The 251,426-nt window shown below is 41.0% G+C and overlaps 4 protein-coding genes, 1 long non-coding RNA gene and 1 pseudogene across 17 annotated transcripts; 3 read left to right on the forward strand and 3 right to left on the reverse strand.

Moving 5' to 3' along the window:
- Nucleotides 1–11,194: 11,194 nt before the first annotated feature.
- On the reverse strand, nt 11,195–75,275 carry irf2b (interferon regulatory factor 2b). Of its 4 annotated transcripts, none has more exons than XM_073048108.1 (11): nt 75,030–75,275; nt 60,903–61,019; nt 54,523–54,673; nt 37,566–37,658; nt 29,621–29,720; nt 25,094–25,270; nt 18,820–18,866; nt 17,658–17,784; nt 16,212–16,376; nt 13,673–13,716; nt 11,195–12,394 (listed from the first exon to the last, which is right to left on the reverse strand). In XM_073048108.1, exons 3-11 carry the CDS (start codon nt 54,595–54,597, stop codon nt 12,068–12,070), a joined length of 1,155 nt encoding a protein of 384 aa, XP_072904209.1. In that variant the 5' UTR covers nt 54,598–54,673; nt 60,903–61,019; nt 75,030–75,275; the 3' UTR covers nt 11,195–12,067. The 4 variants fall into 4 exon arrangements, with proteins under 4 accessions (XP_072904209.1, XP_072904210.1, XP_072904211.1 ...); XM_073048109.1 differs by lacking the exon at nt 75,030–75,275 and adding an exon at nt 73,470–73,577; XM_073048110.1 differs by lacking the exon at nt 54,523–54,673 and having other exon boundaries at nt 75,030–75,274.
- LOC140728804 (sin3 histone deacetylase corepressor complex component SDS3 pseudogene) lies at nt 65,062–70,019 on the forward strand (annotated as a pseudogene).
- Nucleotides 75,276–102,894: 27,619 nt separating the features above from the next.
- On the forward strand, nt 102,895–107,314 carry LOC140728959 (uncharacterized). The gene is made up of 3 exons (XR_012099223.1): nt 102,895–104,753; nt 105,985–106,160; nt 107,029–107,314. It is a non-coding gene; the product is annotated as an uncharacterized lncRNA (long non-coding RNA).
- An 18,532-nt stretch (nt 107,315–125,846) lies between these two features.
- LOC140728962 (caspase-7-like) lies at nt 125,847–170,432 on the reverse strand. 3 transcript variants are annotated; one of them, XM_073048122.1, is made up of 7 exons: nt 170,294–170,432; nt 162,069–162,138; nt 151,590–151,717; nt 145,469–145,597; nt 139,964–140,139; nt 136,881–137,016; nt 125,847–127,789 (listed from the first exon to the last, which is right to left on the reverse strand). In XM_073048122.1, the coding sequence occupies exons 2-7, from the start codon at nt 162,134–162,136 to the stop codon at nt 127,563–127,565; spliced, it is 864 nt and encodes a 287-aa protein (XP_072904223.1). In that variant the 5' UTR covers nt 162,137–162,138; nt 170,294–170,432; the 3' UTR covers nt 125,847–127,562. The 3 variants fall into 3 exon arrangements, with proteins under 3 accessions (XP_072904223.1, XP_072904222.1, XP_072904224.1); XM_073048121.1 differs by having other exon boundaries at nt 162,069–162,141; nt 170,294–170,424; XM_073048123.1 differs by lacking the exon at nt 170,294–170,432 and adding an exon at nt 153,100–153,134 and having other exon boundaries at nt 162,069–162,117.
- A 137-nt stretch (nt 170,433–170,569) lies between these two features.
- Nucleotides 170,570–209,428, forward strand: primpol (primase and polymerase (DNA-directed)). Of its 3 annotated transcripts, none has more exons than XM_073048112.1 (13): nt 170,570–170,663; nt 176,011–176,193; nt 180,480–180,640; nt 182,298–182,436; nt 189,123–189,270; nt 192,296–192,592; nt 193,142–193,304; nt 196,121–196,218; nt 200,542–200,628; nt 200,731–200,839; nt 204,912–204,994; nt 205,094–205,140; nt 208,959–209,428. In XM_073048112.1, exons 2-13 carry the CDS (start codon nt 176,014–176,016, stop codon nt 209,220–209,222), a joined length of 1,776 nt encoding a protein of 591 aa, XP_072904213.1. In that variant the 5' UTR covers nt 170,570–170,663; nt 176,011–176,013; the 3' UTR covers nt 209,223–209,428. The 3 variants fall into 3 exon arrangements, with proteins under 3 accessions (XP_072904213.1, XP_072904214.1, XP_072904215.1); XM_073048113.1 differs by having other exon boundaries at nt 170,573–170,663; nt 180,537–180,640; XM_073048114.1 differs by lacking the exon at nt 170,570–170,663 and having other exon boundaries at nt 176,114–176,185; nt 180,537–180,640.
- Nucleotides 209,384–243,182, reverse strand: cenpu (centromere protein U). Of its 6 annotated transcripts, XM_073048115.1 has the most exons (14): nt 243,044–243,182; nt 242,824–242,941; nt 241,208–241,297; nt 238,274–238,454; nt 232,265–232,421; nt 230,138–230,252; nt 223,493–223,759; nt 222,347–222,467; nt 218,097–218,214; nt 213,727–213,805; nt 212,287–212,334; nt 212,127–212,188; nt 211,254–211,410; nt 209,384–209,967 (listed from the first exon to the last, which is right to left on the reverse strand). In XM_073048115.1, the coding sequence occupies exons 3-14, from the start codon at nt 241,253–241,255 to the stop codon at nt 209,854–209,856; spliced, it is 1,467 nt and encodes a 488-aa protein (XP_072904216.1). In that variant the 5' UTR covers nt 241,256–241,297; nt 242,824–242,941; nt 243,044–243,182; the 3' UTR covers nt 209,384–209,853. The 6 variants fall into 6 exon arrangements, with proteins under 6 accessions (XP_072904216.1, XP_072904221.1, XP_072904217.1 ...); XM_073048120.1 differs by lacking the exon at nt 223,493–223,759; XM_073048116.1 differs by lacking the exon at nt 242,824–242,941 and having other exon boundaries at nt 243,027–243,176.
- Nucleotides 243,183–251,426: the final 8,244 nt, after the last annotated feature.

Genomic DNA, 251,426 nt, shown 5'->3' on the forward strand with positions numbered 1-251,426 from the left:
ACTTCTCTAGATGTAAGTAGATCCTATCGCTAAGTGTCTTCTCCAACAATTTCCCTGCCACTGGCATAAGTCTCATTGACCCCATTGTGAGCACCCCTCAAAGTTCAGGTCTGTGAACAATGAGACTGAGCTTCAGCTTTCAGTTATTGCTGTTTGGACATGATCCAATGTAGATGCTTGGCATTTTCCCACTACAGACTGAAACATTTGCCAATCCTGTTTTCCACATCAGCCCAAGCAAAGACCCACTCGCTTCTCAAAAAGTATGTCAATGTCAAATTTCAATCCCCCAGAATCTTCAAGAATTATAGGTTATCCACCTGCATCTTGCCATGAGCATCCTGAGGGATTCAAAGGCGATTAAAATTCAAAGTTTTTTTCTCTACTTTGAATATTAATTGATATAACAATATCAGAAACATAGATAAAGGTAGCTTGACAGGGAAAGTCAAAGGTCACGCATCATAACATTCCATTGTAAATAATAACAAAACTGTAGACGCTGGAAATATGAAACAGAAGCAGATCAAGCAGGGCTAGCTCAGTGGGTCAGGCAGCGTCTACAGATGTTTCCGTTTTTTACAAATGTTGCCTGTCTTGTATTAAGTATATGTAGGCACAGGTGCAATAATAAACTTACTTGTGGGAGCATGACAGGCACATACCATCAGAAGCACGACATTCTCAAGAAAAACATAACACATAACAAATTTTACAAGAAAAAACCCAATTAAAACAAAGAAAAACAAAGTCACCGAAACAAACTTGCCTCCAGGTAAAATCTAAGGGCGCCAACCCCACAAAATCAGAATAGTTTGGAGGATTAAAATAGTTTTAAACATCTTAAAGATCTCCAACCTTCAAACCACTGCACCTCAAAGCAACCGGCTAATTTCTTTGTTGGAGGTGACATCCAAACCTTTCAGCAAGAGGTTGGTTGACACATTGAATATGACAAGCAATCTGCTGGAGGAACTTGGGGAGTCAAATAGCTTTGTGGAGGGAAAGAAATTGTCAATGTTTTGTGTCAAAGCCATGCATCTGGACTGTGTGTCTGACATTTTAAATATATTGCTGCACTGCATACCTCAATATTTCCTCCTTTTAACATTTAACCCTGGCCATCAGGATTTCCAGGTGTTATCACGCTTCCTCAGCTGTGCAACCATGCAATTGGCACTGAAAATCAAAGAGTTAATGTTTCAGGATTATGACTTTTCCTCTGAACAGTTGGCACTCCCTGACCTGACGAACCAGGATATATGCATCCTCCTCTCCCTCGTAATCTCTGCACTGGCAGCAAGAAACCTTTCCATCTCCAGGACACAAGAGAATCTACAGATGCTGGAAATCCAGGGCAACACGCAGAAAATGCTGGAGGAACTCAGCAGATCAGGCAGCATCTATAGAGAGGAATATACACAAAATGAAGTGTCTTCGCCCGAAACATTTAGTCCTCTCCATAGATGCTGCCTGACTTATTGAGTTCCTCCAGCATTTTGTGTCCGTGTTTCCATCTCCTGGGTTATAACCTCTTCTGGACTATCAATCCAACTGTCATCCCTATAGCTGTGGATCTCATCTTTATTTTCTTCATTTAAAAATATCTACATGTTGTGTCGTAATATATGAAATGTGCCACGCTGAACCACAAGTGGAAATGAAATGGCACTGTTGAGAAGCAAAGCCACGTACTAAAATAGGGATTCCCAACCTGTTTTTAGCTATGGACCAATGCCATTAAGCAAGGGGTGCACAGACTCCAGGTTAGGTACCCTTGTACTAAAAGAAAGCAGCCCACAAAAAACGTATCAATGTCGTTAATAAGAATTTCACCTTTTCCGCTAAGTTGTTGTCAGGCACTATTCAAACAGATCATAGCATCCAGCAACTATGATGCTCTCAAGTTGTAAAAGCAGCTAATCACATTAAATCGATCTTATGAACAGCAAAGCAAAAAGGTATAATGCAATTTTAATTCTTTTTACCGAACATATGGCAGAATGCTGATAAAAGACTGGAATTTACATATGAGATTCATGTAGAAAACACAATATCCTAATTATTTATAGAAAGTCCGTCCTTTAGAATTCATTAAAATTTGAAATACTTATCTGAAGGCATTAAAATCTACATATATAAAATTAGGTTATTGGTGAGAATTTTCCGATCTGTGGGCACAATACAAAAACTCTCTTGGAGCCTGTGCAGGCATAGGGTTTTCAGGATGCTCTGCTGTTCTGTGAATCCATACCTGAGTGAAGCTCTTATGAATTGAATTGATTTTATCATAAGTACAGTAGGGATGGCTGGAAATGTCACAGCTAGCGTAGCCGGTCTGAATCCCCAGCAAAAATGTCAAAGCCTGCAACAGAAGTACATTGCTACTAGCTTCTGTTACGTACCCCGTAACTGGGTCACTTACCAGCAAAGATAGAGAGGTCAGTTGAAGTCTGATGGTACTATTTTTAACAGTATTTATTGATAGAAATACACAAAAATAATATCAATGCAAACACACAGATAATATACGTCGTCAATACTAAATCTAAAAGCACGGGTATAATAATAATCAATAAGAAATAACTCTATTGTTGTCTAGGGGATAATGTATTGTCCGATGGAAATATAAAAGTCACTTTAGTTCAGTCAAGCTGTAGGCTGCAGCCTTTGGTTGGAGAGAGAGACGGGTTAAAACGTGCCCATTCCTTTTATGATGTCAATCCTTCGAGAGTCGTTGGGAGTTGATTTCCCCGTTTTTAGCTAAAAACCGTTCTTCCGTGGCAAAGGTCACCGATTCCGGGGCAAATGGAAGCGGACGCATGTGGCCTTCCACTGGTTTTTGCTATTACGGGATCGCTAGCTTTTCTTCTGGTGCGTCTGAGGGGCTGTTCCCCCAGACCCTCTGGTTATCCTGACTCACAGGGTCTCAGATGTCAATCAGGTTGGGATGATGCAATCCCTCCACCAACTCCCCCCTCGTTTCATTGCCTGGGGGGGGCTTCGATGCATCGTGCAGGATGCAATACACAAGTCCGTCTCCAAGAGACAATAGCCGGTATCAATGGGTCTGCCTTTCTGAGGCCAGGACACATTCCAACCCTTTTGTAGATTCTGCATGTCTTTCTCTCATTTCCTGTGTCCCCTGAACTGACTTAATAGTGATCTTGCGATTCTCACAAAGGAGGGGGCTACCCCGCACCCTTCGGCCCCTCAGAGCTGTGGCACATTCGTAACACTTCACAATCACAACCACGTCATTGCTTTTGCTTTTGATCACAGTCTACGGATCTCCCACAGCAGTCATGTAACTGGAGATTCCTATATCTGTCGTAAGGGCTTTGAATATGTGTTGCAGGAACTTCTGAGAGGACATACAGGTTTTGACAATAAAAAGTGCTTCAAGATTGGTGTAAAAATACACTTTTTAAAATGATACAAGTGTCTCAGCAGACACTTTTTCAAGAAACGTTACCTTTCATTGCATTGTGGCAGTCAGTTGAAGTTCCATTTGATTTCATTGGGACAATAATGGTCCTAATTGACAATCCCAGCTAGGGAGTGGCCCGGACTTTCCTGATGGACGCTGACACTGCTATATTGGACCTGCTCCAGCACCGAAGCAGGTTGCTTGCTCGTGTTACTTTTGACCCCAAGAAGAGTTTCCAACTGTACACCTACCACTTCACCAAGACTATTCCTTCCAGCTCATTACCACTGCACAGTCCTAATCCTGCCTCACTCACCAGTTCCTAAAATATTCATTATGTCCAAACATGAATATTTTAAGGCTCTCTTGAATTAGTTCTAATCTACTTCCTAAATAAAAATTGTAATTGCATCATTAGCTCTACTTCCCCTTATTGTATCTCACACCAGGCTCAGTTCACCCATCAAACATGACTTCTGACCTACACTGTCTGGCAATTCCTCCATTTCCAAACCCCTCCTTTTCCACATCCCTATTTAGCTCCATATTGTCTTCCAGAAATCTGTGTACCTTTTCAGTTCTGCTCACTATCTATCCACAACTGACTGATATGCCACTAGCTGTCCAGAGTCACAGATATGAAATACTTAAACCTCTTTGCAGCTCTTACTCTCTCAAAAGTTGAACAGGTATATCGATAGGAAAGATTCAGAAGGTGATTGGTCAATTGCCAGTAAATGGGACTAGCATGGATCAGTTGGGCTGAAGGGCTACTTTCCACACTATTTGGCTTCATGACTCTATACCTCTAAAAGGTTTCTTATCAGAAAAGTTAGTTCAGTTTAATTTTCTACAAACACTGTTTGAAATGCTAAGTATTTACTGCCCATTACACCACTGGTATTTAAGGTCTTTCATCTCTGTCTATCCTTGGCCGTACACAGATGTAGAAGGATTCTTCATTGTTTGATCAGTCCTGAACTGAACTCCTGAACCTGGAAGACTGGTGGACCATTTGTAGTCTGGCCTCTACCCTTAGACCTGCTTGGCATGGGTGACCCTACCACGAGCCAAAGTATACGGCCCTGACTACAGCCAACATAGCTCTCCAGGTCATTGAGGTTCACAAGCCTACAAGCCATGACAAGGTTGTGGTCCTCTTGGAGATGAACTGCTAAGTGTTTGCATATTTTCTGTGTGCACTTCTGACTTCCTAGGGAAATTATTCTCCAGCTTCTCCTGACCAATGGAAGTGTTACAAAAGTTTCAAGCTTTCAAATCACCGCAATGAAAATCCACATCTGAACTCTAATAACTCACCTGTGCTTTCTCCCTTTGAGTAATGAGTTCATAAAAAAAACTCTAAGATTTTGCAAGTCAGTGACTCCTGAGAAGAAATAAGTGCCTGTGCTGTATTGCACTAAATATTTGCTGATGTTTGCACATCTGACCACTCCTTTTTGCACTTGAAGCCGATAGCTGTTGATTGGCAAGTTTCCACTTTGCAATTACAGCTTCTCATGTTCCAGATACAGTTTATCTGAGCTGACAGAAACAGTATTTCACTTGTGTAGCATTCTTCCAGCTACCAAGTCTCTTTCGTGTGAATTTGAACAGGCAGATTTTGAATGCAAGGGACTGCTCGAATGTCATATTTCCCATATCATAGAAGGGCCCATCAGCCCATCTAGTTCATGCTGGTTCTCAGTGTATACCCATCAGTCCTATTCGCTCATGTATTTTTCTTTAACCTATTGTCTCTTATATATGCTCACGAATGCTTTTCTGATTCTTTTTCTATCTGCCCATAAGAGGAGTATCTTAATTAGTACTTCATTATCTTGTTTTTGGGAAGTGGAACAAATTGGAGCACCTGAGAGACCCCCACACAGACACAGGAAGAAATGTTCAAATTCCACACTGACGGCAAGGTGAGGATCAAGCCTGGAGTTACGTGGCACCAGCACTATCTCTGCTACACACGCAACAAATACTTGCTTGTAGGATTATAACAGTTGAAGGAGAACTGACCTGCCATATTTCTGATGCTGACGATACAATAGAGTGTGGACAGTGAGGAGGAGACAGAGAGGCTGCAGGGGGCGGGGCATAAACAGGCTAACTGAATGGACAAGGACCAGACAGATGGAATATATAATAATGTGGGAAAATCTGAGGTCATCCACTTCAGCACAGATAAGTTAGCTTTGTTTAAATGATGAGAGGTCGAAAGGTTTTTTAGATGAGAGGAAATTTGATATCCTTGTACATGAATCACTGAGAGTTAATAATTACAATCAGCAAGTAATTAGGAAGGCTAATTGCATGTTAGCCTTTATTGCTAGCGCATTTGAGAACAAGACTAAATAAGCCTTGCTCCAATTATATAGAGCTCTGCTAAGTCTGCATCTGCAATATTGTGCACAGATCTGGTTCCCCTACCTGTGGAAGGATTGACCTATAATGGAGGGGGTGCTGCAGATTGAAAAGGCAATTTGTTATATGACAAGTGATTATGGAGATAATATAGTTTATAGTTAGGAAGAATGAGATGTGCCTTCAATAAAATAAACACAGTTCTTATAGGGCTTTATGAAATAAATGTGAAATTAATGTTTCCTCTGGCTGTTATGTCTTGAAGCAGGTCTCACAGTCTTAAGGGAACCAGTCAGCCATTCAGAAGAGAGGCAAGGAGATCTTTTTCATTCAGGTGTCACAGAATATCTTGAAATTCTTTACAGAAGACCACGACAGCTCAGTTAGATGAATATGTTTGATTAAAATGGATATATAGGTATTCAGGAAATCAAGAGATATGTGATTTGTGCAGCAAAGTGTCATTGAAGTAAAATATTGGCCATGGCCTGATTGAATGGTGGAGCAGGCATGGGGAGCCAAATGCCCTAACCTTGCTTCCATTTCTTATGCCCTTAAGATTCAGACTTAAATGCTAAAGAATCTGATGGGAATCAAATTATTCCATCTCTTAAGCTGGCCTCATAGCCACCGTCCTAGCATGGAAACATCAACCCACAGCCAAGTATTCCAACCGAGAGCTTTGGACTGGGTAGGCCAAGTACCTTTGAAAGCTGGTTTTTGGCCGGTGTAAACCCAGCTTTCAAAACGGCCTCATCTCCGATAGCAGGTGGAGTGTAAAACTCGGGGACAAAGTACATCATATTTAGGTAAGCAAAAGCTAAGTAAGATGTTTCAGAGTAAGTTATAGAGTCCTAGAGCACTACAGCACATAAACAGGCCCCTTGACCAATATAGCCGTGGCAAATAATTATTCTGCCTAGTCCCATCAACCTGCACCTGGATAATAGGTCTCCATAATTAATTTTGTTATATAGAACAAAATTAAGAACAAAGCTTTTAAATTAATATTTGACAGAGAATGAGGCGGAGAACAAATACTCTTGATATTTAAGTTGCTCAGTATATTGCCTTCACATTGGTCATCTCTTCCATCAGCACATGGAAGCTGTGAACAATTATATTCTGATGGTTAGGCTATTAAATTAAAAATTAAATACATGGGTTTCAATTCCTTTTAGACCAGAACAACTTAAGATATGGGAGCAGAATTAGGCCATTTGGCTTATCAAGTCTGCTCTGCCATTTCATCATGGCTGATCCATTTCCCTCTCAGCCCCAGTCTCCTGCCTTCTCCCCATATCCCTTCCTGCCCTGACTAATCAAAAATCTATCAACCTCTGCCTTAAATGTACATAAAGACTTGACTTCCACAGCTGCCTGTGGCAAAGAATTCCACAGATTCACCACTCACTGGCTAAAGAGATTCCTCCTCGTCTCCGTTCCAGAAGAAATCCCCTCTATCGTGAGGCTGCGTCCTCTGGTCTTAGACTCTGCTATTGCCATTCTAGCAATAGGGAACTTAAATTCAATTAATTAAACAAAATCTGGAGTTAAAATTGTCTTGTCAATATTGATAGCCCTCGATTGAAATCCCAGCTGATTCACTAACTTTCTTCAAGCGACAGAAGTCAGTGGTCCCAACCTGGCCTTTGCTAAATATGACTGATTCCACAAGCAAGCCACTCACAAGAATGTATACAGTGAGGATAAGATGTTCCTATTGTACAAATATTGCTTAAAAATTACTGGTTGGTAAGTCATTTCTGTCTTTTATGCTACTAGCTCAAGAAACTTAGACAAACTTCTACAGATGCAGAGTGGAGAGTATCCTAACTGATTGCATCACAGCCTGGCATGGAACACCATTGCCATGGAATAGGAAAGACTTCAGAAAGTGGTGGATATGGCCCAGTCTATCACGGGCATGAGACTGGGGCTGAGAGGAAAATTGGATCATCCATGTTGAAATGACAGAGCAGACTTGATAAGCCAAATGGCCTAATTTTGCTCCCATATCTTATGGTCTTATGATCTTTCAAGGACTGTCGCAACTCTTGTCCTCAGTATTATGCTTGCTTGCACCATTTGTCTTCTTTTGCACGCTGTTTGTCAGTTTTCTCTGGACTTGGATAGTTTTTTCATGGTCTTCTATTACGTTTCTTCTTTTCCCTATAAATACCTGCAAGAAAATTAATCTCAAGGTAGTATATGGTAACATAGACAGACTTTGATAATAAGTTTACGTTGAACGGAATTTCGAACCAGTGGTCACAAAAATAACATTACTTTTATATCTAAATGGCAGTCTCTCTTTCATGGCAACGCACGCAAAATGCTGGAGAAACTCAGCAAGCCAGGCAGCTTTGTTTTGGGCCGAGACCCTTCATCAGGACTGGAATGAAAGAGATCAGGGTAAGAACAAGGGGGCATGGGGGAGGGCAAGGGGAGGAATAATACAACGTGGTAAAACCTGGGAAGGGGGAGGGAGATGAGTGAAGAACCGGGAAGTTGATTGGTGGAAGAGGTAAAGGACTGGGGAAGGGGGAATCTGATAGGACAGGACAGAAGACCATGGAAGAAAGGGAAGAGGGAGGAGCACCAGAGGGAGGCGATGGGCAGGTAAGGAGGCAAGGTCTCTCTTTCATGCTCATTTGATAGTATTGCATTTGCTTGCTGTTTACCCTGCCTGACATGTCATCCTCTCTCAATACATTGGCAATGCAGCATCTGCAGGTGCCGCATGGCCAAGTCTGAAGGTCGCTAGTTCGAGCCTTGGCTGAGGCAGTGTGTTGTGTCCTTGAACAAGGCACTTAACCACACATTGCTCTGCGACGACACCGGTGCCAAGTTGTATGGGTCCTAATGCCCTTCCCTTGGACAACATCGGTGGCGTGAAGAGGGGAGACTTGCAGCTTGGGCAACTGCAGGTCTTCCATACAACCCTGCCCAGGTCCCAGTCATCATCGAAAATCGATGGACAGCTGAAGAAGAAGGCAATGCAGCATACCCTCAGTAAGAGCATGTTTTTGCTCAAGACTTCAATGTGAGGTGAACTCAGTACCTTTGATTCAGAGCTGAATCCAAGTGACAGATCCTCAAGAACCCGACAAAAGCAATATAACACTCCTGAGAATGCACATTGATAATTTGAGGAGGTCTGTTTATATTTTCTGGAGGTATTAGTAGTGCTTCCAGGAGTCCTGGTAACACCATGGTATTTCAGGAAATAGAACAGAGTGCAGGGTGTATCAACACATGCACCAGGTTGTTCGGAATACATGAATCAAAATCAGGTTTAAAATCACAGGCATATGTTGTGAAATCTATTATCTTTGTGGCAGAAATATAATGCAAGACTTGATAATATAGGGAAAAATGAGAATTTCTGCAAGTATATATCAAATAGTTAAATAAGTAGTGTCAAAACACAAACTAAAAAGTAGTGATGTAGTGTTCATGGTTTCAATGTCCATTCAGAAATTGGATAGCAGAGGGGGAGAAGCTGCTCCGGAGTTGTTGAGTGTGTGCATTCGGGCTTCTGTGCCTCTTTCCGGATGGTAACAGGGAGAAGAGGGCATGGTCTGGGTGGTAGGGGTCCTTAATAACAGACATCGCCTTTCTGAGGCACCGTTGCTTCGGAGGCTAGTATCCATTATGGTGCTGACTTATTTTACCACCCTCCACAGCTTACTTTGATCCTGTGCAGTAGCACCCCACCCCCACAAATACCAGACAGTGATGCAGCCATTTAGAATCCTCCCCACAGAATGTTTGTAGAAATTTGCAAGTGTTTTTACGTGACATTCCAAATCTCCTCAAACTCCTAATGAAATATAGCCACCACGCTGCCTTCTTTATGGCTGCATCAATGTGCTGGGATCAGGTTAGGTCCTCAGAGATATTAACACCCAGGAACTTACAATTGCTCACTCTCTCCACTTCTGCTCCCTCTATATGGATTGGTGTGTCCCCTCACATTACCCTTTCTGAAGTCCACGATCAGCTCAATCACTCAACTAGCTGGCATCCTGTATCCTCTCTCGTCACCATCTGAGATTCGTCAACAAATTTATGACGGCGTTTGAGCTGTGCCCAACCACACAGTCATGGGTGCAGAGATTAATACCTCCAGGAGTTCTTTGTGGGCACCAGTATTGGTACGAGTTCCACAAGGACCTGAAAAATCCGCAAGAAGTCCAGCAAATTAGTCAATATCTGCAAAAGATCAACAGGAATGTGCAGGAGATCCTCGGGAGTTTACAAGTACCTGCAAATACCTGTGTGGATATTTTCAGGAGTATCCCGGTAAGTATAATTTTTGCAGAAGGCGCTGAGGCTATCAGGAAGCTCAGAGGCTGATAGGATTGTCAAGAAAGTATAAGGTGTACTCCCTTCAATATCGGAGGACTGGGGTAATGTTCCAGCTCTATAGAACCCTGCTTAGCTTGCAGTTAGAATAGAGCATTCAGTTCTCGTCCCCTCATTATAGAAAGGAGTAGAGATTTACCAAGATGCTACTTGGATTAGAGAGCATTTCTTTTGAAGATAGGTTGAGCGAGCGAGGGCTTTTCTCTTTGGAGTGAAGGAGGATGAGAGGTGTGCAAGCTGATAAGAGGCATTGATCGAGTGGACTGCCAGAGACTTTCTCCCGGGGTGGAAAAGGCTTATATGAGGGGCCGTAATTTTAAGGTGATTGGAGGAAAGTTTAGGAGAGATGTCAGAGGTAAGCTTTTCACACTGAGAGAGGTGGGTACATGGAACGCACTGCCCAAGGTGTTGGTAGAGGTTGATACATTAGGAACATTTAAAAAAATTTAAAATAGGCACATGGATGATTTAAAAAAAATGGAGGGCAACGTAGGACGGAAGGGTCAGATTGATCTTAAGAGTAGGTTAAAAGGTCACAACAACAACGGAGGCTGAATGGTCTGCACTGTTCTGTCATGTTCTATGTTCAAAGAGTGCATTAATACTCAACATAGCTCCCCAGGTATGCTTACAAATATCAACCACATTATATATTCAGTGAGATTGAGGTACATTAGGGCGGCATGGTAATGTAGTGGTTAGCACAACGCTCTGCAGTACGGATGACCAGGGTTCAATTCCCGACTCTGCCTGTAAGGAGTTTGTATGTTCTCCCCGTGACCTCGTGGGTTTTCTCTGGGTCCTTCAGTTTCCTCCCAGAAACCAAAGTCATTCCGGATGGTTAGGTTAATTGGTCATTGTAAGTTGTCCTGTGATTAGGCTAGGGTTAAATCAGGGGATTACTGGGCAGCACAGCTCGAAGGCCAGAAAGGCCTATTCACACTGTATCTCAGTAAACGAATTAATTAACAATTAAATCGGTAGTATGATGATGAGTCATACATCTAGTCAGTGATGTAGAGGCTACATTTTATTGGATAGTTTGTAATTACTACAAATTTGTAAAAAAATTAACGATTTACCACAGATACTTACGTAGATAAAATCAGAACAGAAACAACAAACATACTTTGGTAAAAAAGATAAAGATTTATGTTCACTTCAGAATTCAATTACCCTGAATAAAATAATCCCTTTACATGTGATAAAAAAAATAAAAAGCTGGCTTTAGAAAAAGACTAAATCCTTTTTATCTAGGCAATTTATTTTGCACACTGCCGATTGTAATTTTCTGCTTGAGCAAAGAAAACCAGTGAAAGCAGGCATTAGATTAGGCCGTAAACTCCGAACCACAATAATCTTTAAATTCTAAATGCATGTATTTGCCATTAATGTGACAGCTTTAAGTGCTAAACTAGATTTAAGGTGCAAAAAGCAGGCCACAACATCCCATTCTTCCTGCGCTACTTACATATTCACATTCAAAGATTTTAAAAAATTTACACACTGTCAAAGCAGTTCACATTCCTTCCCCTGCTGCAGTCAGGTTTCATAGGCACAATGAATTATTTTTTTCATACTGGTCCCATTCTGAGTGCTCAGATATGCGTCCTTGGCCAAGGCAGAGCCCAGCCATTTTCTTCTTTTGTTTCAGAAAAACAAGTGCAACAGGAAAACCTAGAGAAATAAAATAGTTCATAAATCTGTAGTCCTGAGTTAAAAATGAGGAACTGGAGATGGCAGTTGAAGTCAAGTCGAATTCCAGTTCTCCAGCACATTTTCATGTTAATTATGTTTAAGGCCTTGAAGGTCCATCCATGATACAGTGCAGCTTCAGCCCAGCAAAGGCCTCACCAGATCAAGGAGACATTACTCAGAACAAGCAGTGGTTCAGCAACTCTTGCCTCTGGTCAAGTCTGATGTCTTCATGATGACAGTGGCGCGGTTCTCAGCCATGCGATGCTTTAAGGAGGATTGTTGCGATGGCACAGGCGATGTAGAGGTCTTAGCTGACGGGCTGGTGCACGTGACAGAGGTGAAAGAGGGTGACACATCACATCCGTTGGTCAGAAATTGGATACTGGAGATGCTGGGAGTCACGGAAGGCACTGTGGTTGGGAAAAATGCACTGTTTACTCCCACGTTGCTCAGAAACTCCTTCCCTTCGATGTTGCTCTGTTGCCATTGTGTCTGGTCTTGGTGTGTGCTGTCAGTCATCTGAACAAACAGAAAGAAAGAAAGGTGAATTTGCCTTCTGCAAAGATGGAGAAGCACATCTTTGGTCTCTGGACTTGATGTGTGAGGGAGAATTGTACTCTCCCCAGATGTTCTGTCCCACCAAGTTCAACACAATAGCCAGCATTCTCACATCAATTTAGTAATGACAGCCAAAGACAAGTATCTGCAATACACTTTCTAAACCTGATGCTGTAACCATCACAAACGAGAGGGCAGGCAGGGTTTCTTTCTGTGGTAAAGTGAAAGCTGTTATGACTTCAGGTGATATAAAATTGTTTCCATGCACAGAGGGCTTCCAACATCCTGGCCCTCTCTACCAGATCATCACTCATGAACCCAGCTAGCAACTTGGGATGAACCTCTTCTCATGGGCACTGGTGAGAGAGAGCAGAACCTGCCACCACAAGAACTACTTGAGGTAAGATGAATTGATGAGCTTATGGAGACATTGGGCATGCTCCTGAGGGAGAAATGACCTGAAGGGATGAGATAACTCAGGGTGGGAGGAGTCTTATGCAAAGGCCTGTTGGGGTAGTCAGTCAGTTTCTTTACTGTAACAACTAATCTATATCAACATTGATCTTTAGAAGTTGGTTTGCCCTGGTCTCTGTTTAGTAATAGACAAGGCACTAGTCTGTAAATGAAATGCTCCTGACGTTTTCATCATTTCAATCTCTGGATGACATTAAATAGGCCTGGACTTCACAAAAACTTCTCTTCATCAACTTCAACCAGGAAAAGCTCTCTTTTGATTTTATGTGGAGCTCACTATAGATTTTAATGTACAAATGAACAGCTACATTCATGAATCCCATGTTCTGTAGCTGAAGGGGGCATGGGCCTGAGGATTGAAACACTAGTGCTATAGTGATGAAAATATTGAGAGACCTGGATGAAACACTTCACAATTCATCAGACTCCCCTTTCCACTCCTCTAACTAACATAATGTCAGCCCCTGCCCCTGAAAATATTATTTACCATGGGTAACACCATGGAAAAATAATCTAAGAGAACACAAACCAGACTTTCAGTAAAAATGATCAAACCTGTATAAGGTATTGAGAGCTGGAGATAGGCTGGTGATGAAACAGCCAAGCCTGGCATTTGAAATATCTCTACTTCAGCGGGCTCAGGTTTGAACAGTGCAGGGAACTGTTTATTTGCAAGGACTTCAGGAGCTTTGGCAAGGTCAATCAGTATTCGTAAAATAGCAAACTCCTTTTTTTAGACTACAAAGCAACGTGTTATTTACTGACCTCATCATGTTCTGCATCAGTTGCAACACTGTCCGTTTCACTTTCTATTGGACAAACAAAAGTGAAAATTAGTTTAAAGGGAGGTTAACTTATCACCATTTGGTAAAAGCCCTTCATTTCCAACAAATTGATCCTCTGCAATATCTTTTAGCAGCCAGAGCTCTTCTACTGCTGTCATTTACCTCCGTTAAGCAAGCAGTGTCCTGTCAGGCTCAGTCAACCTGCAATGGGTCACTCTTTCCAATTAGAAGTTAAACTTTAACTTCTAAGAGGAACATTAACAAGGTAATCACACACATGGCGGAGAATCTTGCAATACTATTTAAAATCCACCACGTGACCATTTTTCGACCAGAATATTTTCATGTACTGTTGATACATTTGGGATTTCTGATTAATCTTCCCACACCGCTAGATTCACCTAAGAGCCTCCAAGACATTGCTAGAAGTAACCAGGGTCTGGCGGGATACTCTTCTAGGAGCTAGCAAAGACTTGATAGGGTGAATGGCCTTTTATCATTCAATAAAATTCAGCCAAGGTCACCTACAACCTATTTCTATCACCTCTCCTAAGTAGCTGAATTAATGTATCTGAATAAATTTCTGGTCTCCTGATCTTTCCAAGTTTAATTGCTCCACCATCAGTGGCTGTGTCTTTAGCTTCCATTCCCCCACAATCTGGACCCCTCCCTAAACTTCTAACCCCACCACCCATACTTCTTTTGGAAGTTCCTTAAAATCAACCTCCTTGACCAAGCTTTGGGCCATCTTCCACAATATTCTCTTGTGTGCCAACTGCTCATTGGGTCAGGTAGGATATTAAAAGTTTATTATAGATTTTACCCATTACTTAGGATCAGGAGTGGACTGGCTAAAAGAGTGGTGAAGCAGATTCAATAATAACCTTCAAGAAGGAATTAGAATAATGTCTGAAGCGGAAAGGTCAATGGAGAAATAACAGGAGCAAAGGGCAAATGACTTAGCTAGTTCAAAAGGCCAAACACAGTACTCTTCTATGATTACACCAAGTATATTCAAAACACATCTTTTCCCTCCTGATTTGATACCATCTCCATTCTTGCTGAAGGAGAAACCATTTCCATTTTGACTTCAGTGGCATTGAGCAAGGTTATATCAAATCTACTTTGAAGCCTAAGGTTCTTTACTTGATAACAGTCTATTCATAGTTCAGTAACGCTGCCTGCAAAATATTTACTCCCTAAGTTTAAGTCAACATTCCTGTGGCTTACCAAACCACCTTAGTTCACTATACAGGAGTTCTCCACACCCATCAAATATATAATTGGAATTGGAATTGCTTTATTGTTGGCACATTTAACAAGATACAGTGAAAAGCTTGTCTTGCATACCGTTCATACCGAACAAATCATTAGACTGTGCGTTGAGGTAGAACAAGATAAACAATAACCGAATGCAAAATAAATTATATTTTTATAAATTATAAACTGCAGAGAAAATGCAGTGCAAGTAGGCAATAAGGTGCAAAATTAGGTCAAGAGTCTGTTTTATCCTAACATTTAATCATCTTAGAACAGCCAGGTAGATGCAGACCTTGACGTGGAGTGTATTGGCATGAGAATCAGAGATCTCAAGGCAATGATTCAGGTCTTTGGTTTACTCTGTATTTCTATTCCCTGCTGGTAACATTCAGAAGAGAAATGCATTAATGCTAGAAAAGGAAACCCTTGCCGGGAGACAGAGTAGGAGCGTATGCCTTTTTAAGGTAGTTTTTCAGTGGAGCAGAGATATAGTGAAGCAAATGGCTGCTTTTGATGCTGTATACGTGTTTCTGTTCCACCTTCTTTCTTCCTTTAGAATTGATCCCAGCCCTTCAGTGTCCTTTCCATTAATATCAAAAGACAGCAGACCAGAAGCTCAATCACACGGTGGAACAAACCACACACACACACAATGCTGCAGGAACTCAGCAGGACAGGCAGCATGATGGATCTGGACTGATCTTATCTCTCCCCCTCAGTGTGGCTGCTCCTCTCAAAGCCTCCCCGTCGGTCCTGGTGAAGGGTCTCAGCCTGAGGTGTCAACTGTACTCTTTTCCGTAGATGATACCTGATCTGCTGAGTTCCTCCAGCATTTTGTCTGTGTTGGTTTGGATTTCCAGCATTGCAGATTTTCTCCTGTTTGTGATCGCATGGTGGAATCTTTAATAAGTGAAAGCTAGAGAGCATGCTCAACAAGAGTAAAAACATCTTGGTGTCACTTGTGGTTGGGATTAACTAACTCAGGACTGGCTGTTGATTAAAATTCAGTGTGTTCCCCCATCCTGCCTATGGGAAAAACTGCCCACCAGATCCAACAACTTTCTCTTCTTCTTTTAGCAACCCATCAGTGTTATGACCTTCTCTTATACAGGTCTATCAGGGCCATCAGCAGAGTGCAGATGGACTACAACAATTGCAGAGGCAGAAACATGCTGTAACATTCTGTTCAAGGACCACAAATCTTTAGAGTGAAATGCTTGAGGCCGATGAGTAATGAGAGTATTAACTGTGACACTAACCTGCGTAGGAGGAGACCGGGGAGATCTGCAACGGGTAGAGTTGGCTGGTGCTGACTGGTTGGTCATCACATTCTGTGGTCACTTCTATCACCTGGCAGATATCTGGTGGATTGCTGACAATCATGGGTTCTTCCATTGTACCATGATGTGGAGAATACCCAAGCTCTTAAAAGGAATCACACTGTATCAGCCTGGATATGGTTGCAAGGGAAAGCCTTTGTACAACATATGCTGAAATACCCGGCAAGGAAATTCACCCGACTCCTCGAACAGTCCCCCTCCAAAATATAATACCCTTTCAAAAAATAATATCCAAAAAGCATTGAACACGATCAGGATATTTTTAACAAAATTAAATATGTCATAATAAAATTATACATTTACACAAAATAACATGTCAAACCATATTCAATGCAGCTGCAGCCAATTGGAGCACCCAACACCAAGCTAGCTAAACTGACCTTCCCAATTTTATAATGTCATATGGGAAAATTTCAAATGGGAACTGTTGGTTTTTATAATAGTACAGTTAAAATCTCTAATGTGGCTTTATTTCAAGGTAATAATTTTGAATTGTAGTAGTATATAACCTCTTTTCCCACTTTATGGGAAGCTGTCTAAGTATAGAAACAACAGAAAACCACCTGTGGTTTCCCCGGCATTATCTTTATCAAAGACTCTGGTATGCTATCACTTCTGTAAATCATGCTGAAAACATAATCAGTTTATTCATGCTAACCAGAACTGCCAGATGCACGTACAAAAACAAGGTTATTGCTCAGCATGCTATTTATCTGCTCCTAGCTGCCTCTAAACCAAACCCATAATAAAGATACATAAAAAGGATTGGAGAACTACTGACGTAGACATTGAGCTAGTAAATGCTTTCTGAAGTAATATTCAAAAATAAGATTTGAAGTCCTCAAAGTATCACTAGAATTAACAGCTGAAGTCATCTACAGTCTTTAATGTATTATTTGTATTGCTTATCTAAATCGTTATTGTGTCCATAACTGCAGCTGCAAAACAATTGTTTTGAAGGGTCAGTTCTGTTGTGAGCTTCATACTGGATGCATATCAGTGCTAGAAATCTCACCGCATGCAGGCATCCACTATAGACATGGGGAGGTAGCAGTAAACATTCTTTCTGCCCTTTTATAGCTTAACAGTGCATTTATGAATCATTCTATAGATAACAGATTTTCATCTTTTTACCCTTCACAGTGCCTGTCACTTCTTATGATAGACAGCAAATGCAAGAGGTACTGGAACACATGACTGAGCAAAGCAGTTATCGTAAAAATGAACTGCTAGTGACCACCATATCGTCTCTAACAGAAATGGATGACTTGTTTGGTGCAGTATATTTGTCAGAAAGTTTTTGGAAACATAAAATCACCATTTAAACAATGACCCTTCCCTGTGCACTGAGTATATGAGACTCACCTACAAAGTTGTCCACGGTACTGTGAACTTGTGCATCCTCTTTCACCACAATACTGGGCTTCGTGCAGAGTTCATGATTCGTTCGCAATACTTCATTTTCTTCAAAAGGAAATACTGGTGCTTTCCACTGCAAAAAAAAATTCTCTTCTATTACTCAACAGCAAACATCTCCTTAATTCCTCAGTGAGACAAGCTTCTTTCATGGGACATTTGAGGCAATCTTTGAACTGTATTTATAAAGAGCTACTTTTATGACTATGTCATTCTGTACCTAATTTCCTGTAAAATATTGTTTATTCTTTTACTCTCTAAAGATCAAGCATCATGATGCAAAAACAAAAACAAAACAGTTGACTAGTGATGATGGTTGTCAGTGAATGCGTGTGAAAAGGGAAGTACAATCTGGATACCCCTGCCCTATAGATTCCCATTCCGGGCAGTATCAGGAATGCGACAGTACAAGAAATTTCAACAGGAAGATATTCCACTGATTCCCACATTTACAGTGATTTTATAAGCATTTTTTGATTGCTGCAAACCCATTGTATATGATAAAGACAACAATAAAAAAAATCTGGCATAATGCTTTGACAACAGCAGTGCATCCATGATTAATTCAAAACAGTGAATGTGGTTTATTTACAAAAAGATTTTGCAGATGCCGTAAACCCTATTAATACACACAAAATGCTGGAGGAACTCAGCAGGTCAGGCAGCATCTAGAGAAGCCTAAAACCCTAATGAAATATGAAATAAAACCCTGATGAAATATCTCAGCCCAAAACATCAACTGCTCATTCCTCTCCATGCATAGATGCTGCCTGACCTGCTGAGTTCCTCCAGCGGTTTGTGTATTAATGGGGTTTATTTGCTCTATCCAATACATATAAACTCTTGAAATTAGAAGATATTCTTGCTCTAGAATGTTAACAAAGCCAGCTACCTCAACAAAACCATTGCCAGTTCATAACAAACTCTGGTTCAGCTGTTGTTAGCAAAATAATCAAAATCATTCAGTGCAAGGAACGTGTAATGGCAGAAGAGGCATGCCGACTGTAGCATTTTTTCTGAATGCTATGATAGATTAAGATTAGCTTCCTGATCTCTTCATGGACTCATATATAAGTTCTACCAAGTTACAAGGAAGTGAAACATTATTCACCTTAGCTGTTTTGCACTGTTCTTCCTTTTCCACCTTTGCTTTCTTTCCTGTGAAGAAAATTTTTAAGTTTCAGAACAAAAATGGGCAGCGTTGAAGGACATCATCTCAGTCACAACTGTTGAGTATTTAATCTATCGGTAATATTTGAGTAATATTATAAATATGTTGTTTGATTAAACACTTTTTGTTGTTTACATAATTCGTAATGAGTTATATATAAAAGTACGTAAATGCATGACGCCACTATGTCATATGCTCGTGCCTCACTAAATGAGATGAAGTGTACACGTTATCCTGGTCTCCCCATGTTTTGCTTTCTATTAGTTTTGTTTTGGAATTACAAATCATAACAGTCGTGACGAACAAGTTGTGCTTTGGGTCATTGTCCTGCTGAAAGATGAACTTCATTCTCAGTTTAAACTTCCTGGCAAAGGCCAGCAGGTTTTTATCCAGAATCTCTCGTATTTAGCAGCATTCATCTTCCCACCAATCCTAACCAGATTTCTAGAGCCTGCTGCTGAAAAGTGTCCTCATAGGATAATGCTACCTCCACCATACTTTACAGTAGGGATGGTGTTACCTGGCTGATGCGCAGAATTAGATTTACACCTCACGCACCACTTAGTGTTGAGGCCAAAAATGTCCACTTTAGTCTCATCCAAACACAAGGCCTTCCTCCACTTCCTTACTGTATCTTCTATGTGGCAGTTCGCAAAGTCTTTATGGGCACGATAACCATTTTTGTTTAGCCAAGGCTTCTTCCTTGCCACTCTTCCATAAATAGCCATTTTGTGCAAGGCCTTAGAGATTGTGAAGCCATGAACTTCATCTCCAGTTGCAGCCACTGAATTCTGCAGCTCACTCACAGTGCCTGTTGGCATCATATTGGCCTCTCACACAAGTGCCATTCTTCTTCAGTGACTCACTTTAGAGGGGCAGCCTAAACTAGGCAGTGTAGCTGTTGTTTTATATTTTTTCCACTTTTTTAATAGGGTCTTTTAGAGGCTTTTAGATAGGTACATGGAGCTTAGAAAAATAGAGGGCTGTAGGTAAGCCTAGTAATTTTTAAGGTAAGGACATGTTCGGCACAACTTTGTGGGCCAAAAGGCCTGTATTGTGCTGTAGGTTTTTCACTGAGCTTCAAGGTATGTTCAGGGCCCTTGAGATAGTCTCATACCCTTCCCCAGATTTGTGCTTCTCTATTATCATTTCCCTGCTTTGCCTTGAATGCTCTTTTGTCTTCAATTTGGTTTGGTCTGTTGAAAATCTACCATACTGTTGGACCTTACAGAGAGAGGAGGTATTTATTCAGCTGATCCTCCAATTTTCTACATCAACAAATTGGGTGAGTCGGTAAGGTAATATATAGTACTACACCCAAGGAAAGAGTGCATAATAATTACAAAGGGGATGAATACTTTGTCAGCCTCACAATTTTGGTTTTTAATTTTTAGTAAACTGATGACAGGTTTTGTAATTTTTCTTTGGATTTAATATGATGCACAATATTTTGTAGATTCACTCAAAAAATCCTACTGCAAAATATTTTAAATTTAGAAAATGAGACCGTATAACGTGAAAATAGTTGTGGGGGCTGAGTACTTCTTTAAGGCACCGTATATAAAGAGCATATCAGGCAGGCAAAAATAAATGGACTGCACAGGGAAGAGAAACAGATATAAAGTTAAGTCCAAGTATCAAAAAGAGCACTAATCAGCGTGCTGTTGATGTAAAATCTGATAGCGACGAGGGTGATACAGAACTGGTTAGCAATGAGATGTGCAATGTGAAAACAAACAGGAGACAAGCAATATGGTTACACCAGAAGTAAACCACAACTTAATTAAAAAGAAATTGGATACTGGCTCGGCTGTTTCAGCCATTCCACAAAATGAGTTTGAATGGCAGTTCAACGACACTAACCTAAGGCCTGAAAATATCCAACCACGAACTTATGTTGGAGAAAAAAAAAACTCCTATGGGAATGGCCTTCGTTAACAGTGAAATACAACAACCAACAAGCCACACTGGACTTGTATGTGATAAAAACAGGAACGCTAGCATTTGGATTTCCTCAAACCCAATCTCACAAGGAGTATGCGGGATAAAGAACTGAGACAAATTGAGGGCTTCTCAAACAAGGAGGTTCAATATTTCACTCCTGGACAAGCAGTCCTGACGAGGGACTACAGAGGTGATCAACAGTGGGTACTTGGGAAGATTAAGGACAGAACTGCACCACTCTCCTACACAGTGGAGATTGCGTCTGATGTCATCTGGAGATGACACATCGATTAATTGAGGAGAGCAGAATCAATTGTTCGAGAAGAAAGGTGGCCAGAGCAGTCAGAACTACTTCCTGCAGTCCCAGAGTCAACTCCTACAAACGCCATGGAGAAGGCCCCAGAATGCGAGATTATTTCACAGCCACAAGTCTAACCTGCCAAGCAGAGTGACTTCCACCCCCCTTGTCAGGAAAGACGTTATTGTACGAGAGTAAGGATTTCTCCACAGGGATTAAATCTTTAGGTCTGTGTGGGACAACTTAAAATTTCTGTGGTGGATGTGTATCTAGTAGTTATATATATATATATATATATATATATATATATATATATATATGTGTGTGTGTGTGTGTGTGTGTGTGTGTGTGTGTGTGTGTGTGTGTGTGTGTGTGTGTGTGTGTGTGTGTGTGTGTGTGTGTGTGTGTGTGTTATATATTGAGTTTAAGTTCATAGCTACATAGGGAGGTGTGTTGTGTATTTAATGTTTCAGTAATATTTGAGTAATATTGTAATTACATTGTTTTATTAAGATGTTTTGTTGTTTACATAAATCATTATGTGTTATATGTAAAAGTAAGTAAAGGCATACACCATTGCACCATATCATATGTGCACGCTACGTTAGGTAAAGAAATGAAGCATATACGTTCTCCCAGTCTCCACGTGTTTTTCTTTCCATTAGTTATATGTTTTGGCATTACAAAACATAACAAGAAGCCTGACTTTCGAAGGTCAATTGAATTATTCAGATTGGGTATGCGTTAGCAACTGTAGAAACATCCAGCTTTCCTAAATCGTGTATTGAAGAAATTAGGAAACTTAACATCAAGAGAAGTTTTTGATTTTTTTAAAATTTAGGACTACAGTGTTGAACATGTCCTTCCTGCCCAACAAGCAACATTGACCAGCAACCCACCTATTTAAAACTAGCCTAATCACCGGACAATTTATAATGACCAATTAATCTACTAACTTGTACGTCTTTGGACTGTCGGAGAAAACTAGAGGACCTGGTGGAAACCCACAGGGTCACAGTGAGAATGTACAAACTCCTCACAAGTGACGCTAGAATTGAACTCCAAACTCCGAAATGCCCTAGCTATCATAGCATTCTGCTAAACTGCTATGCTACCGCGGTGCCACGAAGTCATTAAAGCATCTAAAATGTTTTTTAAAACAGTGCCTTTAATTGGCAAATATAATACTCAGCTTCAATTGGATAATTGCTCATGGTTGTCATTCATTTAATCATGGCCACCATTACATAGGGTCTTGGTGTGACCAGGCACATCTGGATTATTGTATACAATTCTGGAACACAGAGTGCAGCAGAGATACACAAGAACTTGGGCATTTAAAGATCCAGGTGGCATCTAAAGAGGAAAATGGACAGCATCAACTGTCACTTTCTTTCCATGGATGCTGTCATACCCACTGAGATCCTCCAGTGTCTTTGTATGTGGATCCTGGGACAGCAGATCTACCTCATGAGGGGAAATTGAGCATAGTAGCCCCAAATTCTCTGGAGTTTAGAAGACACTGCATTGAAATATAGGAACTTATTTCTGAATTATTTCCAGGAACTTACAGGTTGGATGCAGGGTGATTGTTCTCCCTGGCTGAGGAATCGCAGCCCCAGAATAAGAGGTAACTGAATATAAGAGAAATTGCCTCACTCAGTAATTGAGTCAGCAAACCAGAGGTAGAAAGCCAAAAGGATGAAGGACCAAACCCAGCGAGTCCAGAGCTAGAGACCCAAAGGCTGGGTACGGGGCCCAGGAACTGCAGGCCGGAGGCAGGATGTCCAAGAGTCTGGGCCTAAGGACTGGAAGCCTGGAGGGGTCCTGTCTGTCTGTGTGTGTGTGTGTGGGTGGGTGGGGGAAAGGGGGGAGGCTGCGAAAGGGGCTTATTTAGCTGTTGTAGCGATTTTGTTCTGTTGCTGATGCTGCTGCTTGTGTTATTTGGCTCATCATTATGGCCTTGTTGTCCTGGTGCTAGAATGAGTGGTGACACTTACAGGTCTCTCCGAGCACATCCTTGGGTGTGTTGATGCTATCGATGTACTTCACTGTATGCTTTGATGTACCTGTGATAGGTAAATCTGAACCTGAATCTGGAGAGTTGTCGAGGCTCAGTCACTGAGTTAATTTAAATACAGATGAATAACATTTTGGATATTTACAATATCAAATGACATGGAGATGGCACAGTGAGTGGTGTTTAGTCAGATTGACCATGATTCTGATGAATACTAGAGCAGGCTCAAAAGAGCCAAATAGCTTCTATCATTATGTTCTTATTATGACAAGAGTTGCAACACAAAGACAACATTGTTTCTTAAAAGCATTTCCAGACTCACAGAATGGAAGAATTTTCATGGAAAATGTTGAAAGGGATTTGATCCAAATTAATACACGCAGCAATGCGCACAAACTATTAATGTAAACAGGCTGACGTTAAGCTATGATTAAAGGACTGAAAATCACTAGTCAGTTTAAAGATCAATGAAATGAAACCTACAGATATAATTTAACCATAAACACACGAGATTCTGCAGATACTGGAAATCCAGGGCAACACACACAAAATGCTGGAGGAACTCAGCAGGTCAGGATCTGGAAAGGAATGAACAGTTGACATATCGACCCCAGACCCTTCTTCAGGATGGGAAAGGAAGGGGGAAGATGCTAGAATAAAAAGATAGGGGGAGAGGAAGGAGGACTAGCTAGGTGATAGGAGAAGGGATGTGCGTGGGAATTTAATTTAAACAGTTGCGTGCAGAAGTACACGGGTCCTGCAAAAATATATTAATGGAGGTGAAGAGTATGAATGCCACCACAGTTCATCAATGCAATTAAATGCTCTTTGTATAAGCACAATTGATAATGGACAATATTCAGGATTGTGTCACCGTTCCAACTTGTTGTTGATCCTTTAACAACCCCAATATCTGATCTACTGTACCCAGGACATTGAACAATGCAACAATTGATACAGTTTTTGTCAACCAGGACTCCACATCACTTTCTATTTCCATCCCTTTACTTTCTTCTTCATTTTTCGGCCATATGGTTATATGGTTATATATGAAATGCTTTCAATTTCTTTACATTGAACTTCATTTGCCACCAGTCTGCCCTGTTCTCAAATATTTTCAAATCCCTAAAAGAGCCTACCTTGCTTTGCTTTGCAACTTACACAGAATTGTACAGGCTGCATTTATTGCAATAGGCCACTAAAAAGGGAAAGTTTAAGAAGAGTCCGCATAGAAATTTGTGCTAAAGTTGTTGACAGGGGCAGGATTAGCACCACGATGTAAGCTGTGGGGTCAATTCCTGCTGCTCTCTGTAAGGTGATTGTACATTCTCCCCATGACCATGTAGGTTTCCTCCCGATGCTCTGGTTTCCTCCCACAGACCAAAGATGCGCGGATTAGGGCCAGTGAGTTGTGGGCATGCTGTGTTGGCACCAGAAGCATGCTAACCCTTGTGGGCTGCCCAGCACAATCCTCACTGCTTTATTTTAGCGCAACTGGCACATTTCACTGTATGTTTCAATGTAAATGTGACAAAGAAAGCTAATCTTCAGAAAGCCTTTCAACATTCCTCTTCCTACCACCTTTCCCCAATATCCTTCACAACACCTGCTGAACCCAGTTACCCAGGGATATTAAACAGATAGCACAAACACACTCAGGAGAAAAGAATGCCTTCCTGAAGAGAGAGACCGTTGAAACACTTGATAAGAAGGCAGGTATACATTGATTAATGAACAAAAGATGACTTGTTGGGATCGAGCTAACCACTCTTGTTGTTGGATTTATGTTGATTTATGGCCGAATATAAAGCAATGACTCTGAGAACGTCATCAATTTCAGAATCCAGATGAGAGCTATAAACCATTAAAATGTTAAGCTTCACACGTACAATCTTAATCCCCTGATTTCATTCCAGTAAATTGCTTTGAAAACTGTTCTTTAATTCAAGTACCTTTTTTATTGGGTTTTTCTGTAGCCGGTAGCATTCTGTACACTCTGTATGCATTACTCCCCTTTTTGATACTTTTATCCTTTACTTCCTCTATGTCAGGTAATGAATTCATGGCACAGCGGAAGTTAGCCTTCCACGTCTTGGGATCAGGTTTGTCAACACCATGGTGATATTTTCCTGTCAACACACACAAAAATACAAGTGGAACAGCGTTCAGCATCTGTGATTTTTAAAAATCTGTTGCATATACATCATTTAAAGGTTCAAAGTTCAGGGGTTCAAAGCAAATTTATTTTCAAAGTATGTTTATGTTGACGTATACTACCCTGAGATTCATTTTCTTGTGCAGGCATTCACAGTACAACAAAAAAAGGGGGCCCTGTCGGAGTCTGTGATCGACAGCTGCACGCAAACTGCGGTTCTATTCAGGGGTGAGTTCCTGCTTCTGGACTTGGCTAACCGGCTGTTTTCGATATCTTCAGGAGCGGCCTGGAAGATGTGCGCGCTCAGGCTGCTGCTTCAGGGCGGACGACTCAATTCCTCGCCAGTGTCGCCAACCGGAACGTGCCGGTGATCGGAACATCAGGACAGTGATGCGGCTGCTTGGAGGCTTCTTTTCTCTCCGGTGGGGACAATCTGGAATCTGCTGCTTCTCGAAGTCAGGTGAGCTCGAGTAGGCGTTTCTTCATTATGCAACATCGAAGCAGCGATCTGTTGGTGCAAAGAGTGACACCTCTCTGCCCATTGTTAGCGAGAGAGAGCATGTGCCACGTCAAAGTGCTGGGTTAATGACGATAGTTTTTTTTTTGTTGGGCTGCAGATCAAGGGCTCAATGGGGGCTTGCTATTGTTTGCTTGCTGGATAATGGGCACTGATGTTTCCTGTAATATAGTTGGGGGGGAGGGTTGATGCTTTGCTGTTGCTTGTACATGGGATGTGGGTGGGGGGCTTTAAGGTTCTAAAGTTTTTCTGTCATTCATTCTTGTGGGGGGGTTTCTACTGTTTTGTGGATGTCTGCAAAGAGTAAGAATTTCAGGTTGTATACTGTATACATTCTCTGAGATTACATGGAACCATTGAAATATAATTGAATCAATGAAAAACAACACACAAAGATAGACAAACAACCAGCGTGCAAATGAAGACAAACTGTGCAATCACAAAATAAGCAAATAATGATAAAAATGAATAAGTAAATGATTAAGCCATGAAGGTTAAAATACACAAATAATGAACTTTTACTACATATAAGCCTGAAATGCTGTAATACCATGAACACGTTTCTCCTATTGCTAATTTAATGAAGTTATTTAAGCTGTTATACAACAGCTCTCTTTCCCAATTCTGATAAAATATTCCAGACTTATAGTAGTTGTTTCTCTTTCCAAAGATATTGCCTGACTTACTGAACATCTCCCACATTCAGAGCAATCCAAAAATAATTTCAAGTTTATTATGTTGGCTAAACTGCTACTAATCTGTTCTCTATAATTTTCTTATACATTCCCTCAAAAATGTTAACATTTCTTTTAGCAGGGGAGTCCTGCGGAAGGGTCTCGGCCCAAAACGTCAACTGTACTCTTTTCCAGAGATGCTGCCTGGCCTGCTGAGTTCCTCCAGCATTTTCTGTGTTGCTTAGACTTCTAGCAACTGCAGGTTTCTCTTGTTTGAACATTTCTTCCTTTCCGATTTTATTTTCAAAGTGCGGCCATAGTTTAAAACTGCGGATCGAGGCACGACTGCGCAAGCACGTAGATGTCAGCCAGTTTGAACAGCAAGAAGAGTTGAAAAGGAGACAGTAATATAGAGCAGGCGCTGGAGTGGAGAGAGACAGAGTAGGAGGGCTTTGGGTCAACGGGGCTTTGGTGGCAATGGGTCAAGGCAAGGTCAGTTATTTGTGAAGAATAGAAACAGGAAGTATGTGTGAGAGGCCGGTATTCTGTGTTGGGTGTCAGATGTAGGAAGTCCTGGTGACTCCCAGCCTCCCGGATGGCCACCTCTGCGCCAGGTGCATCGAGCTGCAGCTCCTTAGGGACCACGTTAGGGAACTGGAGATGCAGCTCGTTGACCTTCGTCTGGTCAGGGAGAGTGAGGAGGTGCTGATGGGTGCAAGAGGCCTCGGGAGACAGATAAGTGGGTAACAGTCAGGAGAGGGAAGGGTAAGAGTCAGATATTAGAGAGTACCTCTGTAGCTGTCCCCCTCAACAATAAGTACTTCTGTTTGAGTACTGTTGGAGGGGCACAACCTACCTCGGGGAGGCAACAGTGGCCACGCCTCTGGCACAGAGTCTGGCCCTGTGGCTCAGAAAGGTAGGGAAAGAAGAAGATGGCAAAAGTGGTACGGGACTCTATTGTTACGGAGTCAGACAGGCGATTCTGTGGATGCAGGAAAGAAACACAGATGGTAGCTTGCCTCCCAAGTGCCAGGGTCCAGGATGTTTCTGATCGCATCCACGATATCTTGAAGTGGGAATGTGAACAGGCAGAGGTCGTGGTACATATTGGTACCAATGACATAGGTAGGAAAAGGGAGGAGGTCCTGAAAACAGATTACAGGGAGTTAGGAAAGAAGTTGAGAAGCAGGACCACAAAGTTAGTAGTCTCAGGATTACTGCCTGTGCCACGTGACAGTGAGTATAGGAATAGAATGAGGTGGAGGATAAATGCTTGGCTGAGGGATTGAAGCAGGGGGCAGGGATTCAGATTTCTAGATCATTGGGACCTCTTTTGGGGCAGGTATGACCTGTACTAAAAGGACAGGTTGCACTTGAATCCCAGGGGGACCAATATCCTGGCAGAGAGGTTTGCTAAGGCTATTGGGGAGAGTTTAAACTAGAATTAGCTTACGAACTAAAGAGACGGAGGAAAGGGCAGTTGGCTCACAAATAGAGAAAGCTTGTAGACAGTGTGAGAGGGAGGATAGGCTGGTGATAGAGAAGGGACGCGCTCAGACTGATGGTTTGAGATGTGTCTATTTTAATGCAAGGAGTATTGTGAACAAAGCGGATGAGCTTAGAGCGTGGATCAGTACTTGGAGATATGATGTGGTGGCCTTGACAGAGACTTGGATGGCTCAGGGACAGGAATGGTTACTTCAAGTGCCAGGCTTTAGATGTTTCAGAAAGGACAGGGAAGGAGGCAAAAGAGCTGGGGGCGTGACACTGCTGATCAGACATAGTGTCATGGCTGCAGAAATGGTGGAAGTCATGGAGGGATTGTCTACTAAGTCTCTTGTGGATGGAAGTTAGGAACAGGAAGGGGTTCAATAACTCTTCTGGCTGGTTTTTATAGACCACCCAATAGTAACAGGGACATCGAGGAGCAGAAAGGGAGACAGATTCTGGAAAGATGCAATAATAACAAGGTTGTCATGGAGGGAGATTTTAATTTCCCAAACATTGATTGGTGTCTCCCTAGAGCAAGGGGTTTAGATGGGGTGGAGTTTGTTAGGTGTGTTCAGGAAGGTTTCCTGACACAACATGTAGATAAGCCTACAAGAGGAGAGGCTGTACTTGACCTGGAATTGGGAAATGAACTTGGTCAGGTATTAGATCTCTCGGTGGGAGAGCAGTTTGGAGAAAGTGATCACAATTCTATCTCCTTTACCATAGCATTGGAGATAGGAACAGACATGTTAGGAAAGCGTTTATTGCAGTAAGGGAAATATAAGGCTTAAGGTTATCAGGCTATCTTGGAAGCATACATTGGGAACAGATGTTCTCAGGGAAATGTATGACAGAAATGTGGCAAATGTCCAGGGGATATTTGCGTGGAGTTCTGCATAGGCACATTCCAATGGGACAGGGAAAGGATGATAGGGTACAGGAACCCTGGTGTACAAAAGCTGTTGTAAATCTAGTCAAGAAGAAAAGAAAAGCTTACAAAAGGTTCAAAAAATGAGGTAATGATAGAGATCTCGAAGATTATAAGGCTAGCAGGAAGGAGCTTAAGAATGAAATTAGGAGAGCCAGAAGGGGCCAGAGGAAGGCCTTGGAGGACAGGATTAAGGAAAACCAAGGCATTCTACAAGTATGTGAAGAGCAAGAGGTTAAGGCATGAGAGAATAGGACCACTCAAGTGTGACAGTGGAAAAGTGTGTATGGAACTGGAGGAGATACCACAGGTACTTAATGAATACTTTGCTTCAGTAGTCACTACGGAATAGGATCTTGGTGATTGTAGGGATGACTTAGAGTGAACGGAAAAGATTGAGCATATAGATATTAAGAATGAAGATATGCTGGAGCTTTTGGAAAGCATCAAGTTGGATAAGTCACTGGGACCAGACGAGATGTACCCCAGCCTACTGTGGGAGGTGAGGAAGGAGATTGCTGAGCTGCTGGAGTTGATATTTCTGGCTAAGACCCTTCATCAGGATTGTCTGGAAGAATCCTGTTGACTAGCAATCCCAGCTTCCCACCAGAAGGACGCCTGCTACCAGAACTACTTAAAGAAATCCATTACCGAGTTTCAAAATTTAAAAAAGTAATCAACATTGGAATTAACTCCCTCCTCTTGTTCATGTACCTGTGTGAACTGCCCAGTTTTTAAACAATGGAGCGTCCTTCTCTACGTCCCATCCATGCCGAGCAGCATGCATCCAAGGAATCTGAAATATCTTCTTTTCCTGGAAAAGTCATACCATCATTAATTTAAAGACAAGAAAGGCACATCAATTGAGAAAACTACCATCAGCACCTGACAGTTGCTGGGCAACCTAATTGCCCATCTTTGACTATGGTTCAGAAAGTAGTGGCGCACTGCTTTCTGAAACAAGTGTAGTCCTTGTACAGTTGGACGTGAAATTTCAGTGTTTTCACCAAATGACAATGGTGGACTGATGAGATTCTTCCATCCCAGCATGCAGCTGGGAGGGGAGCTTGGATGCAATGGTGTTCTATCAACCATCTACTCCAGCAGATCTCCAGGTTGGTAGATGCTTGTTGTGTCTGGGCACAACTATTTATTTTATTTATCAATTCAATAAAAAACACACACTCGGAGATGGCTTTAACTGTATTCACATTGTAGAGAGAGAGAGAATAATGTACATGCATAGACAATGGGGAGGGTCATTGCTCCAGGAGAAATTACACCTCCTCCCCCTTTAGATTAATGCAACATAAAACTGTATATGTACAAAATGTTCAATTTGCCTTGTGTCAAACCATATTCCAAATAAACATACTTTCACAACAACAGTCCATAACTAACTTCACAGTTGTAAAGATTGGTGTTTTGGGAGGCATACTGTTTCTTTAAGGATAGTGCCTCTGGATTTGTGGAGTGGCATCAGGTTTGGCAGGTGCCTTGTCAACAATAGCTTTCTTGTCCGCCTCTGGACCTGTGGAGTGGCATCGGCTTTGATAGGTACCTTGTCTAAGACAGCGTGCTTGGCTTCCAGTGTCACTGTGAGGTAAGTCTGGTGACTGTAACGTGTCTGTCTTGTAGGATCCAGTCGACTCAGGTGTGTTCTTCGGCAGATCATCCAGTGTCTGGTCCACGTGACATCTCCATGTCTGACCTCCAACATCCACTGTGTACATCAGTGCTCCAGTTTCTGTAGCTATCCTACTGGGTGTCCACTTGTCTTCTTGATAATCAAACACTAGAATTTCCTGTCCAATCTCCAAGTTCCTTGTTGCTTCACTTGGCAACTGTCTGAATGGTTTATTCTGCACTTCCTTCTGGAAGACTGGCTTCAGAAGGTCTCTGCGAGATCTCAGATCCCTACTCATGAACAGCTTTGCTAGAGTTTGATCTGTCATCGCATGAATAAAGCTCTGACACAAAAATAGGAAGTTGTCCACCTTGTGCTGTAGAGAAATGTCCTCCTTGTCCATCACTTTGATGGACTTCTTGAAGGTTTGGATAAAACCTTCAGCTAACCCATTCATGGCTGGGTGGTGGGGAGCTGACTTGAAATGTCTGATGCCATTTTTCTTCATGAACTGTCGGAATACTTCTGACGTGTATGGTGGTCCATTATCACTTTCAATTTGTTCTGGTAAGCCATTTCTGGCAAGATAGTCCTCAGAGTGCAGACAGTCTTACATGAGGTGGTTGACTTCCTTGGTATAAACTTCGGCCATTTCAAATGAGCATCCACAGCAACCAGAAAGAAGGAGTCCCTGAAGGCCCAGCAAAGTCAATATATATTTTATGCCATGGTGAAAACGGCCACTCCCACATGTGTAACGGTGCCTACGGCGGTGCATTTTGAATTTTCTGGCATCCCAAACAGCTTTCCGCCAAGCCTTCAATCTGTTTATCTATTCCCGGCCGCCACACGTGGCTCCGGGCCACACTCTTCATCTTGACTGTACCCAGTTGTCCTTCCTGCAAGATTTTTAAAACTCTGGTGCACAGTTTAGAGGGAACCACAACACGATATCCACACATCAACGTTCTTTGACATACTGACAGACGGTCTTGTCTCACTGAGAACTCTGTGAGAGTTACCATGAGCGGGTCATCCTTGCAGGGTGATTTCACAGACTTTTGACAATGTTGGATTATTCCTCGTTTCCCTTTGTATTTTGGAATTTGTTACCGGCAACAGGTCCACCAATATGGTGTGGAAAACTTCTGCTGGGTCAACTAGTGGAGTGGAGTCGCAGCAACAATCTTGCACTCAACGTCAGTAAGACAGAAGAGCTGATCGTGGACCTCAGGAAGGGTAAGACGGAGGAACACTTACCAATCCTCATAGAGGGATCAGAGGCGGAGAGAGTGAGCAGTTTCAAGTTTCTGCGTGTCAAGATCTCTGAGGATCTAACCCGGTCCCAACATATTGATGCAGCTAGAAAGAAGGCAAGACAGCGACTATATATCATTAGGAGTTTGAAGAGATTTGGTATGTCAACAAAAACACTCAAAAACTTCTATAGATGTACCATGGAGAGCATTCTAACAGGCTGCATCACTGGTATGGGGGGAGGGGGGAGGCTACCGCACAGGACCGAAAGAAGCTTCAGAGGGTCATACATTTAGTCAGCTCCGTCTACTAGCCTACAAAGTACCCAGAACTTCAAGGAGTGGTGTCTCAGAAAGGCAGTGTCCATTCATAGGGACCCCCAGCACCCAGGGTGTGCCCTTTTCTCACTGTTACCATCAGGCAGGAGGTACAGAAGCCTGAAGACACACACTCAGCGATTCAGGAACAGCCTCTTCCCCTCTGCCATCCGATTCCTAAGTGGACATTGAACCCTTCGCAGGACTTTTAATCTATTCAATATACATATAACGTAAATGATTTACTTATTTATTTATTTTTACTTTTTTTTTTCTTCTATATTATGTATTGCATTGAACTGCTACTGCTAAGTTAACTCATTTCACAATACATGTTGGTGATAATAAACCTGATTCTGATTTTGATTCCCAGTATGTAGACTTTTTTCCTTCCGCTGCCAATAGCAGAAGATGTGACAAGCCATCAGCATTGCTGTGCTGTCTGGTACCCTTGAACTCTATGTCATAAGAATGGGCACCTAGAAATAGTGCCCAATGTTGTAACCAGGTTACAGTTGTCACTGGAATTCCCTTCCTGGGATTGAAAATGGACACAAGGGGCTGATGATCTGTCAACAGCGTAAATTTCTGTCCGTAGAGGTAGTGGTGAAACTTCTTTATTCCCCAGACTAGACTAAGGACCTCTCGGTCAATCTGTGTGTAGTTACATTCTACGTTCGTCAGTGATCTTGAAGCAAATGCAATTGGACATTCAGATCCATTTTAACATATAAATGGCAAGAGTGTTTCTTGCTGCACCAAAAGCTATCCACACAAGTGGAGACAATTCCAACACAGTTCTGAACTGCATCTTCAGTCAAGAGGCTTTCTCACTGCCACAAAATACCCAACTTCTAACCTGCAACTAGTAACAGTGACAGGTATGTGCTGGGCCAATGGAACATTTTATCAATTCTGGGCCCCCTGCCACTGTTGGTGAGAAATTTCTCCATAGCAAAGTCAAGGGGATGGGTTAGAGTCTCTCATATTGGAAATGTATGCTATTGGCCCATATTTAGGGCAGCATGGTAACATAGCAGTTAGCTATTACTGCGCCAGCAACCTGGGTTCAATTCTGTTGCTGTCTGTAAGGAGTTTGTATGTCCTTCCCGTGACCATGTGGGTTTCTTCCCACAATCCAAAGTTAATTGTTCATATCACTGTAACTGGCTGGTGCAGGCTTATTGGGCTAGAAGAGCCTGGATCCATGCTGTGTCTCGGAAAATAAATGTTTCTGCCTGTGGGTACGAATTGCGTCATACCCTGAAAACGGGAACTAAATACATGTAGTCCTTAGTGAATAGGTTCACTTCTAACCTAGTGATGACCAACCACTCCTGGAGATTTTTTCCTCTCAATTCACAGTTTACTTCACATTTCCAAAGGCAGTTTGCAGTTAGATCTCATCAAGATTTGTTCTGTCATGGAAACGGGAGTACGAGGAGTGCATCTTAGTAGGGAGGTCTTCTTTTACAGATTGACACATTTTCATCTACTGTCTTTTAAGTTCAATACTCAACACTCACAAACCTTGGCATCTCTGCAGCAAACTTGTAAGTCAAACTGTTGGCAGAATTTCAGATGATGATGAGACAGCATGCAGGAGCAAGATAGATCAGCTGATTGAGCGGTGGTGCAGCAACAACCTCGCACTGAGACCAAAGCATTGTGAATTTCAGAAAGGGCAAGACAAGCGAACACACACCAGTCCTTACTGAGGGATCAGAAGTGGAAAAGGTGAGCATCATTAAGGACCCCATCACCCAGGACATGCCATTTTATCATTGCTCCCATCAGGCAAGAGGTACAGGAGCTGTAAAGCACAGACTCAATGAATCAGGAACAGCTTCTTCCCCTTGCCATCAGATTTCTGAAAGGACAGTGAACTCATGAACACTACCTCTCTATCTACTCTTTCTGTTTTCTCTTTTTGCATTACCTATTTAACTGTTTTCATACACACACACACACACACACACACACACACACACACACACACACACACACACACACACACACACACACACACACACACACACACACACACACACACACACACACACTTCTTATTGTAAGTTACAGATTTTATTATGTATTGCAATGTACTGCTACCGCAAAACAACAGATTTCATGACATTTGCGGTGATTTTGAACCGGATTCTGACGTACTTTGAACTTTGAGAAATTTGATCTTAAACAAGGTATGCTCTAGGAATTGTGCAAAAAAGGGTTGTCTTGGAGTGAAAAGCAGGGACCAGAATCCTTATGGTGATATATGTTCTCCAACAGACACAGAGAAGTAATGGCACAGCCATGGAGCCATAACTATGCTGTGCCAGAGATCCCAGGTTCCATTCTGACTTTTGCCTACTGACTGCGAGGAGTTTAAACGTACTCTGTATAACTGAGGGTTTCTGTTAAATGCTCCAGCTTCCTCCCACATCATAAAGGAGAATTGCTGAATATGCAAATTGGCCACTGTGAATTGCTCCCAGTGTATAAGTGGGAGGGGATGGGCTAATGAGATTGTTGGTAGAGCAAAATATGTGACTAATCTAGGATTTGGGCAAATATGTGATTGATGACAAAGTCCAAGTCAAGTTTATTATCAAATGCACAACTACCTGGAGGCACAGATCCAATAAGCAACAAAGTTTCAGCATTATCACAGGCATGTAGCACTACACAAGAAGCATTCACAATAAAAACATAAATTAAATATAAATAATACACACCTTTGACATTTGAACAAAGAAAACAAACTCCATTTCAGTGCAAAGTGATCATAGTGTTGCTAAAGTGTAGTGACCAGCATTGTGCCTGTTAGTTCAAGAACTGAATGTTTGAAGGGAAGTACCTGTTTTTGAACCTGGTGGTTTTTCTACCTCCAGCCCCAAAATAGCTGCAGGAAGATGGCAATGCCCAGGATGGTGGGGATCTTTGATAATGAATATCTTCAAAAGATTCAGAGTACAAAGTATATTTATTATCAAAGTATGTAAGAGAATACAACCCTGAGATTCATCTTCCTGCAAGCATCCACGAAACAAAGAAACACCATGCAACCCGCTCAAAGAAAACGTTAAACACACAATGCACAAAAAAAAGAATAAATCGCGCAAACAGCAAAAAATGAGCAAATGATACACAGGATATTAAACATCAAACCGTACTGCTTGTGAAACGTTCTGCAAATGTTCAGTTTGATTCAATTTAGTGTTGTGTCATCCACTGACTGCAGGCCGCAGAGCCAGTCCACCAGAATCAAAATCACGCCAAGTAGCAACGAGAAAAGTAACTAGGAACCACAAGCACATCATAACATGGACTGTAGAGTTCTCTAAAACTGAATCCAATTCACAAACCAGACCAATCAAACCTTGCTGATTTCCTTAGACTCCAAAGACCTAATACTCCTGCCCCTTCCTCTGGCAGTAGCAAGCAAGAGAGAGAGGGAGAGAAACCTGATAAATGCAGGCAGGTGATGCTGAACACCCGCTTGCCTTCTGCTTTCATCCTCGTTGCTTTCAATCTCGTTTGATGCTTTAATCGGTGAGCTGATCATGGGTTTGCACTCCGCCATTAGGCCGCACACTCCATTCTCAACCTCACTGAATTCCCTCAGAGACAGCTCAGTCAGCCCACAAGCATATTATCAAAATATAAATTACAGGCCCCAATTGCACCCAGATTAGTAGTAAATGTATAATTAAAAGAAGAAGAAGAAGTGGTTTTGTGAACTGTTAGTTGCATTTGTCGCTGGTAGCATCTTGCATCACAGGAGGCAGTACCTCCTGTAGATAATACTAATGGTGGAGAGGGAGGTTCCCCTGATGCATGGGCTGAGTCCACTATTCTCTGCAGCTTCTTACACTGTTGCGTTGCCCTACCAGTCCATGATGCAACCAGTCAGGATACTTTCAACGGTACATCTGTGGAAGTTAGTTAGAACATTCAGTGACAAGCCAAGCCTCCTTAAACTTCTAAGAAAGTAGAAACTAGCACCTTCCTTGTGATTGCATCTATGTGCTGGGCCCAGAAATATGTTGACGCCCAGTGCAGACTCATGTGCTGAAGTTATCTCTCCAAGTCAGGCATCTGTTGCTGCACAGTAGCAGTGTGGGACTGTTAGGATTTAGAATGCACCGGTGGCAGCTTCTTGTTCAAATGTTTTGCTATCTTCGTTACCCTGGTAACAAGTCAACATTCAGAAGCACGTGAAGCTGAGATCTAGTATAACTGCAGGGATCATAATCCGAGCAAATTTGCTGCTTCAGAGCACATCGGTGAGATAATGCAGAACAGAATTGGGTCCTTTATGCTGTTGCTGGCAATCATTTTTCACAGAAGACAAATAATGACTGGCTTAATCCAGAGGCACTTCCCAGGGGAATTTGAAGCTAGCAGACTTTGTCCCACAAAAGGCGGGTTTCCTGGTGGCATCCATTTCAATTCAGCTTCCCGTTCCCATTTCAGACATGTTGGTCAATGGTTTCCTCTACTGCCACGATAATGCCACACTCAGGTTGGAGAAGCAACCTCATATTCCATCTGAGTAACCTCCAACCTGATGGCATGAACATTCAGGAACATCTCTAACTTTCGGTAATTTCTCCTTCCTCCCCCACCCTTTTTCCACTGCCTATTCTGGTCCCCCTCTCAACCCTTCTCCTATCCTCACCTGCCCATCACCTCCCACTGGTGCTTCCCACACCCACCACCATCCTTTGGTCCCGTGGTCCACTGTCCTTCCCCAACAGATTCCATCTTCTTCAGCACTCAGCCTCTCCCACCTACCACTTCCTAACTTCTTACTTCAAATCCCCTGTCCCACCTACCCTCCTTCCCCCTCACCTGGTTTTACCAATCAACTGCCAACTTATGCACCTTCCCCTCCTCAGCCTTCTTATGCTCCCCTTCCTTTCCAGACCTGATGAAGGGTCTTGGCCAGAAACAATGACTGTTTATTCCCCTCCATAGACCTGCTGAGTTCCTCCAGCACTCTGTGTGGGTTGCTCTCGACTGCAGGCCAAAATTGTGCAGATTGTGGGAGTATGGGCTGGCATGAAACCCTGTTAAGAAGGTAACTTTTAAAGGAGGTAAGGTTAAAATCTTTATGGAGGAAGTTCCAAAATCGCATGGAGTAAAGAAAGGTGAGGCAATGCACACAGGCAGGCATCAGAGCAACAGGCATTGGAATGGCAGCTGTACTGCGTACGTAGCTATCAGACAAGTTTACCTGACAAACAACCCATAATGCACCCTCTCGATCTCACATTCCAGTGAGTAGCATTAGAATTTATCCAGTAACTCAGGGAATAGACTGTTTTTACCTTTACATCATAGACAAAGATTTCCGCTAGACAATTCAAACCCAAATTATATACAAAGAAATCAAAGGAATAGATCCGTATCATCAATTCACACAGATGTTTTCAGAAGATTATAGAGATCTTACCTTGTTTAGCCATTTTAAACCCGGTATTTTATTTGAATTTATTTGCTCTTCTAGCCATGGGCGCATACGCATTCTTTCCACAGGCATCGCCACCTATAATAAGAAGTAGCAAAATGAGCCTCTGTAATCACTACTTTCACTCTGAGAAAAGGAAGTCCAGGAAATATAAAGATGGATTTTCCTTTGCTCTGCTCACCCTGGCTAATCACTCTTTAAACTTTCTGCTGTTTACTGCTGAACACTCTTAAGAAACTTCTACAGGTGCACAGAGCGAGACAACCTGACCCAAAGTGAGATGTGGGACTGCTGGGTGCTTGTTCTTGCAGAAACATTGCTCCAGAACAACATTCCATGCACCATCAATCTTCAGGCTATGCAGGGACTTGGGGATTTGTGACAATATTATTTTGTGACCGTATGTGCTAATGTAACTAAATGTGCTGGCACTGCACATACTACGTTTTGCACCCTGGTCCCAGAGGAAAGCTGGATTCATGTTTATGGTTGAATGACAACTAACCTTGAACTTGGAAGTATTATAACTGGATAAATCATGGTCTGATACAACAACTCGAATGCACAGGAATATGAAAGGTGAGGAGATGAGTGGATTCAGCCCAATACAATATGGGCATATCCCTCCCCACCACTGGTAACATGGTAGGCGCAGAAAGGATGGTAAAGGTGGCATGGGTTTAAAACACATTGCACTGCCTTTCACCTCAATGGGAAGCTTTACCAATTGGTCTTCAAATCCGGGAGCCAAGGTAGCATAGCAATTACCATGAAGCTATTACACTCAGCGTTGCAGTTCGGAGTTCAATCCCAGTGTCGTCTGTAAGGAGTCTCTGTACATCATCCCCATGGAATACATGAGTTTCCTCTGTGTCTTCCGGTTTCCTCCTACAGTCCAAAAACCTACCGGATAGGTTAATTGGTCATTGTAAATGTCCTGTGATTGGGTTTGGGTTAAATTAGGGTTACTGGGCAGTATGCCTCAAACCTACTCTGTGCTGTGTCTCTAAATAAATAATTACCAAAAGTCAAGGAATATATTGAGTTTGGTATTCCAAACATAAATACAGCCAAGGTGTATTGCTTACACCCTTATCAACACCTGCATGAGGGAAAGAGTGTGACAAATGTGACTTCAATATCCAGCAGTAAAATGTTTATGGGACTGTTGGCTTCAATGGAACCAAACCTGTTGTAATGGAAGTGGTTGGGAGTTTCCTAAGTTTTCTGATTTTATTTCAAATTTCCAGAGTGCAAGATTTTGCATTTGTAACCCCTCTCAAGTTTCCCTTAATTGCTCTCCATCAAACCTACTTTATAATTCATTCTATAGATTTAGAAAATAAACTTCCCTTGATAAATAAAACAGTATCTTGCATGGAGGGGATGCCCGAGTTTCGTAACTATAACACACATCACAACTACAAGCAACATAATATGACTTGTTTAGATGTGGTGTGGTTTGGAAAAATACCGTTTAATTTTCCTTAGCTTTCATTTGCATTTCTTTCATGTATCCCATAAATATTGAATGACAAGATCCTCAGCAGCCTCCTGCTACCTGGGCTAAGGAATATTTATTTCATTTTGAAGATTAGAGCAACTAGGTTACATTTGAAAATAACAAAACCTAAAGTGAACTGGGACTACATGTAAAATGCGTCATTAATAGTTCAGATAGGCATTCACAATTAAACTCCCGCCGACTACAATGGAAATTAATCTTTTATTTTACAACAGTCAAAGATCCCATCTGGAATGACAGACGGAAGGCAAAAACGTCCAGGTGCACAAAAGCAGACTAGTTGTAAGCTGTAATTAAACCTTATTTGTATTTGTAAAGTAACTGGTACAATGCGGATCTCCACAACAAAGGAGAAAGGAGATGCTGATCTCTAGAGATGTGAAGATGACAATCAAAGCCAAAACCCACAGCATCAAACCCTCAAGGGTTTAGAGTGCATCCTAAATATTACACGCTTATACCATTTTTAGTTCTTTAAATTTAAAAAAAAATCTAGGAGTATATAGGAAGAGGTTTTGAATAAATATGCTTTGAATAATATTTACCATTGAAGCAAATTATTCAAGATATTGAAGAGACAAAAACATCAAGAAGTGATTGAGTAGAGAGGGGGAGAGAGAAGGAGCTGGCTGATCCAACAGTGTACTGTATGATCACTTCACTTTGTGATTAAGGGTTCACCCCCAAGTCCCCAGATTCAAACAACAGACCAACAAACTCTTTCATGCCTCCCAATATTCTGTGTCTCAGGTACCACATATCATTAAATGGCAGTTTTGGGCCAGTTGTCTGCAAGTCAAAGGGTGTGGACTCGAAACTCTTTCAATAGAATTAATCTTATGATCCGGACTGCTGATTTTAGTGCCGAGTCGAGAGAGATTATCACACTTGGGACAGTTGCCTTTCAAGTGACCAATCATCAGACTGCCCCTTAAAGTGGATATAAATAAGTCCCTTACACTTTTGGAAGAAGAGCCAAGTATTTTTCCTGATGTCTGGGCCAATCAAAATCGTTGAAAGAGATCAGAATCAGGTTTAATATTACAGGTATATGTCATGAAATTTGTTAACTTTACAGCAGCTGTACAATGCAACACATGATAATATAGAAAAAATAAATAAGTAAATCAATTATAGTAAACATATATATGTATATGAAATAGTTAAGAATAGCGCAAACACAGAAATAATAAGAAAGTGAGCAACACGCACAAAATGCTGAAGGAACTCAGCAGGCCAAGCAGCATCTACGGAGAAGAGTACAGATGTTTCAGGCCCAGACCCTTTGGCAGCACTGAAGAAAAAAAGATGAGTAGTAGATTTAAAAGGTGGGGGGAAGAGAGAAACACAGGGTGATAAGTAAAACCGGGAGGGGGAAGGATGAAGTAAATAGCTGGGAGGTTGATTGGTGAAAGAGATACAGTGTTGGAGAGGGGGGAGTCTGATAGGTGGGGATAGAAGGCCGTGGAAGAAATAAAAGAGGGAGGAGCACCAGAGGGAGACGATGGGCAGTCGTGGAGATAAGGTGAGAGAAGGAAAATGGGATGGGAACTGGAGGAGAGGCGGGGGTTGGGGCATTATCAGAAGTCCGAGAAATCGATGTTCATGCCATCAGGTTGGAGGCTACCCAGACGGAATATAAGGTGTTGTTCCTCCAACCTGAGTGTGGCCTCATCACAACAGTAGAGGAGGCCATGGATTGACTTATCAGAATGGGAATGGGAAGTGGAATTAAAATGCGTGGCCACTGGGAGATCCCACTTGTTTGGCGGACAGAGCGTAGGTGTTCAGCAAAATGGTCTCCCAAACTATGTCAGGTCTCACCAATATACAAGAGGCCAAACTGGGAGCACCAAACACAGTAAATGACCCCTACAGACTCATAGGTGAAGTGTCGCCTTACCCGGAAGGAATGTTTGGGGTTCTGAATGGTAGTGAGGGAGGAGGTGTAGGGGCAGGTGTAGCACTTGTTCTGCTTGCAAGGATAAGTGCCAGGAGGGAGATTAGAGGGGAGGAACAAATGGACAAGGGAGTCATGTAGGGAGCGATCCATGTGGAAAGCAGAAAGTGGGGGGAGAGAAAGATGTGCTTGGTGGTGGGATCCCATTGGAGATGGCAGAATTTGCAGAGGGTTACATGCTGGACGTGGAGACTGGTGGAGCGATAGGTGAGGATAAGAGGAACCCTATCCCTCGTAGGATGATGGGAGGATGGGGTAAGAGCAAACGTGCATGAAATGGAAGAGATGCAGTGTAGGGCAGAGTTGAAGGTGGAGGAAGAGAAGCCCCTTTCTGTGAAAAAAGGACATCTCCTTCGTTTTAGAATGAATGTCTTCATCCTGAGAGCAGATGCAGCGGAGAAGGGTCTTGGCCCAAAACATCAAATCTATCTTTCCCCATAGATGTTGCTTGTCCTGCTGAGTTCCTCCAGCATTTTGTGTATGTTGCTTGGATTTCCAGCATCTACAGATCCTCTTTGTGTTAAAAAAGTGAGGCTTTGTTCATGGGCTCAATGTTCATTTGGGAATTGGATGGCAGAGGGGAAGAAGCTGCTCTTGAATCACTGAGCGTGTGCCTTCAGGCTTCTGTATCTCCTTCCTGATGGTAGCAATGAGATGAGGGCACGTCCTAGGTGATGGGGGTCCTTAATAATGGATGCCATCTTTCGAAGGCACCGCTCCTTGACGATATCTTGGATACTACGGAGGCTAGTATCCAAGATGGACTTGACCAGTTTTACAACTTTCTGTAGATTTTTTCAATCCTGTGTAGTAGACCCACCCCCCATACTAGACAGTGAGGCAGCCTGTCAAAATGCTCTCCACAGTACATCTATAGAAATTCTCAGGTGCTTCAGGTTACAAACCAAATCTCCTAATGAAATATAACCACTGTCTTCCCTCCTTTATAGCTGCATCGATATGTTGGGACCAGGTTAGTTCCTCAGAGATACTGACATCCAGGAATTTGAAATTGCTCACTCTCTCCACTTCTGATCCCTCAATGAGGATTGGTTCGTGTTCCCTCGTCCTACCCTCTCTGAAGTCCACAATCAGCTCTTTGGTCTTCCTGGCATTGAGTGCAAGGTTGTTACTGCGACACCACTCAACTAGCTGGTATATCTAGCTCCTGTATGCCCTCTCATCTCCGTCTGAGATTCTGCCAGTTATAGATGACCTTTGAACTATGCCTAGCTACACAATCATGGGTTTAGAGAGAGTAGAGCACTGGGTGCACCAGTGTTGATCATCAATGAGGAGGAAATATTATTACCAATCTGCACAGTCTGTGGTCTTCCAGTTAGGAAGTCGAGGATCCAATTGTAGATGAAGTTATAGAGGCCCAGGATTCATTGCTTATTGATCAGGACTGTAGGAATGGTGTTAAATGCTGAGCTATGGTCAACGAACATCATCCAATACAACCAATAGGTATTTATATTATCCATGTCAGCAGAGGCCATGTGCAGATCCATTGAGATTGCAACGGCTGTAGACCTACTGTGGTGTTAGCAAATTGCAGTGGGTCCAGGTCTTTGCTGAGGCAGAAGCATAATAGCCATGACCAACCTCTCAAAGCATTTCATCACCATAGATGTGAGTGTGATTGGGTGGAAGTCATTAAGGCAGCTCACACTATTCTTCTTAGGCACTGGTATAAGTGTTGCCCTTCCAAAGCAGGTGGGAATTTCCGACTGTAGCAGTGAGAGATTGAAAATGTCTTTGAATACTCCAGACAGCTGGTTGGCACAAGTTTTCAGAGACTTACCAGGTAGGTACTCCATCGGGACCTGCCACCTTGCGAGTGTTTGGCCTTCTGAAAGACAGCCTGACATCAGCCTCTGAGACAGAGATCACAGGGTCATCAGGTGCAGTCGCAGGGATCTTCACAACTGTAAGATTCTCCCTTTCAAAGTAGGCAGAAAAGGTGTTGTGCTCGTCTGGTAGTGGAGCGTCGCTGCCATTCAGGGTTTCGCTTTGTAAGAAGTGATGTCCTGCAAACCCTGCCAGAGTTGACATGCATCCAATGTCGCCTCCAACTTCGCTCTAAACTGTTTCTTCACTCTTGAAATAGCCCTCCACAAGTCATACCTGGTTTTCTTGTACAGACCTGGGTCACCAGACTTAAATGCCACAGACCTAGCCCGTTCCTCCTGGTTGAGCAGACGACGTACCTCCTGGTTCATCCATGGCTTTTGGTTTGGGAATGTACAGCAAGCTTTAGTGGGCACACACTCATCCATACAGGTTTTAATGAAGTCAGTAACAACTGTAGCATACTATCCTATGAATATAATCCAACACGTTCTACCTTGGATCCCCAGATGAAACGGAAGTGGCTCAGATTATTGTCACAGCAGAGGAGCAGAGTGTGAGCACTCCTGCAGCGAGTAGAGCACTTCCTACACGAAGACCAGCTTCCCAGCACCTTCGTGCACTTGGACGACAGCAAAAGGAACGATGGACTGGCCGGGCCTTTGGCCGAAGAGCATGGCAACACTCTTCCTGTAGCCGACTCTGGCCCCTGATACCAACTGACTGGTGATAGATGCAGACCAACCTGTGGACAGACTAGGATGCCCACATCTAAGCCTTGTGTGTGTGATGCTTGATGGCAGCTACCAGGGGAGATCACAGCACTTTGCTGAGATTCATGGGAAGGGAGTACTAAAGAGCTTCCCTCCATTGCAGCTACCGAGAACATGCAGAAGGGGCATCAATGAGAGGAAATGAGGCAGATGGATAGGGGCGAGGAGGTTGCAGATGTCCTCAGTTTGACTGGGCACTCACCACATATCCACCCTATTCAGTCACAGTGTCATTGTGTACTACCCAGAAGGAGGCCCATTTGCCCACAATGTCCTTTAATCTATCTACTCTAATCCTACTTACCTGCATTCAATCCATAGTCTTACATGCCTTGGCAACTCAAGAATTATCTAGATGTTTTTTAAATATCTTGAGATAATCTGTCTTCACCACTTTCAGGCTGCGCATTCGAGTCTCTGTGAGGAAAAACTCCCCGAGAAGCCATCTGAACCTTCCACCCCTCACCTTAAGCCAAACTGAAAACTGACCCTGTGCCCATGCACGGTGGAGATAGCACCATGGTGACTGTGCACTGAACTGTGCAGAAGAGCTGTGATAGGTTATAGAACAACCAGCGACATTGTACTGAACAAAGAAGCAGGCAAGAAAAATCATTGCCGACACTGCCCACCCTCCAAATTGACTTTTCCAAATGTTCCCTTCTGGAAACCACTATTAAAACAAAAAGTTCAAGACATCTTAAATGTTTCTTCCCCCAGACAGTTAATCTAATCAACCATCCTGGTAACCCCCCCCCACCACTCCCCTCTACTGATTACCTCAGTCACTGCACTACACTGTAAACACTTTAAACAACTATTTATAATGCTGTTTACACTGTAAATACATGCTGGTATTTATGCACATTTTATTCCATATCCAAAATTTAACCTCCAACTTATTTGTATATAATTCTTAATTCCTAATTTTTTATAATTGTTGAATGTTATATTTTTGCCGTGGCATGCCAACACCCTACAGCAAATTCTTAATACCTGTAAGTGTATATGGTGAGTAAAGCTGATCCTTGATACTCAAGACTGACAACTACAGTGGAAGTCTTGGGGCAATTTAGACATACCCCCCATGCCAATCTGCTGTGGGATTTGCTCCTTGATTCTTAAGAGTTATAATTTTAGGCCAATAGGTCACAGAGTGGGTGTTCCGTATTGAACTGCGTCATGAGATATACGTCTGTTGCTAGGGTAATGTCGGACATGGTAAGGTAAACTGTAATTTCCATACGGTCACTAATTAATCTGGAAATGGTACCTGGTTTCTAAAAGACAAAGTTGTTGTAAACCATGTGGCATAACTGAGGATCTGTTGCTTAAATAAAAGTTGGTAAAAAGTTTTTAAAAAAAAGGAAATGGTCAATAGAGCAGAAAATTTTTAATCTACTGCTAGTTTCCCAATTTACGTATAAAGTCCATCATTTCTTCTTATAATGACCAGAGGGCATGTAAGGTGTGAGGGGAGGTTCAAAGGAGATGTGCAGAAGTTTTCTTTTACATCGTGTTACAAATGCACTGCCAGGGGAGTTAGTGGTGGCAAATAAAATAGAGGCATTTAAAAGCCTCTTAAATAGGCACATGAATATGCAGAGTATGCGGGGATATGGGCCGTGTGCAGATAGACGGGATTAGTTTAATTCAGAGTAATTTGCTCAAACACAAGGGCCTGTTTCCTGTGCTGTACTGTTCTATGTTACAACACCTGTTACCATCCTTGAGGTGTCAAATACAAAGTGACCACTGGCTGTGCAACATCATTTCCCTTTCAGAGACCGATTACATAGTTGACCCTAACATGCTGAATCCTGGCTGGAGGCCATTGTCACAGCTGGCACTGCAAACTGATACTGTAATGTCAACGAAATGGAAAGTACGAATTTGAAATTAATGTTAAAGCATGTCTTAGAAGCAGTGTAGCAAGGGTTGTTAGTTTGAAACTAATTCAGATGGGAAAAGAGACTACCATTAGCTAACACACATGCCCCTTGCCTTAACATAGCCTAAAGTTCACTTACAACCAACAGCACAGCAGAACGTTCCCTGCACGTTTCGTAGCTGAAAAGGGGTGGGGGGGGGGGGGTGGGGGAGACAAATCTTAGGGTTGTATGCTGCACTTGATAAAACCCTGAAAATTGTTACAGATTTACATCATTCACCTTTACTGGAAAACTTACCTCTGCCAAGCACAAGCTATCAATCTTTGCTATGAGGGAAATTACACAGTATCAAAGACTGTTCTGTCCTCTTCTCCTCTCTGCCACCCGGGAGGAGGTACAGGAGCCCAGAGATCCACACTCAACAATTCAGGAACAACTTCCTCAACCCTGCAATCTGATTACCCAATGGTCCATGTACACATGAACACCACCTCATTATTTGTTCTTTTTGCACTACTGTATATGTATTTGGTAATTGTGTTTTACAGCAGCAGTACAGTACAAGACAGAAAATTACTATCGAATTGCACAGTACATATGATAATAAATCTGATTCTGATTCCAAAGCTGTTTTAACGGTCTCTTTTGCAATCTAATATAAGGCAACATTGTCAACTCTTCAACATTTAAACATCCTGATCCAGGTTAGCTTTAGAATGGGTCTTTCTCCTGGTTTAAATCTGGATCTACTGCCATATATTGTAGGTTAAACAGTTAACATATTGTGTTTATTTAATCTTTTCATTGGAACAGAGGGCCGTATTTACTTAATGCCATGGTGATAAAATTAAAACTGGAATTTTGATTGATCTCTTAGCATCCACTTTGTATTACAAAGCTAACAAATATCCCAGCCCTGCTGAAAATTGCAAAATATCAGTAAACAAATCAAAGGCGGAGTACACTATAACCATTAGTCATTTCTAAACTATAAGGACTCTGAATAAAGGGGGAGTTTAGGCAGGTTAGGACTTTATTCAGTGGAGTAGAGGAGACTGAAAAGTGACCTCATAGAGAGGCATAACATCATGATGGCCATAGACTAAGTGAATTCTCAAAGTCTTTTTATCCCTAGGGAAAGGAAGTCAAGAACAAAATGGCAAAGGTTCAAGGTGGGCCGGGATAGTTTTAAAAGAAAACTGAGGGGCAGCTTCTACATGCAGAGAGTGGCCAGTACAGTGAATTCCGGTTATTTGGGCCATCAGTTTAATCGGACCAGCTGCTTATTTGGGACAGCTCTCAAAGAACAAGAACTAATCAAGAAAATGGCCGGGATTCCCTTCGTTTATTTGGAACACTACGCCGTTGAATTGAGACAAGGGACTGTTACCAAACGGTTTCTAACCAGCGACATCACGTGCACCAGTGTGGCTGTTAAACACCGCATCGTGCTTAGAGCAAACGGTTTTAAATAACCACAGTTGCGTGCAGTTTTGGGTTATGTTGGTGCAATGGACACCAATTCAAAAGCAGCCAGTTTTAATAGTTTTGTTTTTTATTTTGACTTTAAAAAAATTCTCACCCTGCCAAGGTGCCCTGAAAAGATTTGCCACTAGCCAAAAAAATTGGACCAAATTAAAAGCTATCCACCTATCACCACGTATTTATTGTCTACCTCCGGCAGGAAGGCAATGAAGGCAGTCCATTATCTGCATTAGGGTTCTGCACAGAATTTGTTCATTTACAGTCAATCAGAGTAACATGACAGCAAACACTGTATGAATTCCTCCATTAGGAACCCATACACAGTTTTATAGTCTGGTTCAGTAGTAGTACTGGTAATGTTCTACTTTGCTCTGTATTTTTTTTAAATACATAATTTGTTACTCCGTTTATTACAAATGATAGTTTGTTTCTTTATACCTTTTTAACTATTTCCATGAAACCCCAGTTAATTCGGGCAGTCGCTTAACTGGGCCAAAATGTACTGTCTGATATGTTCCAATTAAATGGAATTCACTGTATTTGGAATGAACTGCCAATGGAAGTGATTTATGTTGCCACAACAATACATTTAAAAGACACTTGGACAGGGACATAGTAAGGAAATGTTTAAAGCCTAATGTAAGCAAATAGGACTAGCTTAGATGGGCATCTTGGTCAACATGGGTGAATTGGCCCAAAGGGCTTGTTTCCACTCTGGAAAACCCTATGACTATTACTTAATATCACAGCGCAATATCCTCCAGAAAGCATGATGTTAGCTTTCAACCACTGCAATAGCTCAATCTTTTAAGCTACAGAACATAAAGTTAAACATGTAAGATTTTTTCCCCTAGTGTTCAGTGTTACAAATAACTTGAATTCTCCCCTGTACAGGTTTGCCCCATTCATAATGTAAAAACGTGAGCAAAAGTGACACAGTATGTGTTTCTGTCAGAGCTCCAGTTCCCTCTAACATTCCAAGGACATGCTAGTACTGTACATTACTGATAGTGACATGAGAATCAGAGAGGCATCTGAGCACGATTCTCCCTGCAATTTGCCTATCGCCGCAAAAGGTCTACAGCAGATGCTCTAGCTCTACTTGGCCTTCGATCACCAGGACAATAGTAATACCTCGGCTGCTGTTTATTGATTACAGCTCAGTGTTCAAAACCATCATACCCTCAGTCCTAATCAACCAGCTCCAACACCTGAGTCTCTGTACCTGCCTGTGCATCTGGGTCCTTGACTTCCTCACTGGAAGACCACAGTGTGTGAGGATCGGAAAGAACATCTCCTCCTCGCTGATGATCAACACTGATGCACCTCAAAGATGCGTACTTAGCCCACTGCTCTACTCTCTACCCACAACTCCGTGGCTAGGCACAGCTCAAATGCCCTCTACAAATTTGCTGATGGCACAACGACTGTTGGCAGAATTTCAGATGGTGACAAGGAGGTGTACAGGAATATGTCAGATCAGCTGGCTGAGTAGTGTCACAGCAACTACACTGCACTCAGCATCAGTAAGACCAAGGAATTGACTGTGGGCTTCAGAAAAGGAAAGCTGAGGGAACACACAACAGTCCTCATCAAGGGATTACAGTGAAAAAGGCGAGCAGTTCAAATTCATTGGTGTCAACATCTCTGAATATCCACCCTGTGCCCAACATATTGATGTAATTATGAAGAAGGCATGGCAGCAGCTATATTTCATTAGGAGTTCGAGGAGACTTAGTAAATCACCAAAGGTACCTGCAAATTTCTACAGATGTACCATAGAGAGCATCATAATTGTTTGCATCACTGTCTGGTATGGAGGGTCACTGCACAGGATTGGAAAAAGCTGCAGAAATCTATAAACTCAGCCAGCTCCATCACGACACTAACTTCCCCAGCATCAAGAACATCTTCAAAAGGTGGTGCCTCGAAAAGATGGGATCCATCATTAAAGACCCCATCACCTAGAAAATGCCCTCTTCTCATTGCTACCATTGAGGAGGAGTACAGGGGCCTGAAAACAACACTCCACTTTTCAGGAACAACTTCTTCCCCCTGCGCCATCAGATTTCTGAACGGACAATGGATCCACAGACACCACCTTACTACTTCTTTCCTCTATTTCTTGCATTACTTAGTTAATTTAATTATTTTATATCTCCTTCTTATTGTAATCTACATATATCTTTTGCTATTGTTATTTATTGTAACGTACTACTGCTGCAAAACAACAAATTTCACTGCATAGGCCAGTGATATTCAACCTGATTCTGATTCTTTTTAAGTTTCGGGCATATAAGTGGGGCAATGGGAACAATGGGTATGGCATAGGAGCAAAAATCGATCTGGTGGACTAAATAACCTCCTGAGGCATAAGGGAATTAAAAAAAAGAGAAAAATAATAAGTACTGCCCCTCAGTCCTGTTCTGTCATTCATTAAGATCATGACTGATCTGATTTTGGCCTCAACACTTTCTTGCCTGTTCCCCAAAACCTTTGATTTCTCTACAGCCTCAAATACATTCTTGTAAATCCAAAACATTAAACTATTTGAAAGAAAAACATGGGAGTTGGGGATAACTTGAGAACATTTACTTTTGTTTTAGTGAGGCATTCAAATAGCATGTGGTGGCATAATTAGTATACCATTCACATACTTTTACATATAATATGCAATGAACTATTTAAACAAAGACTGCTTAAATAAATAATATATATGCAATATTACTGAAATATTAAATACACAACACTCCTCCCTGCTTAGCTATAAATTCCAACTCAATATAGAATATATCTAAACTCTAATATGTAACAAGTTGCTCTCCAGTCATCATGGTATGGCAGGAAGTGGTTCTGACAGCGCTGGACACCTTTCTTCTCTGACAATTGACTCTGCTCTCCTCAACTGATCAATGTGTCACCTCCAGATAGCATCAGACACAATCTCCTCTACGTAGGACAGTGATCCAGTTCTGTCCTTAGTCTTTCTGTGTACCCAATTTTGATCAACTCTCTAGTCCCTCGCCAGGACTGTCTGTCCAACAGCACACCTCCTTACTTGAGGAGCTCTCAATTTGTCTCAGCTATTTGTCCTGCATACTCTTTCTAATTGAGGGATTGAGGAGATCCATGCGTGAGCATAATGGATGACCCAGGAACAGCACAGCTGGTGAGTTGTTGGTTGTGGAGTGTGCTGCATTGCGATATGCCAGGAGGAAATTGGTGAGCTGATAATTCAGTTTCGGTATAGTGTGTGCTGCTGACATTGCCTGCAGTGTTTACTTTAGACTCTGGACAAACCTTTACATCAAGCTATTTGTAGCTGGGTGGTATGGTAATATGTCTTACTCCATTCATTTCAGGAATAACTGAAACTCTTCCGCAACAAGCTGTGGTCCATTGTCACTGCTCAAGTGTTCTGGAATCTCCTCAATGCATCAATAGTGTGTGTGACTACAGTGGAGGCTATAGGAAATACTTCTGGCCACTTTGTAGCTGCATTCACTACTACTATAAAATTTGTGCCTGTGATTTGTCTGGCAAAATCCACATGAATCCTCTGCTAGGGTAATGCAGGCCATTCCCAAGGATGGAGAGTCTCTCAATCTGCAGATAATCGAACCTTCCCATCAAGGGAAGTTTATCCCAGCACTGGTAAAACGGGGGGGGGGGGGGGGGGGGGGGGACTGGAATTTCTGCTGCACACTCCAGCCATTTTGGGTGGCCACGTAGACCTGAGGCTGTGTGGATTTTTTTTCCGGTTTCTCTTTGTAATCTCTGCTGTAAAAGGGAGACTTTGATTTGCATTGGGAGAATACGTAAAGTGGAGTGTCCTCTTTTGTAATTTTTTCAGGTATTTCCTTTTCCAGGGGACAATCTATCAGTATTTCCATAATTAGTTGTCCTCTTGAAGTTGATCTTGTATATGTGCCCTCCAAGAAACAGAGCCCATTTCCACATTTGTGCTGCTGCTGTCAGTGGAACATCTCTTCCGTGGATGTTAGTGGTTAATGGTTAACGTTAGATGTTAATGGACACTAGTGGTTGATGATCAGTAATGAGGGCAAACTCTCTCCTATACAAGTGCTGGTTGAAATGTTTTACACCCCAAGCCAGACTCCAGGCCTCTGTGTCAATTTTTCTCAACAGCAGTACGGGACACATGATGAGAGTTCACATGTGACATGACTGCACCTACACCACAAGGCAAGAAGTCAGTAGCAAGCTTCACTGAGCAACGTAGATCATAATGTGTGCGACGGTGTCTGATGTCACCGTTGCATTTGCTCTTTGAAAACCAGCTCACACTGCTTTGCCCATTGCCGTTTCTTCCTGATCTGTAGTCATGAGTTCGAGGGGTGGAGCACAGTAGCCAGGTTTGGCAGGAACCTGTTATAGTAAATGACAAATCCTAAAAGGGACAGTAACTGTGTCATGTCCTTCGGCCTGGGGGCAACCGCAACTTCTCAAAGTTTCTCAGCTCATTTGTGTAATTCTTGCGCATCACTGCTGTGAACACAGTAAGTGATGCTTGGTTTCAAATAATGCTCTCTTGTCACATCATGCTCTAAGCCCATAATCTTCTAATCGTTTTAACACTCTGGAGATGTTCCTTGTCAGCTTCACTGGAGACAATGACGCCATCCAGGTAACACCGAGTGCTTGGGCAGCCTTGCGATATCTGGTCCATAGCTTATTGCCAGAGTGCAGGTGCAGATGCTACTCCAAAAATAAGCCTAAATAGCGATTAAGCCCTTCGTGAGTGTTTATTCTGAGGAACACTTTGATCTCTTCTTCCATCTCCAACTGCAGGTAGGCCTCAGCTAGGGCCACTTTGCTGAAGTGTTTCCCTCCGGAAAGGTTTGCAAAGATATCCTCTATCCTGGGCAGAGGGTATTGATCTACTTTCAGTACAGGGTTGATAGTGACCTTAAGATCACAACAGATCCTGATAGAACCATTCTTCTTAGCTACTGGGACCACTGGCATTGCCCATGGAAAGAATTGGAAAGAATTCCTTCAGACCCCATGCAATCTAGCTCACTGGCTGCTTCATCACAGATCGTATCAGGAACTGGACAGAATTTGTAAAACTTGGGTGTGGCATTTCCATTTACCGCAATTTTACCCTTGATATGTTTGAGTTTCCAATGCCATCCTTGAACACACCTGTGACATCATCCAGTACCTTTCTTAATTTGCTTTCAGTTGGCACTTGCAGGGGGTGTGGCATGCAAATGGTGGATTTGCATGCCACAACCAAGCTGCAGTTGTCTCAGCCAATCAAAGCCTCACAATACTGGCTCTCCTGTTTTTACCACGTACAAGCTCAATGTGGCCTGTTAGTTGTTCTACATCACTGTTGCAAATGTCATTCTCGCAGGAGATGTCTTTGCCACAGTGTAAGCTTTCAGCTGGGCATCTGCAGGCTTCAGTTCAATATACTTGCAATGACGTTCAAACTCATTTTGAGAAATGACTGAAACAGCCGAGCCAGTGTCCAACTCCATTTTAATTAATTTGCCTTTCACTTCTGTTGTAGCCATATTGCTTGTCTCTTATGTCACTCTCATCATTATCAGATTTTTCATGTACAGCATACAGATTTTTTTTTCTCTTTATGGTATTTTCTACAGGTTTCACCTTTAAACCTGCATTGGTTTGGTATATGTGAGCCCCTGTCACAATGGTAACACAATTTATTCAGCTAGGCAGGCTTCTCTTTGGACGTTGCAATTTTGTTCATGCTCACTTTCATTCCTGACTGCAACTCAATTGCATCTCTGCCATTTCCATTGATACAGCAATTTCAATTGTTCTTTTAAATGTGAGTTGTGCTTCAGTCAGGAGTTGCTTCTGTATGTTTTCTTGTAAGATTCCATAATCTAAACAATCTCTCAGTACATCATTAAGCACATCACTGAACGACAATACCCAGACAATTTCTTCAATTCAGCCACATCAACTGAAATGGATACCCCTTCCTTTTGATTCTGCTCATTAAACCTAATGTGTTCTGCAATCAACAATGTTTTTGGTTCTAAATGGTTCATGATATCAGCAAAGCTCAGTTTGGCTGGTTTGGTTGGAGCAGTTAAACTTCTAAGCAAACTGTATGTTTTTCCACCAACTGCAGTCAGCAAAACTGTCATAAGTTTTTCATCAGCTATTCCATTTGCTTTAACATACTATTCAATTTGTTCAGCATACATGATCCAGTTATTTGTTGTTTAATCGAACACATTTGTCATACAGATTTTAATTTATGATTATTATCACCCAGTACTCACTGTTTATGACCCAGTGAATTTTGTCCATTTTCCACCTCTTTTTTAACCCTACCATCTTCCTCACCATTCCAAAGAGAAATATGCTGCCCTTTTTTATACCTGACCAACTCGCTGCGCATCAACAGGTAGGTAGTCGTCTTAAGTTCATTTTAAAACCTCCTCGTCACTACTATTATGTTTTATAACTCTGAAATATAAAACTAATGGAAAGAAAAGAACAGGAGCCAGGGATAACTTGTGTATGTTTAAATTCAGTTTAGTGAGGTGCTCAAATATGATGTGGTGGCGTGATGATGTAAGCCATTCACGTACTTTATGTATAACCCATAATAAATAATTTAAACAAACAAAACTGCTTAATCAAACAAAATATTTACAATGCTACTCAAATTTGCTAGAATATTAAATACACAACAAGATTTAATGACTCAGATCTCTGAGGTAGGCAGTTCTAAAGAGTCTTGAACTGAAAGAAGAAATTCCTCTTCATTTCTAGACTAACCAGAGTCGTTATCCTGAATCTATTCTAGATTCCCTCATGAGGAGAATCTGGTCCTGACTCACCATTCCCAACCTCTAGCTTTCATTTCCTACTTTTTAAAATTTATTTTGGCTGCTGTCTCTTCATCTTGTGCCTTTTAAAAAGATATATTGGTTCAGATTTTTTTTCTAGAAATGTTCTTTCAAATTCCCATTTTCCACTTTTATCCTGAAAGTTAGGTTATATTTCCAACTCTTTCTATTCTTTTTCATTTTCTAAGGGACAAGGATATTGGTGATGTCTTGCATGCTTCCTGAAATGGCTGATTACAATACCAAGGATACTTTCAGGCACTGGTGGGCCAGCAAGTGCTATCCATGAATTGGGTGAATTAATAGAAATGACCATGCTCTACGAAGGTGTTACATACCCCATGGGTATCTTGTGACTGTCTTATGACCATGATATAATTGAGTATCTGGTGAGCATGATGTAATGTTCTTGTGATGGTGGAGTGATGTAATTTCCCGCCAGAGTGAGGTCACATGATGTAATTTCCCGCCAGTGAGAGGTCATGTGATGGCCTGTTCTAACAGGTATAAGACGGGAAGCCTTGCTGTGACGCAATCTCAAAGATTATTGCTGGCAGATTCGCCACAATGCTGCCAGTTTTAGTTCCTACCTTTGCAGTCCAGTTGGAGAGTGAAGAATTTACCGAAGTACGGGAACCCGAAGGATCGAGTAAAGTTGGTGTCATCGGCGGTAATACGGGAATGAGCTTATTGATTCTTCGTTCAAGGAAGTAGTAACCTGCATCCGAGATAGTCCCTGCACTGTGAAAGCAGAAAGGGCTGGGTGCAGCGTTATTCATCAAGGACAAGGTCAGTTCTTCTAAGCCGTTTTAATTTCCTTCATCATAAATCCTTCCGGCAAGGCATATTTCGGCTGGGATCAGCAGAAACGTCACGTCGTCAAGAAATTCGTTACTTCAGGAAAGTCTCTCTTAATTGACTGTGTAAATCATTTGGACTTTCGCACTTACCACTTTTAAGAACTGTGTTCACATTTATCGCTTTAAGAACTGTTCGAGCTGCCGTATAGCAGTTAACTTCCTCCGGTTAAGTTAGTCGTTTGTTTACTTTTCATTTGTTGTTGAGCTGAGTTTAAATAAATGTTTAATTTGTTTTAAAAAAACCTGTCTCAATTCTATATTCCTTGTTGCCGTATCGTAACAAAGGTAGTTCCTGTTCTAATTGCTTTAAGAAATTTATATACCTCAGTCAGTGGCTGCAGTTAATCTTCAAACTTTGAACAATTATTAAAGATTTTAATAACTTTAAACCCCACCAATACTATAAAGCAGTGAAAGGTTGCCACGAAGATAATGCAGTGAAATATAGTGAGGTGGGCCATAAGGCCTGCTTCCATTTTGTATAAATCTATGACTCAGTGTTTTCCCTTTGACTCCATGGGTTTTAACCATATTCCAAAGGTGCCCTGGTATTCTAAACAGGCTACTGTAAATTTCACCTGGTGTTGGTACCTGGATGGAACAGAGGGAGGAGTTGATGGATCTGTCTGTTACCATAAATATGAATAAATAACTGGGACATGAGACTGCTAAGGTTGCTCTGAAACCGGCATAACCTCAATGGGCAACATGGCATTCTATCAGATTGTGATCCGAGGTGGTCAGTTAATTGGTTACTGTAGATTACCTGTTGATATGAGCAGCTGGTAAAAGAACCAAAGTTGATGCATCTGTGAGAAAGAGTAAGTTGCAGGAATGCAAGGAAAATAAGGAGAGGCCGAATGAAACTAACTGATCACTCTGCAGGGGGGCTGGCATGGGCTTGATGGACCAAATAGCCTCCTTCTATGTTATAAGTAAATAAGTGATATCAGAGAATTCTGCAAGAATATTCTGCTATTAATTCCATTCCTCTTGAATGAATCATGATATTTACATCATATTTTAATTATTTCTTTATTAACCAGCATTATACTGTCAAATATATCTTGTATTTGCAACCACCCCAACCCTATTTAGACCTTTTCTTTCCCCCTAAGCTTGAGAGGCCTTCTTATCCTTCCCTCTTATACGTAGTCTTTCACTCTTGCCCATTTAGGGGCTCGTTTACCCAATGCAGTATGTACAGAAAAAAACTATAAGTCATATACTTATTATGTAATGTATTTATATTTTAAAGCCATCATCCCACAGACCACATGCAAGTGGTTACAGCCAAGTTGGGAAAGCTCAAGTGTTAAACAAACAACACCAACATCTCCTTTTAGAGGATTACTGGAAAACTACAGATCTGATGATCCTTTTCCAAACCATCCTTTCTAAGTGATCTACTTTTTCTACCACCTCCCGGTTCTTACTTCATTCCCAGTCCCCCATCCACCCACCCCTATCACTTTCTAGCTAGTACACCTTCCCCTCCCCTGCCTTCTTATTCTGGAACTGATGAAGGGCCTTGGCCCAAAACGTCAACTTTATTCACTTCCTCTAGATGCTGCTGGGTCTGCTGAATTCCTCCAGCATCTTGTGGGCTTTGTGTTTATCACCATTGTTATTACTATTATATACTACATAATATGAACGAGGATGGAACTACCCCAGTGCACTGGCTTTTCCACTTTGAAAGTTCTCCTGGGCAGGCTTCTACTGTCATCCTTGGATATGACAGACAACCAATCAAATCAAATCAATATAGGCAATAAAATTGATTAAGGTACATGGTTAACTTAAGCTTCCTTGCAGCTCTGATCAAATGTGACAATTTTAAACAAATGACTGCATAATCATTAAGTTTCAAACAAAAGTAATTCATCAACTTCTTCATTCACAGAGTGGGAACCGGAAAAAAAGAACAATGTTTCGCAAGAGAAGAGGAAGCCGGGAATTCATGGAATTCAAAGATAAGTGACATTTCAGTAACAACGGTGAAAATCTCTAATGGTGACTAACACAGAGGTGCGCCAGCCACCGTACACAGATGCAGCTTCTCTGAGCACTCTTAATACAAAGGAAGTAAAACTGAGTTCCTTGTGTCAGATGCTATGAATGATCAGTGCTCAGCGTTGTTATTGTCTTGCTGGCACTGGCCCAAATAACCATGATTCAGAAATGGGGCTTGACAGCAACAGCCAACAAGGCACGAATGACTGCAGCGCAAGCCTCTAACCTGGTGAACCTACAGCGCAAACTATCACTGCCTGAATTGAATTGACTTTATTTCTCACGTCCTTCACATACAGACACGAGGAGTAAAAATCTTTACATCTCTGCCTGAATGTGCAACGTACAAATTATAGTAATTTGTAATAAATAGTGTGTACAGTAAAATACACAACAGATCAGTCAATATAGCTTAGAAATACAATTGTATCAGCGCAAATTAATCAGTCTGATGGCCTGGTGGAAGGAGCTGTCCTGGAGCCTGTTGGTCCTGGCTCTCATGCTGTGGTACCGTCTCCGGGATGGTAGCAACTGGAACAATTTGTGGTTGGGGTGACTCGGGTCCCCAATTATCCTCTGGACCATTTTTATGCACCTGTTGCTGTAAATGTCCTGAATGGAGGGAAGTTCACATCCACAGATGCGCTGGGCCGTCCACACCACTCTCTGAAGTACCCTGCAATTGAGGGAGGTACAGTTCCCATACCAGGCAGTGATGCAGCCAGTCAGGATGCTCTCAATTGTGCTCCTGCTGAAAGTCCTTAGAATTTGGGGACTCGTGTCGAACTTCTTCAACCGTCTGAGGTGAAAGAGGCGCTGTTGTGCTCTTTACACCACACAGCCGGTGTGTACAGAACAAGTGAGATCCTCAGTGATGTGTATACCAAAGAACTTGAAGCTGAGGAAATTGGGGTACAATATCTGTCGCTATCTGTAAGGAGCCTGAACATTCTCCCTGTGACTATGTGGGTTTCAACTGGGTGCTGCACTCCAGTTTCTTCCCACAGTTCAAAGACCAGTTAGGGCATTGTGGGCATGTTGTGTTGGCACTGGAAGCATGGTGACCTCTGCGAGCTGCCCTCAGACTTGATGCAAACAATGCATGTTTTGATGCACATGTGACAAAGATAAGCCCTTAAATCTTTTAATAAAAAAGTCTGCCCTACAGATGCTCAAGCAATTTAACCTGGTAAATATTACATAAGCAAAAAAATCATCCACGTAAAATGTTAAATATTCTGAGGATCCTCTTTCAATATAGGACTTTATTCCTCCGACCATGGGAGAATGAGGGGAGGTTCAGTGGAATGTTAAGGGGCATAGATAGTGTAAATGCATGCAGGCTTTTTTCCACTGATACTGAGTGAGACATCATGGGTTAACGGTGAGCAGGAGGGGACTTTCTTCACTCAGAGTGTGGAATGAGCTGCCGGTGTAAATGGTGGGTGCAGGTTCGATTTCAATAATTAAGAGAAATTTGGATAGTTGCAAGGATGGTGGGGGTATGGATGGATATGATCCAGCTGCAGGTCTAAGGGATCTGGCAGATGAATAGTTCAGCATGGACTAGATGGGGCAAAGGGGCTTTTTCTATACTGTAGTGTTCTATGACTCTCTGACTCTACAGTGCCTTGTAAAAGTATTCAACCCCCAGCCCTTTGCTCACATGAATGAGTATTACAACAAGGGGATTTTGGTCAATTTAAGGAAGAATTATTATTTATGAAACACATGCTCCTTTTTTTCTAGAGAGCCCACTAAAAAAAAGCATATCCCTGCCTGTAAATATTTTGCAAAGCATCACTTGGAAGATTCTATAAATATATGAAAAAGGTCTTGTGGTTGGATGAGACTAAAGTGAAATTTTATGGCCTCAACACTAAGTAGTACATGTGATTTAAATCTAATACAGAGCATCACCTAAGTGACATAATCTCTGCTGTAGAGTATGGTGAAGGTAGCACCATGCTATGGGGATGCTTTTCAGTAGCAGAGACTTGAAATCTGGTCAGGATTGATGGGAAGATGAATGCTGCTAAATGCAGGGAGATCCTGGATAAAAACCTGCTAGCCTCTGCTAGGAAGCTTAAACAGGGAAGGAAGTTTGCCTTTCAGCAAGACAATGACCCAAAGCACACTGCCAGAGCAACCAAGGAATGGCTTCAATTGAAGGAAATTGATGTCCTTGAATGGCCCAGTCAGAGTCCTCACCTTAACCTGACTGAACGTCTCTGGCAAGACCTCAGGGCTGCTGACCTCCATCGCTCCCCAACTAACTTGGCACAGCTTGAGCAATTTTGAGGAATGGGCAAATCTCGCTTCATCACATTGCGCAAAGCTAGTACAGAGTTATTCAAAAAGACTACTGGCTAAGAGACGTGGTTCAACTAAAAAATGAACAAAGGGGGATGAATACTTTTGTACTGCTGGCATTTCAGTTTTTGAAGTTTTAGTTTTTCATGCTTTACAATTTTCCCTGTATTGGGGTGTTACTGTGAGATAAAGGATTCATAAATAGAAATTCTCAGTTAAATTGATCAGAATCCATGGATGTAATACACATTTATGTGAACAAAGGTTTAGGATTCGAATACTTTTTCATGGCACTGTATAAAGGGAGTGTGTTGGCACGTGGCCAAGTGGTTAAGGCATTCATCTAGTGATCTGAAGGTCACTAGTTTCAGCCTTGGCTGAGGCAGCGTGTTGTGTCCTTGAGCAAGGCACTTAACCACACATTCCTCTGCGACGACATCGGTGCCAAGCTGTATGGGTCCTAATGCCCTTCCCTTGGACAACATCAGTGGCGTGGAGAGGGGAAGGCTTGCAGCTTGGGCAACTGCCGGTCTTCCATACAACCCTGCCCAGGCCTGTGCCCTGGAAACTCTAGGTGCAGATCCATGGTCTCACAAGACTAACGGAGCCCTACATACATATAGTGAGTGTTGATAAAGCGATACCATGAAAGAAATGACACAATATTAGTCAGAGGACAAGTAATACAACATCGAAGTTACATAGCAAGCACTGTTCCCTCTGAAGTTTTTACAGCTGCACGGACCAACCATTGTACTGAGCAGGAAATTTTTACGTGCTACTTTAAATGTTTTTTGTACATTGAAAAATTATATACTTTGGATTTTATGTATTAATTGAAGGGTATACTAAGATACAGTACAACAAAGAAAATCCTTTGCACTTCATAAACCTTTTCTCGCCTGACTTTATTCCAGCTACATGGCAACAAAGACTATGTGCGCGGGCGCAATTCAGTTACTGCGCAGTATGCAATTGTGCAGCTTACAGAGAACAGTGATCTCAATTATATTGTTAGACGAAAGATATAGTTTGAGCCTTGAAGCAGAATGATGTTAATGTTGAAAACAGTAACATTTTCTTTGTGTCCACTGTTTACATGAGCCACTAGCAAATCAGATACAATTCATTTTTGCATAGGTGGAAAAAACAATTAAGCAACAGATTTTTGCTATTTATAAAATGATGTAATTAATTTTCTCTTCACTTTTCAGGATCCGGGTAGCCATATCCTTGAAAAGAATGGCATGCTCGGTCATATTAGACTGCACTTAATAGTCAACTACACTGATTATATGAAATAAACTATTGTCCAAACAATGCCCCAACAAAGTGTGCCAATTACAATCTCCAAAATAAGCATTTCAGAAAATATCACAACAATCACACGTGCTGACTTTACAAAGGATCACCAAATGATGGAGAACATTTATGCCATGTGGTCCTGCTCACTGCCAGGTCAGTAATTTCCAAATCAACTCCAAACTAACAAAATGCATATGAAAAAAAAGTCCAACCTTCAGTAAACCAGATACCATAGCAAACTAGAGGTCATAACTATGTTTTAAATCAGCAGATCCTTTGTGGGAAGTGGAATTGCTCCTGGTGCACTAGGACAATGCTCTTTTGAGGCTGAGATCGAACAAATATGTTAAGTAGATTACACCTCACCTAATTTGTTCCATTAATCCAACCCAGAGACGTGAACTGCCAATATTCCAAATTCAAAAACAACTCCTAACAGAAGCTAACAGTCAACCTAAGACAGTTATTTTCCTTACCTGCTAGTTATAAGTGACCACACAGTCAGAGCCGTCCCTGTCTTGGCGAGGGTGGCATACGGGACAAGGGTGGCCTTCCTGTCAGATATGGGGCTGGGTATATGGTCTGGAGTGTCACTGGAAGAAAGAAGAAGGGTGAAGAGAGTCAGATACTGGCATAAAGCATAGGAATTAAAATCAAACCTTGTTCCTATTGAAGGAAACCTGATTGCCACCATTGTTTAACAAGTGCATATAGAAAGTAAAAAAATCCTGTCACTAACCTAATCTTAAAAATTACAATTCTCCCAATTTAATTTACTGCATTATTTTATTCTTCACATTCACTATTAAAAGTTATATCTAAAATATTATCATTCCAACACTTGAATTTTGGTTTCAAACTCAAGCACATGAACATAATGACCTGGCCCTGTGGTGTAAAAGGGATCTCACTCAGATGGATTTGACCTGTGCTCAGTGGTGCTTTTTAACCTCTGTCTCATTCTAAACATTTGCAGCATCCTGAATCTTGCCTAAAATACATGTAAGATAATGCAGTCCCAAATACTTCTAATGATTTATTTTTAAACATCTTTTAAACTTTCACCTTTGACATCTGCAATTAATGCACACCCACCCCTTCCAGGCCTCAAAAATGTTGACATGCCAACAGTGGTCAGAATTTGAAAATCTAATGCATTTATTGACCATCTTTTACATGAAAATTATCTGATGCCTGCACAAAATGAGGCCCAGCTCACAGCTTTTGTAGGAAATCCTGTATTGCCTCACTCTTTTACTGCAGGTTTTAATTTGTGTGTGTTTGTGCAGATAGAAATTTATGTTAACCTTCCAGAAAATCTTGTTAGATATGTGTTCTTTTCTTTCAATATTGTTTGTCACACTACCAAATTTAAACTAAAATATGTAAACTTGTCGAGAGCATACAGAAATGAAACAGGAATAGGCAAATCAGCCCCTTAAGCCTGCTCTACCATCAATAAGATCACAGTTGATCCAAACTTGGCCTCAACAGCACTTCACTGTGTTCTCCCCAACCCAGACTCCCTTGTATGTAATTCAAACATTTTAAACATGGGTCTCTGGATTTTTAGTTTAGCTTTTTAGATTACAAGTCTAGTAATTTAACCAGAGCAGCACTACCACATTATCTGGTAATCTATCTAACTGCATACCACCACAACCATCAGCAAATGAAATCATTACAAAAATTACAAAAAGACTTTAGATGATAACCGAGACCATTATCAAAATGACAGAGGAAATACAAAAAAAAATGGTTCAACTCTTTGGGGAGGGAAGGGGGAAAGGGTTGTGGGAGAGGAAAGAACCGCTTGCTCAATTATCAAAACCTGCTAAGATATGTAGAAACTCTGGAGTGTGTTTCCCCAGCTGCCATGACATTATTTTGAATGCACAGAGTTAAATGAAACAGAAGGAAACAGAAATAGATGATGTATTCATTGATAATAGACCATTTTAGATTGCAAGTTTAAACAAGTTTATACTCTCACACTATTTTAACATTATTCATTGCATAATTCTTCCAATTTAATTTCTATCTACATATTATATAAATGGAACACTTATAGCTTCCTTCCCATATGTCTTCCCATTTGTCCCTTTTGCCATTTCTGTTAATTCATAGATTTTGCAACGTATTGTAAAAGTTCCTGGTAATTCCTTGCTCAGAAGGCAGTACACAGGGGTCATTACTCAATTTCAAGTCATTCATCCATACACCCCACACAGCTGGACAAAACAGCGTTCCTCCAGAACCAAGTACAGGTAGCACATACAGCACATCAAACAATATTAATACAACAATATTAAGAGATAAAGCCAGCCAGTGGTGGAGAGGCATTGGCACCGGGCTTCCCGGTTTTAAATCCAGCTGGCTCCTTGTGCGCTTTCCATCCTTGCTGGGTTGAGCATTGAGCTAGCAACTCGGCTTTGTAAAAGTTGATAAAGAAACAGTAAGGTTGCTGCCTGATGCACTACAACGTGCGGAGAGGAACAACATTAAGAGATAAAAGCTAGAATTCTGTATTCCCAAGTTGACATAAAGTGCACATATGACATACAGTTAAATGTACAGTAGCCTTACTGTTACTGGCACCATCATAATGATGTGTACTGGGTGGTCACAGCCTGGGAGAAGAAGCTGTAACCCAGCCAAGCAGTCCTTGTTCTTGTACTGAATTCTGCCTGACAGTAGAGGTGGTCAAAGAGATTGTGGGACAGATGGGAGGGGTCTTTGCTGAGGGCCCTGCATACACAGCGCTTCTGACGTACGTCCTAGATTTGGGAGGGGGAGAGATACCCCAATGATTCTCTCAGCAGAGCTCACAATCCATTGCAGGGTCTTGCAATCAGACGCTTTGCAATTCCTGAGTCAGACGGTGATGCAGGTGGTCAGGGCACTCTTGATGGTGTCCTGGTTCACTCTGGTTCTGTTGCAGGGAAGCTGGCCAAACAGTGCAAATATGCTGCACCGTATAGCCTTCTGTATAATATGGGACACTTTATGTTGTAGTAACACGTCGTTGCATGCACTATTAGGCGCGTATTGATCTGTACGTGTGTGTTCAGAGTTCAGTTTCAGTCAGTAAAGAACCATGAAACTTAGCTCCCGTCTCCAGCGTTTTTATTTATAGCTTTGTTGAGTAACCCGGCCACATACACAACAAATTGGTGACGAGGTTAATGAACCTACATCGTATCGGAACGCCGTGTTTTAATCGATAACAGCACTCACAGGAAGTGCGCAAGGAATGAGCCAAGGAATGGGAGAAGGAGGCAGAGCGAGGCCGCGAGTCCAAAAGGAAGTGGGAGCACAGCTGGGGTCGGGAAAGTCGGGAGACCAAAAGACACAGTCGGAGCCATAGCACGTCCAGGCGAGACCACAGCCAGCGCTGACCCCCAGGGACTGAGGGTCTGCCTGCCCCAGAAGGGAGACTTTAAAAAAGGAGTGCGCTCATGGCGCTAGCAAAAAGGTCATGTGAGTCAAAAAGAAAACAAGGGGAAGACAGGGTTTAATTAACATAACAAGGTTGGCGAAGACTGGAACCGTTACAGCATTTGATAGTGGCATTGAAAGAGTGGAGTTATATTGTGATGCTAACGGTGTTAATGATGAAAAGAAAGCCAGTGTCTTACTCAGTTTTATGGGCACGAAAACATACGGGCTGCTACGGAGCTTGTTAACCCCTGAAAAGCCAGCTAACAAAACGTTCAAGCAAATAGTAGACACTCTCCAGCAGCGTTTAAACCCCAAACCACTGGTCATTGCTGTAAGATTTAAATTTTACAATTGGAATCAGAGCAAAAATGAAAGCATTTCTGAATATTGTGCTGAATTGTGCAAATTATCAGGACATTGTCAATTTGGAGCTGGTCTATCAGATGCATTGAAGGACAGGTTAGTGTGTGGCATGCACTGTGAAACCACACAGAAGAAGCTTCTGTGTGAAAGAGTCCTTACTTTCGAGAAAGCGATAAACATCGCAATATCACTAGAAACTGCCGCATGAGGTGCTTCAGAGATACAACAAAGATCCCTGGAATATGCTACAAATAAAATGTCACTGAGCAGAAATGAAGGAAAGAAACGTTAACGTTGTGGGAACATGTCACATGACCCTGATGACTATTGGTGTAAAGGCAAAGAATGCAGAAACTGTGGCAAACAGGGCCACACTGGCAGAGTATGCAAAGCTAGTAAACTGCAGGAAAAGGGCAAAATACAGAGAAACAAGAAACCCCAGAAAGGAAAATACAACAAGGTTCACAAAATGAAAGAAGGCAGTTCTGATGAAAACGACCCAGATGAAAGTGAATTGTCTTGTCGGCAACTTCACGGCGTGAAAGAGACAGATGATCGAAGAGTAATAAGGATCACTTCACAAGTGGCAGGCGTGAGAGTGAAAATGGAATTGGACACAGGCTCAGCTTTAACAGTGATCTCTGTACACGACTATAAACGACTGTTTTCTCGCATACCCCTGAAACGAACTAAACTACTGCTAAAGACTTACACAGGACAGAAGGTGCGTCCCAAATCTAAAATTACAGTGACGGTGACCTACGGAGACAAAACACAGCAGCTGAACCTCTATGTACTGAAAAATGGAGGGCCACCATTGCTGGGACATGAATGGCTCAGGAAAATCCAATTGGATTGGCACACTGTCAAGGCACTAGATGTGTCAACAAAGGAGGGCAGCTGGTGGGGAAGATGTCTGCAGCTCTCCTCTCACCCACTGTCGACTATTAGAACGACGAGGTGGAGCTAGGCAGCGTCGATGACGAAAACGAACTCAGTATCCATGGCCGCGACTCGGATGAAGATACAGAGGATGCAAGGGAGACAGATATTGCCAATAAGCAGGATGATGAAGGCTACCTGGAAGTAAAAGAGCAGATGTACCAGGAGAAATTGACATCTCTCAAAAGACAGCTACAGCAGTTACAGGAAGGCATTTTGCAGGAGTATCAGAAAAGGATGAAGAAACTAGATCAACAATACAAGGAAAGAATACGAAATGCAGAGCTTTTTTCTGCAACTGGAGACAGAACAAGTGGAAGGGAATTATATTAAAGAGAAGAAAGAAGCAGTGAAGGAATTTGAAGATAAAGAGATTGAGTTAGAAGGAAAGAAAAAGATGATTGAGAATGAGAGGCTAACAATGGAACTCACAGGAGATTCTATGGAGGTAAAGCCAATAACGACTAGGAAATTAAGGAGGAAACCTAATGACCCTGTTCCAATTACAGACAAAAGATGAAAACCTGCAGCTGCGTAGTTAAATTACTTGTTAACAGGTGAACAGATAATGGAAGATCTGCGAACTCTCAATAAGTTTAAATCTCCAAAAAGACCAGCATCTCAGTCTTCTCCTGAACAATTTCCTTGGGGAAGATCTATGAAAATTGGTCATCCCTTAAAAGCTCTTGGAGAAAATCAATTCCATTCAAACAGAACAGCTTTCGTACAAGGTAAATCTTGAACCAATCATTTCCTCCATTGAGAATCATACACTTAATCCTTTGCAGGAAAGTTTCTTTTGCACATACGTTATTTTGAATCCTCAGTCAATGTGTCTTGTTTTGCACAAAGAAGTTGGGAAACAGCACCAAGACAGAGGCGAATTCTGGCAACAAACTCTAAGGTTTCTATTGTTGCATTTTCACGCTTGAGCTGAATGTGCATCTGAAGGAAATCTCCCTCTTGAGCCAGACAGATAGCTCTGCAGGTAATCCTTAATATCAGCAAAACTGTACTTTAACAGCAGCTTAAGAACAATGGGACGAACAACAGGATTTCGATCAACTGCTGCACCAAACGGTGAAAGATTACTGGTAAAGTACTGATTTTCTGTGAGTCATTGGATTGCCTGACTTTTGAATAACTAGCAGAGACAGCAGATCACCAACCACTTCTTTCATTGGTGGCGAGTTATCTTTGAAGCAGAGCATGGAAACCAAAGTTACGAAAAATGCATCACACCTCTCGCAAAAAGTGACTAATTTTGCTACAACTTTTCTTATTTCTTGTTACCGCTGGTACATAATCATCATCTAGAGACGTACAGCACAGTGGGTACAGTCCGCCCCCCCCCCCCAGAGACTTGAGTTATAAATGGGTCTTTGACCAAAATTTTAAAAAAGGCTTGTTATAATTTGATATTTTTACATTACGTTGTTATAATTTGATATTATTAAGTTACTAAGTAGATGGTAGGTGTTTTTATGTTAAGGGTAAACATATGTGTTAGCATATACACTATTAAAATAAAAGGGAAGGAGTGTACCGTATAGCCTACTGTATAATATGGGACTACTTTATGTTGTAGTAACACGTCATTGCATGCGCTATTAGGCGCGTATTGATCTATACGTGGGTGTTCAGAGTTCAGTTTCTGCCAGTAAAGAACCATGAAACTTAGCTCCCATCTCCAGCATTTTTATTTATAGCTTTGTTGAGTAACCCGGCCACGTTCACAACACATGCCATTACCAACTGCACCAATGCCCAACAAAAAAATGATGATATATGAACATATTTCTCATCTGCACACTTCCCTTTCATTTAGCTTCTGTTAATGGCATCCGTGCTTTGTCAGAAGCTGTGCGTAGATTTCTTTAAAAAAAACTTTATGGGTGACACACTAGTTAGGTGCTTTGAAATCTGACTGACAGACTTGTCAGCAACCACCAAAATAGTGAGTTACTCTGGAAGAGAGGCAGAATTGTTACAATGGGCTGAACGCCCTCCTTCTTAGCTGTAGCCTTTGTACTATATGATTCTACGAAATGCAAATTTCAGAATATAGACTAATTCAGACTTCCAATCAATTTTTCCCCACATAAATGCTTACACGCTTTCTTTCTGGCTCCATTTCCATTTATGCCTTCATTTCTCCAGCTTCTTACACTATGCAGATGTCAGACCTCAGCATGTCACTGAGAAACAGTAATGGTCAGTAGTCTATAAATATCTTTTGAAAGTTGAGTATAGTATGCTGAAAACATAACATAACATCTCCAAGACTAATATTTATGGCTGGCATGGAATGCTAAACATGAAAAAATCTATTTTCTCTTAGTACATAATTTAGATGTTGGTCAACATCAAAAAATTCAAACCCCAAATATAAACACTGTGGTTAAGTATGTTCAAGGTGATTGTTAACCATTGAACTAAAAGGAAAAAGGAAAGATGGGCTGGATCATCTGCTTGAATGATTTGTTTTTTTATCAAGTGGGGCTGCATGGTAGGGTAGCAGTTAACGTAATGATATTACAGCACCAGTGACCCAAGTTCAATTCCCACCACTGCCTGTAAGGCGTCTACATTCACCTCCCCCCACTCCCACGTTCATGTGAGTTTCCTCTGGGGGCTCTGGTTTCCTCCCACATTTCAAAGCCATACGGGTCAGTAGGTTAATTGCTTACATGGGTGTAATTGGGCAGCACAAACTGGTTGGGCTGGAAGGGCCTGTTCCTGTGCTGGATGTCTTTTAAAAAAATGCAAATCGCATTTAAAGATTCTAAATTTATTCCAGTTAAAAAGTATGAACTGTAATTTATACAGAAACGCATCCAATAAATGGTGTTTGCTGTCAAATGAGCAGCAAAATTATCTCCTCCACAATGCCCCACCATACACCTAAGTAGAAGGAGACACATTTATCAATAAATAAATACCTTCAGTTAACAAGCGTAAAACTTAGGGAAGCAATGAATTTAAAAATGAACTAAAGTTAAATTATACGCTGAACTGACTAAACAGCAAAAAGCAAGAGGCAGTCTTCTGACTGACCCACTTCAAGCTTCATGCCATTTAGTCTGCCATTCTCAGCTCACTGCAGACTAGATTTAGCTGACAGCAACTTAAATTTCTGGATTAACTTCCCGAAGTCTGACAACAAATCTAGAAAGACAAGTTTTAATATGATCAGAGATTGATTTAAAGTAATTAAACAAACACAGAATGTTTAATAAAATAGTATCAGCAACAATGAAACCAACTGATTGCTATTGAAGCCCATCTCCCTCACCGACATCGTTCAGCCTGGACAGTCTGGGCTCTGATATAAGCATGGACATACAAAAGAGTTGATTCTTAATTGTTCAGTGACCATAAATACCAGCTTTGCCAGTAACATTCACAACCTGTGAACTAATAAAAAAAGCATTATAAATGCTACCCTACTTCTTAAAGTTTTAGAACAGGATCCACAGCATTGCCAGAACTGTTTTTTTTTATCAATGCTAAAGGCAAAAACAGCAGTACTACAGGCATGCTTCTTTTATAGTGAACATGCTTTTGAAGTGTTTCCAAGGCTTCTGTAATATTTTACATGAAACAGTCCAAAATCTGAATCACGCTTATACTTTTACCTTAATATTTAGATGACATAAAGAAAAAAACATTTATCTACAAATTCTCAGCTGCGGAACATCTTGTCTATATTAGTTTCCAGTTTCCATGCAAAACCTGATGAACACCAAACAAGTCACTCATAATTGCCATGAGTTACTTTAATTTAAAAATGTAGCTATTTGCATAAGTCACTTTTAAGTATCAGTTGCTGTAAATTCAAATATATAACGCTGACATGAGGAAATCTGCAGATGCTGGAAATTCAAGCAACACACACAAAATGCTGGTGGAACACAGCAGGCCAGGCAGCATCGATAGGGAGACTCTATAGATGCTGCCTGACCTGCTGTGTTCCACCAGCATTTCGTGTGTGTTGCTTATATAATGCTGCTATTTATTGACCTTGATCCACAGAAATGCATATTATTGGGTCACATCAGAAGTTTAGACAGAAAATTGTTGGTATGGATTATCTGTATTCTTCAGCACAATTTTCCCAGGGAGGACATTATACACTCCTTTTAGGGTCTTACAGGGAAAACTGGACCACGTTTTTCTGCCTATAACTAGGCAGCCTGGGATAATTCAGCCTTCTTATTACACCTCTGGGTGTAAACACAAGGCAAGTACCGTAAGTTAATTACTCAGTTAAATCTGTCTGAGTGCTCCCTCCTACACTGCATTAATCCTTCAGTCCATGCCAAAAACTTCCTGAGTCCTGGCCCCTAACCTGCTGCCCAACTGATTCCTCTGCACTGTTGCAGTCTCCAATCCACTGGTCCGGATCTCAATTCAGCCCCCTTTACTCAACATACAGTTTTCCAGTCCCAATTCCCCCAAAGCCATTACAGCCTCACTTCCCATATCCTTTGCTGCATAGCATCTACTTTACTGCTCCCAGATCTGAGACACAAGTCAGCACCCACCCTTGACTGTTCAGCCAGAACTGATCCCAGTAGTTCTAACCCCCACCCCCCCCCCCAACCCCAACAACACCCATACTGCTAACTCCTCCTCAATCTCTCAGCAACAGAGACAATGCTGGAGCAAGAGACAATTTGCCAGAGGAACTCAGTGGGTTCAGCATCCTCTTTAGGAGGAAATAACTGTCGACATTTCGGGTCAAAGCCCTGCAAAGGGATTGCATGTCTATTGATATTACAGGCTCCTTTTTACCCTCTCTACCTATTCTAACACCCTTTGCCTGCCACCAGCTGTATCTATGACCTCCAGCCTTGCCAAAAAAAAGTCTTTAAAAAACATACTGTGCACCAAAAGTATACAATGCCCTCAGCAGAGACCTAATCACAAAAAAAATCAATGATTCAGCACTGCTGTACATCTCAGGTATGCTAGAATTTTTCTAAAAGAATAGTTTAATATATTCATGAAGTGGCTGCAGCCAACATCATTTTCAATAGTTCTTGCTGTGGCCATTTTAGTACCTAATAAAGAGGCTACTAAGTGTACGCTTGTGCTTTTTTGCTGCTGTAGCCCATCCACTTCAAGGTTCTTCAATTTTGATACACTCATGCATGCACTTCTGCACACCACTGCTGTAACACGTGGTTATTTGAGTTACTGTCGCCTTCCTGTCAGCTTGAACCAGTCTGGCCATTTTCCTCTGACCCCTCTCATTAACAAAGGTGTTTTCACCCACAGGACTGTTACTCCCTGGATGTGTTTTTTTTTTGTTTGTTTATCACATCATTCTCTGTAAACTCTAGTGACTGTTGTGCGTGAAAATCCCAGGAGATCAGCGGTTTCTGAGATACTCAAACCAACCTGTCTGGCACCACAAATCACTCCAGGATCAAAGTCACTTTCATCACATTTCTTCCCCATTCTGATGTTTGGCCTGAACAACAACTGAACCTCTTGACGACGTCTGCATTCCTTTATGCATTGAATTGCTGCCACATAATTGGCACTAACGAGCAGGTATACAGGTGTACCTAATAAGGTGGGTACAGGATGCATATAGGAAAATGGCCTGATAGATGAAAAACCAGGTACTGTATTTTCAGACTGACTGCAAAGAAGGCTGGTATATATTACACACTGTACCTACTAACATGATGACAAAATGGAAACAGATTTCAATTCCAATAGCATTCCCACTACTAACACCAGTGTTATTTATCTCAGATAACTCCTATATTGGGTGAGTGAAGGTAACCATCTGTTGTTACCATGTGTAGATTGCCAAAAAGGTATTAGATTCAACACCTTTTTAAAGGAATTTAACATCTGTTTTACAGTCATTATAATGCTGACTATTCCTTATTTACTTCTCTTTCATGCTTTTGTTAACTCTAGCTATAATCCTGATCAAACTCCAACTTTCAACCCTCAACAGTATAGGTTGTGTGAATAAAGACAACGATGTCCTGATGAATGGAATATCTGTCCCTGTGAAGCAACATGGGAAATAATGTTTCTGTGTGGTAGAACTAGGGAATGGGAATGGTTCTGCCAACCTCCCACTATGGTTTCAACAGATGCCCAGTATTCAAGTCCTGCTTGGTTCTATTCATGGAGGATCCAGAATTCAGATGAAGCGTCTTTGACTTATGTGCCTCTCTGTCCACAAATGATGCCTGGCCTGTAGTTACTATTTTTTATGTATTTTAGATTTCCACCAATTACAGTACTTTTTTAAAAAATTTCTAATATGTCAACACTCCTTCAGTAATACCTCCTAAAATTCAAAGTCATTTTATTATCGCCATTGACTACCCTGAGATTCATTTTCTTGCAGGTGTTCACAGTGGAACAAAGAACTACAACAGAATCAATGAAAAACTACATACAAAGACTGATAAGCAACCAATGTGCAGCTCCCAAAGCTGCCATGGCCAGCACAGGCATGGTGGGCCGAAGGGCCTATTCCTGTGCTGTGAACTATACGGCTTGATCAGATGCTCCGTAATTCCAATTGCTGCTCTTGTCCAAACTCACATCAAGTCATGTTCACTCTTCACCCCTGTCCTCCTAAACCTAGGCTTTTAGCTGTCCATTGTTTATAATCACCTGAGTATTCCAACACCTCCATTTCTGGCTCCTCAGGCATTCCAGATTTCAAAAGCTGCTCTTTAGCAAGACCCCAAGTCCTAGAACACCTTCCCTAAACCTTTCAGTCTCTTTCCCAGTTTACCATATTCTTTAAAAACTTATGCTCTTCTATTATGTCCTTAAATGGCTCATGACCACATTTTTCTTGATGATACACCTATGAAGCACCATTCCAATGCTGCTATATAAATACAAGATCCTGTTGTTGCCATCTATCAATATTTTGCCCTAAAAAAATTGTTTTATCTACTCATTCCTAGACTCGAGCCTTGCACATGCAATGCTTTGTGATAACATTGTTTCAACTTCCAATGCTGGAATTTTAGGGCTCAAAAGTCGTATTTCCTCATATTTTTGGAGCAATTTTATTTTAGCTTTTATTGGATTCTGCTGTGTATTTTATGCATTTTATAGCATTGGTAGGATTCACATTTACTCCTGAAGAACCTAACTTTTCAAACCATGTTATGAACTACAGATCACGAGCAACTCTAATGCTCAGTCTTGAAAATGGAATAAACTGGTGAGGCCAGCACTACCCTTGAGCTCCAATTGTTTATTCGATACGCTCATAATTATGTCATAATTACATGACTCAAAGTGGCAGGGCAGGAAAAATCAGATTTTGACATGATGGCTCAATGAATCTGTTTAATTTTGAGCGTAACAATGTGGATCACGTGCCAAAGAAATCTTTGCAATCACTTTTCCATAATTCCAGGGCACTGCTGAAATCGCAGTGGAACAATCAGTGGTGGATACAGCCCATGCACCACAGGTAAAGCCCTCCCCACCACTGAGCCTGTTTACAAGGGGTACTGCCACATCCATCAAGGACCCCCACCATCCAGGCCACGCTCTCTTCTTACTGTCACCATCAGAAAGGAGGTTTAGGTCCCACACCACCAGGTTCACAAACAGTTATTACTCTTCAACCAGACTCCTGAACCAGCGTGGATAACCTCATTCACCTCAGCCTTCAACCTACGGACCTAATTTCAAGGATGCTACCATTAATATTCTCTGGATTCATTCATTTATTTTTAATTGCACTATCTGTCTACTTTTGCACATTGGTTGCCTGTCAGTCTTTATGTATAGTTTTTCAAAAATTCTATTAATATTTATTTTCCTGTAAATGCCTGCAAGAAAATAAATCTCATGGTAGTATGTGAGGGCACACTGTATACTTACTTTGATAATAAATTTACTTTGACCTGGAGCGGAAGATCCAATCCCAGCTCTGCCCCAACCTCCCAAATCCCACAACACTACTCTCCTACTCACACATTACACCACAGGGACAGGTTATTCCACCCTTTACGCACACAATCCTAATCTGTTTGTCCTCCAACCCCTTAATATGTGTTTTCCATGACTTTATAAATCATCACTCTACATACAGCCATTCTCCTTGAAAACAATGTTTTCATTCTTTCTTTTAATCCTTCTGGAAATCTTATACTGTGCACTTAAAATTCCCCAAGATTTTGAAGTGCAGAAACAAGTTATTTTACCAACACGCTTGCTGGGGTTTGTGCTCTCACCCTACTTCACACCTCCCTCTTCTTTTTCACTCCCAAGTAACTTTCCAACTCTACCTTCGATTCAACTCTCAGCCATGATGGACCAGACTCGAAGGGCCGAAAGTCCTAATTCCGCTCCTGTATCTTGCCGTTTTAAAAGTCATCTTTCTCATCTGTTCCATGCTGCTGCACGTTCTCAGCATTCTCTAAATAAAGATGTTGCTACCAGCTCCAGGCTGCATTTATAAATTACTCTCTTACATTGATAGCCACTTGGACTGGAGATTTGACCTTTTGTGAACACTCAGTCATTTTACATCTTTCTCACTGAGTCACCTCCCATTCTCCTCCATCTCCAACCTCAGCCATCTCGTCCTTCGTTAACTGTTATACTGTCAGAACTGCTCTCATCCTTTACACTTTGTTCAGTGTTCTTACATCCTTTTCTAACATGGAGAACAAGTACAGTACTCTTAACTGCTGTTAAACCTACACTTCAAATATTTTAGGACATAACGTACGTAAATGTAGGTATTTTTTTTAAAAAAACATATCCTTCTATGCTGTCATTTTCCCAACCGACCTCTATGCGAACAAAATTTTTTTTGCTGGAACTAATTCTTGAATTATATAACGCAACCGCGACTACGTCATCTCGGAACTGTGCTTTTACATAGCACATTCATTGGCTGTAAGGGCAATTAATCAACGAATGGTCACATGTCATTGTCTATTGCAAATGTCAATCATAATCCTAGCGTCTCATTAGTCGTTGGAGGTGTCAATCAAAATGCAGCCTGGACCATGGCGCACCCAGATCTCGAGAAGCTCAGAAGGCGGAAGTGAGTTTACTAAAAACATATTACAACAAATCAAAAGTAAAGCTTCCAAAACATATTACTGCAGCCTAATCGCTGTTTTGTTAGAATCTGTCCATCTATACACTTTAACTGTAAGACAATCCTATTTCTATATTTAAAGCAGGTTCAAGGGAATGTCCTAAAAATATATCTTGACGCAGTTGTAGTGTTATGTAAAATATTACACACTGAACTCCTTACACTTTATCATTTAATGCGGCTCCGTTTACAATGTCTCAATATTTTCTTCGGATCATTTCTATCTGGTCTCTTTATAAACTGAGAATCTATAAACCGAAAGTATAATTCGCCCCTCCATGTTTCAAACCACATAACTGTAAAAAAAAACTGACAACGATCAGCTCTTGGATTTTTACAGTTGTAATGCAATCTCAAAAAAACCGACGATGCACTGTGCCCAGTTTAGTTCCTGACCATAAATTGTGCCAGCTCAATCCGAAAGCTATCCATATAATTAGCGTTATTTGTAGGGAGATATAAATCTAGCAAATATATTGCATGATCGGCTATGGTCCAAGTCCCTCATTAATTAAATTAACATCAGTTGTTTTGCAGAAGTGTTTTTGCTAAAAGCGAAACTAAAACTACCAAACCCTTCGCGCAAAAGTTGGAAACACTTTTCGTTTTCCTTTTGCAGCGGGCCATCTCGTGTTTTTTTTAAAGGCACAAAACTCTTCCAAATCGCCTGTACTTATTTTTTTCTTTTAAATCGACTTCAATGCATTCGGAATCTTTGCGAAAACCCGCTCATTACCTCCAAATTCCCACTTCCAAATGAGTCCTGGGCTTTTTTTTTCCAAAGTGGATGACAGCGGGTCGGTCACGTTGATGGAGGGAAAAAAAACACTCCAGAGGCAAATACAAGTCCCCCGTCCTGCCAGATGCAGAATTAGATCGAAAGTAAAAGAAGAGGCCGGAAGACTGGAAATTCCCCCCTTGCGATTTGTTTTCGTGTTTGTTCCTCAGAATTTACAACATCGCCTGGGCGGGACCCGATCGCCGACTGCGGAAGTCTTTCGCAAACTTTCATTGGCCGCATCGTTTTCTCGGAAATTCATTTTCAGTTTTCACTTCCCTGTTCAGCAGGCTGTGAGTCAGTGTCCATGTCAGTACACCAGCGAGATGAGCCACACACGGAGTGAAAGCGCAACCTTGCGACCATTCCGCTGGACGCATTGTCAAATATTATGGGAGTTACATATTGCTCCCTTAGAGGGATAAAGTAATGTTCGGTTTCATCATAATAAACGTGCTAAGGAGACCGGGTTTATAGTTTTCGTTTCATTTGCTTAGAACATCTATTTTTTTTTATTTCAACAAACTACAGAAATTGAAATGTAGTCGTGATAACTGAATCTGAATGATCAAAATATCAATCTGAAAATGAGGTGAGGGAGGATGTGAAATGCATTCTATGACACAGACTTGCCAGAATAGAGAGAACTTTTCTTTAAATAGAAACCCACCCACAGCAACTGTAGCTTCTTTGCGGCTCCTTGAGCTTCTAACCGCGGTCGCAGATCGGCTCTTTAACCGTAGGCCGGTATCTCCGCGCCATCTCCAAGCCAATGGAACTCGGGGTTTCTAACACCTCTTCGTCCGAACGTTTTCTTTTGGTGCCGTGACATTTGGCATGACCAGACCGATGAAGCTTTCAGCAGCTCAGAACTCTGTCCCTGATGCAAACTTACAGTTGCTGTGGTATTTCTGCTGCATACCTGCTTTGACTCATTGACTTCTTCGTGGGATGTGGTTATCGCTCGCAGTTTATTGCTTGCCCTGAAATGCCCCTTGAAGGAAATACCATCTAGAAGAGGAGATACAAGTCAACATTCTTGTGGGTACAAAATAGAACAAAGGCCAGAGCAAGACTGGTGGATTCCCATTTCCAAATGGCTTTGAGTGAACCTTGTGCCTAAAAATCTATTTGTTTTATTGTATAATGTTAATTGAATTTAGCTCCACCATGGATTGTTCCAAGCCCGGCTGTGAAGGAGAGTTGGGCACAGGATTAGCGACTCCATCCCGTAAAAAAAACCAGAGCTAGAGAAACGCCAACAGAAGCTTCAAAGACCTCATCCCTGGGAGAGAGCGGATTGTCAAAGGTGGATTACACCTGGAGACAATTTGAAATACTGGCCCAGGACTGAGGAGTCTGGTGAGCTGTTGGCAGCGGCCTACGACCCAGTGGGGGTGATGGGCTTTAAAAAACCCCAACTATGGGAATTTGAACTCAAGTCTTCAGTCTCACTCTCATGGAGGCAGAAGGCGATGCTGGGGTGTTTTATAACAGTTTCTTTTCGCAAGAACAAAGATGCTGAGGGAATCTTGGGAAAAGAATATATAATTGGGATTGCGAATGGATTAAAGTGAAGATACTATAAAGAATACTGTCACGTGGTCCAGGAGGATACATTCGAGGTTGCCCAGATACATAACATGGCGCTGTCTATAAGCAGTTTGTATGTTCTCACTGTGACCATGTGGGTTTCCTCCGGGAGCTTCAATTTCCTCCTGCAGTCCAAAATCATACAGATTAGTAGGTTAATTGGTCACATGGGTGCCACTGGGCTACATGGGCTCATTGGACCAGAAAGACTTTTACCATGCTGTACCGCTGAATTAAATAAATAAATAAATAAATAAATAAATAAATAAATAAATAAGAAAGAAAGAAAGAAAGAAAGAAAGAAAGAGATTCAAGTGGGCCCAGACCATAATCTTCCACACATCAACCTGTGGATTGCAAAAATTGTAATTTTAGCTGGGAGAACTTCCACAACCAGAATCAGGCTTATTGTCACTGGCATGTGACGTTAAATTTGTTAACTTAGTAGCAGCAGTTCAATGCAATACATAATCTAGAAGAAAGAAAATAATAATAAGAAGAAGAAATAAATTACAGTATACGTATATTGAATAGATTAAAAATGTGCAAAAAACTTTAATACTGTACATTAAAAAAGTGAGGTAGTGTCCAAGGGTTCAATGTCCATTTAGGAATCAGGTGGCAGAGGGGAAGAAGCTGTTCCTGAATCAAATCAAAGCAGCAATAAGCAACAGCATTGGCTGAGTGGCAAGACAAAGAGTGGCAGTGAAGAGTTATTTCTCCTATCGGAGGAATACGTACAATAGTGTTTCACAAGCCTGATGTGCATCTCTTGTGTTCATCACTCTCTGACCCAAAACATCAATCATCCTTTACCTCCACAGATGCTGCTTGACCCACTGAGTTCCTCCAGCAGTTTGCGTTTTGCGCCAGATTCCAGGGGAATTGGACTAGCTGGATTGCTCTTGCATTCGGCCAGCCCTGACTTCATGGGCCAAATGGTGATTTCATTGTACCTTACAAAATTCTTATTGTCAAATGTACCAAGAGACAGTGAAAAACATCATTTCAAAATACTGATAATTTCAAGACATAAGTTCCTTATTTCGAGACGTAAGTTCTTTAAGGTAGTACAAGGTAGCACGGTAGCCTAGCAGCGAGTGTAACACTATTATAATCATGGGTTTCCTCAGGTGCTCCGGTTTCCTCCCACTTTCCAAAAATACACAGTTTAGTAGGTGAACTAGTCACAGAGATGTAATTGAGCAGTGTGAGTTTGTTGGGCTGGGAGGGCCTGTTAGCTTGCTATATCGCTAATAAAAAAGCAATAGTGGAATGCAGAGCATGGCTTTACAGTTGATATCTCCCCTGGTCTGGGGGACCCAGAACATATCTCAACATAAGAGACAGTCACTTACATGAGGATAACTGGTGTCTCTTTGCAATACATTACACGGTGGAATTTGTAAAATATATTCAAGAAAGAGTTTTATACATTTTAAGATATTAAGGAATTTAGAGCAATCGTTTCACAGATTGGCACTCAGAATTCCCAGTGAAAGAGCTCTGATTTGGAGGAGCTGTGTCTAGACTAGGTAAAGACAACAGTTTTGCTTCGATGAAAGCTATACTTGCATTTATATAGCAGCTTTTACAACCTCAAATATTGCGTAGAACTTTAATCAGAGTGGTAAATCTGTGGAATTTATTGCTATGAGTGGCTGTGGAGGCCAAGTAATTGGGTGTATTTAAGGCAGAAATAGATAGGTTCTTGTTTAGCCGGGGCATCAAAGGGTGTGGGGAGAAGGCAGGGGAGTGGGGATGACTGGAAGAATTGGATCAGCTCATAATTGAATGGCAGAGCAGACTTGATGGGCTAAATGGCCTACTTCTGCTTCCATATCTTATGGTCTTCTGGTCTAACTTAAAGCTCAATGAAGTGCCCCTTTTGAAGAGGAACCATTGGTTTAATGCAGGAACTGTGAGACCTCCATTGGTCGGGTTTGACCATGGATGTTATGTCTGAGCTGTCTCAATACGCAAGCCTGGGCATTACGATATGGAGAGTAAGCTGTTGCCCATGTAGCAAGTTACCCCCTCCACACGTCTGATGAACCCAAAGAAATGGCAGAGACTGATACAGTTTGGCACCAGCAGCATCGCAGGAGTTACCAATCAGCGTTGAATTCATTGTAGGACTGCCTCAGGGACTCCAGCTCCAGATTTTTCCCTCAAGATTTACCCCTGAGGCCTTCACCATGAATGGGTATAGTTGCAAGGCAGCGGAGGTTTGAGATCAGAGTTTGCTTTCTCCTGGATGAGCTGCCAACTACGGCTGACAAGCCCCAACTACGCAAAGTGACTGGTTTTAAGGCACCAGTAACCTGCCTTTGCCCCTTCTCCTGTCAGTAGAAGTGGTTCTACCGGGCTTTGTAGCTAAGCCACACATGAAAGCCAGGAGCTGGACTTGGTTGTCAGAGGCTCTTTGAGGCGCACACCAGTGGAAGCATTTAATAGGTAGTGGGAGCTGATCCCCATCACTACTCCTTGCTGTAACAAACTTGAGGAAATGTAACAGTCAATTTTCATATCAACAATTTCCACTAACAGCAATGTTTCAAAATGGAAACATTAATTATGTGGCATTAGTTGATGGATGAACATGGGTAAGGATGATAGAGATAATATCATCTATTGTTCTGCATTGTCGTGCCATAGGGATATTAAGACCAAATGTGAGAGCAGTCAAGGCCTCAGACTCAATCAGTCATACAAGCAAACATACTTCCAACAGTGCAGAACCCCCTGTGCTTGGGGCTGCAGCAGCACAGAAGGAGGCAATTTGACTTGTCAAACCTATAGACTCTTAACTTAAAGACGAGAGAATTTGCAGATGCTGAAAATCCAAGCTACACACACAAAATGCTGGAGGAATTCAGCAGTCCAGGCAGCACCTATGGAAAAAGTCGATGTTTTGGGCCAAGACCCTTCATCGGGGCTGGAAAGAAAGAGTGAGAAGGTGGGGGAAGGGGAGGAAGAAGTACAAAGTGATAAATGATAGGTGAAACTGGAAGAGGGGATGGGGTGAAGTAAAGAGTTGGGAAGCTGATTGATAAAAAGGGCTGGAGACGGGGGAATCTGATAAGAGAGCGTAGAAGACCATGAGAGAAAGGGAAAGGGAAGGACCACCAAAGGGAGGTGATGGGCAAGTAAGGAGATGAGCTGAGAGAGGGAAACAGGAAGGGGAATGGTGAAGGACATTCAATTACCAGAAGTTTGAGAAATTGATGTTAATACCTGCAGGTTGGAGGCTACCCAGATGGAATATAAGGTGTTGCTCCTCCAACCTGAGTGTGGCCTCATCACGGCAGTAGAGGAAGCCATGGACTAACATGTCGGAATGGGAATGGGAAGTAGAATTGAAGTTGGTGGCCACCGGGAGATCACACTCTTCCTGGAAAACGGAGCATGGGTGCTTGACAAAGCAGTCTCCCAATCTACTTCGGGTCTCACCAATACACAGGAGGCCACACTGGGAGCACTGGACACAGTAGATAACCCCAATAGACTGTAAGTGCCTGCAAGTAAATGAATCTCAGGGTAGTATATGGTAACGTATATGTACTTAGATAAAGAATGTACTTTGAACTTTGATCTTGCTTATTTGTCTGTTTAAATGCTTCTTAAAAGTAGAAATTCTATCTGATTCCATCAACTCCTCTGTCATAAAAGTTATGGACTCTTTCATCTCTTCTTCAGTTCTACTTCAGGTCCACGATCTCTCATCAGCTCTCATATAGTTGACTCATATATGTTTTATATCCTGGCAAGTTCCCCAGGTAAAAATAAGTTGGACAGACAAAATATTGCCTGTTAAATATTTTTTAATGTGGAGTAAAAACATCCAAAAATTTGAATTTGGTGAGTGTGAAAATTTTGTTTAGAGAGGAAAGGAGCAAAGGGAGGGACAAGACTGCCAGATTAACATTCGGGGATGCAGGAGCATTAAGCAGGATAAAGATGGAGGAAAGAGAGAGGCATTTTTGATTAAGGGGACTATCACAGAAGTAGCTGTAGGTTAAATTACTGAATGATCATCCATTGAGAGTTTATGGGTGGAGCTGAGAAATAAGAAGGGTATGATCACATTGTTGGAATCGTTCTGTAGGCTTCCAAAGTCAATGGGAATTAGAAGAACTAATATTCAGGAAGATTGTGAAAGAATAATAGGGTTTCCATAATAGGGGAGTTTAACCTCCCTAATGCAGACTTGGATTGCCATATTGTTAAGGGATTAAATTTTTTACTTCAGTGGTTGGTAAGTTGATGGAGAAGATCCTGAGAGGCAGGATTTATGAACATTTGGAGAAGCATAAAATGATTAGGAATAGTCAGTATGGCTTTGTGAAAGGCAGGTCATGCCTTATGAGCCTGATTGAATTTTTTGAGGATGTGACTAAACACATTGATGAAGGAAGAGCAGCAGATGTAGTGTATATGGATTTCAGCAAGGCATTTGATAAGGTACCTCATGCAAGGCTTATTGAGAAAGTGAGGAGGCATGGGATCCAAGGGGGCATTGCTTTGTGGATCCAGAACTGGCTTGCCCACAGAAGGCAATGAGTGTTTGTAGATGGATCATACTCTGCATGGAGGTCAGTCACCAGTGCTGTGCCTCAGGGATCTGTTCTGGGACCCTTACTCTTTGTGATTTTTATAAATGGCCTGGATGAGGAAGTGGAGGGATGGGTTAGTAAATTTGCTGATGACGTAAAGGTTGGGGGTATTGTAGATAGTGTGGAGGGCTGTCAGGGGTTACAGTGGGACATTAATAGGATGCAAAACTGGGCTGAAAAGTGACAGATGGAGTTCAACCCAGATAAGTGTGAGGTGGTTCATTTCGGAAGGTCACGTGATGACAGAATATAGTATTAATGGTAAGACTCTTGGCAGTGTGGAGGATCAGAGGAATCTTGGGGTCCAAGTCCATAGGACACTCAAAGCTGCTGCGCAGGTGACTCTGTGGTTAAGAAAGCATACAGTGCATTGGCCTTCATCAATTGTGGGACTGAATTTAGGAGCAGAGAGGTAATGTTGCAGCTATATAGGACCCTGTTCAGACCCCATTTGGAACTGTGCTCAGTCCTGGTCACCTCATTATAGGAAGGATGTAGAAGCCATAGAAATGGTGCAGAGGAGAAATACAAGGATGTTGCCTGGTTTGGGGAGCATGCCTTATGAGAATCGGTTGAGTGAACTCGGCCTTTTCTTCTTGAAGTGAGAGGTGACCTGAAAGAGGTGTATAAGATGATGAGAGGCATTGATTATGTGGATAGTCAGAGGCTTTTTCCCAGGGCTGAAATGGCTAGCATGAGAGGACACAGTTTTATGGTGCTTGGAAGAAGGTACAGAGGAGATGTCAGGGGTAAGTTTTTTTATGCAGAGAATGGTGAGTGTGTGGAATGGGCTGCTGCTGACAGTGGTGGAGGCGGATACAATAGGGTCTTTTAAGAGAGTTTTGGATAGGTACAAGGAGCTATGAAAAATAGAGGGCTTTGGGTAACCCTAGGTAATTTCTAAGGTAAGGACATTTTCAGAACACCTTTGTGGGCCAAAGGGCCTGTATTGTGCTGTAGGTTTTCTATGCTTCTATAGGGTGGAATTTGTTAAATGAATTCAAGGAACTTTCCTGAGACAAAATATTGAGGGTAATTTTAGGGAGAATGCAAAGCTTGACTTACTCTTGGGAATAGGACAGGGCAAGTGAATGAGGTGATAGTGCAGGAGCATTTAGGGACCAGTGACCATATTTTATTAGTTTTAAAATAGTTATGGAAAGGGTTAGAACTGGTCCACAGCTTGAAGTTCTAAAATGGTAAATTTTAGCATTAGGAGGCAGGAGCTTGCAAAGGTTGATTAGAGTAGGCAAAGGAAACACAGGCAAGCAGGATGTTTTTAAAGGTGAGATAGTGAGAGCTCAAAATCTTTATTTTCCTGTTAGATTGAAGGACAAGGCTGACAGGAGTAGGGAACCCTAGATGCCTAGGTTTATTGAGTCCACGGCCAGGAAGAAGAAGGACACAAGGATCCAGTGAATTTCTGGAGTAGGAGTCCACTCAAGAAAATCAGGAAGAGAAAAAGGAGGCTCGAGATAACTTTGGCAGAGAAGATTATGGAAAATCCAAAGTGATTTTGTTAGTATACAGACTGAGCATCTCCTTATCTGAAATTCCAGAATCCGAAAAACTCTGAAATCCAAAATTTTTTTAGGGCTGACATGACATCAGAAATGGAAAATTCCACAAGGGACCGGGAAGGTTTCTAGGCAATGCGCAGGTCTCTGCACACCACAGACAATTCTGCAAAGTGATCTCACATATGTAATGAACAGAAGTTATTGACAAATTGCAAAACACTGCATAAAGTGAAACTGTTCTGCATTGAAAGAGTGGATTTGTCAGTGTTGTGGTGAACACATGCCACTTAACAATATGCTGATCTTCAAACAAGCAAAGATCTATTGTGATGAACTAGAAATTGAAAATAATTGTGAATATTCAGCAGTCTGGTTTCAGAAATTTAAGAAAACGCACTGCATTAAACTTTTAAAGATTTGTGGTGATAAAGCATTTACTGATCACGAAGCAGCAGAGAAATTCATTGGTGAGTTTGCCAAGATCATCACTGATGAAGCCTAATACACTAAATGGCTGTATCAGTACATATGTGTGAGGAACAAGTGTAAAACAAAGACTGCTTACGGGTAGCAGATTAAGTTCAGAGTCGGGAATAATGGCGATCCCAAACTATCTCATTATATGCTCCAAAATCTGAAATAGAAAACACTTCCAGCCCCAAGCATTTGGAATAAAGGGATACTCAATCTCTGTTAGGGAAAAAAGAGGAACCAGAAAGGGAAAATATAGCCCCTCAAAGACCAAAGGGGGCACCTTTATGTGGGACTGCTGGAGATGAGCAAAGTCCCTAATCAATATCTCTGCTCTGTTTTTCTCATGGAGAAAGACATGAAGACCTTGAAACTAGGAAAAGTAAATAGGGAGGTCTTGGGGTTATCTGCATTGGAGCAGAGGAGGTGCTGGATGTCTTAAAAGGTATTAAGGTAGACAAATCTTCAGGGCCTGATAAAGTTTATCTAATAACACTGTGGGAGGTGAGAGATAAAATGGTGAGAGCCCTTGATGTGATATTTGCACCATTGTTAGCCGTAGTGAGGTGCTGGTAGACTGGAGGGCAGTGAATATTTGTGCCTTTATTTAAGAAGGGCAACAAAGAAAACCCAGCGCACTATAGGCCAGTAAGACTAACATCTCTGGTAGGTATGGTGCAGCATGGATTCAGAAAGGGCAGGTCCTATTTGACAAACTTACTGGAGTTCTTTGAGGACATAATGAGTGCCATAGATACAGGGGAACAGATGGATGTCATATACTTAGATTTCCAGAAGGCGTTCAATAAGGTGCCGCACAAGAGACTAATAAGGTACGGTTGCATGGAGTCGGGGAAAGTGTATTGGCATGGATAGTGGATTGATTAACCAATAGAAGGCAGAGAGTTGGTATAAATAGGTGTTTCTCCAGTTGGCAGTCAGTGTTGAGTGGGGTACCACAGGGGTCGGTGCTGGGCCCGCAGCTGTTTACCATTTACATTGATGATTTGGAAGAGGGGACTGAGTGTAGCATAGCAAAATTTGCTGATGACACTAAACTGAGTGGAAAAGCAAATTGTACAGAGGATGTGGAGAGTCTGCAGAGGGATTTAGATAGGTTAAATGAGTGGGCCAAGGTCTAGCAGATGGAATATAACGTTGGTAAGTGCGAGATCATCCACTTTGGAAGGAATAATAGAAGAGCAGATTATTATTTAAATGGTGAAAGATCGCAGCATGCTGTTGTGCAGAGGGACTTGGGAGTCCTTGTTCACGAATCGCAAAATGTTGGCTTGCAGGTACAACAGATTATTAAGAAGGCAAACGGAATGTTGGCCTTCATTGCTAGAGGGATTGAATTCAGGAGCAGGGAGGTCAGGCTGCAACTATACAGGGTACAGGTGAGGCTGTACCTGGAGTACTGTGTGCAGTTCCGGTCTCCATACTTGAGGAAGGATATACTGGCTTTGGAGGCAGTGCAGAGGAGGTTCACTAGGTTGATTCCAGGGATGAAGGGGTTAACCTATGAGGAGCGATTGAGTCACCTGGGACTATACTCTCTGGAATTCAGAAGAATGAAAGGGGATCTTAAAGAAACATACAAAATTTTGAAAGGGATAGATAAGATAAAAGTAGGAAAGTTGTTTCCATTGGTAGGTGAGACTAGAACTAGCAGACATTGCCTCAAGTTTCAGGGGAGAAGATTTAGGATGGAGATTAGGAGAAGCTGTTTTTCCCAGAGAGCGTTGAATCTGTGGAATTCTCTGCCCAGGGAAGCAATTGAGGCTTCTTCACTAAATATATCTAAGATACAGTTAGATAGATTTTTATATAGTAGGGGAATTAAGGGTTATGGGGAAAAGGCAGGTAGATGGAAATGAGTTTACAGACAGATTAGCCATGATCTTATTGAATGGAGGGGCAGGCTTGATGGGCCAGATGGCCTACTCCTGTTCCTATTTCTTACATTCTTATGCTCTTATGTAAGTGACTGCAAAAGATTTTGAGGGATATGATACACACACATCTGAAAAGACGGGTTGATTAGGAGTGGTCATGATACTCTTGTGTATGAGAGCTCTCATGTTAATGTACGATTGAGCTTTTAGATGATGTGACCAAGAAGGCTGACGTGGACGAGGTGACAGATGTGATTGATATGAATTTCAGAAAGGCCTTTGATAAGTTTTTACATGGGTAGGCTGATGCAGAAGGTTAGGTCGTTTGGGATCAAGGGAAAATGGTACACATTTGGATGCACAATTAGCTTGATGGTGGAAAGCAGAAGGTGATAGCAGAAGGTTGTTTCTCAGACTGGAAGACTGCCACTGAACCTCAGGACTCACACCACCAGCTTCATGAACAGCTATTACCCGTCAACCGTCAGGCTCCTGATCCAATGAAGATAACTTCACTCAACTTCATTTGCCCCATCATTGAAATGTTCCCACAATCCACAGGCTCCCTTTCAAGGACTCGTCACATGTTCTCAACATTTACTGCCTGTTTATTTGTTATTATTATTTCTCTCTTTTTGTAATTGCAGTTTGTTGTCCTTTGTACACTGGTTGAACACCCAAGTTGTTGCGATCTTTCATTGATTCTATAATGGTTATTATACTATTATGGATTATTGAGTATGCCCACAAGAAAATGAACCTCAGGTGACATATATGTATTTTGATAATAAATTTACTTTGAACTCTGAGCTTCAGTGGTGTGCCTCAGGGTTTGGTGCTAGGCCCATTGCTGTTCGTCATCTATATCAATAGTTTGGATAAGAAAGTACAAAGCATGGTTTGTAAGTCTGTAGACTAAAGTAAGTGATGTAGTGAATGATGGAGAAGGTGATTAGCTGAGTAAGTGGGCCGAGGAGTGGCAAGTGGAGTTTAATTCGGATAAGTGCAAGGTGTAATGTTTCAAAAGTCGAATCTAGGTAGGACTTACAGCGAAAGGCAAGGTCCTGAGGAGTGTTGTAGAATAGAGGAACCTTGGAGTACAAGCACATGGTTACCTGAAAGTAGATTCACAGGCAGAGTGGTGAAGAAGGTTTTAGGCCTGCTGACCTACATAAGTTGTGTATGGAAGTTGGGAGGTCATGATGCATAGTGCAGGATGCTACACTCAAAGTTCAGTTTTGGTCGCTCTACTATAGGAACGATGTTATTAAGTTGGAAAGATGCAGAAAAGATTCACAAGGATGTTGCCAGGCATTGGGGAGCTGAGTTATAAGGAGAGGTTGCACAGGCTAGGAGTTTATACCTAAGTGCTTAGAGGTGACCTTATAGAGATGTATGAAGCCATGAGGGGCATAAATGGATTAATGCACTCAGTCTTTTATTTCCCAAAGTTGGGGAATCAGGAGCTAGAGAGTGCAGGTTTAAGGTAAGAAGGAAAGAATTAAGAGGAACTTAAAGGGCAACATCTTTTGCACAAAGGCTGGTATCTATGTGGAATTAGCTGCTAGAGGAAATGGTTGAGGCAGGTACAATCACGATTTTTAAAAGACAGGTGGATTGGAAAAGTTCAGAAGGTACCAAGCCAAGGTCAAGCAAATGAGAATAGCTTGGAGGGGCACCTTGGTCAGCATGGACCCGATGGGCCAAATGGCCTGTTTCAATGCTGTATAACTCTGTGGCTCTCTATCTATGAGGTCTGAAGAGAATTAGTTAATATTATTCAGACATACTGGAAATCTAAAAGCCAAACACGCAAACAAACCTAAAAAATAGCAGCACAGGAAGAGATGGTGAAGTATCTTTACTGAAAATTGCAGGATTGTCAGCGCCAAGTGTTGAACAAACACTGAGAAGTATCACCAACTCATATTGATCAAACCTAGCATCTCAAAACTAAGTAGCAGATGGAGACAATTTGGCAAGCCAGGTGGGAGAGCAGGTTTGGAAGTGAAAGTCTGAGAGTCTTATTCAGTAATAGAAGGAAGTAGAGAGTGAAGAAGAAAATATGAGTGACTAACTGGAGGAATATGATAGGGAGATCAGAATGACGTCAGTAACCAAAGTGTAGCTTTATGTGAAGAAACTATCAGTCTGGGTGAAGGCAACATAAATATCAAAGGGAAAATTTAATTTAGGTAAAAATGCAGTCAGGGAAGAAGTTAAAAGAGAGGCTGACATGATCTTCTACTACCTAGACCTGATAGCCTTACATGGTTGGTTACTTATAAGTTCTATTGTACCTTCTCATGCAAAGTAAAAGATTGTCGTATGTAAACCATCTTTATAAATTGAGAAGTACCTAGCAGCTCGGGTAGTAATTGTGAAGGGAGAAATATAATTAATGTTTCAGACCCATTATTCCTATAAAGTGATGCCACAGGTAGATAGAGTCGTAAAGAGAGGCTTGGTCACTTTGGCTCCATAAGTCAGAGTATTGGGTACAGAAGTTGAGCTGTTATGTTCTTTTTCTTTCTTTTTTTTTCTGAATGAAGCAACATCTTTATTGTAATTTGCAGCAACGATGGGAAGGTCCTTTCACATCTTCCCTCTAAAGCTATTACAATTGCACACAATAAAATATGAAACAGTCGAACAGACGGTATCATATGCACAAACGCTTGATATCAAATGAGAAATTAAACAAAGACCCTGCCTGGTTTCTCAAGTAAATGTAATAATCCCTTTAGAATATTTTTTTTTAACTTTTTTTTATTGTGTTTTCAAATAGTTACAGAATAAAAGTGTGTGAAAAAGAAAATGTGTTACCCATCCCCCCTCCCCTTAACCCCTCCCCCTAACATCCCTATAGAAAAAAAGAAGAAAGAAAGAAAGAAAGAAAGAAAGAAAAAAAAAAGGAATGCCTGGATATTGGAAGATCCCCACATGCTCCATGGAGTTCATAATAACTTTAGTATATATATTTATGAGCTGTTATGTTGAAGTTGGACACGATATTGGTGAGGCAAAATCTGGTCACCTGCTTATAGGAAATATGTCAGTAAGATTAAAAGAGTAAAGAGAAAATATTCAAGGATATTGCTGGGACTTGAGGACCTGAGTTATAAGGAAAGGTTGAATTGGTTAGGACTTTATTCCCTGGACCTCGGGAGAATGAGGGGAGATTTAATAGAGGTATACAAAATGATGAAGGATCTAGATAGGTTAAATATAAGCAGGCTGTTTCCACTAAGGTTGGATGAGACTGGATCTAGAGGTCATTAGTTATGGGGAAAAGATGAGATATTTAAAGGGAACCTGAGGCAGAACTTCTATACCTAGAGGGCAGCAGGAGTGTGGAACGAGCTGCCAGTGGATGTGGCAAGATTTGAGAGAAGTTTGGATAAGTATATGGATAGGAGGGGTATGGAGAGCCCGATTTTGGATGCAGGTCAATGGGACGTGGCAGAATGACAGTCTGCATTAAATAGATGGGCTGAAAGACCTGCTTCTGTGCTGTGGTGTTCCATCTCTGACTCTGTAAATGACCTTACACTAGAACAGTTTAAAATTTTATCAGACTATTTCAAATTAGCTGAAATACTGTACATTGTAAAATAGGAATTTCCAAATAAAGGTCACCAAGAGAGTCAGTGGATGTTGTTTACTTGGATTTTCAGAAGGCTTTTGACAAGGTGCTGCAACTTAACAAGGTAAGAGTCTTTGCAAGAAAGATACTAGAATGGATTGGCAGACTGGCAAGAGGCAAGGTCTGGGAATAAAGGAAGCCTTTTCTAGTTGGCTGTCGGTGACTACGGTTATTCCATTGGGGTTAGAGTTGGGACTGCTTCTTTTCATGTTATTTGTCAATGATTTGGATGACAGAATTGGTGGATTTGTGGCCAGGTTTGCAGGTGATAAGGGCATGTGTGCTGAGGAAGCAGGGAGTCTGCAGGAGGACTTGGACAGATAGGGAGAATGGGCAAAGAAGCAGCAAAAAGAATATTGTGTATGATCATGTACTTTGGTAGAAGAAATAAAGGTGTGGACTTTTTCTAAGTGGGGAGAAAATTCAAAAATCAGAGGTAGAAGGGGACTTGGGAGTCCTGCAGGATTTGCTAAATGTTAATTTGCAGGTTGAGTTGTAGGTAAGAAATGTTAGCATTCATTTTGAGAGGACTAGAATATTAGAACAAGGATGTAATGCTGGGGCTTTATGAGGCATTGGTCAGAATGCATTTGAACTATTGTGAGCAGTTTTAGGCCCCTTATCTAAGAAAAGATGTGCTTGCAAAGGAGGTTCAAGAGAATGATTTCTGCAATGAAATGGTTCACATATGAGAAACATTTGTACTTGCTGGAGTTTAGAAGAATGAGAGGGATCTCATTGAAAACCATCTCATATTGAAAAACCTCAATAGAGTGGAAATGAAGAGGATATTTCCTATAGTGGGGGAGTCTCGGACCAGGTTGCATAGCCTCAGAATAGAGGGATGTCAATTTAGACCTGAGATGAGGAGGAATTTCTTTAGCCAGAAGGTGGAGAATCTGTGGAATTCATTGCCAAAAACAGTTGTGGAGGCAGAGTTACTGGGTATATTTAAAGTGGAGGTTGATAGGTTCTTGATTAGTCAGGGTATCAAAGGCTATGGGGAGAAGGCAGGAGAATGAGATTGAGAGGGATAATGAATCAACCATGATGGAATGGTGGAGCAGATCCAATGGGCCAAATGGCTTAATTCTGCTCCTATGTCTTATGGTCTTAAGAAAATGAATTAATAATAAAGTTGAACAAAGGTTTGTTTAAACTAACCGAAGATTTAAAGGGTTATTTCAAGAATATTCCACCTTATCATTGAGGGGGTAGGAAATAAGTAGATAATAGCTTATTGTTCTGTATTTAATATTTCAGTAATACTTAAGTAATCTTTTATACATAAAACAAGAATGCTTAATCAAACGATATATATATATAGAGTTTGATTAAGCATTCTCGTTCATTTAAATAATTCTTTATGGGTTATATGTATTACATGAATTATACATTATACATGAATTGCATACATCGTGACACTACCATATGGTACGCAACGCCTTACTTAAAGTAAAGAGCAAACTTAAGACTCACATTCCCAGCTCTTTTGTTTTTCCTTTGTATCAGTTTAATGTTTTGAAGTTACAAAACTTAACACTTATGAATTTCTTATTAATAAGACATTGATATCTCATGCCTTATCAGGACGTACAGGATCCTTGTTCAAGAAAAATCTATGAATTATAAAGATAGAATGTAGCAAGTTTACACTGACCACATCTCATTGATATGAGTTCTTTCCAAACGCAATATCATTTTAAAATTTGACTGACACAAATACTTCCTTATAATCAATTGGATGGAAAGAAGCTGATGGTCTCGGAATAAATCAAGAAAAATATTTCAGAATTTACGAAGATATAACTTTTAAGAGATTGCTTAATTTTCTATTAATCCCCTTTTCGGCATAAATCCAGACTCAAAATATAAACCAGAAATAAATATGAGGAAAATGCAAAGTTAAGTTTTAACAGATGTGCAACAAAATTATTTCCTTTCAGGTTTGGCAGTTTTCCATTGATAATGTACTTTTCTCATTTTCTGTTCTCTTGGCTTGAAGCATCAAGCAGGTTCCAATATTAGTGCAATGACAAGTTCCGAATGGACGTGGAGAATTTCGGGCATGAAACCGGAAAGTAGAAGTAATGGGTCTGATTGAAATCCTGAGAAGTAGAAGAAAGAGTAAACCATATGGCCCCATGAGTCCACTCAGCTGTTTGGTGTCATTGGCTGTTCTGATTTGTCCTTTTTACCACCTAGTCACCATAACTCTTGAGTGTTCGGTGCATTTTGTCATCAGTGTAATAATTGAAGTACTTTAATAGACTCGGCAGGTCAGGACAAGTGAGTACAGTTGCTAATTTTCCTAGACTATGTAATCCCCATACTAAGGTTTTGTTGCAAATCTGTTAAAACTTATCAGACTGTTTTCTGGTAACTTTCAGAAAACTATTTATATTTCATTCATAACTTTATCCTAATCTAGTCTCTCTCTCTGTTATCTCTTAAAAGGATTCAGTAAGATTATCCACTTTTTCTATTGTAATGTACCATGAGTATCAATTGTACTTGCTGTAATTTGATTTCTAGATGCCTTTCTGTTTTAACTCATGAGTGCGGATTCCATAATTTTCCCCATTATCAACGTTAAGCTGCCTGGTCAGTAATTCTTTGTATATATTCTTTAACCTTTTTTTAAAATCTAGGTCTAATATTTGCCATATTTGTTATATATCTATCCTTTAACACAACAACATTTCATCAAAGTTTTCAAAAATATATTAAAGTCTCTGTTATCACTTTAGATTTTTTCAAAGTATTTGGAAACAGTTTATTGGAACCATAAAGTTTTATTGACTTTCATTTGATTGGTTTATTTAATATTTTTCTTCTTTTCACCTTAAATATAGTAATATCACATCTTTCACCTAAATTGTTATATACGCAGGTAAAATAATTATTTGCTAATCCTGTCCAATCTCTTCATATCTCTGTCACTGAGAGATTTTATTTTCATCCCATTTACTATTGCATCCAGGGAACAATTTAATATTTTTCCTTAAAAATATTCAGAGACTCTGTTTTAACTGTCAGCTGATAACTAAAAAAAGACCCTGTAAAAGTTTTTAAAAATCACATACGTCAGTCCATAATAGATAAACTGTGATCCCTGGTGCTATGTCGCAGGAAAGCAGAGTCCATCATCAGGGACCTCCACCACCCAGGACATGCTCTTTTCTTACTTCTGCTATCACAAAGAAGGTACAGGAGCCTCAGGGTTCACACCACCAGGTTCAGGAACAGTTACTACCCATCAACCATCAGGCTCTTGAACCAAAGGGGATAACTTCACTCAACTTCACTTGCCCCATCATTGAAATGTTCCCACAACCTATGGCCTCACTTTCAAGGACTCTTCATCTTATGTTCTCAATAATTATTGCTTATTTATTTATTATTATTATTTCCTTCTTTTTGTATTTGCACAGTTTGTTGTCTTTTGTAAACTGGTCAAAAGCCCAAGTTGGTGCAATTTTTCATTGATTATGTTATGATTATTATTCTATTATGGATTTATTGAGTATGCCCACAAGAAAATTAATCTCCAGGTTGTGACATATATGTACTTTGATAATAAATTTACTTTGAACTTCTGAATTTTGAACCTTCACCAGGTCGTGGGACATTAAATGTTTGTATCATACACTCTCTAACTCCAGCAGATGCAAGACAAGTCTGTTCAAACTCTCATTGTAAGACAACTTTTCCATTATGGGTATCAGTCAGATAAATACTCTCTGAACTGTATCCAATGAATTAGCGATGTTCATTAAAAAGGAGACCAAAACTGTGCTCTGCACTCTAGTTGCACTCTCACTAAAATTCTGTTTAATCAAAACATAACTCCCTCCTTTTGCAATTAATCCCCCTCATAATTCTGTCAGCTTTCATTATTACCTATTGTACTTGCCTATTAGTCTTTTTCAAAACGCACACCAGGACGTAGAGATCCATCCGTATCTCAGAGCATGTGGTCCATGGCTGCCAAAGGCAGTCCTCCTCATTGAGTTAACCATCCCATGGGAGCAAGGCATGGAGGCTGCCCACGAGTGGAAGAAGCTGAAGTACTCAGGCACTGAGTGTAAGGAAGCTGGCTGGACAACCATTGTCCACCCTGCGGAGGCAGGATGCTGAGGCTTCGTCGGCTCATCGACGAGAAGGTTACTCCATGATATGGCAGTGACTGGAGCGAGGCTTGGGAGGGCCACCAGAGGGTTGACTGAAGAGACAGCGAAGGACAGCTTTTGGCTGTGGCTGAGGAGGAAGATTAGAAATTGGGGGACCGACTAACCCCATTGGAAGCCGCAGTGGGCAGCAGGGAGATGTCCACAGAGTAACCAGGAGACGTACCAGGGCTAAGGGAACGAGACATCAATGAGTGGTGGTCCCCAGCTGATGACCCTACAGCTAAGGGCATTGTGGGAGGTGTGGCAGGCGGCAATGCCAAGTGAGACACATCTTCCTATAAATCTCATTCAATCTTTGCCCACTCTCTCTTAATCTATTTCTATCCTTTGTAGTTTCTTTAATCCTCTTCAATTTCTGTGGGACCAATACACACTTTGCTAATTCTTTTAAGGACATCAATTGAAACTCTTACTATCTGTTTTGTATTTCTGGCTTTATTTTTCCCTTTTTCTCATTAACCATCCTTCATTCATTGTGATTTTTTATATTCTGTCCAAACCTCCAGCCTTTTACAACTGAGTATTTATCTTTGATACTATGTTTAAATGTTTTCAGTTAACCATGGTTGATGGGTCATCCTTTCAGAAAATTTTCTTTCTGACTGGAATGTACAGTATCTAATGTATGTATTATGAAAATTCCCCTTAAATGTTTGTCACTACATTTTGACTGATTGATCCATTAACCCAAATTGTTAGTTCACTTTATCTAGCTTGGTTTTCATGCTTCCATATTTATTTTTAAATTCATTCGTCTCTCTTTCAAACAGTTGGTAAAATCCAATGATGGCTGCTTTCATCTATAGCCAGAGAGTGATGAACCTGTGGAATTCATTGCCCTCAGGCAGCTGTGGAGGCCAAGTCTTTATGTATAAGTGAGACAGAGGTTGATAAATTCTTGATTGGTCAGGCATGAAGGCAGGAGATTGGAGCTGAGAGGAAAAATGGATCAGCCATGATGAAATGGCAGAGCAGACTCGATGGGCCAAATGGCCTAATTCTGCTCCTGTTTCTTATGGTCTTATGATCTTATGATGAGGACATTCATTAATCTTTATTTATTATATTTATTTATTTAGAGATACAGATATTCAACACTCACCTAATCAGAAGTCAATTTAAAGTGACCAATTAGTCGACTAACTGATACATCTTTGGACTGTGGGAGGAAACTACGGGGGTCATGTGGAGAACATACAAATTCCTTAGAGACGGTGTTGGAAATGAACGCTGAACTCCAAGCCGGAATAATGCCATGCTATCTACTATGCTACAGTGCCCTAATTCAGTCTCATTGGTATAGTACAGACTGCTATTGAGTTGGCTCCTGTACATGTTATTCCAAGAAACCATCCCAAAAATTCTATGGAATCTACAAACTCTTTGCGGCTCCTCTTTGCCTGTGTCATTGTTTCTTTCACTTTTCCTCATCCCTTCCTATTATTGTATATCTTGCCCTCACATAGTGATACATTATGTTTTATTTACATCTCTATTTTTACCCTTGCTTTTTTTAACTACCTTCATTTCCTTTGTTGCCACTTTTAGGTTTTTTTTTCCGTACTTTTCAAGTAAACTGTAATTTCCTAGTTCTTGTTGAGTACTGTTTTAATGTTGTTCGTTTCCTTCCATAGAGATCAATGCTTGCTACTATTTTTGTCAATGTTGTTTTTCCAGATTTTGCGCTCAGACCCTTAAAAACAGCTTTCCTCTAATCTATGGTTCAGAATCAGAATCAAAATCAGATTTGCTATCACTGACTTAGATGAAGTTTGAAGCAGAACAGAGTAAATAAATAAATTTTATGTAAATAGCAAAAATAAAAAAGCGTGCAAAAATTGATGGTTGTTCTGCTAAAGGGCCTCCCAAAACATCGACTGTACTTTTTTCCATAGATGCTGCCTGGCCTGCTGAGTTCCTGCAGCATTTTGTGTGTGTTTGCTCGGATTCCCAGCATCTGCAGATTCTCTCTTGTTTGTGGTTCGCTTTATATTTGGTTTCCTTTCAACTATGATCCCGAACACTTTTATATTTTGACAATACTTACCACTGGTACCTTCCTTACATCGGTCGGGCAGCATCTGTAGGAAGAAGGAGTTAGCATTTTATCAGAACTGGGAAAATGAGAAAACAATAAACACAAGAGCTTTTGCAGATGCTGGAAATCCAGAGCAACAAGTGAGAAAACAAAATTATTTTAAATTGCAGGTGGGTAAGGAAAAATGAATAGGATAGAGTGGTGTTACTGGGAGTGTGAAGTTATGATGAGCAAATGGATAGGCTAGGATCGTTTTCCCTGGAGCATAGGTGGCTGAACGGGACAATATTGAGGATAATAAACTAATAAGGGAGATAGTTACAGTCCTTTTCTCAGTGTAGGGGAGACTAAAACAAGAGGGCATAGATTTAAAGTGAGAGGGGAAAGATTTAAAAGAAACCGAGAGGCAAACTTGGTGAGTATATGGAAATTACTGCCAGAGGAAGTAGTGAAACTGGTACAACTACAACATTTAAAAAACATTTGCTCAGGTTTGTGATTGTGGAGGTATTAGAAGGATTTGGGCCAAAGCAAGCAAATGAGACTAGCTGAGGAAGACACTTTCATCAGTCTGGACATATTGGGCCAAAGGTCCTGTTTCCGTGTTGCTTCTCTCTGTCCTTCTGTGAGACCATGATACAGTGTGGCCGGGGTTGTTACGGTACCCTGTTGATAGAGTAATAAGGGCAATTACAAAGAGGAGAGAGAGAGAGAGCGAGCGAGAGAGAGAGAGAGAGAGAGAGAGAGAGAGAGAGAGAGAGAGAGAGAGAGAGAGAGAGAGAGAGAGAGAGAGAGAGAGAGAGAGAGAGAGAGAGAGATATTATCTTATCACTGGTAGTCAGCAAAACTAGCCTGCTGTTTGGGTAGGGGCTGATGAGCCAAAGTACTGGTTTGCTCCTGCAGAAGACTCAGATCAGGTCTTGAATGAAGCAGTTCAGGTAGCATCTATGGAGGGTAATGGACTGCTAACGCTTTGGATCAAGCCCCTTCACCTGAAGTGAAAGATCGAGGGGAGATAGCCAGTACAAAAGGTGGAGGAAGGGGGTAGAGCAAGAGCTGGGGGATGACAAGTGGATTCTGTTTGGGGGTGGGGCTGATAGGCAGGTGAGGGTGGAGGGGTGAGTGTGAATCATGTCAGAGATTTTGAGGTGATCAGTTGAAGTGACGAAGGGCTATAGATGGTGGAATCTGAGAGGAGTTGAAGGCGGATCATGGAGTAACAGGAGGGAGGTGGAGGAGAGGAACCAGGGAGAGGAGTATGTAGGTGATGGACAGATGGGAAGGATGGGGGAGGAGAGAGGTGATGGGCAGATGGAGAGGGGAGAGGTGAAGGATCTGTTGCTCCAGATTCCAGCATCTGCAGTCTCTTGTATCTCGAGAAGAGAGCTGGTGTGTGTGCATAATGGAATATTTGGTGGCTTGTCAGACCTTCCGGAAAACATGCATGCAATGTCAAAACGCATGCAGGAGCTCATTTTCAGTCTTGCCCTGGGTTCAGCAAGTAGTGCCAAGTCCTTTTGTACTGTGCACTTACAATATGTGCCCAGTCTTCCTGCAGAATCTGTTGGCATTGTCTCAGTTTTCACCACAGCTCAAACTGGCATCACTCAATATCTGAGTGTATCACAGGAAGCCCAGACGCAGATTCCTTCTATTTATCACATGTACATCAAAACATACAGTGAAATGTGCCATTTGTCTTAAGGATGGTTTGGGGAAAGCCTTCAGACATTGCCACATATGCCATGCCCACAATATTCAACAGAACAACGCAAGTAACAGCGGCAAAACTAACCCCTTTCCCAGCCTGCCACACACCCATTCACTCACACACAGAGATGGGCTTCCAGCCCTAGATCAGGCAGATTCTGGGCCCCCAACCACCAGCCCCTGGCCTTGGTTCACAGACTTACAGACATTGGGCTCCCAACCTCCATTTGCCCGCATAGACTCACAAACATCAGGCCTCCGACTTCTGACCTCTGAACGAGCTGACCCAGAGGCTTCAGCCTGAAGGCCTTGATCTCCAAACTTTGCCAACTTTGGTGTTCACTAACCTCTGGATCTCAACCCTAGCACTCACTGATCATGGGACTTCGACCTCCAGGCCTCCAACTCCAACATAACCCAGACAGCTCAGACTGTACACACCTGCAGATCCCAGTACAGGACACCCTTCTGACACCATTACTCATGATTTCCTCATCCAGATGCCATAATATTTGTGCCAGTCAGCCACTCTATCCCCACCACCAAATAAAGATTGTCACATCCGTTCGAAAGATTCAAGCAACTCAGAAATTTCCAGCATCCCACAAATGTTTGCCCGAGGTAGCTAAATCAACTGAAAGCATTAATGAAATTAAGGAAACTAAATTTCTTGGAGCTTCACTGGAACTCTCAGCCCACAGGAAACCCACACTGGAGGCGTAAAATTTAAAGCTGCTTTGAAAGTATTTCAAAATCACATTGTTACCATGTCATGATACTAGCCCAGCCTCCACTGAGCAAGTCACTCACACACATCCAGACCTGCCTGTATTGTAGCTGACAGTGGCAGGCTGAAGAAGGGTTGCAGCAGGACTTGAACTTTCTGTTATTTTTAATGGTCCACTCAACCAGGGTACCCAGCTGCCCTGATGATATTGGGATCAACCGGATGTTATGGGCTTTGACCACATTTGAGTGAAGGTACTGCTGAAATGTTGTTTATCCTGATTTTTTTTTTTGCATTACTTGCTAGAATTACCAGACTATAGCAAAGGTGTTATAGAGATTGCAATAGAGTACTTGTTGGAATAACAAGACTATAGCCAAAATGTTCATAGAGATTGCAATATAGTAAAGAATAGGCCTATGATATATCAGGGAATATATTTGCAAGTGCAGAATCCAGAACCCCATCTCAAAAACATCTCAATGTAATTTCATTCAATGTTATATTCTGTTCATTGGAGGATTTTATCCTAATTTTGTCTATGCATTTCATATGAAATGGGGCATTTTTCTTGATATTTCTGAAGTCAATCAGTGTAGAGGTGGGTGCAGATTCATCTATTTAGCTATTCTCACATAAACTTGTGATTAGCTCAGTACACCTCACAATATTCTGAAAGGCTCCGGGCCTTTTCTCTACCATTCGTTTTCCTAGGAGACTGGCCAGGTAATTATCACTCATGATTGAAAAATGTTCCTTAATTTAATTCCTGAAACTTCCATTCACTAGATGATAAAACTTAAGTTTCCTTTTTCTGGTTTAGAGGGCTGTTGTGAAATTGTATTACACCTTAATATTTTCAATTACACTTCGAATTGGTTCTCAGAAGGTCTGTTTTAATTCTCATCTTCTAGGACTGGAGAGAAGAGTTTATACCTTCTTTCGACCTTGATGCTTCCATTCAGCCAGGGATAATCTGCAAAGAGCTAAATGATATCCCTGGTGCATTGCTAATGCCGTTTTTCATACCCTTCCCTTTTCCTCCGCAGAACAATGTTAAAGCAAGCAGAGAGAGAGAGAGAGTCAAAAGCCTCTTACACCTGTAGCTTCACATGTCAGACTTCAGGACCTTCTTAGGGCCAAGCTGGGGCACAGGCAATTAACGGAGAATTTTATTGTAATTTAATCTCTGCATTTCATCAGAAATGAGATATTGTTCTCGATGTTGGGGTGCCACGATAACGTGGCAGTTAGAGTGACGCTGTTAAAGATTGGGGTGTCAGAGTTCAATTCGGCACCGTCTAATAGGAGCTCGCATGTGTACCCTGTAAACGCGCGAGCTTCCTCCAGGTGTTCCAAAGACATACCAGTTAATAGGTTAGCATAAATTGTCCTGTGATTAGGTCGGGTTAAATGGGGGGCTTGTTGGGCCGGAAGGGCCTGTTTCATGATGTATCTAAATAAAATAAATAAAGTGGTCCAGAAACTGAGTAGAAACCAGAACTCTCAACTCTAACCGAGGCATCACATCTATATAGGAAATCCCCTCCCTAAGCCCGCGCACTCATACCTATTATCAGTGTAAGCCCAACTTCAGAGTCTCTGAGGTAATCCTGAAAGACCCTTCCCTTTACTCCTGGACCTTTGGTGTAGTGTATACATTTGGGCAAGAATCAGCAGCATGTTTTCAAATCTTTCTTTGTAACACGGGCATCCAAAATTGGGGGAGAGCTTCAAACTCACTTTCTTTATCATCACAAGGGCATGGACACTTACCCAAAGCCTGTTGAATGGAGGAAAAGACATAAACAGTGATTGGAATGCATGCATACAATACTGTTCCTCCAGGCCTTTTGCATACTTTTGCTGAGCAAACTTCATTCAGGTATTCAGTGCCCTTGCTGCCCTGTGATTTCCATCTTCAGGTCCCTTCAAAAGTTAGAGCTCGAGAGTTTAAGTTTGAGTTTAATGTCATTTCCAGTACACGAGTGTTAAGGAGAACAAAATACTTGTACACCAGATCCTATGCAGCAAAAAAAAACAAATATAAAGAAAACAATAAAAAAACACAATAGATATACAAACATATGATAGTTTATATACATAGATTGATTGTATGTCCATAAAGTGAGGCTAGGCACAGGAGTGTCTGTACATAAGGTGACTGTCAGGAAGTGATAAATTAGTGGTGGTGAGGGCTGTGAAGGGGTGTGTTAGTGGGTGGAGGTGTTGTTCAGCCTCAATACTTGGGGAAAGTGCTTGTGTTTGAGTCTGGTGGGCCTGGCGTGGATGCTACACAGCCTCCTCCCTGCTGGGAGTGGGACAATCAGTCCATCAGCATAGTGGGTGGGATACTTCATGAGGTTACTGAACCTTTCCTGGAGCCTTTCTTTACATCTGTCCTTGATAGCTGGCAGACTGGTGCCAGCGATGCTTTGGGCAGTCTGGTATAGTGCAGTTTCAGAACCAAGCAATGATCCAGCTTGTTAGGATGCGCTCTACTGCACATCTGTAGGCTGACGTGAGTATGAATGTGCATTGTCCAGCTTTCTTCAGTCTCCTCTGAAAGTAAAGGCACCGCTGAGCTTTCCTGTTTATGTGAACTGTGTTCTGAGCCCATAAGCGATTGTGGAAGATGTGCACTCCCAGGAGTTTGAAACTGCTCGCCGACGTAAAGAGGGATGTGACTGGTACGAGTTCCGGAAGTCGATAACCATCTCTTTTGTCTTGCTGACATTGAGGAAGAGGTTACTTGCCCGGCAGCAGGCCTGGAGCTCCTCCACCTCCCCTCTCATCGTTGCTGGTGATAAGCCCCACCAGTGTCGGTTTATTGGCGAAGTGATTAGGCAGGTGCCTGGCCGTGCAGTCATGTGCAAGCAGCCCCGGCGGGCACCTGCATCGAGAATGATAAGGAGGGAGACGCCATTGTACATTCTAACTAAATCCTGCCCTCTGCAAACATAAACAAGAAATTCACAGCAAACCTTGCATATTATTTGTTCGCTCTGTATTTTCTGGTGATTCTATTTTTCCCTCTCACTGAGCTCCTTGCCTAATGACATCCTTCCTTCAGCTGCCCAGCTCAAAGACCTGGGCATAAGCATGTCTGTTCCTTCTGCTGACTCCTGAACAAAGCAGAACATGTTTGTTTTTGCTATTTGCCAGCAGCAACATGTGCAGGTGTTGTTTTAAAGATATTTCTGTTGCTGGCCAGGAAATCCTACTCCAGCATGTGGCCCATCATGTACTGAGGAGTGCACCAGCTGGGCTTCAGGTGAAGAGCCAGTGGAAAACCCAGGGGACGTCCCCGTGCATGTGGAGAGTTTAGATTTGTAGGGGTTACTGATAGCAGAATTTCAGTTCCTTGGTGACCAAGAACCAGTGACAGATGCAGTAGCATATGGTTAGTCATATGATGAGCGAAACTGTCCTTAAGTGAGTAGACGCTTGACTATCTTCTTGCCTGCACAGAATTCAAATATGTATTTTCTGCTGCAGATAACCACCAGAAGCTCAGTACGTAGCTGAAACTTTTTGCAGAAACTAATTGAATGCAGTTTGTAGAGAACATACGATCAAACTTATGAGGAGTGGAAGCTGCTGACAGAAAGTGAAACTAAAACAACCAAAACGAATGTAGATTAGATGTTCCCTCATACCCACAAAGTTGTAAACTGATCATCAAAATTAAAATTAACCCTTTGATTTCCAGATTTGTTTGCTATCTTATTGTATTGTAAACTAATTCAGATTTATGTTTTCTCTACAGATACCTCTGCAATGTTAGCCTGCGCGGAGCTTCAGATTCTCATGGAATCAGATGTTTACTGTTGGAAGGAAGAAGGACGTCGCTCTAAAAGATAGTGATTTAATGATCATTTAAAGCCGAATTCAGAATTTTGAGCCATTAAGATTGATAGAGCAATGGGATTCCAAACCCAAAATGTTGTGTGTCTGGAAGATGACTGTTCAGGTGATGCTGTTCCCTTTCACCTGCTGGCTTTGTCCACCTAGCGAGCAGATGGGCGGTGCACGCTGTGGTCATGTTTCACTCATGCTGGAAACTGTGAATGCTTAGCATACATCAGTCTTCATGGCAGTTCTCCAAAGCAGCGTGTATATTAACACTCTTTACTTTGTAATTTTTTTATTTAGATATACAGCACAGTAACAGGCACGTACCACCGAAATACTGTACACCCATGTGACCAATTAACATAATAACAACATAAGACTATAAGACATAGAAGCAGGATTAGGCCATTTGGCCCATCGAGTCTGCTCCACCATTTCATCATGGCTGATCCATTTTTCCTCTCAGCCCCAATTTTCTGCCTTCCCCCTCCCCATATCACTTCTTGCCATGGCCAATCAAAAATCTATCAACCTCTACCTTAAATATATTTAAAGACTTGGCCTCCACAGCTGCCTGTGGCAACAGATTCCACAGATCCACCACTCTAAGGCTAAAGAAATTCCTCCTCTTCTGCATTCAGCTATATGAAGATAGGTGGAGGGGTAGGTAGTGCTGAGGAAGCAATGCGATTGCAGCAGGACTTAGACAAATTGAAAGTATGGGCAAAAAAATACAGATGGAATAGAGTGTTGGGAAATGTATGATAACACATTTTAGTAAAAGGAACAATAGTGCAGACTATTATCTAAATGGGGAGAAAATTCAAACATCAGAGGTTCAGAGGGATTTGGGAATCTCGTGCAACGTTCCCAGAAGGTTAGTTCACAGGTTGAGTCTGTGGTAAAAAGGCAAATTCAATGTTGGCATTTATTTCAAGGGGAACAGAATATAAAAGCAAGGAGATAATGCTGAAACTTTATAAGACACTGGTCAGGCCGCACTTGGAGTATTGTAAACAGTTTTAGGCCCCTTAGCTCAGAAAGGGTGTATTGTCATTGGAGAGAGTCCAGAGAAGATTCATGAGGATGATTCCGGGCAGGAAGGGGTTAACATATGAGGAGGTCTGGCAACTTTGGGCCCGCACTCACTGGAATTTAGAAGAATTTGTGAGGATCTCATTGAAACCTACCAAATGTTGAAAGGACTAGATAAGGTGGATATGGAGAGGATGTCTCCTCTGGTGGGGGTATCCAGAACTAGAGGACACAGCCTCAAAACTGAGGGACTAACTTTTAGAGCAGAAGTAAGGAGGAATTTTTTTAGCCAAAGAGATGTAAATCTGGGGAATGCTCTGCACAGACTGTGGTGGAGGCCAAGTCCGTGGGTATATTCAAAGTGGAAGTTGATAGATTCCTCATAGGCCGAGGCATCAAGGAATATGGTGAGAGGGCAGGTGTATGGGGTTGAATGGAATCTGGGATCGGCCATGACAAAATAGTGGAGCATACTCGATGGGCTGAATAGCCTAATTCTGCTCCAACTTTTTATGGTCTTATGGTTCTAAAAGGACTCCCCTCTATTCTAAGGCTGTGTCCTCGGGTCTCAGACTTCCCCACCATAGAAAACATCCTCTCTACATCCACTCTATAAAGGACTTTCAACATTCGACAGGTTTCAATGAGATCACCCCTCATTCTTCTGAATTCTAGTGAATACTGGCCCAGGACCGTCAAACACTCTTCATATGACAAGCTGTTCAATCATGCGATCATTCTTGTGAACCTCCTTTGAAACCTCTGCAGTTTCAGCACACCCTTTCTAAGATAAATTACCCAAAACTGCTCACAGTACTCCAAATAAGGCCTCAGCAGTGCTTTATAAAATCTCAACATTATATCTTTGCTTTTATAATCTAGTCTTCTTGAAATGAATGCTAACATGTCTTCCTCACCACAGACTCAACCTGCAAATTCAACTTCAGAGAATCCTGTACAAGAATTCCCAAGTCGCCTTGCACCACAGTTTTTTGTATATTTTTCCATTTGGAAAATAGTCTACCTTTTCATTTCTTCTACTAAAGCGCATGACCATACACTTCCTGACACTGCATTCCATCTGCCACTTCTTTGCCCATTCTCCTAATCTGTCTAAGTTCTTCTATAGCTTCTCTACTTCGTCAAAACTACCTGCCCCCCACCTATCTTCATATTGTCTGCAAACTTTGCAATAAAGCCATCAATTCTGACATCCAAATCATTGACATATAACGTAAAATTAATCAGACCCAACACAGACCCCTGTGGAACACCACTAACCATTGGCAACCAACCAGAAAAGGCTCCCCATTATTCCCACTCTTTGCCTCCTGCCAATCAGCCACTGCTTTATCCATGCTAGAATCTTTCCTGTATTACCATGGGCTCATAGCTTGTGAAGCAGCCTCATGTGTGGCACCTTGTCAAATGCCTTCTGAAAATCCAAGTATATAACATCAACTGATTCTCCTTTGTCTATCCTGCTTGTTATTGGTTCAAAGAATTCCAACGTATTTGTCAGGCAAGATTTTCCCTTAACACATCCATCTTGGAATGCGGGAGGAAACCAGAACACCTGGAAGAGACCCATGTGGCCACGGGGAGAATGTACAAACTCCTTGCAGTGGCAGAAATTGAATCCAGGTTGCTGGCACTGTAATGGCATTATACTAGCTGCTACTTTACCTCTTCGTCATCTGATTATGCTCCAGTGATATTTCAGGACATTTCTTCCATTCGAAGCAAGTCTTTAAGCGCATGCTGAATAGTTCCCAGTCCTCCCTGCCCTCCCTTAATTGCACACTGATCTACCAAGCTCTTTCAAATGGCACATTCATTCCTGACAGAAACCATCGGTTACTAATCAAAAAATAATTTTTGAATGTGTGGCCATTCCTTCATGCTCATTCTTTGCAGTTGGTCCAGATTTTGCTGGAGGGATAGATCTGAAAACTACTGGACTTTTCTTCAGATATCACAATGGAGATTTCAGACTTTGGAACAGTAGGTAAATCAGCTCAAACTCAGTATGAGTAATGTAGGTGGGGGGGGGGGGGAGAAGTGGAAGGTTGTAGAACAGCAATGCATGAGCACATTGACACTTAGGAAGCAATGAAAGGAACCAACATCAGGGAGGTGGAAGTATCAAGGGTAACATCCACGCTCAAAAACAGAAGCCACAGGGCTGGGGTAGGGTTTCGTAGGGAGATTTGTGGAAGCATCCAGTAGTGAAGATTGAGAAATCCAGAAATTCACAGTAAATGTATTATCACTATATATTACCATGAGATTAATTTTCTTGCCGTCATTTACAGGAAAATAAAGAAGAATATAGAATTTATGAAAATCTATAAATAACGAAGACTGACAAACAACTAGGGTAAGTAGTGCAAATAATAAAAAAAAATGAGTTGTTGAATCTCTGAAATTGAGTCTAAACCTGGAATTAACAACATACTGTATATAGTAAATGTAAGTGGTTAGAATGCCAAATAAGTACGTAAAACATGCACGACCTGGGAAAAATGACACATAAAGAATTTTGTAAATAGTCTTACTGGGAAGTATTACCAAAAAAAAATGTGCCACTTTCATTATCTGTAAGTATTTGTAAGAGTTTGCTCACACTTGGCATGATACATCGTTAGTCAGAGGATGTGCTCTTTCTTCCATTCACACTTCCTCAGGTCTCAGAGTGTGAGCTGCTACTTTCCCATGGCCCCTTTTCTCTTGTGAGCTCTTTGATTCTCTCCAGACGATCCTGTTCTGTCTCTTACTTACTTTTTCAAGCCCATTCTCTACCTACTCCATATGCTCCATCTCTCCTCCACCTGCTTCTCTCTCTGCCGGATCTTCACGCCTCTTCCCATCCTATGCTGCTGGTCAGTTGGTCAGGAAAGGTCTCCTTCCAGGGAAAAAAAGACAAAGATCAGGCCACCACTGAGATTAAAAAGATACTAGTTCTTAAATTATAGAGACTTCTATTTAAGTAGCATAAGCATTCCAAACATATTGTTCTACTGTTGTCAGTTTTGTGGTGTAACCCACACCAAGGTAACTTAGAAATAAATATAATGAAAATTCCCCATTTAAGTTTCTGTAGTAAAAATAAAATAACTGTTAATTTGATAAGGTTATTAAAAGTATCTGTAACTGTCTCACAGACATGTTTCATTGAGATGTTTGTGTTATGTTTTTGTCATAAATTCATGATTATTTTATCATCTTAAAATATTTTATGTAAGATTTTAATTTAATGTAGAGTGTAATGGGTCACATGACCAGAGTTTAATAAAAGCATGACTGTGGTATTATGGGTCAGAACCAGCATGGAAGCAGAGAAAGACATGTGGCCCTCAAATAACCTTATTCTGCATGTGGTCCAAGAGGTGCACACGGTAATTGTTTTATTTGTTTTATATTGTGTATAATGTTGTTGATGTGCCTTTATATGGATGCTGTGATACTTTTTTAGTGATTTATTTGATATCAGCCCACTTCTGTTGTGCTAACGTGGTTGGGCCTGTTTATCGGCGGACACTAGCTTGAGAGACTTCAAAAGACTGAGAGATGTATGTTTCAAACCTTTTATGACCTTTATTTTCTTGTAGTTTTCACGGTGTCTACTGAAGAAAGAGAGAGAGAAATAAAATAAATCTTCAAGGACATCTGTATGTTGCCTGGCCATTATTTCATTGGACTGGTGCAGTTACAGTATCTTACATTCAAATAGCAGAATAACTTGAATCAGCTTGTCAAAACCATCAAGTTCAAGCTTACATTCAAGGTATAAATGACATGAAAATTAGCCTATCGTGGCAACATCACAGTAACATGACAAACGTAAACTAAATTAAATTTATCTCACTCCTGTACATCACCTGATCACCATTGTGACGTTTAGCCAAAATGAAGACTGGTACTCGATGCAAAGCTCAACATGTGAAGCGGGAGGAAAGGCCAGTCATAGGTATAAAATTATAATAGTCATTAAGTTAGGAGGTCACCAGATCAAATAGCTAGAAGGGTAAAGGAATTCATCAGGATTGAGCCTAGAAATTCATCTGCAATGTTTTCTATAAGCATCAAAGTTCTTTCTCAAATGCTTAACACTGCCTTTGGAAGAGAAGTTATCAAAGGTTCAAAAATTAAAAGGTTCATTTATTATCAAAATATGTATGCAGAATACAACTGTGACATTCGTCTTCTCCAGATAGCCACGAACATGAAATAAACATGAAATTCATTGAAAGAAAGACATCAACCCCTTTCTCCACACAAGAGAAACCCAAAACCTGCAATACTCTCTCTCACATGAAAAAACCAACGTATCACCCTCACTGAGAAACAGCAACAAGACCATCAAACACAAAATCATCAACCCCCTCCCTCTCACAGAGCAAACTAATATGTCACCCACGTGGAGAAATAGCAACAAGAACATCAAACTAAAAAAACCCCCACCCACCAAATGGCAACAATAAAGAATGGGAGAAAACACCGATAAAAACATCAAACTGAAAGAGGCCAATATGAACCACAGTTAGTTCAAACCACAGTCCCATCCACATGCACTGCCCTGGTTCATATTTTTATCGTTAAGCTGTATGTCTTTCATTTAGCAGCTCTGTAAGAGCAGTCTGTTCTGTTTTCAGCCTGTCTGGGTTACTGTTGAAGATAAGAGACATGGAGAAATGTGTGCCATCCAATTAGGATGGTCGAATTGAGAGGAGGTTTCTCTGGTGAGGGACACCCAGGTTAGGCTTGGCGCTTTTGTTCGGAGGAAATGAAGAGGGAAGGTGCAGAAGAAAAGAGATCTAGGATTTGACCTGGAGCAGAGCCGTGATTCAATGAAGCTGTGGTGAACTGTATATACCTGTCTGGACATGCCCCCTGCTGACTGCTCCTGTGGCTCCTCCCACAGACCCCTGTATAAAGGTGATGGAGGTCTGAGCCCGGCCTCTCTGTCTCCAGGATGTAGTATGGTGGTCAACCACTGCTTGTTCCTTCTTCCAGTCAATAAAAGCCGATATCTCGCTTTTACGTCTCAGAGTGAGTTATTGATGGTGCATCAGAAGCCAGGGGCGAGATCGATTGAGGATCGCTGACTATGGAGGAACTTCGAGCTCCAAGTTATGCACATTTTGACTGTTTCATTAAAATGGGCCTTTTTCTTTTTTTGTTGTTCTTTTCCTTACTAATCCAGTCAAATTAGGAGTCATAAATATAACCTTTTAATCGTATGCGGTGCTTTATTTCATGGGACTAATTTGTAACAGGGTAGCAAACTATATTGCATCCACACACGAGGAAATCTGCAGATGCTGGAAATTCAAACAACACACACAAAATGCTGGTGAAACACAGCAGGTCAGGCGGCATCGATAGGGAGAAGCACTGTCGACGTTTCGGGCCGAGACTGTGTTCCACCAGCATTTTGTGTGTGTTGTTCGCATCCACACAAACGGGTTTGGGGTGGGAGAGCGCCTCAATCTCACGAGTTTGGTGGGGCCGGAGGTTGTCTTCCCTAGACCCACGCGGCCAAGGAAACCGGGGCGTTTCACATAACATCTCCGAGACTATCAGGAAGAGCGACCACTTGAACTCTGCGGCCTTTCCAGAGAGAGCGACTGGAACACGGGGGCCTTTCCAGAGAGAGCGACTCGAACACGGCGGCCTTTCCGAGGAGAGCGACTCACACCCAGCGGCCTTACTGAGCAGCATTCTCTTTCCCTCTCGCATAATGCGACATTCTTTGAGGAACAACTGCTTCATTGATAAGTTCCGACTGAAGATCTTACAGATGAGACAGGCCACTGAAGATTCACTACGCAGTCTTTGAGGGTAATGCCGCACCAGGCTAACGGCTGCATCCCACCTCCTGGAAGCCTTTCTTCTTCGCCATGCCTGTCCAGTCCTTTCCCAAAGGCAGGAAGGTTTATGGAGAGGCTGGAGAACCCCATCACCTGTAGGGGTGCAGATGATTGAAGTTGCTTTGTTTTTGGGGTCAGACAGACTCTCTATTTCCACCGACGGGTATTCTTGGCCTATGTGAGTGTATTTATTTATTTGTTTGTTTGTTTATCGAGATACAGCTCAGGATAGGTCCTTTCAGCCCTTTGAGCCATGCCACCCAGCGGGGCTCCCAATTTAACCTAGCTTAATCACAGGACAGTTTACAATGACCAATTACCCTGCCAACCGGTACATCTTCAGACTGTGGGAGGAATCCGGAGCAGTCACGGGGAGAACGTACAAACTCCTTCCTGGCAGCAGCAGGAATTGAACCCAGGTCACCTGGTGCTGCAATGCTAGCATTCCTCCCAATATACGTATCATATGTGTGCAGTCCATCGATGCCTGCCCTTTGGGAAAAGCTACCAGGGCAGCAGATGCACATAGTCAGACTGCCTGTTTTTCTGTGCTGACAGGAGTCTGTGTCTAGTGCAGTTTGTGTTAACACTGTCCCTATTGCGACCATCAACCATTAGCTGTGTGACATGTATCAGCTCTTGAATACTGGGAAGCTCCTGAGGCAAGGGACCAGGGAACGAGGATCCCCTTACAGGAGTGATGAATTTGTACCTGAGTGGAAACCTTGCTGATAACGAATTTTCACTGCCGAACTATTGTTCATGTCTTTTGGGTGAGCTTGATACTGGAATAACAGCACCTGCAAACACAAATGTCTTCCTCCAAAATCAGTATGCAATGGTAGCAAATGGCACTTAAGACTCAGATATTTCCACAAAAATTGCTTTATTCCACATTAATGCAATTTTCAAAGTTATTATTTTGGATTTATCTAGGTGAATTCCTGGGCCCAGATGTCATAGCAGCATCTCATGTAGAGATTCAATTAGGGCATTGTGGGTAGACTTTTGAAAAAGCCTAAAATCATATACTGAAGGCTACGTAAAACATGTGGGGCCAGTTGAAGACAGGATAAACTTGCATTATATCGTCCCAGTTTGGTTGGGAAATACATTAAAATGCTGGCCAGCGTCCAAACAGTGCAGAGTAGGTGGGGATTACATAATTGTATGGGCCCCAGATGTCTTGAAGGTCACATGAAAAACATTCCATAAAACCATTTGAGAATCTATTCAAAAGCTAAATGACAGGTCGTCATCACCATAATGCACCACGTGGCATCTGCTTGAAGGTACAGCATGACTCAATTTAAAGTTAAATGAACTGAGATCTCAACTGTTCCACTTTGCTGAAAGGTCTCCTTTTCCCAGAGATCCCGCTGAATCAATTTGTAATGTCATTAACATAGTAAAAGCAGGTGTCAATTCGCAATTAACAAAGACCATGATGAAGAAGGCCCACGAAAACAGACGTGGTGATGCACTATTTGGGAATCGACTGACCTGAATTTTCCAAATGTTTTTTTCTAGTTTGGAAGACAATAGACAATAGGAGAACAAGGGAATTTTGCTACCAATGTGTCAATTCTCTGTGCCACCAAGCTGAAATACAGAATCTGAAACTTACAATAAGTTGTAAATTGTGAGCAATTTTGGGCCCTGTATCTAAACAAAGATGTGTTGGCCCTGGAGAGAGTCTAAAGTGTGTTGACAAGAATAATCCCAGCAATAAAAGACTTAATGTATTATAACTAGAGAAAATCTGCAGATGCTGGAAATTCAAAGCAACAACACAATATGCTGAAGGAACTCAGCAGGTCAGGCAGCATCTATAGAAATTAACAAAACAGTTGACATTTTGGGCTGAGACCCTTCTTCAGGACAATAAAGGAAGGGGAAGATGCCAGAATGAAAAGGTTGGGGGAAGGGGAAGGAGACTAGATAGAAGGTGATAGGTGAACCAACCATAAACAAGAGAAAATCTGCAGATGCTGGAATTCCAAGCAACACACACAAAATGCTGGAGGAGCTCAGCAGGCCAGGCAGCATCTTTGGGAAAAAGTACAGTCGACGTATCCGATTGACTGGAGAAAAAAAGCTGAGGAGTAGATTTAAAAGGTGGTGGGAGGAGAGAACCACAAGGTGATAGGTGAAACATGAAGGAGGAAAGGGAGAGAGATGAAGTAAAGAGCTGGGAAGTTGGTGACAGAGACAGAAGAACATGGAAGAAAGAAAAGGGGGCAGGAGCACCAGAAGGAGGCAATGGACAGGCAAGGAGATACGGTGAGATGGGAAATGCTGAAGGAGAACAGGGATGGAGGGCATTACCAAAAGTTAGATAAATCAATGTTCATGCCATCAGGCTGAAGGCCACCCAAATGAAGGTGTTGTTCTTCCAACCTAAGTGTGGCCAAGATAGGTGAAGCCAAGTGGGTGGGAAGGTAAAGGGCTTGAGAAGAAGGAATCTGATAGGAGAGGAGAGTGGACCATAGGAGGAGGGGACCAAGGGAAGTGATAGGCAGGTGAGAAGAGGTGAACGGCCCAAGTGGGGAATAGAAGAAAAGGGGAGGAGAGGGCTGTTTTTACTGAATGAAAAAAATCAATATTCATGCCATCAGGTTGGGGGCTACCCAGACAGAATATAAGGTATGCCTCTCCACCCTGAGGGTGGTCTCATCTTGGCAAAATTAGGAGGCCGTGGACCAACATGTAGGAATGGGAATGGGAATCAAAATTAAAATGTTTGGCCATCAAGAAGTTCTGCTTTTGGCAGATGGAGTGGAGGTGCTTGACAAAACAGTTAGCCAATTTACAACGGGTCTTACCACTTAGTATATTAGGTGTGAGTGCTGTCTTTGGCCTGTACTCAACGTAGATCGGAATCTTGAGAGGGGGGAATGCATTCAAACCTATAATAAACCCACGTTATTGAATGTTTCAAAGCCTGGATGGAGTGGATGTGGAGAGGATGTTTCCATTAGAATGAGGCAATAGAGGTTAGGATCCAACGGCACAGCCTTGGAATAAAGGCATATCTCTTTAAAACACAGATGAGGAACACCTTCAGCCAGAGGACAATGAATCTGTGGATATCATTGACACAGAGGGCTGCAGAGGCCAAGCCATTGGGTATGGTTAAGGGAGACATTGGTAAGTTCTTGTTGGATAAAACAGTTAAGGGTTATGGAGAGAAGACAGGAGAATGGGGGCTGAAAAAGTAAGCCATGTTTTTTAACAAGTTCTGCAGACTTGATGGCAAAAATGGCCTAATTCTGCTCTTACGTCTTCTGGTCTCATGATTATATGTATTAAAAACTTAGTGGCATGATTCGTAACTTTATAGATGATATGAAAATTGGTGGTACTGTGGACAGTGAAGGTGGACCAAGGGTACACTAGGATCTAGATCAACTGAGAAAGTTGACTGATGGAATTTTACATGGACAAATGTGATGTGATGCACTTGGGGATGTTAAACCAGGCTAGGAGAGTGAATACACATTGAATGCCTGTTATTGAACTGCAAAAACTTGGGTGCAAAAATGGCAACACAGGTAGGTAGAGTGGTGAAGAAAGGGTATGGCATGCTTACCTTCCTCAGCCAAACCTGAGCATGAGAATTGGGACGTTATGTTATAATTGTACAAATCACTAGTTGGACTGCACTTGGTCACCATGCTAAAGGCAGATTGTAATTAAGCTAGAGAGGGTGTGGAAAAGATTCACGGGAGTGTTGCCTGGGCTGGAGGGTTCGAGTAATGAGGAGTAATGAGGAGCAATTGGAGGCTGGGACTGATCTCCCTGAGAAAAAGAAGCTGAGGGATAACCTTACAGAAGGTTATAAAATCATGAAGGGCCTGTGTAGAAATATGGAAGTCACAGTCTGTCTCCCAGGCTAGGAGAGTCTAAAGCTAGAGTTTTGAGGTCTAAGGTGAGAGGGAAAGATTTAAAGAGGATTGGAAGGGCAAGTTTATTAAACAGAGGGTAATAGGTAAATGGAAGGAGCAGCCAGAGGAGGGTGTAGATATGGGTACAATTACAGTGATCAAAAGTCATTTAATCAGCTACATGGATTGGAACCGAAAAGAGAGATATGAGGTAAATGGGATGAGAGTAGATAGCCATCTTGGTTGGCAAGGATGTGATGGGCTGAAGGGCCTTTTTCTGTGTTGTCTGACTCCATGAATGTATGTCAGATGGTGTGGGCACATTGAAGCAAAAATGTTTCATGCTCATGAGTGGTGGGAGTCAAGGGAAGAGGGCTGGGGGGAGCAAGGAGAGGGCAGCAGACAAAGGCATTGTGCCTGAGTTGACAAGTGACATTGTGAGTTATGAGTTTGAATCCACTATCTGGCCCTCACACAGAAGTGTGTGTGTGTGTGTGTGTGTGTGTGTGTGTGTGTGTGTGTGTGTGTGTGTGTGTGTGTGTGTGTGTGTGTGTGTGTGTGTGTGTGTGTGTGTGTGTGTGTGTGTGTGTGTGTGTGTGTGTGTGTGTGTGTGTGTGTGTGTGTTGGTGTTATAATGCCAGCAGCAGAGTCATGTTGAAAGCTTCAGTCGCTGGATCAATGTCCCACTCTGCCAGCTGCTAACAGCTCCCCTATGATAAAAGACATGCAGATGTCACCTGAAGCAGCATCCACTCCACAGGGTAAAGTTCAGGCCCTGCAACAACAAGACCTCCTTAGACAGCCTCCACCGTGCCAGTCCAGAACTTCCCTACACCATCAAAGTCCAGAAACGCTGATGAGTTAACATTGGTTCATTGCTCTCCTGTGGTACAGTAGGCAGAAAAGATGGGTGAATCATAGAAAAAGAACATATATCTCCTTCTAGAAGGTTAACCTAGGTAAGGAACATTGCAGAGAAATGAATGATTGTTCTACAATCCTCTGGCTCACTCTCACATAGACCAGAGCAATAGAGTCGTTTCTGAAATCTACAGAGACTGTCGAAGAGGACTTACTCTGACCAGAAAAAAGCACATTGAGCTTCCTGGGGACTGCAATGGCAGAATCTGGAAAGACACAAACCTCTGGCAAGGTGTGACTGCCAAGAAGGGAGTCAATAATTTTTACTACAGCCGAGAGAAGAGGAACTGCAGATGCTGGAATGAAACCCGCTGGAGCAACTCAGAGGGTTGAGCACATTTGAGGAAGGAAAAAGATTGTCTCCTTACACCGACAATCTCCCTCCTACACTTTCAGTCCTGATTCAGGAACCCCACCTGAAACACTGACTATCTCTTTGCCTCTGCAGACGTGTTTCGACCCACTGAATTCAACCAGCAGTTTGTCCTTTGCTCTTAACTCCAGCAGAATCTTCCTTCTAACAAAGTGCCGGAGAACAATCTTATCATAACCTACACTGATATGTCAGAGAGACAGCTACAAGGCCACAAAGCAATATTTCTGATCCCAGCATTGGCATCATCTGTTAGAATATACACTCAATATACACTTTATTAGGTACACCTATACACCGACTCATTAATGCAAATACCTTGAGTGGCATAGCAGGCTTTTTCCACTGAGAATGGGTGAAACTACAACTAGAGGTCATGGTTTAAGGGTGAAAGGTGAAGTTCTTAAGGGGAACATGCGGGGGGAATTCTTTACTCAGAGGGTGGTGACAGTGAGTAGAGCAACCTGTCAGCAGAAATTGTGTGTCGAATTGCAGTATTTTTGAGAAATTTGTATAGGTACATGAATGAGATCAGTAGGGAGGGCTATGGTCCAGGTTCGAGTCGATGGGACTAAGCAGAGTAATAGTTCGGCATTGACTAGATGGGTTAAAGGGACTGTTACTGTACTGTAATGTTCTCCGTCTTCATGACTATTTGATCAGCCAATCGTGTGGCAGCAGCTCAATCCACAAAAGCATGCAGACATGGTCAAGAGGTTCAGTTGTTGTCCATTCTGTTGATCAGAATGGGGAAGCTACGTGACTTTGATCATGGCATGATAGCTGCTGCCAAATGGGTTGGTTTGAGTATCTCAGAAACTGCTGATTTCCTGGGATTTTCATGCACAACGGTCTCTAGAGTTCAAGAGAACGATGCAAAAAAAAACCCAAAAAGCATTCGGTGCGTGGCAGTTCTGTGGGCGAAAATGCCTTGTTAAGGAGAGAGGTCAGAGGAAAATAAGCAGACTGGTTCAAGCTGACAAAAAGGTGGCGGTAACTCATATGTTATAACAGCGGTGTGCAGAAGAGCATCTCTGAATGCACAACACGTCGAACCTTGAAGTGGATGGGCTACAGCAGCAGAAGACCATGAACATACACTCAGTGGCCACTTTAGAAGATACCACTGTGTGTTTCACTCTATGAGCAAGCAGTAGCAAAGATATCCACATCACCTATGCCCATAACAGGTGCAGATATCTGTTGGACTGGCCAGTACTTAATCCTTTTTTTATTCCAGGCTGTTTCTAAACCAATGAGAGCAATGGAAATATTGCTGCAAGAATATAATTGATAAAGCTCTCAAGAGCCTGGAGAAACAGCTCTTCTCAGGCAAATGCCAAATAACAAGAGTCACAGAGCAACGCTCGCAACATTAATAAAGTATGATCGCAGGTTGCAGATGTCTTTAATTATGGAAGCATCGCTAAATACAGGAGACAAAGATCCATTCAGTTCCCATTAGTAGGATAAAATGGAATGTGGGAAGAAGGCCAAATAGAGTGTAAAGAAATTAAAATTGGATGGTCAGTGTCACCGCATCCAATCGGGCAGAATTGCGTGTGACTAGATTTCCATTCAGGATTTAGATGGGTGGAAATCTGCAACCCATGCTTTTCCGGCCATGTCTCCTTCTCTGATACAGAAAGATCATACAAACCGACTGCATCATCGTCTGGTCTGGGGACTGCAAAGCATCCTACTGCAAGTCCCTACAGAGGAAAGCCCTGGACAGTTGAGAGGGTCATTGAGCTCTCCCTTTCACCCAACAGAAATTTATCAGGAGTGCTGCGTAAGCAGGGCCCTGACCATTGCCAGTGGTTCATCCCATCCATCGTCTTGAACCCCCCCCTACAATCAGGCAGGAGGTGCTGTAGCATTAGAACAAGAACTGTTAGCATGGGAAACAGCTTCTTCCTCCAAACCATAAGACCTCTGAACTCCCTGCAACCCTTCGGGTCTCATCACACGTGAAACACCAGTCGTGTTATACTGTTTACTCTTTATCTTGTGAAGTAAATGCACTTCATTATTTGTTAATTTAGTAGTGGTAATATTACTGTATGAGTTGTGTGTGTGAGGTATATGTACTGTGTGGTGCACCTTGGTCTGAAGGAATGTTATTTCATTTGATGGTATACATCTGTACTGTTCAATGACAATAAATCGAACTTGAACTTGAAACCAGTCCTGTGACTGGTAAGTCGCTTGTATTTTGCGGAATCTTAGCCAACAAGTAAATAACATCTGTGAAGCCTGGAGCATAACTCTTGTTCACTCTGTATCCTTTCAATATCTAATTTTGTCTTCAAATTCAAAGTAAATTTGCATATATCTTTCATTATTGAACTATTTTTGTCACCCATCTTTTATGTTACGTGTGTTATCGTGTGACATATTATTACAAGGATGGGGAGGAGGTCTAGCCCCTGCACACATCATATGCAGGCCCACCTGTGTGTAGACATGGCCTGTGCTCATGACCCAGTTCCCCAGTTTAATATCACCAGCACGTGCTGTGAACTTTATTAACCTTACAGCAGCAGTACAAATAAATACATGATAAATAAATATAGAGAACAAAAAAAACTGAGTTACATTAAGTATATGTATGGCATCCGTTAATCTCACGAGACCATGGACCCGTGCCTGGAAAGTCTTCTCCAGGGCGCAGGCCTGGGCAAGGTTGTACGGGAGACCGGCTGTTGCCCATGCAGCAAGTCTCCCCTCTCCACGCCACCGATGTTGTCCAAGGGAAGGGCAAGGGCCGATACAGCTTGGCACCGGTGTCGTCACAGGAGTTGCCAGAACGAGGTTGAAGGCAACGTCGGATTGACTTAGGGATTCCAGCACCGGATTTACTCCCGAAGCCTTTCCCATAAGTGGGTAAGGCCGCAAGGCAGCGGAGGTTTGAAATCAGAGTTTTCCCTCTCTTAGATGAACTGCCTTCCCAGGCTGACAAGCTCCATCTACCCAAAATTAAGTATATATAGGTCTGTTAAATAGTTAAGCTAAAATAAGTAGTGCAAAAAAAAAAGGATTAAAAAAGGAATGAGGTAGTGTTCATGGGTTCAGTGCCCATTTAGACATCAAATGTCAGAGGGGAAGAAGTTGTTCCTGAATGACTGAATGTGTGCCTTTGGGTTTCTCGATGTCCTTCTTGATGGTAACAGTGTGAAGAGGGTATGTCCTGCGCGGCTGGGATCCTTAACAATGGACGCCACCTTCCTGAGGCATTGCCTCTTGAAAGTGTCTTGGATACTACGGAGGCTCATACCCATGATGGAGCTGACTAAGTTTACAGATTTCTGCTACTTCCTTCGATCTTATGTGGTAGTCCTAACCCCTTGTGCCACCCTATACCAGGCGGTGATGCAGCCAGTCAGAATGCTCTCCATGGTACATATGTAGAAGTTTTTAAGTGTTTTAATTGACAAGCCAAATCTCCTCGAGCTCCTGATGAAATATAGCCGCTGCCTTGTCTTCATTATAGAAGTTGTGTTGCATCCAGGTTAGGTCCTCAGAGATATTCACAGCCAGGAACTTCAAAGTGCTCACTATCTCCAATTCCCATCCCTCTATGACGATTGGTTTGAAAAAAAGAACCTTTCTGAAGTCCACAGTCAGCTGTTTGGTCTTGCTGACCTTGATTGCAAGGTTGTGCCGTGACACCACTCAATTAACCGGTATATCTCGCTCCTGTATGCCCTTTCATCACCATCTGAAATTCTGCCAACAATGGTTTTATCATCAGCAAATTTATAGAAGGCATTTGACCTATGCCTAGCCACACAGTCATGGGTGTAGAGAGAGTAGAGCAGTGGGCTAAGCACACATCCCTGGGGTGTGCCTACTCTACGGAAACTAAACATCCATAGATTGTGCGACAATTACAGAACACCTCTTTGGTTTCTTCCCCCTTTCTTTCCAGTCTTGATGAAAGAACCCAGCTCAAAACATTAACTCTTTATTCTTCTCCACAGATGCTGACCTGCTGAGTTCCTCCAGCATTTTGCATCTGTAACTTTGGACTTCCAGCAAAATCTCATGAGGAACCTCATGTGTTCAGCCTGAAACATGACTCTAAGTTTCAAGCTTAATTCTCCATTCTATTGCATCTCTGACACATATACTCTCTCTCTCTAGTTTCCTACATGATTCCAATGAAATATAATACAAGGTGATTTATATTTGTAATTAATTTAGACCACTATGTAGAGATTTGTTTTCACTTTTATACAAGTCTTCTTCGGTTGATCAGTGTTCAAAAAAGCCAAATTAAATCCCCTGTGATTCAATGTCGATTCAATCTTTGCAAACTTCTAAGGAAGTAGTGGCACTGCATGCTTTCTTTGTAATGGCACTTACAAATGTATCCCGGACACATCCTCTGAAAGGATAACACTGAGGAATTTGAAGTTGCTGATCCTCTCCGCTTCTGATCCACGACGAGGACTGGCTCAAGAAGCTCTGGTTTCCTCCTCCTGGGGCCAATAATCAGCAGCTGACGTTGAGTGAGAGGTTGCTGGTGTGGCACCATTCAGCCAGATTTTCCATCTCCCTCCTAATATGGCTGTTCGTGGTTCCCCCCTGAAAATTTCCATTTGATGACATTGAGTTGTTTTGTAATTATTTTACTCTAAATGATTTAAAACCTAATGATGACAATATTAAGCATAAGACATTTTGTAACGGATTTGAGAGAAACAATGGTATTAACCCCGAAATAATGTCTACCAGCTCTTGTGCTTGACAAGACTAAATTTTATTACGGCAGTTTTTGGGTTCAGTAGGCAAAATTAAACATTAATGCTATTAGTGGTAGAACACCTTTACTTTCCTCAATGCATTTTTACAAGTACACCATCTGAAAAATAAAGATAAATCTCACAAAAACCAGTAGAGGCCACGAATGTCCAGTCGCTGGAAAATAAAGACAAGACTGCTGTATCAGAGACAGATGGGGCAGATCTTGTTTGTTGCATCAAGACTTGGTTAACAGCGAACATGCCAGACACAGCTATCTGACCATAAGGTTTTACGATTTTCAGAATGGATCAAGCCACGAGCTCTGGTAAAGAAAAAGATGGTGGCTTTATAGTCAATTCTGTTTGGTGTTTGAACGTCACGGGTTATATCAACCTCCAGTTCCCCTGGCTTAGAACACCGAAAGATCAAATGTAGACCATTCTTTTTGCCTCAGGAGTTCTTGTCCGTGATTCTGACCGCAGTTTAGATAATACCAGAGGCTGATTATAAGCAAGCACTCCCGAAACTGCACAATGTCATCCGCAGGCATAAAACAGCCCATCCCAACACATTTCATATTATTATCTGCACTTTAATCAGGCCTGTTTAAAGAAAATCCTGCCTAATTATTACTAGCATGTAACCTGTTGCACCAGAGATCCCAACACACTAGACCACTGCCACACTCCGATAAGGAATGCCTATTGTTCCTTCCCAAGACCAAATTTTGGCAAATCAGACCATTTAGCTGTACTCCTACCTGCACACAGGCACAGCCTAAAAAACAAGACTATTGAGATCAAGGCGACTAAGAGATGGCCATGGGAGGCAGAGGAACGATTACAGGATTGCTTTGACTCAGTGGACCGGGCTGTGTTCAAGAACTCATCAGAAGATCTGAATGACTACACCAGGGTCATTATAGACTTTATTAAATCAGCCGTGGATGATTGTGTCCCCATGAAATCGTTCAGAATTTATCCCAATCAGAAGCCCTGGATGAACAATGAAACCTGGAATTTGCTGAGGGCCAGATCAAAGGCACTCGAGTCTGGAGATTAAGGGTGAAGTGGAGATTCGGTATGAGACTGGAATCCCGATGGCTGTGGCAGTGTTTGAATGCCATAACCTCCTACAAAATTAAATCTAGTAACATAGGGGCAGCAGAGCTTCACTTCCAGATGAGTTCAATGCCTTCTATGATCGCTTTGACCACCAGAACAAGGAGAAACCATCGTGCATCCCATATCTCCCGATGATCTTTTGGTCTCAGTATCTGAAGATAACATGCAGGCTGCCTTCAGGAGAGTGAATCCAAGGAAAGTATCTGGTCTGGATGAAGTACCTGGCCAAGTACCTGGCTGCACTTAGCTACAAGTCATAGGTGTAAAGAAAGTCAAGCTGGGGACCTGTGCTGATTAACTGGCTCATGTGTTTCTGGATATCTTCAACCTCTCGCTTCGGCAGTGTGTGGTACCCATCTACTTCAATCACAGCAATGCCGAAGATCGCGCCAACCTGTCTAAATGACTATTGCCCAGTGGCACTTACATCCACAGCGAGGCTGTTGAAACATAACAACTCCTGTCCGAGTGGTGATATGGATCACTCCAATTCACTACCAAAGCAACAGGCCCATAGCAAATGCCATCTCATTGCCTCTTCACACAACCCTGGAACATCTGGACAGCAAAGATGCATACATCAGGATGTTCTTCATTGATTACAGATCAGCATTTAATACCATCATCCCCTCAAAACTAATCAATAAACTCCAAGATCTCGGCCTCAGTACTGCCTTGTGCAACTGGATCCTGGATTTTCTCACTCGCAGACCTCTGTCAATTCAGATTGGAAAAAACATCTCCTCCACAATTTCTATCAGCACAGGAGCACCACAGGGCTGTGTACTTAGCCCCCAGCTCGACTTTCTTTACACCTATGACTTGTGGCTAAGTGCAGCTCCAACACCATTTACAAGTTTGCTGATGACACCACTGCTGTGGGCCGTATCAAAGAAGGTGATGAAACAGCATACAGGAGGGAGACTGAAAATTTCACTGAGTAGAAGGTACAAGTGCCTCAGGACTCACACCACCACGTTCAAGATCAGTTACTACCCCTCAACTATCAGGCTCTTGAACAAAAGGAGATAACTACATTAATTCTATTTCTGGTGTTCCCACAACCAATGGTCTCATTTTAAGGACTCTTTATCTTGTTATTTCATGCTCTTGCTATTTATTTATATCTGCTTTTGCACAGTTTGTTGTCCATTGATCCTATTTACAGTTACTGTTCAATATTACTAAGTATGCCTACAGGAAAAAGAATCTCAAGGTGACATGTATGTATTCCGCTAATAAATTTCACTTTGAACTTTGAGGTGGCAATCCTGTTATACACAATATATAAGTTAGCTTTAGAGTCAGAAATTCATAGATACAGAACAGAAACAAGATCTTTAGCCCATTTTGGCACTTTAGTCAGCACTGACCATCAAGTACCTTTTACACTAATTCTAATTAATCTCATTGTTTTTAATTCTCCACCAATTATTAACCAATTGTCAATTGTCGATTTTGGAGATGAGGAAGAGTGCAACAGAACTTAATGCAAGTCTAGACATTGGTAGGACAATTATGGGTGTCCCCATATATATGAAAGGCAACTAAACAGGACTGATGTAGAGTTTCAACCCAAAATGTTGACTATCCCCTTTGATTCCACTGATGCCACTTGACCTGCTGAGATTTTCCAGCAGCTTGGTATTTTTTGCTGAGTCTTTAATGTAAATATCATTTTTACCCAGTATCATGCACTGCCACCTTGTGGCACGAATACAAAATAGCACCCATTTCAAAAAGCAGTGGAGATCCGGAACAAGACAACAATCTGGAGGAACTCAACAGGTTAGGCAGCATTTATGGAGAGAAATCAAAAGTTGACATTTTGGGGTGACACCTTGCATCAATATTGCGAAGATCAATAACCTAGAAATGTTTTTTTCTTATCAGTACAGGTTAGGTTTTGCACCGCCAATTAAAATCAAACAGTGTGCTTGGTTCTGGTCGCCTCACTACAGGAAGGATGTGGAAGCCATAGAAAGGGTGCAGAGGAGATTTACAAGGATGTTACCTGGATTGGGGAGCATGCCTTATGAGAATAGGTTGAGTGAACTCGGCCTTTTCTCTTTAGAGTGACGGAGGATGAGAGGTGACCTGATAGAGGTGTATAAGATAATGAGAGGCATTGATCGTGTGGATTGTCAGAGGCTTTCTCCCAGGGCTGAAATGGCTAGCATGAGAAGGCACTGTTTTAAGGTGCTTGGAGGTAGGTACAGAGGAGATGTCAGGGGTAAGTCAGAGAGTGGTGAGTGCATGGGCTGCCAGTGACGGTGGTGGAGGCGGAAATGATAGAGTCTTTTAAGAGACTCCTGGAGAAGTACATGGAGCTTAGAAGAATAGAGGGCTATGAGTAACCCTAGGTAATTTCTAAAGTAAGTACGTGTTCGGCACAGCATTGTGGGCCAAAGGGCCTGTATTTTGCTGTAGGTTTTCTATGTCTAAGTCTATGAAAGGGGGCAGAAGTTAGAGTGGGGGAGTGGAGGAGCATAGACTGGCGGTGACATTAAATCCAGGTGAGAGGGTAAGGTAAGAATGTGGTGGGGGGCATGATGTGAGAAACTGAGAAGTGATAGGTTTTCCTTTATCACCCTACCCTTTCTCTTTCTTACATCCTCTCTTTGGTTTCCCAAGATCCTTTCCTTTATTGCATATTTGACTGTCCTCTCATTTCTGATTTCTTCTTTAGCCCTTTGCCTCTTTTCCACCAGCTTTTGAAGAGCTCCACAATCGTCAAAGATTTTAAAAAAACCTTCATCTGTTTGTTACCTGGGCAAATTTACAAAATCACTATTTAATTTTTAAAATTAATTTTACAGAATTGCCCCTAGTTCTAGACCCTCTAGATCCAAAGATCACAAGCCCTCAGAAAATACCCCATCTTTTGTTGAAAGGAAGATCCCTTATTTTTAAATTGGAACTAGTTCTAGATTCTTCTGTAAGAGAAAGTACCCTCTCCATATCCACCCTGTTAAGGCCCCTCCAGATCTCATGTGCATCTAGGCCTCATATGGAGCCAGTGATCATTAATGGAGAATGTGTGGAGCAGGTTAAGACCTACAAGTATCTGGGAGTACAGTTAGACGAGAAGCTAGACTGGACTGCCAACACAGATGCCTTGTGCAGGAAGGCACAGAGTCGACTGTACTTCCTTAGAAGGTTGGCGTCATTCAATGTCTGTAGTGAGATGCTGAAGATGTTCTATAGGTCAGTTGTGGAGAGCGCCCTCTTCTTTGTGGTGGCGTGTTGGGGAGGAAGCATTAAGAAGAGGGACGCCTCACGTCTTAATAAGCTGGTAAGGAAGGCGGGCTCTGTCGTGGGCAAAGTACTGGAGAGTTTAACATCGGTAGCTGAGCGAAGGGCGCTGAGTAGGCTACGGTCAATTATGGAAAACTCTGAACATCCTCTACATAGCACCATCCAGAGACAGAGAAGCAGTTTCAGCGACAGGTTACTATCGATGCAATGCTCCTCAGACAGGATGAAGAGGTCAATACTCCCCAATGCCATTAGGCTTTACAATTCAACCGCCAGGACTTAAGAACTTTTTAAAAGCTATTATTAATGCTTTTTGAGATAGTGATTTAGATGCATATCATATTTTTTACTGAGTTAAGTATTGTATGTAATTAGTTTTGCTACAACAAGTGTATGGGACATTGGAAAAAAAAGTTGAATTTCCCCATGGGGATGAATAAAGTATCTATCTATCTATCTATCAAGTCTCCTCTCACCTCCTCTGAACTCCAGTGCACAGAAATACAAAAGATTCTGTCATTGCTGGTAATCCAGAATAATACACACAACATGCTGGAGGAACTCAGCACTTGGATTCACTGAAACATCAACTGTTAATTCTTCTCTATAGATGCTGCCTGACTTGCTGAGTTCCTCTAGCGTTTTGTGTGTGTTACTAAAGTAAATATAGGTTAATCTGACCAATCTTTGCTCATTAGATAATAAATATATTCCAAGATTGAGTCTGGTGAACCATTTCTGAACAGCTTCCTTTGTATAGATATTCTTCCTTAAATAAGGAAACAATGCTGTACATGGCTCTCTAGATATGGTTTTACCAAAGCAATATGTAACTGAAAAACAACTACCTTCCTTTTGTATTCAGTTCCCATAGCAGTAAATAACTTGGTTAGACTTCCTTGTTAATTGCAATACCTAGATACCAGTCTTTTGTGAATCAGTCACCAGGATTTACAGATCCTTCTGATCGACAATACTTTCATGATTCAAATAATGCATTCCTACTTTTCCCTGCCAAAGCAAACAATATCGCCCTTTTCCCAAAATTATATTTCATTTGCTTGATCTTTGTCCACTGGCTGATATCCCTTTGTGGTGTGCTTAAATCCTTTAAATTTACTTTGCTATATATTGTATATATCTCGTATATTTAGCTACCGTATCATCAATCCCTTCTTGAGGCCCCACCCAGCATCACATCACTTGGTATACTCTATTCACAGAAAATTCCATCTCTACTTCTAATTAACCAGTCAATCTTCCACCCGTACCACCATGCTCCTTTCTGTACTTATGAACTTTTATTTTCCTGCATAAAATATCCTCGGAACTTTTATTTTTTAGTATAAACTTTGGCTTGACAGCTTTTCTAATGTCAAATACTTATTGGAAATCTAATACTTCTACCCTCTACCCATACATCATTTCCTCAAAGAACTCCAATAGAATGGTTATAAATTATTTGATTTCTGACTCAAATTAAAGAACTGTACTGTGCATCACTTTTATCCACAAAGGCCATGTTAGCTACTCAAGCTCAAGGCCACCAAGCAATCAATTCCCATTTCAGCGACTATAGACTGGAAATTTGGGCTGCCCACCATTGAAGGCATCCTCACAAGGCAGTGCCTCACTATCAGGGATATGTCCTCCTCTCATTACTATCATTGTGAGAAGGTGTAATAGCTGAATATCCACCCTCAGTGATTCAGGAACAACCCACTGCACCCCGCCCCCCAACCCACCACACACCATTAGATTTCTGAACAATCTCAGGAACCTATTAACACCACCTCATTGGTTTTTCCTCACACTATTTACTTATGTAATTTATAGCAATTTTGTTTTTATACTGTACTGCAGCAAAACAAATTTCACATCTCAAGTATGTGATAAATCTGATTCTAATTTGGAGATGTAACATTTAAGAAAACAGGGTAACACGGAACATTAATATTCTGGTCCCAATTCTAGAAGGGATTTGAAGAAAAATAAATTCACATTTCTGTTGGGTTTATAAATCAATTCCACAGTACAGGAAGTAAGAATGTCATACTGAAGATTGAATTATTGGTCTACATGTTGATGAAGGTGAAGGATATAGATAACTAATAGCTCCCACACTTTTGGGGCATTTATTAAAAAATATTTAAGGCTATGGCTTTATTATAGCTTCAATTTATTAATAGCATAGATGCCCAGGGAAGTAGTAATTACCTCATTAAATATATTTAAGACACACAGATTTTTGTACAGCAGGGAAATTAAGGGTTATGGGGAGGTAAAACTGAGTCCATGGGCAGATCTATGATCTTATTGAATGGTGACGCAGGATCCATGGGCCAGATGCCCTACTTCTTCTGTTCTTATGGCTGCTCTTCCTTTCCTCCCCAAATAATCAACCATAAAGCAAGGTTTCCTTAATGTAATTCATTTAGAAAAAAATATTCAAAAATCTAAATAAATTGGAATTAAATAAAATTACAAATATCAATTGCTTTTAGTTGGAAATTCCCAGCATATGTCTTGTGAAAAATAGGTTATATAGCTCAACTTACTTTACTTTATTGTCGCCAAACAATTGATACCAGAGCGTACAATCATCACGGCGATACCTGATTCTGCGCTTTGTGCTCCCTGGAGTACAAATCAATAGTAAATATAATAAAAATTTAAATAATAAATCATAAATAAAAAATAGAAAAGGGAGAGTAAGGTAGTGCAAAAAAAAATCTGAGAGACAGGTCCGGATATTTGGAAGGTACAGCCCAGATCCGGGTCAGGATCCGTTCAGCAGTCTTATCACAGTTGGAAAGAAGCTGTTCCCAAATCTGGCCGTATGAGTCTTCAAGCTCCTGAACCTCCTCTCGGAAGGAAGAGGGACAAAAAATGTGTTGGCTGAGTGGGTCATGTCCTTGATTATCCTGGCGGCACTGCTCCGGCAGCGTGCGGTGTAAAATGAGTCCAAGGACGGAAGATTGGTTTGTGAGATGTGCTGGGCTGTGATCACGATCATCTGCAGCTTCTTCCGGTCTTGGACAGGACAACTTCCACACCAGGTTGTGATGCACCCTAGAAGAATGCTTTCAACGATGCATCTATGAAAATTAGTGAGGGTTTTAGGGGACAGGCCAAATTTCTTCAGCATTCTCAGGAAGTAAAGGCGCTGGTGGGCCTTCTTGGCAGTGGACTCTGCTTGTTAATGCTTGTAATACAGCAATTAACAGACTAGTGCACTAAAAATAAGTAAACCATTTCGGTATTAATATTAAGCACAGAAAGGAAGTCTGCATGAAATAAATAGATTTTTAATGATCAAAACAGGTAAAGTAATATCTTTTGCATTAGGGTTTGTCATCAATGAGTTTTTATTCAAAAATTACCAAGAACTTTGAAATGTAATCAGTGTTAAATTAACAAATAATAGTATACTTCCAGTAAACAATGGCAATGCTTGAAATTTTAAAGACATACAATTTGTATTCATTAAGCAACTTTTGATAGCCATGCACTATTTGCATATTTGCTGTACCTATAGCTGAAGTACTAGTATATTATATCAGTTATCATCACGGGAAGGCACTGAACCAAAGCCAATGACTACGCTTCCCATTCTCTCCACAGGATAAAAAGGAGAAAAAGGTACAGAACATCAAATCAACAAATCATCACATGCTGGTTGTTTGTACTCATCGTTTAGTAGGGGACAACAATTAATTCTGGGTGAGAAACTACTGAAAAAGGTTTTCAAATTGTACCTAACCTATTTCAGTATTGCTAATCAGACACTAGCACAGCCTAATTACACTGTGAAAGATACAGATTTGTATAATTGATTTGGGTTGCCGTCTGACTTTATTTTATAAGAATTGCACATAGAGCAAGAGTTGCATATTTTAGTACTTCAGGATATGGTCAGAATCCTTCTCCCCCATCACCAATTTTTAAGGGGGTTAACAAAAAAAAATTCTTGAGAAATTGGGTATGCAATTGCTGAACAATTAGTCAGTAGGTCTCTACTCAAATATTCAAGCTTCAATTACCGGTATTTAGCAACATGTATCATGGCAGACAATCCTGCAAATGGCTCACAATAAATGATCAATTACTTTACTGATATTAATGAAGATCAAATTTGGTCCATGAATAAATATTAGCCAAGGTATCTGGGGAATTCCGTAGATGAATTTGAATAGTGCCATTAAATTTATTGGGAACTAGGGTCGTTTGGGCCTTTAACATCTTGAAATTGAGTCTTTAAACAATTTAACATTTTAGCATTATTTCTGCATGCTGAAAGATTAAAGTATATATGCAATATACAACCCTGAGATTTGTCTTCCTACAGATAGCCACAAAACAAAGAAAGAAAACCATGGAACCCGTGCAAAGTAAATCACAATACGAAAAAAAGAGTTGTGCAAACAGGACAAAACAAAGCATAAAAACACAAAATATAAGACACTAAACTACAAATTATCAAACTAGCTTAGTACAATTTAGCTGTGTCCCTCCGATCAAAATTGCACAAAATAGCAACAGAAGATCATCTGGATTTGTGTATTCATTTCTGTTGACCACAGCTTTAAATGCCAATTTTGAGGTGAAAATAAACCGTCTAGCTGCTTAACAGTTATGAAAAACAGCAAATATAATGATCTTCTTACACATGTTCATCAAACCACAATTTTATCAAAGGCAACTTCTCCATTAAATTTGTAATGAAGTCCATTTAAAATTTAAAAATATGTCCTTAAAACCTAGCACTTTGTTGTTAATGAAACCCACAGATAACTTTCAAAATTGTCAGAAGGAGATCGTCTTTAACCATTTAATAGATTGAGATTTCAGAAACAAAGTAACTGGTACAAAACAATATAAATAACTACCTTGATTGAAATCTTTATTTCTCTACTGACTGGTGAATTATAAAGTGTAAGAAAATTATCTTTGAAATAATTCTGCATAGAGTTTCAGCAATTTTCATACATTTCCACAGCTGTCTTAAGGAAAATAAAATTCCTTTGTTAGCATGGAAATAATGCAAGGGATTTGTTTTTTTGCACTGGAGTAGTTTGCATCAGTATTAGATTCAAATTCTAGTGCCACTTTGTGGTTGACTCTGGTGAGCAGTTGCATGAGTTCCAGCTTCTTCCCATAGCTATCCAGTACATGGCATAATGACTGAATAAACCAAGAACCATTAGCTGTATTTCGCCAAGAGTAATAACCTGAAAAAGAGAAACATAACTAAATTACTCTAGAGATTATTAAAAAGTTTCAAAACAAAACTATAATTCAATATCTACACAACTGCACTTAAAGATTTCACACAGGTACAGTACCAGAAGGACCGAATATGTAGGGTTATTATGGAAAGATATGAAAACAGGTTAGTTATGGTGGGCGACTTCAATTTCCCCAATATTGACCAGGACTGCCTTACCACCAGAGGCTTAGATAGGTCAGAATTTGGTAGACTCATCCAAGAGGGTTCCTGAAAAAGTATGTAAATGATCCAACCAGGGAAGGATCCCTTACTAGAGTTTGCATTATGAAATGGGCCTGGCCAGTTAATCAGACTTTCAGTGGGAGAGCATTTTGGGAACAGTGATCATAACTCCAATTTTTCAAGTAGTTGAGGATAAGGATAAGACAGAATCTCAGCAGAAAGTGAGATTAGGAGAGGCCAGTTGTAACATTGAAGCTGCAAATAGTAGGAGCTGGCAAACAGCAGATTAGAAGCATAACTCACAAGCAAGTGGAAGTTGCTTAAATATTAGCTGGTCATAAATCAGGACTGGCATGCTTCTGTGAGGAAAACTTACAAAGATGACAAGTTTCAGGAATCTTGATGATGAGAGATGTTGCAAATTCAGTCAAAAAGGAAATGGAAGTACTTGTAAGGTTTAGTAAGCTAAAATTGAACAAGAAACCTGAAGGATAAATTGAACAAGGTATTGAGGGCTAAAATGATCCATTAAACACACTGGTGAATAAGATTAAGGAAAATCCCAAGACATTTTATACTTCAAGACACCCAACACCACCAATGCCACCACCACTCAGATATCAACATGCCCTAGAACATCAGGATTCAAATTTATCATGTGTATATTGAAATATACAGTGCCTATAAAAAGTATTCACACCCCATGGAAGTTTTCATGTTTTATTGTTTCACAACACTGAACCACAGTGGATTTAAATTGGCTACAGAAAAGACTTCCGTGTCACAGTGAAAACAAATTTCTACAAATTGATCTAAATTTATTGCAATAATTAAACACAAAACAGTGATTGCAAAATTATTTACCCCCTTCAAGTCAGTATGTGGTAGGTACACCTTTGCAACAATTACAGCCTCGAGTCTGTGTGGATAGGTCTCTATCAACTTTGTACATCTGCACAATGCAATTTTTCTCCATTCTTCTTTACCAAATTGTTCAAGCTATGTCAGATTGCAAGGGGATTGTGAATGAATATCACTTTTCCAGTCTAGCCATAAACTCTCAATTGGATTGAGTTCTAGACTCTGACTTGGCAAATCTAGGACATTAACTTTGTTGTTTTTAGGCCATTTCTTTGTAGCTTTGGCTTTATGCTTGAGGTCTTTTGTCTCGCTGGAAAACAAATCTTCTCCCAAGCCGCAGTTCTCTTCAGACTGCATCAGATTTTCCTCCAGGATTTCCCTGTATTTTGCTGCATTCACTTTACCCTCTACCTTCACAAGCCTTCCAGGGCCTGTTGTAGTGAAGCATTCCCAAAGCATGATGCAGCCACCACCATGCTTCACAGTAGGTGAGTTCCCCCACCCCACCGAACAATGGCTTCCTCTTTGCCACTCCCCCATAAAGCTGTGATTGGTGAAGCACTTGGGCAACGGTTGTTGTATGCACAATCTCTCCCATCTCAGCCACTGAAGCTTGTAACTCCTCCAGAGGTGTCATAGGTCTCTTGGTGGCCTTCCTCACTAGTCCCCTTCTTGCACAATCACTCCATTTTTGAGGACAGCCTGCTCTAGGCAGATTTGCATCTGTGCCATATTCTTTCCATGTCTTGATGATTGACTTAATTGTATTCCATTCAGAGACTTGGACATTTTCTTGTCTCCATCTCCTGATGTGTGCTTTTCAATAACCTTTTCGTAGAATAGCTTGGAGTGTTCTTTTGTCTTCATTGTGTAGTTTTTTGCCAGAATACTAACTCACTAGCAATTGGACCTTCCAGATACAGGTATATTTTTACTACAATCAATTGAAACAGCTTGACTGCATACAGGTCTCCAAAAACAGATCTCCATTTAACTAATTATGTGACTTCTAAAACCAATTGTGGTGTGTCATATTAAAGGGGATGAATACTTATGCAATTAATTATATTGTGTTTTATATTTGTAATTAATTCAGATCACTTTGTAGGGATCTGTTTTCACTGACACAAAAGAGACTTTTTCTGTTGATCAGTGTCAAAAAAGCCAAATTAAATCCACTGTAATACAATGCTGTAAAACAATAAATCATGAAAACTTCCAAGGAGGGGAAGGGATGAATACTTTTTATAGGGACTGTACAGTGAAATGTCATTTACATTAATAATTTAACCTGATCTAACTCTCCTTGGAAAATAATGATGTGAAATACTTGTTTAGTATCCCATCCACTCCCTTTCACTCCAGGCATAAATTCCCTCCTTTGTTCTGGAGTTTTCCTACCCTATCCCTGAAACCCCATACTTTTTAAATGTATGTATAAAATTGTGAATGTGTGATCATCTTTAGCCGTTTAATAGTAGTAAAGTGAACATTAAAGTGAATGAGTCCCCAGATAGAATTTATTCCACATTATTGAGAGGGCAAGAAAGGAAATTACTGAGCCCCTGACAGATGCCTGTATTCTCCTTAACCACAGGCAGGTCACAGCAAGCAGAATAGAACAAAGAACAGTACAGCACAGGAAATGCCACTTTGGCCTACAATGTTGTGCCAAACCAAATACATTAATAATCAAAGACAACTAAACTAATCCCTACAACAACACACACAAAATGCTGGTGGAACACAGCAGGCCAGGCAGCATCTATAGGGAGAAGCGCTGTCGACGTTTCGGGCCGAGACCCTTCGTCATGTAAACTAATCCCTTATGCCTATGTAATGTCCATATCCTTCCACTTTCCGCAATTCACGTTCTTATCTAAAAGTCCCTAATGTATCTGCGTCTACCACCACCCAAGGCAGTATATTTCAGGCACCCACTACCTGCCCCTCGCATCTTTTTTGAAATTAACCCCCTCACCTTAAATGCATTTCCTCTGGTATTAGACATTTCGGCTCTGGGAAAAAGGAACTGTCTACCCTATTTATACCTCTCAATCTTTTAAGCTTCTATCAGATCTCTCTTTAGCCTCCACCGCTCTAGAGAAAACAACCAAGTTTGTCTGACTTCTCGTTATAGCATATACCCTCTGTTCCAGGCAGCATCCTGTAAACTTCTTCTGCACCCTCTGCAAATCCTCAACATCCTTCCTATGAGGTGACCAGAGCTGGATGCAATATTCCAGATGTGGCCTAACTCAAGTTTTATAAAGCTGCAAAGTTACGTTCTGACTTTTGAACACAATGCCTTGACTAACAAAGGCAAACATGCCATATGCCTTCTTAACCACCCTGTCAGCCCGTGTAGCTACTTTCAGGGACCTAAGAACTTGGACCCCAAGATCACTCTGCTCAACACTGTTAAGGGTACTGTCTCCTTACATTTGACCTACTAAGGTACACCACTTCACATTTAGCCAGGTTAAACTCCATGTGCCATTTCTCCGCCCATATCTGCAACTGTTCTACATCCCGTTGTATTCTTTCCCACACATCTACACCATCCAGAACACCACTAATCTTCATATCATCTGTAAACTTACTAACCCACCCATTTACATTTTCATCCAAGTCATTTATATACATCAGAAACGGCAGAGGTCCCAGTGCAGATCCCTGAAGAACACCATTAATCACAGGCCCCAAGCTAGAAAAAGTCCTTTCAACCACTACTCTGTCTTCTTCGGACAAGCCAGTTATGAATCCAAACAGCCAATTCACCATTAATTCCATGCACCTTAATCATCTGGATGAGTCTCCCTTGAGGGACCTCATCGAACACCTTACTAAAATCCATGTAGACAACATCCATAGCTCTATCTTCATCAATCACTTGCACCACCTTGTCAAAAGATTAAATCAAGTTAGTAATACACAACTTGCCCCACACAAATCTATGGAGGCTCTCCCTAATGAAGCCATGGTTTTCCAAATGCTCATAAATCCTATCCCCAAGAATTATCTTCAGCAACTTCCCTACCATTGACATGAGATTCATCAGTCTATAGTTTCCACAATTACTCCTTTTTACCTTTTTGAATAATGGAACACTTTAGCCACTCACCAGAACTCCAGAACCTCATCTCTGGCTAAGGAGGACACAATTATATTGAGCAAGGCCCTAGTAATCTCTTCACTTGCTTCGCTCAATAACCTGGGGTAAATCCCATCAGGCCCTTCCTTAATGCTCTTTAAGGGACCCAATACTATCTTCTCCTTTACTGCAAAATGCCCTAGCATATTAATACTCTCAGCAATAATCTCTCTATCCTCGATGTTCTCCTTGGTAAATACCAATGTAAAGTACTCATAAAGGACCTCACCCACATCCTTCACATTCAAGCAATCATACCCCTTTTATCTTGTGTGGTCCCACTCTCTCCTTAGTTACCCTCCTGAAAAAATGTATAAAATGCCTTGTGATTCTCTTTCATCCTACTTAACCTGGCCCCTCTTAGCTTTCCTAATTCCCTTCCAATAGTTAATGTTGTTTTATCTTTTTTAATAAGCAATAGGGATAACCCAACAAATTATAGACTGCTGTGCCTTACATCAGTGGTAGGAAAATTATTTACCATTCTTAGGCATCGGATGTTTTCCACATCTGGAAAAGCACAGGTTTATTAGGGATAGTCAGCAAAGCTGTTTTTTTTTTGGGGGGGGGGGGGAGATAAACTTGAGCAAAACACACAAAATGCTAGAGGAACTCAGCAGGTCAGGCAGTACCTATGGAAATGAATAAACAATGAATATTTCAGGCAAGATGAATGGGGGAGGGGATGAAATAAGAAGCTGGGAGGTAATAGGTAGGAAAGGGAAAGGGCTGAAGAAGGAATCTGATAAGACAGGAGAGTGGACCATGGGAAAAGGGAAGAAGAGGGGCACCAGAGGGAGGTGATAGGCAGGTGAGAAGAGGTAAGGAGACCAGAATGCAGATTTAAAGAGAGAAGGGGTATGGGGAGAAATATTGCCAGAAGTTGGAGAAATCAATATTCGTGCCATCAGGTTGGAGCTGAGCATGGAATGAGATGTTGCTACTTCAATTTAAGAGTGGTCTCAGGAGGCCATTGGCCAACACGTTGGAATGATAATGGGGAGAGGATTAAAAATAGCTGGCTAGAGGGGGAGCTTATAACTTATTTTTCTTTTGGGAAAGTGTCAAATATAGGGAGTGAATATTGTCTACGTGGACAATCAACAAGGTCCCTCATAGTAAGTTGATCCAGAAGACTAAGGCACACAAGATCCAAGGCTTGAGACAAAAGGAAGTAGAAAGATATTATTCTGACTTATGGTCTGTACCAGAGATGCTAATACCTCAAATGATTTGGACAAATATTTAGTGGGGGGGGTGACTGAGGAAAATTGTCAAGGAACATAGTAGGATATAGAACAGTTAGAAATAAAAGCAGAGAAATGGCACATGTAAGAGGCAAGAATACAGTAAATAACAGTATTGATGTATAGAGGAATCTTGGGCTACAAGTCCAGTTTCCTGAATGTGGCAACACAAATAAACAGGGTAGCAAAGAAGGCATATAGCATACTTGCTTCATCGCTGGAAAGTAATGTTGCGTTACAGGAAGGATGTGGAGGATTTGGAGAGCGAGCACAAGTGGTTTAACAGTCCATTGTCTAAATTAAAGAGTATCAGCTACAAGGACAGGTTGAACAAAATTGTATTCTTTAGAGCATCGGGCTAAAGGGCTGACTTGATAGAAGTATAGAAGATTATAAGAGACATGGATAGTAGATAGTCACCTCAGGGTAGAAATATCAAATACTAAAGGTTATAGTTTTAAAGACAAGAGGGGAAAAGTTTACAGCAAATTTAAAAAGCAAGTTTTATTTTACATAGAGTGATATACTGTAGGTGTCTGGAATGCACTGCCAAGGGATATGATGGAAGCTGCTTCCTTTTGTTTGCACAATTAGTTCTCTCTCCCTGTGTCTGCACATTTGGTGTATGTGTTTTTTTTAAATTGGATTCTTTCGGGTTTCTTGTTTTGCGGCAGTCTGTAAGGAGACTACTCATACTTTGACAATAAATGTACTTTGAACCTGATACGTTAGCAACATTAAGAGGGATATGAATTTATATGCAGGCAGATATGATTAATTTAAATTGGCATAATGATAAAGACAAACATTGCGCACTGAAGTGCTCATTCCTGTCTGTACCTTTCTGTGTTAAATGACATACTGGCAATATTTATAGAGAAAAAACATGCCTACGTTATAGGCTTCTTCCTGTACAGTAAATCAAAAAGTGGTTCAGGCTTTTTACTCTTTCCCTATAGATGTGACCTCACCTGCTGGGCTTTGCTGGTATTTTTTATTGCTGAATTCCAGTAACTGCTCTCTCCTGTGCCTCACTATTGATGTGGCATTTTCTTTCCCTATCTCCTGTATACTTTTCTTTTCTTTCTCTTAAAAATTCAAGTTCTTCTGCCAGCTGACTCCAACAATATCTATAATCCAATTTGAGGATTAAACTATTCAAGTCTCTGGAGATCTCCTTGGTCTTCACCCACTGCCAGACTTTTCCTTTGATCTCTTCACCCCTTCCTTTTCTCTGCAATTAAAATGTTTGTTAACTTCTAGCTCTGAAGGAAGATTGCTGACTTGAAACTTCAACTGTCCTCTCCACAGTTGCTGCCTTTCATGCTGAGTAGTTCAAGTTTCTTATTTTTGCTGGCAAGTCCTCATTTGATTTTTAACTCATCTATTAACAGATATTAAGCAGGTTCTTACATAAAAGATACACCCAGGATATCTGACTCTACTTACAGTTTTTAAAGTTCTCCCAACTGAACAATCATGGAAGTCCCATCCTTTCTCCCCATTTTCTGTTGCCCTGCAACTTATTCACTCTCACACCCCCAATGATTCCCTGTTGATTTTTCTGCCACTTATCTACACTAAGGAGTAACTTAAAAGTGCAATTTAATACAGCCATGCAAACTTTGGCCTGCAAACATTTGTTACCCAGGATCATTTAAAGCTGTTAACCATCAAACTGGTTCAAATAAAGCAAGTGATAAACAAGACAGATGTAGGAATGAGAGTTTAGGTTGCCTATGTGTAGTTGGTAGCTGCTAAGAGTTTTTACAGTTACTGTTCTGGGACTCAACTCTCAGATGAATAAACTATTGTTGAGCTTCCAGCTGAGTACAGGTATTGATGTTAACCGACATTTCGATGACAAACTCAACCACCTTCATCAGGTATGAAGCCTGCGCATGTCTAGTCCAGTGCCATTTATACCACCATCATCCTTCCTGCCTGATTGGTTAGTCCTCATCCAATCAGGTTTCCACTGTGAATCGAATTCCAGTTCTAACTTAGAGTGAGACCTTCATCTTTATTAAAATTCTTTTTCTCTAGTTTTATTTCAATGGCTTCCTTCACCAGGCAGTCCCAAAAGCCATTGATGTGGCACTGTAGTTTTCTGCTAAAGTCAATACTATGGCCATGGTGAATGCAATGTTCTGCTACCACTGAAATGGATACACCTCCTGTGCTCCTTAATGCAAGATTCAAACATGCGTCCCATCTTGCCAATATGTACTGCTCCACATTTACAGGGAATCCTGTAAACGCCAGTTGTCCTGAGTCCCAAATCATCTTTGACCCCCATACGCTGATTTGAGCTTCCTTACGAGTTTGTGGATGCTATTAATCTGGTATTTCTTCAGAATCCTGGCAATCCTTCCAGAAACCATTGAAATATAGGGAAAACAGGCAGTAGCGAGAGGTTCCTCCAATTTACGATTTCGGTTTATGATGGAGATGGAGAAGAATGGCTGCCTCCTGTTGCTGGAGATTCTTATACGATGGAAACCGAACAGTAGCCTCAGACATGGCGCCTATCGGAAACCCACTCACACAGACTAATGCCTCAACAATAACAAACACCATCACGATACCCAACTTAAGAGTGGTTCTTTCAACTTTAATTAACTATGTGAAAACTACTTCAGACCCACAGAGACTCCACGAGGAAATAAGATGATCATGCACAATGTTCCTACAGAATGGCTAAAGGTGAAGGAAATCAATAGAACCCTTAAAAGGGCTGACAGAAAAACCAGGAAACCTAACAATCAGGAGGAACTCATCGCAACTTCCTGTCTTCCCTATATTCCCATGGTTTCGGGAAGGGTCACCCGGATCCTGAAGAAATACCGGATTAATAACCATACACAAACCCACAAGGAAGCTCAAATCACAGCTTATGCAGGTCAACAATGTCCTGGGACTCAGGACAACTGGCGTTTACAGGATTCCAGGAAAGTGGAGGCCAGATTGGACACACAGTGGAAACCTGCATGAAGGAGCACAGGAGTGTATCTGTTTGGGTTACCCGGAGAAATCGGCAGTAGCAAAACATTGCATCCACAATGGCTATAGTATTGACTCCGGAGGTACAAAACTACAGTGCCACATCAATGGCTTTTGGGACGGCCTGGTGAAGGAAGCCATTGAAATAAAACTAGAGAAAAAGAATTTTAATGAAGACAAAGGTCTCGCTCTAAATAGGAACTGGAATCCACAATGGAAACCTGATTGGATGTAGACTAAACAATCAGGAGGGGTAGATGACAAGGGTATATATACCACCAGACTAGACGTACCCAAGCATCATCCCTGAAGATAGCAGAGTTTGTCATTGAAACTTTGGTTAAAAACAATACCCCTACCCAGCTAGAAGCCCGAGAAGAGTTTATTCATCATATCTGCTGGGAAAGCACTAGATCTGTTTTCAACACTCAGATCGTCATAAGAAAAACACTCACAGGCTTAGTCTACATTTAAAAAATGGCTTCTTGTCGATAAAAGATGAGAAATCCATGTAAGGCAGAGCTGGGTTCTACTCATAACCTGAGCATTTGTGACGACAACTAGTAGAACTTTACAGATTGAATTTTAGAACATTAATCAATAACCTGGTGCTGTGGAGTAAGCATAAAGGAAGTCTGCCTCTATAGGTATTTTTTGCAGGGATGTAGCCGGTTCTCCTTTGCTGTCAGTTTCAATTCCATCTGTTTCAACACCAGCATCAAATTCATTTCCTCGACAGGCCTAATAAACAGCAGTGAACAGAGAAGCAAAGACATTAAAATAAAAGACATCAGCAAATTAGAAAAGCAATGTATATGTTGCTTAAACAAAACATAGCAGCAAGTCAATCTCATACAATTCAACTGTAACAAATGATTTGTATTGCATGTTGTTTATTTTTCTCTAAAAAGATTGATTCCTGGGTTCATGGTTTATGGATACAAACATGATAGTTATTCCTCTACAACATATATGTCAAACTCAAGGCCCGCGGTGGAATTATCTTTGGCCCGCGAGATAATATCTAATTACTATTAAAGCTGGCCCCAGTAATCGAAGCGCCTATGGCGTATGATATGGCTAATGCTGAGTTTATTCAGGTACCAGGTTTTCAGGGTTTTTAGTGTTTATTCGGTTTCCCTGGTTTATTTCCTGAATATCATTAATGAATAAATGAATAATAAAAGGGAAAGACACAACAGAGCTCCAGGATAAAAAGTTGCTTTGTGAAATGGCGTTTCTGTGTGACATCACGAGCCATCTCAATGCGCTCAACCTGCAGCTTCAGGGGCGGGGTCGTGTGATCACAGACATGTACGCTGCAGTGAGGGCTTTTAAAACCAAGCTGCGCCTGTGGGAGACGCAGATGCAGCAAGAAAACTTGAGCCATTTTCCGTGTTGCCAAACTATGAAAAAGCAGGTTTCTACCGCAGTGTTCCCACGTGCAAAGTTTGCTGAAAAACTTAGCATACTTGGTGCCGACTTCACATGGCGATTTGCCGACTTTGAAGCCCAAAAAAGCAGGTTTGAACTGCTCAGTAATCCATTTGCAGCTGATGTGGAAAGCGCACCAACCAACATACAAATGGAGCTGATTGAACTCCAATGTAGTGACACACTCAAGGCAAAGTATGACTCAGTGGGCGCTGCACAGTTTCTACGTTTCATTCCCGACACAATGCCCCAGCTGCGTACCCAAGCTGCTCAAATGCTCTCTATGTTTGGCAGCACATCTGTGTGAACAACTGTTCTCTTTGATGAAGATAAACAAAACATCACACAGGAGTTGTCTTTCTGATGAACACCTTCACTCAATTCTGAGGATTTCCTCAGCTCAGAGCTTGACTCCAAACATTGATGAACTTGCATCCAAGATGAGATGCCAAGTATCTGGCTTAGACTAGTGTGAATCACAGAGTGTTGGCCTGTGGAAAAATATTTTCATTAGAAATTACTCTGGAAAAGCTGCAGATAAAGCCATAAGAAATAAATGCAACTGATTTTTTATTTATTTAATGTTCAATGTTGTTTTTGTAGGCAATAACTTAAGCTTTGTTAGTTCCAGGTTAATATGTGTAATAAATTCATTTCAATAAGTTTTGCAATAAACGCTGAACCAGTCCGGCCCTCGACTTGTACCGATTTTTTAATTTTGGCCCACTGTGTATTTGAGTTTGACACCCCTGCAATACAGCTTACCAGATTGTTCAATAGTGAATATTTCTTCATCCTGCCTTCACACAACATTCATTTTCCACCAGGTGCCAAAGGTGATCATAAAAAGGGCAATGATTCATTTTCCACCATCAGCAAAGGTTATTTCAGTGACACGATTACCCCAATGAAATCTCCATTAGTGTTGCCTTGGCTTTAGTGGTACCCTCCGTCAAAAATTATGTATTCCAGGTTTATGATATTTTAGACTAACACTTCATCAACTTTGTTTGTTTAAAATTAACTGTCAATAAAGAAAACAGAACTAAAAGACAAGGGAAAACATTGGAAGCAGTTAGGATCTAGAAAATACTGGGAGAGAGAAAAGTGAAGGCGGATTTGGTCATCAAATTCAAAAAGGAACTAGATAGTCATTTGAAAGGAAAGCATTTGCAAAACTATGGGAAGAGAACAGAAATGTTGGTTTGCTAGATTGACCTTTTATAGAAACAGCAGGGCTAAATTGCCTCATCCATGCTCTAGACTTTCACAATAAATTACAAACCAATGTGACTTAGCTCTAGATCAAGTGCTCCAAGCTGCTCTAAAACTTTACTTTCTAAACTTAATTGTTTCTCATTTGTTCTCTTTTTCAACGTTTTTTATTCTCTAGGTAGTTTATCTATTTGAAGGCAAGTATTTCATTCTCCTTTTGTTTTCTTCCTGTGTTTTCACCTTTAACTATTATCCCTACCGATGCCTCCCTACTCCTCCCCTTTTCCCCTCCCGCACCGAACGCGCTCGAAGCGCATCTCCATTCTCCTTTTGAAGTATTTTTAAACATTATTTTATTTCCTGTTATTACTTTATACTTTGGGTGAAGAGACTTCATACAAAATGACAAGTTAGCAACTTCTAACTGGTGGTTTAAAATTAAAATCTATAAGATGATTTTTTAATCTGAGAGAATTTGTGGCCAAATATGGATTTTCACATACATATGTAATGGAAAACCATAAGTATTCAGAAATATAATCATACAATTATGCAGACTGATCTAATTTTAGATATATTCACTGCTACAGCATCCTGTGATTTTTTAAAAATTGCAAAAACGTACTTACTGGACAAATTTCATTACTAAATGATTGACTATTTTTCCAAGAATATAACTACAGGTTGGAGACTCCAAATATTAGGAAGAACCTCTCAGCAAATAATCAAGCTCCCACAAAATCAGCAAGGTTGGCAGAGACAAAGAATCTGTTACTGTTAAATGACTCAAGGGGATTACACAAGTACAATGTCTTTAATTATTAGTATTGAACTCTAAGTAACAATTGTAGAAGATTAGCTGAACTACAAGCTGAAGCAACATTTTCCCTTAAAGGAAGAGCAAGTTAAAAGTGTATTTGTACTGGAACCATTTCAGTGCACCAATTACCACCTGCTCTAGAAAATGTACGCCAAGATATGCTCAAATACCTCCAGAATATTATAATTAGCTTTAAAACCAGGTTAGAAACTTCCATACCTGTATGAAAAACAACTTTGGCTTGCCAATTAGAGATCGGCATAGATCTCCTCTAAAAATACTAGTGAAAGTCTTAATTTCTTCATAGCCATCTGTTCCATACAGCAATCCTTCTTCTCCATGACTGAGGAAAACACAGATAAAAGCTGCCATTTGGCTGTGATCACTCTTGGCAACTATAAACATAAACAAATAGAATGCAATGAGTTGTAAATGCAGTAACAGTTGGCCCTACTTTAAAATCCATGTTTCTTTATTTCTTCCCAAATCTGCCTTCTTTAGACACATATTTCTTGCAGAAAATCCAGAAAATCATGGAAGGCAAATTCAATGGCCACTTTATTAGGTACACCTGTATACCTGCTTCTAAATAGATGTGTCTAATCAGCCAATCATGTGGCAGCAACTCAATGCATACATGCAAGCAGACATGGTCACGAAGTTCAGTTGTTGTTCAGACCAAACATCAGAGGGGGCAGAAGTGTGATCCAAGTGATTTTGACTGTGTTATGATTATTGGTGCCTGATGGGGTGATTTGAGTACCTTAAAAACTGCTGAACTCCTGGGATTTTCAGTTTCTAGAGTTTACAGAGAATGGTGTGAAAAACATATACTGCATATGTTAATCAAAATGGCTTCTTTGTTTGTTAAAAGTAAAACTGCTTCTTTGTTATGCCAACTGGTGAGAGAGTGTTGTCTGGCAGAGCATTCTCGAAGCTTCTCACAGCCTGTTTAGGTTTATAATTGCTGATAACAGAGATAGATAGATAGATAGATACTTTATTCATCCCCATGGGGAAATTCAACTTTTTTCCAATGTCCCATACACTTGTTGTAGCAAAACTAATTACATACAATACTTAACTCAGTAAAAAATATGATATGCATCTAAATCACTATCTCAAAAAGCATTAATAATAGCTTTTAAAAAGTTCTTAAGTCCTGGCGGTAGAATTGTAAAGCCTAATGGCATTGGGGAGTATTGACCTCTTCATCCTGTCTGAGGAGCATTGCATCGATAGTAACCTGTCGCTGAAACTGCTTCTCTGTCTCTGGATGGTGCTATGTAGAGGATGTTCAGAGTTATCCATAATTGACCGTAGCCTACTCAGCGCCCTTCGCTCAGCTACCGATGTTAAACTCTCCAGTACTTTGCCCACGACAGAGCCCGCCTTCCTTACCAGCTTATTAAGACGTGAGGCGTCCCTCTTCTTAATGCTTCCTCCCCAACACGCCACCACAAAGAAGAGGGCGCTCTCCACAACTGACCTATAGAACATCTTCAGCATCTCACTACAGACATTGAATGACACCAACCTTCTAAGGAAGTACAGTCGACTCTGTGCCTTCCTGCACAAGGCATCTGTGTTGGCAGTCCAGTCTAGCTTCTCGTCTAACTGTACTCCCAGATACTTGTAGGTCTTAACCTGCTCCACACATTCTCCATTAATGATTGTATTCATTTGTTAACCAATGGAGTTGGATGTCATTTTTTTCTTGTGGGACTGGGAGCTGGGATTTTGCGGTCTTTTGGGGAGTCAGGGAAGAAGATGCCGAAGAAGGTGGACGTGTGCCGCACATCTCGGTCAACCACTTCGGGTGGTCCCAGGTGCGAGGTTGTGGAGGTCGGAGTACAGCAAAGAGTGGTTGAACGGGTCAGTGGTTGAGCTCCAACGATGTGCACTAAATTGACTGAACTCTGGTAAGTTTTGGCGCCTTTTTCTTTATTTTCTTTTCCTTCATATATACTGTATCGCTAATACTTAGTTCTGGTAAAATTCTTAAAGTATATTCTATAACTGTATCTGGTGTGAGTTTGATATTGTGTGTGTGATGTTGCATTAACTTGTTTTCCAAAGCATCTGCATATACGGGAGACGGGGTTGGCGAGTGGCTGGAATTTCCCCCTAGACATATACCAGCCTGTCGCGTAAGCATTACAAACAAAAAGCATTCAGTGAGCAGCAGTTCTGTGGTCAAAAATTCTTTGTTATAATGAGAGATATCATTATAACATCTCTCATTATAATGAGAGCAAGCTGACAGCAAGGCTAAAGCGACTTAAATAACCACACGTTACAACAGTGGTCAGAATCAGAATCGTGTTTAATATCACCAGCATATGTCATGAAATTTGCTAGCTTTGTGAAGCAGCAAAATACAATACGTAATAATAGAGAAAATAAAACTGAATTACAGTATCTTAAGTAGCAATGAGAAGAGGGCATTGATAGATAGATAGATAGATAGATAGATAGATAGATAGATAGATAGATAGATAGATAGATAGATAGATAGATAGATACTTTATTCATCCCCATGGGGAAATTCAACTTTTTTTTCCAATGTCCCATACACTTGCTGTATCAAAACTAATTACATACAATACTTAACTCAGTAAAAAAATATGATATGCATCTAAATCACCGTCTCAAAAAGCATTAATAGCTTTAAAAAGTTCTTAAGTCCTGGAGGTAGAATTGTAAAGCCTTCTTTTTGAGGCATCTCTCCTTGAAGATGTCCTGGATACAGTGGAGGCTGGTGTCCAGGATGGAGCTGACTGTTTACAATTCTCTGCAGCTTACTTCGATCCTGTACGGTAGCTTGCCTATCTGACAGTAATGCAGCTAGTCAGAATGCTCTCCACAGTACATCTGTAGAAATTTGAGTGTTTTAGGTGACACACCAAATCTCTTCAAACTACTAATTAAGTACAGTCGGCCCTCCTTATCCGCAAATTCAACCAACCGCGAATCGAGAAAACCCAGAAGTGCTCTTCCAGCACTTGTCGTTCAAGCATGTATAGACATTTTTTCCTTGTTGTTATTCCCTAAACAATGCATATAACAACTATTTTACATAGTATTTACATTGTATTAGGTATTATAAGTAATTCTAGAGATGATTTAAAGTATACAGGAGGATGTGCGTAGGTTATCGTGGATCGGGATTTTTAAAAAAACGTTCTCTTACCAAGTAAGTCAGAACAGGAACATCCAGTATTATTTAGCAGTTAGTCAAACGTTTGACTTAGTATATAGTATATATTTTACCTTTCTATGCATATAAAACACTTAAGAAACATATGTTTCAGCACCAGGTGATCCAGTAACGGATCGCTCCTGAGCGCGCTGTACATCCGTGCCGGGTTGATGTGAAGGATCAAAAACTCAAAACCCCAAAGCCCAATACTTAAACCACTGTGTTGCTCAGTAATAATTGTAGCTTTCATCGGGGCAAGGCCTTTCTCACTTTATCCTTTAAAATTGTTCCGATCGTTGACCGACTGTAGCCTAACGCTTTTCCAATGATCGATAGTGTTTCACCTCTTTCCAATCGCATTATTATTTCCACTTTATTTTCAATCGTGATCGTGATCATTTTTGTGAACAGGAACACTGCGGATTCAGATCTCTGACGCTGGGTCCTAATGTCCACAGCACTGAGACAGGTTAAATAGGTTCCGGGGTTCCGCTGGGTCCTAAGGTCCACTGCATTGATACAGGTGGAATAAGAGACTTAAGCATTCGTGTTTTTTGGTTATCTACAAGTGGTCCCGGAACCAATCCCCTCGCGGATAAGGAGGGCTGACTGCATAGCTACTGTTGTGCTTTATTTGTAGCTGCATTGATATGTTGGGCCCAGGATAGATCCTCAGAGATACTAACATCCAGGAACTTGAAATTGTTCACTCTTTCCAAGGACTGGTGTGTGTTCCCTAGTCTTACCACTATTGAAGTCCACAGTCAATTCTTTGGTCTTACTGACATTGAGTGAAAGGTCGTTGCTGCAACACCGCTCAACTAGATAATATACATCGGTCCCATACACCCCCTTGTCACCATCTGAGACTCTGTGAACAATGGTTGTATTGTCAGCAAATTTATAGATGGCATTTCAGCTGTGCATAGGCACACCATCAAGGGTGTAGAGAGAGTAGAGCAGTGGAATAAGCACACATCCCAGAAGTGCGCCAGTGTTGACTGTCTGTGAGGGGGAGATGTTTTGTCCAATCTGCACAGATCGTGGTCTTACAGTTAAGAAGTCGAGGACCCAGTTGCAGAGGGAATGACAGAGATTCAGGTTCTGCAGCTTCCTAATCAGAATTGTAGGAGTGATGGTGTTAAGCAATGAAATGTAGTTAATAAACAGCATCCTGACGTAAGTATTTGGATTGGTGTGCAGAAGAACATCTCTAAACGCACAAGTCAAATCTTAAAGTGGATGGCCTACAGCAGCAGAAGACCAAGAAAATACACTAAGTGCCACTTTATTAGGTACAGGTAGAGGAGGCACCTAATAAAGTGGACACTGAGTATTTCACCCTTCACCCCCCCTACCCCATTTACTTATTTTACAAAGCATGGTTTTGCCAGCAAAGCCCACACTTACATAACTGTTACATACAAGTCTATAACTGGCAGGTTAATTTTGTTGCAAGTAGATCAGTAGACATTGCTAATTATGAATACCAAAAATGACTGAAAATTGTGTGGGTTGCAGGTTTCAATAATCACTGATTATTAAGACAAGAAGACATAGGAGCAGAATTAGGCCATTTGGCCCACTGAGTCTGCATCACCATTTAATCATGTCTAATTCATTTTCTTCTCAACTCCATTCTCCTGCCTTCTCCCCATAACTTTTCACACCCTGATTTATCTGCAATCTATCAACCTCCACCTTAAATGTACCCAATGACCTGGCCTCCAAAGCTACCTGTGACAATAAATTCCACACATTCACCCTCTAGCTAGAGAAATTCCTCCTCATCTCCATTCTAAATCAATGTCCTTCTATTCTGAGGCTGTGCCCTCTGGTCCTAGATTCCTCCACTATAGGAACATCCTCTCCATATCTACTCTATCGAGGGCCTTTCAACATCAGATAGGTTTCAACCCCTCATTTTTCTATACTCCAGTGAGTACAGGCTCAGAGCCATCATACATTCCTCATATGATAATCTTTTCATTCCCAGAATAACCTTCTGAACCCACTCAATGTCAGCACATCCCTTCTTGAATAAGGAGCCCAAATCTGCTCACAGTACTCCAAGTGAGGCCTCACCAGTGCCTTATAAAGCCTCAACATTACATCCTTGTACTAGTATACTCGTCCTCTTGAAACGAATACTAACATTACATTTGTTTTCCTCACCACCAACTCAACCTGCAAGTTAACTTTTAGGAAATCCTGCATGAAGACTCCCAAGCTTCCTTGTATATTGGACTTTTAAGTTTTCTCCCCATTTAAAAGATAGTCTACGATTTGGGCTCCCCAGTCCAGATGTGTTGTCTTTTCTCAGTCATTCCATTAAAACCCTTTGTTAATCTTAAGATCTACCAAAAGCACACAGTTGCCTGTGCTTCTATCCTGCTCTCTGCACCTCAAGTATCTCATCACAAGCAAGCAGTGATATTACAACTTAGTCCAAGTTTCAGAACTGCAACATGAAGATAGTTTTTTAAAAAAATTCAATTTCATTTGTTTTCACCAACACTTACCATTGCTTAGTTTTTGAAGCATCTGCTGACATGTTTGATCATTAAGAATTTCAGTGTGAAAACCCAAGTTTTTGAATGTCTTCATCAAATTACTGGCATCTTTGTCTGTACCATTGCGTTTACTCATGCCTATAAAAATAATTAAAGAAAAATAATAGCAATTTTACTCTAATTAACTTGTTCTATATGTTAATTGCATCATGGATGTTAATTCTTCAGACACTAGAGATCCACTTGGGAAAAGGGCCTATTATAAGGGTGTTGGTCTTGATGGCAAATGCCTAAATGCCTGAGGAGGAAGGTAAAGCTGTGCAAGCGCGGGTGACGTCAGTGGCGAGCGCGGGCTTTAAAACAGCAGCCCACTTTCAGGAGCGGGCAGCGGAGCAGGGGTAAGGAGTGCTCGTGATCGACAGATGACTGGAGATCGGAGGATCAGCTGTTGTAGGTAGGCCAAGACCCTCAGACCTACCTGGAGAGTACCTGAGGAGGAAGGTAAAGCTGCGTAAGCGCGGGTGATGTCAGCGGCGAGCGCGGGCTTTAAAAAGCGGCCCACTTTCAGGAGCGGGCAGCGGAGTGCACAGGAGCAGAGTGCTGGGCTTTGGCTCAGTGGGCTTCGGCAAGAAGCCTGCTTTTCATTTATTCTGACTAATCTGGGATCAGGTAATGGGGGAGACAGTTAGAGCAGTGGTGTGCTCCGTATGCAGTATGTGGGAGGTCAGGGTCAACACAGTTGTCCCTGATGACCACACCTGCAATAGGTGCATCCAGCTGCAGCTCCTATCAGACCGAGTTAGGGAATTGGAGCAGGAGCTGGATGAACTACGGATCATTCGGGAGGCAGAGGCAGAGATAGATAAGAGTTATCGGGAGGTAGTCACACTGAAGAGACAGGAGGTAGGCAAATGGGTGACAGTCAAGAGAGGCAGGGGGAGCCATCAGAGAGAGAAGAGCACCCCTGTGGCCGTTCCCATCAAAAATAAGTATATCGTTTTGGATACTGTTGGTGGGGATGACCTACCAGTGTTATGACCCCAGCCCCCTCCTTTGTGAGAATCGCAAGAGGGAGAGAGAGACGTGCTGAAATTGGACTCAGGAAGATAAGAGAGAAGCCTTAAGGTTTGGAATGTGGTCTGGCCTCTCAGCCAGACAAAAGCCATGGACATAGCCATTGTCTCTTGGAGACACCTTTGTGAAATAGGGACTGGACTACGTGCAAACCCTCAGGGCAACGTGGGCTGGGTGATGGGGAAAGATTGCCACACCCCACCCTGATTGACAGCTACAACCCTGCCAGTCCAGATAAAAGGTGGGCTGCAGAGGCGGCCCCTCAGCCGCACCAAGGAGACACACGAAGAAGACACGATAGCGCTTCCCGTCGGAGTGGAAAGCCATTTTGAAGGAAGCCACGTGCGTTAGACTCCGGATCGGGTGTCTGTGGCTGAAACCAAAGGAAAACCGCTTTTAACTAACAGGGATTTACTTCGCAAAGACAACGGGCAAGTGTCCTTTTCTCTCACAAATCCTCTCTCTCCAACACGTGAAATGCCAGCGGTTCCCAAACAGAAAAGCCTGCAGATTTTTGAGTGACTTTTATATTCCATTGGACTCAGTATTATCCCCTAGACAATGATAGAGCTTAATTCTGATTGATTATTACTATACCTGTGCTTTAGATTGAGTTTTGACGACGTATATGATCTGAATATTTTGTACTAACCATACGTTTGTGCCCCCTTTATAAATAAAAAACGTTTGAAAATAGTACCATCAGACTTCAGCGGACCTCTCTATCTTTGCTGGTAAGTCACCCGGTTACAGGGAACGTAACACCAGGAACAAGCTGCAGTGGTCCTGTCTCTGGCACTGAGGTTGGACCCTCGACTAGGAAGGGGAGGAGGGAAGAGAAGAGAGCGGTATTGATAGGGGATTCTATAGTCAGGGGGGCAGATAGGAGATTTTGTGGGGAAGATCGGGAGTCTCGGATGGTATGTTGCTTCCCTGGTGCTGGGGTCCGAGACATCTCAGATCGGGTGCAGGTTATTCTCGAGAGGGAGGGCAAGAATCCAGATGTTGTGGTCCATGTAGGACCAATGACGTGGGTAGGATGAGTGAGGGGGTCCTGCATAGGGAGTTCAGGGAGTTAGGTGCGAAGCTGAAAAGCAGGATTCCAGGGTAACAATCTCAGGATTGCTACCTGTGCCACGTGCGAGTGAGGGAAGGAACAGAAAGATTATAAAGATTAATACGTGGCTGAGAGGATGGTGCAGGAGGGAGGGCTTCAGGTTTGTAGATAATTGGGCTTTGTTCCAGGGAAGGTGGGATCTGTTCCGAAGGGACGGTTTACACCTGAACTGGAGCGGTACTAACATTCTTGCAGGGAAGTTTGCTAGTGCTTCTTGGGGGGGTTTAAACTAAATTTGCAGGGGGCGGGGATCCAGAATGTGAGAGAGGATAGTGAGAGGAAGAATAAAGGACAGGTGGGGACTACACGGTTCCGGAATATTAAGTGTATAGTAGAGAAAGGTGAGGCGGAACAAGTGATAAGGAGGACACATGTACAGAGGGATGGTCTGATGGAACATGAAGTTAAATGTGTTGAAAGAATAAGTAAATTTAGGAAGGACAACAGAATTCTAGAGGCGTATAGCCTGATGGGAGTTCGGGGAGCTGGGTTAAGCACAATAGGCAGCGATTCAAACAGAGAGAGGAGAAATGGGCTAAAAATTCTATATCTGAATGCACGAAGTGTCAGAAATAAGATGGATGAGCTTGAAGCTCAGGTGCGAATGGGTAACTATGATGTTGTTGGGATAACGAAGACATGGCTGCAGGGAGATCAAACCTGGGAAATGAATGTACAAGGGTATACATTCCCTATAATGTCCTATACAAGGGTAGGGACAGAAATGTGGGCAGAGGGGGTGGGGTGGCCCTGGTGTTGAGGAATGAGATTCAGTCCTTTGCAAATGGGGACATAGGGTCAGGAGAAGTAGAGTCTGTGTGGATAGAACTGAGGAACAGTAAGGGCAAAAGGACCCAAATGGGTGTTGTCTACAGGCCACCAAACAGTAGCATGGATATTGGGTGCAAGTTGAATAGGGAGTTAACATTGGCATGTGGCAAAGGTAATGTCGCAGTAGTTATGGGGGATTTCAACATGCAGGTGAACTGGGAGAATCAGGTTGGTGCTGGGCCACAGGATAGGGAGTTTGTAGAGTGCCTACGGGATGCATTCTTGGAACAGCTTGTACGAGAGCCGACCAGGGACAAGACTATTCTGGATTTAGTGTTATGTAATGAACAGGATTTGATAAGCGATCTTGCAGTAAAGGAGCCATTAGGAGGTAGTGATCATAATATGATAAGTTTTTATCTGCAATTTGAGAAGGATAAGGGCAGCTCGGAGGTGTCAGTGTTGCAGTTGAACAGGGGAAACTATGGAGCCATGAGGAAGGAGCTGGCCAAAGTTGACTGGACGGATAGCCTAGCAGAAAAGACAGTGGAACAGCAATGGCAGGTATTCTTGGGAATAATGCACAAGGTGCAAAAACAGTTCATCCCCCAGAGAAGGGAGGATTCAAAGGGGGGAAAGGGGCCACAGTGGTTGACAAAGGAAGTCAGAGATTGCATAGCATTAAAAAAAAAGGAAGTATGACAGAGCTAAGGTGAGTGGGAGGACAGATGATTGGGAAGTTTTTAAGGAACAACAGAACTTAACTAAAAAGGCAATACGGGGAGAAAAAATGAGGTACGAACGCAAGCTAGCCAGGAATATAAAGGAAGATAGCAAAAGCTTTTTTAGGTATGTGAAGAGAAAGAAAATAGTTAAGAACAATGTTGGGCCCTTGAAGAATGAATTGGGTGAAATTGTTATGGGAAACAGAGAAATGGCAGAAGAATTTAATGAGTACTTTAGATCTGTTTTCACTAAGGAAGACACAAGCAATCTCCCAGATGTATGGATGGGCCAAGGACATAGGGTAACAGAGGAAATGAAACAGATTGACATTAGGAAGGAAACGGTGATGAGCAGACTGATGGGACTGAAGGCTGACAAATCCCCAGGTCCAGATGGTCTGCATCCTAGTAGGTACTAAAGGAGGTGGCCCTGGAAATTGCGGATGCATTGGTAATCATTTTCCAATGTTCCTTAGATTCAGGATCAGTTCCTGAGGATTGGAGAATGGCTAATGTTATCCCACTTTTTAAGAAAGGAGGGAGGGAGAAAACAGAGAACTATTGACCTGTCAGCCTGACATCGGTGGTGGGGAAGATGCTAGAGTCCATTATTAAGGATGAAATAGTGGCATATCTAGATAGCAGTGATAGGATTGGGCCGAGCCAGCATGGATTTACCAAGGGTAAATCATGCTTGACTAATCTATTGGAGTTTTTCGAGGATGTAACCAGGAAGTTAGACAAGGGAGATCCAGTGGATGTAGTGTACCTCAATTTTCAAAATTTTTTAAATTTTGATAAGGTCCCACATAGGAGATTGGTGGGTAAAATCAAAGCTCAGGGCATTGGGGGGAAGACATTGACATGGATAGAAAACTGGTTGGCAGATAGAAAGCAAAGGGTAGCGGTGAATGGGTGTTTCTCGGAATGGCAGGTGGTGACTAGTGGGGTGCCACAAGGTTCGGTATTGGGACCACAGCTGTTTACAACTTATGTCAACAATTTAGATGAAGGCATTGAGAATAACATCAGCAAATTTGCTGATGATACTAAGCTGGGTGGCAGTGTGACATGTGATGAGGATGTTAGGAGAATTCAGGGTGACTTGGATAGGCTGGGTGAGTGGGCAGATACTTGGCAGATGACGTTTAATGTGAATAAGTGTGTGGTTATCCACTTTGGGAGTAAGAACAGGAAGGCAGATTATTATCTGAATGGTGTAGAGTTAGGTAAGGGAGAAATACAAAGAGATCTAGGAGTCCTTGTTCATCAGTCACTGAAGGTGAATGAGCAAGTGCAGCAGGCAGTGAAGAAGGCAAATGGAATGTTGGCCTTTATTACAAAGGGAATTGAGTACAAGAGCAAGGATATCCTCTTGCATTTGTACAGAGCCCTGGTGAGACCACACCTGGAGTATTGTGTACAGTTTTGGTCTCCAGGGTTAAGGAAGAACATCCTGGCTGTAGAGGAAGTGCAGCGTAGATTCATGAGGTTAATTCCTGGGATGTCTGGACTGTCTTACGCAGAGAGGCTAGAGAGACTGGGCTTGTACACGCTGGAATTAAGGAGATTGAGAGGGGATCTGATTGAAACATATAAGATTATTAAGGGATTGGACAAGATAGAGGCAGGAAATATGTTCCAGATGCTGGGAGAGTCCAGTACCAGAGGGCATGGTTTGAGAATAAGGGGTAGGTCATTTAGGACAGAGTTAAGGAAAAACTTCTTCTCCTAGAGAGTTGTGGGGGTCTGGAATGCACTGCCTCGGAAGGTAGTGGAGGCCAATTCTCTGGTTGCTTTCAAGAAGGAGCTAGATAGGTATCTTATGGATAGGGGAATCAAGGGATATGGGGCAAGGCAGGAACCGGGTATTGATAGTAGTTGATCAGCCATGATCTCAAAATGGCGGTGCAGGCTCGAGGGGCCAAATGGTCTACTTCTGCACCTATTGTCTATTGTCTAAATCCTGATTAACAGGGATCAAGTAACAAAAATCAAGGCTGAGCCTGCTGCAAGAGGATTCTCTAGGTGGACATCAGAAATAGGAATCACATCTAATTTCTCACTCTAATAAAATCTACACAAGCTGAATAACATTGGAAATTTGTTTAACTGTATTTTTGTTCAACAGATCACTGACTCAAATAATTTACTGGACAAGTTCTTCAAGGTATCTAAGCTTACAAATGGTTCACATATCCAGTATTAAATTACATTAAACCTTATCAAAATTATTGCATAGCCATTAATAATTGCATGTTGGACTTAACCAAGGGTTCTGCAACATTAAAAAAATATATATTCTAACCATCAGAATAGCTGAGCAACAGTGATTATAGATTATCAGTTTTAACTCAAATACAATTTATATTCAAAATATAAAGATATACAAGTAAATAGCTCTAATTCAAGATAGAGTATGTGGAAGAGAATGTGCAGTTACCTGTTGATGGCTGGAAATTCTTATTGTTAAAAATGATGCATGTGCCAATATGTTGATAGTTCATATTATATTTCATACATGGATCAGCGAATTCTCTATCCAATTGATTGGCAAGCTGTTTTTGGCTTCTGAACAGGAACACAATCAGACTTAGTATTTGACAAGATTGAAGAGTCATCCAAGATTAAAAGTTTCAGAACAGAAGGAAAAATATAGCAGTCAATTTTAGTATAAGTATACATTCTTTTAGAGAAAACACAATTTAGGGAAGTAAACCACTTGAATACATAATACTTACAGCCAACATTCCATCTCCCAGGGTTCATTAACTACTGTATATCTTTTCTATTTGCTTCTTTTATGCTCATAACTCCATGCATTAAAAAATTAGAAATCACAGATATTTTTTGATTTATTCAATTTACAGGACTCAAGTTTGCCAGCCAGGTCTGTACTCAGGAGTATGATTTTACACAAGTTTAATGAATAGCTCTATATAAAGTTTCAAATCCAAAGTCAATAGACTTTGCTATGCATGAAAATCAAACTAAATGGAAAAGGAGCAGGATTTATGGCCATTTTTTAATGGTTTCAATATTTATACTTGTGCACTCAATTCATTCCTTTCACTTCTGGAACAATAGCATTACAAACTGTTGTACAAACAGGATTTAAGAATTAAGAAACTGCATTTAAAGCCACCATTTAGTATTTCAAATTTCCATAGTTTACTAGTCTGGTCTACTTTTTTACTTTTGAGTTTATTGTGCTTTTTAAATTATCTAATTGTACATTCTATCTAATTGCTCCACATCTTGCACCTTCTCATTGGTATTATTATATTCAATCCCCTTAATTTCATATTTCTATCAACTGACTATTTGCCATTCTTCTGGCCAACAACCAGACCATTATGAATACAGATTAAAACATTCCTTCTCAGTCAAGCAAATGACCAGTGTTTTATCATAAGCACTCTGCATTTGGATTTAATCGGAATGTCACAGTCAGGTTTATTATCACTGGCATATGTTGTGAAATGAGTTGTCTTGGCTCAGCACATCCTTGGGTGTGATGGTTGTTAACCGTTAAGTTATAATAAATAAATAAACAGTGCAAAAGAAGAATAACAAGGTGGTGCTCATGGACCCTTCAGAATTCTGATGGTGGTGAAGAAGCTGTTCTGAAAACTTATGTGTGAGGGTCTTTAGGTTCTGTACCTTCTCCCCAATGGTTGTAATGAGAAGAGAGCGTGCTATGAAAAATGAAGGAATATGCACTAGGGAATTCTTGCCACTGAGCAAGTTTTACATATAATTTTCAACTGTTCCTTGGATTCCCCAACTTTTAGTTTTAACTACAGCTTAAAAGCATTTTAGATCTTAAAAACTGACATAAACTTTCTAGTACATCTTCCATAAAAGTGATAGTTAAATCTCTTTATATATATCCTATTCAGTATTTTAGATACTTGCATCATTCCCCATTTTTGTTAAAAGATATTACTAACCTTTTAAACAAGAAAAGTTTAATGTATCCATGCTGCTGTAACATTGGACAAGAATTGGAACATTTTTAAACATTCACATTTCATAATCATTGATAATTACAAGTGTTGTAAATCCAGAAGCACCCTTCTTCATGACCCATCACTGTGATCAATTCTTGATCACAGCAGTACTGTACATTTGGAATGCACTGAATTAGATAACATCAACAACAACAAACTCTAGAAACCATTTTAAAATATCCCTAAAACATTTACTGGATCTTCACTTGTAAAATCTTATGTGGCAGACTGCTTCAACATCACATCTAAAGTTAGAAATCATATCTAAAGTGAATACATGCCCTGCTGACAACTGCATTCATGGCTTTTATAAATGACAGAACTTTGGCCTTCACTGAGCTGCAATGCATCTCTCTTCTGATGCATTAATGTTCCTTACATTTGCTTACTGTTTTCCTAAACATTCTATGATGAAATGTAATGCAGTCCACCTCTTTTTTTCACTAAACATTTGTCTTGCACTATATTCTGTCCAGTGAGTTGAATCCATTAGTGTTGCCAAAATGATTTATGGAAAAGGAGTGCTTTGAAAGATCTGATGGGTTTTCAGTGGTCTAATATTGTAATGAACATGATCAGTAGGTTTGAATGATAGGTGATATTTCCAATTTACACCCAGTTAATTGAAAACAAGACATGTTGAAAGTACTTACACTTTTACGAAAGAACTGTTAGAAACCATTTTTAAAAAATTATACTTTTTATAAGAATTGTACTTTTTAACAAATTCACATTTTTCACAGTATGTGGTGGTTCCTCGTGCACTGGCAGAAAGTGATATAGTAGCTAAGCTAACAGTTTATCAACTTTCTCATTTTTAATTGGCTAAACATTAGCCTATTACCCACATGGTTTAATTGTTTTAATGATGTAGCCTATTAACTAGTTTATTTCTATCTAAGTAATTTCTTATATTATGTACAAAAATGATGGATTTTTCAGAGGTGCCATCTTTATTTCTTTTGTCTTCACATCCATTCACCTCTCAACATTGTTTCTCAGCTCTAAATTTAGTTTGTTTAGTACTTGTATGTTTGTTTGTAGACTACAGTATACTAAACTGAAATGTTGGAATACAGACCGCTCATCATTCCTGACTCCCAAAAGAACCTTATGGATCAGAAAATGAACAGAGATCCAACAATTTAATGATCCACATGTTATGATTACTTGAAGGAAAAAAAAGATTTCAGAAGGAAGTTTTAAGCATGCAGCTGGGAAGCAAGACATTCCTCAATTCCTCAACTGTCTGAGAATAAGTATCTTCAGTACGTCATTTAACAAGAGTCCAAGAGTGAGCGGAGTCTGCATTTAAGTTGTGGTGGATTTTGAGGTTGTACATCCTGTGTAGGGCTGGTCTAAATTATCCGAAAAATATCTGATATTATAGTCACAATGGAGTTGTGAGTTGTCAAACAAGAGGCCCACAAAAGTTTTCAAATAGAAGTTTTAAGATATTATTTGGTTGTAACCCAATATTATAGTCACAACAGGGTTGTGAGATTTTTGACACCTAAAAGTATAGCGTATTTCTTAAGGAATATATACACCCTATATATGGCCCTCTCAAGTCAAATTTCATGGATGGTTTGAAACCAGATGTTGCCAAAATGGTGAAGCTAACAAAAGTAAATTGGAGTGAAACTGCTGTTTCCAATAGTCAGCTGGAACAAGCTGCCAAACAAGTGGAGCAGGATATCGACGGCCAAATAAGATCAGTACAGAGAGGTCAACAGTTTTCACCTGGTAACCAATAAAACAAGCGGAATGGATACGCATATTATGGGATAGAAGAGGACATTGGGGTTCTCGACAGGTTGCTGCTGCTTGGAGTGGTCTATCAGAAGGAGGATACACCTTGATTCCTGGCAAGTAGGCCCTTATCAAGAAACTCCATTAAGAAAGCCTTGGGAGCTCTATGTGAATGTCCTTAACAAGTACTGTTAATTACTAATTTAACAGTTAAGGTAGAAGGTAAAATTAATTGGATACACACCAGGCACTGCAAGCGAGCTAAAGTGACTCCAGATTAAGATAAGTACCATGCGAAGATTTCAAACACAAATATTATTCCGACTTAACATAATCTACATTCTTTGTGTTTGTTTAAAAGCGATTACTCTGTAACATAGATATTTTAAGTTTTTCCACCTCTGAATTTTCAGACATGATCCTGCCAGGTTCCCTTACAGAATCAAAAGGGAAGACGTTGGAAACTACTGTGTTTTTTAAAATAATACGCTTTATAACATTTATACTTTTTAAAAAACAAATGTAATTTCCACAGTATGTGGTGGTTCATCCCCACTCACTAGCAGAAAGTGATATAGCAGCTAAACTAACAGTTCATTAACTTTCTCATTGGCTCAGTATTCCACACTTGATGTAATTGGATTAAGCATGTAGCCTATTAACTAGTTTATTTCCATCTAAGGAATTTCTCATCTATAAAAGTGATGGGATTTTTTCCAGAGGCACCATCTTTATTCCTTTAGTCTTCACATCCATTTACCTCTCAGGATTGTTTCTCAGCTCTTTATTTAGTTTGCTTTGTATTTACATGTTTGTTTGTACTCTAAAGCAAACTGAAATCTTGGAATTAAGACCACAGTCATTCCTGACTCCCAGAAGAACCCCAAGGATCAGAAAGTAACTGAGATCCAACAGAATGTAGAACAGTACAGCATAATGTCTGTGTTGACCACAATACCAAATTAAATTAAACACACCAGTCTCTGCACATGGTCTATCTCTCTCCATTCTGTTTGTTCATGTGCCTCGAATTTAAACATTGCCATTGCACTTGCTTACTCCATCACCCCTGGTGGCATATTCCAGTTACCTCTCACTGAACAGATAAAAAACATACCTTGTAACTCTTAAATTTTGTCCCCCTCATCTTAAAGATACTTCTCTAGTATTTGAGCTTGCCACCATGGGGAAAAACATGACCACTTAACCTTTATAGCCCTCTCAGCTGCCGAAACTCCAAAGAAAACAATCCAAGGTCATTAACATGACACAATAGCAATTTCACTCCAGAGATCCTGCCCAACCAGAGCAGTATTTCCAATATTTTCTCCTTTTATTGCAATTTTCAAAGAACAGCTTCAGATTACAAATTCCATCTGGCTGAGACACTTCATCAGAATTTATCATTTCCCTCCAAAGCAAGGTTCCCTCCAAGCCAATACTGACCATGTTGTCTCTGAACGTTTTTCCATAACAACTTTAATAAAGCCCATCATTGCAAAATGGACATTACACATTAGTGCACTGAATTATAAAGTAGTGTCTTTAAACTCATTATAATACATTATCTGTCATTTTCCCGGGAACTTTGCCAGATTATTTTTAAATTTATCAGACATTTGACGACAGCCTGAAATGCCTAAATGAAATTCACGTTCTAAAACAGTACTGTCCATTTGTTAGTAAAAGGAAAAGCAACTGTGTTAGCAATCTATTTCGGAATGTACTACTCAACAGCTGACATGTCTGTACATGCAAAAGTTTTGACAAGTTCAAAATGTTCCACATTTCTAGTCTCAGCTCCTAGATCTGCAATGAAACATGGGTGTAATATTTCTCTTATTATTTTTTGCTTGTGATGCCAGTTTGAATTAAGCATTATGTTTTACATTATAATTGTGATCCAATTTAAAATCAAAATGAACACGCCATGAATATCATGCATCACCACAAAGCAAGTTGTGTAATAAATTTGTTTCTATAAATATCTTTCTTCTTGCTTGATCACTGTCCTACTTAGCAGCTTTTTGTGCCAACTAACTGGTGAATGTGTTCAAACACATTTTCAATCTCTTATTGCTACAGCTGAAAGTTCCCACCTGCTTCAGAAGGACAACAATCATACTAGTGCCTATGAAGAGCAGGGTGAGCTGCCTTAACGACTATCATCCAGTAGCACTCACATCTACAGCAATGTAGTGCATTGAAAGGTTGATTATGGGTAGAATTACATCCTGTCTTAGCAAGGACCAGGACCCACTACAATTTGCCTATTGCCACCATTGGTCTGCAGCAGATGCAATCTCATTGACTCTTCACCCATCAATACTAATACCTCTATCAAGATGCTGTTTATTGACTACAGCTCAGCATTTAACACAATCACCTACAGTTCTGATCAAAAAGCTCCAGAATTTGGGCCTCTGTACCTTCCTCTGCAAATGGATTCTCCATTTCCTAACCAGAAGACCACAATCTGTGTGAATCAGAAATAGCATAGCGACCTCGCTGGCATCAACAATGACGCAACCCTCCAAACCCTACAACAAGGTAGTGGTCCTCCTGGAGGACCAAATGCCATCTATATATTTGCTGACAACACAACTATTGTAGGCAGAATTTTAGATGGTGACAAGATGACATACAGGAGTGAGATATATCAACAAAATGTGTGGTGTCGCATCAACAACCTTGCGTTCACCATCAGTAAGATCAAAGAATGGATTGTAGACTTCAAAAAAAAGGTCGTCATAGAGGGATCAGAAAATGAAAGAGTGAGCAATTTCAAGTTTCTTGATGTCAACATTTGAGGATTTATCCTGAGCCAAACATAATAATGCAGCTACAAAGGCGGCATAACAGTAGCTATATTACATTAGTTTGAGGAGATTTGTTATGTCACCAAAGACACTCACAAATTTCTACAGAGCATTCTGTGGAGAGCATTCTAACTGGTTGCATCACCGTCTGGGGTGGGGGGGAGGAGGTCTACTGTGCAGGATCGAAGTGAGATGCAGAGTTGTGAATTTAGTTAGCTCATTCAAGGGCGCAAGCCTCTGCAGTATCCAGGACATCTTCAAGGAGTGATGCCTCAAAAAGGTGGAATTCATCATTAAGGACCCCCATCACTCAGGACATGCCCTGCTCTCATTGCTACCAACAGGAAAGAGGTATAGGAGCTTGAAGGCACACAGTCAGCGATTCAGGAACAGCCTCATCCCCTTTGTCATCAGATTTCTGAATGGACATTGAACCCATCCACACTACCTCACTACTTTTAAAAATTTTTTGCACTGTTTAACTTAACTATTTTATACTTACTGTAATTCATGTTTTTTTCTCTATTATGTATTGCATTGTACTGATGCTGCAAAGACGACAAATTTCACAACATATGCCGGTGATATTAAATAAGTGGATTCTTTGAAAGCTTCCAAGCTGTGACAAATGAAAGCTTACAGGATTCTGTGCTTGGGTCCCATCTCTTCATGAACTATATTACCAATTTAAACCAAGGTACAAAATGTTGTATTTTCTGATTTGATGATAACACTGAAGTAGGCAGAATTGTGAACACTATGGAAGAGGGAAAAAGGTTTTAAGAGGAAATGGACAAGACTAGTTTTTATTTTATTTACTTAGAGATACAGTGTGGAATGGACCCTTCCAGCCCAACAAGCGGCCCACCTATTTAACACTAATCACAATGGCCAATTAACCTACCAGCTGGTATGTCTTTGGACTGTGGGTGGAAACCACAGCACCCAAAGAAAAACACATGGTCGCAGGGAAAATGCACAAATTCCTTACAGACAGTGCCAGAAATGACTCCAAAATCTGCATCCTAAGCTATAATAGCGTTGTGCTCACTGCTACACTATGTGGCGCACCGCGAATGAGAGCATGCATGTTTGAACAAATATAATGTATAACATTATATTTGAGCAGTGAGAGATTAGAGAGTGCTGATATTCAAAAACTTCAATACAAATCACTAAAGACAAACATGAAAGAGCAATGACCAAATACATTGATAAATAATGTTATCAACTTTTATTATAAGATGATTTTAATATGGTGATAAAGAAACAAGAGAGCTCTTGGGACTTAATATGCAGAATAGTATCTATAGTTATGATCTCCTTGCCTTAGAAAGGATGTACATGTCATGAACAGAGTACAATGAAGATTCACTATACTGGTTCCAGTGATGTCATAGGAAGAAAATTTGAATGGACTGGACAGTATTCAAGAACTCAGAAGAATGAGAGAAAAATCTCAAACTTTCAAAAACTTTTGAAGAGCTTCAAAGACCAGATGCAGATAAAATGTTTCCCTGACTGAAGGATCTTTGTCAGGAAAAATTGTTTGAAAATGTAGGGCAAGACCTAGACAAGGAGAAATTTCCTTGGACAGTGATGAATCATTGGAATGCTCTATTTCACAAGCAACTTCCCACTCATTAGGTCCATTTAAAACTGAGATCAAAAGACCCAAAATCTGAGTAAATGAGTAGCAGAAATAGCATTGGAAAGTGGTCTGAGGTAGTAAATTGTAGAGCAGCCTAAAGGGTCACTTGCTTTACTCATTTCTAGTTATTATGATTTTCTAATATTATTCAAAGTGCGCAGAGTGGTATAATATAGTCAATATAGTTTTTCCTTTTTTAATTCCCATATATTGGTATATAGTAGTTCACTGTTCCAAATCAGAGGTCTGCTGATAAATACCTAAATCTGGAATCTAGGATGAAGTGAGCAGACAGTGAGATCCTGGAAGTGGTTAAGAAAGAAGCCAGGGATCATCAAAATAAAAGCTACACCTTCTAACCAATTGCAGTAGAGACCTGATTAATCCTCAATAATGGTCATAGAATGATAATAATTAGCAAAAGGAACCAAGTGATTAAGATCTGGAAAGGATTCAATAGCTTTCAAAAGGTTACTGAATGAGTAAAAAGGAAGAAAAAACTGTAAAACAAGGAACTATGAGTAGTACTAGAAAAAACTGCACCCATACACTTTACCTATGCCCCTCAATTTTATATGCCTCTATAAGATTACATCTCACCTCCTACACTCCAAGGCAAAAGTCCTAGGTTCACCAGTCTCTTCTTTAACTCAACCCCTCCAGTCACAATAACATCCTCAGAAATTGTTCCTGCATTGTTTCCAGCTTAATAACTTATTTACTATAAACTGGGCACTGTACTCCAAATGTGATGACCAAGTGAGTAACTTATACAGATGCAACATTACATCTAACTTCTATACTCAATGCTGTGTGTTTGCGTGTGGCCAAGTGGTTAAGGTGTTCATCTAGTGATCTGAAGGTCACTAGTTCGAGCCTTGGTTGAGGCGGTGTGTGTCTCCTTGAGCAAGGCACTTAACCACACATTGCTCTGTGACGACACAGTTTTTAATCACCAGCCTGTCCACCTGTATCTGTACTCCTAGATCTGATGTCCTTTTTGTTCAAAGCCTATGACAACAGTAAAATGCCATTAGGGTCATCCTGGGGAAGTCTGTTAGGAGTTGCCCAAGGTCTAGTTAATGTTTGCACAACAACCGTGGCAAAAGGCATTCAGGACTGATTCACACATTCACAAAAATAATTGCAGCTGCAAAGGCTGAATTATGAGTGGGTGTAAACAAATTTAAGTACAAGTATAATATATTTTGTAAATTTGGTCTTTTGCAATGTATTGGTTTGCACATAGTTCATGGGAAAAGGCAAGAAATCGAATTGCACGCCTGTCCAATGTTAAAGTAGATTAGTATAAATTATGAATACAGTAGATTCCGATTAATTGAAGCAGTCACTTACTTGGGACAATTCTTCAAGAACAAAAACTAATCAAGAAAATAACCAGGATTCCTTTAATTTATTTGGGACACGATGCTGCTGAATTGGGACAGGAGACTGTGCTGAACTGTTTCTAACTAGCATTAGTCCCGTGCATTTGTGTGGCTGTATACATGTAGTGTGCTTAAAGCAAAGTTTTTAAATAATGTCAGTTGTGTGTGCTTCTGTTATGAATCCATTTAGGCTGACAGATGTCAATTCAAAAAGCAGTGATTTTTGAAGTCCAAAGTTTAACCTTTTACAGGCAGTACAGTTTGTTGTTGATAGTTGGTGAGAAATAAGCAATAAGCCAAGTCAGAATTGTTTTGCTCACTGAGGTTTCAAACATTCAGGCTTAGTTGCCAGAAATGGCCAGGAGTGAAAATGAAACAATTTTATTTTCCCTCAAGGTCAACAAAAGCTAGACTGATTTCAGCCAGGGTGTGTTGATATGGTACACAAGCTCCTGGTGCTAAGCTCAAGGGGGTTGAGAGTTTCAAGTCTAAAGGAGTGAACAGCACAAGCAGCCTGTCCTGATGCAACCATGTTAACCCACGACCAAGGAAGCTCATCAGTGCCTCCTTAGGAGGTGAAAGAAATTTGGTACGTCGTCTTTAATCCTGGCCAGTTTTCATTGTTGGACTATAGAAAGCATCCTATGGATGCATTGTCTTGGTACGGTAACCACTCTGCCCATGACACAAGAAACTGCAGATAGCTTTGCTGAGTTGTGTCCACACAGGAAATCAGCCACCTTCCATGGACCCTATCTACACTTCTTATTGCCGGGATAAAGCAGACAAAGATAATCAAAGATCCCATCTGCCTGGACATTCTCTCTTCTACCCAGTGCCACTGGGCTGAAGATACAAAAGCCTGACAACAGCTACTGCCAGGCTCATGAATAGTTTCTATTCTGCTGTCCTAAGACCATTGAATGGCTCCCTAGTACTCTTGACCTCACAATCTACTTCATTATGATCTTGCACTTTATACTTTACCTGCACTGAACTTCGTCAGTAGATTTTACACTTCATTCTTTTACACTTTATACACTGTACTGTTTTGCCTTGTCCTACTTTAATGCAATGTTGTAATGAATTGATCTGTATGAACAGTATGCAAGAGAAGATTATCACCATCTTAGTACATGACAATAAACCGATTTCCCATACATTCATATTACTCAGATTACAAGGATTACATTGAATTAATTGAAATAAAAAGCAAATGTAAAAGCTACAAATTGTAAAAGAACTCAATGAGAACAACACAGCATATATTTTGTAAAAAAAAAAACAAATCCATCTCACCCTTCACTGGTTGTGATGGACTTTGCATCTGTAACATCACCTTCAGAAATCGCTTGTTCATTAGCCATTGCTTCTGTTGGCAAATAAAACATGATGTTACTTCATATTCAAAAAAATACTGAGCATCCTGAAGTCAACAGGAAAATAACCACAAGAAGCACTTGCATAGAGATAATAGTACATATTCAAAATAAAACCCTAGAAAGCAGAAGTCAGAGTTAGGGGAGGTAACAAGACTTGATCAAAAATACAAAGGCCTTAAAACATCTGTCCTAGTGGATAAACAACCCTGGCACATAAACAATGTGGAAAAATGAGTGGAACAGAATACGCAGTCTGATGAACAAACTTTAAATTGTGGAAAGTTAACTCAGAAAGACGAATAATCCACTAAATCCAGTCACAATCTAAGACCATGCCCCAAACCTCAGTTAAGGCAACAAACTCGCTCACGTACTTGACCCATTGTGTTCCCAACTTGGCTCCAGCTGCAAAGCAACCAGATTACAACATGCCAATACAGATATCAAATGCAAGCCTTCTCATGGCAAAGAAAGGGCTGCAAAGGGATGTCACGTCAAACTGAGTTTATTGGCATGTGCATCAGTATAGTGAAGTAGAGACAATTAACTACTTGCAACAACATGGCAGACATAGGTTCAGACATCACAAAATAATTTATACCATACAGTGGAAAAACTGTACAAAAGACCTTAGTGCAAAACAAAACAAAGACAATTAAAGACAAAGACATGGAGTGCAAGAGGTGGTCTGTAGTGTTCCATTGCTGAGATTGTACAGATGAGTTCAAGAAACTGATGGTTGTAGGAAGGTAGCTGTACCTAAACCTTTATATGAATCTTTAGGTGTCTGTATGTCCTATCTGACAGTAGCAACAAGTAGAGGACATAACCCTGATAGTGAGGATAGAACATAGAAAACCTATAGCACAATACAGGCCCTTTGGCCCACAATGCTGTGCCGAACATGTACTTACTTTAGAAATTACCTAGGGTTACCCATAATCCTCTATTGTTCTAAGCTCCATGTACCTATCCAGGAATCTCCTAAAAGACCCTATCATATCTGCCTCCAGCATTGTCACTGGCAGCCTATTTCATGCACTCACCACTCCCTGCATAAAAAAACTTACCCCTGACATCTCTTCTGTACCTACTTCCAAGCACCTTAAAGCTATTAGCCATTTCAGCCCTGGGAAAAATCCTCAGACTATCCACACGATCAATACCTCTCATCATCTTATACACCTCTATCAGGTCACCTCTCATCTTCTGTCACTCCAAGGAGAAAAGGCCAAGTTCACTCAACCTATTCTCATAAGGCATGCTCCCCAATCCAGGTAACATCCTTGTAAATCTCCTCTGCACCCTTTCTATGGTTTCCACATCCTTCCTGTAGTAAGGTGACCAGAATTGAGCACAGTACTCCAAGTGGGGTCTGACCAGGATCCTATAGAGCTGTAACATTACCTCTCGGCTCTTAAACTCAAACTCACGGTTGATGATCCTTAAAGTTAGATGCCTGTAGATGCTGTCAATGGTGAGGAAGGTTCTGCCCACAATTCTCTGCACCTCAATAAGCTCTTAAGAAAGTAGTGATACTGGTGTGCCTTCTTTAAGATTGCATCAAAGTGCTGGGCCCAGGAGAGGTCATGTGGGATGTTAACACTCAGACATTTGAAGCTGCTTATTCTCACCAAGTCTAATACAAAACAATGAGAACTGATATGTGGTATCCTGCCTTCCACTTTTTGAAGTCAACTAAAGTAAGGGTTAATTGTTGATGCTTAGCGAGAGGGCATTATTGGAGCACCACTAAACCAGATAACATACGTCACTTCTGTACCTGATACATCACTACCCATGATTTATCTGACATCATTATTTACAGATAATGTTGGAGCTGTGCTTAGCCACACAGTCATAAATGGAAAGAGAGTTGAGTGGCAGCCAAGTATGCAACATTGAGGCGCACCTGTGTTGATCATTGAGGTAATGTTGTTACTGTTCCATCTGACTGAGGTCTGCTGTTAGTGCTACTGGATGGTAGCCATTGAGGCACTTCACTCTGTTCTTCTTGGACACTGGTCCTACAGAAGCCCTTTTGAAGTAAGTGGGAACCTCAGATACAGGAGACGTTGAAGATGTCCTTGAATATGCCAGTCAGTCTGCATACACCTTCAGCACTCTGCCAGAGTACTTTGTCTGGATTGAAACATGCCCTGACATTAGCCTCAGAGACCAAGATCACAGGGTCATCCAAAGAACTGAGGGTTTAATTATTTATTGAAATATAGGTGGAGTAGGCCTTCTGGCCCTTTGAGCCACGCCACCCAGCATCCCTCGATTTAACCCCAGCCTAATCACAGGACAAGTTACAACGTCCAATTAACCTACCAACCTGAAACATGCCCTGATATCAGCCTCACTTAGAGATCACAGGGTCATCCAAGAAAGTGGAGGCCAACCAGTATGTCTTTGGCTGGGGGAGGAAGAAACCCACACGGTCAAGGGGTGAATGTACAAACTCCATACAGACAGCAGCGGGAATTGAACATGGGTTGCTGATACTGTAAAGTGTTATGCTAACCACTATGTTACCGTGCCACCCTAGCAGTGCCTAGGTGTGTCATTATTCTACCTTTCAAAGTGCATGCAAAAAGCACTGAGTTCATTCAGAAGTAATGCATTTTTGCCCTTATACACACACCAGTATACTGCCCTTACCACCGGTTTTTGTTTTGTGGGAAGTGATGGCAAGCAAGCCCTGCCACAACGGTCAAATATCTCAGATTGCTTCCTTTGTCCACCCAGGAATCAAAGATCTGGCAGCAGGGTGCCTGTTTCAGGAGTCTGATGTTAAGTATGAGCTGTGAACTAGTGCACCAAGATTCTCAGTGCTGGGAAAACCGGTCTGCAGAACACGTGCTAGGAAGCGGAAGCGAGGCGAGCAGGCAGGAGTCCATGCCAGGAAAAAAGTATACCCTATCCGGCCAGCCCTCCCGTCCATTCTGCTTTCCGATGGACATTAAATTAGACTACATCTGTGGCACCAAAATACTCAGCGGGAGTACAGAAACGGACGGAATCCTGGACGCTGTCATTCAGCTGATTATTTATGTAACAGATTTTCCCCCAAGCTATCAGACTACCAACCTACTGACCTCTGCTGTGCCTATTGTCTTGTTTATTATTAACACTGTTCTGTATTACTTTATGCAGTCCTGGGTAGGATGTAGTCTAGTGTAGTTTTTGTGTTGGTTTACGTAGTTTAGGTGTAGTTTTTGTATTGTTCATGTAGCACCATGGTCCTGAAAAACGTTCTCATTTTTACTCTGTACTATACCAGCAGTTATGGTCAAAATGACAATAAAAAGTGACTTGACTTTAGCAAAGGTTTGCGTATACTGTTGTATTGGTGATGGTCCAAAATTTTGAGTTATCAATGGTGGGCAGACCATGCTTCAGATCACTGTTCTCCTATTGACCATGGCCTTTCAGTCAGTTTTGAGACCTTAATCTTCAAATACTTTTCATCCAATACACAAGCACTTACAAATATAATGCAACTAAGTTCAGCAATAATGGTTTAAATAAATTCATCTCAACTGCAAATCATCAAACCTAATGATAAAATATAAATAGAGTTTACCTCACCCAAAAGATGACATCATCTTATCTACCCAGTGTCACTTGGGGAATGACTTCATCAATATTGATGTTACTGACTGAAGACCAATCAATATAGCCGTATTACACAGATTACATCATACTTCTTAAATGCTTATAGTGCTTTAAGATCTGGGTACATTTTCAAAATGCAGGTCTTCCACATTAATATTTTAAGTTACAGGCAGCAAAAGAATATTTGACTCAGATGGCATTATACAATTTTTCTGCGACAAAGCAAGGATTACGAATGCTGCTTACACGTAGTCAAGAAAATATTTGACTCAGTTGGCATTATACAATTTTTCTCCACATAGCATGGACTGCGCAAGGTACGCATTAGATGATTTCATTGAAATTTTATATTCTATTTCAACAGCAGGTCAACATCTCTGAACATAGGATACTCAAGTTACAAAATGCAAACTAATCACAGTAAATCCAAAGCAGGAAATGATTGGTAAAACCAACCAGTCTCATGACTCAGCTCGTGATAATCAAACCTCAAGTTCAAACTTCACCGGTTTGCATTAACATCAAATATTAAATACTGAACTGGAAAAATTGCAAGTGAATAGTTGCTTCACTTTAAGGACTGTTTGGGTTCACAACTGCACATTAATTTAACGAGGCAGCACAGTAGAATAGCGGTTAGCACAATGCATTACAGTACCATCATCAATGGATTCAATTCCCACTTGTTTGTAAGTTTATATGTCTCTCTGTGACCACGTGTGCTTTCTCTAGGTGCTCTGGTTTCCTCTCACAGCCTAAAGACATACCGGTTGGTAAGTTAATTGGTCAATTGTAAAATATATGACATACATACATACATACATATATTTATTTATTTATATTTGTTTGTTTGTTTGTTTGTAATATATATATTTTACAATGACCAATACACATCTGATGTTCAGATTTGCTGCACATTTATGAATTTCCCTAATTCTCAGTTGGACTTGCCTCTTGTAGCCTAGCCACTCATAGCCATACTCCTTTGCAATCAGCATAGTATCCAAGATCTATATGAACTACTATACTGAGCCAACTGAGACTGAGGAAGTCAAACAGAATTATTCTGGTAACACAAAAATGTAGGCTGACATTTAAACCAACACCAAAAGAGTGTTTGTTAGAGACGAGATTTTGAAGCAAAATCTCACTTGCCCTCAAAGATGGATGATGTAATCAAGGACAAGTAATATTGCTGTAGTCTGGACATCAGTTATCCTTAGGTCACATCACCAGGCTACATTCTCTTTAATTTTTGATTTACAGCTGCTCTGAGCAAGAAACTGTTATATGGCTTGAAAACTGTATGGCTTGGTATGTTACCTTGATTTCCAGCATCCGCAGATTTTCTCTTGTTTGTGGCACTTTAAATGTTTTCTTTTGTAATACACACAAATACCATTCCTGGACTACAGTTCAGCATTCAACAGCATAATTTCCCCCCCAGACTTGACAGGAAGCTCAGAGACCACGGACTGCACCCTGCCTTGTGCAGCTGGATCCTAGACTTCCTATCAGATCGCCGACTGGTGTTAAGGATGGACTCCCTCACCTCTACCCCTCAATACAGGTGTCCCCCAGGTTTGTGTCCTGAGTCCCCTCCTCTACTCCCTTTACACCCACAACTGTGCTGCCACACACAGCTCCAATCTGCTGAACAAATTCACAGATGACATGACTTTGATCGGTCTTATTTCTAGCAGTGATGAGAGAGCCTACAGAGGCGAGGTTTACACTCTTGACACAGTGATGCCAAAGTCCAAAAACAAAAGAGCTGATTGTGGATTACAGGAGGGACGGAGACAGGCTCACCCCGATCAACATCAATGGGTCTGCAGTTGAGAGGGCGAGTAGTTTCAAGTTCCTCGGTATACACATCACCAAAGATCTCACCTGGACTGTACACACCGGCTTTGTGGCAAAAAAAAATGCACAACAACATCTCTTCCACCTCAGGCAACTGAAGAAGTTCAGCATGAGCCCCCAAATCCTCAAGACCTTCTACAGGGCCCACTGAGAGTATCCTGACTGGCCGTATCACTGCCTGGTACAGGAACTGCACCAACCTTGATCAATGGGCACTGCACAGACTGGTATGAAGAGCTCAGCACATCTACGGACGTGTACTTTCTTCCAGTGAGGACATTTACAGCTGCAGGTGCAGAAAGAAGGCTTGGAAGATCATCAGGAACACCAGTCACCCCAACCATAAACTGTTTCAGCTGCTTCCGTCTGGCATACGGTGCTGCAGCATTAAAGCCAGGACCAACAGGCTACGGGACAGCTTCTTCCTATAAGCCATTAGACTTATAAGCTCACATGTCTATACATTGCGACGGAGCCATATCGCAAAGATTTTTACACTCTCACGTTGTGGGATAGATATAAGATTTTTTAAAATTCAAAACTCGCAACACAAGTAAATAATGTCAGGCAGTCAAAACAATTGACAGGCACAATGGGGAAAAATAAAATGTTTTGGCTAAATGGTGTGAACACTCAAGCAGGGTGGCATTTAATTAACATTACGCTTCTGACTTCCATTCTGTGTTTATTGTTACAATTTGTAAGTGTTGTAACTTGAAACACTAACAAATTAAATAGATTGAAGCTCTAAAATGTTTTTAAGTAAAGATTGTGATATGCTTAGTTTTTAGAATATTTATAGATTATATGTATTAGCACAACTACAGGGCCATATTAAATTATATCATAGACTTTAAATTATTTTAGCATAATTTCAAAATTATATTAACATTATATAAAAGAAAATTGCAGCTGTGTGGTAACAAAGCTATGTGCATAGGAAAATTTCTGTTACTGGAGGGAATAGTGTCACCAGGGTAGAATATTAAAGCATAAATGCTACACAAGCATCCTAGCCACGAATCATTCTTCAATCTTGACATCACCAAAACTAAATCTTGTTCTTAAGACTCCCAAGGCAAGCTCAAAGAACATCCTCAATTCTGTACAGACATACTGCAGCCCTTCAAAATCAAGTCTAACAGAACTGTAAGTAACCACTCTTTTAGTTTCTTTCACAGGTGCCTTTCAGCTAACTTAACCACATTTTCCCTCTACTTTAAGTGATTATACTTTCAGTTTCAATCACAAACAAGAGAAAATCTGCAGATGCTGGAAATCCAAGCAAGACATACAAAATGCTGGAGGAACTCAGCAGGCCTGGCAGCATCTATGGAATAGAGTACAGTCGATGTTTTGGGCTAAGACCCTTCATCAGGATTGAAGAAAAAAAAGATGAGGGGTCAGAGTAAGGAGCAGAGAGGGGAGGAAGAAACACAAGGCGACAGGTGAAACCGGGAGGGGTGAAAGTAAAGAACTGGAAAGTTGATTGGTGGAAGAGATACAGGGCCAGAGAAGGTGGAATCTGACAGGAGGACAGAGGTCATGGAAAAAGAGGGAGAGAAGCACCACAAGGGGGTGATGGACAGGTGAAGAGATAGGTGACAGAGGGAAATGGAACGGGGAATGGTGAAGGAGAGGCGGCATTACTGTAAGTTCGAGAAATCGATGTTTCTTTATCGCCTCCAACTACCATTCTTTAAAGTAATTGGTATCTTAACTTTAGCTTCTTTTCCCTACACATTTACCCTCTTTGCGCTTTCGAAACACACTGCCTTTCAATTCTGTTGAACAAGTCTCACGTGATCAACAACGCGAGTCCAGATACTACAACATTAAATTCCACCAATCAATTTTAGCACAAAATCGCGAATATTTCCGATGTGCGCGGTTCCTCGCTGAACAAGAAATGACATTGTCGGATAAATTAAAACACCTCACAGACACGCAGATCGGGACTTCGCAAATAAAAGTTTTGGCATCTTACTGACACAGGGAAGCCGAACACACTAACCCACTGGCAATTTGCAGAGCGCTTTTGAACTCATCGAATTTGGGATACCCAAAAAGCTGCTTTAAAATTAAAATTTGCCAACATCCACTTTGTACTCAAAAAAAACCCTAAAGCTCTTATTATAACATCACGAGGCAACGACATGCTTTTAGAGTAACGTAAGAATGAAAAGAAAAGGCTGTCGGTTTAAGGAGGGAAAATGGACGGAAGGAAACAGGCGAACACTGAACGAGTCCGGTTCTGGGGTGACGGCAGTGGGGAAGATATAGTCAGCCCGGTTCTGGGGTGACGGCAGTGGGGGAAGATATAGTCAGCCCGGTTCTGGGGTGACGGCAGTGGGGAAGATATAGTCAGCCCGGTTCTGGGGTGACGGCAGTGGGGGAAGATATAGTCAGCCCGGTTCTGGGGTGACGGCAGTGGGGGAAGATATAGTCAGCCCGGTTCTGGGGGTGGGGTGATCACTGACGATGGCTTTAGCTGGCGGCTTTGGGGTGGTAATAATGTACTGTGCTCGGCTCGAAGGGGAAAGGAGGGAACGACAATGCAGCCGTGGAGATCACTGGTTCCACCTGTACCAGTACTCAAGTGCCTGGCTGCAGGTATTCTAGACACTGCCCAACCTCAATGCTTTCTGCCCTTACCTCAGACTCCCAGAGACCGCGGCACCCAGCGTTCACAGCCGACTGTAGCGAAGCCTCAGCGCTCGCCGCTGATGACGTGTCCCCTTTGTGATCACATCACCGACCTACGCGCTGAAACCCCAGAGAGAGGGAGGGGGGGGGAGGAAGCCATGTTGATTCTCCGTGCGCATGAGCAACCCGTGCCGCTCGTCACAGATGTTGCTGTCCAGCGCCTCTTCCCGCCATGAGAAACTGGCGCTGCCTGTGGAGAAAATGAACTACAACTCCCAGCGTTCATCCCGCTCACGATTTGTTCTTCGCGCCCAGTTGAATTATTTTTAAAACTGGGATTGGGAAAGCAATGAACTTGTCTAACTGAAAAAAAAAACTGGTGAGTATTAACTCTGTTTGAAACGCGGATATGTCTTTTATGATTTATCGAACTGTATATTAAGGCAGGATGAAGAGTTTTGTGCTTTTCCCCCATTCTTAAATTTCACTTATTCTGTATTGCTACTTGCTAGTTTAAACTTATTTTACTTTTTTATATTGACAGTAATTCAAAACTAACGTAACTTGTACTTCATACCTTTCACTCGCATTTCCAACTTCTTTGCTCCTATCTTAAATTGTGTTAAAAAAAAAGTTGTGGCTTGGAAGTATAAATTTTCATAAATGGCATAATAAATGAATCGGATCTGATCTGAATTCTTTATATTCCTGTCAGCGTCCCTGTTTTTACTTAAAGATACAATTTATTTCACACTGTTTTGAGAGAATAGATCGCAACTGGAAGGAGGTAGGTGGCTGGGATTGGGAGTTGGCGTTGACTTGGGGCGTCAATGGCCTCTGACATTGTAAAATAAAATTAAATAAAGATCTAGAAGTGGCAAAGAGCTCCCAAGTCTTGATTGAGGGATATGATAGTCAAACAATTCTTTCCCTGTTTACTGAAGCCTTCGCCTGTTGGTACTGGCCTTCTGGAACCATCACCTCCCTTAAATTACTTTTCTGCCAAACATATCCTTCAACTATGAGAAACAGAGAAACAATAGGTCATTTTCTACCCCACCACTCCACTCCAAAATTTAATAAAGTCATGGCTGATTTTTTTATAGTGTCAGTTTGCTGTACTCTGTGCCCAAATATCAAAAATGTGTTATCTGCCTTAAATATACTGCATGCCTCACCCTCCACAGATCTTGTGGGTAGAAAGTACCATGTCCTCTCACACACACCCTTCTTTCCAACCCCATTTCAGGTACTCCCATTTCCCATCACCCACACTCTCCTCCACTGGGTCTCCTATCACTCTGCCCACAACACCTCCCTTATTTTGGTTCACCTTTACTTATCACACTCCATGATCTGCAGCCCTTTCTCGTCTCCACCATCCCATCTTCTATCGCTTTCCCTCCTCACCTAATTCCATGTAACAATCACCTCCTCTTCACCTGGATTCAACCAGTGCTTGCCAGCACTCTTCCCCACCTGCTTCCCCTTCATCTCATTATACTGGCCGTCTTCCTTCCACTTTTTCCAGTCCAAATGAGGGGGTATCAACCCAGAACATTAACTTGCCATTTCCCTCCATTGATGCTGCCTGGCCCACTAAGTTCCTCCCACAACATGTTTGTTGTTACACATTCCAGCATCGACAGTGCCTTCTGGCTCCAAGTGATTTTCCCTACATCAAACCTGTCAAACACTATAAAAACCATGTTTCAATAAGGTTATCTCATCTTTTAAGCTCAGTTAATTCCTCCTCATGGCCAATCCTCTCTCCCCTTCCATTCAATCCCATAAATTCTGTTTTATTCACTCTATGAGCAATTTTATCCTTCCTTTAGTAGGAAGGCCCTAGGTACAGAGTTGAGTCATATTTCCAGTAGATGTAGGGGAAAGTACTAGAACGGAGGGAGGGATGAGCAGAACAGAGTGTTCTGAAGAGAGTCGTGCTCTTCTTAAAAAGGTGATGCATAGACTCCTCCAGGTCCAGGTTCACTCATTCCCTACATTGATGTATTCAGTCTTGAACTTGTATCCTTTCGGGGAATGAAAAACTAACACAATGTTTGCCTTCCTTTTTGACTGATTTACCAACATGTTAACTCTAGATGATGTGTGCTCAAGGACATCCACTCTTGCATTAGAAAATTATATAGCGGTATTTTGCTAATTCACTTATCTCTGCTGACAGTTTGCCCTGCTGCACTGCTTAGTGTTATGTGATTTAGGAGAGAAATAAGGCCACATAATTCAACTCTCCTTTTCCTCTATCTAATAAGATCATGCCTGATACACTTTGCATTTCTGTCTCCCTGCAGTGACATGTCATGCTTATCAAGTATCTAAGTAACTATGCCTTTAAAATATTCAAAGACCTTGCTTCCACTATACAAGAGAGTTCCAAAAACTCATGACCTTCTGAAAGAAAAATATACCACACCTCTGTCTTAAATGAGCAACCCCTTATTTTTAAACAGTGACCTCTAGTTCTAGATTCCCTCACAATTTACCATTCACCCTGTAATGCCTTTCCATATCTAACTGTTTTAATTACATTTCTTTTCATGCAGCTATAAGCTAAACCTGTCAAATAGTTCTTCATAAACAACCCACCTATTCCAGATATTAGTCTAGAAGACCTTCGCTGAAATGCTTCCAATACGTTTATATCCTTAAATAAAATGACAGGCATCATACAAGCGATTGATAAGTTTGTGGCCTAAGGTAGGAGTCAATTTTAGAAAACCTAGCACATTTATTTTTCAACATAGTGAAGCAATATACTGTACTGTGATTACTCATTAGCATGAAAAACAACAAATTCCAAAAACAGGGTGAACTGAAAGTGAAACATTTGAATAAAGGGAGGAAGAAATGGGAGGAAAACAGAATAAGATTGAGAATTGAAAGAGGAAGGGAGTATAATGCCCTGTCAGATCACTTATTTTTCATCTGGACAGATCAACATACAGTAAGGCTTATATCAACATCCTGGAGAGCAGCATCCATCATCAGGGACCCCACCACCCACCTCATGCTCTCTTCTTGCTGCTGCCATTGGGAAAAAGATACATGAGCCTCAGGACTCACACCACCAGACTCAGCAACAGTTATTGCCCCTCAACCAGCAGGCTCTTGATCCAGTGGAGTAATGTTATTCAACTTCATTTGACCCATCACTGAACTTTTCCTACAACTACTGGACTCACTTTCAAGGACTCTCAAGATTGCAATATTTATTGCTTAACTATTTATTACTATTTTTTCTCTCTTTTGTATTTGTACAATTTATTGTCTGTTACACATTGGTTGTTTGGCCTGTTGGTTGTGGTCTTTCATTGATTCTTTCTGGAGATCCAAGATCCGTATGCTCCACAACAGCTGGACTAAGTATGTAAATGTAGGAGGGGACAATGTTGAAAAATAAATTTGCTAGGTTTTCTACTACTGGAAAGTAGTGATTTAGATGCATATCATATTTTTTACTGAGTTAAGTATTGTATGTAATTAGTTTTGCTACAACAAGTGTATGGGACATTGGAAAAAAAGTTGAATTTCCCCATGGGGATGAATAAAGTATCTATCTATCTATCTATCTAAAATTGATTTCTTCTACCTTAGGCCACGAACTTATCAATCATCCCTCGTACACAGTATCCCAGATGTGATCTCATAATTGCTCCTTGCAACAGTAGCATAACCTTCCATACATTTGAGAGAATTTTCAAGCTAGTAATAATTTTTTTAGGAGTTTCATTAATGACTGCATGCACTAGGTGTTCCAATAGTTTAATTATGGGTAGTGTCGGGTTGTTTTTTCGGTATGGCATGACCCAGGAGGGGCAGACGTGGGTCTATCTGTTTGGGAGCCGGGGTTGGATCAGTCTCTGTCTGGCATCTCATCCACAGCCGTTCTGACATGGGGGCCCTGAGTTAGCATCGCAAGCTCCGCACAACATCAGTGTGTTGATCCAGGTCATGGAGGAGTGTGGGGTGATAGAATGATAGGACATGTATGCAATGAGATATAATATGGGCAGCTAAAGAAACTGGACTTGCATGGAGTTCTCAGGAAAAGAACCCTTGTGTAACCTGGTAATGTGGAAGCAGGTTCGCAGGTTTGGTGAGTGAAGATATATAACCTTATAACAATTACAGCACAGAAAAAGGCCAACTCGGCCCTTCTATTCCGTGCCGAACGCTTACTCTCACCTAGTCCCACCGACCTGCACTCAGCCCATAACCCTCCATTCCTTTCCTGTCCGTGTACCTATCCAATTTTACTTTAAAGATGGAAGACACTGATTACAACTAAGCAATTCAATCAGTTATTTACAAACAGTAAAAGATTCAACCAAACATCTAAGTTTGCCACCCAAGTTACACAAACTCCAAACCTAAATCTGGAGCATACATTCCCAATGGTTCTTCAGCACTGGTCACGACCTCAGTGTGAAACAGACCCTGGGAACAAAGAAAAGAGACCGAGATTCTCAAGGTGTCTGAGACCAGGCACCAGTGCTTTGGCACACAAGGCAACCGATGGGAAAGAGCTGCTGCATCTTCAAATAGGCCACTCAATGACTGGCACGATTGAAGCAACTTGCGACCAGCAAGTAAACTAACCCCCAAACAGCAAATCTGCCAAAGGTCAGTACTGAGAAAAACATATTCTAATATTTTAAAACTTGAGAAAGATGATATTAAGTTTTGCTTCGGTTGCAGTGAGGTTCCTGGAATGATTTTGCATGCTGAAATCATTACAGAGTTTGAAGTAAATTTATTATCAAAGCACATGTATATCACCATATACAACTCTGAAATTTGTTTCCTTGCGCGCATACTCAGTAAATGAAAGAGCCATTATAGAATCAATGAAAGACCACAGCCAACAGGACAGACAAACAAACTATGTGAAAAAGACAATAAACTGTAGAAATACAAAAGAGAGGAAAAATAATAATAAATACCGGTAGTTAAGCAATAAATATCAAATCGTGAGAGCCCTTGAAAGTGAGTTCAGAAGTTGTGGGAAAAGTTCAGTGATGGGTCAGATGAAGTTGAATAAAGTTACCCGACTTGATCAAGAGCCTGCTGGTTGAGGGGTAATAACTGTTGCTGAGTCTGGTGGTGTGAGTCCTGAGGTTCATGTACCTTCTTCCCAATGGCAGCAGCAAGAAGAGAGCATGAGCTGGGTGGTGGGGTCCCTGATGATGGATGCTGCTCTCCAGGATGTTGATATAAGCCTTACTGTATGTTGATCTGTCTAGATGAAAAATAAGTGATTTGACAGGGCATTATACTCCCTTCCTCTTTCAATTCTCAATCTTATTCTGTTTTCCTCCCATTTCTTCCTCCCTTTATTCAAATGTTTCACTTTCAGTTCACCCTGTTTTTGGAATTTGTTGTTTTTCATGCTAATAAGTAATCACAGTACAGTATATTGCTTCCCAGAGTGAATGTTTCAAATATTAGAAATTATATTTGAGAAATTTTGAAAATACAAAGTTAGTAACAGAAAAAAGGCATTAATACAATGTTTCATATATGTGAAATATTTTAAAGGGATATATATTTGAGTGGTAATTAAATATGCTTCTTGAAGGGTATGTTGACAAAGTATGTCAATTTGAAAAGAGAACGAAAAGGATAATGGTTATGATATCATGTTCTTTTTAATATCTTTAAATTGTAAGAGCAACTAAATGAATTGTCTTTATTCCTATCAGAATATGAAGAAGAATTGGCAGGAAAGGGTAAAAAATGTTGAACATTTAGCAAGCAGCTACCAGAAGCATCCCATCAATCTGGCTTACAAACCCAAACTTTCAAAACCTTGGCAACCATCATCGATTTGGAAGTTGTTTTATCGTCAGCATCAAGCCTTTAATTTTTCCAAGAGCTGTAAGGCGGTAAAGTAAAATATGTCAATGTATTTAAGTAATATGAGTTTTTATACTGTGAATAACAATGGATTTTCAGGAAGGCTTTTCAGTGAGCTTTATAGATAACTTAGAATTTATAGATAATCATTTTTAAGTTTCAAACGTTTATGTTGGATTCCGTGCTTAAAATTAAAAAAAAATGAGACCTACAGTAAACTTTCTCAGCCAAAGCATAGAAATCAAATTTTGAAGCAAGGTCACTTGGCTTGTTTCTGTAATCTTAGCCTATTTATGTTTTTAAAAGCAGTGCAATCATTGAAGATTTTGGTCTTTGCCTCAGATTGTAGGCTACAGTATTCTACATCTGGAACATGTATTTCTGCTTAGTTAATTATTTTGGAACTTATTTATTCAAACTGCTTTAATCAGAATCACCGGCATATGTAGTGAAATTTGTTAACTTTGCAGCAGCAGTACAAAGTGATGCATGACATAGTTTTAAAACTAAATTACAGTAAGTATATGTATATTAAATAAGTAGTGCAAAAACAGAAATAAAAAGTAGTGAGGTAGTATTCATGAGTTCAAGGTCCATTCAGAAATGGCAGAGGGGAAGAAGCTGTTCCTGGTTTGCTAAGTGTGTGCCTTCATGCTTCAGGCTTCTGTACCTCCTTTTGGATGGTAACAACGAGAAGCTTCCCAAATCAAAAACTCTATAGCAAGTTATAAACATTCCATATTTACTTTCTTAAGTCCATCTCCCTGACTGGTGATTAAGCCCATCATCCCTAAAGCTCCATGCCCAACCCTCCTTTTACAACCGGGCTTGGGATTGTCAATGACAGAGTTATAAACATTCCATACCACTATTAGACTCATTCTATCCTAATATCTAATGCCATCTTTATTGCAGGAGCAAGAATGATTTTCTTTTGTCTCAGTTGTATGCATTGTAAGGTGATTTGAGACGCTAATGTGTGATGGGAAAGGAGGATCTTGACAGAATGGATGGGCAGATAGTTTGTGAGGTGGTGCACTCCTGCCATTTATACAGGGATTCTGAGTGCTCCTGATGCATGGACTTGAGGTCCTCAATGTCATTCCAAATGCTCCATCTCAACTTCAAGCAGTTTAGGAAAAGAGATTCCCAAGAGTCAATATGCATTGCATTTATTTTTAATTAAGTTTTAAAGTTGGAATCCTTTTTAGAAGTGTCGCAACAAGCGTTGGAATGATGTGACCTGTGCAACAGAGTTATCAAAATGTAGTAATGGCTTTACCGTTGTTCATGTTATCCTAGGGCAGAACAATGATACTGTTTTGCTTATCCTTCTGGTGAACTTGGAGGAATTTGTAAGGTGCTACATCAAAGGTTATTGCCAAAAATACAAACTCATACTCTAGCATTTTGGCATAGATAGAAGATTGGTGAACAGGAAACATTGCATTAATGGGTCTTTTCCTGGCTGGCAAAATGTAATTATTGGTCTGCCATAGAGATTGGTTCTGGGACCTCAGCTGAATATAGAAATGATTTAAATGAAGATACAAAAGATATTGTTGCAGGTGATACAAAAATAGGCAGGAAAATATGCTGTGAAGGAAATATAAAAATGCTACAAAGTTATGCAGATAGATTAAGTGAGTGGGGAAAGATCTGGCAAATGATCTGTAGATGATGTGAGATTTGACAAGATATTTTTTTTTTAAAGCATATTGTCTAAATGAGAGATTTTGAATCCTGTGAGTTGCAGACAGACTTTGGTATAGTAGTACAGGACATGCAAAAGGCTAACATGTTGTTGCAGCAGTAATAAGGAAAGATAACAGAATCTGACTGTTGTACATGAGGAGAATTAAATGTAAAATTTGTGAAGCCCTGCAACAGTTATTAATGAGAGCACATCTGGAGTGCTCTATACAATGCTATTCTTATTCAAGGCAGGATATAAATATATTAGAGGCAGCAAAGAAAAGATTTACTAAACTGATAACACTAATGGGCAGGTTATCTTATCAAATGTTGACAGGACTACAGTGGTATCCACTGAAATTTACAAAAACAAGTAACTTGATTGAAGCATATTATTATGAGTGATTGTTGACAGATCAGATGTGGAAAGAGTAGTTTCCTCCAATGGAAGAATCTAGAAGCAAGAGGCACCCATTTATGATAGATGAGTTACCATGATTCTGTGGAATTCTCGTGTTAGACACAGATAGGTTGATTCCTGATCATCAAGGGGGAGAACAGTTACTGGAGATAAAAATGGGATTTATTTACAATGTAGTAAGCCATGGGCTTATTGAATGCAGAACAGGCTCAAGGGATCCATACTGTTAAGTTATATGTTGCAGAAACCATAATTTAGGTATGCCTTTAATTATTAATGGATGTCTTTGTTGGCTTTGGTATCATGGTGATTAATAACTGGACGAGTTTCCAGCTTCCTGGACAAATGAGCTGTAAACACATTTATATATTCAGTTAGGAAATTAAAAGATGATTTCAGTAACTGTGGCAATAAAAACCTAGTTGTAAAAACTCCACGGAAATGGAAACCTGTCAGCCTTACTTAGATTGGTCTTAGTATTTTACTCACTGTTACAGCAATAGCATTGATTCCTATCTCTTCCTGAACTGGCCTGGCCTAAGCCATTATTTTGGGGGCAACAATGTAATAGATCTGGGCCTAACTAGTGACGTCTATATCCCCATTCCAGCTCAACCTTCATCTCATAATATGGAAGGAGGCAGAGCAATTGAAGCTAAATGTCTGGCTAAAAACAGCATAAACCAAGCTGTCTACCTATCAACTTTGCATGCCAGACGGCACACAATAATGGGTATGAAGGAGCCTGATGTATATATTCCTTTAGAGAAGAGTGACTGTAACATCATTCCAGTGCTTCACTCAAATGGAGAGTGACATTATGGAATCAGAAATTAGTGTTTTCAATGTGAACAAAGGAACAAAGGGTCTGGAGAGAGGGAGAAACTGAAGGAAATGAATATTAAAGTACTACTGCTGAAGAAATTAATGGACTAAAAGTCAACAAGTCCTTAGGATCTGATAATCTACATCCCAGTATACTAAATATAGTGGCCCTGAATATAGTAGATGCATTAGATCATCTTCTGAAATTCTTTGGGCTCTGGAGTTGTTCCCTCACATTAGAGGTTGGTAAATGAAATCCCTCCATTTAAAAATAGTAGAAAAAATAGGAAATAAAGATCACTAAACTGAATGTCAGGTGGTGAAAATATTAGACTCTTTTATGACTGAACATTTGTAAAGCATTAACAAGATTGTACAAAGTCAACATGAGCTTATGAAGGGGTAACCTTGTTAAACAAACCTAGCATTTGTTTTGAGAGGGTAGCTTTTCAAACAAATTGTGTGTGGCGTATTGGACTTTCAGTAGCTTTTGGTAAACTCCACAAAAGAACTGGTGCACAGAATTAAAGTACGGAAGATTCTGATTATATACTGGATACACTGATAGATTTAGTAGACAGATAGGATACTGAGAGTAGAAATTAAAGCAGCCTTTAGTTGACTGGATGGTTGCTACAGGGATGAGGGATTGTGCCTAAGATGTTCCTAATATATCGAAGGCTTGGTCGAGAGAACTAAATGTAACATCAAGTTTGCAAATGCCACGGATCTGTGGCGGAGAGGTGGTGCTGTGTGAGTAGCAAGGGTTGGCAAGAAGGTTTCAGTGTAATTTAGACAAGCTGGCTGAGTGGGTAAATGCATGGCAAATGCTGATTAATGTAAACAAACACAAAGTTAAGCATTCTGGTTCTAAAACTTTATCTGATTGGTCACAGATTGGGAAAAGGGAAGGTGAACCAAGATGTGAATGTCCCTTGTCAGCTGGTCTCAGCAGTTGTTCCCGGTGCAGTGAGAATACTAACTGGGGAATGACATCATACCCTGCATGACTCACATGGCACAAAGAAGAATCGTTCTGTTTTATTTCCACACTGTTGAGAAACAACCTGGAAAATGTAAACACAAGTTTCTGCAAATGTTGTAAATCCAGAGCAGTGCAAACAAAATTATGGAGGAACTCAGGAGGTCGGACAGCATCCATTGAGGGGAATAAACAATCAGTAGGAAAATGTTATTATTGTGTCTACTCCACAGAAAGTCAATTTTCATTTGCATAAAGTAGGGTGGGGGTAGAGGAAGCTGTTTTGAAATAATTGAATTTTGAGACAGAACTAAACTCTTAGGAAAGAGAAATAAGAACTGATAACTAGGCAATAGATTTCAAAAATATAATTCATGTAATTGTACCCAAAGCATAATAAGCCTTCAGGAAATATCACGAAGATGAGATGTAATCTTTCTTCATTGAAGGATGTCCACGTTTTTGCTTTGGAGAATGAAAATAAGAAAGATGCTCGGCTTGGACAGCGTATTTATCTTGTTACAACATACCCCGAGCTGTGGTTTTATTACCGGTAAGTGACTGTATCAGCTTAATAAGACCTAATAGAGTGTGTTTCAAGTACTTTCCAGGGTAGAGAAGACCCAAAGAGGAAGAGAAGAAACTCTTTTGTCCGGGTAATGGTATTATCTGCAATGTCTTTTCTCCTATTTTGATATATCATGCAGCTTTGATCTGCTTTACCATATTTCATGCTAAGACTCACTACGAGACCTATTAATGCGGAAAGAAAGAGCAATGAATAAAACACAGGTAACATCTAGGCAATGATGATCATGTGATCATAAAATAATGAGTTGAGACTAGCTCGCAAGAAAGTAAGGGCAGGAATAGGTCAACAGGTTCCTCAAACCCACCCCGCCATTCAATATGATTATGGCTCTTCTACAGTGGTCTCAACTTCCCCCTCTGTGCCAGTTCTGCATAATCTTCCATTCCTCAAATAGCAGTCAAATATTTATCTATCTTAATCTTAAATATGTCTAAATGTCTATTAATTTTTGGATGATCTCCGGTTTATGAAGTGTAGAGCTAGGAACGTATCTGAATAACCGAGTTCATCTTCATCCATAGTCTTTGACAGAAATATATGCTTCTTAATTATTATTCATTATTTTATGATCACATGATCATCATTGCCTAGATATTACCTGTGTTTTATTCATTGCTCTTTCTTTCTGCATTAATAGGTCTCATAGTGAGTCTCCTCTGTTTGGCTTTGTATACTATGTGTTAGAAAGGAGATCTTTGTGCATTATAGGAGTTCCAGTACAATATTCAGTTCACCCATTGCTCTAGACCATATATGTCAAACTCAAGGCCCGCAGGCCAAATCCGGCCCGCGGTGGAATTATCTTTGGCCCGCGAGATAATATCTAATTACTATTAAAGCTGGCCCCAATAATCGAAGCGCCTATGGCGTATGATATGGCTAATGCTGAGTTTATTCAGGTACCAGGTTTTCAGGGTTTTAGTGTTTATTCGGCAGTCTTGCTCGGCAGTCTTCTTCATAAGAAACGGAATTTGTAAAGTGAAACACTTTGTAGTTATAGCAGAGACTGAGTCACATGAGAGCAGGCTGAAAAAACGGAGGCAACGAAAGCTGCGTTTGCACGCGTCCGACTGATCCGGCCCGCATGAAGCTGCATTTTGCTCAATCCGGCCCGTGACCTAAAATGAGTTTGACACCCCTGCTCTAGACAATTTGCTTCAGGTATTAAAATCCTGAATAACAAGCGGTTCTGTGTAATAGGATAGGAATTAAATACCAGAGAAGGGGAATAATAAAAATGAATAAGTAATGCTTTTAATCATGTTCCCTAAGCATTTGAAATATTTATGCATTTTAAAAAAATTAGAATAACTGATATTTACTCCTGCCTCAGCCTCCCGCAGCACATCTGACCCTTGTTCTATATTCTAGATAATTCAGTGACACAGTTGCTGAAAGACTAGGATTTCCAAGCAATTGGATATCAGATTATTGAGTTTTATTGTAATCTGAAATCTAAGGTTTCTACTGAATTTTAGGTAAAGCTATAACCCTCATGCAGTAGGGTCTCTAACATCCTCCTCCTGAGATTTACAGATGCAATTTAAACTTCAGCTGGTTTTGCATTCAGTACAGATCTAGAGTACTTTGTTTCCAATATTCCTTGGTTGTTTTTCAGGAATTATCAGAAGTCGTTAATGCACTGCTATGAAGTGATTCCAGAAGGAGCTGTCTGCCATTTGTATTTTGATTTGGAATTTAGTAAACAAACAAATCCAGAACATGACGGGAAACAAATGGTGGCAAAACTAATCCAGGTATTGACGTTACTTCCGTTTTTCTTTTGATCTTGATTTTTATTATGAAACACTCAATTTATTAATAATCATTTTAACTAGATTTTAAAAACTTGTTTTATGTTGTTGTTTTGTCCCTCTCAGCGCCTTGTGGTGCATCGGGCAGCAACCTTGCCATTTCTTTAGCATTTGTTTTTTTACAAAGCCAAGTTGCTAGCTTCATGCTCAACCCAACATGGGTGGGTGGAAAGTGTGCAAAGAGCTGGCCGGAAATGAACCCAAGGCCATTTGCCTTGGAGTCCGGTGCGGATACCACTACACCGCCAGCCGGCCTTCTATGTTATAAACATTACATAAATACAGCTGTCAGGCTACTTAATTGCACTGCATGGTAAGCATTAACTTTCAAATATTTATCCTTCATAGTTTTGTGAAATTACAGTGAAGCTCACCGGTCCTTTATTTCTCTACTACCATTCACAACCCATGGTCCTTGTAGTCTGAGAAAACTTGATACTATCACTTTCTTGGTTAATGAGTTTTTACATGATTAGTGACTGTTTCTAGAGCATTATCACCCTCGAGAGTTCAGTGTTTTCTGAATATGATCAGGGGAAAACCATTATAGAGTCGAGGGGATGTTGAGAAGATCACTTAAGGCAAGATATTAGAGGAGGCAAAGAGTTAATCAAGAATTCACAAGCAGAGAAGGTTTAGGAGGTATTTTCAGCTCACAACATTGTGCTGACTCAAAGGCATCCTGTTCCTCAACTATATTTTTCCCTGTGGCCTATTCTTCCCATGTTTTGGGCTGCAATAAATAGGGAATTTTGAGGACACATGAAGAATAGCACATCAGAAGCTCAGAGGGTGGTGCAAGTGTGAAACGAGCTGGCGTCAGAAGTGGTGGATGCAGCTTTGACTTCAGCACTTAAGAGAAATTTGAATAGGTACATGGAGGGCTATGGTCCAGGTATAGGTTGATGGAACTAGGAAGAATGATAGTTCAGCAAGGACTAGATGGATCAAAGGACCTGTTTCTATGCTAGTGTTCTAGGACTATATGACTACAAGGAAATTGCGAGTTTAGTGCTTGATGACTTGGAAGGTAATGCAGTTTTACAAAGCATGGGTAATGGATAACGACAGTCGTACAGTTTGGGGTAATAAATAAAGTTTCTTTTGGATGAGCAAACATGTGGGGGGCTGATTGTTCTTTAAAATGTCAGAGCCCAGAGCTGTCAAAATCTGACAAATAGAGTTTCAGTAGCTGATGCTTTGAAACAGGGCAGAAGTGGGCAACATAACAAATGTGAGAATAGGAGGTCCTTATGTTTGAATGGATACAGATGTTGATAGTTTGGTTTAGGTTTAAATCACATGTCACAGTTACATGCAGCCTGATTTAATCCAAGAAAGCACTAGAAAGGACTGCTATATATGATAAGGATTCAGAGGCCAAAAATAACCAGTGTTTAACTTCTCTAGGACTGAATACCAGACAACCCAGTGGCCAGCACAGAGACTGGTTCCTGGGGATGCTAATACTGTGTTTTTAGCTGATGTGGAACTTACACTAAGCTGGGCAGTGGAGTTTCCAGTAGATGCTGGGACAGAGTGATGTAGTTTGCTAGTACAGAGAAGTTGAATATGGTTAGGAAAGGACTGCCTTGATTACAGATCCAATTGCACTTTTAATTTCAGTTTCTATATTTGTGATTTTAAAAAATACAATGCATTTTACGTAAATATATACTGCAAATTACCCATGTCCTTAAATTTTAAGTTCAAATAATTATGGTTCAAGATTCTTTGCATTATAAAATTAGTTTGGATGGGTCAGAGTTAAGACTTTATAAATCAAATCTGTTTTGAAATTCTTCTGTGTCCTTGGAGAGCTGTTAAGATATGATAGGCTTCAGTTTCTACAAACATTTGTAGTTTTCTGCATTATTCCCTATTTGGATTTATTCATGTGCTCACACAGAATAGTTGTAAATAAGAAAGATCTTTAGTTTGCCCAGAAAAGGTCTTCATTTCCCCCATTTTGACACCTTACTGTGTCTAGAGCGATTCCAGAGTCTTGTCTGGAACAAGACTCTCCATTCCAGAGTCTTGTTGGCAGTCTGTTCCATGTTGTTGACTTATTTATAAGCCCTCCTTCCACTTTTGTTCCTGTTTTCAAAGTTTGGTCTTTAACTCAAGCAATACGTGTGCCAGCCTAACTGGTGATGTAACTTATAAAAAGTTCTATTGTGACTTGAAACTGCTATACCTTTCAGTCTACTGCTTTAATTGACCAAAAAGCTAGGAAAGTTGTAGGCTTGATTGCTGTATTGGTAGACAAAATAAGGAAAGTCAAACTGCAGTCAGCTCGGTAAGTTGGTCAGGTTTCCTGATTCTGGTTATATCTACCAATCACTGGTGAAAATACGGAAATGAGAATATTGTGTGATGAATACTGGTATCCTCGAAGTTCAGCTCCCTATTGAGATGTTAGAAATAAAGCAGTTAATGGTTTCTGTGGAACTATAATCCAAACCCATGTACTGTTGGAGCAAAATTGGATAGCACTTCAAAAGATGCACTGGAAAGACTTAACATGATGAAATGTTGACCATTTGACTTGATGCTGCCTACAGGTAAATTGAAAGGCTGCATGTTCGTGATCGAGATTTCAGTGACTGGCCAGCTGAAATCGTTCAGTGCTACAGTACATTACCAAAGGGTATGTACTTTGGTACATACCCCCTGTGTATGCCCCCTGTGTGGATTATAGCAAGTCACTCAATATATTAAGGAATATATTGTGATAGAACGATAGTGAAAGACATTCCAAAGATTTTCCAGCTTACTCTCTGCTATAACAGAACATGGGCAACAAGGGGACATGGAATTCCACACATTTTAATTCCAAGTCCCATTCCCATTCTGATATGTCTATCCATGGCCTCCTCTACTGTCAAGATGAAGCCACACTCAGGTTGGAGGAACAACACCTTATATTCTGTCTGGGTAGCCTCCAACCTGATAGGATGAACATTGATTTCTCTAAATTCTGTTAATGCCCCTCCTCCCCTTCTTACCCCATCCCTGATTTATTTATTCCCCCCCTTTTTTTTCTCTCTCTCTCTGCCCATCACTCTTTGCCTGTTCTCCATCTCCCTCTGGCGCTCCCCTCCCCCTTTCTTTCTCCTCCAGGCCACCCGTCCCATGATCCTTTCCCTTCTCCAGCTCTGTATCCCTTTTGCCAATCACCTTTCCAACTCTCAGCTTCACCCCTCCCCCTCCAGTCTTCTTCTATCATTTTGGATTTCCCTCTCCCCCTCCTACTTTCAAATCTCTTACTATCTTTTCTTTCAGTTAGTCCTGACAAAGGGTCTTGGCCCGAAACGTTGACATTGCTTCTTTCTATAGATGCTGCCTGGCCTGCTGCGTTCCACCAGCATTTTGTGTGTGTTGCTTGAATTTCCAGCATCTGCAGATTTCCTCGTGATTACCCTTATTACTTGCCTTTTCCAGCTCCTTTTGCAATCTCACCTCACTTCTTGGCTAATGTTTGGAGGCCTGTATATGACAACACAGATTGGGGCTTGTTTGCAAAGGGAACAGACCTAGAGGAATATGTTGGTTCAGTCCTAGGATATATTAAGTTTTTCACAGAAAATGTGAAAACACAAGACAATTAAGGTGTTTCCCAATCAAAAGCCGTGGATTAACAGCAATGTGAGGGCACTACTCAGGGAGCGCAATACAACCTTCAGGTCAGGAGACAAACAAGCGTACAGTGAAGCACGGGGGAATCTCCACAGGGGCATCAGGGATGCAAAGCACAAATACAAACTGTGCATTGGAAATTGGTTTGATAACAACAACCCTTGCAATATTAAGGCGCTGACAGACTACAAAACCAATAATCTGCTGCCAGAGGATGATGCCACACTGCCTGATGTCCTAAACCAGTTCTCTGCCCGCTTTGATACTCAGAGGGAGGAGGCTGCTCCACTCATCAACCTACCTGACGACGAGTCCACACTGGTCCTCAAGCAACATCCGGTGAGATCCACCCTGAGGAAAGTGAATGCGAGTAAGGCAGCTGGCCCTGACGGAGTGCCCGGCCGGGTACTGAAAGCATGTGCCGACCAGCTTGCTGAGGTGTTTACAAGTATATTTAACCTCTCACTGCAACAAGCTGCTGTTCCAACATGCCTTAAAACCTCCACCATCATCCCAGTGCCCAAAAAATCAGCTGTGAAGTGCCTGAATGACTATCGCCCTGTAGCGCTGACACCCATAGCCATGAAGTGCTTTGAGAGACTTGTGCTCTCACACATCAAGGCTATAATCCCACCTGATCTGGACAAACACTAGTTTGCCCACCAGGCAAACCGCTCCACAGAGGATGCAATTACAACAGCCCTCCATATTGCTCTGACTCACTTAGAGGAACCGAACACCTATGTGAGGATGTTATTTGTGGATTTTAGTTCTACATTTAACACAGTCATCCCCCATAAACTGGTCAGCAAACTGAACACTCTTGGCCTTGGTTCCTCCCTGTGCTCTTGGGTCATGGACTTTCCCACAGACCGACCACAGCAAGTCAGAGTTGGTAAGCACACCTCCACCACCCTCATCTTAAAAACAGGGACCCCGCAGGGCTGTGTGCTGAGCCCTATGCTCTACACACTCTTCACACATGACTGCACCCCCATCTATACCTCCAACTCCATAATTAAATTTGCGGACGATTCCACAGTGGCTGGCCTCATCTCGGACAAGGATGAAACAGCCTACAGGCTCGAGGTGGATCATCTGATGGAGTGGTGTAAGGACAACAACCTGGTCCTTAACACTTCTAAAACAAAAGAGATGATCATTGACTTCAGGAGATCAAAGGACAGAGTACACACCCCCCTCCATATACATGGAGAGGTAGTGGAAAGTGTGGAAAACCTAAAGTTTATTGGAGTTATGTTGTCAAAGCAGCTGACCTGGACCACCAACACCTCACTGCTTGTATAAAAAGGCACAACAAAGACTCTTCCTCAGAAAGCTGAAACAGGTCAAACTCCCACAAAAGCTGTTGCTTAACTTCTACAGGAGCACAACTGAAACCATCCTGACCAACAGCGCCACAGTGTGGTATGCCAGCTGTACATCCGCTGAGCAACAAGACCTGCATCGCGTGGTGAAGGCAGCCCAGTGAATTGTCAGGATGGAGCTCCCAGGACTGGACACCATCTATTCCAGCAGACTCAGGAGGAAAGCAATCAGCATAACCAGAGACACCACACACTCCAGCCACTCCCTGTTTGACCCGCTTCCGTCCAGCAAAAGGTTCAGGACACTAAAAACCAGAACAAATAGACTGAGGAACAGCTTCTACCCCAGAGCCATGGCCTCCATCACACCACTCCCACAGAACAATGACTGAAACTGTGAGCACACACAAGGACTCAAATGCTTGCAATAATGGCACATTGTGCATTACTGTGACATTCTGGTGCTGCTGCAACTTATTTTCTGCTAATTATTTAATACTGTTTTTCTATTACTGTCTTATTTTTATCTACCACTTTGTTTGATTGCCTGAGAAGAAGCCAAACAGAGTTTCATTGTACCTATGTATAATGACAATAAAGATCATTCAATTCAATTCTCATAGTGGTTTTTACCCTTGCAGTTTCTTAACTCCACCCACGAAGATTCAACATTCTCTGACCCTGTGTCACCTCTTTCTAAAGATGTCATACCACCTCTTAGCAAGATTCCTTCAGCTTTTCTGTTATCTACCACACCCCTTCAGACAAGGATCTATTAACTGTGGCTAATTAACCAGCGAACATGCACATCTTTAGAATGTATGAGGAAACCAGTGCGCTTGAATGAAAACCCCGTCGTCACATCGAGAACTTGCCAGCTTCCTTCAGACAGCACCGGAAGTCGGAACTGAACCGGACACTGGACCTGGGAAGCAGCTGTTCAGTTAGTTGTGCCACTGTGCTGTAGATGTAGTTTTATTTTTACTTAGAAATACAGCACAGTAACAGGCACTTCCGGCCCAATGAGCCCACACTGCTCAATTACACCCATGTGACCAATTAACCTACTAATCCGTACATCTTTGGAATGTGAGAGGAAATCAGAGCGCCTGGGGAACACCGTGTTGTCATGGGGAGAATGTACAAACTCCTTACCCAGGTCACCGGAACTGTAAAAGTGTAGCATTAACCACTGCGCTACAGTGCTGACCCTGCTATATCATGGCTGTGGGCCCCAAAGGAGCTTTAAAGTTACCGCAGTACTCTGAAAATCTATCCTATCGTCTGACAGGTTTGCAGGATTGCTCACGCCCCTCTGCAGTTAGAGACAGTGGTTTCTTGGATCGGATATTTGTTATCTCTCAAGATAACACGATCTCACCATTACCGTCCAACAATGTCTTCTCTACTTGCCTACTAGCCAGCTAGCGTAGATTCTGGTTTTTGAAAGTGCTGGTAATAAGTTGTTTTCAAGCTACCCGGACAAAATATGTTCCCTATTTCCCTCCAGACATTTGTGTTGACTTAAAGTTATGCAGTTGGTCTTTCTTGTGTAAATTTAATTTAATAGCAACATTTAAATCATGCAAAATCGTGCGTGCTTACAATCTTTTTGGCAAGGCAATCAGCTGTTGACAATATTTTTCTCGTCCTCTAATTTAGTATGTTTGTCAAAAATTGGGAGAAATGTACAACATACCTTGTTCAGTGAAAGATGTTTTGAACTTGGACTCCAGCACTCATGAAAAATTTAGCCGCCATCTAATATTTCATCTTCCTAACGGGGCCTTTCAGAACAATATACATGTTGGTAAGTCTCTGATCATATTTCCTTTAACAAGGTTTGATATTATCACAAAACCCAAACTGTCCTATTGCCTGTCAGCATAAGTGTTGTATCAGCCAAGTTGTATCCAGCATATGAATCCAAGGATTATGATTCAAGTAGCTAATCTATACTGTTTTTATTAATATTTAAAAATTCTAGTCAGTTTGACAAACCTTCAGTTTTTTTTTTGATAAATAAGAGCAACTTTAAAATTTGAGTAGAAGTTTTTGTATAGATGACCATGCTAATTCTCAAGTGGACCAGTGTTGTCCCTTCCTATACTTTTGCTCTTAATATATCTGTAGAAGCCCTTGGGATTCTCCTTCACCCTGTCTGCTAAAGCATCTCATACCTTTTAGCCTCCCTGGTTTCCCTCTTAAGTGTTCTCTTGAATTGCTTGTACCCTGTAGGAGCCTCATTTGTTCCGTTTTGCCTATACTGTGCACTTCCTCCTTCTTAATCTGGGCCTCAATGCCTCTCGAAAATTAAGATTCTGTAAACCAGTTAGCCTTGCCTTTTATTCTGACAGGAGCATGCAAGCTGTGTACTGATAATATTTCACTCTTGAGGGCCTCCCACTTACCAAGCATCTCTTTGCCGGAAACAACCTGTCCCATTCACACCTGCCAGGTCCTTCTGATGCCATCAAAACTGACTTTTCACCAAGTTAGAATTCCAACCTGAGGACCAGTCCTATCCTTCCCCATAATTATAAAGATTAGCTTAATATACCACATGTACATTGAAACTTACATTGAAATGAGTCTTGAAACTTATGGTCACTAGATCCAACATGTTCACCTACACACACTTCTGTCACCTGCCCTGCCTCATTCTCTAATAGGAGATCCAGTATCGCACTCTTTCTCTAGTTGGTACCTCTGTATATTGATTAAGCAACATTCTCTAAAGACATTTGACAAATCTATCCCATCCAGACTTTTATACAGTATGGGAGTCCTAGTCAATCTGTTGAAAGTTAACTCATGGAGATAGATACTTTATTGATTCCAAAGGAAATTACAGTGTCACAATAGCATTACAAGTGCACAGATATACAAAATGGAAGAGAAGTGAGAAAGAATTTTTAACAAAGTTACCTCAAACAGTCTCACAGAAGGGAGTCATCACTTCCCCTGGCTATAGGCTGACTCAGTTATCGAGCCTAATGGCCAAGAGTAAGAAAGACCTCATTTAGAGCTCTTTGGAGCAGCGCAGTTGTCCTGCAATCACAACTTATTTTTCTTGCAACTGTCTGCCACCACTCTTCAAACTTGCTCCTCTAAATTTTGCTAACTGTTGGGTGGATCTATACTATAATCTCATTAATATGGTCATCCCTTTCTTTTTCCTCAGTTCCACCCATATAATTTCAATAGACAAGCCCTTAGAATGGAGATGAGGAATTTCTTTATAAAAGAGTGATAAATCTTTGGAATTCTCTCTTTTGGAGAGCTGTGAGGCTCAGTAATTTGTGTTCGTTCAAAACAGTCATCGATAAGTTTCTGAATGGAGGTGTAGTGCAAGAAAATGGTCCCTAGATAGAAGATCTTGAATGGTGAATCAGGCTTAAAGAGCCAACTGACCTGTGCACAATCCTATTTTTTATTTCCTCTTAGGTGTTCTGCATCTGTTTGTAAATTTTGGACTTCTGCTTTTGATATTGCCTTTGCAGAAGTCCCAGACTTAAATAAATAACCACTTTTTCTCAAACTGACTCACTTCTTAAAATTTGGGTATTTTTGATTTTCACTAATTATGCAGAAAACTGATGAATCTTTGTCCATGTAACAGAGTATAGAACATTACAGCGCACAGTGTTGTACCAACCTTTTAACTTACTGGAAGATTTCTCCATGTATCTATTAACATGGCGCCATGAGCTGCTACTTTATGCCCGTGAAACAATCCAGGAGGCACCTATAATTTATTATAAAGTTCTTCATCTAAATTCTGATGTGCTGTAATGTTATTTAACATTTGCAAAAGCCACATACACGTACAACTAGAAGTGCACTGCTGATCTGGGATTTTATGCATAATTTTTATGGTTTTCATATTTTAAAAGTAATGTGGCAGATTTTTTTGCTCGTATACATTTGCATTTATATTCCAAACATTGAAAGGGCATATGTGTCATCTGAGCCAGACATTCTCTCTCCTTGGCTGTATTTGACTCTTCTAACGGTTTTAAGAGACCCCCGTGGTTCCAACTGGACAACAACCATCAAGAAATTTACCAATGCGGAAAGCTTTAGTTGCTTGATTTCCTGTAATGCAACACACACGTTTCTCTGGTCTCTAAACTGGCTCTAGCCAATCTGACTGTTCAGGCCCTGTCCAAATTTCTCATCTCATCAGTGACCCATTTCAATTTGTATTGGCATTCACTAATCCTACTTTTGGATTAGTTTTGTTAAACAAAATACTTTTATATTTTTCACTTTATGATCCCCTTTCCATTTGATCTTGTCTATTTTTATGTTTGGAGAAAGGTGTATTCCCATGATAAATATTCCCATTTGTACAATGGATTAATTTCTTTATATAATTATGTGTTTTTTTTAGTAATGGAAGTTAAAAACAAGAAAGCCAAGGTTCTTTAAATACACTGACTAGTATCTGGCCCAGTGATTGAAATGATCCTAAAAAGTGGTAATTTATATAAACTTCCATATATTACAGGACAGAAGTTTTGGGCACATATATATAGCTAGGGTGCCTAAGACTTCTGCACAGTACTGTATTGTCAACATAGAGCAGAGAGCAAGTTTGTAACCTGGCAGGAATAAAGGATGTTGGGAATGGCGAGGATGGAGTACCATGGGAGGGGTGTGGAACAGTTGGCAGAGGAGTGCCGGGGGAGGGGTGGCCTATGGAACAGATTTGGATGTTCAAAACAATTTCCAAATGTTATTTTGAGAAGTAGGCTTAAATTATTAGAGCTCGCAAATTATTTTACAGGAGATCATACAAGAATTTACCATTTATTTGTTTCTTATTCCAGGAAACTTTGTAAGAACAATTATGCAACCTATGATTGAAATATTAGAAAAAAGACATAGTGGAATTGACCGAGAAGCTCCAAGAACTGGTGGTGATGCTTTGCTGCCATCCAGCACACTTGTGTCTGTCACTCCAGAGAAGAGAAAGCACTTTAATGCAATGGTTTCTGAGAACCTTTCCCCAAAAAGGATTAAGTGTGCATTGTGGGAAGAATCAGAGGAGAGAACTTTGGATCCAGACTTATCATTTTTGATTATTAAAGATAAAAATGGAACTGATCAACTCTTTGTGGATCTTGGTAAATTATTTTTTCTCCTCGTTTTGAACTGCATATGCAAATAAGAGGATTCTGATAACTGTATATGAGAGTTGTGTTGTTCAGTTAGTTTGCTAACTTTTGTCATTTCACTGTTGAACTTGGAGATAGATTATGCCTTTCCAGGCAGTAATTGCACAGAAAGTTAATGAGCCTCTAGACTACAGATGTCATTTTACTACTGAAGATAGTAAATACTCAAAACAGTAAATTTCAGAAACATAACATCTGTAACAAAAAAATTAGGAGAGGGAGACACTTGTTATATTTGTAAATATGATTGCGTTTTACACACTTGGAACAACAATTTTATGGTGGCTTGCTACTCAAATTAAGAATATGGGGTGAATTTTGTCATTCATCATTAGTGTAGTTGTAGGATTATTGATTATTAAATTTAATCAACAAGTACAGCTAGTGAATGATCACTACCATTTTGAAGCCAATGACTAAAGACTAATTTCTCCCCCCATCTCTATCTCAGTTGTTAATTTTTTTCGCAGTAAATGCAATACGACTTTTTTTTTTAAGGTGTGTACACAAGGAACAGAAACTTTCGACTGTATGGATCATCCAAGCTGGGAAAGAACACTTTGTTTCGAGTTGCTGAAGACAATCAGTTTACTCCCAAGCCTCAGGATCATGCTTCTAAAGAGGAGCTATATTTTCTGAGCTCTCTAGTCAGCAATGTTAGGTAAAACATTTATAAATTTCAGTACTGCTTTGGAAGGAAAGTGGTGAGGAAACTTCATAATATGGATCATATTTTGTGATTACTTGTTACCTTTCAAGTCAAGTCAAGTCACATTTTATTGTCACTTTGACCATAACTGCTAGTACAGTACACAGTAAAAACGAGACAGCGTTTTTCAGGACCATGTACATGAAACAGTACAAAAACTACACTGAACTACAGAAAAACAACACAGAAAAAACTACACTTGAGTACAGACCTACACAAAATGCTGGTGGAACGCACCAGCATTTTGTGTGTGTTGCTTGAATTTCCAGCATCTGCAGATTTCCTTGAGACTACAGACCTGCCCAGGACTGCATAAAGTGCACAAAACAGTGCAGGTATTACAATAAATAATAAACAAGACAATAGGCACAATAGAGGGCAGTAAGTTGGTGTCAGTCCAGACTCTGGGTATTAAGGAGTCTGATAGCTTGGGGGAAAGAAACTGTTACATAGTCTGGTATGCTTCGGTGCCTTTTTCCAGATGGCAGGAAGGAGAAGAGTTTGTATGAGGGGTGCGTGGGGTCCTTCATAATGCTGTTCGTGTAAATGTCTGTAATGGCAGGAAGAGAGACCCCGATGATCTTCTCAGCTGGCCTCACTACCCGCTGCAGGGTCTTGCAATCCGAGAAGGTGCAATTTCTGAACCAGGCAGTGATGCAGCTGCTCAGAATGCTCTCAATACAACCCCTATAGAATATGATGAGGATAGGGGGTGGGAGATGGACTTTCCTCAGCTTTCGCAGAAAGTAGAGACGCTGCTGGGCTTTCTTTGCTATGGAGCTGGTATTGAGGGACCAGGTGAAATTCTCCACCAGCTGAACGCCAAGAAATTTGGTGCTCTTAATGATCTCTACCGAGGAGCCGTCGATGTTCAGCGGAGAGTGGTCACTCCGTGCCCTCCTGAAGTCAACAACCATCTCTTTTGTTTTGCTCACATTCAGGGGCAGGTTGTTGGCTCTGCACCAGTCCGTTAGCCACTGCACCTCCTCTCTGTATGGTGACTCGTCATTCTTGCTGATGAGACCCACCACGGTCATGTCATCGGCGAACTTGATGCAGTTCAAGCTGTGTGTTGCAGTACAGTTATGGGTCAACAGAGTGAACAGCAGTGGACAGAGCACATAGCCCTGTGGGGCCCCCTGTGCTCAGTGTGATGGTGTTGGAGATGCTGCTTCTGATCCGGACTGACTGAGGTCTCCCAGCCAGGAAGTCTAGGATCCAGTTGCAGAGGGAGGTGTTCAGGCCCAATATGCTCAGCTTTCCAATCAGTTTCTGAGGAATGATTGTGTTGAATGCTGAACTGAAGTCTATGAACAGCATTCGAACGTACGTGTCTTTTTTGTCCAGGTGGTTAGGGCCAGGTGGATGGTGATGGCAATGGCGTTGTCTGTTGAACAGTTGGGATGGTATACGATCTGGGGGGGCGTCCAGTGAGGGGGGCAGCAGGGTCTTGATGTGCCTCATGACGAGCCGCTTGAAACACTTCTTGATGATGGATGTGAGTGCAATGGGACGGTAGTCACTGAGGCAGGACACCGAAGACTTCTTCGGCACAGGGACGATGGTGGCGGCCTTGAAGCAAGTTGGAACAATGGCGCTGCTCAGGGAGATTTTGAAGATGTCCGTGAGAATATCTGCTAGCTGGTCTGCACATCCTCTAAGCACTCTGCCAAGAATATTGTCTAGTCCAGCAACTTTACTTGGGTTGACCCTGCACAGGGTTCTACTCACATCGGCCGTGGTGCGACACAGCACCTGGTCATTTGGAGGAGGGGTTGACTTCCTCACCGCCACGTGAACATGAACATATTGATGTTTGAATTCTTTTTGAGTTTGGTTCTGAATATTTGTTTTATTTGGTTAGAAACTAGGAATTTTATAAGAAATAGGGGTTCTTCTGACACACTGGCTTGTCACTTACTCTTGTCTAGGACTAAAACAGTCCTTATAGTTGTTGGATGTGTGCATGATTGCTGCTCTCTTTGTATGTTTAACGGCGGCAAGTAATTGTCTGTAAGCAGCTTTGGGATTCCAGAAAGTATAGTACCATTTTAATGCAATTTCTATGTTTTACTATAACTATTTGTTATATAATCCCATCATGAAGCAATTTTATCATAATGGAATCTTAATAAAATATTAAAAAGTAATTTGACTTCAGACTTCAAACTCTGTCCTAGCTTCTTGTCTTACCAAATTTCATTGACTTCTTTATATTTGTTTTGATGCACATTCAATAATCCTACTTTTAGATTACTTTTGTTTAAAACAAGTATTATATTTTATCAGAAGCAGGTTTATTACTAACATATGTTGTGAACTTTGTTGTTTTGTAGCAGTACAGTGCAATACATTAAAATACTAGTAAGTTACAAAAGGAAATATAAAAAATTAGTGCAAAAAGTAAAATAGTCAGATAGTATACATTGATTCATATTATCATCTCTTCATTTAGATCTCGTGTATTTTTAATTTTTGGAAACTATGTTTTCCCATAATCGAAACTTTCCATTTGTGGTATTGATTATTTTTTTTCATATAATTGTGGGTTTTTGTAGTGGTAGAAGGAAAAATGAAGATTTATGAATGTACTAATATTTATTAATCTGGTGTAGTGATTTTGATTATCTTAAAAAGTGGTTAAATTTTAAATGTTCCTATTTAAATTTGCCCTTAGCTTATGCAAGATGTAAAGTGTTAGATACTGATAGACTAAATTTAATAGCAGAGTTTACAAATTGCATGATCAACATACAATAACGTTTCAGATTTTTTGACGGCTTGACCATTTTGACCTGTGAAAGCCCAGATGTGAAGAAATCAAAAGAACAGCACATTCAAGATGATTCATATCATTTTGTATCAGGTATTTGCCTACTGAATAATATTTGAACTTGGCTGAATTAGCTTGTCAAACTAGAAATATAATCTGCATCTTTGTAAATATTTGTAAAGCTAATTGTTAGTTGCTAACAATTATAAGCACAAATGGTTCCATTTCTACCTACCAGTACACTGCACATATTTAGCTGCAGTTGTTCCATCCTGATTTCTTGAAATTCAGCATTGTTATCTTGTTGATGTTTGGCTTTGGAGGGTGGGGAATAGCAAGTGCACTGATTGCTATACCTCCAGTGTTTGGTGCCTCAGTGAGTGCTGTATATATACAACATAGAACGTTACAACATTGTTCTATGTTATATATACTCTATGTATATAGCTGTGTTAATTTTGCAGTTTGAGTCGTTGGTTAAAAATCAATCTTAGTTGCATATCCAGAATAAAGAAGAGGAAGTATTAAAGGATTTCAAGTTCTTATATCTGCCAATAAGATCATGTCTTTAAAAAATCTATGGATTAAGCTAATAAGATGTCTGGGAACAAACAAAGTAATATAGGAAATTAGAAATAAAGTACAAAATCAAAATGGCCAAACAAATACCTTGTGCAGCATCACTTCCATTCTTAGTAGAGGCCTGGAGTGAGTGTTGAGTAGTTTGTGAGTGTATAACTGGAACATCCGTAGCTCAAAAATGACACTGAGCTAAAAGAGGATTTGAGGGGGAAAAGCAAATGGAGTGCATGAATAGTAAGGAAGTAAAGGATAAAATCTTTTTTCTGAATCTGCTTGGAATTAATTCCATGGCTGCATTTGATTCTTGTTATAGAAATATAGAAAACCTACAGCACAATACAGGCTGTTCGGTCCACAAAGCTGTGCCGTACATGTCCCTACCTTAGAAATTATTAGGCTTACCTATAGCCCTCTATTTTACTAAGCTCCATGTACCTATCCAAAAGTCTCTTAAAAGACCCTATCGTATCCGGCTCCAGCACTGTTGCCGGCAGCCCATTCCACGCACTCACCTCTCTCTGAGTGAAAAACTTACCCCTGACATCTCCTCTGTACCTACTCCCCAGCACCTTAAAACTGCCCTCTCGTGCTAGCCATTTCAGCCCTGGGAAAAAGCCTCTGACTATCCACAATCAATGCCTCTCATCATTGTATACACCTCTATCAGGTCATCCTCTTTCACTTCAAGGAGAAAAGGCCAAGTTCACTCAACCTATTCTCTTAAGGCATGCTCCCCAATTCAGGCAACATCCTTGTAAATCTCCTCTGCACCCTTTCTATGGCTTCCACATCCTTCTTGTAGTGAGGCGACCTGAACTGAGCACAGTACTCTAAGTGGGGTCTGACCAGGGTCCTATATAGCTGCAACATTACCTCTGGGCTCCTAAATTCAATCCCACGATTGATGAAGGCCAATACACCATATACCTTCTTAACCACAGAGTCAATCTACACAGCTGCTTTGAGTGTCCAATGGACTCGGACCCCAAGATCCCTCTGCTCCTCAACACTGCCAAGAGTCTTACCATTAATACTATATTCTGCCATCATATTCGACCTACCAAAATGAACCACTTCACACTTATCTGGGTTGAACTCCATCTGCCACATCTCAGCCCAATTTTGCATCCTATCAATGTCCCACTGTAACCTCTGACAGCCCTCCACACTATCCACAACACCTCCAACTTTTGTGTCATCAGTAAACTTACTAACCCATCCCTCCACTTCCTCATCCAGGTCATTTATAAAAATCACGAAGAGTATGAGTCCCAGAACAGATCCCTGAGGCACTCCACTGGTCACCGACCTCCATACAGAATATGACCCGTCTACAACCACTCTTTTGTCTTCTGTGGGCAAGCCAGTTCTGGATCTATAAAGCAATGTCCCCTTGGATCCCATGCCTCCTTACTTTCTCAATAAGCCTTGCATGGGGTACCTTATCAAATGCCTTGCTGAAATCCATATACACTACATCTACTGCTCTTCCTTCGTAAATGTGTTTAGTCACATCCACAAAAAATTCAATGAGGCTCATAAGGCATGACCTGCCCTTGACAAAGCCATGCTGACTATTCCTGATCATATTATGCCTCTCCAAATGTTCATAAATCCTGCCTCTCAGGATCTTCTCCATCACCTTACCAACTACTGAGGTAAGACTCACTGGTCTATAATTTCCAGGGCTATCTCTACTCCCTTTCTTGAATAAAGGAGCAACATCTACAACCCTCCAATCCTTCCAAACCTCTCATGACCCTATTGATGATGCAAAGATCATTGCCAGAGGCTCAGTAATCTCCTCCCTCACCTCCCACAGTGGCCTGAGGTACATCTCATCCGGTCCCGGTGACTTATCCAACTTCATACTTTCCAAAAGCTCCAGCACATGTTCTTTCTTAATATCTACATGCTCAAGCTTTTCAGTCTGCTGCAAGTCAGCACTACAATCACCAAGATCCTTTTCCATAGTGAATACTGAAGTATTCACTAAGTACCTCTGCTATTTCCTCCAGTTCCATACACACTTCCCCACTGTCACACTTGATAGGTCCTATTCTTTCACATTTTATCCTCTTGCTCTTCACATATTTATAGAATGCCTTGGGGTTTTCCTTAATCCCTGCTCACCAAGGCCTTCTCATGGCCCCTTCTGGCTCTCCTAACTTCCTTCTTAATCTACCTTCCTATTAGCCTTATAATCTTCTAGATCTCTAACGTTACCTAGCTCTCTGAACCTTTCGTAAGCTTTTCACCTTGACTAGATTTATTACAGCCTTTGTACACCATGGTGCCTGTAGCCTACCATAACTTCCCTGTCTCATTGGAATGTAACTATACAGAACTCCACACCAATATCCCCACACAAATTTGCTACATTTCCCTGAGAATATATGTTCCCAATTTAAGCTTCCAATTTCTTGCCTGATAGCCTCATAATTCCCTTTACTCCAATTAAATGCTTTTCTAACTTGTCTGTTCCTATCTCTCTCCAATGCTATTATAAAGGAGATAGAATTATGATCACTATCTCCAAAATGCTCTCCCACTGAGAGATCTGACACCTGACCAGATTAATTTCCCGATACCAAATCAATTACAGCCTCTCTTGTAGGCTTATTTACATATTGTGTCAAGAAACCTTCCTACACACACCTAACAAACCACCCCATCTAAACCCTTTGCTCTAGGGAAATGCCAATCGATATTTGGGAAATTAAAATCTCCCATCACAACTCTTATTATTACACCTTTCCAGGAAGGTTTCCCTATCTGCTCCTTGATATCCCTGGGCGGCCTATAAAAAAACACCCAGTAAAGTTATTGACCACTTCCTGTTTCTAACTTCCACCCACAGAGACTCCATAGACAATCCCTCCGTGGCATTCAACTTTTCTGCAGCTGTGACACTATCTCTGATCAACAGTGCCACACCCCAACCTCTTTTGCCTCCTTCCCTGTCCTTTCTGAAACATCTAAAACCCAGCTCTTGAAGTAACCATTCCTATCCCTGAGCCATCCAAGTCTCTGTAATAGCCACCACATCATAGCTCCAAGTACTAATCAACGCTCTAAGCTCATCCGCTTTGTTCACAACACTCCTTGCATTAAAATAGACACATCTCAAACCTTCCATCTGAGCGCGTGCCTTCTCTATCACCCGTCTATCCTCCCTCTTGCACTGTCTACAAGCTATCTCTATTTATGAGCCAACCTCCTCTTCCCCAGTCTCTTCAGTTCGGTTCCCACCTCCCAACAACTCTAGTTTAAACTCTCCTCAGTAGCCTTAGCAAACCTCCCCGCCAGTATATTGGTCCCCCTGGTATTCAAGTGCAACCCGTCCTTTTTGTACAGGTCACTCCTGCCCCAAAAGAGGTCCCAATGATCCAGAAACCTGAATCCCTGCCCCCTCAGCCACACATTTATCTTCCACCTCATTCTATTATATCCTTGTTGGCTCCAAGCCAGTGCAATCAGTAGTGATTGTGCTAAAAGTGTGTAAGGGTGATTGTATTATCCCACTTGTGTTTTTAATATTTAGGATAACTGGCATGTCAACATGATAAAGTACTGGAAGTTCACTGAAATATGGATCTCCCAGTATGCTACATCTACTCTAATCTGAAAAGTAATTATGTTCTTGGCATGTCTGATATTAGATACAATTTGCTGATCAAAAGCTGTTGAAGTAACATTAACTCTGTATATTAGGGATGGATGTTTGCATACTAAATTTCATTATTTCTTTTGAAATGGCAATATTAAATGTTCAATCTTTATCCTGTGTGTAATTTCATCTGAAAATAACTGAGGTTGAATTATGTTCTCCAGAGACAATGGGCGGTTACCACTGCTCACCATATCCAGAGATTGACAATTTTATCACTAGTCAAATAAACAAGGGAGGCATACAAGGTGGTAAGTTTTTATTGCAATGACATCATTATGACATTTGTTGATTTAATCTCTTAATAATTTTATCATATGTTGTACTTATAAAAAAATATTTACTGCCCTCAGTCTTGCGGCGATGGAATTATTTCTCTTCTGAAGAATTGATTGTTTATGATATCAGCAAAAACCACTGGTGCGAGAACATTGGTAGAGCACACAAAAGCAACAATATCATGTAAGTTCAATTCATGTAAATGTTAAATTAAGCAGAAGCCCCTCCAAACAAGAGACATGTTTTAATTCAGTGTGCAAAGTGTCATTCAACCCCACCAGATTAGGTGCATGTGGTGAGCAAATGAATGACATGAAGTAGATTTGATTCCCAGTCTAGCCTCTGTATATTGTTGAGACCCGACGTAGGTTCGGTGACAGCTTTGGCGAGCACCTAACCTCTGTCTGCCAGAAAAAGCAGAATCTCCCAGTGGCCACCATTTTAACTCCACTTCACTTTCCCCATTTTGACCTGTCAGTCCATGACCGCCTTTACTGCCACGATGAGGCCACACTCAAGTTGGAGGAGCAATACCTTGTATTCCATCTAGGTAACCTCCAACCTGACGGCATGAACATTGATTTCGCGACCTTTTGGTAATACCCCCACCCCCCGCTACTATTCCCCATTCCCCTCTCTCACCTTATCTCATCACCACCCTCTGGTGCTCCTTCTTCCATGGCCTTCTATCCTCTCATCAGATTTCCCCTTCTCCAGCCCTTTATCTCTTTCACCAATTGACTTCCCAGCTCTTTACTTCACCCCTTTCCTCCCTCCCATGGTTTTGCCTATCACCTACTGCCTTGTATTTCTTCCTCCTCCCACCCCACACCTTCTAACTCTGACTTCTGATTAAGGGTCTGGGACCAAAACATGAACTGTTTACTCTTTTTCATAGATGCTGCCTGGCCTGCTGAGTTCCTCCAGCATTTTGTGTGTGTTGCTTGGATTTCCAGCATCTGCAGATTTTCTCTTGTTTGTGAATATTATGATAGAGATCAGTGGCATACCAAATCTTTGTCAGTGATGTCTGGGGCTCACATTGATGTATAGATAACCATAAAAGGTAGCTCTCATTGCCATTGGTCAGATGATTAACAACACGATTGAGATGGAAAAAATGGGCAGGAAAGGCAGGGGAAAATACAGGAAATATAACTACTTAATCTTGGGCTAGCATCCTAAAATGTCTTATTTTGGCAATTATGCAATTTATGGTTTGTTGAATCGTGCACACAACCTGGTGTAGTATACCTAGGGTAATAAGGCTAGAACACATTATCTGTGTTTACATGGATAATCCAAAATACCTCATTGCAGAAAGTTAGGCCACAGAATGGGACCATTAGACGTATCATACTGAAAAGACCTACCTCGACTAATCCTACCATCCAGCATTTGGTCAAGGCTCTTCAGGCACACAATTATGTACTGTCTACAAGTGATGAGGTTTTTTGCCATAAACACCCTTTCAGAGTGCAAGTTCCAGGACCCTATTACCATCTGCTTGTGATTTCATTTCCTCAGGTCTTCACTAATCCTGACAATTATTTTGAATCTGTATCATCTGACTTTTAATTTCTTAACAAAGGTAAATAGGTCCCTCTTAGCATGAGTTGTAAACCCCATTTTAAACACCATTCAAATCTCTCTTTAGTTTTCTCTGTTTCATAGTAAACAAACACAATTTTTAGACATAGCTACAATTTTCAGTCGTGGCATCGTCCTTGCAAATCTCCTTGCACTCTCATCAGTAGGACCACACCCATATAACCAGAGCTATATGCTAAAATCCAGCAGTGGCCTAACTAGAATTACACTGTATTAGAGCCAATCCAAGCCCAAGACAACTTTATCAAATCTGTCAGTTGTAGCTCAGATGGCATAATAAGAAAAAATATAGGATCCTGGTCTTGAATCAGCATCCATTCACTCTTTATTAATAAGTGTGCTAAAGTTTAAGGATTCTGTTCCAAGTTTAAAAGATGCCATACAGAATCAGGGGAAAATGCAGACTGCATTCACAAGCCAAAACAGGACTTGTGGTAAGCAATGGATTGGGTAGCAAAAATGTTATGTCTTCAAGCTTGAGTTAGGTTTTAATTTTGTACATGAACTGATCTCTACTTGGAGTTACACAGAGGAATTGGCATAAAATGTGCTTTGTTTTATGCACAACCACTAGAAGTGGAAACTGGAATAATCCATTTAGCCCCTGAACTCCACTCTGACGTTAAGTAGGATCATAGTTGAGTCAACATTCCTCAAGATCCATTCAAACCTCCTGCTTTTTCTTCCCAAAGCAACACACACAAAATGCTGAATGAAGGAACTCAGCAGGCCAGGCAGCATCTATGGAAGAGTAAACAGTCGACGTTTTCAGGCCTTCTTCTGGACTCCTGATGAAGGGTCTCAGCACAAATCATCGACTACTTACTCTTTTCCATAGATGCTGCTTGGCCTGCTAAGTTCTTCCAGCATTTTGTGTGTTACACTGCTTTTTCTTATCTAAATCATTCAGTTTAACACTCTGTTCCCTTTTCCCGCATAGGCTCGTCCAACTTTTCTACATTTATTCACTTCAGCCATTCCCCATGACATTTGAGTTGCATAGTTCACACTATTTTGGTTAAAATTTCTCGGCGACGGCTATATATAGTGGGTCTCTCTGGCATTAGCAAACCATGCTGCAACTTTTAATGACTAGTTTCTCTTCCTTGCCTGTGCATGCACTTGTACTAGCTCACATTTAAAATTTAAAAGAAATTCTGGGATATTCAACAGGCCTGGCAGCACTAATGGAGAGAGAAACAGTGAATGTTTCAAATCGATTATCTTTATTAGGATCTCAACACTCTCAAGTCCAATTTATCTATACTGGATTGGACTTCATTTTCCAATTATCTTTCTGCATCAATAAAAATCCATTTTGAATTTGTTGCCATTCCTGGTATTGAGTATTATTCCAAATTTGATGATTTGGTATAATCCACATTTTAGAAATTGGGGCGGCATTGTAGTGTAGTGGTTAGCACATTGCTTTACAGAACAGGCAACCCAGGTTCAGTTCTTGCCACCACTTGTAAAGTTTGTCTGTTCTCCCCGTGACCACATGGGTTTCTGCCAGCTGCTGCAGTTTCCTCCCACAGTCCAAAGACCTACTGGTTGGTAAGTTAATTAGTTATTGTAAATTGTCCCATGATTGGGCTAGGATTAAATCAGGGACTGCTGTGTGGTGTAGCTCAAAGGGTCAGAAGGGCCTATACAATGCTGTATCTCAATAAATAAAATAAATTGTATTTAATTCCAGGGTTTTAATTTTTAGAGAAGCCTGTATAATTTTATGGTTATTGGAGGTAAGCCGGGGGGGGATGCAGAGTTAGTTATATTATGCATAGAGTAGTAAGTGCATGGAACGTGCTCCCAGGGGTGGTGGTAGAGGCAGATAAATTAGGGATATTTCTAAGAAACTCTTAGATAAGCACATAGATGTTAGGAAAATAAAGGGCTGTGCAAGAGGGAAAGGGTAAGATTAATCTTACAGCAGTTATAAGGTCAACACAACATTGTAGGTTGAATGGCCTGTACTGTTCTATGTAAACTGAGAATCAGTCTTCCTCTGCAAGAAGTTTCCATTCTACAATCCTTCCAAATTGACTAATTTTCTTATTTTCCCTTTTCCTATGCAGGATTGACTGAAAAATAAAGTCTGTTTCTTTCCACAGATGTTGCCTGGCCTGTTTAAGTTATTCCAACGTTTTCTATTTTTACTTGAAATTTCCAACAACTACGGTTTGTTGATTCTCTCTTCATTCTGATTTTTATCCCAATTCTGTGTCTAACAGGGTAGCCTATAGAAGCTATTTGAAAACACACACATTCCATTTATTCATTACCAACATTGATCAAGCAAGACTTTCCTTTTTTTAAGTCTCTGCTGACTGTTCATTGTTATTCTTTTCATGTCTCTGTTTCATTTGGGAGGTATTCCATTCCATTTCTTACAACCAGCATTCCGCTGACTGGTTCATAGTTCTCTGGATACTCTATCTTCAACTATAGGTATTGTGGTAACTAACAATTCTCTGGCATTATATCCCTTTCTAATAAATAACTGAAGATGTATAGTATTGTTAAAGGAATTCTTCCTTCGATTTATTTGAACAGCTGTATGCAGTTCTAATGTTGTGACACTCTTAACGCTGGCAGCAAAATCTCAACAAATTCTTACGTTCTGAAGTCTCATATCTTCTAGGATTGTAGTTGATTTGAAGAGAGAAATATGGTATCAGAAATGTTATGATCCTGTGTGCCGAGCTCAAAGATTCAGGTCTGAAAGTAAGAACGAATCTTATTCTGTAAACCTTTTAATGATTTATTACCAAAGCTTGTAGGCCTGTTGCAAATTAATTTACAGTGAATTCTTTTGGATTCAAGGTTACCCATTACCCTGTGAATGCTGTTTGGATTTTCTCATTGATATGGTATGTATTGAAACAATGGATTAATGGCAATGCCAAAGATTAATCTAACATGAAAGTTATTTTCTCCTGTAATAATCATGCATTTCCTATTAAACTGCAGTTTAATCAAACATATTTCTATGCTTCAGAGTATAATCAGTTCTATTTGCATGCAACTTACAAAATGTGAATGTGCAAAGTGACCCATAGTGCATATTTTCCAGAATATTTCAATGTTAAATCTGCAAGCATCTTTCAGGAATCTGATAGCAAATGTTCGATTAATGAACACTTCCTATTATACACATCAGAGATGGCACTTATTAGGAATCTATAAACCCCCTGCCCACTTTTAACTTTAAAAAATAAATCTGGAATTTAGCAACAATAGAGATTTGGTGGTAATACAATTCAAATTTAGTAATAAAATACCAAAAATTAAAAGTGTGATCTATTTGAAAAGTTTAGAACAATTGTATTTTAATAATAGATAAGAATCAACTTCCTTGTGGGAATTTAAAACAAAAGATAATATTTAAATTAGAGCTCTGCCACATAGGTTGACACTTGGAAGAGTTTTTCTCAAAAAAGTATTCTACAAATCTTTTCAAGTTCTAAGTAGATTAATTATCAAAGTACATATGTCACTATATACAACTTTGAGAGACATTTTCTTGCAGGGAATCACAGTAAATACAAGAAACAAATTATGCAAATACAAAAAAGAAAATAAATAGGCAGGTAGATAAATAAATAAGATAAATAACAAGAACATGAGATGAAAGTGAAACTTCAAAGTGAATCTGTAAGTTGTGGGAACAGTTCAGGGATGGGACAAGTGATATCCCTCTGGTTCAAAAACCTGGTTGAGGGTTAATAACTGTTTCTGAACTTGGTGTACATCCTGGTGGCAGAAACGAGAAGAGAGCGTGGCATGGAAGGTGGGGGTACTTGATGATGAATGCTGGTTCCCTGTGACAGCACTCCCTGTAGATGTGCTCAATGGTGGGGACGGACCTGTGAAGGACTGGGCTCACACAACTACTTTTTGTAGGGTTTACCATTCAAGGTTATTGGTGTTTCCACCACACATCTATAGAAGTTTCTCTAAGTTTTAGATGACATGCTGAAAATTCACAAACTTCTAAGGGAGCAGAGGAAATGCTGTGCTTTCTTTGTAATGGCATTTACGTACTAGACCCAGGACAGACCCTTTCCACATCTGATTCCCCCAGTCAGGACTGGCTCATGGACTTGTGATCTCCTCCTCCTGAAGATGATCATCATCTCCTTGATCTTGCTGACCAAGAGGTGGTTGTGGCACCACTCAGCCAAAGATCCAATCTCCCTCCTATCATCACCACCTTTGCTTGGCTATTGTTCAAAAACCAATGGAAACTGTGCCAATATAATTTTAAATTTCATTCAGGAAAATTAAGGGGTTTCAGTTCACCTATCATTGAACTATAGTTAGAAAACATTTAATCCCATTTAAGCAATAAATTATCAAGTAAATAGTTTTATTTTGAAGTGCAACAAAAAAAGCACGATGATAATAAATATTTAAATCAATTTAGTAAAGCAGGAAGAGATAATTGATCTAGAGACAAAATAATAAAATTATTGGAGGACGGTCCATGATCAGAGGGTGCAGCAGTAGTTTTCTCATTTTGGGTTAAATATGGATCAGTTATTTTGCCAAACCTAGACATACCTACACTTATTCCAAAATAATATACAGTGGATTCTGGTTAATTGGGACCTGTACATTTTGGCCCAATTAAGCTGCTGCCTCAATTAGACAGTTTCATAGAAATAATTAAAAAGATAAAAAAGACAAACTGAGTAAATTATGTATTTAAATGAAATACTGAACAAATTAGAACACTACCAGTAAACACTGGAGTACTATAAAACTGTTAGTACCTAATAATGATGTGATTAATTCATCCAGTGCATGCAATGAACAAAACTGATGCTTTTTATAATCTGTTCACTCTAAGGACACTGTGGAGTCTAACAATCACACGTGTGCACAACTGATGCTAGTTAGAACCTGTTCAACAACAGTCTCCTCCCCCAGTTAAGCAGTATGGTGTTCCATATAAGCAGCTGTTCTGATTAATCAAAGGCTCAATTAACCAGAATTCACTATTAAGTATTGTTTACAACTGATCACAATTTTTCAATGTTATTAGGAGCAGACATTACAAAGATAGCTGTTGCAGTTTAATTGTCCACCATAGCAAATGTGAGACTGAAGGATAACTATTCTAGATTTTAGCTCAAAGTGTCATTGATGTACAAAAATTGGAGATACGGTAGTTTTACTCAGTGCATTAAAAAAACTAAGTATGGTTTATCTTTGTCATTTAGTGAAGTGAAATCAACATTTATCTTCTGCTTGATAATGACTCAATCCTGCTAAATGCAGGTATTTTATGAGGAAAATATGTTATGCATGCATCTTGTGAGATTGACAATATTTTCACTGGTAATTCTAGTCCTATCAAATGCAAATATCCAAAAATCCCCTCCAGCTACTTTTAGCAGCAGATAAAGGGATACCAATTTATTAATGTAGATGTGTTCTGAAATTGAGTTTGTAACATGTTTTCTATGTATTGTTGCTTAAGTACATTAATATTTTATTTGTATTTAGTTTGTTATTTCTTGCACATTGGTTGTTTATCTTGTGTGCAGTCTTTATTGATTCTATGGTGTTTCTTTATATTTACTATGATTGCCTGCAAGATTATGTATAGAAGTGTTGCATATGGTGACATGTTTGTAATATACATAAATGATCTGGATGATGGGGTGGTAAATTGGATTAGTAAGTATGCCAATGATACTAAGGTAGGAGGTGTTGTGGATAATGAGGTGGGTTTTCAAAGCTTGCAGGGAGATTTATGCCGGTTAGAAGAATGGGCTGAACGTTGGCAGATGGAGTTTAATGCTGAGAAGTGTGAGGTTCTACATTTTGGCAGGAATAATCCAAATAGAACATACAGGGTAAATGGTAGGGCATTGAGGAATGCAGTGGAACAGAGAGATCTAGAAATAACAGTGCATAGTTCCCTGAAGGTGGAGTCTCATGTAGATAGGTTGGTGAAGAAGGCTTTTGGAACGCTGGCCTTTATAAATCAGAGCATTGAGTACAGAAGTTGGGATGTAATGTTAAAATTGTACAAGGCATTGGTAAGGCTAAATTTGAAATATTGTGTACAGTTCTGGTCACCGAATTATAGGAAAGATATCAATAAATTAGAGAGAGTGCAGAGACGATTTACTAGGATGTTACCTGGGTTTCAGCACTTAAGTTACAGAGAAAGGTTGAACAAGTTAGGTCTCTATTCATTGGAGCGTAGAAGGTTGAGGGGGGATTTGATCGAGGTATTTAAAATTTTGAGAGGGATAGATAGAGTTGACGTGAATAGGCTGTTTCTATTGAGAGTAGGGGAGATTCAAACGAGAGGACATGATTTGAGAGTTAGGGGGCAAAAGTTTAAGGGAAACACTTAAAGTATTTCTTTACTCAGAGAGGGATAGCTGTGTGGAATGAGCTTCCTGTAGAAGTAGTAGAGGCCAGTTCAGTTGTGTCATTTAAGGTAAAATTGGATAGGTATATGGACAGGAAAGGAGTGGAGGGTTATGGGTTGAGTGCGGGTAGGTGGGACTAGGTGCGATTAAGAGTTCGGCACGGACTAGGAGGGCCGGAATGGCCTGTTTCCGTGCTGTGATTGTTATTATGGTTATATACTGTATGTACTTTTATTCAAAAATTACTGAACTTTGAAAATTAGATTTATCTGAAACTAAATTAAACACTTTTACAGGACAATGAATTGGTTTTTACCATGGATGAAGATGGAAATATTGAACCAAGTCAAAAAACGTATATGTCACAAAATCCCATCCTTGTGGAAAATACAGACACTGAATTTGACAACATTGATGATGCAATGTTGTTAGAAGCTGCAGAAGACACTGAATTTATTGCTGAGTTAAATTCAGAACTGAGTAGTGAGGAGCTGTCAGACAATGACCTGCTCGCTGCTGTGGAGGAACTGGAGGGATCTGTAAGTATAGAAACAAAATAGATAATGCTGAAAATACAGCAAAACATCCCATGCCTGAGATTTGAACAGCTCTCCACAGAAACAGTTCAGTATCTGCATTTCATTAGCATCTATAGCAAGGATATCCTGCAGCAATAGTTGTTTAATTTATTCATTTCTACTTTATGAAATAAATGCTGCCATTTTAGGTACAATTATTTTATTAAATACATATATCTGCTTAAAAATCTGAGTCTATTGATGTTTATACACTTTGCTCACAAGTTTTTCTCTTAATAGAGATGTTTATATACAAAAACATCACAAAATGTACATTATTTTTTGGCCAATTAGTAAATTTGATACTGGGCCATAAATTCATTACCTTGAAACAGCAAGATCAACCCTCAGAATTGAGAGAAATAGCATACACCTACTGCAAATTCATGTAGTTATTAATTATGCAAACCACAGCCTACTTTTTCTTGGTTAGAAGGTCTACATTGTGCCTATCAAGAACTTGGTTCACCTCACCGTGTAGCATTTTACAAGGGTAGTCAGTGGTGAGGTAGGAAAGAGTCTTCAATCATTTCAAAAGATATAAAAGAGGTCAGTTAATGTTACTTGTTTTTTTTAAATCAACAGCTCCGATGCTCTTTGGAAAAACTGGGCTTTACTTCTTGTCCAGTGACTGTTGTATCTTCGTATTTATTAGGTGAAGCTGTTTCTCAGCTCCCAGAATTCCTCGTGCTTCTGCCAGCAGTGCAGGAAAGCTGGAAATATCATACTGCAGACAAAGAAGGAAAAGTTAATCAGCATGCAAAACAATTTTAGCAAATAAAATACATTCATTCTTGCTTTACTTTATGCCTAGAAATAAAAACAAAATCAACTGTTGGCTAAGTTTGTTTTAACAAAAATCAGGGAGAACTATAATACCAGATAATATATTTACAAGAATAGCTTTAACTAGGGCTAAAATATATATTTTTCTCTCTCCTTTAAATTAAGGCTGTTATCCAATATAGTCATTGTATAGGTTAGTAGCAGTTATATTACAGAATTAGTAATCAAGAGGTCAGGACTAATGATCCTCAGACAAGTGGGGAATTCAAATTTATAAAACCATCATCCAAACTGGTAATTATTTCCAGAATTTAGTTTTTTAAAAGTCCATCTGATTTAACAATGTTCTATAAAATAAGCAGATTTCTCTAACTTCCAGTAATTTTTCCTCCTTCCCTCTCCCACTGTGGCTCCCCTCTCACCTGCGTCAATGAGCCCTTTCTCCTATCAGATTCCCTCTTTTCCAGCCCTTTACCCTTTCCACCTATCAACATACTGCTTCTTACTTCCTCCCCCACCCACTTTATGTCACCTATCACCTAAGCTGTTCTCCTTCCCACACCCCCAACTTCTTATTCTGGCTTCTTTGCCCTTCCTTTCCAGCCCTGATGAAGTTCTTAGCCCAAAGTGTCAACAGTATATTCATTTCCATTGATGCTGGGACCTGCTGAGTTCCTCCAGCATTTTGTATGTGTTCTGGATTTTCAGCATCTGCAAAATCTCTTGTGTTTAAGATTTTCTTTCTTGTCTAGTCCAGATCCACAACATTGAAGTACCCTCAGAAACAGCCCACCCAGTAAGCTATTCAGTTATACCAAATCCGGATACAAGACTGACTACTCAGCATTGATTTAGATGCTACATTTGGATAGCACAGGCAGTCCACCAACTGCTCAAGCAAAAGCCTGACCAACTCATAGAATCAGATTTCAGCCCATGTTCTAAATCATTCCTTCATCACAATCCCTAATCTACTTGAGGTGGCACAGTAGGATACTTGCAAACAAGTATCCCTGAAAATTATCATGAAATCAATGTAAATGTAGGCAAGGTTATCTATCACCAATATCTACCAGTGAACCAATGCTCCAACATCTAGGAAACTACTTGGAGGTGCAGAGTATATACTTCATCTATTAGTGGTGATCAAAATGATACACCTTCAAAATACAACTAAATAGCTTTTACAGATGAACAGCACAAATGGTTACAAAAGACAGGTCTTACCGTTTCAGTTTCACTGGGGTTTTTATTCCTATGTTCAATGTACTGTGTCTTCAATTGTTTAAACCCGGACAAGAATTGTTTGGCATGCTGCAAATCTGTTTTCTTCTGGCTCAATTCTGCACGTTCCTTCCGTAATCGTTTAAGTTCTACCTCCTGCCTATGAATAATAATATATTTATTTCACATTTGGAATTGAAAAAAACAGTTCGACTGGTCTGAAGTAACTAGTAATATTGGTAACTTTTTAAAAAAACATTGCCCAATACTGTAACATCGCAAGTCCCCTCCACTCCCAGCCATTGCCATTTTTTGGAGATATATATTCTCATTTTCACAATGAAGGGTCTCGGACAAAATGTCAATTCTTTATTACTTTCAAAGGAGGCTGCCTGACTTGCTGAGTTCTTCCACCATTTTGTGTGTGTTGCTCTGGATTTCCAGCATCTGGAGAATCTCTTGTGTGCATAGTATTCCCATTTCCATTTCTTTTGTTCTTACCCATGGATTTTTTGGCAGATTAGCAAGTACTAGAAGTTTTCATTATCAAGGAAGTTGCTGGCTAGTCTGTTCTGACAAAGTAAGAAACATAGGTGATTGTGCCTTCAGCTGTAGTTACCAGAATAGTTAAAACGACCTATGGGGATATACTACGGTGGATAATCATACTGGGGTATAAGTTGTACCCTCTTCTCTACAACCCCTTATTCTCTTCATAGATTCCCAGAACAATTAATATACAATTAATTTTAAAGTAGTTATGCATCATGACAACTATATAACGGCCTAAAATCATCTAAAAAGCCGTTTTACTTGCAAAGAGGGACCAAGCCACACAATTGGTACTAAGGATTTGATTAAAAAAAGAAACATTACTCATTTAATTCCTTCTGAACAATAAGAAAGTGCTTCCTCGTCTTGCTGAAGCTTGATGTCACCTGCAAATATTACAATATTAGTTAACTTCAACTCAGGTGTTTTAACTCACTAAAAATAGCTTTATAAATGTGAAATCTTTTAAACATTGCCCGTTTACCTTTGCATTTTTTCTTTGCAAGCTTTTCAAATCTTGTACTTGATTTATCTTTAAAAAGAAAAAAAAGCTATCAGCACCTGTTGTATTTTCAGATGAATATTTAAAAATGACTCAGGTCAAGAGTTACTGTAAACAGATTCTGCAGCTGCCAGAAATTCTAAAATATCCCAATAATACTTGAGTTATGTACACAAAATGCTGGAGAAACTCAGCAGGTCCGGTGGCATCTACGGAAAGGAATAAAGAACTGATGTTTCGGGTCAAGACCTGAAAAGCCAGCTCTTTATTCCTCTCCATAGATGATGCCTGACCTGCTGAGTTTCTCCAGCATTTTGTTTACATTACTCAAGTATTATTTGGATAATTTTAGACTCCAATTTGTACAACTTGTTGCTGGCCATCTAGTTACTGTTACCCAAGTCAAACTGTACAGGCCTGAATTAAAAATAATGTGCCACAAGTCCCAGACTCTATCTCAAATTAAAAGTCTGTATAATCCACTTTTAAAATACTGATTAAACCCTCCAAATAGCTACACTTTCATGGAATTATACACCATCAGCAGCACAACAGGTTATCTGGCCTAATGATTCAGTGCCAAAATGGGGCAAGTAGGAAGAAAGGGCCAGGATGATTGATGTTAGAATATTGAGTGTTGAGGGAAAATATCAGGACTTACAGTCTGAGGGAGGAAAACAGTGAGAGACTGAATGGAATGAGGGAACATTGGAACCAAAACATGCATTGTCACAAGCAACAATAAAGACAGGAGCTCTCAATAAGCAAAACCTGAAGAACATCTTCCTCACCTTCCAATTAAGTAAGAAAAGCTTTCCTTTACCATGGTAAAAACAACTGCAGTGTCTACCTGGGGTTCTTAAAACAGTGACCTTTCAACTTCACTTGATCAAACTGATTTTGGACTAACAAAAACAGAAAATGCCAGAAATACTCATCAGGTCAGGGAACGTCTGTGGAAAGAGAAACAGTTAATGTTTCAGGTCCAGGGCCCTTAGTCAAATATTAACTTGTTTCTCTTTTCAGTGATGCTGCCTGACCTGTTCAGCATTTCCAGCATTCCCTGTTTTTGCTTCAGATTTCCAACATTTGTATTACTTTCATTTTTACGGTGTTGAAGTCAGGATGTCGGGGAATGCTATGGGAAAGCACCTCACACTCAGAAACTAGAATAGATTCATTATGAAATTTGTTGTTTTGTAACAACAGAAAAAGGAATAACAAGGTGGTGTTCATGGGTTCCTCCTTAAAATGGGAAAGTCACAGAAAACTCTCTAACTTGGACATTCTAGCAAGCTTTGTTAAATGTGACCCTTATCAAGTGTTACTATGTTGGATCAGCAAATATGTTTTAAAGTCCTGATCAAGCCATACAATACAAACAGGTGTTGTAATTGGAAACGTGCGTGTTACAGTACTTACAGTTTCAGTGACTTGCTCCTTTAAGTTAATAAAAAATCTGTTAACTACTTTTCTGGAAGTAAAGGGTTCCACAGACTGCCTGTCAAATTAAGCAAAATAGCACAGTATTAAAACTATTGCACATTCTTGAGCCTGAAGTGCTGTAATGAGCTCAGATACTAAATTCAGGAACAATTATTATCCTACAACTATCAGAATCAAATTTATTATCACTGGCATGTGATGTGAAATTTGTTAACTTAGCAGCAGCAGTTCAATGCAATACATAATATAGAAGAGAAAAAAATAATAATAAAAAATGAAACAAATCAATTATGTAGATTGAATATTTTTTTAATATGCAAAAACAAAAATACTGTATATTAAAAAAGTGAGGTAGCATCCAATGCTTCAATGTCCATTTAGGAATTGGATGGCAGAGGGGGAGAAGCTGTTCCTGAATCGCTGAGTGTGTGCCTTCAGGTTTCTGTACCTCCTACCTGATGGTAACAGTTTGAAAAGGGCATGCCCTGGGTGCTGGAGGTCCTTAATAATGGACATTGCCTTTCTGAGACACCGCTCCCTAAAGATGTCCTGGGTACTTTGTAGGCTAGTGCCCAAGATGGAGCTGACTAGATTTACAACCTTCTGCAGTTTCTTTCAGTCATGTGTAGTAGCCCCTTCATACCAGACAGTGATGCAGCCTGTCAGAATGCTCTCTACGGTACAACTATAGAAGTTTTTGAGTGTACTTGGTGACATGCCAAATCTCTTCAAACTCTTAATCAAGTATAGCCGCTGTCTTGCCTTCTTTATGACTACGTTGGGACTAGGTTAGATCCTCGGAGATCTTGTCACCGAGGAACTTGAAGCTGTTTACTCTCTCCACTTCTGATCCCTCTATGAAGATTGGTATGTGGTCCTTCGTCTTACCCTTCCTAAAGTCCACAATCAGCTCTTTCGTCTTAGTGATGTTGAGTGCCAGGTTGTTGCTGCGGCACCATTCCACTAGTTGGCATATCTCAGTCCTGCACGCCCTCTCGTCACCACCTGAAATTCTACCAACAATGGTTGTATCATCAGCAAATTTGTAGATGGTACTTGAGCTATGCCTAGCCACACAGTCATGTGTATACAGAGAGTAGAGCAGTGGGCTAAGCACACACCCCTGAGGTGCACCAGTGTTGATCATCAGCGAGGAGGATATGTTATCACCAATCTGCACAGACTGTGGTCTTCCGGTTAGGAAGTCAAGGATCCATTTGCAGAGGAAGGTACAGAGGCCCAGGTTCTGCAACTTCTCAATCAGGATTGTGGGAATGATGGTATTAAATGCTGAGCTATATCCTGATGTAGGTGCTTGTATTGTCTAGGTGGTCTGAAGTCATGTGGAGAGCCATTGAGATTGCGTCTGCCGTTAACCTATTGTGGCGATAGGCAAATTGCAGTGGGTCCAAGGTCCTTGATGAGGCAGGAGTTCATAACCAACCTCTCAAAGCATTTCATCACTGTCGATGTGAGTGCTACCAGGCGATAGTCTCCTAAACCAACATGAATAACTTTAATCACCCCTATTCTGAACTGATATCTACAACCTACAGACTCACTTTTAAGGACTCTTTACAACTTATGTATTGGTATTAATTTTTATTTGCACAGTTTGTCTTTTTTACACATTGGTTGCTTATCTATCTTCATGTATAGCTCTTTTCTAAATTCTACTGCATTTCTTTTTTGACCCCTGTAAATGCCTGCAATCACATGAATGTCAAGATAGTATATAGTAATATATATGTACTTTAATAATAAATTCACTGAACTTTAAATAATTTAGTTACAATAGAACTATGTCCATAGGAGATATTGGTGACAGTGGTGTCTGAAAAGAGGATGCTGTCCAAGTTGCATGCCATCTTGGACAATGTCTCCCATCCACTCCATAATGTACTGGTTAGGCACAGGAGTACATTCAGCCAGAGACTCATTCCACCATGGTGCAACACTGAGCGTCATAGCAAGTCATTCCTGCCTGTGGCCATCAGACTTTACAACTCCTCCCTCAGAGTGTCAGACACCCTGAGCCAATAGGCTGGTCCTGGACTAATTTCCACGGCATAATTTACTTATTATTATTTAATTATTTATGGTTTCATATTGCTATATTTCTTCACTATTCGTGGTTGGTGCGACTAACGAAACCCAATTTCCCTCGGGATCAATAAAGTATGTCTGTCTGTCTTAAACTGTACTCCAAATAAAGATTACTTCGAGCATTGTTAGCATTCAAGTTGACAAGATCAGGTAAAAAAAGAGGTCCCTTGTAAGCCAGTAGAAGGTTAGATGACCAATTGTTATTATAGATCAACCCTCAGACATATTTTGCAATCCATCTGAACAATGGAGTAGCTTCAGTCAAGTTGTAGATGCAAATTGTTGGAATTTTTGGTCCTTGAGACAGTGAAAACCACAGACTGAGACCTATCCAGCAAACAACATCATGTGTCACTGAGTTTGAAGGTGAGAAGTATCACATGAGATGTACTGTAGGTTATCACCAATTCCAGTATTGGTTTGTTGCTTTCTTGAATTGCTACAATCCTTGTACACCCCCAGTTTAGATTTTTACTCATCACAACAAAAGAAATACAATATATTTCAAAGATAGAATGCTGTGCAACCAAGAAAGCAAACATGTCTTCTGTCTTCAGAACTGCCCGTATTGTATCATGTCCCATTCACAATATAATGTTAGTCAATTTTTGGCATTACAAAGGACTGATCCTTCATACTTGAAACTCAAAAGGAGACCAAGAAAGTACCTCTATTTTTGTAGTGTTGGATGGTGAATGCTCCAAAAACTTCAGCATCACCACATTTGTCCAGGGATTTGCTATAATTGGAAATATACACACTTCTGGAGCATCTGCATCCTCATCCTCCCTCTCCCTATATTTAATTATCCACTAATAAACATATCTGCAATTGGCAGCATGTACAGACTGGATCTGAACAGTCTGGAGCAGGTCCACTTAGATCAGTGGGAATACTCTTGCTTGTTCTGCAGCACACCCATACTGTTTTGCATGTAAGTATTCCCGTGTAATGGCTACACCAGGTTTACATCTTAGTTTTAAATATTACTGCAGGTTTATTCTGATTAAATCGGCTGGTATTCCAGCTTGACTGTATTGATAGCGAAAGGGATATGTCAAGCCATGGGAATAGAAATTTTGGTGTTATGGGGTTATGCTGCTCCCATGCCCAGTTTTAAGCTGTTGAGTCCAAAATGAATTTTTACATCTATCTTACAGCAATCACCAGATACACAATATAATGGGCTACTGCCCTCGGCAAAGACAGAACTTGATCTCCAAAGAACAATTCAGTGGTCACGTCCTTCAGTACAGTATTCCACAAATGCAACCTCAATAGCCAGACTGAGGACCAATTCAAGTAAGAAAACTTTAATTCAGTGGGCTGCAAGCATCACAAGAAATTGTTCATTGGTAAGGGAGTGCAAGGTTTAATAAGAGCTCGGGGCCTTTAGGAACTTTTTGGCAGGTTGCAATGATAACCATATCTTAGGCACTTGACAAGAGCCAATAAAAAGTAGTGGGGTGTAAGCAGAGCTGCCACTGTTGGAGTGTACCATAGTTGCCATAGCTCAACAAGCTTTGGCGAGAATAGGCACACGCAGGCTAGAACTTAAGTTTGAGATGTGGGATTTCAGTCTCCCTGATGATTACACCTGTGGGAAATGCATCCAACTGCAGTTCCTGACTGACAACATAAAGAAACTGGAGCTGGAGCCTGATTATACCCAGGATCAACTGGGAGGCTAAAAATCTCACAGGTGAGACTTTTACTGATGTCACGCCTGGAGCGATGGCTTCTGATAGTAGATGGGTGATCACCAGAAGTAAGGTGAGTAAGCAGTCAACGCAAGGTTACTCTGTGCCCATTCCCCTCAGCAAAAGGTATACCCCTTTTGATACAGCTTGGGGGGGGGGGGGGGAATGACCTAATATAGTCTCAACACTATGTGCATTCCTTTTAAAAATATATACATCCTCTGCATACTTCATGATATTTAATGGATTATAAATTGCTTTAAAAAAACAAACACTGCTGCCACGCAAGCAAGATTCAACGAGCAATTACAAAAGCAGCAAGATTTCAGAAATGGCAATTTAAAGGAATGTTCATAAAATATGGCTCTTTTGCAGCTCACAGAGGAAGAAATGGCACCTGAAGACACTTCTATTCTTTTACATTATTGGAATATTTAACATCTGAGTAATACATGCATTTATAAGATTCCATTTCCTATAGTAACTCTTTGATATTAATTACTTCTTTAGATATATGTATAATACAAGCCTTAAACTTACTTAAATTCTGTAACAATCTGCTCAAAATCATTGAGAACCACATCCAGTTCAGTGACATCTTTTGATAACCTCTTAACACCTTCAGGGCACCAGATTTTCAGAGATAAAGGTCTGTCTTCTGAAAGGCGAAAAAAATACACATAATTCTCTATTAAAAGTTGATGTTCACTTGTGATGAAGTCAAAGTTTAATTTAAATGAAATTTAAAACTACTTTTTAAAGATTTTTCAATAGCTACTTCCTCCTTAAAATATGCAGGCTTTAAGAGGGAACTGGGCATGCTGTGCCATGTTATTTTCAATTTCTAATAAAGGTGGCAAAACAATTTAAAATATTGCTAAGATACTTAGGCAGAAGTATCTGGCAATCAAGCTGCTTAACCTGTGGAATCTATTGGTAGGATCACACTTGGATGTATATCTATGAAATAGTAATGGATAAAGCAACAAACCTAAAGTGTTAAGAGGTCAGCTCTAACAAAAGAAAACCAACTTCTACGATTTGTAAATGAAAATTTTCACGGAAATCTTTCCCAAGTTATAATTATTTTTCAGGTTAAGGTAAGATGAATCCAAGTTATTACTTCTTTTGCCTTTATCAACATAAAGCCAAGTTACATAAAAATGGAAAGGAATCAGGATGATGAGATAAACATCAACCATCTACTTAGATATAATTTAAATGTTTACTGGGTCAAATATTAGTAGCCCATTGCTCTTTATTGGCTGTGCAAGTACTCCCGGCGCCGACCTGAGCGGCAGCCTTTTCCAGCTGCTCCCGAGATTTGATAAATTGATCATTCTTTTTTAGGTTGTTTCTTTCTTTTTTTTTTAGTCATAGTGTTATGTTTAGTATTTATTTAATATTGAGATGGAGAGAAAGTTGTATTCGAGAAACCAGCTACTTTCACTGAGAAAGGTGCAAGTCAGTGTTGCGCAACAGATCCAGATCCCGAACGAAATTAAACGGAGGTTCCGCGGCTCCAGGGCTGGAAAACTGTGCAGGGATAAGTGGACGGAGATGAAGAAGCGTTATAAACCCGCTGTTCCTTCGGTCATTATGGGGAACGTGAACTCGCTGCCAAATAAATTGGATGAGCTAGCCTCATTAGTAAGGAATGTTAAAGCATACAAGGAATGCAGTTTAATGTGTTTTTCCGAAACATGGCTGACGGCTAACATCCCGGATGTAAATGTAGAATTACCTGGTTTTACTACGGTAAGATTTGACAGAGATGCCAAAAAGTGTGGGAAGAAGAAAGGAGGGGGACTCGCTGTCTACATTAACGTAAGATGGTGTAACCCCGGGCATGTGAGTACAAAGATCTCCGTTTGTGAAACAGATATTGAGCTGATCGCCGTGAGTATGAGGCCATATTACCTGCCTCGAGAATTCGCAAACGTCATTGTGGTGAATGTGTATGTCCCGCCGCGTGCCGACGCAACGGTAGCATGTGAAGTCATCAGCTCCGCTGTTGCTAGGCTTCAGACACAGCACCCTGAGGCACTGGTGATAATTACAGGGGACTTCAACCATGTGACTTTGGACAAGACACTACCTGCTTTCTCCCAGTACGTGGATTGCTACACCAGGGGCAATAGGACTATTGACCTACTGTATGCAAACGTTGAGGAGGCATATAGTGCATCCCCACTGCCTTCATTGGGGAAAGCTGATCACAACCTGGTTTTGTTACAGCCCAGATATAAATCAATTGTGATGAGGCATCCCACTACCACACGCTCTTTTAGGAAGTGGACTCCTGAAGCTGAACAGGCCCTGAGAGACTGCTTCGGTACTACTAACTGGGATGTACTGCAAGGGGGGCTCTGTGGGGGCGTTGAGGAGGTCACTGAATGCACAACGGACTATATTAACTTTTGTGTGGATGCCGTTGTCCCTGTTAGAACTGTTCGCTGCTATCCCAATAATAAGCCCTGGATCACTAGTCACATCAAAGGCCTCCTAAACCAGAAGAAGAGGGCCTTTAAAGATGGTGATCGGTTGGAGCTTAAAAGAGTTCAGAAGGAACTCAGAGTACAGATAAGGGGGGCAAAGGAGCAGTATAGGAGGAAGCTAGAACAAAAGCTGCAGAAAAAAAGCATGAAGGAGGTGTGGGATGGGATGAAGATCATCACCGGATGCGGTGCAAAGCGGGGGGCGAACATAAGTGGAGATGTGGAGAAAGCGAACCAGCTGAACAACTTCTTCAACAGGTTCGACAGCTCAATCTCATCCTCACCGCAGAAATCCACACCAGGCTTACTTCCCTCACAGGAAAATAGCCACTCACAGGAGACCTTGCCCATGCCCAGGATTACGGCTGCACAGGTGGAAGGTCAACTGAGGAAGATCTGTACCAGCAAGGCGGCTGGACCGGATGGAGTTTCCCCACGATTACTGAGGGCCTGTGCGACTGAGCTGGGAGAACCACTACAGCGCATCTTCAACATGAGCCTGGAGCAGAGAAGAGTACCCAGACAGTGGAAAACATCCTGTATTGTCCCAGTACCGAAGAAACCACAACCAAAGGAGTTGAATGACTTCAGACCTGTTGCCTTGACGTCGCACGTGATGAAGACCATGGAGCGGCTGATAATACAGAATCTGAGGCCACAAACCAGGCACGCCCAGGATCCTCTTCAGTTTGCGTATAAGGAGAAGGTGGGAGTGGAGGATGCTATCATGTATTTGCTGCACAAATCACTCTCTCACCTAGATGGGGCCAGTTGTGCTGTGAGGATTACATTCCTTGACTTCTCTAGTGCCTTTAACACCATCCAGCCCAAGATCTTAAGGCACAAACTAACGGAGATGGGAGTAGACTCTCACATGGTGGATTGGATAGTGGACTACTTGACAGATAGACCTCAGTATGTGCGGTTGGAAGACTGTAGGTCTGACACGGTGGTCAGCAGCACAGCAGCGCCGCAGGGAACCGTACTCTCTCCGGTCCTGTTCACCCTGTACACATCAGACTTCCAATATAACTCGGAGTCCTGCCATGTGCAGAAGTTCGCTGATGACACGGCCATAGTGGGGTGTGTCAGGAATGGACAGGAGGAGTATAGGAAACTGATACAGGACTTTGTGATATGGTGCAACTCAAACTACCTGCGTCTCAATATCACCAAGACCAAGGAGATGGTGGTGGACTTTAGGAGATCTAGGCCTCATATGGAGCCAGTGATCATTAATGGAGAATGTGTGGAGCAGGTTAAGACCTACAAGTATCTGGGAGTACAGTTAGACGAGAAGCTAGACTGGACTGCCAACACAGATGCCTTGTGCAGGAAGGCACAGAGTCGACTGTACTTCCTTAGAAGGTTGGCGTCATTCAATGTCTGTAGTGAGATGCTGAAGATGTTCTATAGGTCAGTTGTGGAGAGCGCCCTCTTCTTTGTGGTGGCGTGTTGGGGAGGAAGCATTAAGAAGAGGGACACCTCACGTCTTAATAAGCTGGTAAGGAAGGCGGGCTCTGTCGTGGGCAAAGTACTGGAGAGTTTAACATCGGTAGCTGAGCGAAGGGCGCTGAGTAGGCTACGGTCAATTATGGAAAACTCTGAACATCCTCTGCATAGCACCATCCAGAGACAGAGGAGCAGTTTCAGCGACAGGTTACTATCGATGCAATGCTCCTCTGACAGGATGAAGAGGTCAATACTCCCCAAAGCCATTAGGCTTTACAATTCAACCGCCAGGATTTAAGAACTTTTTAAAAGCTATTATTAATGCTTTTTGAGATAGTGATTTAGATGCATATCATATTTTTTTACTGAGTTAAGTATTGTATGTAATTAGTTTTGCTACAACAAGTGTATGGGACATTGGAAAAAAAGTTGAATTTCCCCATGGGGATGAATAAAGTATCTATCTATCTATCAATACAGGGCTGGATGAGGCCAGTGAGAGCTAAGAAGGGCGATTAAAGAGAGATTAGAAGGTGATAAGTAGAACAAGATGAGGGAGGGCTGATGACAAGAAAAAAAAGATGGGGAGGGTGGGGTAGACCAAAGGGAGGAGAAATCTAGTTGGATAGTTATGTGAATCCCTTCAGGACGAACTTAAATATTCCATTTCAAGCCGCATCTCCAAATTCTGGCTGTGAAGAGAACCATCAAGCCCAACCTATTCTTGATGAAGAATATTTATGATATTTTAATTGTTCTAATAGAGGCTTCACACAGTCATTGTTTCTTGTATTAATCATGTCATTCAGTACATGCATTCTGCATTATTCATATCCTAACCTGGAGTGGCAGGTCTCAGTGCAGACGAATTAGGTGAAGCATCTGATCCAATTGACGTCCTGCCTAAGGTATTCTCTTTGATCTGTCCTGAGGTTTTATCATCATTTCTCACTGAAGTGTCCTGTCACAAAGAGGATTGTTTTTCAGTAAATTATTCATTTTCGGGTAAAGTATCAAAACATTTTACATTTCTAATGTATGTTTAACAAAGTAGAAATAACAAAAGATAATATAGCAGCTGCTGAAACAAAGCAAAGATGGATATGAACAACAGCAATAGTGAATATTTGCCATGACAGAACATGCAAATTGAACTCAACCACAGCCTGTTTCTCCCCCCAAAAATTGACCATTTTTGACAAAACTGTCCTATCCTCCAAATTATCACTTCCTTGCTGGAGTACAAAGTCACATGCAACAGAACTATTCCCAAACCATTAAGTATTACATCAACTATCACAAATCTGTCTGCACCACATTAATCTAAAGACTTGCAGGAATTTTGCCAAACTGATTTGTATTTGCTGCCAGTTACATAAAAATCATTAGTTTCCTGTTCATTATAAAATGAAACAATTAAAATTTAGTTGTTTTTAAATAAGTCATTCAAAAGCCTTATCCTGACATCTATTTCAAGACATAACAAAAGCCAATCACAAAAGCAGAAATATTTTAGCTTTCTCTGCTACAGACAAGCTATTTTGAACAAGTTAATAAAAAATTGAAATCATCAGAAAAAGTACCTATAAATTTAAGCAACATTTTGAATTTTCACAAATGTAAGATCAAAACAGTAGATACTGGAAATCTGAAATTAAAAATGGAAAACGCAGGGAACACTCAGCAGGTTGGGAGCTTGTGTGGAAAGAAACACAACATTTCAGTTCAAAATATAATAAAAGATTTCAGACCTGAAATTATAACTATTTCTCTTTTCTACAAATGCTCCATGATCTGAATGTTTCCAGCATTTACTGGTTCTATTTTGAATTTTCAATTATGTAAGTTATTCTATCATGTCAAAAGACAGCACAGAACAAATTATGATCCAAAAAGTATTTTGTAATTAGCTCATGACACAAGGTTTTTTTCTCTTCATTTTCTTTAGTCTGTCAAAAATATATAAATCCAAAATACCTTCCTTACCATGGGAAGTTCTGTAAGAACAGAGTCCCTTCTAGGATCTGTTAATGTACCTGCTTGCTTCCTTAGTTTTTTTTGCATTGCAGTAGATGCACGAGTATCAGCCAACGGCCTCTTTGTAGCACCAGCAGAAAGAGTCCTCTGCTTAAATCTAGAGTTCCGATCACTAGAACTTTTTCTTGCACTTGTCCACGATAGAGGATCCTTAGACAAACTGGAGAATTTTCTGGCCTGTGATCTTTTTTTCACCATCACCTTCTCAGGCTGTGACTATAAAACAATGGTTTTAGCTAGATGAAGCAATCAAAATTAAGATTTCAGGCATAAGTAATAGTGAATTAAGCATGCTAAGATTTTCTCTCCATTCCCATGGAAGTCCTTTTTTTAAATAACCTTTTTGAGCCTACAACAGGCAGTATGCAAATTTCCATCGGATGCATTCCATTGTATTGCTTAAGAGTGCGAGTCCTGATGAAGATCCTCGGCACATACATAGATGCTTTTATCCCTTTCCATAGATGCTGTCTGATCTGCTCAGTCAGTTACTATACAAATTCCCAACAAGTTTTCTTTGCAGAAGAGGAGGGAATAGAATTAACATATTCACAACAGTTTAACTGCTTCTTAATGTCATCATCCACACTGATGTCGTGGTTTTTCGTGCTTTACAAATGACCAAGAGATGCAGAAGATTCTTCAAGAAGGGTTAAACTTTAATTTGCAAATCAAAGCTGAGACAGTCATTGAGCTAGTCGCTGATTGCCCCCCCCCCCCCCCCCCGGATCCCCGGACACAGCATTTTTTATAGCAATCTCCTGGTCCAGTTGCATTAGCATATGTAATCGATCTATAGTTGCGTATTACACGTACCTCACGTACATCACTGTCCCTATTGTTTCTATCAATTGGCTTAATCATGTTCTAATCTACGTCTCTTAGCTACTTCTCATTAACACATCATTGTCTTCTACATTTTTAGGATATATGCATAGCAAATAGCAAGCTCTTTCTGTAGCTATCTCTCATTAACACACCATTGTCTTCCACATTCTTAATATACATGCATAGCAAATTTCAAAACTGACTTCATAGTTTTGGTAAATTTATACTTTTATACTCCAATACTTAATGTCATCATCCACACTGATGTGTATTGTTTAAGATTGTGAGAAATTGAGTTCTGTTAGTTATTGCTCACTGAAACTGCATTCATCACAGTAACACTTAAAAAGGTGTGATCATCATTACAACTCTGGATATTCATACATGTTTATAATGTAGACACCAATAGAATTCACAAAGATTGCGCATTGGGAGATTGCTGCTCCATGCTTCTAAAATCCCGATGTCAGATTTAGATTCTTCCCTCAGGTACCCTCTCCTGCAACCTATTTAGTTGAGATGAACATAAAACTTAGAACAATACAGTATGGAAAAAGGTCTTCCAACCCATGATATAGTGCTGAACTAATTAAACTAGTAATTAAAAACCTAATTAAACTAATCCCTTCCATCTACACAACGTCCATATCATTCCATTATCTGCACATAGATGCACAGCCTCTTAAATGCCTTTGCTTCAGTATTCACTAAGGAAAAAGATCTTGGCGATTGTAGGGATGACTTACAGAGGATTGAAAAGCTTGAGTATATAGACATTAAGAAAGAGGATGTGCTGGAGATTTTGGAAAGCACAAAGTTGGATAAGTCTCTGGAATCGGATGAGATGTACCCCAGGCTACTGTGGGAGGTGAGGGAGGCTATTTCTGAACATCTGGCAATGACCTTTGCATCATCAATGGGGAGGGGGGATGTTCTGGAGGATTGGTGGTTTGCAGATGTTGTTCCCTTATTCAAGAAAGGGAGTAGGGATAGCCCAGGAAATTATAGGCCAGTGAGTCTTACTTCAGTGGTTGCTAAGTTGATGGAAAAGATCCTGAGAGGCAGGATTTATGAACATTTGGAGAGGCATAATATGATTGGGAATAGTCAGCATGGCTTTGTCAAAGGTAGGTCGTGCCTTATGAGCCTGATTGAATTTTTTGAGGATGTGACTAAACACACTGATGAAGGTAAAGCAGTAGATGTAGTGTATATGGATTTCAGGAAGGCATTTGATAAGGTACCCCATGCAAGACTGATTGAAAAAGTAAGGTGGCATGGGATTCAAGGGGACCTTGCTTTGTGGATCCAGAATTGGCTTGCCCACAGAAGGCAAACAGTGGTTGTAGACGGGTCATATTTTGCATGGAGGTCAGTGATTAGTGGTGTGCCTCAGGAATCTGTTCTGCGACCCCTTCTCTTCATGATTTTTATAAATGACCTGGATGAGGAAGTGGAGGGATGGGTTAGTAAATTTGCTGATGACACAAAGGTTGGCGATGTTGTGGATAGTGTGGAGGGCAGTCAGAGGTTACAGCGAGATATCAATAGGATGCAAAACTGGGCTGAGAAGTGGCAGATGGAATTCGACCCAGATAAGTGTGAGGTGATTCATTTTGGTAGGTGAAATATGATTGCAGAATAAAGTATTAATAGTTAGACTCTTGGCAATGTGGAAGATCAGAGAGATCTTGGGGTCTGAGTCCATAGGACACTCAAAGCAGCTGCGCAGGTTGACTCTGTGGTTAAGAAAACATACATTGCCTTGACCTTCATCAACCTTGGGATTGAGTTTAAGAGCCAAGAGGTAATGTTACAGCTATATAGGACCCTGGTCAGACTTCACTTAGAGTACTGTGCTCAGTTCTGCACACCTCACTACAGGAAGGATATAGAATCTATAGAAAAGGTGCAGAGAAGATTTACAAGGATGTTGCCTGGATTGGGGGGCATGCCTTACGAGAATAGATTGAGTGAACTTGGCCTTTTCTCCTTGGAGCGATGGAGGATGAGAGGTGACCTGATAGAGGTGTACAAGATGATGAGAGGCATTGATCGTGTGGATAGTCAGAGGCCTTTTCCTGGGGCTAAAATGGCTATCTCAAGAGGGCACAGTTTTAAGGTACTTGGAAGTAGGTACAGAGGAGATGTCAGTGTTAAGTTTTTTTTACACAGAGAGTGGTGAGTGCGTGTAATGGGCTGCCGGCGACAGTGGTGGAGGCAGATACAATAAGGTCTTTTAAGAGACTCCTGGATAAGTACATGGAGCTTAGAAAAATAGAGGGCTATGGGAAACACTAAGTAATTTCTAAAGAAAGTATATGTTCAGTGCAGCATTGTGGGCCGAAGGGCCTGTATTGTGCTGTAGTTCTTCTATGTTTCTATGTTTTCACCTTATCAAATGCCGTGCTGACTTTGACTTATTTTATCATTAGTCTCCAAGCACCCCGAAACCTCATTCTTAAATAATAGGCTCTAACACTGAGGCTAACTGGCCTATAATTTCCTTTCTTCTGCCTTCCTCCATTCTTAAAGAGTGGAGTGACATTTCTATTCTTCCAGTCCTCAGGGACCATGCCAGAATCAATGACTTTTGAAAGATCATGACCAATGCATCCATTATCTCTTCAGCTGCCTCTCTCAGGACTCTAGGATGTTGTCCATCTGGTCCAGGTGACTTATCCACCTTAAGTCCTTTGGGTCTGCCTAGCACTTTTTCCTTTGTAATAGCAGTGGCACTCACCCCTGCTCCCTGACATTCTGGCACACTGCTAGTGTCTTCCACAGTGGAAACTGATGCAAAACACCCATTAAGTGCTTCTGCCACTTCATTGTCCCGCATTACTACCTCAGTAACATCATTTTCCAGTAGTCCAACATCAATTCTCACCCCTCCTTTTACTCTTTATATAACTAAACACAAAACTTTTATTGGCTAGTATGCCCTCATATTTTATCTTTTCCTTCTTATAGCTTTTTAGCTGCCTTTCGCTGAATTTTAAAAGCTTCCCACTCATCCAATTTCCCACTCACTTCTGCTACATTATATGCCCTTTCCTTGGTTTTTATGCAGTTCTTAACTTCCCTTGTCAGCATGGCTGCCTACTCCTGCCATTTGAGAACAACTTCTTCTGTGGAACATATCTATCCTGCGCCTTGTAAACTAGTCCCAGAAATTTCAGCCATCTCTGCTCTGTCACCATCCCCAGCAGCATCTTCCTCCAATCCAACCGGGCAATTCTCTGTTATTCCCTTTGTGATACTGATACATGTGAGTTATGCTTCTCCCTCTCAAACTGCAGTATGAATTCAATCATATTATGATCACTGCCTTTTCAGGCTTCCTTTTCATTAAGCTCCCTAATACGATCTGGGTTATTACACAACACTCAATCTAAGATAGCCTTTCCCAAAGTAGGCTCAAGTACAAGCTGCTCTAAAAGGTCACCTCTCAGGCATTCAACAAATTTCCCCTCTTGTGGTCCGACACCAACCTGATTATCCCAACGCCCTTGTATATTGAAGTCCCCTATTACAATTGTATTACAAATTACATACTCTTTCATCTTTCCTAAAATGGGGTGATCAGAAATGAATGACGCAACTAGTTGCACAGAAAGTATGACTGTATCTAAGGTTAGCATTTAACAAAACAAAGCTAAAGTGCCCATATAATTTCCTCTGGATCTTATCCAAAGATTCAGTCATAGAAAACAGAGACACATAATCCTTTAGCCACCATATCTACGCCAACGATCACGTACCCATCTACACTAAATCCTGCTGTGCTTCAGCAGTTCATGTGCTTGTCAAGATATTTCTAAAACTTCAAAGTAAATTTATTATCAAAGTACATATATGTCACTATATACCACCTTGAGATGTATTTTCTTGCAGGCATTCACAGTAAAATACCAAGAAACACAATAGAATCAATAAAAAACTACATACAATAAAGACAAACAACCTATGTGCAAATACAACCAAAAAAAAACTATAAATAAATAATAAGTATTAAGAACATGAAATGAAGAATAATTTAAAGTGAGTCCATAGGTTGTAGAAACAGTTCAGTTGAAGTGAGTGACACGATGCACTCTAGTTCCTGAACCTGATAGATGAAGGGTAATAACTTAATGAACCTGATGGTGTGGGATATGATGCTCCTGTACCTCCTTCCTGATAGCAACAAGAAGAAGAGAACATGGCCTGGATGGTGAAGGTCCTTGATGATGGATGCTGCTTTCCTGTGACAGCATTCCTTGTCGTAAGTACTGTAATAGTATTTGCCTCCTCAAGCAGCCTGTTCCAGATTGCAAGTACCCAACTGATGAAAAAATTCTTCCTCAGATCTCTTCACCTAAATCCTTTGCACTCTGTCCTTAGATACTTCTGCCACATGGAAAAGTTTCATATCATATACGGAATCTCTATTTTGTGTACTTCATATATCTCTATCATATCTCCCCTCCGCCTTCTTTGCTCCAAAAACAAACCAGCTTCTCACAACTAAAACACTCCCTCCCAGACAATATTATGGTGATCTCCTTTGCACCCTGTCCAATGCAAGAAAGTCCATAAGACATAGGAGCAGAATTAAGCCATTCAGCCCATCAGGTCTGCTCCACCATTTATCATGGCTGATCCATTTCCCTCTCAACCCCTTTCTCCTACCTTCTCCTCGTAACCTTTCACACCCAATAACCTGGCCTCCAGAGCCAACTATGGCAACAAATTCCAGACTCACCATCCTTTGGCTAAAGAAATTGCTCCTCACTCCATTCTAAATGAACGTCCCTCTATTCTGAGGCTGTGCCCTCTGGTCCAAGACTCCCCATCATAGGAAACACACTCTCCAAGTCCACTCTATCTAGGCTTTTCAAAATTTGATAGGTTTCAATGAGATCCACCGCATCCTTCAAAATTCCAGCGAGTAAAGGCCCAGAGCCATCAATTGCTCCTCATACTTTTAGCCTTTCATTCCTTGAAGCATTCTTGTGAACCACCTTTGAACCCTCTCCAATGTTAGCACATCCTTTCTTAAATAAGGAGCCCAAAACTACTCTCAATACTCCAAGTGAGGCCTCATCAGTGTCTTATAAAGCCGCAGCATTACATTCTTGTTTTTATGTCCTCTCAAAATGAATGCCTTCTTCACCACCAACTGCAAAATAACCTTTAGGGAGTCCTGCATGAGGACTCCCAAGTCTCTTTGCACCTTGGAGTTTTGAATTTTCTCCCCGCTTAGAAATGTCTATGCTTTTATTCTTTCTACCAAAGTGCATGACCATATACTTCTCGACACTACATTCCATTTGCTACTTTTTTGTCCTTTCTCCTTAACAGATCCAAATTCTTCCGCAGTCTCCCTACTTCCTCAACACTACCCACCTCACCTGCAAACTTGGCCACAAAACCATCAATTCCGTCACCGGAATCACTGACATACAACGCGAAAAGCAGCAGCCCTAACGCTGACACCTACAGAACCCCACTAGTCACTGGCAGCTAATCAGAAAAGGCTCCCTTTATTCCACTCTTTGTCACCTGCCAAAAAACAATTTTCAATCCATCCTAGAATCTTTCCTGTAAGTCCATGGGTTCTGTCTTAAGCAGCTTCATGTGCAGCAGCTTGTCAAAGGAATTCAAAATCAATCCTAGAATTATACTTAGTGGAAAACAAACAGCTAGCTGCAAGACAGCAGATGCTACTAATGCAGTTGATCATGGAAAGTTCAAACCAGACTTGATTTCACAGGAAAGTACCTTTTTAACAGGTTTCAATGTACTCTCACTTGATGCTTCACAGTTGTTAACTTCTGTATCTTTTCCACTTCCTTCTGGTTCCACACCTTCAGATATGTGAGCAGGAACTTCAAGACTACAGATATACAAATAAATGGAATCAATGGGGAGAGGAGCATCAAAGCTTGAAGAGAACAGTCCAAATGGTATTAAGGTTTCTCACAGACTGGTGCATTGATAATATACTGAATAAATTAGATCTGAAATTTCAGATAATACAGTTACTGGTAACAGTATTGTGAGTACTCCCATATCAAGGACTGCATAGTTTAAGGAGGCAGCTCAGCAAATGCAATTATGGATGGGCAATAAAATAATGACTCAACATATAAAGTCACATCCCTTGAATGAATTTAAAAATGCCTCAATCACATTACTTAGATGAAGTAATTGACAGCTTCTCTACATAACTAGAAAATGAATAACATTTTTTTCTTCATCCACTTCTCTTTACAACCATTCACATGGCTTGTATAAGCATGCTCTCAAATGCTCTAGTTTTTGAAAACTGACAACAGGAGCATAAAGATTAAAAAATCAACATAGAACTACCTGAAATCCGAACAGAGCTGGGAATATACTTCTGAACATGAAAGAAACTGATCTAATAATTGGGGAAAGAGCATAAATAGAAACCTTGAAGAGGTGAGCTGAATCTATTTAAGGAACTTACTGGCTAGAGGAGTAGCAGAACTTATATACCATTTTCAGTTTTATTTTAGATTTACAGCAAGCTTTTAACATCAAAAAAATGCCAAATTGTTTTATAAACAGAGATACAAAAAAACAGACACCACGCAAACAGGAAGATGGAAAGGCCTGAGATCTTTAAAAATTCAGTATGCTAAGAGGGACTTTACCAAACTGACCAAAGGCTCTATCCATCATGAAGAATAAGGAAAACTGCCCAAAATGTTCAAATCTGAAACAGAGTATTTTGGAGGTGATATCTGAAGAGGAAAAGGCTGTCGAGGTAAGTTGAGGAAAGAAGATTCACGGCCTGATAGAAGTAACTATGGATTGTAAACTGATTTACATGGATTTAGTGCAAGCCAGCAAGACCTGAAATAGGTAGTTACAGTTTAGCAGGGTACAAGATACTCACAGCAGAATATTGGACACAGAGCTTATGAAGAATAGAAGATGACAGGATGGAAAGGAGAGCACTGAAACAGATGGACCTGGAGACAATGAAGGTGGTATTTGTGATTAACTGTCAGAAAGTCAAGGTAGGAATTAAAACTGATAATATAATAAAGATGAAAAAAGGAGGCAGTGTTGGATGTGTTGAGCTTAAAGATCAAAGTGGAAAAAACACTAAAGGTTATGAATTATGTGATTCAGGCCAACAAATGGAATGTGTGCCAGACGAGTCAACAGCTTCAGCCTTCCCAAAATGGATGAAATTAAATATCAGTTAAGATCTGCTGACACACTGGCAAAACCAAGAAATACATTGGTCTGTATAGTATATATCGGCATTCCCCAATTCCCTAGCTGCACTATTTCTAAAATTACTAAACATCCACAACAGCAAGCTATTCAGCAAGAATCACAAATAGAAATAATGGTTGACTCAGTGTACCAAGCCAAAATGTGATGCCCTCACTTCTGCCTCAACTAATTCAGGAAAGACTAAAAAATGCCTCTTAAAAAAGGAAGTTTGAGACAGAAAAACTAAGTAACCAACTAAAACATTACCATCAACACACACAAAATGCTGGTGGAACACAGCAGGCCAGGCAGCATCTATAAGGAGAAGCACTGTCGACGTTTCGGGCCAAGACCCAAGATCTCTCCTTAGGTCTCTCTCGACAGTGCTTCTCCTTATAGATGCTGCCTGGCCTGCTGTGTACCACCAGCATTTTGTGTGTGTTGTTTGAATTTCCAGCATCTGCAGATTTCCTCATGTTTGCTCTTTAAAAAATTACCATATTATCTCTAGTTTTAATCTCTATTTATGAGTTTTAATCTCTATTTTAGTACTGTGCCAATAGTTTTCAAAATAATGCTGAAGTCTGACATTTTAAGCAATTCTACTCTGTTCTGAGAAGAGAAACAAAGAAATTCATCCAGCTTCAACTTTACCGTTTTTCCTTCCTGATTTTTCCACCCTGAGGTGCAGAGTGCCATGTAGGCTCCTTATGCATATTACTCCATGCAAGATCTTCATCCCTTTTTTCGTTTCCTTCATCATTCAGTTCTAAATCACCAGAAAACACTGCTGTGCTGTGCAATGGGTGATCTACGTACAAACAAAAAGTTAAAGACAATTAAGTAATTAGGGAACATTTTTGTGAGGTAAATAACAATATTAAATGATTAATAAATTTTCTCAAACTATTTATTTGAAGCACAGCTGAAAACCAGCTATGGTCCAATCTTCAGGCTAAGGCAAGAAATACTTAATGAGTGAATCAGAATCTGGTTTATTATCACTGGCGTGCAACGTGAAATTTGTTAACTTAGCAGCAGCAGTACAATATATCCTCTTCAGTTTGCGTATAAGGAGAAGGTGGGAGTGGAGGATGCTATCATGTATTTGCTGCACAAATCACTCTCTCACCTAGATGGGGCCAGTTGTGCTGTGAGGATTACATTCCTTGACTTCTCTAGTGCCTTTAACACCATCCAGCCCAAGATCTTAAGGCACAAACTAACGGAGATGGGAGTAGACTCTCACATGGTGGATTGGATAGTGGACTACTTGACAGATAGACCTCAGTATGTGCGGTTGGGAGACTGTAGGTCTGACACGGTGGTCAGCAGCGCCGCAGGGAACCGTACTCTCTCCGGTCCTGTTCACCCTGTACACATCAGACTTCCAATATAACTCGGAGTCCTGCCATGTGCAGAAGTTCGCTGATGACACGGCCATAGTGGGGTGTGTCAGGAATGGACAGGAGGAGTATAGGAAACTGATACAGGACTTTGTGATATGGTGCAACTCAAACTACCTGCGTCTCAATATCACCAAGACCAAGGAGATGGTGGTGGACTTTAGGAGATCTAGGCCTCATATGGAGCCAGTGATCATTAATGGAGAATGTGTGGAGCAGGTTAAGACCTACAAGTATCTGGGAGTACAGTTAGACGAGAAGCTAGACTGGACTGCCAACACAGATGCCTTGTGCAGGAAGGCACAGAGTCGACTGTACTTCCTTAGAAGGTTGGCGTCATTCAATGTCTGTAGTGAGATGCTGAAGATTTTCTATAGGTCAGTTGTGGAGAGCGCCCTCTTCTTTGTGGTGGCGTGTTGGGGAGGAAGCATTAAGAAGAGGGACGCCTCACGTCTTAATAAGCTGGTAAGGAAGGCGGGCTCTGTCGTGGGCAAAGTACTGGAGAGTTTAACATCGGTAGCTGAGCGAAGGGCGCTGAGTAGGCTACGGTCAATTATGGAAAACTCTGAACATCCTCTACATAGCACCATCCAGAGACAGAGAAGCAGTTTCAGCGACAGGTTACTATCGATGCAATGCTCCTCTGACAGGATGAAGAGGTCAATACTCCCCAATGCCATTAGGCTTTACAATTCAACCGCCAGGACTTAAGAACTTTTTAAAAGCTATTATTAATGCTGTTTGAGATAGTGATTTAGATGCATATCATATTTTTTTACTGAGTTAAGTATTGTATGTTATTAGTTTTGCTACAATAAGTGTGAATTTCCCCATGGGGATGAATAAAGTATCTATCTATCTATATAACGTAGAAGAAAAAAAGCAAACTAAAGTAATAATAAACAACTAAATCAATGACAGTATACGTATATTAAATAGATTAAAAATTGTGCAATAAACATAAATACTATATATTTTAAAAATGAGGTCATGTCTAAGGGTTCAATGTCCATTTAAGAATCGGATGGCAGAGGGGAAGAAGGTGAATTAACCCATAAAACAAAATATGACTGAGTTCTAATACTGCAGTATGTCCATTTGCCAAGTGTGATCAGAAAAAAATACTTGAAGACATCTACAAGCCTGTGAATTCAACATCAATACAGTTCACATTGCCATCCAGAGACACAATAGACTTTTATACACAATGGACATTTCTCCCCCTCTCCAACATATCATACATGTTTTCAGAAGCACTGTAACATAATATAAAACAACAATAAGCTTGCAGACAAGGACAATCCAGATTCAGTCATTCTTTTGTATAACTGTAAACATCTGTGCAGAAAGAGTTAACAGATCTGGTGAAAGGCCCTTGGCCTGAAACATCTCCAAAAAATTACTACCTGATTTGCTTAACAGCAGCAAATACGCAAGAGACAGGCCTCCAAACCCACGCCTCAAGTCTTGGCTCCACACTCTCAGCCATTGGGCCTCCAGCCTTCAACCTCCAGTCCCCGGCCCACTGTCACAGATATTGGGCTTCTGACCTCTATACATTCAACCTGGGTATTACTAGTATCTATTATCGCAAACCTTCCACCGCGTAGCACTCCAACCTGGACTACAAACTCCAGCTCCTGCCCCTGACTGTTCACTTACTGCCGCTGACCTCCAACTTTCTCATCCCCACCACTAAACTCTAACCTGACCCCTAATTCCACACATTGTCCTCTAAACCATTCGTATGAACCTAAATAGAAAATCAATTAAGTCTGTCTGTGACACGACATCGCCAGACATCGCAGCTCAGTGTCATCTTGATTGGAATTGTGACTCCCAAGCACTTATATAAATTTAAACCCTCATTTTGTTATATTCTTAAATATTTATCTAGAATTCCCTGTTGTTTGCCTTAAGTGCAGAAGCTCTGTGAAATCTATCAAAACTTTATGATGTATGTCAATGATTTGGACTATGGGATGAATTGATTTGTGGCTAAATTTGGCGATGATACAAAGATAGGTGGAGGAGTAGGTAGTGTTGAGGAAACAGAGAGCCTGCAGAGAGATTTAGATAGTTTAGGGGAATGGGAAAAGAAGTGGCAAATGAAATACAATGTTGGAAGGTGTATGGTCATGCACTTTGGTGGAAGAAATAAACAGGCAGACTATTACTTAGATGGGAAATAATTCAAAATGTAGAGATGCAAAGGGACTCGGAAGTCCTTGTGCAGGATACCCTAAAGATTAACCTCGTGGTGGAGAAGGCGAATGCAATGTTGGCATTCATTTCTAGAGGTACAGAATATAAGAGCAGGGATGTGATGTTGAGGCTCTATAAGGCACTCGTGAGACCACACTTGGAATATTGTGTGCAGTTTTGGGCTCCTTATTTTAGAAAGGATTTTCTGATTTTGGAGAAGATTCACAAGAATGATTCCAGGAATGAAAGGATTACCATAAAAGGAACATCTGGCAACTCCTGTGCTATATTCCCTGGAGTTCAGGAGAATGAGGGTGGATCTCATAGAAACACTCCTTATGTTAAAAAGCCTGAACAGATTAGATATGGCAAAGTTATTTCCCATGGTAGGGGAGTTTAGGACAAGAGGGCACGACTTCAGGATTGAAGGACGATCATTTACAACAGGGATGAAGAGAAATTACTTGAGTCAGAGGGTGGTAAATCTAGGAATTTGTTGCCACAAGCAGCTGTGGAGACCAAGTCATTGGGTGTATTTAAGGCAGAGACTGATTAGACAGGGCATCAAAGGGTATGGGGAGAAGGCAGGAGAGTTAGGATGACTGGAAGAATTGGATCAGATTGAATAGCAGAGCAGACTCGATGGGCCGAATGGCCTACTTCTGTTCCTACATCTTATGGTCTTGTGGTCTTAAAACTTCAGTTAAGACCTCTATTAAGTCCATTACTATATCTCAATTCTTGTGTTCTTTTGAATTTACATGTTGATACAACTTAGGAAGTCTTACCTGTTTTCATCAGAAATCAATTAAATATTAAGACTGTAAGTCATAGGAGCAGAACTAGGCCATTCAGCCCATCGAGTCTGCCCCATCATTGCATCATCATTGATCCAAGATCCCATATACCTGCCTTCTCGTCACATCCTTTGATGCCCTGACTGATTAGGAAATGATCAACTTCCACCTTAAATATACCCATGGACTTGGCCTCCATCGCAGTCTGGGGCACAGCATTCCAGATTTACTACTCTCTGGCTAAAAAAATTCCTCTTTACCTCTGTTCTAAAGGGTTTCCCCTCAATTTTGAGGCTGTGCCCTCTAGTTCTGGACACCCAGACCATAGGAAATATTCTCTCCATATCCACCCTATCTAGTCCTTTCAATATTTGGTAGGTTGCAATGAGAATCCCCCGCATTCTTCTAAATTCCAGTGAGTACAGGCCCAAAGCTGCCAAATGATCTTCATATGTTAACCCTTCATTCCCGGAATCATTCTTGTGAACCTCCTCTAGACTCTCTCCAATGACAACACATCCCCTCTGAGATATGGGGCCCAAAACTATTGACAATACACCAAGTGTGGCCTCACTAGTGTCTTATAAAGGTTCCACATTATCTCCTTGCTTTTATATTCTATTACCCTTGAAATAAATGCCAACATTGCATTTGCCTTCTTTACCACAGACTCAACCTGTAAATTATCCTTCTAGGAGCCTTGCATGAGGACTCTTAAGTCCATTTGATGTTTGAACCATCTCCCTACTGAGATAATATTCCACACTATTCTTCCTTTTACCAGAATGCATTATCATACATTTCCCAATACTGTATTCCATCTGCCACTTTTTTGCCCATTCTTCCAATTTGTTCAAGTCCTGCTGCAATCACATTGCTTCCTCAGCACTACTTATCTCTCCACCTATCTTCGTATCATCCGCAAACTTTGCCACAAAGCCATCAATTCCATTACCTCAATCATTAAGAAACAATGCGTAAAGCAGCGGTCCCAATACTGACCCCTGAGGAACACCACAAATCACCAGAAGCCAACTAGAAAAGGTTCCTTTTATCTCCATTCACTACCTCCTGCCTGTCAGCCATTCTTCTAACCATGCCAGTATCTTTCCTGTAACGCCATGGGATTTTATCCTTAATACTAGACTTCAATACTTTCCCAACCACTGATGTTACACTAACTGGTCTATAATTTCCTTTCTTTTGCCTTCCTCACTTCTTAAAGAGTGGAATGACATTTGCAATCTTCCAGTCCTCTGGGACCACGCCAGAATCAAGTGATTCTTTAAAGATCATGACCAATGCATTCATTAAATAGAAGAGAGCTTTAAGCAACTGGAACCTTTATGTCAAATAGTAAGATAAGTTCTAAACAAAACCTCATTCACTTTAAAGCAGCCTTATTAAGAGAATTTTAGTTACAGAAAACACTCAAATTATTTTTTAAAATGTCTGGCGACATCTTGTGTTCAGTAAGGCATTTGCAAGCAATCCTCATTACACTGAAAAACTGCATAAAGCACTCTTGTAGCGGCTTATCTAACAAACCAATGTCACTACTGGCGACCCCGACCAATCGCACCTCCGATCAATCTGATAATAATGTTCCAAAAGTCAAAGAACTGTATTCGATCCTTTATTAGCATTTAGCAAAACATACAGTCTTGAAGGGATGCAATTCAGCGAAATTAAGCATAACTAAGTGGTGAACAAAAGATATGACATCCATCGGTCCCCAGCTTCAAACTGTGCAGAACAAAGCACAAATATGCAACTTATTCCCTTCACGTTTACCATGCCCCCATTTATGTTATAAAAGTGCAACACAGAATAGAATGCAGATAGAAAACAGGTGCATGGCTCCTACAACTCTAATCCAACATTTTCTTTAAAAAATTAGAATAATCTAGAAGAAATATAAGGTTTGCTCATTCAAAGAAATCAATTCCAAATTAATTGCCTGTACAATAGTTAAAATTAGGACCAGACATTCTGCTATGGACAAACTTGGCAGCATTTGTTTCAAATACTTAAGTGATCAACTCGTGGGCTAGTAAAACAACCAAAAGTGTCCAATTAATTCCATAAACAGTAAACGTATCTGTCAACAAATGCTCTGCAGTGATCTATATTATATTTCTGAGACACCAGGTGCCCAGGTCAATGGGAGTACTGTATCTAAGCAGCAGCACATTTTGTACATCACTGCACAAGCCAACTCAACAACATTTGATTTCTAACCATTAACAACTTACCATAATATTCATTTTGTAAATCATCATACTGGCTTTCTGAATTTTTTAAAATGCTGGATAGGTTTGGGGAAAAATATGGATGCTTTTGACTGGATGATTTGTCTTGATTTTTATTAACAGGAGTCTGTCTGTGTTTTGTTTGATTTTGTCCACCTTTTTTAGCTCTTGCAGCCTTAGAACCCTGAATAAGAGAAAAAGGTCAGAAATAACGACACTTTCAATGTTAAAGTGGTATACAGCAACAATTTTTTGAAAATAAATCATCAGCAGCACAGAGGGCTTGACAACTTATTTTATTAATCCCACAGATTGGTTTTATGCTTCCTAAAGTCAATCATTCTACCTCTCAATAGACACTAAAATTGTTATACCTGCAAATCCTTCAGATTGAAGTTATTGGCAAGCAAAATATGAACTCAACATTCGGGCAAGGGCAATGAATCACTTATTTGCCATCAGTGTCCTATTTTGAATTACTGCCTGGATATCATGTAAATTTTTCAAAGTTTAAGTTATTTTTCTCATACCCAAAGTTTTTGAAATAGCTTTAACATATTACTCTGGCTTTCAGAGTAGTTTTATTATGGCTGATCCTTTATAAAGAGAGGGTTCAGAAAAAAATACAGATGTAAAAACTGGAGTGGCAAAGAGGAAGTAAACTGGGAAAACTGGCAGCAAGAATCATGCAACAAAGAAAATTTTACAAAAGGTTAGTAAAAACTCTGGCCATTTGATAACACAAAATAAGTTCTGGTTTTAACAGCCTGGTTAACATTTCCCTAGTAATTTGCAAACCCAATTGGTGCTGCACAGCTGATCAATTTCATGTAGGAAAAATTTGGCCAGCTATGAGATGTGCTGATTAGAAGAAATAATAAAAAAGGCCTTTATACAGCCCTGTTCTGGAAATCCCCAAGGCCAATGAAGTATTTCCAAAATACACTCAATGATGCGTGGCAGCCAATTTGTACACAGCAAGCTCCCAGAAGCAATGTTATGATGACCAATAAAACTTATTTTTAAACTAAATACTGGAAATCTGAACAAATCAAGTAACATCAATAAACAGTAAATGTACTGGGTCAAAGTTTTTTTTCTTCTTCGCCAAAGATGCTATTTGTTCTGTACCTTTTCAATGTTTCCAGCACAAACTATGTGTTAAGCCCAGAGTCAAATTATAAAAAGTAGATAACTGTTAAATTTTTTTTTAATTATCTAATGCTTTCCCAGTGTATATGACAAATAAACTCTTCTTGGGCTTCCAGCCAGGTACAAGTATTGATTTTAAACTGTCATTTCCATGACAAATTCTGCCATCTTCATCAGGGATGAAGATGGCCACTTGCAAAAGTAATGTTCTGCTTTTGCTGATTTCTCCAGGTAACCCAAACAGATACTCCTCCTGAGCTCCCTGATGCAGGTTTCCACCATGCATCCCATCTGGCCGAGCTGAGTCCTAGGTCATCTTTGACCCACAGAAACCATGATTTTTTTCCTTAGGGTTTGTGGATGGTAATAATATAGCATTTCTTCAGGATCCTGACAATCCTTCCAGAAACTGTGGAAATATAGTGAGGGAAGGTGGTAGCAACAGACTCCTCCTTGTTGTTAGGTTGACCTGGGACTCAGGACAGCTGGCATTTACAGGATTCCCTGTGAATGTGGAGCAGCATTTATCAGCCAAACCTAATGAAGATGGTAGAGTTTGTCATCGAAACATCGATTAAAATCGATACCTGTATCCAAATGAAAGTCTGAGAAGTTCATTCATGTTAACTATTTAGATTACAAATCATGTGGAAGGAATTTTGGAAGAGAATAATTTCCAGAAAGCAGAGTGAAAGGTTCTTTACTAAAATCAGAGTGGGAAATCACAAAGCTATAACAATTTAGAAGATTGAGGGGGAATCTTATTGAAACGTATATAATTCTAAAGGGATTGGACAGGCTAGATGCAGGAAGATTGTTTCCGATGTTGGGGAAGTCCAGAACGAGGCGTCACAGTTTAAGGATAAAGGGGAAGCCTTTTAGGACTGAGATGAGGAAAAACTTCTTCACACAGAGAGTGGTGAATCTGTGGAATTCTCTGCCACAGGAAACAGTTGAGGCCGGTTCATTGGCTATATTTAAGAGGAAGTTAGATATGGCCCTTGTGGCTAAAGGGATCAGGGGGTATGGAGAGAAAGCAGGTACAGGTTTCTGAGTGGGATGATCAGCCATGATCATACTGAATGGTGGTGCAGGCTCGAAGGGCCAAATGGCCTACTCCTGCACCTATTTTCTATGTTTCTAATGTTGAGCTTAACAAACCTTCAAACACAAAAACAAAAGGAAAACACAAGAATACAGGAGCAGCAGTAGCCCTTAAACCTGCCTCATCATTCTATATGATTATGGATGATTACATACATGAAATTTTAAAACAAATACTATGACTATAGCAACTGACAGTACTTTTATTTGACATATATACATGATTAACTGGAGCTCAAGCATAGTGCATAGAGAAGGCATAGACAGAAAGGATATAAACACAGTCTGAAGAAAGGGAAGCATCAGCAAGAGGGAATGTCTGTATAGTTGTGGGAAATACAAACTTCATAAAATAATTCCAGCTTTTAAAAAAAAGACTACTATCCCAAATTATCTGTATGTCAAAAGCTAATTTTACATTTCCTTTAACACCGAATATTAATAGAAATTCATTGTAATAACTGTTGATAATCACAAATGCTGCATATGGTGCCAGATTTAAATATGAATTGAACAATGTACGTACTTGCGCATTTCAATACCATAGAAATTATTGTATATTTGATGGGTCAATGTTAAATGTTATTCTATCTGGCACCAAGACAACAAAGGAAGAATTTAAAATACAGCACATAACAGGTTGCACGTTTACAGCACCTCAAGCCTTTAGGTTTGCATTACCTGCAAATTAGATCTTTTTGAAGTTGAAGCAACTTTTTGTTTTCTCATTATTGCTTATCTCAGATGCTTTTTTTTTACATCAAACAATATCTATACAAAGTAAACAAAAAAGGGTCAAGCCTTGATGCAGATTTCCAAAAATCACTAAAATTAAAGTTGTTAATGTTAACTAGACAGATGAGAAATGACATGAAATAACTTCCTAGCTCAGACTATGAACACAGAAAATTAACTCAAAATTTCTCTCTCATGCATATGCACGCACAGTCATGGAATTGGAGATGACACCTGTCAGCAAGTCTTTCTTCCCACAGAAGATTCCATAATGTTGAGATCAAACTGATAAAACATTTCAGTCTCAAGAACAACACTTAGTGGAATAGCTTTTTTGCTAACGAGCGAACAAAAATTTGCCACCTTGGTGGATAGAAAAAATTTGAGGAGACCAATTCCAAAGAAATGCAAGAAAGATATCAAATATATCGAGCTAACATGGAACAAAAACCATCTGACGCTTTAAGCCTTCAACATCATTCATTGTGGATAATCTCTACCTCAGCGCCATGTTTCAGCACTATTCCCACATCTTACAATTCCCTCAATATACTCAGAAATATGTCCATCATTGTTTTGAATGAATTCAGTGACAAAATCTCACAGCACTCTGGGTTAGAGATTCAAATGTTCTCTTACTGTTACTCACAAAATGCTGGCAGAACACAGCAGGCTAGGCAGCATCTATAGGGAGAAGCACTGTCGACGTTTCGGGTCGAGACCCTTCATCAGGACTGTCCTTACGGGCCTGACGAAGGGTCTCGGCCCGAAACGTCGACAGCGCTTCTCCCTATAGATGCTGCCTGGCCTGCTGTGTTCCACCAGCATTTTGTGTGTGTTGTTTGAATTTCCAACATCTGCAGATTTCCTCGTGTTTGCTCTTACTGTTACTGTTTGTGATATCTTTGGCCCTAGCTCTGTATCTACAAAACTTCAACTTCATTCAGGAGGCAAAGGGTCGGAATAAAGGGACTCAATCAGGTCAGACCTCAGCCTCCTCTACAAACCAAGCTTCTCCACTCCCTCCATATAACAGAAGCTCTGTCTCAAGCAGCATCCCGGTGAACGGCGACACAAGTGAAGACAGCTGCTGGAATCTAGAGCAAAGACGAATGACATTCTCAAGTAACTCGGCGGGTCCTCGGTGAGGGAAAATGGGGCAGTTGACGTTTCTGATCAAGACCCTCCTGTACTGAGGTCCTGGCGAATCTCTCTGCAACCTTGAGCACCTTTCAGCGTTGTTCCACAGGTATACATTCCCACCATCGCTATCGCCTGGTCCTCGTACGCCTACATTCCCATACACCGAGCCCAACACTTTACCTTCCGTGGGGAAGCGCCGGCAGCCCGGACAGCGCTCACCCGCCAAGCGGCACGGCCTCGCTGCCCCCGCGGCTCCGGGCAGCGCTCACCCGCCAAGCGGCACGGCCTCGCTGTCCCCGCGGCTCCGGGCAGCGCTCACCCGCCAAGCGGCACGGCCTCGCTGTCCCCGCGGCTCCGGGCAGCGCTCACCCGCCAAGCGGCACGGCCTCGCTGTCCCCGCGGCTCCGGGCAGCGCTCACCCGCCAAGCGGCACGGCCTCGCTGTCCCCGCGGCTTTTCGGCGTCCGCTCCCCGCCAAGCGGCACGGCCTCGCTGTCCCCGCGGCTCCGGGCAGCGCTCACCCGCCAAGCGGCACGGCCTCGCTGTCCCCGCGGCTTTTCGGCGTCCGCTCCCCGCCAAGCGGCACGGCCTCGCTGTCCCCGCGGCTTTTCGGCGTCCGCTCCCCGCCAAGCGGCACGGCCTCGCTGTCCCCGCGGCTTTTCGGCGTCCGCTCACCCGCCAAGCGGCCACACTCGGCTTAAGGAGATTAAAAAGAGTTCTGAATATTTTGGTACTTTCTACAGTCTCCCCTATTTTAAATCAAGAACATATTGGACCCTTTAGCGACTCCTGTGTCCGGGAGGATCAAATGCATCTCGAGCATTTCAAATTTATCCAAACAACGCACGCAAAATGCTGGTGGAACACAGCAGGCCAGGCAGCATCTATAGGGAGAAGCACTGTCGACGTTTCGGGCCGAGACCCTTCATCAGGACAAGTGTTTGCTCAAATTTATCCAGATCATTTACAATGCACTGTCCATCTCCAATGGCCCAATAAAAGGAGTTTTCTTAGAGCACCATGTTATGAAGGTACACTAATGTTACTTTGGGGGGAGTCTGAGGGTCCAGACCCAGTGCCGGTTGAAGACACGCATATATATTTCCTCATCGGGCTGGTTTAAAGTTTATTATCAGAGTACATAACACATCACCACATACAGACAGACAGACATACATTATTGATCCCGAGGGAAATTGGGTTTTGTTAGAGCCGCACCAACCAAGAATAGTGAAGAAATATAGCAATATGAAACCATAAATAATTAAATAATAAGTTATTCATGCCAAGTGGAAATAAGTCCAGGACCAGCCTATTGGCACAGGGTGTCTGACACTCCGAGGGAGAAGTTGTAAAGTTTCATGGCCACAGGTAGGAATGACTTCCTATGACACTCAGTGTTACATCTCGGTGGAATGAATCTCTGGCTGAATGTACTCCTGTCCCTAACCAGTACATTATGGAGTGGATGGGAGTCATTGTCCAAGATGGCATGCAACTTGGACAGCATCCTCCTTTCAGACACCACCGTCAGAGAGTCCAGTTCCACCCCCACAACATCAGTGGCCTTACGAATGAGTTTGTTGATTCTGTTGGTGTCTGCTACCCTCAGCCTGCTGCCCCAGCACACAACAACAAACATGATGGCACTGGCCACCACAGCCTCATAGAACATCCTCAGCATCGTCCGGCAGATGTTGCTCTGACCTTTCTTGTAGACAGCCTCAGTGTTCTTTGACCAGTCCAGTTTATTGTCCATTCATATCCCCAGGTATTTGTAATCCTCCACTATGTCCACACTGACCCCTTGGATGGAAACAGGGGTCATCGGTGCCTTAGCCCTCCTCAGGTCCACCACCAGCTCCTTAGTCTTTTTCACATTAAGCTGCAGATGATTCTGCTCGCACAATGTGACAAAATTTCCCACCGTCACCCTGTACTCAGCCTCATCTCCCTTGCTGATGCATCCAACTATGGCAGAGTCATCAGAAAACTTCTGAAGATGGCAAGACTCTGTGTTGTAGCTGAAGCCCGAGGTGTAGATGGTGAAGAGAAAGGCTGACAGCCCTGAGATTCTTTTTTCTGTGGCCATACTTAACAAATCTATAAAACAGTAACTGTAAGCAGGATCAGTGGACAACAAACTGTGCAAATGCAGTTATAAATAAATAGCAATAAGTAACAAGCATAAAATAATAAAATAAAAGAGTCCTTGAATGAGTATAGTAATTTTCCCTTTTGTTCAAGAGCCAGATGGTTGAGGGGTAGTAACCGTTCTTGAGCCTGGTGGTGTGAGTCCTGAGACACTTATACCCTTCTACCTGAGAGCAGCAGCAAGAAAAGAGCATGTCCTGGGTGGCAGGATCTTTGATGCTGCTTTCTTACGTTTCATGTAGATGTGCTCAATGGTTGGGAAGGTTTTACCCATGATGAACTGGGCTGAATCTGTTGTGTTCTTTATATGTACTGTGGGTTACTCATAAAGAACCATATTCTGGAAGAATTAAAACTAGAACTTTTACTTAACAGCAAACAGCAACCACATTTTCACTATACAAGCTTCTCAATCATTCTGTCATTTCTGCTCATGCTCTGGACTCTGTCCAATCACGTTCTTACACGTGACATGTGATATCATCACATCTTCCTTTCCTTAAAAAGAAAAACAATTAGCAACATTAATCAAAACAAATTAATGTAGACCTAAGTGGTTCACACAGTTTTTGTGTTTCGTTGTTATTTTTCATGTTTCTTCTGGTCTGCAGCAGTTAACTGTAACTCTGGGGTTGGCTCTTTCTTGAGGTCTTTGTGATTTCTTCTTAACGTTGATCCTTCTGTTTGGAGGGTTGTAGTTCTTCAAGTACTGTAGCTTTCTTAATTCCTTCCACTTCCATTTGTAATGAAATACGAATCTTCTTTTCTTCTTCTAATTCATTCACTAACTGTGTAATCTCTTTTTTATGCTGGGACTTCATCATTTCAATAAAACTTCTCAATTCCTTCACTTGTGCTTTCACTTCTTCGATTGGATCCCGATTCTTGTCACTCTTTGGCTTCAGATCAGATGCTGGTAACAAAGAGATGGGTCTGGGATCTTTCTTTATGACTTCTTTTACTTTTGCCGTGTTGGAATGAAATTCTGTTCTCTCTTGCTCTTTCATCAAGTCACTGTATTCTGACTCTGTGTCACTGTCCAGGACTAAGACTCTTTTCACCAAATTCAGTCTCTCACAGGCAGGTAGACCCAGTATTGACTGTACATTTTTTGGCACCACCACAAATGAAAGCGTGTGCACCATATTTGTGTGTGATACTTTTGCCACACGTTCCTTTAACTGGAATGTCTGCACCTGAATACCCAGTCACTTTTTTATTTGTATGAAGTAACTTTGGTCTTGGCTTTAATACATTAAACTCAGATTCTGCAAGAACATTTACTTGTGCTCCAGTATCCAGTTTAAACAGAATATTGTTTTGGTTCACTTGCAATGGCATAGTCCAGTCATTCTTACTTTGTTTATTTTCACAAAGCACATCTATATAAAATTCCTCACATTCATTTTCAGGCACTGCATTTACGTGTTTTATTTCCTTTCTACTTCTGCAACAGCATGAAAAATGATTATTCCTACCACAGTGATTGCACATTTTTCCATATGCTGGACACTTTTTAGGTCAGTGCTCCCGCTCACAGTGATCACAAAGCTTTTTTGTTTTCAGATGACGTCTTGCTCTTTGTTGGTTTCGTTGCCACTTCATTATTTTTTCTAACATGTTTATGGTTATTCACAACGTGTACACTGAAGTTCTCAATAAAAAGCTCTTTAGCCTGCGACATCACAGTTTCCAAAGCTTTGCAGACAATGAAAGCTTTTTCCAAATTTACGTCTGGTTCTCTTAAGAGTCTTTCTCTCAAAGCATTATCCAGAATGCCGCAAACAATTCTGTCTTTAACGAGAGAGTCCGTCAGCTCTGCAAACTCACATGTTTTACCGTGGTTTCTCAATTCCATAACAAATTGATCAATTGTTTGACCAGCTTTCTGCTTGGATGTAAAGAATTTATATCTCTCATATGTCACATTGCGCTTCAGTATACAAAATGCTTCAAACTTGTCGATTCAAGCAACACACACAAAATGCTGGTAGAATGTGGCAGGCCAGGCAGCATCTATAGGAAGAAGCACATTCGACGTTTCGGGCCGAGACCCTTCGCCAGGATTAATGAGTTAGTCCTGACGAAGGGCCTCAGCCCAAAATATCGACTGTGCTTCTTCCTATAGATGCTGCCTGGCCTGCTGCATTCCACCAGCATTTTGTGTGTGTTGCTAGAATTTCCAGCAACTGCAGATTTCCTCGTGTTTGCGTTTTCAAACTTGTCAATTATTGCTTTTAGATTCAAATTATCTCCATTCTCAAAAGTAAAATGGTTATCTAGCTCAATTGCGTCATCCCCAATCATGTGGAGTAGAATGGCAGCTCTCGTTTTTCCCGATATTTCTATCTGCTCCGATCTCCGATAAATAAATTTCAAAACGCTGTTTAAATTTTTTCCAGTTTTCCGCTACGTTTCCAGTCAGCTGAAGTGTTTTCGGAGGTTGCAACCCTTCCATTCAGAAAGCTGTTAGCAAACACTAAAAAGTTTGTGCTTTTTTTCCCGATTATCTTCACTTCTCCCACGTTTAGTAAACGTATTATTTTTCCAGACCGACTTCTGACACTATGTTGTGTTCTTTATACGTACTATGGGTTACTCATAAAGAACGATATTCTGGAAGAATTAAAAATAGAACTTCTATTTAACAGCAAACAGCAACCAGCAACCATGTTTTTGCTATACATGCTTCTCGATCATTTTGTCATTTCTGCGCATGCTCCGAACTCTGTCCAATCACGTTCTTACACGGTGACACATGATATCACCACAGAATCCACTACCTTTTGTAGGGTTTTCCACTCAGAGGCATTGTTGTTCCTATACTAGGCCGTAATGCAATCAGTCAGCACACTTTCCACATCTATAGAAGTTTGCCAAGGTTTTTGATGACATGTTGAATCACCACAGACTCCTGCGGAACAGAAGGCACTGTCATACCTTCTTCAGAATTATATTTATATGATGGGTCCAGGATGGATCTTCTGAAATATTGACATCCAGGAATTTAAAGTTACTGATCCTCTCCACCTCTGATCCTCCTAATTCATGGACTTCTGGTTTCCCTCTCCTGAAGTCTACAATCAGTTCCTTGGTCTTATTGAGTTAGAGGTTGTTGTGCTTACACCACTCAGCCAATGTTTCAGTCTCCCTCCTGTATGCTGATTCATTACCACCTTAGGTACAGCCCACAACAGTAGTGTCATCAGCAAACTAGTATATGGTGCTGGAGCTGTACTTAGCTACACAGTCGTAGGAATAAAGTGAGTAGAGCAGGGGGCTAAGTACACATCCCTGCAGAGCTCCTGTGCTGATGGTGTTTGCGAAGGTGATGATTTTTGCCAATCCAAACTGACTGGGGTCTACAAGTGAGGAAATCCAGGATCCAATTGCACAAGGGAGTAGGCCCAGTTCTTGAGTTCACTGATTAGTTTTGAAGGGATGATGGTATTAAGTGCTGAGCTGTAATTGATAAAGAGCATCCTGATGCATGCATCTTTACTGTCCATATGTTCCAGAGTTGTGTGAAGAGCCAACAAGATAGCATCTCCTGTAGACCTGTTTCTTCAGTATGCGAATTGGGGCAGATCCAAGTCACCACTCAGACAGGAGCTGATGTGCTTCAACATCAGCCTCTCAAAACATTTCATCACTGCAGATGTAAGTCCCACTGGGTGATAGCCATTTAGACAGGTTACCATGCTCTTTTTGGGCAGCAGTACAATTGAAGCCTGCTTGAAGCAGGTGGGTACCACACACTGCTGGAGTGAGAGGTTGAAGATATCCAGGAACACATCAGCCATTTGGTTAGCACATGTCTTTGGTACTCGGACAGGTACTTCATCCAGACCGGATGCTTTCCTTGGATTCACTCTCTTGAAGGCAGCCTGCACGTCATCTTCAGATACTGAAAACCATAGGATCATCAGGAGACATAGCAGTGCGTGATGGTTGCTCCCTGTTCTGGTGATCAAAGCAAGTATAGAAGGCATTGAGCTCATCTGGAAGTAAAGCTCTGCTGTCCCCTATGTCACAAGATTTAACTTTGTAGGAAGTTATGGCATTCAAACACTGCCACAGCTGTAGAGCATACCTCATTGATTCCATTCAAGTCCAGCATCTCCAATTCACCCATCAGATGGCTTTTCGGAAATCATAACTGCACCTCTTGTAGCATTTTGGTCTCCAAATTTGAAAGCCTCTGATCGGACTCTCAGCAGATTCTGGATTTCATTGTTCATCTGGGGCTTCTGATTGGGGAAAACCCTGAATGATTTTGGGGGATGGGGACACACTCATCCACAGCTGTTTTAATTAAGTCTGGAACAACCCTGGTGTGGTCATTCAGGTTCTCAGATGTGTTCTTGAACGTGGCCCAGTCCACTGATTCAAGGCAATCCTGTAACCATTCCTCTGCCTCCCATGACCACTTCTTAGATGTCTTGATCTCTGTAGCCTTGCTTTTTAGGCTGTGCCTGTATGCAGGTAGTAGGGGTAAAGCCAAATGTGCCAAATGATGACATGATGTCTCACAGCTATCCACCGATGTCTACTACAAACCTACAGACTCTCACAGCTACCTAGACTATTCCTCCTCCCACCCTGTCTCCTGCAAAAATGCTATCCCCTTCTCACAATTCCTCCACCTCCGCTGCATCTGCTCTCAGGATGAGGCCTTTCATTCTAGGACAAAGGAGATGTCTTCCTTTTTTAAAGAAAGGGGCTTCCCTTCGTCCACTATCAACTCTGCCCTCTATCGCATCTCCTGTATTTCATGCACCTCTGCCCTCACCCCATCCCCCCGCCAGCCCATCAGGGATAGAGTCCCCCTGGTCCTCACCTATCACCCTACCAGCCTACTGATCCAATGTATAATCCTCCGTAACTTCCGCCACCTCCTACGGGATCCCACCACCAACCGCATCTTCCCCTCCCCCCCACTCTCAGCTTTCCGCAGGGATCGCTCCCTACGCGACTCCCTTGTCCATTCATCCCTCCCCATCGACCTCCCTCTGGGCACTCATCCCTGCAAACGGAAGAAGTGCTACACCTGCCCCCACACTTCTTCCCTCACCACCATCCTAGGCCCCAGACAGTCCTTTCAGGTGAGGCACCACTTCACTTGCAAGTCAACTGGGGTGATATACTGTATCCGGTGCTCCCGATGTGGCCATTTATACATTGGGGAGACCCGCCGCAGACTGGGAGACCGTTTCGCCGAACACCGGCGCTCGGTCCTTCAGCAGTGGCGGGATCTCCCTGTGGCCACACACTTCAATTCCACAGACCACTCCCACTTCGATATGTCTGTCCATGGCCTCCTCTACCGTCAAGATGAGGCCACACGCAGGTTGATGGAGCAACACCTTATCTCCGCCTAGGTAGCCTCCTACCTGCTGGCATGAACATTCAACTCACAGACCTCCGTTGATACCCCTGCCCCCCCTTACCCCATCCCTATCTATAATTTTAGTCTGGTTCTCTTTCTCTCTCTTCCCCCCTCACTATAATCTCTCCCCCCCCCCCCCCCCAGCCCTACCTTTCTTTCTCTTTTATTTCCCATAATTCTCCACCTTCCCCTAGCCTATTTCCCTTCAGCCTATCACTTCCCAGCTCTCTACTTCATCCCTCCCCCCACTTCTTATCCCCCCTCGACCATCCCATGTTACTTCACTCCTGATGAAGTGTTTTAGCCCAAAACATCGTCACTACCTCTTCCCATAGATGCTGTCTGGCCTACTGAGTTCTGCCAGCATTTTGTGTTTTTATTTATTTCCAGCATCTGCAGATTCACTCGTGTTGCAAATGATGATGTGGTGTGTTTCTTGTAGGTGTTGCTGTCTTCTACTTTTCTTGTCCCATTTGGTGCTAGGAGTCAGGATTTTGTGAGGTTCTATCACAATAGCCTGGGGCAATTAATTTTGACGATCTAAACGGGGGTGGTGGGGTGGGCAAGGTGTAGCACCTGCTTAGTCCCATTATCAGGGTCATGTAAAGCCATAGGAGCAGGTGTTGGATGGTCACATGAGCAGCTAGTACATATCACAAGTCCTGGTAAAGCGATCACTGATGCCAGGCAGACAATCTCTTAAGAGTATTGATAATGGTTGGGGTCACCTGTCTTGTAAAGACACTGCCCAGAGGTGGCAATGGCAAAACACTTCTGTAGAAAAACTTGTTAAGAACAATCACGGCCATGGATCGACTATATAACACAACACAGCACATAATGATGATGATGATACAGGAGTTCTTTTGGGGAGAATTAGTGTTTTGGAGATGGTTAAGTAATGCCAGACAAGTCAGCTGCCCTGCCTTCATTGGTATAAAGCTTCTTGAGGGTATTGAAGTTTCAATCATCCAAGTAAGCATCTCATTTCCTTCCTTCACGACAACACACCCAGTGTTAAATTGGCTAATCCAATAAATTTTGGATAATGGTGGCTCTTAACATCTTGTTGTGGATTGGACTTTCTCTTGTTAGACATCTTCATGGCCTGTGGAGTAAATGATACATCACCGCTCAGCCTATCTAGGTTTACAAAATGTATGAATGGAGTGTTTCATTTGCCAAAGAGGTACAAATGGAGCTGAACATCCTACAATGATAGATAGATAGATACTTTATTCATCCCCATGGGGAAATTCAACATTTTTTCCAATGTCCCATACACTTATTGTAGCAAAACTAATTACATACAATACTTAACTCAGTAAAAATATGATATGCATCTAAAATCACCCTCTCAAAAAGCATTAATAAATAGCTTTTAAAAAGTTCTTAAGTAGTTTACTTAAATACATTGAGTCCTAACCCCGGCACTTTAACATATCTTACTCCTGGCGGTTGAATTGTAAAGCCAAATGGC

The sequence above is a fragment of the Hemitrygon akajei genome, chromosome 6 (assembly GCF_048418815.1).
Source record: "Hemitrygon akajei chromosome 6, sHemAka1.3, whole genome shotgun sequence".
Classification (NCBI taxonomy): domain Eukaryota; kingdom Metazoa; phylum Chordata; class Chondrichthyes; order Myliobatiformes; family Dasyatidae; genus Hemitrygon; species Hemitrygon akajei.

Coding starts and splice junctions, on each gene's coding strand:
- irf2b (XM_073048108.1), bottom strand. CDS start 54,597: ATGACACCAACTTTACTCGATCCTTCGGGTTCCCGTACTTCGGTAAAT. Junction 18,867..25,093: donor AGAAAAACCCAATAAAAAAG/GTACTTGAATTA, acceptor TTTTCTTCACAG/GAAAGAAAGCAAAGGTGGAA. Junction 13,717..16,211: donor CCCGGTCTCCTCCTACGCAG/GTTAGTGTCACA, acceptor TTTGTCCAATAG/AAAGTGAAACGGACAGTGTT.
- LOC140728962 (XM_073048122.1), bottom strand. CDS start 162,136: ATGGCTAATGAACAAGCGATTTCTGAAGGTGATGTTACAGATGCAAAG. Junction 145,598..151,589: donor GAATTTCCAGCCATCAACAG/GTAACTGCACAT, acceptor TTATTTTTATAG/GCATGAGTAAACGCAATGGT. Junction 127,790..136,880: donor TGCTTACTCCACAGCACCAG/GTTATTGATTAA, acceptor TCTCTTTTTCAG/GTTATTACTCTTGGCGAAAT.
- primpol (XM_073048112.1), top strand. CDS start 176,014: ATGAAGAAGAATTGGCAGGAAAGGGTAAAAAATGTTGAACATTTAGCA. Junction 200,840..204,911: donor CACAAAAGCAACAATATCAT/GTAAGTTCAATT, acceptor CATATCTTCTAG/GATTGTAGTTGATTTGAAGA. Junction 205,141..208,958: donor TGGATTTTCTCATTGATATG/GTATGTATTGAA, acceptor ACACTTTTACAG/GACAATGAATTGGTTTTTAC.
- cenpu (XM_073048115.1), bottom strand. CDS start 241,255: ATGAGAAAACAAAAAGTTGCTTCAACTTCAAAAAGATCTAATTTGCAG. Junction 232,422..238,273: donor TTTACAAAATGAATATTATG/GTAAGTTGTTAA, acceptor GTTTGTACGTAG/ATCACCCATTGCACAGCACA. Junction 213,806..218,096: donor CAGATTGTTACAGAATTTAA/GTAAGTTTAAGG, acceptor TTAATTTGACAG/GCAGTCTGTGGAACCCTTTA.